This window comes from Lichenostomus cassidix, chromosome 7 (assembly GCF_008360975.1).
Source record: "Lichenostomus cassidix isolate B80296 chromosome 7, HeHo_3.0, whole genome shotgun sequence".
NCBI lineage: Eukaryota > Metazoa > Chordata > Aves > Passeriformes > Meliphagidae > Lichenostomus > Lichenostomus cassidix.
Window position 1 is genome coordinate 198,448 of NC_139488.1, and position 266,621 is coordinate 465,068.

At 42.8% G+C, this 266,621-nt stretch overlaps 1 protein-coding gene and 1 long non-coding RNA gene across 10 annotated transcripts; both read left to right on the plus strand.

Annotated features, from left to right (window-relative positions):
- The first annotated feature begins 1,675 nt into the window (after positions 1 to 1,675).
- Positions 1,676 to 242,905, plus strand: MAP2 (microtubule associated protein 2). Of its 9 annotated transcripts, none has more exons than XM_085065656.1 (18): positions 1,676 to 1,857; positions 51,625 to 51,683; positions 97,496 to 97,561; positions 161,486 to 161,524; positions 166,519 to 166,804; positions 186,700 to 186,813; positions 189,104 to 189,181; positions 201,008 to 204,808; positions 205,057 to 205,263; positions 205,656 to 205,790; positions 209,946 to 210,007; positions 213,905 to 214,078; positions 215,507 to 215,660; positions 217,796 to 218,139; positions 235,856 to 235,948; positions 237,472 to 237,553; positions 238,062 to 238,174; positions 238,816 to 242,905. In XM_085065656.1, exons 5-18 carry the CDS (start codon positions 166,543 to 166,545, stop codon positions 239,029 to 239,031), a joined length of 5,835 nt encoding a protein of 1,944 aa, XP_084921782.1. In that variant the 5' UTR covers positions 1,676 to 1,857; positions 51,625 to 51,683; positions 97,496 to 97,561; positions 161,486 to 161,524; positions 166,519 to 166,542; the 3' UTR covers positions 239,032 to 242,905. The 9 variants fall into 9 exon arrangements, with proteins under 9 accessions (XP_084921782.1, XP_084921784.1, XP_084921785.1 ...); XM_085065658.1 differs by having other exon boundaries at positions 201,020 to 204,808; XM_085065659.1 differs by having other exon boundaries at positions 201,020 to 204,808; positions 209,949 to 210,007.
- Positions 174,390 to 176,595, plus strand: LOC146434276 (uncharacterized). The gene is made up of 3 exons (XR_014853325.1): positions 174,390 to 174,525; positions 174,653 to 174,813; positions 176,396 to 176,595. It is a non-coding gene; the product is annotated as an uncharacterized LOC146434276 (long non-coding RNA).
- Positions 242,906 to 266,621: the final 23,716 nt, after the last annotated feature.

Here is a 266,621-nt window from a genome sequence, read left to right on the forward strand (position 1 = left end):
TGCTGATCCTCAGGGTGCTGTGGACACTGGGGCACATTCCTTGTGCCCTGAACCAGTGCATTTCCTCGTGGCAGCCTGGGATAAAGACTGACTCCAGCAAATCCATTTCCTCTGAAAACATCTCCTCTGGAAGGATATACACCACTGATGGTGTGTAACAAGCAGGGAACATGACACCTTTGTCATTTTGGCAAAATCCTGCTGCCTTTGCATGGCACTGATTTATGGATGAATTGCGAGAAAACAGCAACAGTGCGAAGTTCTCTCAAACAGCTTGAGGAGGGCTCAGCAAAGGTACTGGAAGAAATATTTGTAGTCTTCACTCTTTTTAAATGAAAATTTCCTGATTTACAAATACATAAAAGTACTTAACAAAGTAATTTGGACTTCCCAAGTCACTTCATTAACATTGACATTGACATACACTTAACAGGGAATATATATAGTAGGTGATGAGGGATGGCCATTTCTTTATGAAGAAACAGAAGCAAGGGGGGGACCAAGGCTTTCCTGAACTGCATTTTGACCTCTCAGTCTAAGACACATATGGCCCAAATTACAGATATGAAATCTTCTAGATCACCTGCTAAAGCCCACGAAGAAAAAAGTGCTTAGTACTCCTGAAAATCATGCTTGAAATCCAGCTGGGTACCTAAAAATAGTGACATTTTGGAAAAAAAAATATAGATAACATGCTCACAGTGATGCATCAAAATGCAACCAAACTGAAATTCCTGTTTAAAGTTTTTCCACTGCAGTTTGGGTAATAATGTGCAATCTAGGCCCCCAAATATAAAGAAAAATAAAGATATTTATCTTTACTGAATCAAAATATAGTACCTTCAGAATATTATTAGAAGCTAATACATACATTACATACTCAGAATTGCTGGTTACTGTTCTGACAGACTGACTTTTGCACATGAATCCTTATCAAACTACAAATTGCTTAGGAAATAGAAGAGCAGAGCTTAGGAAATAGAAGAGCAGAAAGCAACATTTTACTCTTTCATCTCCAGCACATGTTGGTTGAAATGGCATGGTTCTGGCTAGAGCAGGTGAGACTAGCTGATGCTGTAGTCCTACCACAGCAATGATATTGTGTGAGGAATGACTTTGGAGTATAGCAAGTATAATGGACATCCTGAGGTGGGGCAGTTGAGTTCGAGAATCTGGTGACAAATAGGGTATCTTTTATTGTCGGATTCCAGAAAATGGCTGCAAAGGCCGGCCCTAGGAAAGCAGTGTGGAAGTGAGCAGCAGCACAGTGTCTAAAGGTGTTGTAAAACGTGTTTTTTTCACCGATCTCACTATTATTTGCCCTCTTTCTCCAGAGGAAAAGGAGGAATTAGACTAAGCTGGACTTGCACCGTTGGAAGACCCAAATAAAACCAGGTGAGGGTCTTTCTGGAAGCTCTTCTACCAGGTGCAGGGCAGGGCAGGGCTGGACACGGCGACACAGGCTGGGCCGGTGGCTGGACGCGGGGCTGGGTGTGCGGGAGCCTCCGTGTCTCTGCAATGCAGGGGCCGGGGCGGGGCGGGGCGGGGCGGCAGCGAGAGGCCGCTCCTCCACCTCCACAGGCGCGGGGGCCCTGCGGGAGCGGCGGCGGGGCCGGGGCGGGGCCGGGGGCGGGTCCCGGGGGCTCGCGGCGCGCAGGCGGTCGCGTCCCGGCGGCAGCTCCGAGAGCGGCGGGGCGGGGCGGGTTGGGTTGAGCCGAGCCGAGCCGAGCCGAGCCGAGCCGAGCCGAGCCGAGCCGAGCCGAGCCGAGCCGAGCCGAGCCGAGCCGAGCCGAGCCGAGCCGGGGACTGCGCGTTATCTGTGTGCCCGTCGCTGCCGGCAGCCGCCGTGGCGCTCAGGTAAGGACCGTGCCCAGCTCCGTCGGAGAAGGTGGGACGGGCGGGGGCACGGGGCTGGCGCCGCTCGGGAGTGCAGGGAAGTTGGGGGCCAGCCGCGCGCCCTTCCCGCCTTGCGGCCGTCGCGAGCCTTTTTTGGGGGCTTGTGCTGCCCGGGTCCCGCGGGTGCTCTCTGCGTGCGTCCGTCCGTCCGTCCGTCCCTCCCTCCCTCCCTCCGTCTTTCGGTCTTCGATCCTTGTTTGGTCCCTTTAATCCCGGACCCGGACCAGAGTTCTCCGCGGATCGCGGATTTTACCTCCGACCTCCCGGAGGTAAAAATGGAGTGTGGCGGCCCCCCGGTAGCGCCCCTTTTACCTTCATGGGAGGCGGCTGCCTCCGAGGGCTCTGAGCATCTCCAGGCTGTAAACCCCTCTGGAGGATGTGAACCTCTGTCCTCTCCTGCCCCCACCCCTAAGCTTCTCTGAGGGGATCTACGCAGCTGAACAAAGAACGTTGTGTGAGGCGAAGGGGTGCGAGGGTTGTAAGCCCTGTTTATTTGCATCGGGAGGGGAAAAAAAAAAACACCTAAAAAAATTGATCAGGGAGGAAACAGTCGCACACGGGAACCCGGCGGCGAACAAAGCCTTTTTATGTAAGAGAAAATTATGTAAAATGTGCCTGGCTTGGATGGCTGCAGGTAGGAGCCGCAGGCGTGTGCCGCGCTGCGCTGCCGTGGTGCTGCACCGACCCACCAAATAAACCGTGCTTGCCTTGGTCTGTCCTGTACTCATTCGAGACAGTCCGACCTGCCCTTTGGATAAGATGTGCTTTATGGAACAACTTCGCGAAAGAAAGGGGTGTGCCGCATGCCGGGAGAGTTGCTCTTCATGTGGAAGATACCGACATGGTTAATTCCTGTGCTAAGCAGGAACTTTTCAGTTTTCCTCTGAATAAAGATATTCTCTTGGGGCTTTGGTGGACTTTCATGTAGGATGCTTCCTGAGACAGAGTTGTAGGTTTTCACATGTAAGTGAGCATTAACACAGAGTCATGCAGTAGAATGGGATGTATGCACACATATGTTGTGAGTCTTATTCTAGGTCTCTAGCATCCATTTTCATAATCTGTCATGTCTCTGTGGTCATGTCAACAAATAGTACTCCATCCTTTCTCAAAAAATCACTTGCTGTCTAGCATTTGTGCTGCTTGTTGTTCAGGAAACCTGTCCCTTTTTTTTCTGAAGGGTTCTTCCATGTGAGATTGAATCACATACCCTTTTGGTTCTGTTTCTTCCCATTTGCTCCACAAACCCTTGTTTTCTCTCCATGAAATAACCTGTTTCTTTTCACCTGTGCTGGTTTAGACTAGCAGGGATGTCTATAGATCTCATAGCTGACAGACCCAAGAAGAGGTTCAGCTGCAGAATGTATTTATTTTCTATAGCTTCTCTTGCTTCCCTCCTGACTGGATGGCGTAATTGCAGCATCTCAGCCCTTGCCTTGGAAGAGAATGTGCTGAGAGGGCATGACATAGTGAAGTTACCCCTGCCTTACTTTGTAGATCACGAAGAAGTGACTCACCAACAGTGAAAGAATGGGCACTTTCCCTGAGTGTGCTACAAGCTTTCTTCAGTTAGTGTAAAGGCAGTCCAGTTAAATTTGTGGATGGTTGTTCCTTTCTACAGCTAATGTTCTGAAAGTGTGATACATATAACGGAGCCCAAACTCACCCCTGTAGCACCTAGGTCTGGGAACCACCAAATTCCTCACTGCATATTTCATCTGCAAGACACTGATAGTGCACTCAGAAGTGGGCAAGATGCCGGTTCTAATATGGTACCAGTTTCCTGGAGCTCAGGCATTTACAGGTGAGCTACAGCAACACACTGAACATAGCCCCAATGGCTTAGTGAGGCCCTTCTGCATGGAAATGAAAAACGAAGGTGAGCCCTGGCACAGGGCTCTGGGAAGAGGGGTGATCTCAGCAGTTGAGCATGGTGCCATAAATTCTATCTTTTCTCATCTTTTATCTCATCAAGGGACAGGATTTGATTAATGGAACTTTTCAGTTTGTTGCACCCATATTGCACATTGCCTGTGGGTGTTTGAGAGAAGCTAAAGTGCTGTCATGCTGAGAATAAAAAGTTGCTGTTCTTCTGTGGAGAGTTTTAGCACACTGGAGGGCAGTTGATTGTGCTTATAGTGCAGTTTTTTATATAAAGCGGCATTTGCAGCCTTGATTTAGAGTGCTGATGTAATTGTTATGGTATGTTATGTCATACCCACTTAGCTGTGTTCTTTAATATGTTTGGATAATAAAGAAATAGTTGTAATTTAATGACCCCTGAGGTGCTGTGCCTAGGCAGGAGCGATCTGATCACAGCAGTCTGTAAATGAATGCCTGCAGTCTGTGGGTTAAGAATTCCCTTGTTGCTAGATGTTTTTTCCAGAAGCGTACCTTTCCTTTCAGTTTGCGTCATACGCCTTTCTGTACAAGTTACCCTTTGCTGAACCATATACCTGGATTCATATAGGAAACATTTGCTATGTGTGCCGACACCAGAGTGGGCTCTGGCCCCTCTAGCTTTGGCACTGTGGTCACTTAACAACTGTCTGTGGAAGCTGCTAGAAATACCTAAACACAGAAACAGGGGTGAGGCCCATTGCAGATTCTGCTGGGCTGTTTCAGCTTCATCCCACAATGTGGCATGTCATGCACATGTGCTGGAGACAGAGTTGCTTTCTTAATGGAGTTGGAAGAGGAAGAAGTCAAAAAGAATTTAGGTTGTGAGGACTTTACAATGGTGGCTTTCCAAAAGTCACCTCTTGATCACTAATGTCTCTACAAAGGCGCAAGGTAGTGACAGAGCTTGTAACACATCTGCAGCATATGAAAGATCTGAAATCTGATCTACCATGGTGGGACAAATGATAATCAGCTTAAGAAAGGAAAATAAGAGCTCTGCTGGTGCCTAAAGCCTGAGTTCCTTACAGATCTTTCGCCTATAGCGCAGGCAGTGGCTGTGCTGAGAACTGATCTGGTAAAACTTCTGGCTCACACTTGAAGAAGAAAAAAACCCAACCCCTTGGCTTTATTTGGGTTTAAGAAGCAGCAGTTCTGGCTGCAGAACACTTGTAGCTGAACCGAAGCCTTACCTAGGACGGGATTAGGGAGTGTTGCACTTGACATGCACACAAATAATGACCACAGATTTGGAAAGGTGTGATAGGGTTCCTAAGACTAGGTGACTTCCCAAGGTCCTTTCTAAACTGAATTATCTGACAATCTATGTATTTTGGGTTTTGAGCTATCTTAAAGTCCATGTGTGCACTTGATGAAGAAATAAAAGTATGCCTGTGCTGATACATAGAATTTCTCCTTAAGACCCAAGGGTGCCTCTTTTGGTCCATCTGTTCAGTTCAAACACATGCTTAATTGTGCTTGAAAGTCAGCTGTAAGCATGGTTAGAAGTTAAGCATGTTTTTACAGAAAAGAGAATTTTTCTGAAAACAGAAGGAGGTTAAATTCACAGTATGTGGGCTCAGTGTTGTAAACCCCTTGATGATATTTAGAGATGCCAAGTAACTTTACAAAAAGCATGGAAATGTGCAGTGTTCTCTGATATCGCTACATGGCTTATCTCTCCCCAAACACACATGCACACACTAAGGCAGAGTATGAGTGGGTCTTCACATATATAGGGCTGGTGCTTTTTCCTCCATCCTTCTGCTTCATGTACAGGTGTGCTTATTAGCAGCAGTTCTGTACTGTATCTCAGTTAATAAGAAAAAACCAGCATGAGACTGATTTCCATAGGGTGGAGCTGATTTAGAGGATTGGTGCTGGAAAACAGAGGTGGTTTAAGCTGCCTGTCTCAGTAAAGGAAGAAAAGCTTTTCTTTCATGGGAAGGTCTAATTACAGGTTATGCTACTAAACTATATGAGGGTGTTTTAGAAGGAGATTCAGTGAAACATTTGTAATTACCTCCTAGGTACTGGAGGAAAGAACTGATGTATCTATCCGTGGGGTTAATGTGGATTGCTGTGGCCACATGGGTTACTGTACTAGCTGTTAAGAGGATTTGAGGTCTTGATTGACCTACTTTATTTTAACACTAATTGTTTGCTCTTGTATTAAGGAGAAAAGATGAGTTAATCCTTATGGTTTTACACTCACTGCTGTTTTTCCCTACAGCAGTCTCGCAGATGAAACTGATCTTTGTTCTTTTGTCTTGACTGGGGAGGTGGCGGAAAGGGATAATAGACATCAGCTTCAGAATTTTACTGTTTGTGCTCAGTATCCTGTATCTTTATTAGGGTGCCAGTTTGAAAGGAATTACAGTGAAAAGGTGTGGCTTGGGCAACCTCAATAATATAAAAAATTATCAATCTTCTTTCTGTAATCTGTGAGACAGGTTAATGGTGGTTTATAGGCTTGACCAATGTTATGGAATGCTCTTTCAGCATTTTTAAAGTACATGTTTTTCTAACTTTCAGTGATGTAATAAGACTATTGGTTACACCACAGAAACTATTTATTTATTTTGGCACATGATATTTCCAGCTAAAATATATATGTGTGTCATAAAGTATAAGGGAAACAATGGCTTTATTACAACCAGCAGTGTTAAGTGTAGAAAATCAGAATACTGTGATGAATTCGTTGAATTTGCACCTGACTTGGACCATCTTGGACAGTGCCATTTGTAGCTCTGTTTCTGATGATTGAAAATCTGGGGTACTTTTTGCTGTCATGGAAATAATCAGTTTATACCTGAGAATTCTTAAGTTATGGATTTGTAGGCAGAATTAAGCTCCTCTAGCAAATTTTGGTCCTTCATTTAGAATTGGTACTCATGGGTACGAGGATCTGGGGAATATTTCTTGTCTTGTATTGGTCAAGCCCCCAGCTAGAAGTAGGAAGATTTCTTCCTTTTTAGTACTTCTGGTAGCTGTAAGGCAGTTAAATTGCAGTAGTTTCCAGTGAGTTGAGTCTATGAAAAGTAACTTTTCTCTTAGTGAAACTTGTAATTTTATTCCTTGAGAGAGTTTTAAACTAAATTTCAATAGCTGTTTGCAAAATTAGTTGTATAAAAGTATATGCAACCTCTGGATAAACAACACAAAACCCCCCAAACAAACCAAACCCAGTAGTCCAATCATGTCAGCTAACTTGGCAGCATTTGATTATAGGACCTATTGATTCAATTAACCCTATGTTTTCACTTTATTTTCTGGAGAGAATGATCGGTGCTGGTTTCTGGTTTAGAACTAGGAACTGTCAGTTCTATTTTTAGGAACACAGATTATCACTTAGAACAGCTGCTTGGCTATACAAAACGTGCCACTTTTCCTGAGGTTCTGATCTTAAATGAACAAAGCTAGGAAATGTCTCAAAAAGAAAACGTATTATGAGGGTTCTGAACAGAGTTTGGGATGTGCTTTTGAAAACTCCTGCCTTGGTCCAAGTTTGATCCAGAGGTGAACAGTAGAAAGTATTGCGGACATTCAAAAGTGGCCTGGGTGCTTCACTACTGGACCAGAATCCTGTATCTGCTGGCTGTGACCAAAGATGGATTGGCCTCCTTCCCTAAATAACTCAACCATGGTGTTGTCCAGGCTGTGCCTGGAGGAGCCTCAGCTGAGTTTGAGGTACAGCTAAGTTTCTCACTTTTTGTTCTCTTCACTTTGTGTAGAAGGTATCTGTATAGCTTGTGCAGCAAGTGCAAGGTGCCAGACATTAAGTGCAAGGACACCTGTATCTCTGGGAAGGCTGAGAGTCTGAGAGGGACTGTGAGGAAAGCATTTTATCTGTGTGTGTTGTAAAATGGGCTGAAAGTGTGTGTTCAAAACCCTCTGACTTTAAGGAGGGTTCAACTGTGGATTTGAATTCTGGTTAGGTGGAAATCTGGTCAGTTTGTTTTAGTTACCCAGGTCTTCTCGTGCCGAGTTACTCTGTTTTCCACAGCAGCCCCTCTGTAACTACTAGGTCTGAGCAGAAAGATCTGATCCCCTCATGGGGACTTTGGCTGGACCCGAGGCTATATGCTGTGCCAGTGCATAATGCCTAACAATTGCTAATGTTAACATGCTTTTACTGTCCCCTGGCTGATTGTTCGACAAAGAGACTCCACCGTCTTTTAATGCCCCTGCCTGATTCTTGTAGCTGCTTTTGTGTGATGTGGTAAGGTGTGCCTGGGCATCCCTTCCTCTTCTGGCCACATGGTATCGCTCAGACAGCAAGGCTGCTCCCTTTGAGGTACTGTGACTGGCTTGATGAGCAGCAGCTTTACGTTCATGTTCAGGGTGACTCCTGCTGACAAATCCCTGCCTCCTGGTGCCTGATGTGCTTTCAGATGTTGGGCTGCTCCTCTTGCAGGCTGTGTTGCAGGGTGTGCCGGGCAGGCAGGCTACCCTGCCTGTTTGCAGCCAGACTCTGGTCATGCATGTAGGCATTTGTCTGCTTCCCTTGAGTATGCTGAAACTAATACTAGCTTTTATTTTCCTCAGCAATTAGAAGATGTTCAAGGAGGTTGATTAAAAAGAAACAAAACCCAAGGGCTCAAAAAGGAGACATGCAGGGGTGGAGCTGAATGATTAGCAAAGGAGAACAGACCTTGCTCAAGGGGTGGTCTGGATGGTTGGTCATTCATATCCCATCCTTCCTGTCAACCTGTAGCTTGGGGTGGGAGGGCATCAGAGATGAAGGCAGATGTCATGGCCCGGAGCTACTTGGATACTCGATTCTCCTTCAGTGCTCCCCTGCTCCTGTATTATAAAGTACGTAGTGCAGGCAGGTAGCCACAAGAATAGGAGGGAGATTTCTGAAATAAGAGTGTCAGCTCCTCCAGATTTGTATCAGAGTTGTTGATTTGCACTGATTCAGTCAGGGCAGAATTTGGGCCAGAGGTTGCTCTTCACAGGCTGTGAGCATGCTCTGAACACACCTGGAATCAGTGTCTGTGTTACCAGGAGTCCAGAGCCAACCTAGGTAATTAGGGTTGAGGCTAAGAGTGTCTGGAAGGATGTGCCCATCCTCTCTCTTTTGCAACATGATTGATTTGATGTCTTATAAAGAAAATCTCTCCCAGGAAAATGATGAAGAAACAGATAAATCCGGGAGAAGGAAACTATTTTTCTTTTGTCTTAGGGAGATAAAATATGTGTATTTCTTGAAGCAGTAAAGGGAAAGTTGGCAAATTTGTGAGAAAGTAATTTAAAAAAAAAGCAAGCAGACCCCTGTGTATGTGTGGGGAATGCTTACTAATCTGATTCATTCTGAAGAGCAAAGGATAGAGTGTAGTGAATAAGAGTTTTCATTCCATGTTGTTCTGTAAAGATAAGGTTTTCAGGCTGAAGAGAGCTGGTTGTGCTTCTGATAAAAACTTAGCAGAATACTGAATCTAAGCATTTCTTATTATCCAGTGCTGTCTGTTGCAGCATGTAATAACTTTATGTCTAAACTTTGAATAAAAGGCATTTTGTATTATTACAAACTAATACGTCTAATTTTATATTCCACAGTTTGCAAAAATTAGCCCAAATGATTTATAGATAACACTTAGAGTCTTTTAGTTTAGATAATTTAAAATTGTGTGCTATTAGTGTTGCTTAAAACATTAGCTGTATTTTGAATGCAGTATTAAAAATTCTTCTAAATGTACCTTTCCATATGAATGGTTGAAAACTTTTTTGTGGAGTGCCTCTGGGAAAAAAAAAAGTCAAACTGCACGCACTTAGAATGACCTCTAATACTCTTTGAGCAGAAAAAGCTGAATTCACTTAAGCTTTTTTTCTTCATTCATTTGTTTTGGTCCACTGGACACTTGGAGCATCACTCTTAGCAATAAATGGAATTAATAATTTATTGAAAAGCTTTAATTGATAATTACAGGCTTGTGCTTTGTTTCTAACTTGGAAGTTAGAAAGACAGTTCTCATTTAACCATATTTATAATATTCATACTTCAGATGCTGGAATGTGTTTTTATTTAGATGGTAATGCTGGTTTCAGGATGCCAGCACTGACCTGCATCATTACATGTAATTACCAACAGGCACACTGAATTACCATAGGCACAGTCAATCAGGTGTTTCCCACTAGCCACCCCTGCGGACCATGTGTCTGTTTAGAGACTGACCTTTGGGTGGGTGCTGACTTATGAAAGTGCCACCAGATTGTTTGATGTGCACTGAGCAGCTATAATTATGGGGGCTTCTGTCCTTTGATGCATCTGGAGCAAGTTGTCTTTGAAGCTGGTATTGTAAGCTCATGCTTTGTGACACTTATAGTAAGTAAGTAGTATATACTGAAACAATGCCTTATGCCTTGCTTTGAAATCTTTTTCTGAACTTGATTCTACTTTTTGTCTTTTAGCACAAGTGGATTTGTACAGTTATTTATGAGAGAGTAGCCCTTGACTGTAATTAATTAATTTTTTAAAAGATGCTGACAATGACAAAATTTAATTGGTGGAAGGCATGCACCTCTCTGAGCCAGCAGGTAAAAATGCTACTGGCTGTTTTAAGGCAGGTACTCCTTTTTTTTGGCTGGGGTCATGAGTTTGCTGTTTTATTCCAGTGATGGGGGCAGAGCAACTTGGTGAGTGTGCAAGCTGTACTTTTGTTTACACTTTGAATTAAGTATTTTTGGACTTTTTTTACCACCTCTTACAAGAAGGAGGAAGGAATAAATACTTGGAAAAAAATATTGGGTAAAACTAATGAATTCGATATTTCAGGACATGAAACCATGTTTACTACTATGGTTAAAGAGAAGTATTTCCTTGCAGACATTGTATTGCAGATTTGGCATTATATGGGGCATTACTCTGAAATATCTCTGGTTGGCACCAGGTGGTTTGTCCTTACTGCTCTGCCAAACTCATGTGAATTTAAGTACTGAAGTTACAGTCACTTGGAAGATTTGAGTTATTTTTGTTTCTAATTTGCTTTTTATACTGATAGAAGCTGTAAATTTTTTTTCTGAAGAGGATAGAATTTTCTTCTGCATTTTAAGTTATTGCAATATCAGTCTCAATGACACTGCTTATTCCAATGTACAGTGGAATAAGTGATTTTTCTGGGTCCTGGGTTGGGCAAGAGAATGGATATTTTACCTGTACTGTATCTTTGTGTTTTCTCTAGCAATGTTTTGGTGTCTTTTTCTTGCTTTCTTAAGGGAGAGGGAAGGTAAGTGAAAATTTCCTCCAGTGAGGGAGTGATCTGTGCACACCTTAAAAAGGCAGGAAAAAAGAAGTCAGAGACATGTGCTGTGTTTTCTCTTGACAGACTAGCTTTGGAGACTTGTTTCAGCTGTAAAAAGTAGGTTTCAGAGCTGACAGGTCAGTAGGAATAAAATTTGCCTGTTACAGCAGCTGTTGAATAACAGATAAAAAAGAAGTGGCCATCTCCTTACATTCACCTCTTTTCCCCATCCAAGCACGACATAATTTTCTTTAGGATTCTGTTCCTCTCATGCCTCTGCAGTTGGAAAATCTGGTGTATTTATTTGTCCTGCTGCTCTTACCTGCAGGCAAAGCTTGATCTGGATTGAAGCGTAATCCTCTTAGATTAATAAATAAACCCTGCCCCATGTCTGTGTCACTAAGCAGATGAGTAGCTCTTTGAAGACTGTTTTGAGGCTTGTGAAAATAATTTCTAGCAGAAACTTGCATTTTAAAAGATATTAAAATATACAAATAGTAAAATGAACAAGCAAGTGTGTTTCAAGAATAAAGGTGCTATATCTCTAGTCACTTGTTAGTATTTTCGTTTCTGTGATGGATTTACTTTGTAGCTGAACTTGAACATCCTTTGCAACTGGCACTAGTGCTGGGCAATTTCCCCTTCCAATGTAGGTCTGGCTGCATTTATGTCTTTCAATTTGTTGCTTTTCAGTTTAATCAGACTATTTGTATTGAAACATAGCTCTGGGCAGAGCTCCATGTAACTAAGAAACCTGCTGTACAGATCAAACCGTGGAAATAGAACATGTAATAATTTTCTGCTCGATTTTATATTGAAATGAGATGTTGCTTATTTTCTGAGGAGGTTGGGATCATGAGCAAGACAGCTGTGGTATGAACAGTGCATATGAGTTTGGTGGGGCTCTGGGATATTTGTGAGAGCTGTCTGTCACAGGTGTGTTGCTGCTTTTGGTTTTAGCTTGTCATGTTTGCTTATATCTTGATTCACATTAGAACTGGAGAAGCTCTTCTTGGCTTGAAAATGATTCCTGTTGCATTTTTCTGGGCAAATTTTAGCATTTTCTTTGCAAAATTATCCTTTCTGTATCCACCAATAAATTGATCAGGGCCTATCATATCCCCATAGGCAGTATAGGCCTAGGGTGCCTGTAGACTGTGCCAAGGACTGCTGGGGCAGTGGCTCTTTGGGGTATTTGGGTGCCCAAGACCAGCAAAGCAAATTCCTGGCTGCTGGGCAGAGTAGGCATTTTTGCCCTGTGTGTCTTTGAGCAGCAGCTGTTTCCATTTTGTAACCTGCTAATTCCCTAGGACAGCAGGAGCATCCTGACTCTCTGGAGTTCCCCAGCACAGACCCCTTTTCCATGCATTGGAAGGAGTCACAAGGTCTTTTGTCTTTGCTGTAAAAATTAGTTTTCCCTATCATGTTTGAGAAATACTGACAGAATTTTTCTATGTGTGTCCACTGAGCCTGGTACTTGCACATAACCAGTCTGAAATATTCCCGAGAACTGGCTACTGCAAATACCCAAGTAAATGTTTTCTGGCTTTAGCCTGAAATGTGAGATGCTTTATGCAAACTAAATCATAGCACGATAGTGGGAACCAGGAGAAGCCTTCCTGTTCAGCAGTCTGGGATGTGGTCTCTTGGCAGTCAAGGCTTATCACAGCTGGTTCGGTGAGGGTCTTGTGCCTGTTTGCTCCCATGATGTCTGATCCTTCCCTGACCCCGTGGGAAGTTGGCTCAGTCAGTTGAGCTGGGGCAATGTTAATGCTGTACAAAAATTACCTCTGGAAGGGGAGGGGCAGGAATGTGTGTCTGGGAGCTGGAAGGCTTTTACTTGTTTGAAAGACAGGGATTGTAAATTTCCGTTTTGGAAATAAAGATCACAGGATCTAACCACACTGATAGGTTGCATTGCTCCCTGAAAGAAATCAAATTATGCTGGTTGTCAATCTTGTTTAGTACATTTAAAATCACCTGTTTCTTTATAAATGGTATTACTATAAAAATTGCTCTAACCTTGGAATTAATTTTTTTTTGTTTGTGAAGGATACGAAACATAGGATCACAGTGAAAATGTTGCACTTGGCTCCCTTCCTATTAACAGTCAGAAATAGTCTTGGCGCAGTCTTTTGGTGATAGTCACAGGGTGATAAGTATGGTAACAAACAGCCCTTCTAGGCCTTCTGCTGCAGGCTCTGAACTTTGCTGTGCTGCAGCTGACTAGTTTGCAGTAAAGCCCTGGTCTGTGTCTTTAATGAAGGACTGTCCTGAGGTAGAAATTGCCTTCCTTGGAATTAGGGAAGGAGGAGTGATGTGTATTGTGAAGAAAAGCTAAGCCAGGAAACACCTGGCAACCAGATGGCCCCTAGCATGCTGCATTGTAGCTACACCTTCATTAAGGATTACTTTTGCTGTCTCTGGGTAATAGATTTAGAGGTTTTGGGTCACAAAGAATTAGAAAATTGTAGCCAGTTGCAATTAAACATGAGTTGTTTTAGAGGACAAAGAACTGAGCTGAAAGCTGAATTAGAGCTACTTGAAATGTTAGGGCTCAAATACTAGGGTGGTATTTTCTAGGTAACCAACAAAGGAGCCCATGCACTCCAGTCAGAGGCACAAAGCTGCCCAGGGTGGTGACAGGTGGGCTAGAGATGGTGTGAGCAATGGCAGTAATGTGGAGCTGACATTATTCTACTTCCTGAGGGCAGTGAGCATTCTGGACTTCCCTCTGAATATTCATGTGTGCAACAGAAAAGGGTTACTTAGACTATTAGTAGGATAGAACAGGGTGGTTTCCACTGTGATTTGTATAAGCCTGGCTCAGTATTTAACACTTACGTTTTACCTACATTTAATTTTGTTTTGTGTTTTCCTGTGAAAGTGCTCACAGTCCAGAAAGGTCAGGCTCAAGGTTTTTACCTTTTCAAGTGATTTGTAAGAATATCTGTATGGAAATAGAGATCTGGGCATAACAGCACACAACAACACTTTGTGTTGTTGACCAGTTGGCAGCAGTTGGTGGCATGTGGTGAGTCAGGAATTCAGGCTGACCCTGTGTGGTTGCACAGAAGTGAGCAAGGGGAAACTGCTCTCCCTCCTACATTCCCAATACTTGTCTGCTTATTCCAGCAGGTAAAAAAGGCATGGTGGTACTGAGGTGTGTGGGTATGATTTGGCTGTCTCACAGCTGCATTGGGAGATGCCTTTTTATGGAGGGAACTGCTCTGTGCATCAGTGGCTCAGATCTCCCGGCTCTTGCTGAATCCAGGATTGATTGATACCATCTTGTAGTGCTCACATGCTTTGCTGCCCTGCCTTAAAAGGTCTTTAGCTACCCTGGGAGAATAACGCACGGCGAAGAAACTTTGCTAGTCCAGGGGCTGTGTAAATGCACGTTGCCTTCCTTACAAACACTATGGAGCATCTTCAGGATGCTAGAATAGGTTCATTACTTTTGTTCTCTTGACATTGATGGAATAATAAGAGCATTGCTAGCTTTTATCCTGTGTATTCTTTTGAGCAGCTTCTTTGCAGAGAGTGTATATCTAGTCAATTTCATATTAAAATGTTAATAAGCACAACTTGAAAACACAATTGGAACACCACTTTAATTACTTGTTAGCATTGATATTAAAGCTTATTGTGAATTCAGTGCAGTGAGTTCTGAGGAATCCATATAAAAACCCTTAAGTGTTGCTTTGTTTCAGTTTTTAAGTCTACATCCTGTGGGGTTGGTTCTACAGCTGAGATCCTTGTTAAAGACAATTTAACTTCTATTATGCAATTGAAGTGTTTGTATTTTATTATAAACAAGTCAGTGGTACTCTACCACATGATATTGGGCAGCCACATGGATATGGAACAACTGTCTTGAAAGGGTGGATCAAGTTGTTCAATAAGTCTTTTCATTTTCTAGTCTCTCTGTTCTGAAAGGCTATATGTTATTTATTTCACCCTCAGGAGAGGCAAAATAAATCTTCTCAGTTCTTGAAAGCTACTGCCCCAGGTTAAGCAGTCCTTACACTAATAATTTGTTACCCAGAGAGGCAAATAACATTCTTTTGCTATGTGGTGATGGTGTCTTCAACCAGTGAAAACCCCACAGCAGCAGCTTGGAAAGAAGAGCAGGGGGAATGTGGATTTACGGGATTTACTGTGCTACTCTTGGTTTTCCCTTGAGTGGAGCCCAGCTGTCTTGAAGTTGAGATTAAAATATAAATCCTAAAATAAGCATAAGTAGGGTACTTCTTTTAGACAATGTCTGGTGCAGGCAACTTTTGCTTTTGGGAGTGTGCAGGTTTTTTCAGTGTTTGAACAGTGAATGAGGGAGGAGATGATTGCTGAGGAACGGAGGCTTGACAATCCAATCTGAATTTACCACAAGCTTCAGTTTATTCATTTACAGCATACAATTTTATAGTGTAATTAACTAACTCATGCATATTCTGTAATCATACAATACTATTGGTTATATACTTCCACGCCCTAAGTTTGGCTACTTGCCTTAACATGTATCTATGTTCACCTATAGTGCCTGATTTCTGCATATCTGTTACCAATTAACGCATTCTTGACGGCCCCCACGACTCCTATGTTGCAGAAAGTCGTGGTGACCTTAGATCGCTGATTGGACGAAGGTATCTAATTAATAGTTGGCTGAATATGGCTATTGTTAAGAAGCAATCTACATCTGCGTGTCCCTTCTCTAGAAGCCAGCTTTCCACAATTCCCGTTTTCTTTACGCGTTTGTGCGAGCCAAAGCTGATTCACTGTCTGTGATAATGATTTTTTCAAACATTGCAAAGCAGAAGGTAGAATAACAGCTATGCCAACAAGGACAAGTAAAATCACTAATCCTACTTGCAAGATATAGCGAAGCCATCCTGTTATACCCCAGTCACCCCATGGAATTTCGAATAGGCCATCAAAAACCCGAGACGGTTTATTCCATAGGCCTACTTCATCATTGCAGTTTGCATCCAAAGTAAGACTGCGTCTCTTTCTGGACCGCATTAAATTGGCTGCAGTGGTTTTATTCATGGCAAGTAAAGTGAGTTTGCCCAAATAACATGGTCCCCCATAAGCACCTTTCGGAACTCCCTGCCATGCACGGTCTCCACAAATGAGAAATACACCTGATGGAAGGGCAAGGGCACTTTTATTGGCCCAAATTTGTATATAACCACTGCCCCGGCCATAACTTCCATGTGGACCACATTGGGCAGAGATGTTAGCATATTCTGCCGTATGGGGAGTCAACCAGGTGCTGTTAGGAATCACTATGGGGCTACCAAAAGTTATGCAGCCTGTTTCATTGCCACTTGCATTAAGAGCTTGGCTCCCCAAGAGATCCAACTCCTGAGGATCCCATGGCAATGAGGTATTAAGACCCGACAACAAGAGAGCAGTACAATGGCTAACATTGGCAGCTCGTGAGCAGTTGTTAGTTGAAAACCGTGCAAAGCTAGTATTATCAAAGCCTGGGATACCAAGTAAGCATGTGCGAAAAGGGTTAGTGGCTGATGCAAGCGCAAGGCAAAAAGCACTAGTACGTGTCTGATTTGCCCAGGTGACCCACAAATTTTTCCTGGGCTCAATTGAATGGAGAGGATTATTGGCGTTTGCATCGGTAGCATCTGCCAGAACAACCCCTAATATGCACAGTATGTACAGGAGCAAAACGCCTTTTGGTGCGTTCCCATTCATGTTCTCTGATAACCCAATACTTTGGGATCCTTTCTAAAGCCCAATCGGTGCACACTGCTCTCAAAATTTGAGACCCAGAGTTTGATGTTGCCCAATTTACTGCATCTTGGGCCTCCCAGCGTAACCAGGCTATAACTTTTTGCTCTTCAGATTCAAATAATTGCAAACCTTGCCAATCAGGCAGCCCTGTAAATGCGGCTAAAGCTTGTTGCAGCCTGTTATGTGCAAAGTCAATTCGAGTTATGCGTGTATTAATGCAAGCCAAACAACAAGTATTATACACTTCTTGATGGACCCACCACCGTTTCTTACGAATACCACACTTAATAAGTAACCATGCCTGACACCACAGCTTAGCACAATTTCTACAAGGGTATCTATTCAGGTAAGGGGGTACAGAGCCTAATCTATTTATAATATCTCTTAATTCTAATAAAGTCTGCCAACGCTCGACTGGAACCCCAGCTCGCCGCAAGATAGGATCAAGAGCACAATGTAGAAGCCGAATCAGTCGTGGTGTTTCATCGATCGGCGGTATCGGGGGCACCTGTAGCCGTGCCAGGTTGATCAAGTGCAGGCTTCACCCAGCGGCTAGGAACCCAAAGGGGGCTTGTGGAGGAAGATACACAAAAATAACCTCTGCCAGAATATATGACCTCTACTGGACCCTCCCAGATGCCTGTTTTGGGGTCCTTATATAGGACCTTCATGCGTGGTACCGGTGGCTGTGCCACTCCCTTGTGATGAATTAAGATAGGTGGTAAATCCTGATCTCCAAATATACACAGATGATTTAGTACAAACAGGGTTTTAGAAAGCCTTTCTCTACTATCTGAGACCTCCTTATGTTTTGCCAGGTAACCCTTTATTGTTGCATTTGCTTGTTCTACCATTGCCTGCCCCGTTGGGGAGTGAGGAATTCCTGTAGTATGTTTTATATCCCAAAGTTGCATGTATTTTTTCACCAAGGCACTACAATAAGCTGGTCCATTGTCTGTTTTGATAGCTTTGGGTTTGCCCAATATGGCAAAGCAACTAGTTAGGTGCCTTATAACATCCTGGGCTCTTTCGCCGGGCTGTAATGTTGCCCATATCATGTGGCTGTATGTGTCAATGCAAACATGGACATATTTTAATCTACCGAATTCAGGGAAATGTGTTACATCCATCTGCCATAACTCATTAGCTTGTAACCCCTTGGGGTTCACTCCCATACCCAAACCAACACCCTGGTTATGAAAACTACAAATAGGGCAGGCCCGCACTATGGCCCTGGCTTCTGCCAGTGGAATTCCAAAACCCTTATGGAGACCCCTTGCATTTTGATGAAAGTTCATATGTGCGTGGCGGGCCCTCTCAAAGGAAGATACTGGAGCTTCCGCCACTGCTACCAATCGGTCCGCTCTGGCATTGCCTTCTCCAAGGCCCTCTGACCACTGATGACTTCTTATATGCAACACGGCATATGGGTCAGTCCTTTGGCCAATGGTGCGTTTAAGCACCATCAATAGTTCCGCTAGTCAGCGTTTTTACACATCCTTAACCATTGCTTCCTCAATTCTGTTAGCAATGTCTGCGACATAGAGAGAATCTGTGACGATGTTAACAGGTTGGTCTATCCAGTTGGTAAAGACCCAGACCACTGCTGATAGTTCCAAGGTTTGTAAAGAGTCCTCCGATGTTGCAGGAATAATTTTGTGTCGCCATTGCTTCTCCTCCATCCACGTCGCAGCAGCTTTACGGGAGCGTTTGCCAGCATCTGTATAAACAGTCACTGCTCCTGAAAGCGGAGAGAATGACTGCAATGGCTTTATTAGCCATCGGTGATTAGACATCCATTAGCCAGCGTAGAAGGCTGGAGAGGTCGGATACTGATGAGGGTTCCCTCTTCCAGCAATGCTGCCTGAAGATCCATAGAATTTTGTAAGTACCAGTTCAGGTCATCCAGCTTCAGTGGTACTTGTATTTCCCCTGGATCTTGTTCCTTGGATCTCCCTTATCCTTTGGCGGCCACGTTTGATAAGATTTGCCATTGTAATTATGTTTTCCTGAATCGTTTTTCATGGTTGAAGGGGTGGTGCTAACCATTCCAGCACCAAAACATTGTAATCCTCATTTGTGGTGGGGGTATTTTCCCCTGTTTTCTTTTTATGCTGAGTGATGGCACCCAAAAGGTATTGAGGGCTAGTTAGCACAGTGATATTTAGTGGCACATCAAGTAGACGACGCGATGTATGATTTTGTACAACACGTTCTGAGATAGTCTGGATCGTCGCCTGCTGTGCTGCAGAGAGGGTGACTTTTGTAGCTGGCTCAGTGCCTTTCAGTACAGGCCGCAGAACATTCAACAGTTCATTAGGAATACCAATGACAGGACGAAGCCATTGTAAGTCACCCATCAGTTTCTGAGCATCATGTAGGGTTTGGATGTTTGTGTGAATTTGCAGTTTTTGAGGACGAACCTGATGGTCTGTTATTGTCCATCCCAAATATTGCCATGGTGATGTGTTCTGTACCTTTTCAGGGGCGATTGTAAGGCCCTGAGCACGCAAGTGATTAGTCAGGGTATGTAACTGATCTGCGGTAAAAGGTGCGCTCTGTGCCAGTAATATATCATCCATGTAGTGATAGATGATTACTTCTGGCCAGGCTGTCCGAAGAGGCCTGAGAGCAGCATCCACATAGAGTTGACAAAGTGTCGGTGAGTTCCGCATTCCCTGTGGTAATACAGTCCATTCAAAACGTTGTGCAGGTGCCTCACGGTTAATTGAGGGCAGCGTAAAAGCAAAACACTGCATGTCATCTGGATGTAGTCCAATGGTGAAAAAACAGTCCTTTAAGTCCACAACAAGTAGAAACCATTCATCTGGTAGCATGCTGGGATTGGGGAGCCCTGGTTGTAAGGCTCCCATTTGGGCCAAAACATCACGGCCTACTAAAGCATTTACTCCTGGGGGAAGTGGTAACAACTGTACCACACAGTCCACAACTTTGTCATCGATGGTAATTTTTAAACGTGGTGACCGACGAGCCATGGTGATACCTCCTACACCAGAAACAGTAGCTCCAGATGCATATGCTGGCCAGTGAGCAGGCCATTTGTTTTCATCCAGTACCGTGACATCAGCTCCAGTATCCAAAAGTGCTGATAATTGTATCCGATGGCCAGAATATTCCAAAGATATCCGTTTTTGTGGACGTTGCTTCAAATCCACTGTTAGCATAACCGCAGGGCCTGTGGAGCCAAAACCTCCTGTTCCTCGATGAGGCCGATCAGATGGACTTTGAGCAACTGTGGTATAGGGATCACTTGAGCAATTTTAGATCCAGCAGGAATATGAATAGGTGGATGAAATGTCCAAGCCATAATGTCAATTGTACCCTGAAAATCAGCATCGATTAATCCAGTTAAAATGTCCAGTCCTTTCATGGTTGCAGATGAACGCCCGATCAAAAGAGCACCCATATGCTGTCCTCTGATTACAATTGGTCCTGTTGGACAGGTGCTACTATTTGTGTCATAGTCCCTTTCGCGCTCCGATTCCTGTTTCCCTGGGATCTCCGACAAGCTGCAGAGTTGTGTGACGTAGACTGGCACTGAGAACACCACACTGCTCCAGCAGGGCAGTTTTGCCGTAAGTGCCCTGGCTGTCCACAGCGAAAACAATGGAGCTTTGTTTTTTGAGATGCTGGAAGTAGCCTTGGCTGCCGGAGGGGTGTGAGTGCGCCGAGGACTTGATTTTGAGAGCATTCTGCCTGCGCTTTTAATCCCTCCCCCAGCTCCTTAATAGCATTGATCAACATAGCCTGACTGTCTATAAGGAACTGTGAAGCTTTCTCTAAAAGGTCCTCTATGGACCAATTCTCTGGCATGATCATGATAAGATTTCTGACTGTCCCATTTCCATTTTGCAATACACACTGCTTTAACATAGTCCCTTGCATGCATTCTGCCATTCCTGCTGTTTTCACCGCTGCAGCTATCTTATCTATAAAAGACCCCAGCGGCTCATCCCACCCCTGCTTGATGGACATATATGACGGGACGCCTCCGGGGGCTTTTATTTTATCCAGAGCATTCCGAGCTAAATCCATAGACTCTCTAATCTTGTTTGGTCCCAAGAGTGCCTGATCCTCACTTCTTAGATAAGGACCTAACCCCATCAATTCATTTAGAGTGACTCCATGCAGCGGGTCACCTGGTGCGCGCTGCACAGCCACCGACTCCTGGCAGCATGCCTGCCAATGAGCATTAAATAGCAGAGACTGATGTTGAGTAAGTATTAATCGTGCAATGCCCTTGATATCGTTGGGGAGCAGAAGTCCTGATCCCCAGATATAATCTAGCATTTCTCTAGTAGGCTCTCCCTGTATTCCGAATTCACTCACGGTAGCTTGCAACTGAAATAAGATTTTCCAGTTTAGGGTTAAAATAGAAGCAGTGAGCCCTCCCCGCTCTTGGCTGTAAATTACTGGCAACGCCCCCAACATCTCAGTTGCAGCTTCCACGTCACCCTCCTGACCCGCCTGTGAGGTAAATAGCCTCCAATAAATTTCATGCTGACACGCAGCCCCCAAACCGGCACCACCGGGACTGGCCAGACCCCCGGTAGGCGGAAGTTTGGGGCTCCCCAAACTGGGTGACTGAAAAACTGCCCTGTGAGATACTGGGTCAGAAGACTCGATCGGAGCGGAAGGCTTCACCGCATCCTCAGAGGGCTCAGCAAATGGATTAGTAGGGGGAATATGTACTGTGTTTGTTAATGGGGGGAGCGGCCATGGTCGCTCGTTACCTTGCCCTGAAGTAGACGGGGAAGGTGGACTCAGCCGCTCAGAAGCAGCCCTAGCCGCCCTCTGTTCTGCCTGATACTGATACAGAGCCTTACTAACTATCTTCCACACTTTGCCTAGTTCTTTCCCAACCTTATCATCTTCAAGAATAGCATACCACAACTTATCTCCTACTTTCTGCCATTCATCACGGTCAAAAATGCTGTTAGGGTCAATAAAACAACCTTTAGCCAACCCCCATGCTGTGAACGCCATTAAATCACTCTTTATATCCTTAACCTTTATCCCCCGCTTTTCTAAAAAGCAATAAAACACATCAAAAGTGGCTTGTCTCTCCATGGCGCACTCACTATTTTCACCCTCCGAGATCTTCTGGCCACTTTTCCTCTCTGGTGCGAGATTTTCACCTCACAAGTCCGGCAGTGTCCAGATCCCATCCTGATAACGGTCGTCCTGTATGTGCGCTCACTGCTTTGACCCTCCGGGGTGTATCGGAGCCAGGTGTCTTGTCAGCCGTGGCTACATCGCTCTCAGATGGATCCAGCCAAAAGGGGAGCGAGAGCCTTGGACGTCGGGGTCACCATTATGCTGAGGAACGGAGGCTTGACAATCCAATATGAATTTACCACAAGCTTCAGTTTATTCATTTACAGCATACAATTTTATAGTGTAGTTAACTAACTCATGCATATTCTGTAATCATACAATACTATTGGTTATATACTTCCACGCCCTAAGTTTGGCTACTTGCCTTAACATGTATCTATGTTTACCTATAGTGCCTGATTTCTGCATATCTGTTACCATTCTTGACGGCCCCCACGACTCCTATGTTGCAGAAAGTCGTGGTGACCTTAGATCGCTGATTGGACGCAGGTCTCTAATTAATAGTTGGCTGAATATGGCTATTGTTAAGAAGCAATCTATCTACATCTGCGTGTCCCTTCTCTAGAAGCCAGCTTTCCACAGATGATTAGCAGTTAGCATATTGTGTTGGTGCTCTCCAGCTTGGGAAAGTTGGGACAAAAAAACAGAGCACAAGTTATTTTTCCCTAGCAGTTCTGCTGCTAACGGCATATAAATCTGATGAAGACTTGTACTTCTAAATGTACAGAATTACTAAAATGTACAGAATTACTGCTCTGGTAACACATTGGTACTAAAATGAACAGAAAGTTGTGGTATGGATCTTTCTGTATTTTGTGTGGCATTTTGCAGAGTTGGAATGGAGAAGTCTGGGATGTCTTGCCTTGAGGGGGTGCTGCCAGGGACCTGCCAAAGTGCTGAAGACCTCTGTGAATTAGCTTGCAAGCTGGCTTGCCTTATGTAGGCTTTACTTAGTCTCTGCTGGGCTTGGGTTAGTCTTTGAAAGAAGCATATTTTGCAGAAGCATTGAAAGTGGTAACCCAGGCATAATAACCTCATTTTTGTCAGGAGTTAGTTCTAACACTGTGTGGAGCTTGCTGAAGGCCTGAGCAGGTATGAAGCAGTAGGGAGAGTTTTGTTTGGAATGAGCCTGGGGAAGCAGGCTTGGACCTGTTCCCAGCTGGAAGCTGAGTGACTGTGGTGTTTGTTATGCATCAGTGTTGGGGTTCTGGCACCTGATTTCATACTAAATCAGCTGTTGAGAATGTTGTGAAGGCCTGTAAATGTCTCTGTAAAGGTGCTTAGGGCTCTCTGTGTGTGTCTGACAACTTCGGCTTTTTTTTTTTTTCTTTCTTATTTTTTTTCCCCAGAAGACTTGTGGTGTAGTACAGGGAATGTTAATGACAAAATAGCTTCAAGACTTCAAACTTATAACCAATTAATAGTAGCAATTATTCTTTACAATATTACTTTTGCTATGGAATGTAATGAAGTGCTTTACCTTATTGAGATGTGTTATGGCAAAGGCCAGCATACTTTTTCAGTCTTGAAAAACGCCACTTTGAGCTTAGCTTTTTAATAGTCTTGTGAAGTGGTGGTGTGTGTGATTTAATCATGGTCCTGTACATTGATGTTTAATTTTGATGGCTCAGAGACATAAATATTATTATAGCAGTGCTTTAAAACAGTGCTTTTTCACATTGTGTAGCTTAATATATTAGCTAGGGAGGCAGAAAGCAAAGCAGATGTTTGTTTTCCTTTTCCCATACTGAAAAAACTCAGTTCAATTTTGTTTTTGCTGTGTAGATTTTTTTATGGTAACAACTGGTGAGTCAGATGGAAAAGTGCGTCTTTATAAAATGTGGTTTGCGATACTGAAAAATGCTTGGCTGGGCTAATGCTGTCACTTCTTCTGAGGAATTAGCTTAGATACTTTCTGCAGTTTCCTGGAGTCATATAATAGTCTACTTTAAGTCCTGTATTTATGAATCTTGAGCTATGACTCAGGGATTTAATTTTTTTTTCATTTGGGGAAGAGAGAAAAATGAAGATGATTTTCTACAAGCACCCAGTCCTGAATCTGACAGTTTTGTAGAGAATTACTACATTTCTGTGAAAGTTTTAAACCAATTCAGTCCTTTACTAGAGAATTACCCCTGCTTCATAATGCTGTCTGTTATTTAGAAAAATTCTTCAGGAAGATTTTTTTTCTCCCCTAAAGTGCTGAGGGTATTAAAATTTTCTTACAGAACTGATCTGCATTGCTGTGAAGTTCCCCAAGAATATTCGATACTGATCAGGGCTGATCCTTTTATTGATTTTTAGTAAACTTTCCATAGTGCATCATTACTCATAAAACTGTTTATGCATGTGCATGTCTATGTGTGCACATATGTAACTCCACTGAGCCGAATGGAACTTAATATGCAAATACTACTGGAGTAGTAATACTTGAAGTGTGTTAAACAGAAACAGTGTCAACAGTAGGGACATCCCTGCCGATACATGAGAGCTGTCACCTGGGCATATTTCAAGTGAGGTATGTTTTACCTGCAGTCACTGCTACTTCATTCTGTTTCGCACTGGATGCACATGAATGGCTAAATCCTTCTGCATACTACATTCATGTGCCAGGGCAATAGTTCCTGCACATACAGAAAAGCTATAAATAGGAAGCTTTTCCTATGACAGCAATGATTTACACAATAAGAATAATGTAGTGGTGTACCAAGGAAACAAATTGTAAGGAACATTTGTGGATAGTCTGTCAAGTACGGTGTGTAAAAAAGGTATATATAATCTCTCTTAGTTCAGTGGAAAACTCAAATATGCAAAGAACGATAGAATAGCCTGTACATGTCTTTTGAAATATGAACATTCATATTACAGCAATCTTTATGATCAACTGACAAGAAAAGAGCTATTAAATAATCTTACTAGATTCCTGTTTTGCCCTACTTGCCATGCTGAGATGATTTCTACAATATGTATTGATAAGTATGCCCCTGAGTCCTCTTCGCTCAGTTGCCTGGTTGTGTAAATCATAACTGTGAGGACCTTAAATGGAATAAATAGATTTTGTTTCTTGTTCTTTAAAAGGGAAGGTTCTGTGTTCTGCTTCCTGTTGCAGGGGAGGCTGATGTCGGCTCTGGTTGTGAGGCTCAGGTTCTTGATTGCCAGCTTTACTCTCTTTAAGGAAGGGAGCTGTCATGCAGGACTTTACCAGGGGCCCTGGATAGCAGGTTGGGTCTGCAATTTCACTGTGAATTCAATAGGAAAGCAGGAATAAAGGATAGAAAAGTGGTGATGTGTAATCTAGAGCCTGTTTTATTCACTGAGAAGAAGCATGTATTATTAATTAGCATCTTCCATTGAAAGAGTTTCTGAAGGCAGATTAAATACTGTGGGGAGTTGTTGTCTCCTACTGAGACATTCTTTACCTAGAATCCTTAGAAAAATTAAAGGCTGCTCTATATTCAGTTGGTAAGGTTAGTGCAGCACTCATTTTATAACAAGCCTATAGCTTTCATTTATTCTCTGCAAAGCTTGTGGGAGGGACAGTTGTAACTTGGATGAGATTGTTAGTGATTTTTCCATAATTTTCTATGGAGCAGCATAGAGACCCTTGCTAAAAATTACGGCTTGATCGCTGAAGTATTGGGATTTATGAAGGGATTTCTTGCAGAGCAAGGACAATGTGTAACAAAACCAATGGCCTGCCAGCTCCACATCTTTTTTTGAACGGGGAAAGTGCAGATCCTTCAGTGTCACTTGTACATTATTGCACGTAATGTAACTTGCACAGTGACTTTTGGGAAGGATGAGGGGGATTTCCTACCTGTTTGTATGATGAACATAAGCTAACAATTTCATCTAAAAGCGTGGGTATGTGAATATACACGTAGGTGAGCATTCATGCGGATTTTGTTCTGTACTCATTGAAGGAGCAGGGAGAGAGAGATTGGTTTGTGCTGGTCTGGAACCTGCAGTGTTTCAAAGGTTAACTGACATTTCTATTCACCCTTTCTTTATACGGTATTCTATGGACTTGATAGTACAACAGTTAAACCTGGACTGTAATCTCTGGAAATCTCATTATGAGAGTTATTTTCCAGTAAAACAATTAGCATGCTTTATAAATCTTGTGTGCCAATGGACAGTCACCTGCTTAAACACCACCAATCAGGATTTACTCTTCATTTATAAGTGAAATCTGTGCCTGAATTGCTGCTTGTTGGACATTACATAATTTTTTGTTGCTGTATCAAAGTTTCATTTTAGCATTTTCCAGTCAAAGACAAAATCTAGTTTTGGATGTTTTTTCCAGTTGTGATTGAGGCCCTTGGCCTTTAGCAAAAACTAGGTATCTTGTGGCATCAATGAATTCATGTGATGTTCCAGCCTGTTTGCTAGGAGTAACAAGGATTCTGTGCTTGTAGATTGTTGCAGGATTAGCACCTAAAGTGTGTTTATTCCCTTTCCTGCTCTTTGAACAGTGCATACCCTGCTGTGGCACTGTCCTTAGAGTTTTCAAGCCTTTGAGGCAAAACTCATCCTTTGCTCAGAACAGCCTGTGTTAGGAGAGAATCTGTGGGTACAAATTTCAGAATTGTAGGTGTATTATAAAAAAGGCAGGTTGCAGTCTGCTCTGAAACTGGCTCCTAAATATGCAGGGAGAGCTATATTGGTGCCAAGGGATCTAGACAGGAAAGGCATGCTTGAACTGAGCGTTTTGTCTGTGTCCTGTGGTCCTGGACTCGTGTGTTATGTCTGAGGTAGGTGGTTGTGTGTGTGTTTCTCTTTGTCTCTTTGGTTGGATTGACAGTTGCCAGTGAACGTTTATAGAAATGGCAGCCACCTCCTCTGCCCAGCCCCCTAAATTAGTGTGGGCAGGCAGTGGAGTTCTGCCTTTTAGGAGAAACAGCACTTCATGGTCCCTCTGTCCTCCAAAGATGTTGGGGTGATTTTTTCATTTCCTTCATGGTTTTGATCTCTAGAGTATTATTTTGGTGCAGGTTCTTAACGCCCTAACACTCTTCCCAGCTGCACTGCTGATTATACCATGCACTGTCCAGGTACCTGTACAGACTTCCTGATTCATAAATGTTCATTAGTTCATATCATGAACATTAATCCTATAAGCCAGCTCCAATCAGCAGCTGAATTGGGGCCAGACTTAAAGGGGAAACCAAGTCTCTCTTTGAGCGCAGGGCACACAGAGAAGAAAAGGGCAGGTCTTAAATCAGTGTGTAATTTGTTTCTGTTTTCTTGAGGCCTTGAAGCAATGCAATGCAGGTTTTTCAAAGCTGACATCACAAAATACTGGGATATGCTGCCAAGTCCATATGGGTGGAGAAAAAAGGGAAGTGTTACTGATTTTTATAAACACTTGTGTTTCTGTTCTCAAGAAAGAAAGAAAAAAAGGATCGGCTTTCCCAGTGGTCCTCTGAGAATGTAAATGCCACATGAGTATTTTGGTTAACAGCAGAAATGGCATTTCCTGTGCTGTCTTTATTGCTTAATTATCTTGTCCTAGTTACATAAGTTGTATTTTGTCAGCTGGCGCATATGCATAGAAAACCAGTTGGAGAACTCTACGAGTCATTCATCACTTTCTCACAATTTCCAGCTGAATTATTCAGACTCAGAGTTGCTGTGAAAAGAGTGCTCAGGTATTCTGTGTCAAAGCATTGAAGTTGCATCTTTTCACCTGTAAATGAAATATTTTTTGCCTTATATTTGATGATATATAGGAGGAAAACCTGAAATTTAGCACAAACATCCATAATTTTCCACAGAGACAAATCTCAGAAAGTTTTTAGCAATTGTGCTTCTTTTTTTCATCCTTGATAAAACCTTATTTCTTGTAGTGGTTGGAGAGAAATTAATTTTCACACTTATACTTACACCTTACATGGTGAAGAATGCTTGTCACCAGTCTACATAAACCATTTGCTTTAGAACAGTATATTGATGCACCCAATATGATGTTTTACTTATGTAACCAAATCTAAAGAAGATACTTTTTTTGAAGAGACCCTGTGTGCAGAAAATAAATTATGACAGATGTGTAAATAGTGTTCAGGTAATTTTGAATTCTTTAAAAGAGGACAGTGACTTTTTTTAATATTTGGCAGTGGCACAGTGTGGCCTGGAAGTGCATACTCTGTAGTGGCTGTTCATTTGATTCTTTGCAGAAGAGGCAGGCTTAGCACTGTTTGGTTGCTCTCCATTCTGGTCCTCTAATACTCATTGAATTTATCTTCAGTGTATTTGCATTATGTTCAGGTTATCTAATGAGGTTGCAATTACTCCTCTTTTTTTGCCCCCTATTCTCATCTCTGCCATCACCATGAAAATAAGTGTTCTATAGCAATTGGTTCTGCTGCTCTAAATAAAGGGAGTTCTTTTTAATAAAAGTTGATTTAGTGTCTAAAACCAGAAAAGTAATGGTTTGTCTCCTGGATCAGATAGCTGTAGTGGTAAAGATCAGCTGACACAGGAGCTTTTTGTTTTGTTCTTGGAGACAAGTGTTTTTCTGACAAAGAGGGATATGCAACTTTAGGTGATCAGGAATTATAACTACTTTAATATCTGGTGTCAAAAAAACTGAGTGTACTCGAATATCAGAATATTACTTTTCTGTAGATAAGACTGTGTTTAATATCTTTAGGGATTACAGGACAATAATAACTTGTCAATTAAAAAAAAGAAAAATTTGCCAATTGAAAGTTGGCTTCAGATACACTCTCCTGAGTAGATTTCTTTAATCATGTCATAACAAAAATAGATTGTTATATTTAGATTATATCAGATAAAAAAACTTCCTAGCAGTGTGTCATCTGGGGTTGGATCTCTGTGGTGAGAACTGCCATCTTAAGGGGAGAAATTCAGTTTTGCTGTTGCCACTTGAAATTTTACTTTTTAAAATGCCTGTTTTGTTTTGTTGGTTTTTTTTTTTTTTTTCATAAAGCATGCTTAGTCTTCCTGTAGTTGCAAACAATCTGTGTGACTCCAAATTCTAGCTCTGCTGGAAGTGCTGAGATGTGAGGTGCCTGGGTGGTATTGGTAAGTCCTGGTGTGCATCTGTCTGACCGTCTGTAGACACAGGTATTTTTAAGGCTGTGTCCCTGTGTGCCATGGCTTTTCATGAGGGCTAGCTTCTTCATCATGCAGCATGCTGTGACAGTGCCATATGGATGCATATTTATGGATACAGATCCTGATCTTGCAGTGCACTCTGTAAAGAGCCATTCTGGTTCCACTGGAGTGCTTTGAAAAGGAGTGCCTTACTCTGGCAGGCCATGAGTCTACTGTAGCTCTGCACATGAGTGGGCTCTTCATTCCCCTTTCTTCCTTTGCCTTGAGGAGAACCAAAGCCTTGCACAAAACTCGAGTGATTTCCAAAAAGTCATTCCAGTCTGCTTTGCAATAATTCTCTCTTTGAGTGAATTTGTTTGGTAAATAGAAATAGTGTCTGGCATGCTGAGAGCAGAGTTTCCTGAAAGGAAAACAAATATGAATTTATTAGGAAGACTTAATTTACATGTTTCTGTTTTGAAATTGAATTTTTGCACTGTTCTGGAAGCTGGATGAATAGTCCTGGAAGCATAGAGAAACAGGAATAGTAAATATGCCGCTCGAGTGCAACATTTGAGGTACTGCCCTTTGCAGAGGCGGACCTGAAGAGTCGAGCCTAGCTCTTTGGGGTGGAGTTACTGAAACAATCCTCTCTAAATAACAGATCTTAGTGTTTGTTTTGCTGGTTTTATAATAAGTCAGTTGTGAATCCTTGTTTGCATTATTCATGAGACCTCAAAGATGGAGAAATAGCATTTAATGAACTTATGCACTAATATTTTTCCGTCAATAACTGAGTCAATTCCTGGAGGGTAAGCATCTGTTTCCATTTGAGGTGTGTGACTATTCAGACCTTGGCATCTTTGCTGATGCTGCTGCTGAAGAGGCCAGCTGCATGGGTAATGGATCTTGTGACCTGGATTTCTGTCTGTCAGTGGCTGGATTGCACCATCATGGAATTTCATGCAGGCCATTTGCATGAGGGTTGGGTGAAGCAGCACAGTGAGTGAGGCCTGGGGAAGGATAGTGCAGATAGGCAGTGCTGTGGTACCTCCCAAAATAATATTTTTTTGTTTGTTCTCTTCTTCGAGCACTTGAGCTTGTGCTTGTGGCAGAGGTGGCTTCAGCCACTGGTGCCCATTCCTGGCTGAGACAACTGTGATGCAGGCTCTCTCTCCCAGTTTGGTGGACTCTCTGCTAACTTAGCTTGGCTCAACAAATTCATGTGAGGAAGCCCCAGCAGGAGATAGTGTGTTTGCCCCAGCAGGAGATGGTGACTGGGGAGTAGTAACTGAAGAGCTACCAATGCATTTTCTTTTGTAGGCAGTATGAGAAGTCCAGCTTTGTGTTTATTTTCTAAAAATTTTTCTTGCAGTTTAAAACCAGCTCTCTGTTTAGAGCAGGTGTTGCTCTTCAGCCTTTGGAACTGCTTGTGGTCAGAGGCACTAGCAGCACCTGCAAGTGGACACCTCAGCTAATACTTGATCCCTTTTCAGTTTTGTGACAGCTTGGGAAGGGAGATAAAAAGACTTGGGAAAACTGGTGAGGATGAGTGGGTGAAAAGAAAACAAAATGGGTTGGTCCAACCTGTAATTGCAGGAAGATGTGTCCCTTTGTTTTGTAAACAGAGTACTGTCAGGGCATTGCCTGCTGGCTAGGGTAACATGTGCCATGTGGTAATCAAGGGCATTCTCTGCTGCCATAGACCAGTGGTGACTCATAACTGGATGGGTCATTTAATTTCTTGCTGGCAGGTTAGGAATTTTTCCTGTAGTTTGTACACTCTCTTGTTATGAGGCCTTCTCTGCAGATTTAGCTTTGACTTGCTCCTATGCAGGAGATGAGATGCTTGCTGGCAGCAACTGCATAGTGTGTGTGTGCAGGTTTGAGTGGTTGTCTTGAAAAGTCTCAAATGGAGTTCTTGGGTTTCACTGTCTGACCAGAAGATGACAGTAATTTGTTTAAAGCTATTCTGGCTACCTAATTACATACTTTATTGTTTAGAGGGTTCCAGTCACTTTGAGGGATCATAAATATCTAAAATGTGTTCCTTTTCCAGACTTCTATTTAGCTAAATGGATTGCATGATGCTTGACCAGTCTCTTCAGCCACTGAGATGCTCTTGCTGCACAGAGAATCGTTTGTTTTCAGAAGCTAGTGAGGGTTTTGCCTGAGACATTGTCCCCTAAAGGCAGCCGGAGCCCCAGCGCTCCAAAGGTTAACGGCTGCTTGGGACTTGCTGAGCGGGGCGGGCCGGCGCCGGTCCAGGTCCGGAGAGCACAGAGTGTGGCGTGAAGCTCAGGCGACAGAAACTTTGCAGGAGCCACGGTGAGACGAAAGAACATACTGGAGACTGTTTCTGTTCTCCCAGGGAGGTTTTTTCAGGTATTCGGGGGGGTTGCGGGGGAGGCGAAAGTGGGGAGGAGAGCGGGGGAATGGCAAAAGGGCTGGGAGCCCAAAAACAGTGACCCCGGACTGATGCTGGCATGGGTTTATAAGGAAAGGGAAAAGGGGAGGAATTTAGCTCTGAAGAGCCAGCCCAGGAGAGTCTGAGGGAACAAGGGCAGGGATACACACACATGGACTTCTGATAAGGCAGGGCGCATATTTCAAAAAGGGCCAATAACATACAGAGCAGGAGAACAAAGGAAAAGCCTCGTGGAGCTCTGCAGAGCCACACTGCAACATTTGCCTTTCACTCAGTCTCTGTTTTCTGAGTCACTTAGTGAAGTTTTATTATGTTTTCTTCTTGGTAGGGAGTCCCATCACTGAGTCTTCAAATGGTTCCTCCTTTCTGTGTGAGAAATATGATCTGTCACAGCAAGCACTGTGGTACTTCACATGTGCAGTGGCATTGTATTTCTGGGAAATTCCGTGACAGTGGTATCATGTGTAATTGGGAGTTACTGTGCCATTTCCTAGTAAGATTTAGCTCTTAAGCTGGAGCTTGTAGCCGTAAAATACTTTTGTTCAGATATAGTAGACTGCCTCAGGGTGTTTCTTGCTTTCAAGACCGAAGAAAAGCATTGAATCTTCAAAACACTTCACAATGGGAACAGAGGTCTCACTGCAAAGTTAGTTAAGAGTAAAGGTTTCACAAAGTAAATCAGAATTTCTGGTAAGCATCTTTTATCTGTCTTTGGTAGTGCCACTCTGCAGAACTGTAGTGCTTTTATGTTTCAGTTGCACGCAGGTGCATTGCTTTTAGCTGAAACGTGCTACAATCCACCCTTCAGACAGCTGAGCTGTGGAATCACAGCTAAGTATGAGTGGAGCATATTATGGCCAGTTTGAGGTTCTCCAGTGTAAAAACAGCATTGATATGTACTGGAGTGAGTCCAGTGGGTGATAAAGGGAACAATGAGGTTTGAGGAGAGACACAGAGGGAAATGGTTTTCTTCCATATGGAAATGTTTTTTCCATATGTTTCCATCTGCAAGAGGGGAGACTATGGAGGAGTTTCATGCTGCCTTTTGCTACCTTGTAGGTAGGGGGGGTATGGAACAGGTGCTGCCAAACTCGTCTTGAAGTGGATGATGAAGGAGCCAGGGCAAAGGATACAAATTGAAACTGGGTAAATTCCAGGTAGGTATAAGAAAAACTTTCATGTCATGAGGGTGATCAAACACTGGAACGAAGACTGTGAGGGGTTGTAGACTCTGCAGTCCTGGAGGTATTTTTAAGCTTGACTGGATGAGGTCTGGGTGAACTGCTTGGGATAGGTGCTTAGACAAGAGACCACAAGAGACCTCAAGAGACCCTTCCAGCCTGTGTCATTCTGTGACTCTAGATCCATGTGAAGACTGTGGCCTCTTAAATGGAAACTGATGAGGAGGATCAGATGTGCTTGAGAGTAGTCAGCTCTTGAATGACTTGTGCAGCCATGGGTTTGAATTCTAGCATTGACTTTGAGTGTTGCAGATACAGTAAAGCTGGTCTGCAACTCCTCCTCCCATACCAGCTTGCGCTCTGCTGCCGTTCTGGACTGGAGAGTTTGCTGTAAGCTGTTGAACAGTAATTTTGTGCAGATGTAGTGGAATTGTTAAAAACAGCAGAGGAACATCAGTGGATGTACAAAACTAGCAGAGTAGCTTTCTAAAGCAGACTAGGTTTTTTACTCTCCTGTATTTGTATATTATAGCTGCTTATTAAAAGGAGCTCCTCTGTGCAATGTTCCTGGCCTGGCAAAGAGTCTGTTTTAAGTGCCCAGGAAAGAGCTGTACTGCTTTTCCTGAAGAGAGAGGGCACAGATCCAAATGGATCATTGGGAGATCCTAGCAAAGATAGGAAGAGGCAGGTTTTGTTTAGAACACTTCACAATTCAGCTGCTGAAAAACTACGTGGCCCGTGGACAAGTCATGGCCAAAATAGCTGATTCTGCACAGCAGCTCTTTTCTTGAAGCATCAGAATGTGTCCACTGATTGCAGGTTACCTTTTTCATCCTGTGGCTAGTCTGTGGGTGACAAATATTTTTACCAAGATCAAGCTGTTGGCTGTTGTCATAACTTGTGCCAAAGTTAAATGTATTCTGCCTGGTTAAGACTGACTTCTGTGAGGTAGGATGTGAAAAGTGAATGAACCTGGGAGAAAAACAGGAGCAATACCAGCTTCTAGTTTGTGTCTCAGTACCATCTTGGGAATCTGCTGTGGAAGTGTTTAGACTAAAAGATGTCTTTCTTTAACGATTAAAAACATCTTTCAGATGCTCTTAAAAAGTGTTTGAGATAAACAGCACCTTTTATTTGTGGCTTATATCAGACTGTTATTAATATTTATTGCTTTCCTAATGATCTCTTCATTCCAGTGCATTACTTTTCTTGGGCTCTCTGCCAGATCTGAGCCCTGCAAGTGGTATTCCTTAGCAAATGAACGTGGCATGTGAACATGGTATTTGTGTGACCATCACTCTAACAGCAGAAACTCACTGACGCCTGAAGTTTTATCTGGTAGGTTCTGATCAGACAAAATGAGTCACTATAATTTCTTTGGTGCTGAAAGCTTCACATGCACTGCAAAATGGGGTGTGAGAAAATCTACCATGATGTATTTCCTGAACAAATCTCATTGCTTCTCTGTCTTGGGGAAATATCATAGTGATAATTTGCTAGGAACATTTGCTTTCCATCTGTTTTGGTGAATGAGGAAGGGAAATGGAACTTTGTTTTTGAGGTCTCACAGGCACTATTGCCTATAAGGCAGTATGTTTAACAACTCGAGGGCTGTTTGCTTAAACTACTGGAACTGAGCTAGGACCACTTTACTTTTCTCAGTAATAGTATGTTCTTTGGGAGTAAAATGTTTGTTTCTGCTGTCCAGGTGCTATTACTACACAGTAATGGTTGATATGTCTTTTGCATATGTATTTAGTAGATGGATCACACACAGACAAAGAAATATTGAAGAAGCAAACCAGAGCCAGCCAAACCAAAATAAGGAAATGAACAAAATATCAGTGTCTGGGTAGAGATGTTTAATTAGTTATCTCCTGTAGTCTCTTTCTTGTCCTGCTAACATTGCTTTGGTCAGTATTGATAATACATACCTTGCAGTTTCCTAAATATGTAGTATTTGGGTATTGCCCCAGACAGCAGCTGTGGTGTGTGATTTGCTAGTGTGGGAGGGGCAACTGGGAGGTTTGGGAGGTGCTTGTGTACTGAGATCTCAGCCTTCACCTCTCTGTCCTCCCTGCAGGAACAGCTGGGTACTGTGCTGCTCCCCTTGGGAGAGCGGGGATGTGTTTGGTGTCTTTAAATCAGAAACTCTTTGGAAGTTCTTACAGTATTTCTGATGCAGCATGACTCCGATGAGGTCCTGATTTAATCGGTGGCTTCATGACATGTCTGATATGAAAAAAATTGTCTGATAGGACTTTATTTTCATATTTAGTGAGTTGTTGCATAGCACTAACCTTTTCTTAACAGGATGATATATTAAAAAACATTATTTAGGGCAGACGGAATGACAGGTTTCTTCCCCCATACTGGATAACAGTCTGAAAATATTAGAGTGTTTCAAGAATATCCTATAGAACTACTGATTGCCTAGATTTACAGTCCTTTAGAATATTATTGATACCTTACCTGTGTGTCTGCACACGTAGTCTTCTGCTGATAAACATATTTTTAGATTTTGACGTTCTTGACTAGGACTGACAGAACTGTGCCAAATACACATCCCAATTTTGTGAGAAGATTTATTGTCCAAGTAGATAGGCAATTTTCTTTGCCTGTCCCTATACCCTCTGTTATTCTGATCTTCTTGGAGCTATAACCCATGAAGCCAGTTGGGTTTAAGGGTATAAATATTGTTGTAAATGAGACAATAATACAATTCTTGTGAGAAACCTGACAGATAGTTGATCAATAATCAGTACTTCTTTCCCCATTTCTAAACAGGGAGGAGAACAAAGCAGAGTGTCCATCAAGTAAGTATGGGAATTATTGTTAATCCTTCTGAAGTGCCTCCTGGTGGTAATGAAAACTGCATACGCAATTAAAAAGAACCAAAAATAAGTATTTGTCCAGGTGAGAAGTGATGAGGAAGAGATAAACAAGGCATTTAAAAATGGGGCTGTCAGAACTGTTTGTAAGCCAAAAGAACAGATAATAAAATCAGTTTAGATTTCAGCAGCTAATTCAGGACAGAAGGTCACAGAGGGCAGCAAATGCCAAACATTATCGGTATTTAGGGTATATTCTGATACATCCCAGGGTGTGTTTTTATTTGCTGTTTTTCTTACTGAACTTGAAGATGTTGTTTAGCTCCTAAAATGGCGCTTTCACTTTTTTAAATTCAGCCCTGTGGAAATCTTAGTGTGTGCATAGTTGTCAAGTGGAGTCGGTAGAGTTGCAGCACGGCTGAGAACTGTGTGTCTCTTGAAATTGGGACTTAAGTTTTCATGTGGCTTAAGTGGATGCTGGAGCTAAGTGTCCTTGCTGTAAAACTATTTATGCTGTAGCAGAAACTGTGTGTGTGCTGCAAGGGAGGCTGCCTAGGCTAGGCAACATAATTACTTGCGGCAAGATGTTGTTATTCTGGATATCAGAGCAGGACAAGGATGGAGGAGAGCTGAACACTGATTAATCCAGAGTTACAGCCATGCCCTGCTGTCCCCACGCATCAGTAAAGTGTCTGCTCTCTGATGTCCCCAACCTGCACATGTACTTCCCTTTAACGAGTTTATTGGCCTTTCAAGGGCTGCAGAAGGGGAATTTTCCCCTGAGCTGGTCTTTCTGTCAGAAGCACTGAAAAGGTAGGACTTTGGCTAAAGGTGTGGGAGATGGCTCTTAGGCCCGCCCAAATGCCTCCTGCGAGAAGCAGTGATTGGTCAGCAAGATGTGTGGACACTGTATGGTGGTTGGATGGGAAGGTGTGTGATTGACAGGCGCGCAGAGAATCCGTGCCTAGCCCGCCAATTGGAGGGTATAAAAAAGGCTTATTTTCTTGTGAATAAAGAGGTTTTCTGAACACGGCGTAAGGAGATCGGAATGCCTTTGCACCTCGACACTACATAATTGTACTTTTAAAGAAGTGGGTTGCAGCAGCTCCAGTGTTAATAGCAGAACTGTGAACTCTGTTCCAAATGACTGAAGACCAGGTGTGAGGTGTTTGTGTTAGCCTTGGTGGGTAATGATGTATGATGTACCAGCTGCTCCCTACACTGTACCATACCCCCTCTCTCAAATTAACCCTTGTGGTGCATCTTTCTACTGAAATAATTCCTTGTCACAGGACCTGCAGTAGCTGTTTCCCTTCAGCATTGAAATGTATCACCTTTTCCTTTATGGACTGTTCTGTTTATTGTGTTGGGTTTTCTTGCTATGTTGTCTCCCTATTCCAGTTCCTTCTTTCCCACAGTGTTGGTTCTTTGGCCCCATCCTGTTGAGTAGTCCTGGCATTCCTACAGGCTGAGAAACATAGCACATGGCTGGATGCTCTTGAAAAAAGAGGTCAAAGAGTATTAAATGATGCATAGTAGGCTAAATATGCCAGACATCCCTGGACACCCAAAGAGGATGGTTATGATGTTATGATGTTATAACGTATTGCAGCATCTAACTAAATTTTTGTTAGTCTAAAACAATTTCTATTTTGTCTGCATTTGAAAGGGAGAACACTTTTCCCCTTCAAACACTGCATCAAGTTCCCCATTATCTTTAAATCACAGACTTGCCTGAAAGTGTTGACATCACCAGACAAAATGTATGCTGGCAAAAAAGGATGCTTTTTTAAAAATATAAATCAGTCCAGCCTGAAAGTTACATTTTAAGGGTGGGGAGAGGGAAGGCAGAGAGATATTTGTGATTTAATCCCCTTATCATTGTTTTCATGGTAGTGGGAGCTAGATGAGAAGTCAGGTTTGCAGGGAGGGCTAGCAAAAAGTTGTGTGCATGACTGGGTTGTTGCTGGGCTTTGCTTTGCACTGCCACAGCTAGTTTTACTTGTGCACATGCCACATGGGTGGGTGTTGGCCAAGACCACCTTCCATTCTAAAACCAACCCAGTTCCCAAGACGGCATCAGCAGTGAACAGACTCTCTTCTTCTACAGTGGAAGCAGAGTTCAGCAATATGCAGCAGAAGTTGCCCACTGGATGACAGATGCATTTAAAATCAGTTGTAAAACTAGGTTTGGGATTTTGCAAGTTGAGTTGGGCAAGGACACATGCTATTTCACAGTCTGTGTGCTTTAAGAGAGAAATGTATTTTTGATACACTGACGTTCTGTGAAACAATAAAAAGCTGGCTTGGAGCTCTGCTCAAAGAAATAGGACACTGAATTACACCTGGATACTGGAAAGACAGGTTTAGCCTTGTTTTGTATATAAACTCCACGTGGGTGATCATATGTACCTACTTTGCTGTATGATGCAAAGATCCCTGATGTAGTCCAAGACCTAGAAGTGGGCATATAAATGGAGATGTGGAGACAATTAGGTTATGAACAAATGTTGCACAATTGCAGCTGTTGAGCTGCTGGGACATCAAATGTCTTTCTGGTCCTTGTGGTCAGAGCAGCCACCTTAGGATTCTGTCACACAGGACTCAGTGCTGGTTTGTTCTGCTGCCAGAGTGACTTAGTGGCAGTGAGGTAGCTGGGTACAGTTGTGGTAAGGGCTCTGAAAGCTGGGGTGAGTTACTTTGGTTGCGATTCAGACCCAGCCTTTGTGGTCATGTAGGTGCCAACATAGGTTATGTTGCAGTAGCACTGTTTTGCTTTATTTTCTATTTTTTTTTTTTCTTTTAATTTTGGAGGTGTATGCTGCATGTATGGGGAGAAGACCAGACAAACATCAATGCCACTTATTTTTGGGAACTGAGAGTTGAAACAGTTTGTACTGGTACATTTTGAGGCTTTCTCTGAAATAACACCTAAAGTGAAATCAAACTTTCATCAAGAGTAATGTGCTGGGAAGACCATTTTAAGTGTAAACAGTAGCTGAAGAACAGGACATGTGCAGTACACAATGCACTTCTTACCAAGGCGTTGAGGTGTGTGTATTCTGTAGTGCGTTCTGCCACTACTTCTTTATTTTATCTTTTCAAACATCTGTTGTTCCTTTCAAATACTTTAGTTGTGTCCTTTTGAAGTATCATTTTGGTAATTTTACAATAGGTGAAAGTAAGATGCTGTAATATATTGTGGCTGCCTGAATGGTTGAATGGCTGTGCCGATGAGAAAATGACGGAAGGATAAAGAAATGATTACTAAGTAGAAATTCCCAGCTGACCCAAGCACTGAGACTACAGCGTATGATGGACGTGAAACCCCTGTGTGTTGCAGAAAATGACAGAACATAAGAGAGGTAGCACTAAAATGCATAAAATATAAGATAAATACATTTCTAAGAGATGTCTTTCCTTATATTGCTTCTCATTTGAGAATGGAAAGGAAAACTGTGATCTGACTTCTTTTCTGGTTTCAAAACATTCATTTGAGGTAGAGGGCATGGCAGATGTCAAACATCTCTTTATGGTGAATTCAGTAGCCTCAAAACAAAGTGAGAAGAACAGGAGTGAATAAAATGCCTTTTCCCAGAAAGCTGCTATTTGCGAAGGAAACTCCTGTAATGATTTGAACATAGAATCTCCTTTTAAAACTGTGATATGTTTAAGAAAAGAAAGGGAGGGATTTCCTTTGGGGAAACTTGAGATCTAAGGAAAAATGGCCAGGAACAGAATATAAAATAGAAAACAAAGATCTGATCTGCACAAAATTGAAATGGTTGGGAATGTTTTCAGAGTTTGGCATGTTATTACAGGAGATAATTTAGAAAAGAATCTGGAGCATTTGTGTCTGATGGACAAGTTTCAAAAGTAGTATTTTATAATTTATCTAGTAATATAAATTCTTTTGCGGCAGCAGGTACAATAAATATCTTCATTAGATGTTACCATATAGCATTGTTGCAGAAATTAATTTTAATTTTATGTACCATAATGAGGATGGCCTGGGTAATATAAGCAAACATTGAAAAAGATGGCAAGCTTTCATTAGCGTAGTTCAGAGGAAATGATTACTTTTTTTCCCCTATGTTTCTCCTGAACTACTTGTACACCTCTTGCAAACAGTTTGAAATTCCAAAAGTTCAGTGTCTGGTCAAAGAAAATCAAGCAACCCTGAAGGATAATGAGACTTGACTCAAAATGGAAAGCTTTTTGCTATTTTTATCTAATACGTTTTTCCAAGAGTTTACCTGTTCTAATCTGCAGGCGAGACATAATTGGAAAAGAGTGTGTTCCCATGGTTGTTTTATTAATCATGATAAAATTAGATTTATGAAAAGATTCATCCTCTTGTATTTGCTTAAAAGTTTCAAATATGTAAATATGCAGTAAGTCTATTCTGAAGAATAAAAAAGAGGCAGTATTTTTATGACAGCTGCCAAGGCAGCTCCATTAATTAGCCTTCTTAGTTACAGCAAGAAAATACTAAGATATTTTATTTTCATTTTCCTGTGGCTTTTGCCGAAGGAGTATATTGTGCACTTTTTCACAAGGATAGTTGCAAGCACAGATGTTGTTTTTAAAATAATAATGAATATAATTATGCCTTTTTTGCTGGGAAACAACATTGAAGGTTATTGTCAAACAGAACATAATATGAAAATTCTTTATTTCCCCTTGTAACATGCAGTTTGAGTGAACAACTTCAGTTATTCGGTTAATTTTTCTTAGCTATTGTCTAAATGTTTAACGTTGAATATAATTTGTCTTTTGGAAATCGCATATAGAATTTATAGGCTCCTCTTCCTCTGACTATGAAGCATAATTTATGTGTATATGCTTTCCTGTAAAACTAGGTAATTTCAATGTCTGGTTTTTGGTATGGAACATCTACTTTAGTAGAAGTACAAGGCTCTGGAAACTCATGGTGAGGTATTTGCAATGAGAGAATGAAATCCAATGACATTTTTTGTTGTGTTAAATATGTTAATAACAGAAATATCATCAGTACAACATTTTTTTAATTAGAAGATTGCTGCTTTAAAATTAATAAAAGTATTAAAAAGGAAAACTGAAGTATTTTGCTTGCAAGGCAGAGGAAAGAATAGAATTATCCACAAAATGGCAAGAAAAAAGAAGGCTAAACTTATAATTTTTTCACAAAAGCTGCGTAATTCTACCAACATTATACACCACCAGAGAGCTGTTAAGAGTTTATTTGATTACAGGATTAGCCAGACTTTTCCTCGCCTTTTTTTTCCTCGCCTTTTTTTTCCTCGCCTTTTTTTTCCTCGCCTTTTTTTTCCTCGCCTTTTTTTTCCTCGCCTTTTTTTTCCTCGCCTTTTTTTTCCTCGCCTTTTTGTTCCTCGCCTTTTTGTTCCTCGCCTTTTTTTCCTCGCCCTTTTTTTTTCCTCGCCTTTTTTTTCCTCGCCTTTTTTTTTCTCGCCTTTTTTTCCTCGCCTTTTTTTTCCTCGCCTTTTTTTTCCTCGCCTTTTTTTTCCTTCAGAGGCTGTTGCTCCAAGAGGGAGCTGCCTTCCTGCATACTTTGTGCAGGATGGTCTTCTGTGCCAAGGGGGCACTCTCATGGCCACAGGCCAGACCTGCTCCTGCTGCTCGTGGTGTTGTGCCAGAGGGGCTCTGTGCTTATCCAGTGTGATGGAAGTGGAAAACTTGGGGTTCCACTGTGCTTCAGGTCAGTTTTTCCTGCCCCAATAATGGCTACTATTTGGTAGCCATCCAAAACCTGTTGCTGTGTGTTTAGCTGGACAGTTGTGGTCTCTGCTCTTGTCCACAAGTATTTTCCAGGCATTTGGGAAGGGAGGAGCAAGAACGATAGATATCTAGCTTGTGGCTCTTCAGAGAAGCAGCCAGTACTTTGTTTTGAGGTATGTCTATGTGTATATAAATATATATGTATATCCAGCTATATCTATATTTGTATTTATATCTTTCTATGTGCGTGTGCTACCTCCTCAGTGGATCATCCACAGTAGGTACATAAAAGGTAAAGATCCTTTGTACAATTTAGCAGCACATTTTAGCATTTTCCTTCTTGGCTGCAGAAATCGCTTATGTTTTGCTTGATGAAATCATATGGTTTATAAGACCTAGTTCTGGGTCATATTTTTGTGTGTAGCTAGTCCTGCTTCAAAAGGCACAGAATTTTAGAAGATGTACATTTTTTTCAGAGGTGATTAGGAATTTGTATTCTATGGTCTGTACATGCTACCATGTTTTGAGAAATTCCTCCCCTAAAACTAAGAAGTCTAAAGAATTGGTGTAACCACATCCATTATTTTGGAAAGCAGATATGATTTTATCAATTTATTTTCTAATCTGACAAGAAAATAAATCCTTTAATGGATGCCCTATATGCCACGTTAAGCAGATCATCTCTAAAGAAATCCTTATTGTAGCAGCTTACTGAATAATTCACACAATTCAGAGATAGAGATAGAGTATGTAGGTGAATATTTTAAGTGTTGGTTAATAACCAGAACTGGTGTCCTGGACAAGTGTGAATAGTGAAAGCAAAGCCATCAGTTCATATCATTAGAGTTAACAGTGTATAAAATGATGCGAATGGTTTCCTTGTAAAGATAAAACATATGGAAATGGATGAAACCCCAAGCAACCACTGGGGTTTTTTATTTACCCATCTCTTATTCTTCAAGACAAGTACAACTGAAAATGTTCACTGATGGGGATGGTGAGGCATGTTCTCTTTGCTTGTCTCATTTACCTTGGTTTGTGTTTTGTTTATCATCTCAGGTGGGATGCTGTGCTTTGGTTCTGTGCCTTAAGGCAAGTATTTTCTGAGTAAATGGGAATGACAGAAAACACACAGGCTGTGGCCGCACAACCAGCTGAACACCTTGTTGATTGTGTGCTTGCCTGCAGCTCCACTTTGTTCTGCTGCAGCAATGTTAGACCTGCCATGCTATTGTGGTGGCATCCTCTTCTGTGCCTTAGCAAGTAACACATCTCTGCTTAATGACATCTATCCTCAGTGCTCAAGAGACTTGCAGGTAACAGTGTGTGCTCAAGCTTTCTCTTATTGGTGGTGTTCTGGCTTTTGATTCGGCCTTTACCAAATGTTCTATCCTTAGGGCAGAATTATCCAGTTCTTTGGTTCAGTTACCATTATTGCTGGCATATTTACCTTTGAGCTAGGGGCAATTGCAAAGTAGGCCGTAGCCCTAAAGACATCATCAACTCAATGTACCCTTGTTTGTAACCGTGAGTGCATTTCACTTGAGTGATCTTTGCTGATTGCAGCATGGTCATTTGCTCCTTTGAATGTTTTTGCTTCCTTAGTAAAGTACAGGAGAGCCCTCTCCAAGGTATTTAGAGCTGTGCAGTGTTATGTGTAGGGCTTTAGCACAGACATTTTGCCTCTCTAGTGCGCACGTCCTGTGTCTGCCTGAGGGCCATGGATGGTAGGACTTCGTTGCAGTCAGCTGATGGGGTGAGCAATATTTGTATTGAACTATGAGTGCTTGTATCTTGAGTTTTGTTAGGTGGAAAGTTGAGATGAGATGTTAGAGCTAAGCAGAGGAGAGAAATCATGGAGTTCCCATGGTGATGGTAGTACCCCCTCACTTTGTGTAGATCTTCCTCAGGACTTCTGGAAGCAGTAGAAAAAATTGCTGACAAGGACAAAATCCGGCCTTCTACCAGCACACTACTAATATTTAAGTGGTATAGAGGAAAGGTACTTAAAACTGCAAGAAGATAGTTGGAAACTGGAGGAAAATGCACAGAGCAACCTGCTGAGAAAGGAAACCAGAGGAACTGACTATCCTAGCTAAAGATGGCTGATTTTAAGCGCTGACATAAAGTGGAGTAAACACCCTTATCAAAAAAAAAAAAAAATAGGCTGTCAAAGAGATTATTCCAGAACCAAAAAGTGTAAGTGGAAACGTTGCATGGGATCCCTTCAGCCCAGTGCTTGGTGTGTCTTGATTTTACAAGTGGTTATGTGATAAGACCCACTGAGGTAAGCTGGGCGGTTTAAGTGGTGAAGGGACTACTTTCAAGAATCACAGCTTGCTGTGCCAGAGCCCAGTTTCCTTATTTTGCTCATAGAATAGTTGCCACAGTGGTCAGCTTAGGGCTATTGAAGCAATTTTCTGAGTATCTGCTTTGAGTGGACCAGTCCCTATTAAATCAAAACCCCCTTTTTGTAAGCCCCCTGAACCTTTGAAAAATCTTTATCTTGAAGAAAAACCTTAAGATGAATTACATGTGTAGCATTTTGAAATGTACCAAGCTCTTTGCTGAGCACCTATAATTACTGTATTCCAGTCCTGAGTAGAGGGTTTCAAAAGAAGATAACATCCAAAGCTACTCATTAATTGTGTTACTGAGTGTCAGTCCTTTTGATAAGGGAAAACATGCATTCTTAGTTCACTGAAATATAAATATAATAGTGATAATGCCACTTGCCAAGGAAGGATTATTTAAAGCTAGATTGATGCTTGTGCCTACTAATTAAAAGTTAATAAATCTGTAGAAAATGGGGGTTCTAAGCCAGATTTGAATGAGTTTGCCATTGCTACTTGTAACTGAGGCGTCTCTGATAAGGCACACAGAAGTGTCCCTGCCTTCTCCTATTAACCTTTTGAGTGGGTAGTGTTGTTAACATGTGCTGTTTCTCTGATGCCACTCTGAGATGTGATGCCACCTCCTTGGTCTAGGAGGCCACCAAGGACTTTATATTTATATTTATATTTATATTTATATTTATATTTATATTTATATTTATACTTTATTCAGAATTTAAACATCCTATTTATTTAAAAAGTTTTAAAATTTTTTAATTTCTGTAGACTTCCACATGTGTTTCTAGTATGGCTGTAGAGATAGAATGGGTGCTAGTCAGCCCTTTCAGCTCGGACAGTGCCTCTTTTGTCATGTTGCAGCAGAAAATGTTACACAGATTCTTAATGCACTTGACCTCAGTTACATCTAGATGATGTATCACAGACCAAAAAAGCTGTTAAAGGATCCTTTTAACATTGCTGAGTCAAATGGCCCGTTTCAGAAAATATTGGAATAAAGGGTGTTTGTGCAGTCTTTGTGGCAGTCTTCTGCATACGTATTACAAAGCAGTCTTTAATTATGGGATCATATTGTTACTTATTTCCACAGAACTCCTGCCTCATTAAGTGTGTGTCCCTCCATTTGGGAGCAGCCACTCGGTGCTTTTGCTTTTCTCCTGTATTTTCAGAGCATGTCTTGATTTTTTTTGTTTTCTGCAAACTGTGTAAGACTGCCCTGAAAATACTGACTTTTCTGTGTCAGTCATTCTTAAATTATCTTGCTGTGTCTCATGTTTAGGAATTGATGTTTCAGAGCCCTGCAGTGAAACGGATGGGCACTTCCACTGTAGAGGAGGAAAAAAATAATTTAAAGTCTGAGTAACTTTACATGTAGGTGTCCAGTGGAAGCTGCTTGGAGTCACTGTGGAGTCATCAGTACTCTGCTCTGACCCTGTGTAAGTAATTTGGGCATGGAGAAGGGAGTAGGTTACCAGAACCTGGGTAGAGACTGGGAAAGCAACTGTCTAAAGTGTGCGTTAGGAAATGGGAGTATAAACTGCTTGGAAGAGTTCATTATTTTAACTTTTTCTTTTTTTTTACTTTGTTCAAGATTCATATATCACCCCATTTAATGGGGTGTTAATGCTTAGGTTACCACAAATTGAATTGATTTGTTATCTAGTTAAAATAAGATTCCCCAAAGTAATCCTTCATGAATGTGACACATTGAAACTCCAGAAGAACTCTCATTGACTTCTGATATTAATAAATTGAATTTGATTTTTAGAATTGAGTGTCACTCATCTCTGTGTTATTGAAGCTTTGCGTTATAGTTTTTGATTTGCTGTTTGTTGAAAGGAAAGCTGCCTGTGGTGGCATTGAGAGAGGGTTTTTTTAACTATTAACCCTTAACTAGTGCTGCTCCCAGACTTCAAAGTTGGGTAGCTGCCATGAGCCTGTTTGACAATAACTCTTAGCATCAGCTGAGACTGTGTGATGGTTGTCATCTGACTTGAGGTCTTTTAATATTTCTAAAGATTTTATAGGGAACTTGCAATAAATAACTGAATTTCTCTGTGCTTCAGTAACCGTTCTGTGCTGGAATAACTAATCCATTGCTGTATGGTACTAGAACTTGGAGGCTGAAGGTTATAGACTAGGCGGTGTTTGGACATTAAAACAGTAGCCTGTAAAGAAGAAAGGAGACTGTTCATTTAATACTTCCTCTTGAAAAGTTGTGATTGGCAGGGCTGAGTGTGGTGATGTGGTTGGAAAGTGGTGGTCAGTGGTGAAGCTCCAATTGGCTTTGTGGGCTCAGGACCTCATGTGAGAGTAACAGGAGAAACGCGTGAGGATTTGTTTAGGGAGTGAATGGGAACATTCAAGAATACAGATTCTTGGCAGAAGAAAGTAAATAAAGCATGTTTTTGTCACTACTCAGAAAAGAGTAACTCACTTTATGGTTTCCTGAGACAAGTGTCCAAGGTGGATCCTTAGTTCCTGTGAACTGGTGGCATTTCCTGGCATTTTGGTGTAGGTGTGCTGATCTGTCCTAGCTAGGACTCAGGCCTTAAAGGATTAAATCTGATGAAAGAAGAAAAAACTTTCAGGCAATTCTTTTCCTCACAGAAGGCATCCAACCACATTAACTCTTACAATGTTGATGCCAATAAATTGAAAAATTGTAATAGCAGGTAATAAAAGGATGTGGTTTAATGTTACTTGCAACTGGAAAAACTGAATATACTCCTGGAAATCAGAACTGCTATGAGGAAGACTTTGCCTGTAAATGAGAATAGGGAACAATTACAAATTTGCAGGCTTATATGATCAGAAGTGCCTTGGCATGAGGATAAGGGAATTACTTGAATAGGAGCAGTGATAATAGCGCTCATCTCTCTTGAAAGTCAGGATTTTTTGTTTGTTACGTATTTTCTAGCACTGTTGGTACCCTTGCTGTGTTTTGAGTTGCACCTTTGAAAATGTGTTCAAACATTAAAAAATGGATAACTGGATCAGTCATAAAACCAAACAGAAGTGTTGAGGCTCTGTTGCAGCACAAATATTGACAGTGCTCAATGTACTTTTCATGTCAATTCCTGTCCTGAAACTGGCAGATTAAAGTTGAAGGGGTGCATGCTTCTGGAAAACTAGGCTCTCAGCTTCCATTAAAAGTGTTGAATCTGCTCCTTTTTTGCACAGCAGGGAAGGTGCCCAACAGGTCTGTTGTTGTTACTACCTTGTCAGTTCTGAGCTGTAGATCATTTCTCGTGTGTTAACAATCTCAAATATACTGAGGGTTTTAGACCTAATTAAACTTTCCATTTCACTAGAAGTGGAGAGAGAGGCTATCAAAAGGTACTGTAGCAGGTGAGGAATGATCTTAGGTCAATTAGAGATAAAGTGAGCTTTAAAATTTCTGTCTTTTTAAAGAAATGGAAGATTATTCTGTTCTTCCTTCACACAGACTGCAGTGAGCAGGCTGCTGAACCAGTAGGCTTCAAATGTGACCCCCAGTCCTAGATGTGAGTTAGCTAAATGTACCTTCAAGGCCAAGGCCTTCAGAGTGCAGCCACAGTTCCTGCAGCTCAGCTTCATCACATGCAGGCAGGTGAACAACCAAAATCTTGGACTGTCCATTATCTTTAGTGAACAGATCAAAGAAATGCACGGGGCTGGAAGAAATTGCAGGAGATACAATGCAGACCTTGGTTGTGGAAGCAGGTTCCCTGATACATTTCAATCCTGTTTACCTGGTTCTTTTTAGCTGTCCAGTGAAGGCAGTTTACTTTTCAAAGGGTTCCTAATTTAGTTAGATTAGCCTAAATTGCCTTTGCAAGTCTTGCAGACATGTTGAACAACTGCTAGCTTTATACTTTGGAGGATTATCTCCTGTGTTAAGGCATGTCTGTGTGTCAGACAACAGTTAACAGTATGAAGTTAATGGCTTTGACAGAAGAGCTCTGGAAAACCTATTAGGAACCACCTATTCAGTGGAAGCTGAATATTCAATTGTTCATTTTGCTTTTACTGTGGGGTGTGACTTGCCTCCACCTAAGAGCCAGCACAGCAGAGAGGAATGTGGGCTTGCACTCCAGTTCCTGCTGAGCAATGCTGTGTACGTGGGCTCAGCCTGTTGGGACTCAACTAAGTTGTTGGTGGATGAAGCTGTATGTGCTGCCATTTTGCTGCAGCACTTTGAATCAATGAGTTTCATCGCATTGGTTTTTGATTGATTTTGAAATGTGATGAAATACTGGCAAACTCTCTCAGCTCCATGTTTTCTTCTGGCTACTCACACAAAACATTGCAAAGAAGTGAGCCTCAGGATTAGGGGTTAGGGTCAGGCTCACTAACCCTAACCCCCTGAGAACTTACTCAATGCCGTGAAGAGTATAGCGTGTATGTGCTACCCTTTTCCAGTAAATATGCTGTATTGTAACAGAAAACTAGGTCAGACCAGTTTGTTTTGGTTGGCTCTTTACAGAAGTAGATTTGTTGATGTAGGTCATCTGTCTTTCAGATATTTATAATTAATTCACAATTTGTTTTGGGAGCCTGAGTTAGGCTGACAGTTCTCTGGTTCCTTGTGTGGTTATCGTCCTCTTACCTTTTTATGGTGGTTGGTTGTTCTGTACCTGCCTTCAGGCAGTGCTTTAGGACTTCCCTCATTTCCTGTGAGTTCACAGTGTCCGTGGTTTCATCTACTAGTGTGTGGTTGGTTTTAGTTTGTTGGTTGGGTTTTTTTAAGTAATAAAAAATTTGTAGTAAGATTTCGTCTGCTTAAGTTGACTTACCTACGTGGGTCCCACCTTTAAACATACTTCTCTGGTCAGTACTGTAGTCAGTTGATGTTCCAGCTTTGTTTTGCCATAGAATAGTTTTTCTCTGTATCTTTATTCCACCTCTAGCACTTTTCTGGACTTTTTCTGGCCTTGTACGAAGCCTCTCTGACCTATCTGGAGTTGCTTAAAATCTGTCTGTCTTTTTTTTCTTTGAGATTCACTGCCCTTAATGTGCTCTAGTTGTTCCTTCCTTACATTTGAATAGTCGATTGTATAATTTCATGATCACCGTTACCTAATCCATCTTCCACCTTCAGATTTCCATACAGTTTCTCCCTTTTAGGCCAACCAGCTCCATCTTCTGAAGTGAACACCATCCCTAGGGCATTGAAAGATGTGTCCAGCTTTGCCAGTGAATTTTTGGATAAGCTCAGCTATCTTTATAGGATGTGCCTATCTCTTGGGACAGGTGTACACTGAAAGATGGAAAATACTTCCATCAACAACTTTATTTTCCTGTTGGATGTTACTGGAAAGCAGTTAGTGAAAGTGTTTGCTAACCAGAGCTGTCAGTGTGACTCCTTGCAGGAACATTGACTTCACATAAAAGCTGACAGCATTAGCAAATGCCACTCTAGTTACTGGAAAGGGGTAGATAATTTGGTTCAGTGTAGACTTTAAAGACAGCTCCTGATTTCATCTGCTAGCAAGTTTTCAGAAGTCCAAATGCCAGCATGTTGCAGTGCTAATCTTGTTTTTTCTGAGTCAAGAAGTTGGCATGGTATTTTATTTTAGTAGTCTTTTCCAAAATGTGTCCTGGGTGTTCACCACAGGCTGCATGAGTCAGGGCTGTGACTTGGAGAATCTTGATGTTCCTAAAGCAGTTAACTGAAAGTAACTGTAATAGGAATGCAAATAGGCATCTGATTGGTGTTTCATGGCCGTTTTAGCAACAAGTCTGTTTCCCTTTTATCATGACCGCAGATGATAGGATGAGTCTGGCGCCTCTAAGGAGTAAATAGTTGTGGACCAAGCTGTAAAAATGTTGGAAATTCTGCTTGCTGGAGGTGCCAGGGTTGTGTGCTTGTCCATCATTTGCTCATCAGAACCTTGAGAAAAGGGATCGTGCTGGTACTGTGATAGATAAGGATTGATTCTCTAAATCGCAACAGGAAAACAGGGCCCCCACGGGCCAAAGACCTCCTGCTGGCATAAGCAGAACTTAAGCATCCTGTTTACACAAGGCTTATACAAAACTTGCAAGGTTTAGGAAGAAGGGAAGGCTGCGAACGTGACTACGACCTTTCGGAAGGCAGCGGCGGACCCTCTAGCAACAGCAACAGACTACGCAGACACAGCCTTATCTCCAGCAAATGACACGTAACCCGGAAAAAGGGACTGCATAAAACCTCGGCACACACAAACCTCTGCGCGGTGTGTCTTAGGCAGAGCGAAGGAGCCTGCCTAGCCCGCCCAGCGCTGCTTTGACCTGTATCCGCTTGCTTGAATAAATTACAAATTACTGAATTGGAATTGTCTCTGATTGACTTATTGAGACCCAATTTATAACAGTACCATTCCTCCTTGTCTCTTGGTTTGGATATGAGCCAGGAGCTCCTCAGAGACTGGGGGGTGCTGACTGGGGTTTTGTTCAAGAGGGGAATATTATGTATGAGTTGTTACATGGTTGTGCTTTGCTGACCATTACTAATATTTTCTGGACAAGTAGTGTCTCCCTAAAGAATGCTGAATCTTTGGTGCGTGACTCTGCACCTGGGGGTGGGACCTTAGACAAATCTCATTTAGCAAGTCTAACCGGCTTAGAGCTGATTTTCTTCTCAGACATAGGGAATTTACCAAAGATAATAAGGACCACGCCTGGCCAGTGTATATTAAGAACTGACTTTTCATTTACTGGTGTTGAGAGGAGAGAAGAAATAGTGGAGCTTGACTTTCCTTCTGCAGTTCTCCTGGTTACACCTACATCTTCATCCTCAGTTATGACAGCAGTGTGCAGTAAAGACTTAAGAATTTTTCGGCTTTTGTAAAGTTGCCCCATGCTTAAAAGAAGGAGGTAGGGATAGGGTCCTTGCTTTCTGCTCATGATTCAGCCACTGCTTCCTGTTAACTTTGACAAGACACTGAATCTGTCCCTCTCTATCTGTCTGTGAAATTAAGTGTTTTCTTTTCTAGCTTTGGTAAAGTCAGAGATGAGACTCCCATTGCTTTCAGTGACAACTCCTATGCGTATGGATACAGGGAGTCATAGCAAAGTTCACTAAAAGTACAAGGTGGTTTTATTCCTGCTGACATTTATCTTCTCCCTGTCTTTCCCCTGTGAAGCAATGAGTATCTTTTAAATAGCTTTGTTCAGCTGTGAGCTTTGTTACCCACATTTTGGCATTAGTTAGTTCTGCAGGTAGGATGCATTCTGATTGAAGATGATAGGCTGGAAAATGGTCCATTTGTTGGCTGTTGACTTGCAATTCAGTGGAATTTGTAAATGCCAACAATTTGCACTTTATTGGTGCTTCTCCCTTACTTAGCCATTTCCAGGATATGCAAAGCAGTAATTAGTCCTCATTTATGCCATTGTGATGATACTGTACTCGTTGTCAGATATGGTTAAGCACAAAGCAGTTAAGGACATGCCCAAGGTCCTTCAGTTCCAACAGCTGTAGCACCAGAGAATTCTGTGTGGCTGCTCAACAGCATTTCTCTGTTGCAGGTTTTCTGTGGTATGTGATACCACATCACCTGATACTGAATTAATAGGTCTCATCAGTTGGTCTGCAGTTTGTAAGCACATCATTTGTTACTGTGCAGTGTAGCTGTGGGATTCCTGGCAACAAGGAAGCTTTTGGCAAATTAGATTGTATTATCTGCGTTGTTTGCTGACTCCTTGTACATACGGCTGTTGCTGTTAGCATATTTTCTTATTTTTGGCAAATCATCCCCAGTGATACATGAAAGGTCTTCTGCCTTCAGATCATCTTATTTCTGTAAAAAAGGAAGGGATTTAGTTGTTTCTTTGAAACTCTGATCTTAACAGACACCATAGTGTAGCCTGTGCTTCAGAGGAGTCAGCTTTTCCATGGGTATTCACTTTATACAAGAACAGGCATTCTGAAGGCCTAGGCTGTTCGGTAAGACGTGGTCTGATGCGCATAAAGGGATGTCAGCTATAGTGGCAAGAGAGGTTCTAGTCACTGGAAGAGAGAATTTGGTGTAACTTTGTGCATATTACTAAAAGCAGAGGAGGAAGTAATTTTGTTATTCATGAGTCTTTAATTCGTATAATAAAATTAAAGCTTTTCCCTTTAATAGCTGCTACTAACTGAGAGCTTCTGTTTTGTTTCAGATTGTGGAAACCTGAAATAAAATATCCTGTGAGTGACAACGTGACAACAGTACCACAAGGTGGGTCCTCTGTTTTTATTGGTCTCACATCAGTCATTCCAGGGCTCTGGAAATGCTGTGCGTCTTGACTTTACTGGGATGGACTGCCTAATGAATCTCTGGGGCTTGTTCAAACAAACCCAGATAGTTTGACTGGACTCCACCTATGTCTTCATGTACATGAATTGTACATGTATTGTAATGGTGTTTTAAACAAAGAAAATATGTATGTTTTCTGGGCTGTATGGTGAAGGTGTTCATGGGACAGAGGTGGAAAAAGTGAAAATGCAAACACATTGGGGTTTTGCTAACTCTTTTTGTGTAGATATCTGTTTTCTGTAGGAAATGTCCTATTGGCAATATGAGTTGAACTATGAAAAAGCTCCTGTTGCTGAGCACATGCACTGCGAGTTGAATCTGTTATGTGGCATTTTTTTCTTCTCACACTTCAAATTTAGGGTTCACGGTTGGCAAAAAAGCTCCCTGCAACATGTACTGATTACTTGTGTGTCAGTCACCACATGCTCAGCTTGTTTGAGGATTTGTTACTGTTTTGTTGATATGTTTTATTGAGATTGTTTATGGAATATGCAAATTTGTAACACAGCACAGATACAAAGAAATGTTGATCACACTTGCACCCCTGGTATTATCTGTTCAGAGGGGATTTTGTGTAATGGGTGCAGACACCTTTTAGTTATTTGAATGGCTCAAGTGAAAAACAACACAAAGAGAGCTGGTAAATAACATTTTCACTTTATCCAGTGGTTGTTGGAAGAAGAATTACTTGGTCATTCCTCTTCCAAGAAGAGTGAAGTTTTCAAGCACCAGGTTTGTCTGGTGATACTGCACACTCATGATGAAGTTACATTTTTTTCTGGGGTTTGTTTTTTTCTATAGTTGGCTCTTGTCTGTCTTCTTTTTAGGGTGGAGAATGGAGTAAAAACTGGGACATGTGTTGCCTGAAACTGAAACATGTGTGCTGGGGACAGTTTCTTATCACAACATCGCTGCTCTTACTGCAGCCTCTCATTTCTCTCTTGGAGGTCATAGTTTTTTCCTTTGTGTGAAGGCATGAGTCTTTCTGGAGTATGTGTCCAAAGCCACACGCAGAGAGCAGCAATCTCTCTGCTGGGTATTTCAGAGTGGGTATTTTTCAGAGCTTGTCACCAGGTCTGAAATACTGCATAATAGCTATGATGGCCTGCAGTGCAGATATATCACTTGTATTTCTGAAGATGTTTACAAAAATTGCCACAGTCATGTAAGCCTCCTCTCTTGCCATGAGTGGAACAGGTGAGGTGTGAGAATTTATCAGCAAGGCTCCTGTTGTCATTGTTCTTGAATGGAAACTGCCAGGTGCAGTGCTCAGGGTACTAATCCTTGTCCAGTGAGAAGAGGTCTAGCTTTGATTTCAGTGAGTACAAGATGCTTCTGTTAGCTGCTCCTTGTCAGCCTCTGCATGTCATTGAACGTGAATCATTAGGCAAAAAGTTAAATGGTCAGGAAGAAACAGGTCTTTCAGAGCTGTAATAAGGCCAAATCCAAAAACTTTAATAGGAAGGAACAATTGAGGATCTGAGCTAAAAGTGTAGACAAAGCTGTTTGGTGGTGCTCTTTGCAAAGAGCAACAGGGAAGTTGAGAAGAGTTCGTTCTGCATTTCACTTTGCTGGTGCTAGTCTGAGCTTCAGTAGTCTTTGTAGCAGGGTTTGAATGCACTGTATGTACTTACCAAAGTCTTATCACAGTTGATGCATGTAATCAGGAAGTTCAGAGAAAGCTGGTGAACTGTCATCTTAAAGGAGTAGGTAAAGTCCTGTCTGCTCTTAGAAGTGAGTCATAATCCAATTCTTCCAGTGCCTGGAATGTTGGTACTTCCAGCTGCATTTGAACTGCTCACAGTTTATCAATAGAAGTTGTGTTCTTGCATAAATGGAGAGCAAAAGACCACCTTGTAATTAAATAATCAGCTGTCTAAATCTCATTTTAGTAAGCTGAACACACAGTACAGGCTACAGGAGTTACAGCACCAAGGCTGTTTAAATACTTCAAACGTTTCGAATTTTACTAGTTTTTGTTTTCTGTCTTCTCTGTCAGTCTAAGGCACATGTGGATCATGCTCAGCTCTCTTTTTTTTTGTCTTGATAGTCTTCCTTATAACCTTCTCATAGGCTTGTACATAATCCATGTGATGGCACAGTGAAGTTCTTCACCCATTTATTGGTCTCACTCTGTTGCATCACTTTCTGAGCTGCCCCAAAGCACCTTCTTGCTCATCAGACAGCAGTGTATCTTGCACAAAGGAATGAAAGCAAGACTGTTTGTCTCAGGCTTGTCTCTGCAAGCTCAAGCATGTATTGAATGTAAATATTACCTAATTTTTCACACTTGAAGAGCAATAAAATCCAAATCCTCAAAAGAAAATATTAAATGTAAGCACAACTGTTGTGTTTTGCTGAGCGTCTGGGAAAAAAAGGCAACAAAAGATGGTTCTATTTCTTTGGAGAATATTTCACAGGAACAACATAAGTGTATGTAATGGTACCAGAGCCTGTACTAATTAATGGTGAATTTCCATGTGGTATGAACAAAAAAAAACAAAGAGAATTTCATCAAAAGCTCAAAGACCTACATTGCCTAGCCTAACATTAGGCACTTGTATGTCATTACTGCTTGCAAGCAGTGTGCTTACCCCATTCTCCTCCTGCAGAGAGCAGAGAATGTAGATGAGCATCTTAGGAGAGCTGGGAAGGATGTGTGACTGAGCCATTTTCTGAAGAACCTCTCTCTTCACACTGAATCTAGAAAAAAGCTTTTTGTTTTTGGACACCTCTGTCCTCTATAGAATGAACAAACTGAGTGAGCTGGTGTTCTTAGAAGCCCTATAAAGAGAAGGAGCTAGCTGAACATTTGCCTTTATGTTTTTAAAAGATACAAGGACTGGCATCACCACTTACACAATGGAGTCTTTTGTACCTCCATCTTTAAATTCTTGCTCTTTTGGGCTGTTTCTCTTGTACAAGTGATCAAATAGCCCAACAAATAAACAACTGTAATAAGGTGCCTGATCTCTTGGAGAAGTCTGAGTTTTATTCTACCAGGGCATACTAGTTCTGTAGTTCCCAGCATAAGATTATGCACCTCAAGTTGTTTTGCAGAGCTCCTCCTATGTACACACCATTACCATTCTCTCCTACTCTACTGTTAGGAACAGAAAGTGTAAAGGGATTCAGCCATTCAAATTGCTCCCACAGCAGAGGTTCCTGAGGAGAGCTATGTCATGTATGGTACAGAGGGGTGAGAACAGTCCACATGGCCAAACAGCGGGATGTTATCCTTGGGCCCTACTTCTTTCTCTGTGACAGGTTTTCTGTATGATATTCTGCATGTGCTACAATAAAATAAAAAGGAGAGAAAGCCAGACCTGCCTCTTGAAGGCATTGACATCACATCCAACATCTTTTGGTTTGATGGCTGTTATGTACCATGGAGAGAGAATCATGTGAGGCAGAAGCTATTTAGACTAAGCCTCCACTGTTTACATTGAAGTTGTAAGCAACTTGAGCTTGCTCCCAAAAGACCCACCAACATTCCAGTTGACTGGAAGTGCTCCTTGTCTTGTTGTTCCAAGCTGTGGGGCAGAGGGAGAGAGACTTTCTCCATGCAGAGTTCTCCTCTGGTGTTTGCCCCCAGCAATACTTTGCTGGGATGTGCAGCATGCTGCCTTGCACTCTCAGTGGGAAATCATGTTAGCCCTGGGCAGCAGGAGGGCTGTGCTCCAGCCACTATGTAGCTGAGTTAGAAAAACACATGACTTGGGCTGCATCCAGCAGTTCAGGATGGAGGCCATCCTGAGGCTATGACATTAACCAGCCCCAGCTTGTGGCCTTGCAGACCTCTGTGATGCTCCCTGTGTTTGTACATGGAAAAGCAGGAAAGATGTTGGTGTGATGTCTTCCCCAGAAGCCTGTGGGTAGGATGTGGCCCAGGGTAGCCCTAAGTCATGTATCTGGGAGGAAAAAAAGTGGGAGGTGCTGAATGAAGGTGGTGTCTAGAATTTTTGCAGACAAACCAGCTGACACCCATATGACTCTGAACCAGGTGTGCTAGTAGTATGAAGTCTAACAGACCAGATTTCTCATTGTTATTGCTCTACTGAAGTCAGCACAAGTATGTTGCTATTGCACAGCAGCAGAACTGGGTTGTTGCTTTAGTTCTCTTTCAGGTGCATCTGGGCATTTGGATTATGTGTCCAAACTCCACTTGCTCAAATAATTTGAAACCTGAGATTATGAATATACAGAAATATGTCTTTTTTAAAGGTCACTTTACTTTTCATTCTCGGAGATCATGTATGATGTATGAAGATGCAATTTTCTGAGAAATAAGAAATGCCTGGGTTAACATTCTACCAAACATCAGATGTGAAACTCAGAGGCTAGCAAAGTATTTGTTGGGGGAATATCTGAGGAAACTGTTCTTATTGATGACGGCAGCTCCTGAGTCCTACTAGTTAACCAAGTAAGTGTTTTTGGGTTGTTTTTAAATAACTGATTCCATTGCCAGCAACGTCTTCAGAAAAAAAAAAAAGGAAAAATGGAAGGAATAGGTGGCACACAACCCTTTTTTAAAAAAGGATACTGCGTATCGTAGAACTGCAAGCGTCTGCTTCTACTTAATGTTTAGTCTTCAAACACTCTGAAATGCGGTTCATTTATGTGGCGTAAATTACTATAGCAGCTAGTAGGCCCTTACAATACTTTTTAACCTTATTTTATTTAGTGGGGTAAAAACACATTCCTTATTACCTCCTGCATACCATACCAGGAGGCTGGAAGGCAGTAGGATAAACAGTTTTGATTAGATCCTTCTCCAGAGCAAAAAGTAGGAGTTTTACTTTTGACTTCAATGGTAGTAGGAGCCAGACTCTTTTTGTGATGTGCAGCAGTGACATCTTCTGAGACAATATTGAAGAAGAGATGTTATGCCCTTTAATTCTAACCTGAAAGGTTTAAATTAAGCAAGACAAGTCTCATTAGATATAGAAAACATGTTTTATGGTATTATTTGATACAGCAGGAAAAACAGATAAGTTTGCAGGTGAATGGTGAAGACATGGACAAAAGTTTCTATTCCTGAAAGCTTTTGTTGATGTGTGTTTTTTTCTCCCTGCCCCCCAGGTGTAGGAGATACTATCTTTATCTGCAAGATTTTCTTCACTTTAAACCTTTGAAAATAGTGTCTGTAATGCCTGTACATCTTCAGTATCTTTTATTGTTTGTATGGAGAGAGCATTTCAGTGTGTGTAGCACTCAGAAGCTTTTCTGTTACTTAGAGCCTCAACTCAAAGATTTCATAACATCTACAAATCTTTGAACAAATCATGTTAATAGATTTTTATCTCCATTTCTTATGTCTTCACAGATTTCTGGACACAGTCCCACTTAACAAGTGACATATCAAAAGTCTTTCTCCCATGAAGTCACTGGTAGTTTTTTTTCTACTGGTACCAGTAACAAAAGAACAGAAGTCAAAGCTATTCAATCTGATAAGGCCATATGCAGTCTCACTGAAGCTCTTCCTGAAAGCAATGTCAGGTTTTTCAGTGTGGCCAGGTCTGTAAGAGAAAAGGTTGACATCCTGAGGAAAAAGCAATTACAATCATAGGAAGAATCAGTTATTTTTCTTCCAGTTCTTAAATGCTGCAGGCATAAACACACCTCATCATAAAAAGGTAATACAGTATTTCCTTTAGTGTTGCTTCTCATCTTGGAAGCATGTGGTACTAATGGGGTGCCATTCACCAAATTCTTGATTTTCAGGTTTTGAAAAGTGGATTGTAGAATTCACTTCATTTGTCTGAGCAATGTATAAAGGCAGGAGTTACTGACTTTAAAATTTCCATGTGAAATCCAACTGGTTTTGCTTGGAACTAATTTTCCTTTTTACTATTATAATATCATGTGTATCTACATATGTAAAACATGAATAAATAATATAATATATAATATATTATCAGGTCATTTTGTAGTATGAATGAAACATGTAACACTTTTAAGAATACATAGATCATATTACATCTCTGGATATTTGTGTGTAGCTGAAATAACTTTATCAAGTTTATAATTTCTAGGCTATTAAGACTAGTATCTCAAATCCTGATAAAATCAAGTCAACTCTATTCTTATAGGGGACCTGATAATGTTTTGATCCTGATTAAAATAGAGGAAAATACTTATTTTGACATCCATGTCTCTGTTGGCTCTGTAGGAGCCAGGTGAGGCTCTGAGTGATTGAATGTTTACATTTGAGAAAGACTTTTGGAGCTGGTTTGGAAAAACACCAGTCAGGTAATAGTGCCTGCACAAAAATTGTTGCTATCGAGGTGGGATGGGAGGTGAAAGTAAAAGGTGCAGGAGTCACTAATGAGTTTGAACTCATCCAAGACTCTTGGGGTACTTCCCTGGGTAGAGGGAAGATCATGTTCTCCAGCAGTGTACAACATACAGCTCTGTGTCCTTGCCTACCTTGTGACGAGGGGGCCAAGTTTAGAAGACAGAAAAATGCTATGTTACTCTTTTGTGGAGGTATTTTGTTTCAGAGTTGGGGCAATGAAGAAGGAGCCTTCTCGGAGATACAGTCCTGAAGTATAACGTGTCTCCTCTCGGAGACTCCATTAGTGTTTCCAGTTTGCTTGTGAGAAAATGAGGAGCGTTGATATTAATGTTATTTGCAGGAAGTAAGTCGGCAAGTCTGTGACCCAGCTGGGATCAGATTCCAGTCTCCTGAGCCTCATACTACCCTTTGTTTTCTCTTCAGTCAAAGGGCCTTTTTCCACTGTACGTTTTAATTAGCTATTTATCCTGATGTTACAGCTGAGAAATAACTTCATAGTGCAAACAATAACAGTATGGGCAGATATGTGTATAAACTTGCACTTTGTTTCTAATTAGAGCAGGGGTGCATGCATCTGAGACATTTTACAATGTGCTCAGAAGGAGAAAATATGGACTCCAACCCATCAAGTAGGAAACTATTGCTTTGGATGAAAAACGGATGCTTTTTTTCAGGCAAGTACAAAGGCAAGTTTCGTATGTGGGCTGTGGGAGCTGAGCTAGAAAGCTTGGACTCTTAAATACAATTTTTTCGGACAGTGTTTTGTATAATCAATTATGCATTTTCATAATAAGTAAGAGCTGAAGCTAAGGATGGCTGTACTGAAGATCTTCTTGTCAGAATGCCATTGTGCACATTGTGGTTGTGCTAGAAGGCTTGAAGCATTAGGGCCAGATGCATTTTTTAATCTCTGAAATTGCTTAGGTCCATTGATTCCAGTGGACTTCAGCCACATGCAGTTACAGCCAGCAAAAACAGGCTCTTGAGTCTCAGAAACACACCATGGAGATATTGAACAACATCTGTAGCATAGCAACAGGAAGGCCTTTATGCCTTTCTCATTACTACTGGTCTCGGAGTCTGGCAGTAATAGTGAGCATATGGTGGAGGGTTTGCTTTCTTTTTGGTCAGGCCACTCAGATTGTCTGGGAGTGTAATGCCAACCAGGTTTAAAACAGCCAGATATGGTAGTGGTGCAAGGACTCAGCTTTGAGAAACCTCAGCTTTGGTTCAGTGCTACGGTTTGGGAAGACACCACTCAGCAGCATAACTCCATGATTTCTGCTTGCTTTCCATGGCATTAACCTATCCCCTGTGTCAAACTTGGCCTTCCTGATTCTGTTAGAAACTATACCAGTGGGGTCTGGCATGTTTCCTCCCAGGCAGCGCTGTTGCGTGCTGTGTGGGCAGCAGAAGGCCCAGGCTGCCATCCCATGGCAAGCTGTTTCTGGGAATGAATGAAAAAGTGCTTTTTGTGTACAGCATAGAAGGAGGTACTGGAGCTGGGAAAATAGCTGGGGGCCATGAGCGGGCAATTAAGTATTCCTCAGAATCAGCATTTCTGCTTATGATAATCGGCACTGAGGCCTGAGATCAGTGCAGTACCTGCTAATGTGGCTGCTTTTTGCCTGCTGTCAGGTGTAAGTCTTATGCTGTCTTATGCAAATAAACCACTTAAGAAAATTAATTACTTAAATAAAACAATTCTGGAAGGAATATCAGCCAGTCAGATGCCTGGAAGATGTCCTGTATTTACACATATGTAGCAGTTGTGTTTTCCCCGGTATCTTTTGTGTTTTGTCACATTATTTGCCTTTAATTTCTTCAAGGGCAGAGTGGGAAGTAGCAGGAGTGTCGTCACAATGTCCTGTAGTTATGCAACCAAAAGAAATAGAAAAAAGCCTTCTGGGTGTCTTCTATATCTTGGGATTAGGTGTCCATGTGCTGACAGAACAAGATGGGAAATTGCTTTTCATGTTCATCTGTCACCATGTGAGATAGAAGAGGCAAGTCTCACAACAGAGCTGTAGTGCAAGAACTTGGCTTTTTTGTTTCTGCTCATCATGGACAATTCCTTCCTTTTTTTTTTTCAATGGTTTTCTGGTGTCTCAGTGAATATACAAAAATGATTCTCTTTTCACAAGTGCAGTACAGATGAGAGCACCTTACATGTAAAGGATATTTCAGAACAAAATCTAGAGCTGAGTTTGGAGTGTTTGGTCTCCTCCTACGGCACTGCTAATCATTAGCTAAGAATAATTTGCAGTTCTGAGAAATGCTGTAGCCTATTTGTGCCTGTGGGAAAATACTGCTTTCACTCTGTTCTTCGGAGCAACTGCAATCATTTGAATGAAAAGAGGTTAGGAAAGTGTGTTCTGCATCTCAGCTGAAGCAGCTTTGCGTTGTCTTGGCTACAGAGGCAAAACCCTCCATTCAGGAAGATGATAAAAACAAATGTGCAAACAGAAACACTTTGCCAGTCATCCTACTCAGCTCTGTGCTAGGACCTGATGGATGAACTCACACTGCCCAAGTGCTTGTGTTACTCCTGGCTGGAGAGGGCAGATAACAGTTAAAAGAGAAATGGGAGACCCCCAGACCCAGCTCCTGCTGGTCAGAGAACACCACTGTGGGACTCCCAGAGTCAAACTGTTTTGTATCATGTGGTTGCAGTGAAGGCAGCAGATACACAGATGAGTGACCCTTGCAGCCTGTTTGCTGAGGCAAGAAGGTTCAAGTTTAGCTGAGCCATATGTAGAGAGGCTTTCTGGTTGGACACCTGTGGGTTGCATGGGCAGTGTGCAATTTAGACTGTGCACGTTACCTGGACAACCAATGTGGTAGATAATTTCTTTTGGGGTGGGGTCAAATTCTGATATTTTTTGAGCTAGAAAAGTCAAGGAGCAGGATATCAGTTTCCTTTATGCTGACTTCACCCACCCTTCCTTTGTGAGTCCTCATGGCTGTGGAAAGACCTGACTGGCACAACAGGGTTGCTCTTGTGTGTGGAAGCATTTCCTGTATTTCTCATTTAGAAGATGTGTTTTGAAGATGCAAGCGCTCCTCTTTGGGAGCAGTCTTCATAGGATGGATCATGGATGCTGGCCACCAGTATAGTTGATGCAGTCTTTTTTAAACTGTAATCTCTTTGGGCAGGTAAGGAATGAAGCTGAGGGTGAAGGTTACCCAGGTCTCTTCAAGTTTACAGAGTATGTTTGCGGGAGAAGCAATCTGCACCTCATTTTTAATCTTTAGAATTAGTGCCAATGCAGAAGAGAGTAGGCAAGCCTCAAACAACTTTATTGTGGTTATGAATTATGTGTCTGGGCACAGCAACTGTGATTTGTGGTTTCAGGGCATTTTTGAAGTGCATGACTTTTGGAACAAAACTTGTTCGCACAAGTGGGGGAAAAAAGAAAGAGAAGGACATTTAAATTAATTGGAATGACTAAGAGTTGGTCCAGAAGTTTTAAAAAAGCAGTGAGGTGTTTTTCTGTTTTAAATTTCAGTTCAGAGTTTTTGAGCAGAAAAGCGTAAGCTTAGCTTTACAGGTCTGGAAGTATTGCTGGCCTGTCTGCAAATCCTGTCTTTCCCTCTTGCATGGAGCCCTTTGTAGCTGTAGCAGGGGAGGGCATTTTACAGACCTTCTATCAGAGTGGGCAACATGACCCAGCCCTGCAGCCAGGTCAGTGCAGGCTGAACTCTTGCTGTAATGTTAAGGGGCTGGTCGATGCATTCTTCTCTGTAATGGTGCAGAGTAGACGCTGCTCTGCGTCTATTACACTGTGTCTGCCTTCATCAGGAAGCAGTATTTGTTCCCTAATTAGCTATATACAGCAGCTGGAAGTTGAAATTTGGGTATAAGTTCAGTAATGGCATGTGTGGAATCAGACATGGGAAAATGGGGTGAAAGTCTGAGTTTTGTGTTTGCAGGTGCAGACATAATGAAGGGATCCTCAGGGGATGTAAGCCCATGGAGTGTTTTTCATAACAGCTATCACAAGGGCAGCCGGTCTCAGAAGGCTGTTATCTACCCTATGAGTCTGAAAATAGACTTATTGGAGCAGGATAAGCAAAAATGATGGTGTGCTGATGTCCCAGGTTTGGGACCTGGTCTGTTTGCATTGCTCTGGGTCTGTTTTCCAGGCAGATTGAACAGAACATTTTAGTTGTGAAATCCTGAGAAACAGCCTATAAAACATCAATGCTTGCATTTCTGGAAAGGCTGCTTTCTTCATCTCCGATTGATTTCGTCTGCAAGTATGCTATTTAGTTTTGAAGGTTTATGTGAATTTGGTGTGTCTCAATACATATCCCAGTAGACTCTGCATGGTCATATTCACCACTGGTTTAAAGCTGTCTTTAATTCTCCTGTTTAAATCTTGCTCTCCTCTGGAGATGTTTTCTGATTGCCCCTTGATTAACAAGTATTGCCTGCAGACCCTCTTTTCCACCAGTGAGCAATGGTCCAGGGTGTGTTGGTGAGTTGTTGGGAGATGGGCGCTGCTCTTGTCCCCATGCATATTTTATGTTTCAGAGGCACACAGTCTGTGTATTTTATGGGGCATTGTGTCTCTCCACAAAGCCTCTGTGGTTGTGCGTCTCCTCTTGGTCTTGTGTAATGTGGTTATGCTGCATTGTGTTAGGTCATGCTTTTAAACCACAGGACTTCTGAGTACTGACTGCAAATTCAAAAGGAAAGATTGCTTGAATTAGCAGCAGGAAAACAGTAGAAGACATGACCCTTCTTCTGCCTCTCAGGGCAGAGCAGAGATCCTTGTAGTGTTCTGCTTTGAAACAAATGGGTAAATAGCAGGGATGTTCTTATCTATAACAAGTTAGCTGCTCAGGTCTCTATAGGGTTCCTAGGTGCTGAAGGAGATGGAGTGGAAAAGACATTTCATAGAGATGAGAACTTGGAAAGAAAAGTCATGCAGAGATGTAGAAATAGCTCATTCAGGCAGGGATAACAAAATCTAGGAAAGTTAGGCCAAATGAAGCAGTGCAGATGAAAATTTTGCCTGAGCGCAGAGACCAGGCTGTGACTATTTACCATGATGAGGTTAGATCAGCAATGGTGTAAGCCTCAGGGAGTGCAGCAGCTAGGAAATAAAAATGGCCAAAAGGTCAGTGCTTAGAGCCAGGTAAATGAGCCATGCTGTAGAACAGGGCAGGGGCAGTGCCAGAGCTCCCTGGAGATGCGATTCCAGAGGTGACGTATTCTGATGTCGTCCTTGACAAGGAGAACAAGGCTGACAGCAGACAGCTCCTTATGTGCTTGTTTAAATTCATAGGAATTTGCTGTAATAAAGTCAGTAGATTGTAGGTCTGCACAGAGTTGGTGAAAAACTTTAGGGTTCTGTTACGACCTTTGTTTTTTACAGTTTTCATACTTTGTAGTACTCTGTAGCTGTGTATGATACAGGAGACAGCTTGTCTCCCCAGGTGAGGGGGAGTCCAGCAGACGTGAGCCTTGTGAGGGTCTGGAGGAACCCCTAATGTGCCTCTTGATGAGTAGGATGCAAAATTTTTTTAAAGACTCTTCACTGGAGAGTGGCACCATGCTGTCCCCACATTTTGTAAGAGCATGTCTTCATGCAGTGAAAATAGCATTGGTTTCAGGTGTTAAATGCTAGAGGTAAATAAAGGGAGAGATAGTGTCTTAAACATCTTGAACTTAAATTTGTCTTTCAGAAAACATAACTTCCAGATCCCCTTTTCTGTTTGCTGGCTGTTGGAATATGAATTTCCATTATCAAACATGATTAGGAACTTAGCGTTTTTCCTGAGCTTTCAGTATCTTTTTCCTGACAAGTACTTGGGAAATACACAGTTCTGCATGTTATGGGATACTTCTTTGAAATGTTTTTAATTTAAAATAACAAATGGAGCAAGATACTTGATAGAGTTATACAGGAGCAGTTGTTGCATGATTGTATTATGAAGGGTCTAAACTAGGCATAACAGTGACTTTAAACCCTGACTTCTGAATTTCTGGGAGTGAGCACCAGGAGGTGACAGCACCACCAGATATACCTGTACATTCAGGTAGGGAGTCTGATCCACTTACCTACACTTCCTAGGTCAGATGTTTTATGTGTTACATGTTTAAATTTGCAGTTTCGTATCACTTCTTCCCCAGACCAGTCCTTTCTTATGGTCTAGATTTTGGCCTTCATGCCTGTGTCTGCAGCCCAGCAAACTTCTGTAATTTAGCCCTGCTGCAGATCCCTCACTGTTGTGCTGGCTGCATCAGAGCCAAAATCTACTGCGGCATCAGATTTGCAGGACAGCAGTGGGAGTGTTAGGGGAAGAAGGTGCTAGTTAGTATGTGTGTGGAGAGCAGAATATGGTCCTTAACAAGTACAGAAAAAAGGTGCTGGGGATGATGGAATTACTGAGTTCCTAGAAAAGCTGGTGAATGGCTCTTCTAGGAATTATAGTTTAGAGCCACATAATGGAAACAGTAGAATCAGCCTGAAAAATTGGCTCAGTGTGGTCATGGAAGCTCTGCAAGTGGTAGAAAAAAGTCCTAGATTTCCTTGTTCTTCATTAGTATGGTATCAGGATTGATCCAAAGTTTTTACTGTGCGTGTCTGTATATCTGTGACCAAGACTGGCCTTGAACACTGTGATGCAGAGCACTGTGTAGTATCCTGTGGATGTTGGTCCTGTGGCCAGCAGAAAGGGCAAGTGGGTTTCAGGCAGGATGTGCTCCAAGCCCAGTTCTGCTATTGATTTCCTGGGTGACCTCAAACAGTGTAACAGTAGTGGTAATGATACACTTAGCATGCTGCAGAACCATGCACCACGTCTGCTGTCCTTACACATGCGTTAGTAGTGTTGCTGTTGGGAAAACTGGTTTCGTAGACAAAAACAAATTTTCAGTGAGGAGTTGTCATTAGCAAACTATGGTTTACTGCCTGCAGAGCACTGGGGAGTAGGTAGTAAAAGCTGCTTGAAGTCCTAGCCAGATGGTACAGCCAAATTGTCATAATCACTGCACATCACAAAAGCTTTTTCGTAGGAGATTTAGCTGTTTGCTCATTCATGGCTTTGACCAACAACAGCACCCTGCAATAGCAGCCATATTTGTGGAAACATTTCCTCATTCTGTGACAAAAGCACTCATATTGTCAGGTTATGAAATTTTTGTATTAAAAGGCTTTGTCTGTAGCTGTGGGCCTGGTTAAGTAATATGCTATTAAGCTCAGTTAGAGTGGTATAGTGAAAATAGGTGTAATACTTCTGCAAGGAAAGGGCATGAAAAGACCTGAACTAATGAGATGTTACAAATAATGCTCCCTCATACGAGTTGAACCACTGAAGTCAGGGGCTCTGCACCCTGTTTCATGGTGTTTCTGTTACTGTTTTGTAGACTTTGTTTTGATGCCATATGTTGACTGAAACATTTTAATGTTTTTATTTTAAAACTCAGTAACTGAAACTAGCTAATGCAAATGAACAAAGTGAACAAAGCATCATCTGGAATCCTTACTGCTTTGCTGGTGTGGACTGGAAAGAGACAACCTCTCTGTTCCCTTTTTTCCCAGCCACAGAAGATTGCAAGCTAGGTTGTCCTGGGATAACATGCCTTTTGGACTGAGTATAAAACCATAAAGTCCCTGCGTGATACATGTAATACATGGGACAAAATTTCCTATCTTGTAACTGATGAGGACAATTTCCTGTAAGCTGGTTCTTGTGGTCTCTGGTTTCCAGCCAGTTCTATTTTTACTGCCATTTGCTTCTTTTTTTTTTCTTCCCCCTAGTTTCTTTTTTCTTAAATAAAAAAAAAAAGTGTCTTTTTGGAGTGTTACTATCATGATTCTTACATGCAGACAGGCTGCAGTTCCAAAAAGCACCAACAAAGCCTTGAAGGTAACACGTATTCTGATCACCTTGAATTAAAGCTTTTGAGCCACGTAATAAAGTCAGCATCAGTGTATGGGAGCAGAAGAGTGAACATTCATCTGTGCTGGTTATCATTGCTGAGCTAAAGCCAGGTCCAAGTAATTTGATATTACTGTAGTCAGAAGTGTTTTGTTCCTGACACTAACACTTAGGCTGATATCACATAAGGATCTAGGAGCACATACGTAGTTGCAAGTAGCAGGCCTGATACTTCACCTAACTAGTGAATAAAGCAGAGGAGACTTATACTGAGAGTGCAAGAGGAGTCCAGCACTATCCATCCTGGTGTTAGCAAAGGAGGTCTGAATGTATGAGCAGAGTGAGGAAATGAAATGGGATCCAAGTAAAAGCATAGAAGTGTGGAGATGTAGGAGGGGAGTAATTTAGAACAGTCATTTTCCACTAATGTAAATGGAAATCCTGTCTTCAGCTATAGAAGTGTCATGCTGCATGTCATGTGTGTATTTAAAACCAATCTCAGTCTGTTCTAACTTTTTTTCCAAGACTTAGGAATCTGGGAACCTTCCGAAAAACAGTTAATGTCATGCAGGAGAGTGAGTTGGAGATATGACTCTGTGGTGATAGAAATTTGGCTTAAAAGGCATTCTGATAGCCACATTTTTAGGAGTGCTAAAGGAGAAAGGCAGGGCAATGCTGTCAAAGTTACTGTTTCACAGATGGTAGTGTCAGCTCTGGAGTGCTTTTTCTCCTCAGCTTTGCAAAACTCATTCCTGGACTGGATCAAGAAAGCTGTGCATTCTGCAAGCAAAAAGCCAGAAGTGTGTAGTGTACACACAGGACAAAGGGTGGGTTTCCTAATAAAGGGACAGTGAATGTGTGTGTTGGTGCTTGCAAACAGATGCCCTGGTTAGTACCCTCAGTAAGGTAATTAGATATTTAATTGGGAAGGTGAGTATACCTGTTTTTCCATATGTAGTTGAGAAAAGACATGGAGAGCTTAGCCTCAGGAGTAATTTGGAATCTGAAACACAGTTTGTACAAGTCAGATCTAGCAACAGTTGGATTTTTCTTCCATTGCATTTGTGGGTTGAATGGTTGTTAATCAATTATGTTTTAAACGTTAACCTGGCTACTCTAGGGTTAGCATGTCTGGTCCTCTGATCGTGGAAATGGGAAGCATTTGAAAAATTTCCTTTAGGTTTTTCCTGTGGTTTCAGGGTACTGATCCTTGGAGCCACTGTAACATTTGTAGTTTTCGGTGAACAAATGCTTCAATGTATTTTGAAGAAATAGATTATATTCAGAAAAGCATGTGCTGAAATGGCCTTTTTGTAAAATGAGATGTTGACAAATTTTTTGTGCTGCAGTGAAAACAAATCATCAATGGCAGATTTTAGAGGAGGTGTGACTTCTGTCCTCTTGACAAGGTGCCACCGTTGCTTTGAAGCATTGCTGGGGAGCGGGGAGAGTGTTTCTGGTCTTCATTGGGCACAGCTGCAGTCTTCACAGCAGTAGCATGGACTGACATTTTGTTGCAGGAAATCATCTTATTATTACATGTTATTCTTGAGAGGTGCATCATTACTTCGACTAAATACTGCTGGGTAGACTGGCAGTGATGTTTGTTATGAATCATCCTCACTAACGAACCTATTTGGTAGAGAAACAATAGTTATTAGCAAGATGACATTTTTGTTCTGAATCCCTACTCCTTTTTAACTTTATTGTCTTCCATGAACTCTTTTGCAAATTGGGCTGAAGGGCCTCGTTCTCTTCATTCTAGCAACAAATATGTTGTTGTGAGTGGAAAATACCTTTAATACAGAAGGGGCTTTTTGTTATTTTTGCACTCCAAAAGTGTTTGCTTATGTTGCGTTTTTATTTTGTTTTCATTTTATATTTAAATAATCGTGAATGACTGGAAAACCTTGAATCAGTGGTTTTTGGAAGTTGGAAGTACTGGAGGTAGACTGTTTAATGGTATTTATTTTTGAAGTGCCAGACTGAGGAACTTGGACACTAAATGATAAAGTAGATACAGTTGTCTTGGAATCTGCTGGTATTTCCCATCACTTTAGGAAATGAGATATGCTTCTGCCCTCAAGAAAAATAATGAAATTATTTCTGAATAATGAAATTAATGAAATTATTTTCTAAATTTTCAAGCCTGTAAATAGATTCTAGGGGATTATGTGCATGATTAAAGTTATACTCCTACATATGAGCTTTTACCTAGGCTGTGGCCTGAAGCCTTAGTATGAATGTTGCTGTTTGCTGTCTGCTTAAACGTCCCTCTGCTTGTTCTGCAGAAGAGATGTTAGTGAACTCAGCTCCTGTCCTGTCCGAAGAAGATCAGCCTCATGGTCAGTGAAACTGCTGAGTGAATGGAACAAAATGTGCAAAAAAAATAATTAAAATGGAGATGATCTATTACATTGTCTGGAGTCCACTATGTCTGAGGGTGGGGTACAAGACTGGGGGAAACACTTGTCATTCCAGTATGGTAACGCTTACATCCTGAATATCATGCACATGGTACATTGAGAGCATAGGAAGTATGCCACTTAAAAAAAATCTGTCTTGTGTAACCCAGGTTACATCTCTCTGGAGAAAAAGCTTGTTTATGCTACAAGAAAAGAGAGTTTGAAGCTGTTTAGCAACACATCAGATAAGAGACAATTCCTTTCCAGTTGCAGGTGAAACACTTGAAGCTTGGGGTGTGCATATGTTTATCTATGCAAATTTGTTTTTCCTTGCAAAACTGAACTGCACACTATTATCCCCATTTCTGGAAACACACTGATTCGTTGTGTGACTTCAGACTGATTTGAACTGTAGAATTCTGCCCTGCTCCCCACTTTGATTTTAAATGTTCTTTATGAGGCAGAGTGCTCTAGGTGAAGCATACAGGATCAGTCCAGGCGATGTCTGTGGATGCAGATGTGGACCAGAATCTGTAAAAGCAGATTCTTCAGAAACTTGAGAATTAGCAGAGGAGGTAAAGAGGTTTTGTGCTTCTGTGGGTAGAAAGTAGTTTGTGCCAGTATTTTCAGGACTGTCCTAATGGTAGTTTAGCTAATGAGGAAACATCAAATGCCTTGAGTAACTGCATTCTCCAAAGCTTCTTTCAAAAGCAGAAAACCATTATGGAAGTGATGCCACAAGAGCTCACCCAAATGGGTGGTTTTATCTACACAGTTTTTGGCCTTTAGACATCTTTCCTTGCAGTTTAATAATACTGAGTCATACCTTTTATTCTGCCCTTCAAGTCACCAAGGTATCTTTCTTGTCTTCTACTCATGCAAAGCAAGAAAGGATTCAAGGCATTTTCCAGACAGGAGAGTAGGGAAAGTTACAGCAGCAAGGGGCTGCTCCAGCTGGTGCTCAGTCTCAGAGCAAGGAATGCAAGACCTGTGTGAGGAGCTGAGTTTCTCAGCAGCAGTGTGAGCCATATCCCGGCTTTCCCAGCATGTGTGGGGCACTTGGCAAAGGGGTGGGTTTGCTGGCCATTTCTTTGCTGGAATCTTTTCTGCTAAAGCAGGTGCTCTATTGAGAACTTATCCCTGGATTTCTAAAAATCACAATCCTGTGTCCTTTTTATTTCCTTACCTACTGTGCATCTTAGACTTTGTCTTGTATACTTTTTCGTTTTTTTCTATTTTCTTTCAGTTTCTTCTGATCCCTGTAATGGAAGGGGTGTGTGTGTTAGTGTAAGTTTTAGCAGTATTTCAGAAAACAGGTGGGTTTGCATTTGTATGAGAGACTTACATCCTCCTTTTATGTTGTTCTTGTAGTAGGACAGCAAGTATGGTTTAATAAATAGGATATGAAATGCCCATGTTTTGCTCAGCCTTCAATGACGCGCAGTGCTTTATACAAGCTATGAAACTTGATACTGCCCCTTTCATGTAGAAGGCTGTGTGCATTTTCTTTCTTTGATGTAATTCAATTGATGGTAGTGGGGTTGTTCCTGACTTACACTTAGAAAAATGAACAGGCAGTCAAGAGCAACACAAGTTCACACGCAGTGTGTGTTGACTCATTTGCTCCTTGTCTTCTGTGAAGCAGAAAATGCTTTTAGGGTACCCCTGAGGAATGTATCCAAATAGAGCCAAGTTTGAGATGAGGTATGAGTTTAGCTGAGGGCTGTGCAAAGCCAGGGATTATCATATCATTTGTAATGAAGGTGAAAATTGGTGTTTTCGTGTGGGAGAGGACTAACATCCACTGACCTGACCAATTAACATGCAGGAGTGTGAGTTTTTTAATTGCGTTTCTTAATGAACTGAACCAAAGGGTTGTCTTAGATGTCTTCTGAACAAAGTTGCTGCTATGAACACATGCAACCATGCTTGTGCACAGGTGTTGAACTACACAAATCTCCAGAGGCCCCTGCCAACCTCAGCTAGTTGGTGGTTCTGTTCTGGGAAGGCACAAGCACTTACACTTTTAATGAAGTAGCTTGCTTTGTGCTCTCCTTAGTTTTCTGACTATGCATTTCATTTGGGATGTTTCCAGTCTGTGAGTTTCCACATCTCAAATTCCTCCTTGCCTTCTCTTTCCCTCTGCTGGGCCCTGATCTCAGATGTGGATGTTTCATCACGGTGGTCTAGGAAACTGTTGCCTTTTTATGGTAGTTCTTACACCTCTTTTAGCTCTGATTTGTCTTGCAATGTGAAATAAGAAGCAAGTTCCAGCACATCAAGCCTCACTGTGGCAGGCGAGGGCTTGGCTTTGTATCTGGATCAAAGCATCTGAAGTGTGCTTAGGTGGAGCCATCTTCTCCAGTCTGCTGGTGGGCTGTCAGTAGCTTGCTTTACCTTTCCCATTCCAAAGCTGTCTGGATCCCATTAATAGTCTGGGTCTGTGCTAAGACGCGGAACATTACTGATCCCTTAGTCCAGAGAGCTTGGGTTGAAGCATCCTCTCAGCACCAGCCAGGGACTTACAATATGGATGGTGGGTGAATCTGATCTGACAGCAGGCTCCTAAATGATGGTGTAGCCAATGTGCTGAGTGTCTTCTGTTCTTTTGGGACTCTCTGAGGACAGGCTGGTCCTGCCTCCATGTCTTCCTGGCTCAGTTTTCTCTTCAGCCAATGCTGTGTTGTGTCATAGTTAGCTTTTTCTTCTGTGTACACAAAACCTGTGTGACTCTTAAAGAGAAACATTTTGCTCTCCTGTGTACAGCATTCCTAAGTTAATAAACAGAGGTGTTGCCATTGCTCATCTAGAGGAAGAAGCAGCACTAAAACTGGTGAAATAAGTTACCGTTTAGGACTGTATTAAACTTCCAGACTTAGGCAGTAAAAGGTCAATATACCAAAGGTTTATGCAATTCAGAGGTTGGTGGGTTTCTTTTTTTTTGGTTAGTTTTTTTTTAAATTAAGAATTATTTTGTTTGATGATCAGATGAATGGGACCAGAAGTAACTAAATCAGTAGCAAACTTGCCAATAACTCTGGTGGGTTTGTAATGAAAACAGTCAAATAATTGACACACAGCTCAAACTGTGTACAGTGCTCAATGCCGCACTAAATCATATAGACTATTAACCTTGGGACCTGTAGAGGGTAAAATACAGAGCCTTGCTGGTTGGATCACCTGTAGTAACTCAGCATATGGATGTGTATGTGTGGAGGAGGCTTCTAAATAAATGCCAAATGTCCTTCGAGTTGGCTCAAGGGAATGGAAGGGAGACAGATGAGTATCTTATAGCTTTAGATGTGTTGCCATGGTGACATGAGCCCATAAACTAGACCAGGCCCAGGACTAATCTATAATTGAGAAGTATGGGAGAAGCAAAGTGGCATTGCTATTTGCAGAGACTCAGCTACATGACGGAGAACCTAATGGTACATTCATTGCACTCAGTCCTGCCCTCATTCTGAAGAGTACTTACAGTTTACTTACTGCTGGTTTTCAAAGGCTTCCTGTCACGTGGAACACATACATTTGTTTAATTTAACAGCAAGTTGTTGACCCCTGCCAACATCTGATCCCAATTAGGGGCTTTTATGTACTGCACAAATAGGCTTAGGGTATACATGCTGCATCTGGTAACCACACTGTCTTGTAAAAGCAAAGCAAATTTTGGTCTGTAACTTCTGGAACTGTTGGTTCTGTATTTCAGTTGCGCTATGGAAGCTGGATAGTCCTGCAAAAATGTAACACTAAAGCCTTGAGTCATCAATGCCACCAAGCGTATGATTTGCTCTAAGTGCTTAAGCGCTCTAAGTGAGGATGGATAGCCCAAGTGCCTAAAGTTACACAGATGCTTAAATGCTTTGTAAATGCAGTGTTTAAGGACTTTATCCCAAAGAATGCCATAGGAACTTCCACTGAAATAAGTGAGGACACAGGAGTCCTCATGCAGTGTCAGCAGGTGCCAGAATTGTATCGAAGAAAGAAAGCACATTATTGCTATTGTGTTCTTGCATATTTTATTGTGGAAAAAATAGTCATCAAAATGACTTCTGTGTTTGGTTTTGGTTTTGGGGGATTTTGGGGGGCTGAGGGGGTGCAACGCAGGTCAGGGGTGTATAGTATGATAAGTGTTTGGATAATTTAATCAGCAATAAAACCTGTTCTAAGTATAAAACCAGTATAGATGAGAAGTGGAACAGAATTCCACAGACAGTCCATCCTTTTGAAGTTGTGAATAGCCCTTTTCATTTCCAGAGAGTTTTATAAAAAATGTTAAAATAGGAAGGAAGTCTTTATTTTCTTTCAAAATCCTGTTTATGATCCATCCCTTACAACAGTTTTCAAACTGATATTAACCACACTGGGGTACTTGTCTTTTAACATTACTTACAAATATTAGTGGAATTGTGCACTTCGTTTTACTTGTGTTGTAAACATGAGAGATGCTTTACATCAAATAAAACATGCCTGGTAAAAATGTTGACTGTCCACCACATTTAGGTTTCTGTCCTCTAGCCCAAGTTGTTTAATAACAAAAAATATGCTCCTTTCATCACAAGTTGCAGAATTTAAAGTGATAGTCTCTTTCTAGAGAAACTGTGTATTTACACCATGTAAATGAAGAGCTTTGTTTCCCCCCCATTGATATTTAATGATGACTGAGAGAGCAGACTCATTGAGACAGCGATCTTCCACTGTCTTTCAGTAATATGAGCCTTTTCAGAATCTGAAATTTTTTTGCTACCTAAGTTCCCCCCCAAATGAAAATAGATGCATACAGCTTCAGGCAAAGCAGCTATTTTACCTCACCACAAACGAAGTCCTGGAGTTGCTAGAAAATCTGTTTGTGATATGCTTTTACTGCTCATTTTCCACAAAAACATCAATCCTGTATAACACCTACATATCTATATAAATAATCCTGCTGTGTGTTTGTACAGTACCTGGTACAAGGCAGACCCATTCTCAGCTGTTTCCTAAACACTACTGCGATCAAAAGAAGCAGTAATGATGTTTCGCTTAATAGGTGTAACCTTTCACAAAGGGCTGTTGGGGAGAAGCCTGGTCCTGGTGAGAATGGGAGAAGCTGTAATTGTACAGGGATTATAAAGAACGTAAAATGCTAAGATGCAATCATTTCTGCAGAGCAATTGAGCACCAATATGAGTTTGTTTGTGGTTGTATGGCTGGGTTTTTAGTACTACTGGTGAGACGTGTAAGCTGTGCCAAGCCTTGATGTGTAGAAGGCAAATAGAGTCATTCCCCATTGAGTAAATCATAACTCCACACTCCCTACAAGAACATTTTTCTTGTTGGTCTGACTGATTCAATGTGAGACATTTCAGGAAAGAAATAGTTTGTGAATGAAAAAAAGTTTCTCTTTGATTTGGGGGGCAGGAGTGGCAAAACCCAAATAAACTCCCTAAACAGTCAAGCAAAAGAGCTGAAGGTTTGTGGATGTTTTTATTCTTGCACTTTCTTTTCATGTTTCTCCTGTTCAGATACTGTGTATCCCTTGAATTTATGTATTTAACCAAGTACTTCTAAGGCTCGAAGTTACATGCAAGTGGAGGAAAAAGGCCATGCATTCTCTTTCCCTCCTGACTACCCCTCTGTACTCTGCTCAATTATTTTCTGTGTTCATACAAATAAAGATAATTGTTTTCCTCCTAACCTTACTTGAAAACAGCCCTCATTAAAGTTTTTGGTGGGAAAGGCGTTGGATAGGACGCCAGTGTGTTAAAAGACTTCTCTGTCTGCCTTGGGAAGTGCCTTATGTAAGGAGCTGTTGCACCGCAGCAGAGCTGAGGAAATGGGGACAGACGGTGCCTTTGAACGTGACTGTAGCTGGGATCCATTATGGAGATCTAGTAGCGACTGTGGTGGCCCTGGGAAAACAAAGTGGTGGTTCTTCCCCACCATCCAAAGTGCATCTGTGCTCTACTAGTTTGGAGGTACGTGTTGGCATGGTCTTTCTGCTGCCTGCTGGGGTCAAACTGGCACAGAGCTGCCTACAACCCTTTCACTACAGACAGGCAATGTAAGGGAGACAAGACTTTGTTATCTAATAGCTTGGTCTTTTTATGGCAATATATTGTGTTTTTCTGACGTTCTCCTAGCTGCTTTTTCTCACCAAACAACCCAGCTAGTGCCTAGAAGATGTTCATGGGATTGCTTTTGAATTAAATCTTTGTGCAGTGTGCATAAAGTGGTGCATTGCACATCTCAGAAAGTGGAAGGTTACAATCCAGCAGACAGGCTCTGTGCTGCCCCTGGCAGCAGGATATTAGCTTGGAGGGAATGTAGCGGGACAAAATGATGATGTATTAAATTGAAAATCACAGCAATGGAGGGGAGAATCAACTGCATTGGGAGCTGCCAAAACTGCAAATAAATTTATTTTGATAGGTTAAGGAAGTTGGTTAGCCAGAAGTTAGAGCTTGTTCCCCAGTCCCTTCACTGTAGTTCAGAGATTCAGTGCATAGAGCGGTGCTAGTGCTGCTTAACTTTTGATTCATTGTCCTTACTGATAGAAAGTTCTTCCAATACTATCTAGATTTTTAATGCTTTAATGACCTGTTTTTCATGTCCACTGCATGTGTTCTTTGTTGTACACAGTAATCTTCTGAATGGTAGAAGATGATACTTTAATCTCTTTGCTATTGTCTGAACTTCTGTTAATTTAGTCTTTCTGCATATGTCTTGATTTATTTGAGTTATTTTTATTGCTGCAGCAAACTGGATAGCCAAAGTTATGGATAGCCAAATAATCCTCCCAGAGAAAAATGGCTGTTGGTCATGATCAAGGGTTGCACTGGCCTTGACAGCTGTGCTGAGCACAGCTGCAGCTGTGTGACACAGGTGAGGAGGGGGATGCTGCTGAAGTGCAAATGAAATAAAGATGTGTCTTGTAGTGTTCTGAAGTCCCATCCTCAGTTGTATTCGATTCAGTGGCTGCGCAATTGCTTGCTTAAATCTGAGGAGGTTTTCTGCCCTGTCAGCTTTATTCTTGGCCGCATCAAGTACTCTGAGGAAGTTGCCTTGGAGAATTCAGCCTTTGGGTGCTTCTAATTCTGAAAACAGATTTTCTGGATTGTGAACAACATGTTTGTGTCCTTGTATTTCCCTGTGGTTCTGTCAAACTGAAGTTTTTATTTTTCGGTTTAGAGAGACAATGAGAGGTGGAAGAGTTGAAAAAGGGAAGAACTGCATTCAGTTCAGGAAGAAATGTGGTACTTTGCACCATCCCAGAGTGCTGTCCTGCTGCTTGTGCTGCAACCTGCTGCAGGCTTTGGTGGGCATGGAAATGAATGAGCACTTGTTTACTGTTGTAAACTTTCTCTGCTATGAGCCTTTCTGCAGTATAGCAAACCAGTCTGGACTTGGGCATTAGGAGTTTTGCACCAGGCTACAATCCTTAAATATTTATGGTTTATTTATACAGATAGGCATACCTGACTCTACTAGAGAGGTACAGGAATAGTAATTTAACAGAAGTAGGCTATGTGACAATGTAGCAACTACAGAAGCAAACAAGCTACTTTGCACTCTGTAGTAGTTTACTCCTTGTGTGTGAATTTCATGCAGAACATCTCATGGTCTTATGCAGGGCTCTGGGGAGGCAGCAGAGGGATTCACAGGGTTACCTCAGTATGCTGCTTATGGTGGTGACTCTTGTGGGTTGAAGGCTGCTGGTGCATGTATATATGGCTCTGGCAGCATCACTGTTAGCTTGTGACAGTCTGGGCTTTGAGAGCAAACCTTACCTTCTGTAAGTGAAAGGAAGCATGTGTGTCCTGGGATGAGCAACCTGTGGGGGCTGTTGCATGCTGGTGCAGCTGCACAGCTGTCACACCTAAATGTAAAGTGAAAAAGGCTGCTGCAACAAGGTGATTCATATTTATTTAGCTAGTCGTCCTCAGTAATTTGGTGGGCTGACAGCAGATTGTGACAATATGCTTTGAAGGGTTACTGGTATCATTAATCAGCTTGTACTTGACTGTTGCTCTGTTGCGGCTTCTCTTGCGCTATTTCTTCTTGAAGAACTGTGTAGCTGTAGTGATTTTAATTTTTATCTTTACCCTAACCTCAGGAGATAAATATTATATGGTTGATACTACTACACATTGGGTTCCCTTTGTCCATTCACTGGCTTCTCATTTGGTTTAATAATGGCTATAAATCCAACAATTTCTGCTTCCACACAGAGCATACACCTGTGTTTGCTGTGATCCATGGCTATAAGAAAACTGGTAGGTGAGGCCAAGGTGTGAAAGAGCAATTTATAAAAAGCTGGTTACCAGGGCTGTGTTTCTGTCATGAATTTATGTTGGTGTAAGAATGAATGACAAACTTTGGTTCGTAAAACATTAGAATAGAGCCAGCTGGGACATGCAGCCTTGTAAAGCACATAATGCCATCTCTGAAATAATGGTGGTTTCTTAAACACGTATGTATAGCAGATGCTTGTGAAGCAGCTGTTTGTACAGGCTGTTTAAGAAACTGTTTCAGGTGTCTTCCTCAACAAGTTTTTAATTCATGTTCCTTACCCCCAAGTTGTAGAGCTCTCATCTGCTAAAGTCTTAGTTAAGTAAGGCAGTTTTCAGTAAGATTAGTTTTGCATTCAGAGTTACGGGTATGTTGATGCTCTTCTTGAAGAAGTAGGTTGTTTCTCTAGTAATCTCAGTGTGTTATGAAATATTCTTTTAGGCAGTGGTGTAAACAGCCATTAGCTTTCAGCAGTAGTTATAAAGAGAGGTAACACATGTCTTTGCAAAATAGGGCAGTTTAATTGGATGTTGGCTTATATAGAATGATGAATGCAGAGTACTGGTGTCCCATCCAGCCTGGGTTGAGGATATACCAGTACAAGCAGCTGTAGAGACACTCCATCATTTGAGATGACAGAAGTCCTGTGCTTTCAAGCAAAAGACTTGGAGTCTTGATTTTCCACCAGCATGAGAATGAAACATCCACAGTAATTTTATTTGTCTGAATATTTGTTATGTTGGTTCACTGCATTGGCATGAGGCTGCTGGATTAAAGGTTGCTTGACTCTAGACGCTCTTTTTACTCCTGAGAGTACAGAGGTGTAGCTTTGTGTGTGATTGTGCAAATGGGACCCTGATGTGTCTGGGTGAAACGTAAGTATAGAGCTTATTTCTACTGGTAATCAGGCTTCTGAAAAAAGCTTAACTTGCAGAAATGGAGGAATCTGGTTGTGGGGTGCACCTGGGAGAAGGATCCAACTGCTTTTCAATAGCATGATGAAGATAGAGCATTTGGCATAACAGCCTGGCGTGAGGAAGCACTACCTCAGGGAGTGTGGTAAGTTTCTCAGCAGTGGCACAGGACTCTCTGTTGCTACAAACTCTAGAGGGAAGGAATAAAGCCAGCCAGAGTCACATGTCAGTGTTTTGAGGGTCCCTTTAGGTAAAGTTCATTTAGCTTTCTAGGAAGCTGCAGTATTTAATCTGACCTGAAGCAGCAAACAGATGGAGGGATGTATTCTTTTAGAGAAGAGAGCTGTATTTTTGGCTCTCACTTCAAGCAAGAGATTTGTAGGTGGCTTGCTTAGTGTTCTGTGAATTTGATGCTCTATATATTGCTAAACTGAGCCATTTTTTTGTAAGCAGCCTCCTTATGATTAAACTGCTTCTTCGCCCAGGAGTTAAAAACAGGTTCCTTCCAAATTTGGTGCCCTGTTAGACCATACGTTCTGCTGCTGCAGGGAGCAAGTCGTTTATGTTGGCTTGACTGGAAGTTATATCCTCCAGTGGAACCATGTATTCCACTTTACACATGAACCAGTGTATTCTGGTTGTGTGTTTACATATCTGAAAGGTAGGATTCTTTCAGGATTCATTTATTTATAAGGCTTTTAACTGAACAGAGGCTCTTTGCTGTTAAATTGAGCTTAACTTTCACAAGTGCGTGTGTGTGGAAATTTTTCCCTCCCCCTGAGACCATGCCCGGTTCAGAGGAGGAGAAAAGTGAACATTCTTGGGAGGGTTTGTTCTTGTCATATAATAGTCTATTATAAAATAGAAACAAAACTAAAATTGTTGCAATGCTGCTCAAATAAATAACAGTCTAAGTTGGGACTTGGAAATAGTTGGTTCTTCCTTTTTTTGCAGGGCAAGCCATTCAGCATTCCAAACTAGCTTGTGCTGGGAGCAGACATCACTAGCAAGGTATTTCCTGGCTTCTTTTGCCAAATGCTAATAATAACAACACCAATAATAATAAAGATTTTAAAAAATACTTAAACCAGGTCTAAGCCACTGCCATTTGGCAGCACAAGGCTTGCTCTACATAACTTCTGTCTTTATTTTTTTACTTATATGCCTGCCAAGAGCTTGTGGATTAATTTGCCCCCTTCTCACTTCCTGTCCTTTCCCCCTGAAGGAAAGGCATAGCGTATCACACTCTGAGTCAGAAGAACATATGGGATGGGGGAACTCCTGCTGACCAGTCCAAGGGCTTGGCTGTCATGTAAGGGCAGTGCCTTGGCCACTGAGGCTGGTCTGTCTCTCCCCTTGGGCTCCATCTCAGGCATGGTGCCTGTCCCCCGCCCTCCTGCTTCTAGAAGGTTTAATTTCTTGCTGGCTTTTCCTGGTGGTTATGTCTCAGCTTGGGCTTCCTTCCCAATTGAGTTTGGCCACATTGACCATAAGAAATAGGAGCCCACTTCTTCCTGATCTCCTGGAACCCACTTCTTCCTTCTGGAGAAGGAAGAGTAGAAATCTGTTTGGTTTTTTTTTGTTTGTTTGTTTGGGGTTTGTTTGTTTGTTTGTTTTGTGGAGCACAGGGTCTCTATTCCTTTACAAGGAAATACATGACAGATTCTAATAATGCTCTAAAATGTTTCAGGTCCCTTGATCTATGGTTACATAATGAAAAATGAAATAAAATGTTTCTGCTACTGAGTGGTGAAGAGGAAAGGGAGTTTGCATGTAAAGAGTGAAAACCTGATCTGCAGTAGATACACAACAAGAAAGCACAGTCTTGCCAACAAATTTCTGTGTCACAGGTAAAACCATGAGAACATTTCTGAAGTTTCAGTGCTGCAGAGAATAGACAGGAAAGAATGAGGTGAAAATTTCTTTTTCATTGAGGGCAAAAGAAATATGTTAAAGTATTTTAAGTGTGAGACTCTGAGCTGCCTCTGCTTGTGAAATGGTGGTACCCTGAAGAGGCAGTCTTAGGTTTGTGGCACATTAAAATGAAGTAACAGTTTCATGGTAATTGATAGTGGTTTATGACACATCAGTTCCAGTTTCTGCTTTGTTAAAACATTTTTAAAGCTGCTTCAGTGCACCCAGCTTCCCTTTCTTAACTACTGGGAATTCTGTGAACCCCTGGCTCGTTTGTCTCCAGGCACAGGTGGAAATGCAGCATTGGTTCCAGCATCCCATTTTGCCTAGGCTGCACTTGTGTTTTCTGAGGTAAAATCCAATATACAAACATGAACATAATTTCTGGAATCAGTTTGAAACTGTGCATCCACATGAACCTCTGTGTATGTGTGAATAGTTTTTCTTTGGCTTGTTAAATTCCTTATAGAAGAAAAAGCTTCCAGTGGAGCCCGATTCTGATTAGCATGTATGTGTTAAGAGGAAAGAAGTAGTTACTGTCCAGAAATCACTTTCTTTTGGCTTGTGTTCCCTCTTATCTGATCTCAACTGAAGGTTTTTATCTGACATTGGTTTTGGATTGAGTCTACATTGCTGATGGTGCATTTGGCTGTAAAGATGAGGTTTAACTGATTTTCAAGGGTAGGAGAAAATGGTGTTCTTGATAACCATTGCAATTTCAGGTAATATATGTAACACTGATGCATGGGCTGCTCAGAGCTAATAATAACAACTGAGTGTTCTGACCTGCCTTGGCTTTAAAATGCCTGGTAGAGCTTGCTGTGGCCTTGTAAAGAGATTTTGTATTTTTGTGTCTCTCTATTGATGGATCTCTAGGGTGCATCTCCCTAGCTTTGTTGTTGAGGAATGGCTAATAGAAAAGGGACATGTAGACTTAGACAAGCTGTCTTTTAACAATAGTCGTACTCAGCTAGTGTAACTGATTCAGCAAGCAACCATTATTCGAATGGCAACCCTATGCCCAATCAGCGGCAAGGACACAATGCCCTTGGTGCAACATTAGGATAGCTGAAGTTAAAAGGAATGTAGAATAGCCAGCAAGAATGCAGAATATCAGCATAATAGTTAATATGTATCTATACATAGGGCAATCAGCCAGACTTAGGGCATTGAAACAAATAGCCAATAATGATACGCGGTTACAGAATATGCATTATCTAATTAACCACACTATAAGAATGTATGCTGAAACTCAATAAATGAAGCTTGTTGCAAACTCATACTGGGTTGTCAAGTCTTCCTTTATCTCGGCATAGCTTTGCATCAGGATTTATTTATCAGTGTATAAACAAATATGGTTGCTCCAGTTGTTTCTCCTGCTAAGATTTTGACCTTGTTTTTTGGCTCCTTAGGTTGGAGGGGCTTTCAAGAGCAGGTATGCCTTCCCAGATCATACCAGAGGACAAAAAAGCCCATATAGACCCTTTTCTGCCCATTTCCTGGGGCAGCACATGATTTCTGTGTCTCCATGACATTTTGTGAAAGCTCAGGGTAACGGCCCTACGTTGATTAATTGATTAATAAATACCTTGGTAGCTTTGACAGGGAAAACTGGGCATCTCATGGCTACTTGAGAAAGGCAACAGCAGACTGGAAAAACTGCAGTGTGCTAACTCTCACCTGACCTGCAAAGTTCCCACCAAGGAACTCCCAAGGAGACCAAGTTTCATTTCAGAGCGCCAAGCAAAAATATGAAAGAGTTTGGAGATATCAGTGCTGGAGGTGGGGCTTGCCAGAAATAGTGACAGACCAAGCTTGTAAGTCAAACAGTGCTGCACCACAGACTGACAATACCCCCCCAACCCCCCGCCCAGTCGGTATTAAAAATAGATTTTACAGGCTCCAATTTTAGCATGATCCATTCAGTAATTCATATGGCATTCCCATATGTTAGGGTGAGAGTAAGGTGGAAATAGTGGGAGTCAGGGAAGAAGACACTGACTGATCCTTACGTAATTTCAGTTCAGTTAATTGCATGTGTTTAAAATGTAATGTGAGCAGATGGGGTGTTTCACAGTTATATGCTCTCTGTGTGGACATATACACACATACATATATATGAAGTTCTCTAGCGCTTGATTCCACAGGGCTGTGCTTGAGGCTTTACCAGACACACATATTGGGTGTGTATGGGGGAGAGGGTGTCATCAGTGGTGGGATGGGATGAGTGGTTGATCTAATCCCCAAAACCACATGAGATGTGCATGTGTTCAGTGAGCAGTCCCATAGCTTGCGGCTGTGTTGCATTTGGTGACAACCTCAAGATACCCTTTCAAAAGTTTTTGTGTCTCGTTATTTGAAGCCACACAGCTCTGAAATCAGTAAACAATTTTTTTCAGGAATCTGGGCCTCAAACATACTTAGTACTTTGATATGAGGGTAGTTTGAGTCTGGGAATAACTTGTTAGAAGAAAGGGAATTGGCCCTGGAAGCAGTGGTTGTGTGTCCTGCAAAGTTGCAGGAATGTGAGTTCCCTCTTGCCAAGGTTGCTGGAGCAGTCAGGCTGCCGAGGGCTGCATGCCAGTAAGCACCATCCAGCTCTGGCAGCACTCTGGTTACAGCTGGGATAATGGGTGTTCTGAGCATGGTGAAATCCTACTTCAGTCCTAACTTTGCAGTCTCCTTGCTCCCCTTTGCTGGCAGCACCAGTGCCCAGCCTGTGATGGGTCAGCAAGTCACCTGGCTGATTTCCTCAGCTATCTTCTGGTCTTGTTCCCTCAGTTCCATCTGCCTTGCCTGCCCTGCACCCTGGCCCTTTCCACACAGATGCTTTCAGGGAAGGGGCAGCCTCCTTTCTGCACACAGCAGCCTGCCATTCCTGTGCTCCTCAGCAGGAGCCTGGCCAAAAAGCTGTTTTCCTCCTTGCTGCCATAGCCCTTGAAAGACAGAGTAAAACAGATGGCGCTGTGCTTAATGAACAGCCCGCAACTGAGTGAGCCTGTTGGTCAGCTTGGGCTTTGCTCTGCACATTTATCCCATGTTTGCCAAAGCTGGGCTTTTCAATTGGAGTCTCTGCTCCTGCTGGGATCTCTGGGAAGATGAGGGGCCCCTCCTCTCTCCCCCCAGACTCTGGTCCCAGTGGTCAGCCTTTGCTCAGATTGACTCTTCCCTGAGAGCAGCCAGGCTTTCAGTGGGACCTGGGTATATGGCTGGGCTTCACTTTGTGTAGTGTAATTTCTCTGAATCTTGAGGTAAAACAAATCTTTTATTTAAAATCCATTTTTTCTTTTCTATTTTTCTTATCAAAAGGAATTCTTTGGAGTAGTCTATAAAAGAGCTTAAAGACACCTAGCTGAATCTAGGTGTTTTGCTTTCTTTCACTTGTAGAGACTGGTAGAGATATGTTTGGCCAATCTAACATGAGCTGTGATTTGGATCCAGCTGCTCTTTGCTTATAGGGGTTTTGTTTCATTGAGATTTTTTGTGTGTGTTAGTCCATACAACACTTGCTCCCAATTTTTAAGCTACACCCTCTTTGCTTTCTTGCCTGCTTCCCTTCCACATGGACTGGGAGGTGTGAGGAAGGATCTTGTGGCAGCCAAACCACTGTGCTATCCTCAGAGGATTCCTGTGTTGTGCAATACCAGCTGAAAGTGCCTCAGCATGTCCCAGCTGAGACATTATCTCACCTGTAGCTGGCAGGCATTGTCCATCTGTATTTACATGTGCCAGCAGTAAGTTGGTACAAGCAGATTCAGGACCTCATACTCCATGGCTGATTTGGGACTGAGGTCTAAAGCTGCTGCTGTGTAGATAAAATGAAAACAATACAATAATCTTTTGCCCTGCTATTGGGTAAGAAAGGACAAATGTGTAGTAAAGCTGGGTTGTAGGAAATACTTTGTCATCCAGTTTCTGGAAATCAGCCAGAGATGCAGGAGCTGGGCTGAGCTGTTGCCTCTGGTTCCAGTGACCTCCTTGGTGCCTTACAGCCACTTTCCTCCTCCCACCCATTATTTTTTCTCATGCATTAATTTCTTAGCAGGTGCCCTTGCACTAGGAGAGCTTTCAGTCGTGAAGAGTCTTCATGGGCTTCAGAAGGAAAATAAGAGTAATTGACTGGATAGTATAGGCAAGGATCAGCTGTCACTACCTGTGGTATATCCAGGGGAAATAAGGAGATTCAGTCCAACACTTTTCAAGAATGAAAGATTAGTCCAGGATGAGAGAGTCCTTTGGTCTTCTAAAGAGGCAAATCCTTGAGACAAAAAAATTACACATCAACACGCAGAGTGGTAGTTGAATAAAAGTAAAATAAGGGCACCAAAAAAAAGAAGCCTTAAGCTTTTTAGTTTATCTTGTCCTCCAAGTTCCCTATCAGATGGCAAGCACCTGCTCAGTATCGGATATTAGGGGCATGCTGTCAGGAGGCTTTTTATCTTCAAGTGATACCTGCCTTTACACTCTCCCTTCTGCTTGTCTGCTGATTGCATATTGCAGGGTAAGAAAGCAATTTCTGGTCACAGTGACTTGTTTTTCAAGTTACTGAAATGTAAAATAATTTCTACCAAGGCATTACAAAATAAAACAGTTTTCAGTTATTTCGGTCTTGACTGTATGTTGGAGTCAATCTGAACCAATGAGTGTGTTTATGCTTACTAATAAAATATAGCTTTATATTGAGAATATTCCCACACTTGGTTTCTGCCTTGTTCAAACGAATGAAAGAGACAAGGAAAAAGGCTTTAAGGTAACATTAAGAGATTGATGAAAGCCAGAGTCAGAGAATTGTTATAAATTTCAGCAAACAGGTTGAAGAACAGGGGAAAAAATGGAGTGTTAGCAATGTGAGTGTTTATTTTCACATTTATCTTATTTTAAATTTACTTACATTTGCTGCTATATTTATAGCACAGAAACATTTCAGAATTATCCTAAATCTCTCAGAAGACAATGTTTTCTTACGTGAAAGTATCAGATGTGATCCCTGGGAAGGGCCTCTGGAAGCATGAATCAGAGTATAAGCTAAGCTCATGGGGTGATTTTTTTTGCTGTTTGTTTGTTTTTTGGTTTGTTTGTTTTTTGTTTGGTTTTTTTTGTTTGTTTGGTTTTTTTTTCTCCTTCCCCATCCATCCCTCAAAAAGGTTTTAATGCTTCTAAATATTCACAGTTTTTAACTGTGTTTAAGGATTGATTGTAATTTTTGTATCAACTCTAGAGTAACAGAGGATATTGGGAAAGGTGGGAAACAGGAATCAGCTGTTTTTTTGACAGTCAGTATATGGGATATGTGCAGAGATGTGTTTTTACTGATAAGATGCTCTTAGGTCTCTCCTACCCACAGGAGAGGCTGAAGAAGAGATCAGAGGAGAGATCTATGCTTGTAAGAACAGGTAACAGTGGCAGAAGAAAATCTGGGAGACCTGGATTCATCAGGGCCCCCTCATGCTGGACTAAGGAGGGCCAGCAGCTAAAAGCCAGCAAAGATCACCCAATACAATCTATTGAGGGGGAAAAAAAGGACTGGAAGAAAAGTGTTATCCAGCACTGCAGTGGTTAGAGGTTAGCAACCAGATGTAATCACTGGATGGTCTTTGAGTAACACTTAGCCTGAATTTTAATAGAGCTCTTATAGCTTAACAAGATGACATCTTGTAGCAACGAATTGAGATATGCTGGAGTAATATCACAAGTTAAAGGATCAGGCAGCTTTACCAGATGTGAATTTTCTGACTCTTGACCTGCAGCTCTCTGCAGCAGGTATGGGTTTTTGTGTTTGCATGCCAGTTTCTCCTGTGTGAAAGCTGGTTATTTTGGCATGGCCCGGTGTATTTTTATTAGTAAAGCTGTTCATAGTTTATTAGTGACTTTTCATAGTTCCTTTTATTAAGAAGCAGAATAAATATCTCTTTCTCTGTTCTTCAGAATTTAGTCTCTGAATATGAAAGAATAAGAGATTAAGTCAAAGAAAGAATTGGTATTTTCCAAATCTACATGTGGTCTCTTAAAAACCTCATATATGCAATGAATAGAGTATAAATTCTATAATGAAAGCCCATTCCTTTTTCACTAGTCTCTTGTCCTGTGAAAGCTCTGTCAAGCACATGATCTGTATCTGTGTGTAAGCAATGAAATGTTGAAGGATGTTGCCAGTTGCGGGTTCTGAGGCTTGTGGTTTGCATTGACCAGAAATTAAAATGAATTATTAATGAAGACAGTACAAAACATTAGGAGTTTGCACCTTCTGCTGTTAAGAGGGGTGCATCCCAAGTTTTCTGTATTTGAGTTGATTTGGGGTTTGCTTTATAATCTGAAATGAATTTGAGGAGATAAGTGCTTGTCTTTGGGAGGGACTTGCTGTACTGAGGTGAGTGGGGGGAATGGCCCTTGGAGCTTCCTTTCTGCTCACTGGAATGCTGCTTAACCACAGACAAAGTGCAAGTTCTGCAAAGGGAGAATCCCAGGGAGACTCAAGAAAGCAGCATAGTGCCCAAAATCCAGGGTTTACAAAGGTAAGACTAACATGTTAAAGATTCCCAGCGGCTAAGAAAGCGTAATACAAAAAATGCCTACTTTCCTCATAAACTAGATTCTGTCTATTGGAATTTTGTGGCTCTGTGCATATACCTGCAGACAGAGTAGAGCCAAGAATAGGATCTGCAGGGGCCATTCTACCGCACTCACCTGAGCTCCAGCCATCCTGCTAATGGCAGTGCGGGTATTCAGGGGATGGCAGAAGATGACTTGTGCAAAGCCAGCAGACCAGAAAATACAATCGTTGTGTGGAGCTGGAAAGAAGCCCCACTAAAGTGTGAAGAGCTGCAGGACACCCTCCTGTTCATGGCTTGTGTTCCGGTGGGGCTTCAGAGAGGTTGAGCCATGCTCTGTTGCATTTTCTATCATACCTTCTTGCAGAGCAGTGGATTAGTTGCTTCTCATTGACTCAGCTGTGATGAGTGATGAAGTTACAGTGTAATTCTGAAAACGCCTTTGTGGTTCACACTGCCACTAGCCCCACACTGGGACTTGGAAAGGTTTGCAGGGATAGCTTTTAGGGGATCAGTAGTTAATTTGGAGTTGGTTACCGTCATAATGTGAGCTTTTGGTTCATGATAGAATCCTAGTAGTCCTTTTTGCAAATGCTGCAGTTGTACATTGGTTTTATGGGTGTGGGGTTTTTTTGTTGTTTCTTGGGAGTTTTATTTGTTTGTTTTTCTTTTTGTTTCTTTGTTTTTGACTTTTCCTCCTCTTAAGAAATTTATCTAGTCTGATCTCTTCTTGTTTTTGAAATTGTAGCTTTTTCTTCTTTAGGAGGAAAACAATGCATTTCAGTCTTACCAAGTTTCATTAACATTTTTCCCCTCAAATACGGCATCAACCCAGTAAAATTAATGTGCCCTTTGTTTGTCTCTTAGCACAGTTCGTTTCCTCAGAAACTCCAGGCCTTGAACAAGAGGCTGACATGAGTGTATCTGACTCCACTGCTGATGGGCTTTTAAAAGGTATCAGTGGAAATTCCTCTGTCCAAGATTCAGCTCCTAAGGGATACCCAATGTGTTTTGCTATTAATGTTGGTCCTGACTTGGTCTTCAGGGTCAACTTCCAAAAGCAGTAAAAGCTCAAGCTCCATTCAACTATGTGCAGAGGATCATCAGTTAAGAAAGGTGCAGAAAACTGGATACTTGTTAGTATTCATCCTTTAATGATTTATGAGGCTAAAAAGAATAAACAAGTGACACTTTATATTTTTCTACAGCAGTCTCCTATCCTTATTTAGTATTGTTAGTGGAGGGCTTGTGTCCAGAAGGGTGTTCGGTGACACCATCAGCTGAATAAAGTCTTTCAGATGTGTCTGTCTGCATTAGTAATGAGAATGCTTGCTCTTGTTTTACAAAGGAACCATTTCTTTTAAACATAACCTCCTCCTTTCCCGTTCCTCTGCAAATGATACCATCATCGGAATTCTCATTACAGCTGTCTTTCATCCCTTTAATGTTGGATGAAAATCTCTTTGTCTTCAAGTTTCTTCAATTATTAATGATTCAGTTGTATTCTTTTTGCCAATTGGTGCAGAGAGAGCCTTGGAGCAAATGTGTATTAGTTATTCCATTTATTCTCTCCTCTTCATTCCTTCTGTGGTCTTTCCTAATAGTGCTGCTCTCCTGGTTTTTCACTTACAGGTTCTGCATAATTTCTTGGTTTTTTTGCTCAGACATAGGAGCCAATGTGCCCCAAAGACTAACTTTGTTTCTGAAACCTTCTAAAAAGAGGAAGGGAGCCTTCTTGCAAATGTTGGGAATATATATGTTCTTCAGTCTCTACTGTTGTGTTAATAAGTGGTCAGACACCTTTATCTGAACCAGTCGCACCCTGTGGAGCAGGTGGAAGTCTGGGGAATGGCAGGTCGCAGACCCAGTAAAAGTGCAGGCTCCAGACCCTAAAGTACAATCCCAGTTGCATTGTGGAGGGGCAGGGGCCAGCCTTGGTGCCCTTCCCACCCCGCTGAGGTCCTCTGGCAGCAGAGGGTTTAGTTCACATGGAAGAGCTACAGGCCTTGTCCTCTGAGAGACTGAGCTGATGTAGTGGGAACCCTACAGGAGCTCCCCATGGCATTCCTTTTCCAGCCCCAGTGTCCCAGAAGCTGTAGGTTTTGAGGCTTTCTGGATCTTAATGGCAGATTGAGGCTGTGGATCCCAGCACTGTGGCTGGCCCAGATTAGAAAGGTGTGGAGGGAGCAGTGCTATACTCTGCACCAGCAATTCTCATTAGGCTTGGGAAGGATGGAGAGAAGGCAATAGAAGTTAGTCCGGTGGCTAGGTGAATTTTGCTGGAGGTTGTACCAATTGCCCAGTCTGTGCACAGTTGCCCAGTTAGAGAAACTAGATATCTGTAGGGATAGGACAACAGGATCTTTATTTTCTTCAAGGAGGATGCCAGCATGTCTAGGCACTGCCCTTGGTGCTCTTTATATAAAAATAATTACAAAAATAAATAGTTTGACCTTCCTCAGTAGCAGGGGTTTTAAGTACCACACACACACATACACACACACAAATTTGCTTTTAATTAGCCCAGTGAATTACTCTTTTATTCCCCTCTCCTTGATCCCCCTCACCCATCCTTGCTTTATCTTATATTATCTGTAAGATTTTTATTACTGTTTGTGTTTTCTGTACTTTAGAGAAACATATCTGAAAACATGCACTTTACAAGGAAAGATTAGAAGAATGTTTTCCTAAACTCTCCCCAGTTTGCCAGTATCTGTCTTACTGTGCAAACCCCACATTTTGGCATTTCTCCAGCTGAGACACCAACACCACCAAAGAAAATGGAATAATTATCCCAGTGTTTTAGGAATAACATCCTCATTAGCATAAATAAAACTGTGATTTGTCATATTTTGCCTACAGTAAGCCTTTTCCTATCAAACTACTGCCAAGCTACTTACTCCTGATTTGTCTATTTATGTGTTTGATGCCTTGTCTCTGAATATGCTGTTCAGTCCTTTTTTTTTTTTTCTTTTTCCCCCTTGATTTCCTGCTTTTAGATCTGGGAGCAGCTGTGCAGTATGCAGCAATGATCTTGGTTTTGGAAGATGCTTTCCTGTGACAAACTCATCCTAACTTGGAGTGAAACCCAAATTTTGTAAATGCAGCGTCAGGAGGGATGAGATGAGTTTGTTGGCGTTTTTTACTGACAAACTCATATTGCCAGAAGTATTTTTTAAGTTGTGCTCTTGCTCTGTAGGTAGTTATAAACTACTTGGTTGTTTATTTTTTCCAAAATCTTTGCAAAGATGATATTTAACTGATTGGTTTGTAATTTTCCACAGCTTCCTTTCAAGAGACTTTTCAAGAGAGAGTGAAGATAAAGCAGACTCCTGTCTGTGATCTGTTCTGAAATCTTAAATACTCTTCTTGAGTCAGGGAGGATCCACACAACTTTCTACCTTGTTTTGAGTGTTTCTTAAGTTGCTCTTTTCTGTTCTAACCTGAAGTTCTGCTTCTTTTTAAAACAGTCATATGCAGTATATGCTCATGGTTGGTTTTGTGAAAATTGAGCAATGTTGAGTTGTAGCCTTCTGTGCATCATCTTTGTTATGCCTCTCTGCTGAACCTTAACTTGTCCTGTCTGCTTTTCAGATCATGTTGATTCTTCTTTTGTTGCCTTTTATGTTCCTGGCTAATGATAATTCTGTTTGTTCTGTAGCTTTTCTGATTATATTCCTGGGGTTTTGCTTTTCCTTATTTGTATGGGATTTGTCTCTGTTTTTTGTGTAATTTTTATTTGAATATTCAGGCTCTTAAAAAGCTTAGCAGATTATTCCCTTATACTTGTAAAGTTTGTTGGTAAAGCTGCTAAACTCTCCTAATTCTGCATTTTCTTTCTGGTTATGTGTATCTCTAGAGCCTTGCACAGAGCATAAGCATGGGCAGCTCAATAGATAAGGGTTTCTGTTGTCTGCCAAACTGAATGAAAGTTGTCTGAAGAAACTCAGGTAGGATGGTAGAGGAGCCAAGACTGGGAGCTCCTCTCTCAATCTTCCCCGCTGCCTTTCCCTCTTTTTAGTCCAGATCATAGTGTTCTTGGTGCCCTAGACTGCTGTGGGATCACTTCTCTGCTAAACAGTACTATCCTTTGAAACCAATGTAAACCAATGTCTGGGTGGCTTATGGTAGCAAGAATTCCTGTGGCAGTCATTGAAATAGCAGTTTCCTGCTCGACTGGCAGTGCTGCCATGTGGTCCTGTCATCTAAAATACCATTGATCAAAGTATTACTTCATCTAAAGGAAGGTCACATCCCTTGAGGTATATCAGATAAGTTCCAAGGTCCTTCATTTTATCCAGAAATTGCTTTTGTCTAATGACTTTCATGTTTTCCACCCCATTCTGATAAACCAGATTTGACTGTAATCACATTACACTTCCCAGAAGTGTACCTGGGGATGGTGATTGGATGTGGCACTTTTTGCTTCGTCCTCTGAGCTCATGGCCAGTGTAAGTGAGTGCCATGAAACAGCTGCTGCCTTTCACTCTTGGGATAACTACCTGGTTCAGATGAGGGAAGTAATTTACATGTACAAACAGCTTAAAAATAATTGTGGACAATACTGTGAGACCAAGGTGAATGAAGGCTATGTTTAAGTTACCTAATCCAAGTCTCCAGTCATTAAACTCATTTTAGTCTTGATGTGTTAAGTGCTGTGGGTTCAGTGGAGTAGTGACTGACTTAAATGTGTGTAAGCAAAGAGGGAATTGGGATCATTATATTAACCACAGGAAGTCTGCTTTTATGGTGATGAAAATAAGAATCAGTCATAAGTTGCAATGAATTAGCCTGCAGTATCTGCTATGTTCATTTCACGGTCAATGTGATAGTCAGATCCATTAAGAAACTCTTGCAAGGGGGTCCTCTGCAAAGACTCTGTAATGTGTAGTGCATATTGCCAGCCCTCTTTAGCTTTATCTGAAGTGCTACACAAGTGTGCATAAATACAAACTCTGATCCAGGTGCACTGAAGTCAAGGAAGGGCTTCTGGTGGTTTTAGTTGGGCTTTGTCTGACGGGTCAGAGTGGGTGTTAATTGTAGCTGGTTTTACTGGAAACCTGCAGTCTGTAAAGGGCAGATATTGGACAGGCTCAGCTCCATGCAGAGGACCTGGCTACCCATGTGAAGAGCGAATAACCTGTAGCATCGTTCTGACAGTGCCACATCTGAGCCCATGTGGGTCAGGCTGACAGCCAGCAGCATTCTCATAAGGCGGCTTTTGTTGTCTCTCCTCTGGCGTGAGGACAGAGCTGCTTCCCCTCCACATGGCTCAGCTGCAGGGAGATGTTCCATGGGTTTCTGCCTGACTGCCTTCCTTACATAAAGAGTAGCTAAGTGAGAAGCTGTTCAAACCAATTGTGATACATGTTACTACATGTTACTGCAATTTCTATCCCCTGTCTGGTTGGTTTTGCTGTCGAGGAACAGCAGTTAGCTGAGCTAGCCAAATTTAAAAAAAAATTCCTTGAAGGAAAGTGTGGACATAGGAGAAAATAATCAGCTGTCAGCTTTTAGAAAGGCAATACTTAGCTGCTAGAGAATGTATTTCTGAGAAAAGATTGATCTTTAAATTAAAGAGCTAATACCTATTCACTGGAAGGGGTAACAGATACTGTCCTGTTTCAGGAAAACCTCTCTTTGCAATACTGCGTGAACTATATACCAATGTCCCATTGACTGAAAAATCTTACATGTTTTCCTAAATATAAATGGTGTTTGAATTGAAATACTGTCCAAAACCTATGATTAGACAAAAGAGAGAAATCTGTGTATTTTGCATTGCAGTTGGCCATGCCAACTCTGTTTGTATTTTAATTGCATGTTTTGCAAAATCTGCTTCAACAAATAATTCAGTAGTTTAGAATATTTTATTTATAAATCTAATATGGAATAATAGCTAAGGCTTCTGTTACGAGTTATGACGACAGTTAATTTAAAAGCATTAGGTTATGTGATTAAGTGAAGTACAAACTGATACATGAATAAATTCTGTTACAGTAGCTGTGATATTTTACAGTAAGCAAGTTTTTGTCTTGATTCATCACCCCACTGGTAGGCCAGGAGAGACAAAAAGTGAGAACAAGTGGTACAGATTCTATCTGCAGTATTTTCGTAGTCATCAACCATGTGATAGGATGGAGAAACAGTTGGTGTTTCTCTTTGATGCACAACTTGTCATGTGGACATCCATCAGGACAAGGGCTGTTTGTTCACTCATATAATCTTTGAGCCTCCAAATAATGCAGTGTTGCCTGCACAGAACTGTCTCACAGCCTTCAAAGCCATTGTGTTCCTGGATGTGTGCAGTGAGTGATTTGGTTTTCTGGAAAGTCATGGCCCTCTCAAGTGGCATTGCTTTCTGCAGGAGGGTTAGTGCTATCAGTTGCTTCTGATATTGTAGAGTTAGGGAACCAACTGAAAATTCAGATGGTCTTCCAGGGGCAGTGGAGTGACAAGGCACTTTTAAGCTGTTGGGACACGTCACATGTCTCTATAATGTTTCAGTGATTCTCTGAGACAGAGGTTGGCTTCTGCCATGTCAAAATTTGGGGTGCGACTACTCAGTCCTCTCTTTGCTTTTCCTTTGTGGATAAATTTTGAGGTCGGGGTATTTTGCCCAGCTGTCGGCGACACTAGCACCTCAGAATCAGCAGGCTGAACAAGCAGTGAGACCAAGCTGTTCCCTTCCACATGCAGTACCTATGACAGAGGGGATGGTATATTTTGGGGTAACTATACAAAAGCTTCTATTGCAGCTGTTACTAGTATTGCTACCACATACAAGGTTTAGGGACTAACAAACACATTTTGTGAATTTTGCTTTCTTACTCTTTTGTTCTCACTGTTCTCTAAACTAGAAACTAAGATTTCCTCAGAAAGCCAAAGAATACTTTTGGTAGCTTCAAAGCTTTAAGTGCAGTATTGGTTGTTCTGAAAAGCAGACCTGCAAGTATTGGAATATCTTACATCCTCCAGCTTGATTTTAGTGACATACTGGTACAGGGACAAATAGAAAATCCCCTTCTAGATATTCCGCATATCAATTATTTAGTTAAGGAGAGCCAACTAGGTTTCAAAAGAGAGAGATCATGCCTGAAGGTATCTGTCTGACAAGTTTAAAATAAATAAGCTGAAGTAGGGAGAAAGAGACTCTATAATATGCCTGGGATTTGAAGACTCGTTTATATAACCATGCTGCACAGAAGCTCATGTTGTATCAGCTGGTGTGTGAGTGAGTGGAAGGGAGCTGGCCGCGATAGTCAGTGTGAGGGGATGCCTTTGTATGAATGTTGGAAAAGTGTAATGTCACCAGTACAGGCCTGTTTTGTTGGTAGCCTGGGAGAAAGGACAAATGAGTCTTGTAAAGGTGTTGAAATCTGCTATGGATACAAAGCTGGCAGCACTAGTGGTGTAAAGGAAGTAGTATGATTGAAAGGGCCCTGAACCAGGCTGCATGAGGTGGGTGGACCAGCTCCTGCATGCTTGTACTTTGACTGAAAACAAAACCAGGATCTCCCTGCATCCTGAAACTTTCTAACCTGACTTGAATTCCTTATTACCCAAAGAGGCTGCTAACTTGGCCTATGGCTTTTCCTAACTGCTCCCCATCCGTCCTCTCTGTTGTCAGTAACCATAGAGATGCAGACAGTGACTCCAGCCATAGCCCTCCTCACTACGTAGCCCTGGTGAAAGAGGTGGTGTGCTATACTGCATGTGTTTTTCCAGAAATAATTAATTCTCTTCTATTTTGTTTTTCCCCTGCCTCAAGAAGGGGAAAAAAATAAAAGCAAGTTTTTCCCTCAAATGAATGGTAAAATAGATAGTCTGATGTTTAGCACTCCTGCAGAAGATCCGACAATATTTAGAGTCTGGTGAAGCATTTGGCTCCTCTCAAGCTCTCCAGAAGGCAGTCATTCCCAGCATTGTTTCAAGTGTTAAGACAATAGCGAATAAAAAGAAAATTCCCTGTTCCATGGCTATTTTTACCAGAGTGGTGCAGTTCCTGTTCAGTAGACCTATGCCTCTTAATCTACATCACTGATTATTTTGGAAGCTATTTTAGGCATTGCATAAAATGTTCACCCAGTCTTTGCTAAAAAAGAAGCAACCAACCCACAACTCGTTTGTTAAACACCAGTTGCAAGGTTTCAGCAGCAATTTGGGTGGAAAGATCTTAGGCTGAGGTTGTGAGACCATCTTGCTTGGTTTGGGAACAGAAGTTGTGTGTGACCTTGGGAAAGCCAAACCCCGTGATTGTTCTTTCTTCCCCACTGCCCCGTTCATCATCCTGAAAATGAGGAGAACACTACCATTATCTCCTTAGAGTTTTGGCTCTTATCTTGCACAGAGGGACCCAGTATGCAGCTGGACAGTAATGAAATTGGGTTCATTATCTTGTGTGAATGTGATCATGAAAAAAACCAACAAAATCTTTCAGCACTTAGATCAGGCTTCACTCACAGTCTCACCACCTCCTTTACTAAGACTGTAAGTGTCTTTACTCCTCTTTGAGAGGTATAGTGCTGAAAATATAGTTTAATCATTTCCAGGACTTTGACTTGTCAACTTCCTTACATTTGTATTTTCACTGTGTTGGGAGGCATTGATTTTATGTTATGAGTTTCCTTCTTCTGTGACTAAGCCAGGTAAACATGAATTAAATCTCAGGGCTGAGTGTTCTCTATTTTCCAGCATCTATCTGAATTAGGCTGTTCATCCCTGTCTCCTCCTATGCCTTTTATCTTGTCAGAAGTGTTTTTATAGGTATGAAAACATATCATGGGGTAACCAGAACAAACTTGATAATTAAGATTGTTTTTATTTGCAGTGTCTTAAAATGAAGCCATTTGCCATGGGCTGTTTCAACAGATCGTATCTCAGGAAATGCTTGCCTGGGCAGACTGAAGGCAATTTGGGTGGCTGGTTGAAGATTCATCCCTAGGCTCCAGGGTGTAGGACACAGGCTGGCAATATGTATCTGTCTCTTGTGAGCCATGTGAATTCCCTTAGGAACCTCTGAGAGAAATTACAGGACAGTTTTCAGGACTTCTTATCTCTCCACCATCCCAGCTCCTTGACGTTGTTGCTGGGACCTCCTAGAACTCCTGGTTGTTTTGGAGGAAGCATGGCCGGTGAAAGGTAGCTGCAGAAATGAGGGAGGGATCGTAGCAATGCTGTGAACAAGCACCAACTGCTAAATGGTGGAGCTGAGGAAGACGAGGGGAGGATTAGGGTTTCCTTGGTTTCTGCAGAGGATGATCTCTGCAGTGGGAGGTTTGGCAGCAGCAGGCACCCCTTCTGATGAGTCACAGGAGGCTTTTTCAGAGGAAGGATCTAAGAACTGTGCTAGTGCTTTTCTTGCATTTTTTTTTTCCTGTTCCTTCCAAAGGGCCTTTTTTATGCCATGTGGTACCTGCTCCGTTGTCATCCTTGCCCCATACAGCCTACCTTCCTCCATTTCCTCATCCTCCTCACTGCTGTGGTGGTTGAGAGAGTGGGTAAAAACTGTCAGCTCAGGATGGATGGTCTTAAGTTACTAAGATCTATATATAGCAAGGTGGGTGGAATTTCTGTTTGATGCAAAGGTTGATGGAGGTGTGAATTCATCCTGTGTTTGTGGGGGAAGGCAGAAGGGAATTGATTCCTTTTGCAGCCTTCTACCCCCAAAGATTTGGGAGACAACCTCTGGAAATCAATGGGAAATTTGTTACTCTTTTCTGTAAGCCCCTTGGCCCTCTCAAGGATAAATGGGGTTTGTTGGACGTCTCCCAAACTTTGTGGTAGGGACGATGTTTTGTTTTCCTGTTGGTAGTCTTCCCTGTCAAGTGCTCTGCTGTCACTGGGACTGAAAAACACCAGCTGACTGATGGGAAGCGAACCTAGTTAACTTGTGTGTCCTGAGTGCAGGGAAATTTAGGCTTGTCTTCAATCCTTACGAGTGTGTGGGGCTCATTGGTTACTCCAGTCTGCTCCAATGCTGTGTAAGCTGTTTCCTTACAAACTTAAAATGCTTGAAAACAAACCAGTTCATATTTTAATTTTTCTCATACTCTTTTAAAAAATTCGTTTATGTTCCTCTACCCCTTCTTTGCTGTTGCTCCCCAGCTGAGCTGTTCAGCTCCCCAGCTCCTCACAGAACACTGAGTGATTTCCAAATTCACAGTTTCCTTTTACTCCTGAGATGAATATTGTCCTGGAGAAAGCCTTGGAATATGGAGACGAGATCAAAGCAGACACAACAACCGAACAGTGGCAGTAAAACTGAAGCTCTCACTTCACAAGGAGCTTGTTTGTGAGCTGAACTATGCAGTGAGACCTGTTATACTCTTGTATTAGTCCTGAAGGGTCTCTGCTTACCCTTACAGTACTGCACCACTTCTGCATTTTCACTAGTTTTATTTCCCCTTGGTGTGAATAAGCAAATGCAAGGCTCAAATGATAGCATAGTCAAGCTGGTTCCAACATGTAAACAAAAGCACTAGATAGAAAAATAAAAGGGGAGAGCAAATTGCCTTCTTGATCCATAAAGCATTAAATGCTGAATCCCCCCAGGCCTCCCTTTTTTCATGTACCATCCATAAACTCTGTGTGGGATTTGGATCTGCATCATGGCAGAACCTGGGTGTGCTGCTGCCTGTGTGTAGTGCATGCCTGTGTGTCTGGCAGCAGCACAAAAGAAACCAGTTGATGATATTCATAGGATTAAAGGCCCGGTTCCTGGGGACACACTTGGTTGGATGCAATTAAAATGCCTGTCAGGCATTTGATACCAGCAACCCCTTGACAAACTGCTTCAGCAGCCGCGAGGTGCAGCATCCGATTGTAAGTGGATGATGGCGGAGCTGGCTGGCTTGTCATTGTTCTCGAAATTTCTGTGGCCAGTGAACTCCCTCTTCCTCTCCCACTCACCCTTTTTTCCTTTTCACCACTGCGGGGACTTTTTCTAATTTGCAGTTTTCCTTTTCCTGACGTACACATGGTAGATACAAGCTGGTGGCTTGCAGACTGCGTCTGTCTGGAGATAGGCAGCGATCTGATGGATAACAACACTCCGGGAGAATGATTATGCAGCAGTTATTTAAGGATTGGCTTTTGTGGTATGGCGGCATGTGAGCTGGTAATGATTTTATTTAAAAATTTAATTTAAAAATTTGTTTGCTTGCTGAGAATTTGAAAGAGTTATACCTTTATGCCGAAGCTTTTTTGATTTCGTCTGCTGTAGATTAAAATCTGTAGCAGTGCTCACTGGATGAGTTAAAATGAATAGGTAATAAACTTCTGTGGATTTGTTTATATATATGGATGCATGCATAATGTGTATTATATCCAGACACACCTTCATGCACACATGCCGGTATGGATATGTTTATGCATTTTTGTCTTTGTATGATAGAAGAGGAACTTTTCTCATAGCTGAAAACTGTTTTTCAGCAAAAAATAAGTGTTTTCAGGGGTTTTTTTTGCCCCTCCCTTTGTTTTATATTAACAGATTCTTCAGTGTATAGTCTTGGACGCAGTGCGCTGATTGGAATCTACTTGTTTGCAGATCGGAAAGGTAGGACACCTCTCTTTGAATGTGGGAATGAATGTGAATATAGGGTGTGGGCTGTTCTTTGTTATTCTATTTTTCTTTTTGTTTTAAACAATAGTTGTTTTTCTTTGTTTTTGTTGGCTTTGCAGAGATTTTCAAATTGTTTTGCCAGGTACTGTAAAGCTATTTTTGATTTGTAAGCATATGCTCTAGGTAATTAACTAGTCCTTTTGGCTGCAGCTACCAAGGGGCAAGATAGAGACCTGAGTGCATCTCTATTGTCTTGTATTAGTATAATGAGACTGCAAGCTGCCTCCCATCATACCACATTTGGGGGTCTTCCTAATGCTGATTTTAGCATCAGCAAGGACAGAGTTAAACTCACAGGCTTGTTTTGAGCAGGTACAATCTCTCACAGGAAAGCAGCTCAAGTAGCTCAGGGTTCCAGCAGCCTGTCAGTGCTGGGTGAGCATCTGTCTGATGGCTTTTTGACATACCACCGGCACTTCAGAAATTGTATCTGCATATGAAAATGAGGAAAACAAGCTGAGTTTTTTGACAATGTCATTGCCAATTCTGGGAGCAGCAGTTTATTGTCCTCTTTCTCTAGTACATTTTGGCTGTGGTTACTTTAACCCCTTGCCTGTGTAAAGGAAAGAGTGAGGTAAAACGTTGCAGAATAAAATGTCTGAGTTACTTTGTACTTGTACCGGGTGTGTCTGGTAGCTAGGGGAAACAGATCTCATTGATTTACAGTGGACACTGTGCCTATTAAAAAAAACAAAACAAAACAAAAATCTAGTCAGGGTTGAAAATCTGCTCCCTCCACCTTTATGGAGAGAGGGAAAGGTATATCCATCTTGAATTATCTTCTCAGGTGCCAGTTCTCACCCAGCACCTACCAAACCAGACTTCATGGTGTTCTTCTCAGGTGTCCTACAGGTGGTCATACTAGTCAGGCCTGCATTTAGACCTGGAGGGAATGTATGCAATTAAAATATGCATGTGTCTTTAGCCTGAAGTTTTAGGGGGGCTTTTAAAAACCTGAAAAAAAAAACCTGAGAAATTTTTCTGGAAAGGCAGTGATAAAGCCTGGACTCCTGAAATAGCCAGTGTAGGTCCCCAGACAGGCAGGAGTCCAAGCCAGAGCCTGGGCATGGGCAAAGTTATGGGCCACTGCTAACAACAAAGCATGCCTCAGAAAGGTGATGAATAATCAATGTCATTGAAATGAATTTCCAGGGCTGGTTGATGGATGCTGTTTTCTGAGGGAAAGCATTGTGAATTTTCCCAGTTATTCTCTCTCCTGTTTTTCTTACATAAAATTCTATTCTTTGTTTTCCTGTTCTACACATCTTCCATTCTCTTGGCCTTTGTAGTTTTTCTGTCTTGGCAGAAGGCTTTTTACCTTATAGATTTTCTTGGCTGGATACAATTCTTGAAAGAAGTTCTTTACCTGCTAGTTTATTTTAGTTGTTTTTAATACTGTTTCCTTCTGGTATCAGTTATTGCTGGACTCACTGAAATAGAATAGCCTGTAGTAAATAGTGTATAAAATGCTTTAATTTGTGAAAAATGCATTTAACTATTTGATTTTAGCTTAGAGCAAGTACCTTCTCTTCCCTTTACTTTTAATTTGTCTTCCATTGTCCAAGGCAATGAGCCAAACTGCCCTCTCATTCTGATTTCATTAATGTTTTGCAATCTCTGTCTCAAGGACTATTATTGCTTGCTGGGCTTGATGTCAGAATCCATGGTTTTGCTGCGGCATTGGAGAAGGGGAAAGGAAGGATCTCTCACAAATAGAAATGATGGCATTGTTATCAGACAAGTAGAACAGCCCAGTTTTTATAATATCGGTGGATAATCTGTCCAATTTGTTGACTGCATGATCCCTTCAGATGAATGGTTTTCATCTGCTATGGGAATGTCTCTTATCTGCTGTGCACAGCATTTTATCAGTCCTCTATGGTATCCTAAAAACAAAGAAAGGGCATCACCTATTTGTTATTAAGTCAGAGTTGGTGGAGGCTGAATTTTCTTACTGCATGTACATATAAAATACATGTACATGTCTTACACTTCTGATTTAGCAGTCATTTTAACTTCCTCCTTTGATCTTGGTTTTTAAGATTCATGTTACAAATCGTTCCTTTGGGCTACAATGAGGAAAATGAGATGTTATGCTGGCAAAAATTGAAATTGTTTCAAACAATGTAATTTTCTTGATGAAGAGGTAAGGGGCACTTAGGCTGTAAGAAGAGGATTAATTCTAGATTGACAGGATTTAAAAATCCTGTGGCCACAGGGGTAGCATAAGTTGGCTTGGAATATTTAAAGAAAAATATTTTGTTAGCTGATGGAAAAAGGCAACAGAAGCCAGAGTGTGCAGTGGCATTGAGATGTGCTGGATTGCTGTTTATGGACTCCAAGGCATACACCCAAGATGACGTGATGTTTGGCACTCACCTTCAATTAAACATATGACATGTTGACCAAATGCACCAAAGGCATCCAGAAGGAACGTGTAGCATCAGTTCATCCCCAGGGCACTCCTGCAGAGAGTAGCTTCAGGAGTGAACTTAGGCCTCCATGTCTGCCCCTGCCTTGAGATCATAATATGTTTTTAAACCCTGCTCGTAATGACCCTCACAGAGGAGGTAAAGAGGCCATTTGCTTTATGGCTGTTCTAGACTAGGTCTCAACATTGTTGATTTGTTTGCTCGGGTGATTTGTTAGATCACCAGGATTAATGTTGTCTTGTCCTATGATTACATGAAACAAGTAGTGGTTTGAGCATTGGAATGAATGGTACTGACTTTGATTTATGTCTTGTGTTTGATGAACAATTCTCAGTGAAGATTTTCCTGCTGTTCTACTGATTGTCTCCTAGGCCAATCATTAGGTGCCAAATAAGAGTCCTATATTATGGTTTTTCTTTCAGCTGCAATGTGAGTGGGGTCACTTGCAGGGTCTATTTTTTCTACTTGACTGTTGGTTTTCATGGGACTTGTAGGAAGGCAGTTACCTCAGTAACAAAATGGGCTGAAATTGGTCAAGGGACTCAAAAGTTACTAGCTGCAGAGAACATAATCCACATGAAACTGGTTTTCAGTGGGTAATTCTGGAGCTAATATATCCTGATGGAAGTTCTTTTCATATGGGTTTGCATCTTGTGTCTTGCCCTGCCACAGCTTCCATTATCCCAGTTTCTGTGTGGTGGTGTGCTGCCAGCTGAGTAGAACATGACATGCTCTAGAGCTGCTCTGGCTGGCCATTGTGTGCATGTGTTGTCTGTCTGGAAGGTCAGAGGCAGTGAATGATGAAGATATGGCAGTGCTTTCTTCATTTAAAGGAAGGACACATTTTAGCTTTGTTTTTCATTTCTAGGAAGAAAAGCAGTTTCTGTCCTTAATTCCCTGTCAAGCTATATTTAAATATTAAGAGCTATGGATAGTTAGCAGAAGTTTGGTTTAGTAGCATTAGAAAGGACCCTTTGTAACCTCTCAAGAAAGTAATCATCAAAGCACAAGAATCCAGTAGAGGATGAACTGGATCAGGAGATGGGCTGACATGGCCTCAGCCGGAGGAAGAAGATGCACCTGATTAGGTGCAGGCCTGTGATTCCTGTGAATTGCTGTAAACTGCTGGGGTTAAATCCTAAGTTTGTGTCCTCTTTCTCTTCCTTATTTTCTTTGTCTCTAAAACAAAGAAATGCCAGTGTATTTCTCTGGAGGAGTATTCATCAGCTTCACAAAATGATTGAGATCCTTGGTTACAGGAAGCTGCATAATTTAATCATGAGACTTAGTATGGTGAGTTTTGTCTTGGCTGCAGTAGTAAAGGTGTTTATGGTATTACTGCCTTAGCAGTAACAAATACAAAGGTTAAAATACACTTACTAAGACTTGATTCAGCTTCACCAATCAACTTAACTCTTTCTTTCTCTTTGCTGTATTGAAGTACATTGTGATCATAGAGGTCAGCAATGACAAGATGTTAATGAATAAATAGTAATCAATCTGTCCCATTTCACACAAAGGAATGGCTGATTCCTGATGGATACTTAGCTGGCATACCAAAGCTGGGAAAGGCAGAGTCTGTGTTGCCCGTAGCATGCTAGGAAAAAACGTCTATAGCAGCAGTGCTGCTGACTCATGCTTTACAACCCTGGAACATGTCCCAAAAGAATGGAGGTGCAGATGAAATTCCTTTCCCCATCTTGGTCAGGGGACAATTAATCTTATTATTTGCCACCAAGTGAAGCCTCTAGATAGTTATGCACTGCTGCTGTTTTCACTGACCTTTTATGGAGTGCATTAGCATGGAGCTTGTGAGAAATCATGGGCAATTAATTTTAATACTTTGGGTATCAGTCAGTGCTAAATGACAGAAGCTATTTACATTTGTTATCTGAGTCATCCTGGTTCTTGTGATAAGGTGATTTTTCTATATATATGGTTAATAAATCGCATTTATCTCTTCTTTTTTTTACTTGGTGTGTATATCTTCCCTTAAAAATGTGTGCCTTAATTGACGAAAATAAAATGAGTCACGTGTAAGGAGGTGCCTTTCATTAGCCTTTTCATTGTCAAGGGGAAGGGGTTCATGCCTGCTGGAGACATGAATAGAGAGCAGTAGGGGAAAGATCAGAGGTATGTATTAAGTGACAGGATAAAACTCCCTGTATCATCCAGTTGTCTCTGTCTTTGTGGTACCCAAGCTGCTTCCTTCCACATGCTGAGCACTCTGCTGCTCCTCAGCATCGTAGCATTTGATAGTGAGAAGTTTGATCTTGTGGCAGAATTCATAGCTCTGAGTTTGCTGGGGAGAAGATTCATGGGACAGCTCTGGGGACTTGCACATCCGCAAACACCTATGTCAGGCATTACAAATGTGGAAACAAAGTCACAACACATCTCTGTGAAAAGTTCCTTGACAAATCACTGCCAACTGCAAGTAGGGATCAGCACAGTCCAAGCATAGGTAGTACAGCAGAAAGGAGATTCTACTGAACTGGTTTCTCATTTCTGCTTTTGGAGAAAGCTCCTAGTTCTTACTGCTCTGTAGTGCCAGGAGCACTGTTCACCTGCCTGTACATCACTGTGCCGCTGGGCTGTAGTGTGCTCTCAGGCCCCACATGTGCTTCTGGCAGCACTGCGCACGTGAGGGACTGCTGCTCTCCTGCAACTGTATTTAACATCCTCTCTGAGCATCTGGAGGGTTTTTACTGGCATTTCTGAGCTGATAATTTGCAATATAAGATGTTAATGGAGTTGATTTGGGGTTTCACAGGCTTAAAAGTGTGTCTTGCCAGTGTGGATTTTCTACCTCCCCCATCTGTTTTTTTAAAATACTTGAGGCTGAGATATCATGGAGAAAGGGTAGCAGGAGTGGAAAACACAGGCTGTAACAACATGGAAGCTGATCAGGCTTTGTCTTTGGGCACTCTAGTCCTGGAAACCAGCCTGCCCATTGGGATTCAGCACTGCTGCATCATTTTTTCCTTGTATTCAGCCCTGAGCACACCAGAAGACAAACTCACTGGTAGCTCCAGCTTGCCTTCATCTCTGTCTGCAATCAGAGGTGTAAAAACCCTGTCTGCTGTCATAGTCCACCCGAAGTTGTCTCTGACTAGGGTCAGAGAAGGGACAAACCCTAGCAGTTCATAATTTAGGACAGAACTACCTGCTTTAGGATTTCCATAGTTGCAGCAGTTTAACTGAAATCTGTTTAAGGCTGGATTTACTTACATTGGTCCAAACCCCTTCTCAGCACCTTTTTGTGTGATTGTGGTGGCGTGGTGGATGCATTGGCATTGGGCCTCCTCCATGTTGACAGTGGGGTATAAACCAAGTTTATGATGAATCAAGATGGCTGATACCTGTATTGATAAATGGATATTAAATCGGGGCTTACTTGTTGCTGCAGTTTAAGTGTGTGCCAGCAAGTCTGTGTTGCCAGGCCTCATCCTGGAGCTGCAACTGGATGTAATCCTGGGCACCCACAGAGGTGCTCAGCCATGGGTCAGCTATCCAGTGAGGACAGATCCTTCACCCAATGACATTCTGCTCCAGTGACCTCCCCAGGCTTCTGGCAAAGTCAAGTGTAGTCTGACTGTTGATCCTGGGTCTTTAAAAAAATTATAGGAAACTGGAAACACACATACTTCACTTGTAAGTGAAACAAGGTGCAGCTGAATGTGCAGTGAGCTCCTCATTCATAATACATGCTCTGCTAGAGGCAATGTGCAGCTCCTACATGTATCTCTGAATCTCTAAAGGACTAGACAATATTTGCATAATCTTTTCTTGGGTTTAGCAACATGATGATAAAACTGAAGGAACATTAGAAGCCAAAGAATGTGTCAAGATGGCACTGATATATTTTTTGTAGACATAATAAAATAGAAGTTAAAGCAGCAAATTGGGAACCTCAGTAATGTGCTGAATACCCTCAGAGACTATTGAAAGCTAAGATTTAAAACTCTGTAATCCCCCTTTGTCCCACAGTCCTATGCATATACAAAAAGGGCCTACATCTCTTTCCAGAACCCATTGGGGTCCACAGAGGTTTGTGCTCTCAGCACCTGGTGCTGTAGGCGCACTGTACTTAGAGCTGGTCTTGAAGTCCCCCTGAGCAGAAGCTTGGTTTCTCCCTGGGTGGATGTGCAGTGCCCAGGAGAATTGAGTCCTCTTCTTGGAAAGTTTCCATGAAGTATGGCTGTAGTACAGCTAAGCATATTAACAAGCATTAAAGTAAGAATTGGTGCCATTATTTGTAGTGGTGGTGTTATGTAGTGAGTAATAAGACCAGCAATACTTGTAAGGGCAGAGTGAAGCGTGGGCAGAACTGCTCACTGTGATAACCTTCCCTGCAACATAAACAGAATGCCCTTGAGGGTCTAAATGAATGTGCTTACTCTTAGGTTCATGGTATTTAGTGTCCATTAGTAAAAATGTGCTTCAGCAAACACTTCTGGAAGTAATTATGAAAAGGTAAATTCAAGACTATTGTATACAACTACTAAAAATAGTTTTACAATTGTATACTAGCCAGCGTGTGTAAAAACTTTAAATGCCAATGTGTGCGTTATTCACAAGTGGGAAACTTGAGCACTTTCATGATTAATTGTAGAACAAAAGAGATGGAAATCATGCTCCATGACACAAGTAACGCATCCATGCAACTTGTAGTTTGCAAAATATAAATAACTCCCCAAAAGAATGCACTAAAGAATAAAAATCCCCAAAGAAACAAAGTCAAAAGAAAACAAAACAAACAGACAAAACCACTGAGGGAGAGTTCTCTGGGACTGTCATTCTGAACTGTTGCACATATTCTGGTTGTCATTAATTCTTCTGTGTGCCCTTAGTGTTGTGTTTGGCAACTCTTGGAGTGGGTGGGTGGGTGTAAGAGCAGAGATTTTGATCTTCATAAACCTGTTAGTTCAATGTGGTGGGATGGCCCTTCAGACACGGAACTGGCTAGGTTGGATTCTTGGGAGTGTTTGAGTGGCGTATTGTTGTGAAGTCCTGTTATTTTCAGTGGTGTTGTCCTGCAACTTTTGCCTCAGAATAGTATTTACAGATACAGTGAAGCCTAGAGCCTACCTTTTTTAGTGTGCTGTTATTTCTCATTTTGTATGTCTGTAGGAAATTTAATCTTATTTAGCATATTGAATGGAGGGAGGAAGAGGAGAAGAGTGTGTTGAATCTAGCAGTTCCAGCTCCTGGGTATTTGTGCTTGGCAGCCCAGGTGCAAGTCAGGACTCTCCAGGCAGAAAGCTCTGCACAGCTATATTGCTGTGGTTTGCTTGCACAAGCTGAATGTGGATGTCTTTGGGCAGGAGGGTGTGCACATGGCCAAAGAGATGTCTCCTGATTCTGCTGTCTTTGTGCTAGTGATGTTCTTCACCATGTGTGAAGGCCACTTCTGCTGTCAGTCATGTCACGCTGGCACTGGGACTCCAGCCCTCCTGCACAAGCAGGAGTGACACATATGTGCCTTTTGCTGAAGATGTTTATTTTTTCCTCTCTCAGTTGTAAAGTGATCTGTGGAGGAAAAATTCCTCTAACTTCTGCTGCTGTGTTTGAAAGAGGGATCATGGAGCCTTAGTGCAATTGTGATATCCTTTATAGGCAACTTGGCAGATGATTGTGTTTCTGCTTCAGAGACGTCTTGAGCACCAAAGCCACTTCAGTTACCTTTGGATTGTGATTTCATGCGACTGTGACTGTACTACAAAATACTTCCTGGCTATGCAACCCACAAATTTTTTGTTATTGTTGTTCTTCATATGTTAAAGGTTAATCTGAGCCCTGCAGGCCAAATATCAGTATTCAGCCATGGTGAATGGCTTTAAAAAATATTTGTGATTTTCCCCCTGAAATATCAACCTGTCATTAACCGTGGAGAAAAGCAGTGAGATGTACAAAAGGGGATACAGTCAAATCATTGCATCTGTGTCCACATGTTCATCTGCATTTTGTTAGTGTTTATGTTTGCATTTTCTGGAGCTCTCTTTATTACAAGTAGCCCTTGTAATAACACTGTTGGGACCTATGAAATTCCTTTCTGCAGTATCCAAATGGGCACAAGAAGTACCAAAACTGACTCTTCTATCTAATACCAGTGAAAAAGTGCTGGAGTTAGAAATATTTTTATGAGGTCTGTTGCAATAGAGTACTGTGGACAAACTGATTCCTGGAACAAATCAGCTTCTTCCTCTGCCCAAATATAAATTTGCTTTGTGTATATATGTGCATAATCAAATCTAATACAGAAATGTAGGCTTTAAAACCATGGTGTTAGGAGGAGAAGAAAATGATATACCTTCTTTCACTCACCCAGAATTTCACTCACTTTATAAAACCCCATAGTTTGAGATGTTTTGGGGCTTTTTTTTTTGTTGGGGTGTTGGTTTTTTTGTTTGTTTGGTTTGGCTTTTTGTTTGTTTTTAGTTTGTTTTTGGGTTGGGTTTTTTTTTCACTTTCTGCATCTGCCAGAGGGGAGATAATTGTTTCTGTCTTGTCAGGCAGAAAGGTTTTTTAGGTGTTCTGAAACACTGTTACTAAGCTAAAATTGGTAAAACAATTTTAAAAACAGTCTTACTGGGCCTAGTGCAGCACCTATGGAATTGACTGTTGACTTGAAAAATCTTAGGCAAGGCTTGCAGTGAAGGATAATCCCAGATGTGAGCATCTCCTTTATACATGTATTTCTGTTCAAATAGTTTACTAAATGTGATGAAAGGCCCAAACTGTTCATGTGTATTCTGCCAAAAATGTTACCACCTTTGGATTCGTGTTATGGTGCTAATGTGCTTTCTTGCAGTTTTGCTCCTTTCTTCTTAAAACAAGGGAAAGACGTAGTTGTATAATAGACTGTGTGGGAAAGAAAGTCATTTTATGACAAAGCTTAAAAAGGCTTTTGAGGATTTACAGCCATGAGTGTTTATGAGAACTGAACTTATTTTCATTTCCTAGCAATCCTGCTTGCAGAGATCATCAGGAGTTGGGTATCTATAAAGAGGAAGTAGTGCATGATGTCAGTAAAGCAGGAAGCAGAGATCCTCAGCCCCTGCAGGCAGCTGTAGCTGCTGGCCATGCCTGAAATGCTGACTAGCTAAGCTGCGGCGGATAGGCTGCCTGGCAGCACAAAGACAGTGGCACTCTGTCTTGGAAGGTTTGCTGTAGGAAGGTTAAGCCTATGGATTGAAGTAATCCTTGCAATATTAAAAGCCCCAGTCTTGCAGTATCTGTGGGGGATGGGCCTGTCAGACATCACGGAAACTTGCTGAAATGTCTGTAATTGAGTCTCTCTCACCAGCCTCTCCAATGTGTCCCTTACATTTTTTCAGTTGTCTCTGGCTGTTGGTTTGTTAGTCTCACCAGCACTTTTTGCTTTCAGTAAAATGTTCCCCATAGCAGAAATTTGCCTTGGATTTGAGCCCCTTAGCTGCTTAGTTGAATTAAGTCTTTTACCAATCCATATCATTCAAAATTCACTGGAGACCTTCTGCTCTGGCTACCCCAGCTGACACTGGTTTTCTAGTCGTTTTGTCCTGTATCAGTTGCTGATTCTCCCTGTCTGTGCAGAAAGTCTGTATCTCTGAAGTAAAATGGGCATTGCTTTTTTGGCCTCCTGCTATCTCTGGCAGCTTGTCTCTGAACCCTGATGAAACGCTGGGCTTGCCAGGCTGCCTGTCACATTTCTGACACAATGTGCCCCTTCCTTTTCCAGAGCTGTGCTGTTTGTCCCAGGGTCTGAAGCACGTGTTTTCAAGGCACAGTGGCGTAGCTTATCACTGCTGGGCAGGAGCATCTGGCCCAGGCTGTGCTTATGTTCTACTTGATGGAGAGAATGCATGAATTGCTGAATGAAAGCATGGAAGGAAACCCCATGACCTCTGCACCTGTTTCAGGTTAGGGGGCTCCATGGGACAAGAGCCAGCCTTTGAATCAGCATGTCTGGAGCTGGGCTGGACATAGGAAGACTACTTATCTGTTTAAATAGACTTGATGACTATTGTGTGGTTGCCATCTGTCCTCTTTCACACTGACTTTGTGGATAACTTTGTTTTATTATCATCTTTAACCATATCCTACTAGGCCTCTAAACTGCTGGTCAGTCTGCATTCATTGTTGAATAAAGAGACTGCCACTTTTCTTAACAGAAAATAAGCTTACTACAATAGTGGAAAATGAGCCTTTTTCCCCTGTTTTGGGGTGAGTGCCTTTCTGCACAAGCAATGTGATTGATAGGAGGGGCCTCACTACAGCATTTATCATCCTGAGTAATCGCAGCACTTTAATAGGACGCTTTGCTTTAAACAGAAGACAGTAGCTATATAAACAGTAGCTGGAGCATTAAACATTGAAAGCCAAAATACATATTATGATTTTTTTATATTAGGAGGGGGATAAAAAGCAGGGTTTCAAGAACAAGTGTTGGGTGTGGAGGATGCTTCAGGGAGCTCTGTGAAAAATTTGCTAGCAAGAGTTAAAAGGTTTGAAGGAGTTTTCAAGTGAGGTAACACTAATAAAAAAGTAATGGCAACTGTGTAACACACTGTAGACGCTGTTTGTTGTGCCAGTTCATATCCCAGTCAGTCTGTTTACCTGCTGTCAGGAGGTGGTACTGATTCATACATTGATGGTTGGTTCCACTGTCTGTGTGGCAGTATGGAGAAGACCGAAGGTCTTGTTATTTCTGGACCAAATCCAGATCCAGTTACATGCAGCAGCTGCAGGAGATCTGCAGCACTGCATGTGTTTGGGAATAGCAGTCACTCTGCAGCTCATGTTTTATTCATCTGTTCTTTCCAAATGTTCTCAATGTCACCAATGAAGACTTTTTAAAAGGCTGCAAGTACTGAAGTACCCAAATGACATTCTTCCCTTTGACAACCTGTCATGAAAGTTTTAATACTTGCAAGAAAGCAGGAGTTTTCTGGAAGATTTCTGAAGGCGTTTGTTGTCCTCAGACAGAAGTTAAGCCCAGGCAAGTTCAGGGTTCCCTTGTTGCTGTTGGAGGTGTCCTCCTACTTTTGTGTTCCTGAGGGCTGCAGGTAGCTCTCTGACTGTGCACAATTGAATTGTCCTTGTGTGCTTATCACTGTCACTTTCCAGTGCACATCTGTGAATTAAAAATTGAATGCAGAGGAGGAGGTTGGAGATGAAGAAGGAATCCATAAACTTTAAGTAGCTTATGCAGTGGAGAAGCAGTACAGTGCTTGAGTTCTCTAGATGCTGGTAGAAAAAATTGCTTGCATGAAGGCAGTTTTCTCCTAGATCTTCCACTGATTGCTCTGTAATTTGGGATGAATAATTTATCCTGCTCTCACACCTGACTACATTCCTTTTTCTTACCTAGAAAACATGTAGAAAACACATATCTGGAGGCTATGAGGTAGATACCTAAACTATAGGAATTTGTATGTATCCTGTATTCACTTGAAATTGTGGTGACTAGGTCAATCAGTTGTCAGGAGTGGATCTAGTTAATGCAAAAGGATTTACAAGTTGAAGGCATTGCTGTTAGAATGTGCTGTGGACAGGGTAAGTGCAAAGAGTTAAATGACAGTGCTTTGGTTTTTGCAACAAACAAAGCCCTGTGGTCTATAGCATGGCAGGGCACTAGCCTAGTGTTTGCTTGTAGAAGTAGAAATGCCAAATGCTTTTGTTGTGATATTTCAAACACCAGAAATTAACATTTTAACTGCTTAAAAACCATCATATGCAAAACTTGCTGTTAGGGGCGAAAGTTCACTGTACAGCATATGTTACATGAAACTCCTGTGGGCACCTGAGTCCTGTTTGATTATGCCAAGACAGAGCTATCAGAAGACCTGGGTTTAGTTGTTTCCTGGCCTAATAAAGACCCAGTTACTGATTCTGAAGGCCAGAAAAAGAGAAACGCTCCTGGACTAAGAGCAATGAACTTCCTATTTCTTTTCTCTTGCACTGTGTCAGAAAGCTGAGATGTAACAACTGATCTTAGCACTTTAATACATTATTTCACCTTCCCCTTTCTTGAATCATCTTGTCTTGCCATGAACTCGTGTGTGTGTTTGTGTGCAGTCAGCTCTTGAAGTCTTGTCTGCATGCAAAATCTGTATCATTTGACCCATAGGTATATTTAAAGGGCTGTGAATAATTAAACAAGCATGTACTTTCTTTGTTATATGCCCAAGAAACACCGAAGTTTTCTTCTTTCTGGGACCATATCCCTCCTCAATCTGTAGAGATTTGGATAATATGTGACACCTGTGGTACCACCTATGTGGTATCATATCACTTGGATACAATGGTCTGTGTGGTTTCAGATTTGACATGGGAGTTCCCGTTTGGGAGAGAACTCACTCCCTGGCAGAGGGATAGGGATTAGGGGTGATGTTCACAGTGGCAAATACTCAGCTACAACTGCCTCTGCATGACAGCATCCAGGATGGAAGCAGATGCTTTCTTTGAGGACATATCCTATGTTTGCCACTTCATCTGGTAGCTGTCATTGTGCTGTGCACCACAGCTGTAAAATCAGCTTGGGATGGACTCCTGAAACCACCTCTCGGGTCTTAAACACTACTCATGTAACAGAACGATCCTTCTGACCACCCTTTCCTTAAGGGCAGGGGAACACAGGATTGTATAAAACAGAGTCTCCCCCTCTTCTGTCTGTGTTACTTATGAGAAGTGTATGATACTGTCAAGAGAACATGCTGAAATTCAGGTGAAAACTTTCATCAGCTTTGGTGGGTTTTTGAATCAGCTCCCTAAGGAGCTGATTTGATCAGTAAAGAGGGTGTACTGGGCAAATTGAGGTACTGACATGAGACGGGCTGCATTTGCTAGTGGGGGCCTTTTCTCTGAGGTTTCCAGGTGAAGACAATGGCTCTTAGGGTTCCCTCTCACTGCTAAGGGAAGGAGAGGCAGGCTGTCTGCAGGGTGCAAGGCAGCTCAGCCCGGCAGCTGGGGAGGAAGGAATGTCAGATGGCAGCTCAAACAACATGCAGAGTGACTTGAGCAAAGTGGAGCTTAGATGGCATGACCTACTTGACTTAGAACACTGCTTCACCTCAACTGTCAGTCTTGTTCCGGGAGAAGATGGAGTAAACATGCATTTTTTAACAGGTGACAGGTGAGATAAAGATGAGGAAAGTTAATTGGAATTGTCACCAGAGTCTTTTGCCAGAGGCTGGCATTATGTGAAAAATGACATTAATAATGTTGGCAGGATGGGACAATCTATTGTTTAATATTAAAGACTAAAATTCAGCTTCTAATTATTCACTTAAATTGAGGTGGGAGAGCTTTGGCTTGCTTTAGTTTCCAAACTGCCATTTCCTCTAAAGTGCTCATGACTGCCGCAGATAGTACTGTACTACAGCCCTTACATCTGCAAAGCTCTCAACATTTTGCTGAGGATCTGTGTTTCTTGGTTGATCAAGTTCAGTGGAGTAAATTAATATAATGATCCATACATTATTAACCAGTTAAGGTGTAGTTGGGTCTGAATGTAGAGGTGTTTGGGTGTATGCACTACATTAAAAAATTAAGGTATTTTAATTCACATATTTCCATAATTATAAGGAATACTTAGTAATTGTGATAGACCTAGCTGAATGTTAAAAGATAAGAATGGTGGGGGAAAATACAAAAAAGGCCCTTTAAAATAGTTACTTACAAGTGGCTTAATAGCAACACATGGCTGTATGGGCTCAACCTTAAATATTAAATCTACACTGAAATACTTTCATTTCTCTATTGAAAAAACTTGTATTTTTTTTTTTGACTGATTGCAAACAGTACATTAAAGCATATGCTGTCAAAATGGTGTAGAATTCGGGGATGGCTTTTAGCTTCCGTGTGTGTATTTCAGTATTTCAGAACACATTAGAAATTATTATTTGCCATTTGGGCATCTTTTCAGCTGTTGGGGGAAGGCTGAAAATTCAACACAATCTTTGAGCTCATGGCATTTGTAGGGCAGGCCACAGTGACTATCTCCTCTCTTACTCCCTTGTGAACTCCTTTAGCTGTTGCCAGTTGAGGATAGTTTCCTGTTAAATTGCTGGTGTCACTTTTGGAGATGATTTTGGAGATGATTAAAAGGTACTTTTAATGATCCATAGGAAAAAGTAATGTTATGGAAGCAACTTCTTGTAGGGAGGCATGTCTCATTCTCAGAGGTGAGGCCATAGTTTCCCTTTCAAGGCAGTTACCATTTGTGTGTGCATGTGCTTATTTTCCTACTGCAGTAGGAAATAAGCCTTTTGTGCCCTGGTGGCTCTTAGTTTATCACTTCTGGAAGCCAAGACACATGCTAGCCCTCATCATGCAAGATTTTGCCTCTTGTATAGTGTAGTTCAATTTTTAGTTCCAATGATAAAATATCTTTTGCAAGTATTTTTTTTTTTCTGTGACTGGAAAGATTAGGGTGAATTGCTTGTTTATTTTAACTAGTTACTTTATTTTTCTTAGGAATAACAAGATTGGAACAAGTAATTCACAACGTGTAGTTTATCCAAAAGAATAGGTCCCCTCTTGCAACCCTTCAAGGCATCTGAGCACCCATTAATCTCTTAGCATTAAAACAGCCTTGCGAAGTAGCATTAGTGAGACTGCTTCTTTGTAGGCTGTTAACAACTGAAAATAGCTGAAGCAAATTTATGAGTGCACATATAAATACAGTAAATTGTTTTGTAGTATTATCTTCTTGCTTTGAGCAGTTACTTTCTTACCAAGAATATGCTCAGTCTTTATTTTTGCATTTCTTTGTTTCACTTCCCTTGAGCTTTGGGTTAATTGGTTATATCCTCTTGATCTTTTCAAGCTGTTAATGGCTCACTCTGTAAAGTATATGATCTCCTATATCCATCTGAATTGACAGAGCGAGCCATTGAGATACTAGAATATGGCAAAATTTTATCCACTAATTAATGATATGTAAGGGGTTGTTTTCACCCAACTACACAGTTGCCAAGTAGAGGTTGTGTGACAGCAGGAGGATACAGCCTAATTGAGGCAAATTGATTATTTATTTTGTGACACTGAGAACATATACTGGGTTACAGGGGATTAATTCTGTCTTCTGTTTCCCAGACTTTATGACCCCACTGTCACACATATTCAGGGTGAACTGTGTCCCTGTTTTCTTCTGATGAAGCCTGTTACTGGGACACCACATGTCTCTATAGAATTCAGGCACACATTTTAGCTAATTTTATATTGGTGGCAGTGTCTCCTATCAAATGCCTTTTATTTTCCATGAGTGAAGTTGTAGTAGTTCTGCCTTTGTAAGTCAGACTACACTTAATTGTTGGTAGGAGGCCTTTGGACTTCTCTGTCTCAACCTTGATTCCTGCCTCCCACTATTCCCTCTATTCATTTAACTGGGATGTGGCACAGCTTGGAGCACATGCCTGTGGGCTCTTTGGCCAAAAGAGGGAAGACTGTAGGTTCCCTCAAGCAATTTTGGGTTAATGCCCTGATGCCTAGGGTCTTGCAAGGCCATAAAAGACCATGCCAGTCAATAAGACCATGCCAGTGTTAAAAAACGTGCTCAGCCAAGAGGCAATTAATTTTGAAAACCATTTAAATTGGTTTGTAGGGGTGAACTACTTCACATGGCATATGTTTCTGGGGAAATGTTCCAGCTCAGTATTAAGAGGATACAAGAAAATTGGCACTAAACATGTAGATGCCAGGGGCTTGAAGGAATGAAACCATAATAAAGGCTGATACTGTCTGATATACCTCAAGGAGGTTCAGTTCACATCTCCTTTAATTTCCAGGAGTACAGACAGTTCTGTAGCCATAAACAAGTATTTTACTGGTAATAAAATTTTGAGTTCTACCTAAACTAGTTTGTGCTTTGAGGCCACACTCTCATCTGGTAGAGTCTAGTGTTGTGCTGTTTAGATCACTGTGGTTGTTTTGAGCCAAGCCAGGTCTCATAACAACAAACCTGTTTAGCAAGAATACAGCACTGGCCAGGTGAGCATAGAGAAGAGCAAGTGATAGCTGTAGTTGTGTTAATAGGGTTCAGTTGTATTCTTTTGATATCCAATAATGTCATCACTTAGGATAGAGAATCATCCTTTCTTTGGAGGATCAAACCCAGGCTTGCTCCCATAGTTTTAGAGCATCTTCCCCAAAACACACTTAAAACTGAGGAGAGCATCTCCCAAAGGAGGTAGTATGCATACAGGGTGTATGTCACCAGATATTCTCCCTCCTTACCCAGCTGATAAGGAGAGAGAAAACATACCATGCCCCGGCTAGTCTGATGAGGCAGTTGGTATGCTTTCTTTTTGATGGAGAAGCTGCTGTTCAGCAAAACACCCTAGTGTGTGCCCAGAAGGAAAGGTAGAATAAAGAGTGGCTGTCCATTTGTAATAGGTAACTGAACAAGGTTTTAATTCCTTCCGTATCTCTAGTTTGGCTGTTGCCTCCTTTAGTCTTCAGTCAATGTTTTCTGATCAACACAGAGTTGGAGAGTGCCCTTCAGCATCTGAAAGAAGAGAAAGGACAGCCCAGATAAAGCTCCCTGCCTATTCCACTGCTCATTTCCTGTTTTCATGTATTTCCCCAATTCCTACAAAACCCAGAGAAATCTGGGTTTCTTAATGCCTTAGAATAAGAAGCAGCAAAGCACTGGGATTTCTTAGTTTGCATCCAAAATACCATGTCTTCTAATCATCTCAGAGCAGCAGACATGAAAGCTCCTTCCAGAGAGATGTCACAAAGGTCACACATTTTTCTTTCAATAATGAGCAGTGAGAGGACCTTAAAGGAGCTTAAGATAAACTTCAGGCCTATGGCTCATATGGTCTGTTTGCTGCACATAAAGACTCCTTAGCTAAGCAGTGTGGCTAGCACAGGTCTTTCCCATGAGATCTTCTTCTGTGTTTTATAAACAAAGATAAAGTTTGGATGTTATTAAAACAGTGTCTCGAGATCTGAACAGTTCAGGCCTGGCCAATCAGGCCTAGGAGGAAGTTTCTGACTGACCAATCTGAGTGACCTCTGAAAAGTCTATATAAGCTAAAATCAAAATAATAAAGTCCTCTTTTCTTGCCACACTGAGAACCCGGGTCCTTTTCTCTGCTAGCGGCTCAACAGCGACAAAGCAGGAGCAGTGATTGTCACTAGAGCTTGGTTGAAACTCCAGAAATCTTGCATGTGCTTTCCTGGTGTACCAGAGTCTGTGCATGTTTTCAGGAAAGGCATTTTATATTACTTGGCCTCAATTTATAATCTTTTTTAAAAATAGGCACAATAGCACAATTCAGAACAGTTCTTAACTATTTTTGAAAGCTATTGCACATCAAATCCTCAAAAATCAGAGGCAGGGGGCAGGCAATAGCAGAGCAGCTGGGGAATGGGAGTCAGGTTATGGAGGACCAAACATAGATAACTTTCCTGTTGTGTAACTTATACCTGAACATATTCTGCACTGAAGGACAAGTTTTTTATTACAGAGAAACTCTGCATCATAACTACAGGTATGTAGTAATAACTGGGGTTTCCTTTTCTCTCTTCTGTTTGTCTATATTGGGATATAAACTGTTAAAGGATCAATGCCTTTTCTCAGTATGGGCACTGCCCACTGGTAATGGGTCCCACTGTCAGCCACAGCCTGCATATATTAAGGATGTACTTGGCATTTGGATATAAACTAGGAATATGTAGAATTGGTTCCTATGAGGTTGTTGGTGCTTTTTATGCTGATTAGAACCATAGAATCATGTAACTATTTAGGTTGGAATGGACCCTAGAGACCATGTAGTTCCAGCCCCCCTGCCTTGGGAAGGAATACCTTCTGCTAGACCAGGTTGTTCTAAGTCCCATCCAACCTGGCCTTGAGCACTTCCAGGGATGGGCGTCAACAACTTTTTTGGACAACTTGTACAAGTGCCTCACCACTCTCCCAGTAAAGATTTTTTTCCTAATATCCAATCTAAACGTCCTCTCTGTCAGTATGAAGCCATTCCCCCTTTTCTCTCACTCCATGGTCTTATAAATAGTCTTTCTTGTTAGCTCCCTTCAGGTACTGGAGGGCTGCAACTAGGTTATTCCAAAGCCTTCTCTTTTCCAGGCTGAACATTCCCAGTTCTTTCAGCCATTCCTCACAGGAGAGGTGCTCCAGCCCTCTAATCAGTTTGGTGTCCCTCCTCTGGACTTGCTCCAACATTTTAGAGCTGATTGAGCTGTGGGAGACAGAAGTCAAAGGCAGGCTGCTGAAAAAACTGTCTTTCAGGCCATGTGGTTGAAAAGAAAATCTTTTTCTCAGACTTCAGGCCCCTTAGTCCCTGGTCCTGAGATATGAAAAGACAGCTAGAAACACGTTGAGCTGGTTTGGCTCCATAAGCTGCATAACAGGGCTGACGTGATGAGTGAGATGGGGCTCTGCCTGAGCTCAGTGTTCACAGTGCTATGTGAACTGACTCCAGCAGTGGTTCTCAAAAAATGTGTCTCTGTACTCTCAACAAAGGGAATCCATGGCTGTAGTATCTGACAGCCACTGTCTGGCTAATTTGTTGCTGGAATCTGACGGTATCTTTCATGTGTACAGGAAGAGCCACCTCATTCAGCTCTGGGAGTATATAGAGCTTTCTGCCTTTGCACAACAGGCATGGAAGTTTGCTGTTCCTCTTGGCTGAGGAGGTTTTGTTGAATCACACACCTTGCTTATGCTTCTCTAGCACAGAAATTTGCCCTCAGCAGAGCTCATTGCCTGACAAATGCTCACCAGGATCAATCCCTCAACTTTGGACCAAGAACTTCAAGTGTTGTCACTTCCTCCTGCATGTGATGTAAAGGGCGCAACACATTTCTAGAGTTGGAAGTAAAACCTTTACTTCTGGCATTATGTTAAGCAGTGTGATCATCCTCTTCTTTTAAGGAGATCTATTATGTCATTATGGAAATAGTTTTTGAGCTATAGGGTAGGTTTATAAATTTTAATAGCCTCAAAACAGAAACCATAAATTTTGTTAGCAAATGCACCAGTGCAGAAATTAAAGTTCTCCTTATTGTGTTTTTCATTGCTGTCCACAAGTGTTTTTAAACAGCATTTTATTGCTCTGTAATATTGTCTCCAGATCTTGGAAACCATTTTCAAATGTGTGAAATGAAAGTGGATTTGGAATGTTAAAAAAAGGTATCTTCCAGGTGGGCAGAAGTGCTAGTCTCTATATAACTAAGTTTTCTTTAAGTCTTCCCACTATGTGTGACTCATCATTGTGCTAAAGTACCCCAAATGCTTGGTTACAGAAGGCTGCAGCCCTTGTAGTCAAATAGGTCAGTAATCTTTGGTTTTCAGGCACTTTCATTAACTTTTATGAAAGTATTTCTCTAACGGAGCGTAGTCTTTTAAGAAAGCTCTTACGTGCTTCTGAGTTTGCTCCTTCTGCTCCCACGTTTGACATGCTAGCTCTAAAAAAGAGGAAAATTTGCTACATGGATTAGGGAATAGAATACTTGTCTTAAAAATTGTTACAACAGGTGTTAGGTGTTAATGGCTTAGCTGTGATGCATAAAATCCATAATCTTAAGGTCAAAACACTATTCTTGACTTGTTCTGTCTTTATAAAAGTGTTGCAATCAGCGTTGTCTTTTGTTGGAGAAAGCATGGCACTGTGAGTAACTGATGCAGCCTGGTCCGTACGTGGTCTCCATCAAGTGAAGTACAGCTTTCAGCCTGCAAATAATTTCCTGAGATTGATCAGCTTAGGGTAAAGCATTGTTATTTTAATGCATCTTGATACAATCAGAAGCATGCGGTACTGAGAGAGTATAGTAATTTTCTTTACAGAGATTTAGTTTCAAGAAGTTAGAAATCTGTATTTTCCCAGCTTTTCTTGTTGGCTTCCACTTGCTACCTGTTTTCAGTTGCACCATACAGTTCTTTTGGTGGAGCACATAAGGCATCTTAAAGCTTTCTTCTGTGTTATCCCATGGTTTCTCATCTCCTTAGAGATGCTTGCTTAATCAAAAGCAAATTAAAGTGTAGTATTGGAACACAGTTTTGAACTGCTAATAAATGAAGGGAATTATCAGAGAAAGGGTGATAGACAATTAGGGGGAGGAACTGTGATCATTTTGGCTGTCAATATAATCTGTGCCTCCTTCAGTGCTGGCTATTACTGTTCCTGGTGAGTTTGTCTGATTTTTTCCAGTCACTGACACCAGGATTTTCATAGGAAAGGGGATATTACAATGGCCATTTAAGAGTGCACCCAGACCCTTTCAACTTCCTCTGTTTATTATTTCACTGCTCCATCTCGCACTAGTCTTATGTCACAATGTGATCAGCTGTTAATTAGTCCTGTATTGAGAATTGTCAGTATCAAGCAGGATCTGAGGCTGGCCTTGCTGAATCCAGATGGCACAGACACCCACCTGCCCTGGGATGGCTGCAGGCTAAGTGGTGAAACCTCAACAGATTAGTGCTCATTGGCCCATCTCAAACTTCCTGGTGGAACTAAGGCCTTTCACATTAACTGAGTGTCACCTGATGCTCAAAGCCTTTGTATATTGCAAGAAGTTTTCTTTAGATTTGCAGATCTAAAAGCCGAGTGCCCTGTGAGGTTACTGGTGAGATGGGGGGCAGTAACAGGCAGTGGTGATTTCTGTTTTGTCTGATGTGTGTTACCTGCAGTGGCTGGGAAGCTCAAACTTCACCCAGAATTGTCCACTGGAGCCTTGTGAAGCAGTGAAGGGTGAGACTTCCTCTGCAGCTCCAGGCTCAGCTGTCACAGGCTCAGCTGAACTGAGCTCTTGGCTGTAAAAGAGGAGGTAGGATTGACTTCTATAGGATTTTTAGGCCCCTAAGCTGCTGCAGGAACCTCCACAGGGCTTCTGGCTTATAACAGAAGTAGTTATGAGTTTGCGTTAATTTTTAAGTACATGGGGAAAAAAAGCACCTCAGTTCCTCCTCAACCCACAATATAGTGGTTTCCTGCTTCTGGAAGCTTCTAGTTATTTTAAACTTTGTGAAAGATATAGGGTATTTTATTAAAATAAACAAAATTATCTGAAATGAGTGCTCTAAAAGATAAGCACTCCTGTTTGTACTAAAACCCTAAACTTCAGTCAGGACACACAAGTGCGTATTCTTTATGGGCACTCTGGCCTCAGCTTGTCCTCAGCTAGCCCTATTTCTTGATCACATACATTCTGCTGAATTGGGCTTTTATGAGTTATAGCTTAAGCTATTAAATGTAGAACATTTGGTTTCACAGGAACTACATAATTTTCAAATAAACAAATGTTTTGGATATATACATTACTGGGGAGAGTCCTCACAGCAAACTCTTCTCCCAGATGAAAGCTAGTCAGTTTATTCTGTCTTGTCTCTGGGGAAAGTAAGAAAGGTCTTGTTTCCCAGAATTAGGTTTGAAGTTGATACTGAAGTAGGAAGTTGAGCTTAATGGAGTTTATCTACTCTAACACTTTTTTTAAAACAGAAAAAAAATCTATTTGTAAAATGATAACTGGTAGGTTTTATTTTTTTGGGGTGGGGGGAAAGGATTAGTTTCAAAAAACTTCCTATTCCTAAAAAATTCCTTTCCCTTTTTCTGATTTTAAAATGCGTTTTTTAGACATTTTGAAAATGGAAGAAAAAATTCATTCTGTTTGGAATAGCTCAAGTTTCAGGAGGAAAAGTCAAAGGAAAAACCCAGTAAAACAAAGCTGAACTATTTCATTTGACCTAGTCTGAAACGTGTAAGGTTTTTTGCTGTCTTGAGCTTGCATTGAGAAGACATTTCAGAAACTATGCAGAACCTGGCAAGATGATCTCTGCCGGCTCTGGTCGTCGATGATCAGTGCAATACAGTGCTGATCTACCCGGGGGATTCCCACCTGGTTTAGTGCAGCCCAGTAAGGAAACACTAACTTGTGTTTCAAAAGCAGCATGACTGCTTTGCCTGGCCCTTCAGCCCAGCTGAAATCCTTCATGTTTCAGCAAAAAGCTCATTGGCTCACAGTATGGGGTACAGAATCAACTTGGGATTCTGCTGCTGCTGGAGCTGAGAGGGTGCCCACAGTGTGAGGGGACCATTCCAATAGCCACCTAGGTAGCCAGCATGTGGACAAGGCCAGTCCATGTTTTTTTTTAGAAGCAAAAGAATAATGAAATAAATTGATGGGGGAAAAAAACTTAATGGTCAAGTAACAGCAAGACTTGTGTCTTTAGCTGTATTTATGGGCACATTGTTTTATTCCAGCCCTGCTGTCTGCATCCTATGTGGAAAGAGCCCTGAAAATAAAGTAGGATTTCTTGTAAGAGTAGTCAGACAGAATAGATTCATGACAGGATGCACTTGCAAGTGCCCACAAACCCCAAACCCAGCTGGGAAGCGTGGTGTCTGCTCCAAGCTGTGAGACTGTCCCTGTGTGCCCGTATGTTCTAGACATTTTTCCCCCTGCCCTGTCAGTAACCTGAAAGGCACCTATGTTGTCCTTTGGAAGGCAGTTGTTTCAGCTGCCTTGTCTTTTCACCTCAACCCCATGCCTGGGCTTATACCTGTGTTACAGTCCTGGATGCTGTAGGGAAAGAAAACCCACCTTTAACTTTGGACAAGAGGGCCTGGAAGACAAAGCAATAATGAGCTTAGAATGGAGCAGCAAACTGATGCTTTTTCTTTGCTGTGTCCTATAGCTCCAGGAGGGCAGGGCTCAATGGCAGCAGCTGAGAAAATGCCCTCACTGCTGTTGAGTTGAAGCTTGTTCCTGGAGTGGGGCAGCATAGACATGAGGCCAGTCTGTGATGTGTGCTCATGCCAGGCTCGTCCAGATGTGCAGCATCCTTAAATCCATGATTAGCAAGCTGAAGTAGCTCTGGCTAGCTGTCAGTCTCATTGTAATGCTTTGTCCAGACACTTTGTCCCAGCTCCTCAGCCATTCTTCTTCCCTCCTCTCCTCCCTCCCTTTCTCCTCCCTCTGAATTACTGTGATGACTGAGGAAAAGACTCTTGTACTTGTTGGTTTGCAACAGCTTGGCTGTCAGGGCCTTTGTAAGAGGATGAAAGGCAATGGCTGATTTTCTCTGTTGATGGAGTCTGTCACTCATGACTAAAAGCCCTTTGCAATCTTGGCACATCATGGCTTTATTCACTGCAAGAGCTCTGCCTGGGCACAGTCTGATTTCAACACACACTCTTGAATTTGCATCCATAAGCTTACTCAAGGCTAGGGCTTGTTTTAGAAAGTGCTATTAGTCCAAAGAGAGATTAAATGTAGAGTTTAATAAAATGCATATAATACAATTACCTGTATTCTGAAGTAGGTTATTCTTTTTTTGCTGTTCACTAAAAAAAAAAGAAATAAATTGTAATAACTTAATAAAACTTCTTAGTAGTATTTTTCAATGTCTTGGCTCTGAGAGGTAAGGGAAACATACAGTAATGTCCCAAATGAAGAAGTCTCCAGTTTCCAATGGGGGCTCTTGTTTGTGGTGCTGGACCAAAGTATGGGAACATATCAAACGTATCTTCTATGTGTGTAATACTGAGGTGAGGATGGTGTGTCCCTAGCAGGTGGAAAATTTCTCAGACCAAGATCTTAAATAAATATTTTCTCTTGGGTACCAGATTGTAGGGTTGGTGGTTTCTGTTTCACTAAATTGGCACTAGACAGTCCTTGTCCAGAGACTCCAATGAGCTTTTTCACTCGAGCACATAAAGATATAGCTTGTGCCCATACAGCCATTTCATAGGTGTCTGAAATAGCTGGGGTCTCATAAAGCAATTGCAAAGACTGTAGTACATTTATATGCCAGCATCTTTATTAGCAGTGAAAACCTTTCTTCTGGAGGCAAGATCCTTCCGTGGAGGGAGGCAGCCTGGGCTGCAGCTGAAGTGGGTGACAAGAGGAGCTCAGTGACTCTTTCTGCTTTGCGGACAAACTGAGAAAAAAGAATAGGCCAGCAATTCATCTTGCAAGTCTCTTAAGCTATCATAAGAATTTATAAGAACTCATTATACAATGACTTATATATAAAGTAGCAGATTGTATATCTTTCAAGTAGTATGTATTAAGATGCATCTTGACAAGACCGGGAAAACAGCCCCATGACCTATCTTCAATGAGTAACTACAAGGGAAGTAAGTTGTGGTTAAGGAAGTGGGGTATTAATGACAGGTCTATGCCAGTAAACACAACAAAATGCCTCAAATGCCTCAGTGGTAATTGTCATCAGAATGATTTCCTTCCCTGTTAGTTACAAAATCAGATAAACTGTTAGAGACACCATTTATAAAACCCAGAAGCCATATATTTCCATCAAATGTAGCAATGGTCTCTGTCTCTGAGGTTCCTGAAACAAACCTCCTTGGAGTCTTAGCTGGGCTGCTGAATGCAAACTGTGAAAATATTGACATACTCATCCTTTGCTTTCCTTGTCCTTCTTGATTTCCATTCTTTAATCCTTACTTAGTGACAGCCACTAATGTAGCCAAGTTACTTCTGTGTCAAGAGCATCGGGAAACTGTTTCCTCTCAAGTCAAGTGTGATGACACTGCTAACCTTGATTTCCATAAATGACTGAGCAGTGTCTCCTGTCTGCTGTGTATTTCAGACCCCAGTTACCCAAGATTCTTGGATGGTGAGAGCTTTTCATCTTCCCCATCTCCTCCTCCTCACAGTTATAACCAAGACAGGCTTTGTCTTCTCTACCTTTGACTGTGAGCCACTCAGACTGGCAGTAGCAGCCCCAAGATGCTTTTCCCCATGAACAGACTTCTCTCAATTTGCAGGGTCTTAAAAGTTTCTTTAAACCTATTGAAAGATTTGATGTGGATGCTTTAGTGAAAAGGGGACAATCATTGGGAATTAAGAAGTACTGGGATTAATCCAGTAATTTTAACACAGACGTAGCGTAATAGCTTTTTGAATAAATAAATTTGTGATGGCACTATCCGCATTGCTTGTTTTTGCAGCATGAAAACCTTTTCTAAATCAGTTTCCTCAAACAGGGAACATGTTCTAACAGTGCTGCTAAGCCAGGCTTTTAGAGGCAGACATGTTCCAGGAGTGAGAGAAGCACTGAGCTATGTGCTGCCCAAAGCCAACTCAAACTGGTGATGAAAATCTCGGTATAGGTTTTTCCCCAGTCAGTGTAGCTCTGGAGTCTTGATTCTCAAGCTGGAGCAACATCTACTGCAGTCCTTTCTGAATTTCAGGGCCACATCTGCAGCCATGATAAGCTGCTGACATCTACCGATGGTCAGTAATTTACAGCACCCCAACCTGGCCTCTGGTTTGCCTCCTTTAGCTGCAGTAATTTAAAGACATTTGCTACCTGCATCATCCATAGCTGAAGTTCAGATATATTTGACCTTCATTCCCTAGCACTTTGGAAACTGAATAATAACAAATGTGTAGTGAATTCGGCTGTGCAGATAACCAGAATTTTTTTTTTTTATTTTGCATCTCTTTGAAAAATGTCTGTTATTTTAAGCCTCTGCTGTCAAGGGGAAAGCGTGGGGTACACAAAAAGTAAGAAGGAGGAGGAGAGTGTAGTGTAAAAGGAAGAAGCTTTGGGGAAAGTTTTGGTGCTAACAGATTGGATCCATTTGCAGCATTGTTGGGCAGAGCACCAAATGCTGAGAAGTAATTTGTGGCAATTTAGGCTTTTATCAGAGCCTGCACATTCCTCTTGGGGTGTAAATAGCAAAAGGCAAACTCCCAGACTGAAGAGTTTGTAACCTTAAATGTGCATTTCTGCAGGCAGTTTGGTGAAGCTAATAGATCTCTGCAAGGCAGAGTCAGGGCCTCACATGGATGAGCTGACTCCTCAGGTTAACAGCACAGCTCCTTTCTCGGGAGAACAACAGCAATGCACTTAGTCCTTAAAATTTTCAAGGCAGATGACTCTGCAGAACAGGTATGTTGTTGGGTAGGTCACAGGGAAGTCTTTGAACACACACAAACCCTCAGACGAGAGAGGAAAGCGGCTCCTGGAAAAGATAGATACATATTTTTAAAATTAATGTATAAATGTATCAATCCTGTTGGTTTTGAGAGTTTTATAAAGAAGAGAAGAAGGAGTAAATGTACATTACTGAAGAATAGTTACAAATACTTTGTGCATAAAAGAACCTCAGTCCTCTGTGCATGTATATATATGTATGTGCACTTTTTCTATCAGTTCTTGTAGGTAGAAGTCAAAGTGTTTACCAGAAATAAACGGCAATCCTGAATGTATACAGCTGAGGAAGTAGTATGCAGTTGGTACCTGCTCAATCCACAGGCAAATGGCAGAGTCAGAATGAACAGGTTTCCTTCACTGTTTGATGCTAGGTCACAGTGCATCCAGCCTAGAGCTGTCCAGTTCTTTGTTAGTCTGCATCAACAGAGAATCTGTCCAATGTACTTCCATGAAAGGAAATGTGTGCTGAATGCACTTACCAGGCTGTATCTGTGGAGAAGACTTCACGTTTTCTTCAGTGTGATAAGCTTGGGTGTTCTGACATATCCAAGAAGTTTCCATATCCAAGACTGAAGGTATTAATCATAGCTTCCCATTAAGAGTGAAAAAACCAGCTCGTCTGTTTTGTTCCCTGACCCTTGTGAAAGGTGTCGCTTAGAGCAGACAAGGGGCCATCCATCCCCTGCTGTCCTGGCTCTGGGGCATCAACAAGCCAGCACATCCCTTTATCAGAACACAAAGCTTTTCTAAAGACTCTGTCAGTTTCTATTAATTCCTTACTGGGACAGGTTCTTCTGGATTTCTGTCGCAAGCAAGAGGGTTTGGGAGAAAAACAAACGAAACCCTTCCTAATGCATTCTGCTCTGTGATTATTAGAAGATGTTTATAGGAAGTGGAAAATGTCCATTGATGTATGTGGTGCCGCATTCTGACCAGGCACTTAAATGTTAAAATCTTGCTTTTTGTTTAATTGCCCTGAACAGGGAGTTGTGGGCATCTCTGTGTGGGCATCTCTGTGTGGGCGGGTGTCTCTTCTGTTCTCTAGCGGAAGAACCTTTGAATCATCTCATTTTCTGCCCTGTCAACAAGAGGTGGAAATGCTGATTACAGTCTGTCTCCTGCAAATTCGTGGGGTAGCAAAATGCCACCCACTTCTGGCATCTGTATTTTGATTGTCTGGTATTTTTGGTATTCTGCTGGCAGCTAAAATCACATTTATTGCAGTGGACCTTTAGCAGAGAGGTGATTGAGGTTTCAGTTCAGACTACTGGGACTTGTGTTTAATGGTGGTAAAATAGATAACAAAAGTGCAAAACAAAGTTTGTTTTTGGTAAAAATGCCATCTGACCATCTAGCACACATATAGGATGTGTCTCCTACATTCTGTTCCATGTCCCTACTGAATACCTCTGTTTCCTGCACTTGTCCCTCCCAAGAGGAGTGTTCCACCTCCTCTGGTTCTGACTATGAGCCTTATGTTGCAGTGGTGACACATCAGATGTCTGTTGGGATGCTGCATGATGAACCCTCGGCTGTCAAGGACATTGATCTTTCTGTTGAGCCAGAGAAAATTTAATTAGCTTATTTTAACATTTGTCATTGTCCTGTGGTTGGTAGAGTTGATGCTGACTGGAGCCTCATTTCTACACAGCTCATTTACTGAAACTAATTATTGGTTGTAAGTGAGTGGTGCACTCTGCTGACAGCCTCTGCAGTAAGGTGGAACAGTCACTTTTCATTTATTTGCTGTCAGAACCATCTGAGACTTTCCCCCTTCAGGGCAGCAAAATCTTTCAGTTCTTGGTGGATGTTAACCGGACAAACTAGTGGAAAGCTTTAGTTAGCACAACCCCATGCCAGTGACATGGTACAGACAAGGTAACTAATTCAGTGTCAGAGGATGAGAGTCCAAGAAATAGGAAAACCTGAACTGTTCTCTAGCTTAAGGTTAGTCACCTTTGTGAGTATGCATTATGGTTCTCTCTAATTGCATACTTGCACCTTACTTTTTGTCATTGCCTGAATACTATCCTTTTTAATTTGGTTTAGTTATGTGTTTCTTACTACTCTAGTTCCTGGGAATTGGCTGCCCTGCTCTTGCTGAAGCTTTAAAACAATGAACTCACAAACAAAAGCATTAACTTGAGTCAGATATCCTATACGGGGAGTTAATTTCTGAACAACTAAAGTTAGAAAAGTTACAAGTGTCTCAGCCATGAGAAGTTGCAGCCTTATATACAGGTGATAGTACTAGCTGGTCCCGTAATACTTGTGGGACACTCAAGGACATGTGGCAAGGAGCCTTTTGCCCTGATTGGAGCCACTTAGGTATCTGTCTGCTTGCTTGCACCTGTAATGTTTTCCCCAGTGTGCTCTGGTCAAAGACTTAGAGAAAGGAGAAAGAATGTATGATAGGTTATGCAGAGGCTTTTTCAGCAAGTTAACTACATTTAGTGCTCAGGCATTTCTCTCTGATTACAATGGGTCACAAAAAGGGTAGTGACATCTATGGTAACCTTTGCTACTTATCCCTCTGCTACAACTTAGGCAAGAAAAATAGTAAATTGCGGTAGTTCTCTGCCTTGGTATCTTCAGCTGTTTTGAAGTGTCATACTGGGAGGTCAGTGAGGGACTCTTGCTCTTCTTCCATTACTTTCTGTGCATCTTAGCAACCACTTTCCTCATTCCTGCTTGGGATTGCCCTGCAGTAGAGGCTCTGCATATAGTAGCTCTGATGGGTCTCCCAGTGGAGAGAGTCTGGCTGGAATTGTGCTGTGCTCCATTTGCCTTCCCTGATGGACAGGTTTTTGGAGCCAGTGCCAGCTTTTTTTAGGGGCGGCCTAGGGATTAAACAGCTCCTTCGTGGTCCCAAAGCAGGCTGGATATAACGGGGATCTGAATTTATGAGTCAAGTAAGCCTTGGGAAATAAAGCTGAGAGAAAAAGGCTCAGGCAGAAGTGTACACATAAGACCTAAGGACATTTTATAGTCCTTACAGTGTTGAGTTCCTGCTAAGTTCTCTGCATAGAGACTGAATAGTGTGCATATTTTTCTATTTCTTTATAGGAACAGAGAGGTTTTTCCTTGTTTAACAACCAGACTCAGCATCCTATATCATCTGCCTACCCAGGTATGGCCTTTTAACTTGTTAGCATAGTTTAACAAGGAGGCTGCTTCAACAGATTAAGAAGGCTCGAGAAGACTTCTCTAGCTCCTAGAACAGTTCATTTTTCTGGGGCAACTTCCTGTTTTTATAATACTCCTATTTTTAAAAAATAGGACTATTTTAAGTAGGTTTTTTTAAAAAAGCCTCCTGCCTCTGGTGGGAGCTACCGTATCCATTGTCAAAGCAGCTGTCTTGCTTTTGGCTTACTAAGAACCTGCTTACAGTCCTGGGTGGAAAGGGCCAAAGATGGTGATGATACTAAGGCAGAGCATCTGAGAAAGGTGACAGTGCTCCTGCACGCTACTCTGGTTTGTCGTGTCCTGCCACTGCACTGAGTTGTACCACAGAAAACATGAGAATGATTTTGCAGAGTAATGACAAGCACAATGCTTCCAGATCTTCAGAATCGAAAATGGTTGGGTTGAATCAAAGAAATGTACTTTTTCTCCTCTTTGGGAAAGAGAAAGCATTCAGGACACTCCTGTCCCAGAAGAATAAAAATGTTAGAACCTGTGCTGCCTCTGTCATGTAGATGAGCAGATACTTGTTTTGTCAGTATTTCTGCATACATGTATTCATTACAGTTTGATTTTCAAGTGAACATAGTTGCTGTTCTCACAGCCATGAGTTTAAAATGCTAAAGATGGAATACTGAACTGCAGCAAATGGCAACAGAGTTTAATTGAAAAACTACATGTGAAGTGTAAGGAAGAAATGCAGTGTGAGCAGGGTGGCAAAGTGCTAAGCTTCTGCTGGTGAAACAACTTGGGCAGGGCAGGGTGAAATACACCATTATTTTGGGGAGAAGTGGTGTGTTTGCTCTGGACTTGCACAAGAAAAACAGGAGGGTTTCTGTGTGCACAGATGCCTGTGCAGAAGATGCCTATAGAAGCTCATGTAAGGCATAACAGGATTGTGATCCTGTTCCCTGGGTCTCCTCTCAACCCAGCAAGCTAGAGGAGGTTCAGACTCTGCATCCTTTGAAGAGTAAGCATGAACACATACACAAGCATGAAAGTTTTATTCAGCTGGTAAAAGTACCTACTGTGCTGTGTCTCTAATAAAAAGGAAGCTAATGGATTATGGCAGTTTAGGACACATTCCTTCTATGAGATCATACTTGAACAGTGAGGAAAATCAATTCTCCTTGAACAGACTGTGCCATGCTTCCAAGGCTACCAGGATACTTAATGACGAAACAATGGAAGGTTTAAAGGAAGGCAACCTGACGAAACAGGTTTAAAGGAAGGCAAGCTGATAATACAGGATGAAAAAAGGTAATGGTGTATGGTCTGGTGCAGCAGTGCAGAACCTGAAGGCAGCTCTCCCCTGCTGCGGGGGAGGGCTGCCCTAGAACCAGAACACGCAGTTCCATGGCCACGAGCTGTGGGGCTGGTCAGACGCGGTTCTTGTAGAAGCGTTGCAGGTTTAGAAAGGCAGCTGTTTGGTTCCTGGTCTCCATGGTGTTTTTATTGAGGAAAACAGGGGAGGAGTGGGGAGACTGGGGAGGGGGAAGGGAAGGCGAGGGAGGGTACAGGTTCCATATGAGTCCAGAACCAAAGAGACCCGTTCCGGATGTGGCTGGGGATTTTATCTCTAGGGATGGGGGGCGGTCCTGACTCACATCCAGTCAGAAGGGGTCAGGGGGGCGGGGTCAGGGACAGGAAGGACACACGTTACAACAAATCCACTTTTTCTCTTATACAAAAGGAAAAAAAAAATTTTTCTAGTTCAGAGTCTTTTGGAGCTGGTAGAAATTTCTTCAGTAGGGCTGGAGTTGAAGCTGCTTGGCTGAGATCAGGTATATCTTGCTGCTCTGCTGCGCGACGGGGCTGTGCTGTCTGCAGTGCCCCCCCCCAGCTTTGACGTGCAGGGAGAGGGGCAGAGCTTACACACAGCCAGAAAGACACAGGGATTTTGGGAAAAGCAAATTTTTAGAGAGCATGGTAGAGGGGCTATTTGGGGAAGAAGAGGGTAGGAAAAAAGGGGGTGAGGAGTGATTTTTTAAGGGTGATGGTACAAGGGGGGAACTGGCAAGGCGCCTGAGAGAATCAGTAGCAACTCAGCGTCTTTTTTGACGGGATGCAGCCTTGTTAGTTACCTCCTTATCAGAATGGGAGGGAAGAAGGGACATGGGAAGGAGGAAAGGTATTAATAGGGGTAAACAAAACATACTGTAACTCGAAAAAGGGTTTTAACTAAAGAAAATACCTTTCTTTTTTGAGGATTGGGCAGAGAGGGCCTTTTTCCGGAAGCCCTCTCTAGCCCAATTCTCAAAATGCAACACTTGTTAATCTGTCTAAGGTTAAAATAAAAAAGAATGAGCTGGGTTTTAAAACAGAGCCCTACACCCTGCCGTGTTCTATGACTCAACCATTCACACCTCTGCACCCCCTCCCCTGGGGGGTGCCTTTAGCCATTCACACGTTTCCCACCCCCTCCCCTGGGGGGTGCCTCCAAATCACATTCATACAAACATTCACTCCTCCTCTGCTGCAAACTACACCTTTAGCAGAGTTCCAGGGTCGGAAAATTTCCCTGAATAGGCACTGTAGGCGCTATCGGCTCACCCCCAGAGCCTCTCTTACTCTTGGGTAGACTTTTGCCGACTAACAAGACTGGTCACCGCTTTCCGGTCCCTTGCAGCCCTCTTCGTCACTGTTTTATCCTCAGCAACTCAATACAGACTTCACAAGCTTTCTACAAGTCCCTTCAGGGTCCTCTTCTTGGGACTCGCCTGTGTCTTTACAGAGTCTCACAGCTCGCGGCCACCGCGTGTGCTGCACAGCAGAGATGGTGTTTGGCTGTGCAGAGTTGGTCTCGCCGGGGAGGGGCGCCCGCGACACAAAATGGCGGCTCACAAGATGGCGGCGCCCATGTGCGGGCCACGCGGCCAGGGTGGTCTCTGTCCGCAGCGCAGGCAGCGTCCCGCCGCGTCGGCGGCTCCCTGCCGTGCGTTCGCCGCTCCGCCGCAGCCCCGCGCGGGCTGGCGGGGAGGCGTGGGCCCCGCGGGCCGGCGGCCAGCTCGGCCCGGCGCGGCCGCACCGCTGGCCCCGCCGTTCCCTGAGCACCGCAGGCTCCCGCCGCCCCCCAGCTCCCGCGGGCTCCGCTGCTCCCCGGCGTGTCTAGGCAAGTCCTTACCGCTGCCCGCATTCTCCACCAATTGCAGCAGTGCAGAACCTGAAGGCAGCTCTCCCCTGCTGCGGGGGAGGGCTGCTCTAGAACCGGAACACGCAGGATGGTCATTCCATGGCCACGAGCTGTGGGGCTGGTCAGACGCGGTTCTTGTAGAAGCGTTGCAGGTTTAGAAAGGCAGCTGTTTGGTTCCTGGTCTCCATGGTGTTTTTATTGAGGAAAACAGGGGAGGAGTGGGGAGACTGGGGAGGGGGAAGGGAAGGCGAGGGAGGGTACAGGTTCCATATGAGTCCAGAACCAAAGAGACCCGTTCCGGATGTGGCTGGGGATTTTATCTCTAGGGATGGGGGGCGGTCCTGACTCACATCCAGTCAGAAGGGGTCAGGGGGGCGGGGTCAGGGACAGGAAGGACACACGTTACAACAGTCTGGGTTTTGTGTGGACATGCACATATGCACTTCTGTGTTTATGTATTGGATACAAGGCTGGTTTTGGACTTGAGCTGTTATAAACTCATAAATCTATCTTTCCCAACCAGCCCTAGTTTACTTCTGCATGCAGTCTCTCCTGGATTTATGAATTTGAAGGAAATTGAGACTGAGAATAAAATTTGGCTCTCTGCATTTGTAGGCTGTAAAAAGCAGACACACAAGTACAAGGAAGTTGAATTTCCATAAGAGAACTTTTCTTTCTCACAAGCCATAGCAGCATAGGCCTGACATAATGTGCCAGCCTCTCATGTCTCTGAGACATACGGTGTGCCTGAGGGTTAAGGTGGCTCTTGTTGTTTTGCAGAAATTCAGTGTTACTCCTCCTGGAAAGCATCGCACAGGCAGCCCAGCAGTATGGGAAGGAGTCATTTGCCTTCTGAGCCGCAAACTGTGGAAGGGCAGGAACCACCACAGCCCTGGCATTTGCTCCCATCAGGCTCCTGTTTGCTCCTGCAGGCTCATGCCAGCCTCTGCTGCATGGAGGGGCACCATAAGCAGTGATCCTGCATGCTTCAGGGATTTTGCCATGGCCTCAGAATGCCCTTGCAGCAGTGCGAGTACTAAATGAAGGATTAAATTAGCCTGTAAGATTTAAAGTAACAGACAGTTTTATTGCAGTTGCCATTTCACCCTTAATATTTCACGAGTGATAAAGTAAATTCTCAATTGTCTGCTGTGCAAAGCTTAAATTGTCTCTGCAGATCCCACCCTTAACTGACAGACCTAAATTATTGCTCTTGAAATAAAGAATATATCCATGGAGTGCCTCATAGCCTCTTGATGCAGCTGAGATGCCACAGACAGTTTAAGAAGTTGGCAAGTTGAAATTAAAAGAGAGAGAAACAAGCATACATCAGAACAAACATTTTCTACACAGGGTTGCTCCGTCGCTGATTAGGAGATAAAACACAGGTGTAAGATCTTGTGAGCTTTGCAGTCTCTCCTGTGTCCTTTGTCTCTGGTTGACTGAAAGTAACAGTAGAATTAGCAGTGGAAATAATGTGCCACAGGTGTGTGACAAGAAAAGTTGTGATAAAGGATATGGGGGCTCAGGAAAAGGACATGGGTAGCCCCCTGTATAAGAGCAACTCTCAAGGCTGGACTGCTGAGTGAGGAGGAGGAGTAACAGAACCAGCAACGTGGCACAGAAGGCTTCAGGAATGGGTGATAGAGCTCATGTTCTCTGAGCTGAGATGTCAGTTCAGCCTGTTTGCAGCATTTGGAGATGAGGACTCAGCTATGGAAGTGTTGCCGTGTTCTCTGATACTGTGGTTTTGCTTCTGATGTTTCTGGGGCTGCTGCAATGACTCTCCATGCTGGTCACTGGGTCTTGTGATTCCCTGTGCATTTTGAACAAACTCAGCATCTCCTTCTGATATGAGCTTTTCTGTGTGTGAGCTGTCTCTCTGAAGGGACCCCAAAACAGGAAGGTACCAAGACCATTTGCTCATCTGGGGCTGTCTCTAAGCAGGAGAGGGAACTCTTAACACCCACCAAAGACACATTGAGGGCATACCCTCCAATCTCACATTGAGATTACAGTTAATTTTGAGTATCCTTTGGAGTGTATGGAGTATTGTTTGAACTTCTTTTTCTTAAGTGAACCTACTGATGCTCAGAAGGAGAGGCACGTAGATGGAAATGGAGCTTGGCAGCAGCCATCCTGAACAGAGCCTCGAGGGCAGCAGAAGGTTAAGGTGAGCATGCAGTGTACTCAGGGAGAACATTTGTGTATTGATACTTTGTTCAATTAGGCTGGAAACTCTTTGGATACAGGCTCATCTTGGATGGATTTTGTACAGAGCATAAGTGCATCATAGCTTGTATTTTAGGATTAAAAATTTCCCTCATCAATGACTGAAAGTTAACAGAAAGTTATACAGAAAGATGTCAGTGAGGAATGATCAGTACAGTTTTTAGAAAAGTGATATGAATTGAGACTAATTACAAGGATTTCTTGTAGTAGCTGCAGAAAAAAACATTGGCTTGATTTCTGAATAGTCAAAAATTCTAGAGATGTCCTCCTTTTTCATTTTGCTTACTTTGGCTTTTGTTTTTGGGGTTTTTTTTGCAGTAATTGTTGTAACACTCAGGAAAGATTGTAAGTGGGTAGAGTGCAAGGTAGAGCTTAGTGGTGTTATTGGCATTGTCTTCTCTTTTCCCATGCAGTTGGCTTGAGTGTCTCCTGCTAGGCATTGGGAGGGCTGGAATGAGGCATCCCCACCTGAGTGGTTTTGATATGGGGCTGAAAGAGGCCCTTAGCACACTGACTGTCACAGTCATTGTGGCATCCATTCCTCCTTCATCAACCTTCCTCTTAAAAATAGTCTCCTACCAACCAATAGGCTGTTCTACAATCTCATTTGCAAGAAACTTTTCACTTCCAGGGAAAACTTACAAAAGGCCCTTGTCCCAAACTAGCCTTTGGGATTTCCTCCTTTGTGTTTATCACTTTGCAGCAATCTACCTTTTTCCTCCTTTGAAAGGAGGTCTGTCATCAATTTTATAATCAACTTCTCTCCTTTCTTCTGATTGTCTTAATAACTCTTATCTGTCTTAATAACTATTATCTTTGCTCACTTGCAAACACCTGTTTTGAGCACAGACTGTTTTGAACATTCTGTTACTTGTATTTGTGAACTATCAAAGGTAGAATTTGGTACACTTTGAAAGCATTCAGATGTGATTGTTAAGCAATGGGAAGGAAGGAGAATGTCCTCTGTCACTATCAAATCATGATGCTGACGGCAGTGGTGTTAGTAATACTCCTGTGTAGCAAACTGAGTCATTGGTATATGCTTAAAACTTGTTTACTGCCAAGAAGCAAATCAATTCAGGCAGAAATAGGCAGGTGGAGGTTACCTGATTTGCTGCAGCTTTTTAGTAAGCCTCGTCCTTACCAGCTCTTTGGATGCTAGAGGTGGGCCAGAGAGACCAGGAGGGGAGAGGAAGAAGGAAATGTTATCCTTCCTTTCCCCTGTGTCATGATGAGCAACGGAGTTTAATTTCAAGGAACAGATTGGTCAGGAAGGGAAACAGGGGAGTCTTGTGTATTGCAGCTTATGCTTGATGCCTTTGTCAGGATCAGCAGCCAAACCAAACATTTGGGTTTTCCATCTCTGTGGAGTACTTAAGTGACTTTATAGAGGGGAAAAATTAAGCAAGTGATGGTGAGTTGTTGAGCAGCATTTTGGTTTTGTGAACACTTATTGCAGTTGCTTCTGCATCTCCAGCAGTGAAGTCAACACAATCCCTCCTGTAGCTCAGGAACCAGTTCAGTGTGCTGATGCTGAATTCTCACAACTGTGAGTTTTGTGCCCTGGTTGACATGGAGGGAAAGAAAACTCAGCAGCATGGAAGAGAAGCTCATCTCTCCTAAAGGCAGTTGAATTTTTGCTGTGAACGTCCTTTTGAAAACTAGTTGTCTTGCTAAGGATTGTAGCTTTACAATTATATGAAAAAGGAATGGCTCACACTTGTAAAAATTAGAGTTTCAGTTTTGAAAGGTCCTTGCTAAGTAGTGCACATCAGCTCTTCTTTCACAAGAACTGCAGGGCAGCTCTGTGTTGTTCTGATGTCTGCACCATCTGTCAGGTGTGAGTGGGCTGGGGGCCTGCTCAGAAAGGCTTTGTGTTGCCTGTCTCTTCCAGTGGTCTGATGGACCACATGTTCATCTTCACAGCATCTGCTGCTGTCTAGAAACACCTTAGTCCTCCTGCCATGTTCTCCTGAACTTTCCTGTAGAGCATCTTGTTCTGGCTGGTGTCAGGACAAGGATACAGTGCACAGGGATGTGCTTGTGTCTTTCACTGAGGAGGGAGCTGGAAGTCAGTGCTGCCTGCAAAGCGGTGGGGGGAAAAAGATCCCATTCCCAGGAATAACTGTAAATGGCTTTGTACTGAAAGTCATGAGTACCTAAGCAATACAGCTTGTAAGTTCAGTGCTGGGGAACCTGACAACTCAGAGTTAAACCTGAGTTAAGTGTGGTTAAGCAGCTATGTTAGTAAACATGCTTTTGAAAGAGGTAGTGAGAATAATGGGAGTGCTTCGAGCATTCTCCATGAGAGAAGTTTGAGAGGCACAGATTGGTTTGTGTTGAGGAATGACACTTATGAGAATAACAAATGTTTGAATCCAAATGTTTTTTCCAGCATAGTTGATGAAAGAAAACTTTTCATAATCGTGACCAAAAAATACTGTAGTTGTCATCCTTAAGATGAGTAATTTTTTTTCTCCTATTTTTAATTCCTCTGAGACTTTGGTCCCTTCTCAAGCAGGAAGTTGTAATTCAGTCCAGTCTCTAGCCATGACATTTTTGGGCAGCTGGAATAATTACACAGGGAGGGGGATATAATACATTGTGTGATTAATATTCAAGCGGTGTCTTAATGTGAAAGATGAGATCCTGACATTACAGACATGGCTTGTCTCTTTGTTGTTTTCCACATCATCCTTGAATTTTACATCAGAAGCCTTCAGGATGTTATTGTAAGATTGCCGGTTGTTCTGCCTTTTGCCATGTTTGTGTGGGATATCTGGGGTAAATTGCAAGGCACTTTGATTAGGAGTCTTGTCTCAATGACTAATTCATAATGTTGCCTGTACTTGCATCTCTATGGGTTTCCTTACTCTTAATAACAGCTTCCTGGTATTCTTATTTCAGTTGTAACTTCTTTGGGGCTAGAAAAAATGGTTTGCTTTTTTATACAGTTACTCTTGCATCAGTTTGGCTGCTAAAAATCATAAGAACATTCCTTCTGTGCTGAAAATAGAATTAGGCACAACAGGATTTTGAGTCTAAGGTTAATGGTGGCATGTCTGGGAACTAGATACGCTGTGCAACAGCTTTTGCTGTTATTCTTCTTCATGCTACGTGATTCACTGCTGTGGCTATCATAATATTAATAACTAGGTGTCCACATCTAGATTAGATCACTGTTGTGTTAGATGCTGTGTGCTCAAACAGCAGAGTTGTTCCAGACCCCAGGGAGCTTACAGACGAAACTCTGTGGAGGCATGGAGCTGTAAGCAGTCAGACAGCACACACTGGTGAGACCGTATTTGCCAGTGTAATTAGTACCTTAGAGACTCTGTAGTTCATGCTGGGAGATTGTAGATGGTTTTGTGGAAAACCATCCTTACAGGATATGCAGCCTACAAGGAATCAAATCCTGTTTTATTTGGGGGGTGGGCGCAGAGGGGCTGATTTAAAATCCATTGTATAGTGATTGTAAAATACAGGAGGTCAGCTTCACCTCGTTTGTCTCTGCTGTTTTAGTATATTTTCCATTGGGACTGTTGTTTTCCCTAATACAGCAAAAGTCCAGTTAGTAATGCAGCTTTATAGTTCTGCATATTGTTCACTGTAGCAAGTAACACAAATGGACAAAATAGTTCAGCTTCATTTAAAACTAATGTACAAGTTTGCCTTAGAATGGAATTGGACCACCCTACTATGCCTTTTTTCCCCTAGGTTCTCGGTGTTTAGATAACTGGCTTCAGCTATCAATAAAACCACCAAGTAAAGATGAGAAAACATATTTCTTTCTGGCCTGAGTGTGTGCGATCTGGTAAAGTCACGAAAGTGCCTTATCTTGCAATCTGAAATGTATCTACACTTTCCAGCGTAAATCTATGTTTGGAAATGCCTGAATTCAGGACTTTCTTCAGTGCTAGAAATGCTGTTGCCAATTGAACTGTTTTTAAAATTAAAATAATGGGTATTATTTGTCAATGTGGGGTAGCATCCAGTGTTGGCTTTCTACTTAGCGCTTGTGATGTTTATCACTACTCTACATACAGCCTCTACCTCAGCTCTCTATGCCCTGTATTCCCTTCCTGTGGTACCATATACCACTAGTTTTCTCCTCTTCTTGGTTCTCTGTGGAAGATTCACACACTCTCCTGTGATCCTTCAGACTCCCAGCATTTGATTCTTCCTAAGGCATGCCGACTTTGCCTTACCTTTGTTGTTTTTTTTCCTAATTCTTCACTGAATTATCTCCATTTACTCCTTGGACCTTTGGGATCTCCTGACTTACTTTGCATTTTTTCTGCAACTTTCTGTGTCCTCTCTGCAGCGAATTCCCTCTCTCTGTAGGGTAACAAGCGCCTATTTCATCCTTTACCTCTCTGTGCTTAGACAATTAATGCATCCAGAAGGAGGATATACTGTGCCTGTATGTGAGCTCCACATCTACTGAGTATACTGCCGGACAAGAGAAATACAGTCTGAGTTCTTCTCCTTGTTTTTTGCCTTTGTGGAGGCATTGATCATCTCTCTCTTTTATCCACCTGTGCATTTCCTAAGGTGTTAGGTAGGAGCTTAGAATCTTCTGTCAAACATGATAGACATTGGCCAGTGTGATTGACAGTTACGAGTCTGGACAGACACAACAGACAGGCAGAGACAGGAAACAGGAGCACAAATAATGTAAGAGAATTAGGCAATTTTTGTGTTGCTTGTATGTTCACACATCTTCGGCTGAGGTGACTGGCAGAATCAAGCAGGTAGTTTACAATACTGGTTTAACGTCAGGGAGAAATCTGAAGGATCTGTTATGTATGTATGGAGGCAGGTTGGTATCAGGGACTTGATGCATACCTTGTGATTTATGTTTCCTTAAATGAACTCTGGGACTATATTGTGTCATATTTTTAATTCCTGTCAATGACAGTTCTTTGTACAAGTATTTTTTAGAAATGAGCATCCATCAGAAGAAGAAATGCAGCAAGCTTTATATAGATTCCTGGAGGAAAGATGTGGGAAGTGCTATGGAGTATCTGTGAAAGAAGTAATTTAGAGACAACCCAGTTGGTCAGGCCAGCAGCCCTATGGAATTGAAATAAGAATCTTCATTTTTGTTTGTTTTCATGAAAAATCAACAGCAGGGACTCCTTAACGTAGTTGGCAGGCTGCAACCTTTGCATCAGAGACTTCACATCCAAATTTTAAACTGTGGCTATTTTTCATAGTCCTGGCTGATGATTCAGACTTTTAAGGGATCAAGGTCCCTTTCAACAGCACTGGAGGCCTGAGCTGAGCTTTGGGGCACCCAGGGACTGGAGCTGTTTGACAGCCAGAGCTCAGGGCAGCCTTTGTCACCAGAGCTGTTGAACTGGCACACGGTGCCCCAGATCCCTCTGTACTCTGGAAGACACTCAGGTTCTGGTGTCAGTGGCCAGTGTTGCAGTCATTCCTTTTGAGTCTCCTTTTTGTGGCTTCAAGTTTGTCATGCTGCCTTCAGGGAGATGCTGTGTCTGATAAGTTCCTTCCTTGAGCAAAACTTTCTAAAATCTGGATCCAAAGGTTTTGGTCAGGAGCCCGAGCATCCTTGCACATGTGGAAGAGACATCCCTTGCCCTGAAGGGTTTACAGCATAAATAGGCAACTTACACACAATGTGAATATTGTAATACATGTTTTCCAGCTGGGACAACTGAGGCACGGGCTTGTTTATGCATAAATTCAAGATCGTGGTGCCAGGTGAGCAGCAGAGGCCTAAATTAAGTGTAATTTTGAATCTCAGTGCCTTAACTATAAAACTGCTCTGCCTTTTTAGAGATCCTTGTTGATTGTAGGTATATCTGAATTACACCACAGCTGTAGGAGGAAGAAAATTTCTTTTTGAGTGAAATAATCTTGAGGACACTTTCATTGGTGCATTAAATTCTTCATCTCTTGGTCAACTTTACATATTCTATGCAGGTAATGCCCAATGGAAGAAGATGTATTACCAAAAGATAATAAATTAACAATAATCCATACAAAAGGTGAGACAATTGTAGTCTCATCATTCTATTGATAAGAAGAGGGAAATTGCTTTATTTAAAGTTTCTAATGTTACTAATCTCCTGGAAAATTCATGCTTGTGAAGGATAGGTCAAGCTTTTTCTTAAACACAGTGTTTAAAAAAACTGGGAGGTTTTTTTCTTTTTCTATTTGCAACTCTATAGGAACATGATCCCAGAGTCACTGCAATTAGCAGAAAGAAAGAGAGAAAGAAAGGAGGTAAAAGAAAATTATGCCGTTGAGCCAAGGGGCTGTCTGAGCTGGTCCTGCTGGCCTAAACTGGCACAGAAACTGTGTTGTGGGTGCTTGGCATGAAATTGGGTTGCACAGAGTTCAGCTATGGCTACTGTAATTCTGATTGCTCTGTGTGTACCACCTCAGCCCTATTCTCACATCTCTACACCACATCTCACCCTCTGGTATGATAGGCCCATGGTCTTCTGAGTATATGGGGTTTAACTCTGCTCATGTTTTGCCTGTGTGTTGTACAACCCATGGAAGTTGGTGGGAGTCAGTTCTGTGCATGTGCAGGAGCAGGAAGGGGTTGACGTGGAAGCTCCAGGCAGTCAGTGGGTACAGATCTGGAGGTGGGGTAAGTGTAGGTATCTCTCGTGACCTCAATGAAATCACCTGTGAGAGGTGCTCTTTAGAATTCATCCCCAAAATGTGACTGACAGGGATGTAAAAAAATCTTCTTGAGGATCTTGCCTAGTAGGGATTATGACACTCTCCACATCTGATGTCCTAAGTTCAAGCAAATACATGTGTATTTTTTTGTATGGCTGAGAGCCTTTGGTGTCACTGGAAGATGTTTGTGCCTCCCCTAGCTTAGGTGGTACAATCTCCCCATGCAGCCTGAGCGATTCAGATGGGACATCTCTGTCTTTTAGGGTATCCTCTGCTGCTGGTGTATGGGTTCATTCCCTCCTCTGGTGGAGCACTTTGTCATCTGCAATGATTAACTCCATGACAGGTGAAGTACTGCTGCAAATGCACACGTTACACATAACATTTAAAATTGAGAGACCAACTATTAGTGGTGTGTAAAGATGCAAGTTAAGGACAGGGAGACCTGCCTACTCCACTGAAGTTATATCAAAAGGACTGTTTTTTCTCCTTTCCCCTTCCCCCCCTCTTTCAACTCCGTTTATATTTTCCTTTTGAGAAGATGGTAGCCAGGCATAGTTCATGTTCATGCCGTCTCTCTCTGGCTGATAGATGTTTTGTCATGGAGCTGTTGTGTTTGAAGCCTAAAGGATGCCTAATGCTCCAGTAGGGACAGTGTTGGGGAGAAGGTGATTGATCTTTTACAGGGAAATTCATTCTGCTCTCACCTTCAAGGAGATAGTCTGGCTGGTTTCTTAATTACAATGGCAATCGTTTCCCTCCTGTGGAGGAGTAGATACCTCTTTTAAGAGAGAGCTCTGTGACATGACAACTATTGAGTAAGTGGCTGGTAAGTTGTTTTGATCAGAGGTGTCAAAGTCATCCGCTTTTCTTGCCCACCACTGCCTGCAGGTTGTTCCTACCGTCTGCATCAATTGTGGCATTTAACACACACACAGATGACCAAGCTCCTTGTTGTGGTTTATTACTGGTTTTGATTTGGCCCTCAGTCTAATTATCTGATTTGACATGGCTGAAGGCTTGGGGTGCAAACTCTGGCTCCTAGTCAGGCTGCAGGAATGAACTGTCCATGGCCATTAATGCAAACACAAGACTGTAAATTACAAAGAAAAAAAAAAGAAAAGAAAAAAAAAGCCTAGAAGATACAGTGCTATCACTTCAGTTTCAAAAGTATATATACATAAAAATCAGCATAAATTTATAAAGCTAACAAATTGATAAGATGAAGGGGAAAGCAGAGTGTGTCATAGCTTTGATTTATCTCAGATATAAACAAAAAACCTGTAAGTGTGCTTTATCTTCCTTGAATGGAATATTGTATAAAAGTACCGGACAACAACCAAACTGTCAGCTAAATTTTTTCTAGAGTATAATATTCAGGAAAATATATCTCTCTGGGAATCTCTGCTGCCTCTTACTGCGGAAGGCTGGGGAGCTTGTGAGAATGCTGCAATGCAGCAAGTATAGTACCACTGATTAAAAGTAGATTTTTTTTTTGTTTTGTTTTTTGATGATTTTCCCCCTTTTCTGCAAGCTTGTGGGTTGCATTTTAATGGAGTTCTCATGGTAACAAACACAATTTAATAGCACCAAAGCCTACAAAATTAGGCTTTTTCTGTATGTGCTTGAGGTGGGTGTTAAAGTCATTACAACTGCAGTGATGCTGGTTATTTCAGGGTTTCTGGTGCAGAGATGACAAGGGAAGTAACATGGAAGCAGGTGTTGCCAAATGCAGAAAACATTCATCATCTTTTTACCAGGTTCTATTGTTGTCCTTTCTGTAAAGAGGGTGTAATTAATGTGTAATGTACTCCTTACGTTGCTATTTCGTTCTTTTAGATGTAATTTGGCATCACAGTTGTGCCATGTTTGTAATTCCTGAGGAAGGCAGTTTTATTGACTGATGTTTTGATTCACTATTGCAAACATGAGTCCCTGTCAAAGCACACATGAAAATGCTTGAGAAACTGTGGATTTCTGTGTGGAGTTATCATGTACTTTTGCGTGTAGGAAAAGATGCAGAGAAAAGCAGCAAGGAGGGGTTAAAATGAAATTGTAAATGATCTGATTTGAATGCTTCACCTCCTGTTAATCAATTGATCTTGAAAGCACTACATGGCTCAAACATGCTAACTCATGGAGGTTAGTTGGTTGTGTCTAGTGCTTTGCCACATGTGATGTAAATGTGTTCAGTTGTGTGCGATGCTGTGTTGCAGCCAATGATTTTATAGTGCTGTGTATTTACAGTCCTGCAGATAGGCAGTGACCAAGGTAATGCAGGTCAGTAATCCTGTGGGGGTGCTAGAAAATTTAAGATACAGCTCAGTCGTAGCTGCTGAGGAAAAACTTGATTTACAATGAGAAAATGTACTGGGTATTTCCAGCTCTTGGAAATTCCATTTTTTGTGGTGTGGTCCGGTGGGGGTTTTTTTTGGTGGTTGTTGTAGTTTTGTTTGGGGTTTTTTGCTTCGTTTCTACAGCTTGCTTACAGGACATGAACAGTGAAGAATTTAACAGTGTAACACCCCAAATATCCTTGCCTAGCTTACTTGCTGAAGAATTACAGCCTTGTCTCAGGAGCTATATGTCAGGGATTGTTGATGCATGTTGGTGATTTCCCAATATTACAGACATGCCTGGCTCTGTTGGTAGGACCAAGCCCACACCTTCCAATAAGTGTTGAAAGTAGGATTTTCAGAAACACCAGGATTGCCAGTAAGACAGAATGCTGCACTTAGGAGTTGGGAAAGATAGAGACGTCTTGGCTATGGAGAGGAAAGCTATTCTTGTCTCCCTGGCTTTCCACACAGGCATTGATCTGGTTTTCATCGAGGCTGGACAGGTCCACTCTTCCTTCCCCTCAAGAATATGTTGAGTGCTTAGACTTTCTCTTGCCGAGGGACTGGCTATACATTTTATTGTATAAAAGTCCAGTTCTACCCTTTCATATCTAATTTGGCTTCACATTAACACTTCACAATGATTTGCAGAGATGGGAATGGTCCAGGAGCCTTAATGTATATTCTATACCATGGCTATAGCACTGGGCTTTGCTGCTGCCCCTGTTCATATGATTGTGTGTCTTGTTTGGCAGTTGCTGAAATGGAAAAATGAATGTTGTGAGTTAGGTTGCAATGAATATTTTTAACTAGATTTTGAGGAAGAGGTGGAATGAGAAGTTGTGCCATGTCTTCAGAGTATTTTCCCTGGGTTTTATACCGTTGACTGAGAACTAGTCTGGGAATTTGAACAGATGACTCTGAATGCTACACTGATTGTCCCTAACATGAGCTCTTTCTGCACCTTTCTGACTGCAGAAGATTGTTCTGATGTGATAAGGAGAGCTTTGGACAGTGCTCATAAATCTTTCTGTTGACTTTGGAAATCTTTCACATTAAAGCCTCCTGAGATTTTGAACAGGTAAAACAGTAGAGAAAGCAGTGAAAGGTCAAGAGCCAAAGAAAATAATGCCATGTTGGGTTTCACACTAGGGAACAAAGAGAGCAGTAAAATATTAACTATATGGAGAGAACTGATTATACAGTAACTTCCCATCATGTTTGTCCTGATTTGGTATTGATAGAAGCCTTCTATTTAAAAGACGCCGTAGTAATTCCTTGTGCTGGCTAAAGGAAGAATACCACCTGCATTTCAGAAGCTGCAGGTGGTTATGAGCAATGCTCCTTGGAAGCTGTACAACAAAGTGAAGTGCACTGCTTTCTTCAAAGTAGCATATAATTTGAATGGTTGATGTTTGAAACATCAACTGTATTTTTTTTTAATCGTTGGGGTTTTTTGCACTGATCAGGGGCTTTATCTCAAATATAATGAAGTGGATATTGTAGTCTTTATTAGCCTTATGTTAACAATATGCACTTCACAAGTAAAGCCCTCTAAACTGATCAGAAATTTGAAGAAAATTGAAATGCATTGAGGACTGCAAAAATTTGCTTCAAGAAAAGTCTCCTGACTTTTTTTAATATTCACAGAGAATATTCAGAGCAACACTGTCAAATCACCAGAGTAAATCCTCTCTGAAAATTTTTGCCAATTGGTGTGCCAATTGGGTCTGATCCTAGCAGTGCTTCAGGAAAAAGAGCTTTTAGGATTTCATTCTTCTAGTTTGTGCTGCAGCCTCACACATGTAAAGTGTTCCAAACTGGAAACAGCTAAAAGGACAGCAGCAAAGGCCTTTTTAAAATAATATGCAAGTATTCTGTAAAAAAAAGTGATTTTCATAATTTTTTTTTTTTTTTGACAGTGTGCATGTAAGATACCCAGCAATGCTGGAAAATACTTTAATACTGTACCCTGGAAAAATGCCTCCAAATGCCAGATCAGACTAATAAAGTGCAGAAATCAGGTGTGAGGTGGGAGGGAACTATGACAATCTGTGAACTGATCAGGAAGTCTGGATGCCTGAGCCTGTTTTTTCATGGCTGTAGGGGCGTTTCAGAGAAAGGTGTAAGGCTGGACATGGGCTGTATGCTGAGGCGCATCTCATGTGCCCAGAGGGGGAATAAGAGGAGTGAGTCTGATGTGGAACACATTGGCATAGGTGCACTTAGTTTGTATCTTACTGAAGTTACTGCCTGTGTCTTCATGGATGCATTCTCACAGTTTTGAAGGGGTACCCAGCATTTCATGTGGGGGATCATTTGTTTCACATGGTGCAAGTCTAGATGCAGAAAAGGCAATGGTGGTTTATTGCTTCTGGTAATTTTTTGAGGTGAGGAGGTATCTGGACCTCAGAACAAGCTGTCCTGCGGTTCTGCATGGGGTCTGTTGCATGGACTTCCAGGAGCCTGAACATGACTTTTTGTGCCACAGCCTGGGCACTGTCCAGAACAAGCCTTGGGTCAGGGCTCAGGCTGACTAAATTCAGGTAATTTTACACCTTTGAGACTGGATCTGGGACAAGTATCTTGCTGCCTGTTACTCAACACTGGCTTGCTGAGAGAAGAAATTAGGGGGAGGCCTTGACATGTTGCACCTCCTTGGAAGGCCAGGACCTGCCTGGGGAGGGTATCTGTGGCTCAGACACTTTGTGGTAGCAGCACCAGAGAAAAAGACCAGAGATTATGGAATCCACAATAGGAGACATGAACACTGTGTTACTCTCAGCAAGAGGGGCCTGGAGAGTCCAAAACCATTCCCTCTGCACTTCCAGAATTCATGTTGTCTCTTCCTCAGAGCCATTCCAGCAGCAGCAGGAGCTTAGACAGGAATAGAGCCCAGATGTCAGTGGCAGGTAGCACTCTGCTGATGAAGAGTATATAGCAAAGCCTTTGAGATGCCTTTGTTGGGAGTTCTTTGCTTTCCCCTGACTGAACCTTTACTTTCTTTCAGGGGATACAAAGAAGGGTTGTCTGTCTCTTCAGAAAAGTCTTTGCAGGTCTCTTTACACCTTGTGCTTTAAATCAGACAGTCAAACTCTGGCTTGCGGTATGGCAAGTGCATTGCTTGCAATCACTATGGATGTGGCAATCCTATCTGCTCTCTGAGCATAACAGGTGCATTCCCTCACACATTTTCTGATCAGGGTGTTGCAGGTGAGGCTGCCAGCTGAGCTGATTTGCTACTTTCCATTATTAGACCCTGTTTCTATTACCACTTTGCCGAACTTTTTGTAAGTTAGGTTGCAATTGTCCTCTCTGGCAGTCAGGCTCATATTGTTCTCTTATGCACGTGTTTTGGCCCAAGCTGCCCTTTCCTGGAGTAAAGCTGCCTCTCTGGGCTGGGTTAAGGAAGCCAAGTTTGCTGTTTTAACTCCAGTTAAAACTTGTCTATGAAGTTCTTAAATGACCTTGATGTTAAGGAGGAGATAACTTACCTTTTCAACATTTGCTGTCGGGAGAGACTTGCTAGAGCCTCTGCTGCTTCTAACCTCTCTGAACCTGACCAGCCTGATATATGTTATATCATATCACTGTGGGTGGGGGGAAAAAAAAAAAAAGCTTCCTCTCCTTTCCTTATAGTCCCTGGAAGAGGAGAAGAAAGTACATGCTTTAAAAATCAGAGGAAACCAAAGTTAGAAAACATGGCCAAGAACTTGTGGAAGCAGGGAGTGAAGTGCAGAAGAGACAGCTCTGATAAGAGATATGTGGGGACAGGTAAAGATGGGAAAGCGGTAAAACTGAGTCAGGTTTTAGAGAGGGACTGAAAGGGAGAGAAGTCCAGGAAGGAAAACTGAAGTTAATTAAGGAATGGGAATGACGAAACAGCTGCTTGGGATGAAACCTGCAGGAGAGGACCTGGAAGTGGACGTTGGTATGAGAAGGACAACACTTGCAAGGTCTGCAGTGGTGAAAGCTGGGGACTGGACAGCAAACATGTACAAGCCCTGGGTGAGGAACTGAAGTCCATAGGGGCAATGTCTGGGCAGCTGGTGCATAGAGACTGGGATAATCTAGACAGAGGGAATGCAAAGAATAAAATATGTTTCTTGAACTAGGCAGTAGCCTACATATGCAGAAGGAGACCCAGTTAGGATTATGCAGTCGTCCCTCTTTTCTTTCACAGCTCAGCTCATGAGGTGTAACCATCCAATCTTAATGGCATCTCAGATAGCTTTGTATGTGTGATAGATGTTAATGCATCTCTAGACAAAGTACAATTTGTGACAGTTACTTGTTTTGCTCCTTTTGCATTTTTGGCAGTTTTTAGTATGCTCTATCAACAAAAGCAGAACAAAACTTTCCATTCCTAAACACATAAAGTTAAGCACTCTCCAGATGTGCATATTCAAGTGGCTGCCATGGCTGGATTTTGTTGCTGCCTGATAGACAGTGATTTATTCTCTAAGTTTTGTGCCCTGAGCTTTCAGAAATACACTATTTCTCATCATGAAGCCCCGCAGAAGTCTAGCAGTAATAATTAGCAAGCCATAAAAATCGACCTGATTTGTGGGAACCACTGAAGAATGCAAGGAGACATTTCTGTTTAAGGAGCTAGGAACAAAAGCACATGGTTACTGACCCAGTCATGTCAGACCTAGATTGTGAGGGAATCCCAAGTGATAAGTGTTCTGCAGTCTGAATACTGCCTATTCATTCAACCCTTCTAGTAGAGTGAATGAATCATCTTTTCAACCAGATACAGCCCCTCTGGGTCAGAGTCGAGGTCAGTGGTGGGGCATGTGTTTCAGTGTGCTTGCCCTAAATTGAAAAGAAAACATAGAAGACTTTGCTTTTGCTGTTGTGACTTTGAGCCTCTCAGCTATAAAACATTTACACACACTATCTCATCAGACCTCTTACAAGTGGTTGCTCTAGACACATAACCAGCTCCTTCTAGAAGGGCCATTTGTCTTCCTTGTTGCTTATGTGCTCTTCTTTTTCAGCAGCAGCCCTACCCCAGAACACTTTTCTCAGCTGATCTTTTTGATGATGTCCTCCACCTGATGATTACCTCGGTGCCACTGTAGTCACCTCAGTGCTGTCTGTAGATTTTTAACATGAGGTCATCAAGTTGATTCCACAGAATGAGTTTAAAATGGGACCCCACTTTCTTCATGTAGTATACCAGCTCCGTGCAAGTAGCAAGACGGGATCCACAGAGCCTGTTTTTGCTGCATCAGCAGAGGGATATGGAAGAGCACATGTCTGGAATTAATGTTGTATTTCAGTTAGAAATTTATCAGACCAACAAAGCTGGTCATTTACCAGAGCCTGGCTGAGCAATAGGTGCTTTTCATTTGCAGTGCAGTAGTCTATGTCATGCAGTGTATTTTTTCATTAGAAGTTGTTAAACATTGTGATGCTCAGAGAGGGAGTGTGACATTTCATCATACTTAATGGCCTTTAAAAATGAATGACAAGAAACCACACAATTATTTAAAGTCAATATTAAAATAGCAAATAAAGCCTCTAATCCACATTAGAGCTACATATTTATGTGGTAAAAACATTGCTTTCCCCAAAAAGGCTCTCAGACTGAGAAACCATGGGAAAAACAACAAAAGAAAAATTCAGCAGTTTGCTTTTAAACCTATGTAAAATTCCATCATGCACCATCTCCTGCACAGTGTAATTCCATACAGTGGGAAGAATCACCATTTATTTGCAGGGAGCCTGTCACCAGCGAGTTCTGTTTGATGCACTGGAGCTCTTTGTGGATTGTTTGTTTCCTCTTTTCTGTTTATCTTATCCCTGCACACTTGTGCACATTTTTATAAACATTTATCCCATTCCCTTCTTTCCCAGGATGAAGAGTTAGCATGTTGAGTCATTCCTTTCACAGAAGTTTCTCCATATCTTCTATCATCCTTGCTGAGCTCTCTGTACTTTTTCCAGGTCTACTTTATTTCATTTGTGATTAACAAATAATGTTTTCAGGCATCCTAAACTGTGGTGGTTTTGCTTAGCCCAGAACACCAGCAAGGTATTTTTTAGCATTTGTGAGAAATTTGGGCCCTTCAAGGGCTGTTATGGTAGCCCTAGGGAGGTGTCCAGGGGGTGGGGAGTGGCACAGGGATGGCTCTTGTGTGGCCTGTGTGGAGGTTCTGGAAGTTTTTCACCAAGTCCAGCAGAGCCAATCTGTGATGGCTCTGAAAGTGATGGGCATGCTGCTGGCCAAGTGTGGGCCAATTAGAGATGTTAGTTACGCCTCTGTGAAAACATATTTAAGAAGAAATCAAAACAAAGTAGTCACGCACTTCTTTTTAGCTAGAGGAGGAGGAAGAAGTGAAAATATGTGAGGGAAGACAACATGGAGATGCTGTGTTGGTTTGAAAACAAACCAGTGGGAGATCACAAGTCAAGATTGAAATTAAAAATAAGTGAAATAATACAAGGAAAAAGTACTGACAAAGTCAGATACAACCTAGCACCCTGTTAGGGTGGTAGTAGCAGTCCAACTGAAGTAGTCCAGTTGAAGCGGTGATCCTGTGAAGGTCTAGTCTCCAGCTGAAGGTCCAGTGGTAGCTCTGGTCCTCTGGGAACCCAGTAGACAGGGCTAGCTCAGGCAGTTCCAAGGCCAGGTTATATCCAGGTGGGAACACCTGGCTCCTCCCTCCTGGGCAGAGCATCCCACAATGGGATGAGATAAGTCCATGAGTCCCACGGTGGGTCCCTGATGGCCCATTGCCTGTCATGCAGGGTGGGTCATTAGCAGCTGGTAACAGCTAACGGATGGCCCATTGCCTGTCATCTTGGGTGGGTCATTAGCAGGTGATAGCAGCTAACGGCCCACAGCTGGTGGTAATAGAATACTTGAATACATCTATATTGCAACCTAGGACAGATGCCAAGGTCAGTGGAGAAGGTGGAGGCGGAGGTGCTCCCAGCGCAGGAGCTGCTAGCCGTGGTGAGCAGAAAAACAGTGTCTTAAGAGGTAGAAGGGCGAGCAGAGAAACAGTGTTTGTAGCAGAAGAATTGTGGTGATGAATGGACTAAGACAAAACCCCATACCCTGCCCCCTACCTGAGCTGTTGGTTGGAAGGAGGGAGGGGGGTGGGCAGAGAAAAGGTGTCTTAAGGGGGAGGGGGTGAGTGAAGGCACAGTGTCTTAAGAGCTTATTTTTACTTCTCATTTATCCTCTGACTCTGTTAGGTTAATAAATCACTTTGCAACTTTACATTTTCAGCCTGTTTTGGCTCTTCAGTGCATCTCTTCCACCAGTGTTTTATCTCAACTCATGAGTGTGGTGTTTAACAGGTTTTTTCCCCTCTTCTGCACAGCTGCTGTAGCAGGGGAGAGCCGTTGTAGGTGCCTGGCATTTGGCCAGGATCAAACCATGACATAAACAAACATCAGTGTTAGTGCTGCTGACAGACTTTGCAAAAGGAAATGTAGAGAGAAATTCAAGATGAATCCAGGATCCCTACTGGATCTTGGGTACCTTTCAAATAAGACATCAGAAGCCCCTGAGTGCATGTTTGAGTATTCTGTGTGCATCAGTGCTCTGCATGACCTATTGTACCTGTTTTGCTTTTTGTATCTTCTTGTCCTTTTAGTGGAAATCTCTGGCTGCAGTTTGTGGAAGGACAAGGCTACTTTCCTTTTCCAGAAAGTCATGTTGGGGGTACCTTATGTGTGTAGTGCTAAGTATTGGAAAGAGCATGATGATATGGATCCTCATAGACATGTAGGCACCTAGCTTCAATGGAAATCACCGGAACTGTGTCACTTGGTAGAGACTGCATTGAGAAGACGCAGATGTGCGACTTAAGCCTGTGAAACTCCTTGCTTTTTCATGTGAAGTATGCCATGCTGGCCACTGCTTATGTCAGGAGTGTAGACTGGATGGTTTGGTCAGAGATCAACCTAACTTTCCTCCTTCCCCCATCTGTCTCTCTGCCCCATGGCCTGGGTTTTTCCCAGGCGTTTTCCTCAGTGAATTTGTTCATCAGTCACATTTTAATGTTCTTGACATGCTGTTTCTTCATCCAATGCAACTTTCTTATCTTTCCCTACTCCCTGATCCTGGGCTTGTTCGGTAACTCCCACAAACTCATTCACTCTTCATCTTATCCCAGGAGCATGCCACTGACTTCACATTCATGTGTCAGCCCCTTGTCACTGGGTGGCAAGAAAAGTGTTGGCAGCAGAACAAGGTTAAGCTCAACCTGTAGCAAGAATCAGGTAGTTGCGCATACCCACAGGAGCTTAGGGAGGAAGTGAGTCTCTGGAATAGGTCTTTGCTGTGACAGCAAATCTTACAATTAAGATTTCAGAAAGGCTGAGTGACTTAGTGACTTGGTTCCTTCTCATGCAGATACTTTAATTTTCTAAGTTCAAAACCCCAAGGAATTAAAAATTAAACTTTTAAAATAGCACTGTAGTTAAAGTACAAGCTGGAACATATATACTCCTCTTTCACTTTCAGTGCACATTCCAAGAATTTAATTGAAACACTTTTGAAGGAAAAACTTCCTCTGAAAGCAAGAGCTGCAAAATCGGCTCCTGTGGCTCCAAGTTTCTTCAATACTGTCTCTGTCCTCCTTGCCCTCCTGTCCCTTCGTCTAAACAGGCTAGAGGAGTGACTGCCTGCTTTCTTTTCTTTTGTAGGTTGGTTGAGTAAAAATTTGGCGGGGTAAATCTACCGCGTGATAAAACTGTATCCCAAATATTGTGTCATTTAGAGCACAAAAGATTTCTGGGTATTCTCATTTCAAGATAGGGAGAGATTATTTTATTTGCCAGGTTATACAGTCATGGGTCATACAAGTGGGTGGCTGAGTGTGGGTGGACAGCGTATTTTTAAGTCATACAAGTATAAGATATGTTTAATTTAAAATAAGTCCTTTATTTGTAACATCATCAGTTAGAAAATATTATGAAGAGATTAAATAATCCTACCACTTCTGACCGGAGTTTTGCAGTACAACAGTCACTACTCAGGCATTCCCTAGCAAAGAAAATTCTAGCTCTAGCTAATCCATGCAAAGTTTTCTGTAAATATAGAAGCAAGCTGAATTTGTGAATAACCTCTTTCCCAATCAGTTTTCTAATCCTTTGTCTCTTATTTTTATTTATTTATTTATTTACAGTTAGAAGTGTTTGTGTGTCCTAGGTTGTAATATAGATGTAGTTAAGTATTCTATTACCACCAGCTGTGGGCCGTTAGCTGCTATCACCTGCCAATGACCCACTCCGGATGACAGGCAATGGGCCATCCGTTAGCTGTTACCAGCTGCTAATGACCCACCCCGCATGACAGGCAATGGGCCATCAGGGACCCACCGTGGGACTCATGGACTTATCTCATCCCATTGTGGGATGCTCTGCCCAGGAGGGAGGAACCAGGTGTTCCCACCTGGATATAACCTGGCCCTGGAACTGCCTGAGCTAGCCCTGTCTACTGGGTTCCCAGAGGACCAGAGCTACTACTGGATCTTCAGCTGGAGACTAGACCTTCACAGGATCACCGCTTCAACTGGACTACTTCAGTTGGACTGCTACTACCACCCTAACAGGGTGTTAGGTTGTATCTGACTTTGTCAGTGCTTTTCCTTGTATTATTTCACTTATTTTTAATTTCAATCTTGACTTGTGATCTCCCACTGGTTTGTTTTCAAACCAAGACATATTTTGGCGCCCAACGTGGGGCTCGACCTGGGGAAACTCAGAAAATCTTATCACCATGATGCTCAGCCTATCTATGTGGGTAATGTATCTTACCCTCTATATCTTCCGTCAAATGGGAAACTATCTACCCGTCATATTGCTCCTGTTGCGACCAGGGAATGGCATGAGAATTGCTCTATTGGTTTATTATGCCTATTGCATGGTAACCTGTGAGGCGATGAATACCATTTGAAATATATACTGGACTTTGTCTGCCTGGCCTAACCTGAGCTGCTACGTCTGGGACCTCCTTGGCAATTGCACCCACCCTCTGGGGCTAGGAGGAGAGAGCGGTTTCTTCCAGCCTTTCAGGTCAGGCACAGCTGTTTTTGAGGATATTGAGTTCTCTCTGGATGCTAGGGATGGCATAATCTTTTTGTTAGTTCTGTTTTCTTTGACCAGCACTGCGTACCTCATGCTGAAGATCAGAACAATATCTTGTCTTCTTGAGGAGGAGAAACAAAGCAAATCAGCAGGAAAGAGGAAGAGAGCCAAAAGGGCAGTGGACATCTCAACACAGACCATTACCAAATCAGAACAGCCGAAGCCTGTAGCAGTTGCCCCCATCCAGAAAAAGAAATCAAAGAGCAAATCAGTCCGCATAGCGACTGACGAGGATGCGGCAGGACCATCTCACCCAGCAGAAGAGACAGAGCCAGAGATCATCACTCGCTCTCTATCCCTGGGGGAGCTGCGTGACCTACGGAGGGAATTCACCCGGCAGGCAAACGAGTCCATCTTAACCTGGCTGCTCCGCATCTGGGATGCTGCCGCTAATGACACCATTCTGGACGGAAGTGAGGCCAGGCAACTGGGATCCCTGTCCCAGGATGTGGTTATTGACCAGGGGATTGGGAGAACCCAGGAAACTCTCAGCCTCTGGCGGCGATTGCTGGCGAGTGTACGGGACAGATACCTCTGCAAAGAAGACCTCCAAATGCACCAGAGAAAATGGAACACAATAGAACAAGGTATCCGATGCCTGAGGGAATTGGCCGTACTAGAGATCATTTTCTTGGACAACGAGAGATTCCCCAAGAGCCCAGATAATGTCCGGTGCACTTCACAAATGTGGCTAAGATTCGCACGGCTTGGACCAGAGATATACTCTCGTTACCTGGCAACACTGCAGTGGAGGGAAGGCGAAGACCAGGTGGGCGTGTTAACAAACAAACTGAGAATTTACGAGGACACTGTCACCGCTCCACTACGCACTCAGGTCTCATCAGTGGAAACAAACCTGGCCGAGCAAGTCCGGAGCTTGATTGAAGAGAGCCTCCAGAAACTAAGGAAAGAGTTCAAAGAAGGATTTTTCCATGTCACACCGAAACCAACCAGAGTCTCTGCCATCAGGAGCAGACGTTCCCCAGCCAGGGAAAGAAGACAAACCCCGCGACGTGACCTCTGGTTTTTCCTGCAGGAGCATGGGGAAGACATGAGAAAGTGGGATAGGAAACCCACCTCCTCCTTAGCAGCCCGGGTACGTGAATTGAAAAAAGAAACATCCACTTCAGGAGGCTCATCTAGGTACAACACTGCCCCAGTCTCTTGTGGACAGAACTCCAGACAGAATGGAAGTGATAATATGACTGATCCACTTGAAGGGACCTCAGGAACACATTTACAGGAGAAGAACATCGTGCACCAAAAACAGGATTAGAGGAGCCCTGCCTCTAGCCAGGTAGAGGAAAGGGATAATCGGATCTATTGGACTGTGTGGATCCGATGGCCTGGCACGTCTGACCCACAAAGATATACGGCTTTGGTTGATACCGGCGCTCAGTGCACCCTGATGCCATCCAGGTATGTGGGGACCGAATCCATTTCCATTTCTGGGGTGACAGGAGGATCCCAGCAGCTGACTGTACTGGAAGCTGAAGTGAGTTTAACTGGGAACGAGTGGCAGAAACACCCCATTGTGACTGGTCAAGACGCCCCATGCATCCTCGGCATAGATTATCTCAGGAGTGGATATTTCAAAGACCCAAAGGGACATCGCTGGGCTTTTGGGATAGCAGCCGTAGAGACGGAAGACATAAGACAACTGAATACCCTGCCCGGTCTCTCAGATAACCCATCTGCTGTAGGACTACTGAGAATTGAAGAACAGCGGGTACCAATTGCTACAGCAACAGTGCACTGCCGGCAATACCGCACTGACAGAGACTCTGTGGCCCCCATCCATAAGATGATTCGGGAACTGGAGAGCAAGGTGGTCAGCAAGGCTCACTCACCCTTTAACAGCCCCATATGGCCAGTGCGTAAGTCCAGTGAAGAATGGAGACTGACAGTGGATTACCGTGGCCTGAATGAAGTCACACCACCACTGAGTGCTGCTGTACCGGACATGTTGGAACTTCAGTACGAGCTGGAATCCAAGGCAGCAAAGTGGTATGCGACCATCGATATTGCCAATGCCTTTTTCTCCATTCCTCTGGCAGCAGAGTGCAGGCCTCAGTTTGCTTTCACCTGGAGGGGCGTGCAGTACACGTGGAACCGACTGCCCCAGGGGTGGAAGCACAGTCCCACCATCTGCCATGGACTGATCCAGGCTGCACTGGAAAAGGGTGAGGCTCCAGAACATCTGCAGTATATTGATGACATCATTGTGTGTGGGGACACAGCAACGGAAGTATTTGGGAAAGGAGAGAAAATCATCAGAATTCTCCTGGAAGCCGGTTTCGCCATCAAGAAGAGTAAAGTCAAGGGACCTGCCCGAGAGATCCAGTTCCTGGGAGTAAAGTGGCAAGACGGACGGCATCAGATTCCTTCTGAGGTCATCAATAAGATCACCGTGATGTCTCCACCAACCAACAAGAAGGAGACGCAAGCTTTCCTAGGCGCCATAGGCTTTTGGAGAATGCACATCCCTGAGTACAGCCAGATCGTGAGTCCTCTCTACCTCATAACCCGCAAGAAGAATGATTTCCACTGGGGCCCTGAACAGCAGCAAGCCTTCATCCAGATCAAACAGGAGATCGCTCATGCGGTAGCCCTGGGCCCAGTCAGGACAGGACCAGAGGTAAAGAATGTGCTTTACTCTGCAGCCGGGAGCCATGGTCTGTCCTGGAGCCTTTGGCAGAAGGTGCCTGGCGAGACCCGAGGTCGACCACTGGGATTCTGGAGTCGAAGTTACAGAGGGTCTGAAGTCAACTACACTCCCACTGAGAAAGAAATCTTGGCAGCTTATGAAGGAGTCCAAGCCGCCTCAGAGGTGATCGGCACAGAAACACAACTTCTCCTTGCACCCCGACTGCCAGTGCTGGGGTGGATGTTCAAGGGAAGGGTTCCCTCTACCCACCATGCCACTGATGCCACGTGGAGCAAATTGATTGCCCTCATCACACAGCGCGCCCGTATTGGAAACCCGAATCGCCCTGGGATTCTGGAAATCATAACAAACTGGCCTGAAGGTGAGACTTTTAAATTATCTTCAGAAGAAGCAGAGGAGCAAGTAACACGTGCCAAGGAAGCACCCCCGTATAACGAGCTGCCGGAGAGTGAAAGATGCTATGCCCTCTTCACCGATGGGTCCTGCTGAATTGTAGGCGCAGATCGGAAATGGAAAGCTGCAGTATGGAGCCCCACACGACAAGCTGTACAGGCTACCGAGGGACAAGGTGGGTCGAGTCAGGTCGCAGAGCTTAAAGCCATCCAACTGGCTTTGGATATTGCTGAACGAGAGAAATGGCCAAGGCTCTATCTCTACACTGACTCCTGGATGGTAGCCAATGCGCTATGGGGATGGTTAGATCGCTGGAGAAAGGCTAACTGGCAGCGCAGAGGAAAACCCATCTGGGCTGCTGAGATTTGGCAGGACATCGCCGCCCGGGCAGAAAAGCTGACCGTGAAAGTTCGACACGTGGATGCACATGTACCTAAGAGTCGGGCTAATGAAGAGCATCATAACAACGAGCAGGTGGACCGATTTGCCAAGGTGGAAGTGTCACAGGTGGATCTGGACTGGCAGCACAAAGGAGAATTATTTCTAGCTCGTTGGGCCCATGATACCTCTGGTCATCAAGGGAGAGATGCGACATACAGGTGGGCTCGTGACCGAGGGGTGGACTTGACCATGGACAACATCTCACAGGTCATCCACAGCTGTGAGACTTGCGCTGCAATCAAACAGGCCAAGCGGGTGAAGCCTCTGTGGTATGGTGGACGATGGTCAAAGTACAGGTATGGGGAAGTATGGCAAGTTGACTACATCACACTTCCCCAAACCCGCCAAGGAAAGCGCTACGTGCTGACCATGGTGGAAGCAACCACGGGATGGTTAGAGACCTACCCTGTGCCTCATGCTACTGCCCGGAACACCATCTTGGGTCTGGAAAAGCAAGTCCTGTGGAGACATGGTACCCCTGAGAGAATCGAGTCTGACAATGGAACCCATTTCAAGAATGGCCTCACAAGCACCTGGGCTAGAAAACACGGAATTGAATGGATATACCATATCCCCTACAATGCACCAGCTGCCGGGAAAGTTGAACGGTGCAACGGACTACTGAAGACAACTTTGAAGGCACTTGGCCGGGGAACCTTCAAAAATTGGGAACTGAACTTAGCAAAGGCCACCTGGATGGTTAACACAAGGGGTTCTATCAATCGAGCCGGTCCTGCCGAGTCCGAACCTTTGCACACAGTGGATGGAGATAAAGTCCCTGTGGTACACGTAAGAGGTTTTTTAGGAAAGACTGTTTGGATTAGTCCCACCTCAGGCAAAGGCAAACCCATCCGTGGAGTGGTTTTTGCCCAAGGACCTGGTTATACTTGGTGGGTGATGCAGGCAGATGGGGAAACCCGTTGTGTCCCACAAGGAGACCTTATCTTAAGTGAGAACTGTGTAGATGGTAATAGAATAAGGGGTGGATAATGTCCTAGGTTGCAATATAGATGTATTCAAGTATTCTATTACCACCAGCTGTGGGCCGTTAGCTGCTATCACCTGCTAATGACCCACTCCGGATGACAGGCAATGGGCCATCCGTTAGCTGTTACCAGCTGCTAATGACCCACCCCGCATGACAGGCAATGGGCCATCAGGGACCCACCGTGTGACTCATGGACTTATCTCATCCCATTGTGGGATGCTCTGCCCAGGAGGGAGGAACCAGGTGTTCCCACCTGGATATAACCTGGCCCTGGAACTGCCTGAGCTAGCCCTGTCTACTGGGTTCCCAGAGGACCAGAGCTACCACTGGATCTTCAGCTGGAGACTAGACCTTCACAGGATCACCGCTTCAACTGGACTACTTCAGTTGGACTGCTACTACCACCCTAACAGGGTGTTAGGTTGTATCTGACTTTGTCAGTGCTTTTCCTTGTATTATTTCACTTATTTTTAATTTCAATCTTGACTTGTGATCTCCCACTGGTTTGTTTTCAAACCAACACATTGTGCTACAGCTAAAAGTTTTGGCTCTTGTTTGCTATAATGGGTTCCTGGGCCCTCTAAGGTTTCCTGACCGTGAAACAGAGAATCAAAGATGCTTAAGTGAATCTGGGTGGAGGGACCTGGGCACCAGCTTTGTTGTGCCTAATGCTCTTTTTAAACATGAATAAGCAATGTCTCTGGTAGACAATGTGATGCTTTTGCTTCCTCTGTGTGACTGTTATGATCATCTGGTGTGTCTGAATGTTAGGAAGTGAAGCTCAAAGCACTGTCAGCAACAGAATAATCTGTTGCCCTTGACCTGGAGAGGAAACTTCTTTCACGTGAGCAAGAATTTTTACCCAAACAGGGTGGAGCAGCACATAGCCTTGAAGATCCTTTCCTGTTATCCTGTCCATACTTCATTTTAGCATCTGCATCTTTGTGATTGTTATAGTTCAGTTACAGAACAATTGTTCAGTTATAGAAAAATTGACCATATTCCTTTAATTCATCATATGGAAGGACAGAATTAAGTTAGGATGGCAGCTGGATCAGGAAGTCCATCCCTGGTTCCACTTTTTCTCTGGTTCATGGCCTTGGAGAGACCAGAAGAATTTTGCTGTAGGCTGGTTCTCCTGCATGTATTTAGAGGGAAGCATCTGCCAGAAATTAGCCCAGGATATACTTTTTACCATTTGTAGTAGATAACGTGATGATGTTCCCAAATATAGCATCTATGTTTTTTCAAAGACTGTGTTGTAACAGGGGTGGAATTAGTTTTCAAAGGTAGGTAGAGCCTTTGAAAAATCAAAATATGCAGAGACATTTATAGAAGTAGCATTTTAAAAAAATAATTAAAAGCTCAAAGAATAAAGTTAAGATCATATATAAATGTGTTGTGCTTGATGAAAGCTTGGTGAAACTCGAAGAAATAAGGGTTGTGACAATAAATTATGTATGCAGAGAGGGCAAAGACATACTAGTGTAGTTTACAAGTGTTTATTCTGGATAAATGAGATCTTGTTGTATGTGTTTTTGATTAGCACACACAAGTTTGTAGCACCTCTCTGCTGAATGATCCAGTTTGCCTCATCTTCATGAAGAGCGGCTCCCCTGCAGTTGGCAAGTGCATAGACCTGTCCTATGTGGAGAATATGCATGGAATATATTAGCACAATTAATTAATTCCTCACTGCCTAATGTGAGCTGTCATCCATCATGCAATCTCTTGAGAGAATCAATGTGTCTTAGCAAGGTCACTGTGGGGAAAAAGAACCCTTAAGATTTTCACTCTGGCCTTTTTGTGGGTTACCTTTACCAGCCCCTGTCCAAATACAAGCGCTGATCAATGTAACTTGAGAGCAAAGGAAACACAGAGCTATGCAGCCTGTTTGCAGGATCTGTGGCAAATACCCAGTTTGGCTGACACTTCGTCATAAACCAGGTTTGAAAACGTGAGGCTGAGAATTAAAAGATTATATTGTGAAGTATATGCTGTAGTTGCTTTCTGAACCTGTGCAATAAATAAGATGATGACTTTGTCTCAGGTGTTTATAAGCACTGAAAATTATAGTGGAAATGGCAGTGGGAAGGGGAATCAAGCATTCGATGTTGATTTTTATTAGCCAGCCAAGGTTTCAGCTGGCCAAACTTGTGAAATGTTGGCAGCATGGATAGTGCTTCTAGTAGGATGTCTTTGTGAATATTTCCAGTAGTTCTGCCTTGTTTTCCCTAGCCTACAATGGCTATATCACTTTGTATACTTTTTCCCTGACTGATGAAGAATTCTCCTCCTTAGGTAGTATTTTGAGTACCCTTGTCTTATTTAGCCCATCCTCCAGCTCAGCTGTGGTGTTGTCATGGATCTTCAGCTGCCTTCATACTGAGGTTTGAAGTGACTGTGACAAGAGAGAAATATGAAAAAAAAAATTTCTTCTTTTGGAGTCAAATGTCCCATGTGCAACCTGAATAACCTTTTGCATTCAAAATCACCTCCACAAACTAAAGGTTTCCTCTGTTCTCCTTAGCTTTTTGAAAAATTGTTTGTAACAAAGGGGGCAAATATTTTATAATTATTTCAGTAGGAAAAACCAGACTGTAAAAGTACAAATAAGGACTGAGTTGCTGAGTGTTTATTTTGTTAAGCCGTCGGTATAGAGCTGAAAATCTCTGAAGTATACCATGAAGAAAGGTTTCATTTCCAGTTAGATTATTGCAGTGTTTTAAAGAGCAAGGGGGTTAGGAGAAGAAAGCTCTGCAGACAGTGACAAAGTATTTGAATTGGGAAAGGACCCACTGTTTGGTGTGCCTGAGCTTGGTGTACCCTGAGCAATCCTGTGTAGCAAACCAGTGAGCTGAATTCCCTCTGAAAAGCCCCGAGAGGGCCACATCTTTGAATGTTTCCCTCTCTGATCACACCCTAAATGACTTCATCTGCCACAGCCCTTGGAGCTAGTGCTGTTTGTTTATGGTGGGTTTTAATGTGCCTTCTGCACGGCGAGTTAAAAAGCTGACATAGCCACAAATGTTGGTGAATCTTTTCTCTGCCAGAATTGAAGTCAGAGCCTTGGCACAGGTTGTATAGATGTCTGCTGGCTAAGGGCTGTGGAGCCTCCTGTTTCAGACAAGCCTGCCAACTGCAATGCCTTCCCTAAAGTGCACAGTGCCCATTTGAAATTGTGCTCAGTGGAAAAATCAATGCAGTGTGTCTGACTCTGAGGTGCTCCCCTGAGAGGAGCCCTGTCCTTGTTCAGGCCTTGTGTCAATGAGTCTTGTGGGAACAAAAAGCTCCACTGAGAAATTTGGGAGCTGCTAGGAAACTTCGTGGCTTCCCAGAAGCACTCCTTCCATCCTTTAGTCCCTCCAGCTCCCTTAAGGCAGAAGATATCTCAGGTAGGGTTGAGCAGGGACTGCCTTCGCTGCTTACTGATCAGAAGAAGATAAGGCTGTTGTGGTGCCTTATCTTAAAATGTGCAGGAATGTATGCAATTTAATCCAGTGACACTTGTGTTTCTTTGTCTTGGCACCTGCACTGCTATGGCTTCTTTGGTGCTTTTGCCATCCTTGTCATGGACCAAATTTATTGGTAATAAGTTTTTGCCGTATTTCATGTTTCAGATATTACTTGTAGTTGTCATGGTGCTGTTCACCTCCTTCACCAGCTAAAATGCCTTTCCTGTATCCTGCAGGAAGCAATTATGATAGATGCGGGTGTGAGAGTTTGTTGAAGAGGGGTGGTGTTAAAACCAGGAGTGTACAGGGATTCTTTTTATCTGGAAGTGAGCTCTATGGTAGATGTTTTATTGGGGTTTTTTTTCAGTCATAATCTGCAAGTACCATAATGTCACCATTTCAAGAGAGAAGGGCTCCCAATTTTACATTTCTGGAGTTTGAGCAAGTTGGTATATGGTCCATGGACATGAGAGTGAGGGCAGCCCTCCAAGCTGGGCAAGAATGTCTCTCAGATGGGAGCATCCAAGAGGGGTCAGCTCAGGTGCTTTTCGGCAGCCCAGAGAAATGAACTCCTTCCCAAGGGACAAAAGAGTAACAACTGAACGGCTCATTCTCATACTTGTGTGTGTGTTCTGCAGTGGTATGGACCTGCTTCCTACCAGTAGAAATGCAACATGCTGCATCTCATCCCTCCTGTACAGCAACTGGGTGCACCACCTGGCCAAGCAGGGTTTGCAACTCTGCACAGAGCAGGACTTTGTCGGATAAACATTCCTCCAAGTGAAAGCGTTCCCCTTTCTTTAGGAGCTGGTTGGCTTCTGCAGTGGGATGACCCACCCTTCCCACCTGCCTGGCTCTGCTGGTGTCCAGGGAACTCTGAGAGGGATTTAAATCTCTGCTGTCATATCCAGGCCTGGATACTGTGCAGGAAGGGTCAGAGAACTTGTCTCTGCTGTGCCAGTGCTGCAGGTCTGATCCGCTGCTTCCCAGGCTGTAGCCATCCCTCATTCTCAGCTCTGGCAGGAATTCAGATTGTGGTTAATTTTCTTCATCTTCGCACAGTAAGCCTCCTTTGTTCAGCCTCTGGTCCAGACACCATTGGTTATTTTTCATCCGTTTTGTAATCCAAGGTACAATCAAAAGGATTGTCTACAAAGAATATGTGGGTATTGACTAATTTTGCAGTATGGACATGGAAAAGCCTTTAAAATCCACCAAATGCTAGTACAAGTGTGAGGAGATGAACACTACCTGCATTTTTAAGGGATGTAAGGGGATTCTAGCTGAAAGCTAATAACTCAAGCAGTGGACAAGGAAGAAATAAATCATGCATGTTATAAAGTACCAGAGAAATTTGTTCATCATTCATTCGGCTTGCGAGGTAAAGTGGCTCCCCTGAAAAGAATGTGTAATTCTCTGTAATAATATACTGTATTACTACAATTACAGCACTTAGACATTTAGCATCAAGGATAATTTTGGTTAATTGTTTTTTGGCTTCTGGGCCGTGACTACATATTCCTCTTAGGAAGCTGACATGGTCCCTTCAGTGACAGCAGACACTATGAGACTTTCTCCCTATTCCTGCTGTGTTCTGTCATTCTGTTTGAGCAGTGCAAAGCACGCCACTCACATCTGAAAATAATCACATTAATTTGAGAGATGTATGTTAGCTGAAATAAAGGAGTGAAATGAGGTTGGAAATGCAGCTGTCCATGTGTTCATGGCATCCAAAATTGGCTTTCTTGTTTTGTAAATAGATGGAGAGTCTATGAAGACAACAGCACTGGTAGGGTTTGTGTACTATGTACTAAAGACTGAGCTTTTGATGGTGGCAGGAGGTTATTGGAATTTGTCCATCTAGATTTCCCACTTTCTGCCTCTTGTTTCTATTCCAGCCTCCTGATACCTACCTGCTTTCCTTGGCTCTTCCAGACGTAAGTTGTTTTTAAGTTAAATTTATTGGCAAATTCCACTGGGTCCTTTTAATTCACTATGCCTACTATTTAATATTCAGATGCATCATCCCAATTGGACTGTTAGTGCGTGGTCATGAGGATTTTTTGATTGTGTTATTTACCAGTGTAAGTTTGCAGCCTATTTGTGTATAGTGTAACTAATTTTGAAAATACCTTAATTTCTTATTTAATTCTTGATGCCCTCCTTTCTGCAAAAAAATATGAACTTGTCACCTCAATAATTTCTTTTCTCTGAAAGAAATTCTCTGAATTTCTTCAGTTTCTTTAAAAAATCTCTTTTTGGCAGTCTCATTGAGGAGTTTTGGAAGCTCTGGATACCTGAGGCCATTAGCCATATCTCTGCACCCTAGCCTGCATTCGTGGAGAAGTCCCCTCCCTCTCCTGGCTCTGGACTTGGAAGAGCAGCTGAGTCAGTGTTCTGGTGCATCTGAGCTTAATAGCCCTCTGGGAAGCAGGATTTGGTCCTGGAGCCATACAGGGGGCACATCCCCTCTGCTTCCCACTGTGCTCAGGATCTGGCCATATCTCCCGCTAGGGTTTGTTTTTCTTTTTTGAAGAGTGTGTTGCCTCTCCCGTCAGGAACCTCCAATGATAATTTTTGCCTGAACTAGAATTGCAGCTCTTCCTCCATGTGTCCAGGTGGCTGTTTCTCTTAGTTGATGAATTAATTTCCCTGAAATTAAATACCCCCATTTTACTCTGAATGGGCTCATAGATACACAAGCAGGTTAAAACATGGCTTGAAGCAGGAAGGCAGGCTATTTGCAAAAGTCTTCAGTATTGACATAAATCTGTAGTCTTAAAAAGCAAGGAATTTGTAGAAAATTGATCTGTTTATATGCAAAGGCAGTGTTAGTATAACACTAAGATGATTCTGGACAGCTAGCATGCCAAGAAATTTAAATCAGCAGTATCTTGCGTTTTGCATATCATGGCCTCATGCTGTATTACTGTGGGTGATTTGCTATGCATGGAGTTCAAAGCGTTCAGGCTTGGTTCAACCCAGCCATGGCAGTGCGAGCTGGTGTCACATGAAAGAACATATGGATTAATAACTATATGTAGGGTGCCTGCAAAAGGAGGAGGTAACTGCAAAGTTAGACCACATATACTCCAGGAGATTTGTCTCTCCATGTTAATTCTAAGTTAAGTGTTTTCTGTCTCTGTATAGTTCCTTAATGGCTGAAAAGCTGGGAGGGTTCATTTTTATCATCATTTCTGCTCCAGGTTATTAGTTCAGAAGAAAAGATGTCCAGTTCAGATCTGCAATGCTGTCCCCTTAGTGTACTGCCTGAGTTACAAGGACATGAACTGAAGGTCTGTTAAGTATCTCTTCACTGCTGCAGCCAGTGGAGCATGATCTCTCCAGACAAGGAATGGCTTCAGTAGCAGGGTCCATGTATCCATGTACTGAGACCCATGGGTCTCAGGAGTGTTCTCCCATGTCACTCGGGACAAGGAAAGCCTTTTTGGGAGGGTCATGCATGGCCCACAGGTGTGGGTCAGTATCACTGGTGTGGTCTGTGGTGCTCAGTAGCACCTACTTGATCCCTCTGGAAGGAGGGGACATTTCCTATCCCAGTCCTGTGTCATGATTTGCATGGGTGACTTTGATCAGACTTCAAGGTGAGGAGCATCCTGAGGGAGGAGTGTTACCACAGCCCTGTGCTGAGCTAACACAGCCTGCCTTGTGGCTTGTGGGCATGGCATAGCGAGAATGGCTTTGGAGTAAGGGACTGTGCTGGTGTGTTGGTGCAGCCAAGGCTGGTACTGTCTGTGAGCTCCACTGTCCTTTCTGGTATAGTCAGCCACCTGCCTTTGTCACCCCCTCACTACCACTAACCTTAGACAAAGAGTGAGAACATGCTGTAAGATTGCTGCTGTGTATTCCCTGATAAAGTGCTTCTGCTGTAATGGTTAGGGAAGAAAGGCTCATAAAGGTCCAAATCAATTTTGACTAAAGCAACATGACATTTTAGAGGACTGCCTGTGCCTTCTTATTTATTTTTTTTCAAAAGCCTTCATTGCAGCTTATGCAAAGAATAAGAAACTCATGGTAAAAAAAGGAACTTTTTGCTTCCCTGAAGTACAGTGTTTCCCTAGGTTGTCCAAACTATTCTAGCTTTTTTCTTGTTACATAGCTATCACTATTAAAATTTTGCTATATTGTCTGGGCACTCTTGGTATTTCTGTGTCAATATTTACATTACTTGATTAATTTAATTCCATGGTATGCTAATAAAATGACAGGAAAAACAACTCATTTGATGGTGCAAAGCACACCTGTGTATTCTGGATTTTAACCCAAGCTGGGAATGAATCACAGGACACAGCAGAGTCATTGCTAAATTGCTGAGCACAGAGATGCGTTGTGTGACTCACTCGCTGTGTCTCTACTACCATTATAAACTCTGAGAGCACTTGATGAATAACAGAGTAAAGAAAAAATTCATCCATGCTTTGCTCTGTAACCATCTATTATAAATACTGAACCAAATTCTGCCTCCAGATACACACAGCTCGCATTGAAGTCTGCCCACTGTTTTTATTGTTAAAGATAAAAGCACTTCTGTTATTTTCACAGGGGACTTCTGTGACAAAGTCCATTGTGAGGATGTGAATATCCTTCCTCAACAGCTTCAAGTGAAGCAGGGAGTGTCTGCTTGGAACCCGGAAGGACACTTCAGGGATAATAGCTACCAAAGCGCGATGGTGGAATATAACCATTACGTTTGTCCCAGTGATTTTCACATTCCACACACTTGGCTCTCTTGCATAACCCTCCCTGTCCCTGCTGCAGCTCTGGGCTCCTCTCATGGGTGGCCCAGGGGTTGAACTGCTGAAGCTGATGGACAGGTTCATCCTGCTCCTGGGGCTCGCTTTCAGCTTCAAAGCACACTGTGTTGATGAGGGAAGCCTTGAGTTAGGGCTTGGGCTTCTTCTTTCATTTTTTTTTGGTGGGTTTTTTTGTGTTTTTTTCCTGAGCTTCCCCAAGAGACATAAATGAGAAATGTCTTGTTTTTTTCCCCCAGAACAGCATTTGTTCTGTCCTCAGATCCCAAATGTTCGTGGCTTTGGATGTGAGCTGCTCTTTCCTGTAAAAAGGAACGCATTTGTCCCATGGCGTCATGTTTTGGAAAGGCTCTAATCAGAAAATGTTCTCTAGTATCATGCGCCAAACAGATCTAGAGGCAGAGGTATATTTTTTTAGTATGTAAGAGAGGGTTTTTGCCCATTACAATGAACGGTTCTTTGTAATGATGCCATCAGCTCTTCTGGTATGATGTGAGATGACTACTTTAATGTCTCTCTGATGAGTCTCCCAGCAGGGTAAAGGAGGTGGGGAAGGCAAAGGGATGCGGAATGTGTTTACTCTTTTCTTACTTGTGGTTGACTGAGGCATATCTCCTTGCTTTGTGATACTGCTCAGCCCACCATTTTCATTACAGCTCAACAGAAGACCTGGGCTGCAAGTTTCACCTGCACCTTCAGTCTTTATGCAGTTATCTCCAGGGTCAGGGTGAGAGCAGACAGAGCAGTTTCTAAAACGTGATTTCACTGTGAGGCAAAAGAGTTATTAGTCCTTTTTGGTATGGAACTCCAGTTTGAATCACATATTGTGAATGAAATCTAATTTTGAGATTCACCATGATTTTTTAAAAATCTGAAGTAGCTCTGAAGCCATTATTATTAAATTATAATATCTGATGACAAAGAAGTCAAATTATCAATTATGAATTATTATCTGGCAAATAACAATAGCCTTTTCTCATGTTTAGAGGTTTTCTGCAAACTGACTTGAGATTATGGCAGCTAGTTTCTTTTTCTGGTTTGTTTTTTGTTAAATGTCTGCAGAATATATGCACTCTCCAGTTTGTGCTGGCTTTTCTAGACTGCTCAGCCTCTGTAATATGTGGCTGGTTGACTGCATTCAGCTCACTTCTTTTATGTTTTTTTCTCTCAGGGAAAAAAAAAGAAGTGGCAAGTGCTTTTGGAAAAGGCCTGCTGGTTTTCACTTTGAAGTAGCTAACTCAGGGCAAGTTGCCTTCTCCTCTCCAGAGGTTACCTTATCATCAAAACATGATTATGATTTCTTGCCTTCCTAGGTTTACATATTGAGGAGCTACTGCTGCTTTCATCCGTGAGGAGTAGCCAAGCCCTATGGCTTATGCAGTGGCTTCTTTCCTTCTCTTGGACAAATGAGAGCCAACTAACAGGAAATATGTGTGAAGTAGCAAATAATGACTAGTTTTGTTTCTGTAAAAATACTGATAGTCAAAAGAAAATGCAAATGCTTGTGTGAGAAATAAACTGTTCCACATGGACTGTTTTGGACAAAAGGGAAAGTGTGTGAATGTTCGCATAACAGTAAGTAAGAGGGGATTTAACTAGGGTCAAACAGCATGGGTGTTCGGGAATTCAGTGCACATTCCCAGACCTGGCTTCTGTCGTGGTAAGCAGCAGATTGCATGTGCTGGAGAGGCCATGACACCTTGTGCTTCTGTGCCTGACAAGCACCCGCTCACTGCAACTGCAGCAGCAGCTTCACTTGTAGCAGTTGTGGCATTCTTCCTTTTTTGCCCTGGGAAGGTGTCATGGCACTGTGATGACAGATGCACTTCTTGTTAATTGGGTTGATATGTAATGATAATTAATGAGCTAAAATCAGATTAATGAATGGGCAGCCATCAAGAAAGTGGTGCTAGTAATTGCAAGGCATGTGAGAGTCAAGGAGGACTTGACGCATAATTTTTACTGCTGGTGGTTTCTTCTGGGTTTAAATTGGTTCACTCATGGCTGAGACAAACACACAGAGACACTTCTGCCTTTAAATATTTTTTCATTTGCTGGACATGAATTTACCAGCAGCACTGCTGGTGACATGCTTGTGCTGATGGTCAGGGACATGGTCACCCATTTGGAGCTGATCTTTCCTGCTCGTTTTGTTACAGGCCAAGCGGTGAAGGTGAGGAGCCATGGCCGAAGATAGGAAAGATGAAGCCAAGGCACCGCACTGGACTTCAGGTCAGCTAACAGAGGCTTCTTCACACCCACATTCACCTGAAATTAAGGATCAGGGTGACGCAAGTGCCGGACTGGTCAGAAGTGCCAATGGATTTCCCTACCGAGAGGATGAGGAGCTGAGGCTGGATAGCCATGAGCAGCCAGGGATGTATGCTCAGACCAAAGAGAATGGGATCAACGGAGAGTTGTCATCTGGGAACAGGGAGACCGCAGGTAATGCACCTCAATGCCCTTCTGCAGAACACGGGGCTCCACAGATCCCTGGGTATTTCTCCAAGAGGAAATGTTAGGTGGAGTCAAGCATGCCCTGGGGCATGAGGAAGCTGACATGAGGTTGCACATGCTTTGGAAGGACACTAGCTCTTCACAGCAAGGGCTGCATCTTTACCCAGGCTTACACAGGTGATACTTGCCCAGGATTCCAGGCAGTGCTCTGAGAAGGCTCCAGGAAAGGCATAACCATGCCTTAGTGCATCTTCATAAATGGGATAAGGTTACCTGTCAAGGGATGTGACAACAGCCTGATGCAGAGCAGCTGCTTAGGTCCTCTGGGTTATGAGGCAGTAGGAAACTACCCAACTGTTGTGCATGGATGGTTCGTGCATTTGTGTGTGCATGAAGGATGGGTTCTCCTGTTGTTGCTCACAAGTGACAACACCTTGAAACCATGGACTATTTGCAGAATAATACATTGCTCATTCTAACTGCGAACACCACAATTCAGTGTCAGCATGTATTCTTCCTTGTCCAGCCATATGTCACTGGATGCTCACTGGGACTTTGCCTATTTGTAAACTATGTAAGGTTTTTCAAATTCAGCTTGTTATTTGCAAAAAAAAAAAAAGACTGTGTCTGTGTCAAAATGAAATATGCAAAGCAAGTTTCCTGTTTTAGAAGTAAATGCTAATCATCTTTGTGCAGAGTTCCCACTTTAAACCCCAGAAGTACAGTGCAAGAATTTCTCTTGTATAGACACAGCTGCCCTTGATGCATTCATTCATGCATGCTAAAGAGATCTTTCTAGCTATGTTATTTGAAGATGCTATCCATAATTTCTCAGCAGCTGGAGAATTTTAAGGCTCCTGGACCCTACAGTCATTTCATAAGCAATTGTGCTGGAAATGGAGATCTCTGCGAAAAGTAAATGTGTTTGTATTTTAAGTCTCTTCTTGCAGATTGGCTTTTAAATTTCGGCTAAGGTAAAAGAAATCCTGTGTGAGCATTTAAGTGAACATAGTGTTGATGGCTGGGGAGATCATGACAAGGTCTTGTCTCTTTGCCGTAACTCAACTTTATGCTATGTTTAGCCAGCAGATAAGCAGGAGCAGGAGAGGTGGGATGCTGTAGTTCTCAGCAGTGCAGAGACTGAGTGCATTTCTCATCTTTGCCGCAGATTTGTCACCCTGTGTTAGGAAAAGTGGGGATAACTTTACAGGATGAAGAGGAATTTCCTATCCTTAGAAAGGGAGAAGAGAAATGCATTTATCAGGCTGTCTCAGGCTCAGGTTCTGAGTGCTGGTCAGAGAGAGATCTGAACATTCAATTGAGTTTGCAGCTAATGGGTGATAGGGGGAGGGAAACCATTGCTGGCCATCAGCAGGCATTATAGTAGTGCATTTTCATGTTGCTTTTTGAGGCAAGTGTTTAAAAGCAGAACAAGACAAAATGATGAAGTATGTTCTAGGGCATGCAATAGTGTGGGGGACAGACATTTGCTGAGGGAACAAGATTGCTCTTGATCCAGGTGAAGTTTGCTTCAGTCACCATTTTGTGGCCTCCTTTCCTCCTTCCTTGCTGTTTTCTTACTTTCTGCTCAGACTCCAAGATCTCTGGCATGGAGACTTACTGTCAATATGTACAGCTTTTGTTTGGGAATAGTAATATAGCTTATCTCATGACATCTTTGTCCTTGAGCACTGGAAAAGTCACTAGAACTGCTTGCCTTCATGCCCGAATTCCTAGCTCTCTGGAAACTTGTGCACTGCACACTCACACACTGGCTAAACCCATGTTTAATTAATGCAACGTAAGCCATCTTAGGATACTTCAGATACATTTTTTCCAATAATTTTTCTCTTTCTGAAGGAGAAACCAGTTGGCAAATTACTATAGTGATAGAAAGGGACCAGAGTATGTATTGCCACATTACACTAGTATTACAAGCTGGATATGCTTAACGCAGTGTAAGGCAGGACATCTAGATTTTTGATGTTTGATTCAGAGTTTGATCTTGAAATCAGGATTGTCATTTGCAACAAAATTTAATCATCTTTGCGTTCTTTGCTTGCAAATTGTAACTTCAGTGGAGTGTTGCATCAGGTAGGGTTTTTAAATGCCACTCTGATACACATAATTATCAATAATGTGAATAATTTAATCATATGTAGTAGCTTAATCACTCCAAATATCTGAGGAGAAAATGCACAGGAAGCCAAAGCTGATAGAGATACTTAAACCAAGCTGTGGGTTTGAGTGGATTTACAGGGATGTTATTTTCCCTGGTGCAAGTCCAGCACTGTGACCTAGGAAAATCTTTGGCTTCTCACCCTTCATGTTGGAGTCTGTGAATCCCCAGCAACTGCAGCAACCAACTCATGCACAGCAGAGCACTAGTTTAAACAGGGATTTCCCAGGCAGCTGTCCATTGCCCAATGTGCATTTTGAGGTGTTTCGCCTGAGGAAGGGCTCCTGCATCTGCCTAAACCTGGAGCTGGGATTTAGCCGCAAAGTAGCACTCTCCTAGGGAGAGGTGTTCTGTAGCAGGGCAATAGACCTTTCAGGGCACAGCAAAGCAAAAGGACACCCATTTGCAGGGCTTGTGCTGTAAGTTCAGAAAGCTGTGTCTTGGGGGAAAAGTTAGGATAAAGCCACCAGGACAGAGACACCTTATGCCAACACTGATGCAGAGGCGAGAGGTAGTAATGGGGGAAGAAGTAACAGTTCTTGCCAAAATGCATCAAATTCATTTCTGCAAGTGACATTTTTAGGTTTGCATAGTTAAAATTTGCCTCTGTGTATGTATGTCTCTCAGTGTCTGTCTAAGAGTTACTGAGTCTGACCTCAATTTTTGGAATCCTCTGAATCTGGCTGTTGTGTTGCCTTTGATTGATCTGTCTTGGTATTGTGCTGGTAATGGCTGCATTATGGAGACACGTCAATGCCATCCTTTCAAATGGAATTATAGGAACGTGGAAGAGTGCACAGAGCTGTGGGCAGGGCAGCCTCAGGGCCTGATCCAGCAGCCACTGAAGTCAAAGGCAGATATGTGCAAGAGAATAGGCCGAGTTTTTTGGCATAACACACAGGAAGCTGTTAGGGGTGTGATACAAGGATGGGTGGTAAAGCACCTATTCCTTTTTGTATTCATTTTGTGGATATAAATTTGTATATGTACTGGAGCTACCCCTAGCAGACAAGCTCAGCCCTGTGTTTCTGCCAGACACAAATCCCATGCTGTTCGAGACATGCTCCTGAAGACACCTTGCTTTTGGTGGAATCTGCAGCATACCACAGCCCGAGACTAGCGAGTTTTGATGCATTCTTTCTGCTCCATGCCTGTCCACATCCCTTCTCACTTGCACATGCAGAGCATCTTTGGTGAGGACTGCGAAATTATTAAGAGTGGAGAATGAGATCTGTAGGTTTTGTCAAGCCAAACATTTTCATGTCATGTGAAGTATGTGCTGCAAAGGGATGTGATAGTCCTCAGAAACTCACCCTGTAGTGGGCTGACAAAGAAAGTTTTGGGTTGGATCCCATGTTAGAGCACAGGATGTGGCTGGCTTGCAGTGAAACCATGAGAGTAGCAGCCTTTTCTTTGCTCACTAGAAAGCTCTGGCCAGCTGGCAGGAAGCTGTGAGGAGCAGTACAGATGCACTGCAGCATTCTGTAGGAACCCGCAATTCAACAGAATACATTTTATTTTAATTGCAAGAATATCAAGCTACAAAGATTTGGTTTTTTGCACTTAGAGTGAACCTATATTTTCAGTCATGTAGTGACTAACCAGTAAAAGTGGTGAACATTGTGAAGGATCTTCTACAATATGTCTTCATATACAGTGACTCAACTGATTAAGTGCTTTCTTCGTTATATGCCAAATTTGGGTTTGTAATTGGAGGGGGTTTGGATTACCCGCACTGTTATTTGATGAATTCTTTTTTTGACAGATGAAGGGAAGGCATTTCCTGAAATCCTATTACCAGAGCCTCAGGACAGTGTCTGTGTCTTAGTGTCAGAGAATATTAAGGACAGTAACATGTTGTACCAGAGTGACAAAATGTGGCCCTTCATTAATTGTCAGGGAACCCAAACCATGTGGGATGCAGAGACTGTGGAAAACTGTAGCAGGTTCCCTGCCATGGCACAGCAGTGTGATTGCAGGCTGGGCGTTCCTGGCTCTGCAGTCATGAGGAAGGTGGGTGAGAGGCAGCCCATGACAGATCCATGAGAGAGACTGGAATTTATGGTGGCTGAGGGAACCTAGACACTGGTGTGTGTTAGTCTGTAAGTGAACCAGAAAGAGGGAGCCCTAGACCTGTGAAGAGGAATGAAGAAGTGGCAGTACTGAGCTGAGAGAAGAGTAAGTGGCTGAGGAATGTGGGGGAACAGACTCAGCAGCAGGAGAGCTGGTGTGATGGAGGCTGTGAGGGAGCAAAGGAGGGGTGGGAAGAGGCAGAGAAAAAAGGAAAATTGTAAAATAAGCTAAGGACAGTAGAAAGAGATCCAGTTTCATCTGCTTATCCAGAGACAGACCAGCTTTTGTGTAATGGCAGATACTACTCCAGAAAGAAGGGCGTTCAGACAGTGGGGAAACAACTGAAGAGAAAACTGGGAAGGAAGAAACCATATTACAACTTGTAATGTAATTTATCTTTATTCAGCCCTTTTTTCCAGGCTGGACTAAATGGGTATCCGGAACAGATTTATTCCTCTGACCATCTACTCTTTTAAATTAGTATATTTCAATAAGGTACAGGGAATGCCAGTCTGAAAGACTGCCTTGTCATAGCAAGTAGTTCTTGAGCAGAATCCCTTTAGGTTGTCTATGGAGAAAAAAAAAAAAAAGTTTGAAGGTGGGGATTGTGCTTGTTTCAGCCTCCTGCTGTTTGTCAAGGAAACAATCTGTATCGCATTGTTTTTCATAGCCTTGCCTTGTAGTAGCCAGTCTCCAGGTTAAGAGGATCTTATTCACAGCCCCCATCATCACAGCACTGTTAGAAAATTACCATGGTGCTTAGTTGTGCAAGCTGAGGGCCTTCAGCCCCTCTGGACTAGGCCTGGAGCTGCAATGGAGCAAAATAGCAACACCGTGTATGGGGTGCAACAGCCTCTCCAGACTGAAATGCATTGAGAGTCATAGCCTGGTCCTATGGTGTGCTAATGGTTTGTTTCCCCCCTCTAGTGACATCTCATTTAATGTCCTTTTCCTTTCTCTCTCTCTCGCCATACAAGTGGTAATACTCTGATGACACTGGCAGTAGACTTACAAGCAGGCCTCCTTTGCATGGGGGCCTTTTTGGTCTTTCCAACAGGACTGCTTTGTCAGAGCTTTCCTTTTTGTCTGGCTCTTTGCACTGGCTGTCCTGCGGCTGCCCAAGCCCTTCTGGCATTAGTAAGCCTATCCTGATAAGCTCCCTGAATGCCTGTTTCTCAAAGGAGCCTCCCAGCCTTGTTGTCAGATGTGCATTTTCAGCAAGCCACATGTCTTGAGCAATGCAGACAAAAGGCACAGAAGGATGTAAAATCAATGACATTCAGAGCTGAATGTGACTGCTGGGTTTGTCCCATTTCTGTTATTTATTTTGCAAAACTGGAAGAAGGCAGCTTACCATGTCATTGATGGCTCCCATGGGAAAGAAGCTGTTAATTAGGCATTTTGATCTCCCTCCCTTTGCCCAGGAAATGTGACAGTAATTACTGTACACCATCATCTCTGCCAATTTAGATACAGGCAAACATACCAGGCTTCTGAAACTTTTCTTCTCTGTGTCAAGGGAAGCGTCATTTTCTGGGACACATTGGAATATTATAGACATAGTCAAATTATGTTGCCGAAGACAGTGTAGGTGAGGGCAACAGAACCCCTCTGAGGCACTTGTAGAAAATGCTAGGGTTTTTACCATTCTCTGTTAACCTTGCTGTAGAGGTCCTTCTCAATTATCCTACAGAGGACCAGGAATAAAGGCACAGAAATCCCATCTTGTCACATTCCCTACCCACAGCTATCTTCTCCCTGACTCTACAGTATTCCATAACTACTATATAGGCCAGTCTCTGTGGGTTTTTCTGTGGCTGGCCCTATCAGTCAATCCAGTAAGATAATTTTTTGTCCAGTCATAACCTCTCTGAGGGGCTGGCTCTGCCCTCCCACCTCCTCTTGGGACTTCAGAAATCAGTCAGTGATTGACATGTCTTGGTAGGAGCTGCAGAGTCTAGCACAGTTTTGGACAGAATGCAAAAAATATTGCCTGAAAGGGTGTGGGGTGAGATAACCTGGTGTGCAGGTGCTGTTGGCTCCTGTGGCTGGGAGTCAGACGCACAGAGAACATCAGCTGTCAGTCTCTTTTTTCCCAAAGCTTCTCTCCAGGCGTGTGTGGTCCAGATTTGCTTTTGAAAACCATGTCTTAAACCAGCTGCAATAACACCATTAGAGCCAACTGCTGCATCGTACTACGTCAGTGTTGCATCTGGCCAAGAGAAGGCATCAACCAGCCATTTCCTTTGGGCTTCCTGTTCGTTTTTCAGTTCACTTCAGTGTTGTCTTGTTACAATATGAGCATCGTAAAAGGGAATTGCAGGAGCAGCTGTGCTTCCTTAAGAAGTGAGAGCGGAATGCCTTATGAGCATGTTGGCTTGGCAACCAGCACTCACTTGGTGCTGTCAGTGCTCCCAGAAAACATAATCGATTAATAACCTTGGAGATGTAACAGGGAACAACAATGCTGTGATATGGACGAAGCATCTTTCATAACATGTTGTTCCAGCCACACCATAGTTCAGACTGTACACCATGAGTTCTGTTTGTCTAAGCCTTTTGAAAACATCTGCAGCCCTTTTTGGGGGACTGCTGTAGCCAAGAGAGTTACTGCTGCTGAACCTGTCAAATACTGAATGCGTTCTAGGAGTCACATTTTTGCGTTGTCTCCCCTTTTTATGTTTGCCTCTGCCTTCCTTCCCCACCATTCATGTTTAAGTACCTGTTCTGATGAGGGCTGTAAATGCAGACTTTGCTGTTTCTGTGGGTCAGATCTCAGCCACCCAGCACTGGCATTTGCTGAGTTACTGGTGGGGCAGTTGTGCCCAGAAGATACATTGTAATTCATGGCCTGTTCTGCTGGAATCCTTTTCAGTTTGTAAATTATGGGGTAGGAGACATCTTGTGCATTTATGAATTACATGAAGCAGACAAAACTTGTAAAAGCCAGGAGAAAAGGCACAAGGGGTGGAGAGAGCTACCCCAGGAGAGCCAGGAGGGCTGTGCAGAGCCATGGACAGGTGGCCCAGCACTGTGCAGGGCTGTGTGCTGCCTCCCCGCTGGCTTCCGCCCTCTGGGCTGGGCTCAGCTCTGCCCCTTGCAGAGAGGCGGAGATAGAGCACTTCAAAGGCTCATTCCTGTTGTGATTAAAGGGTCTGTCATGGTCTCCACCCCCATGATGGCATCATAAAGGACATTTGGAAACAATGGGCAATATTTGGCACTGAGCAGAGGTCTCCTCTGTGATTGCAGCTGGAAGGTGGTATTGCTGGGGACTGTGCCAGCATATAATCTTTCATTCCAGTTTTGATCTGAGGGTAGGAAGATTTGGAAGAAGGTTCATTACTAAACAACAGAGCCTGGTTTTGCAGACGCATGGCTGCTCTTGTTTCAGGCAGAGCTGAAATGGCAAATTCTTCTCCGAAGTCACCTTGAAAGGGGAGCAGCAGATTCTTAGGTGACAGCATGGGATGTGCTGGTGGCCATTGCTGGCCCCATTTCCAGGCCCTGTGTCTGGAAGTGTGGTCATTAACCTGTTTAGCCCTGTGCTTCACAAATCCTTTCCTCCCATTTTTCCATTGTAGAAGCTCAGGTGTTTGACTGATGCAATTTCCAGCCTTGGCTAAGGAAAGCCCAGAACAAGGTTTCCCCAGGTCCATCTGATGGGGGCACGTCCTGCTGGCACACAGGGTGGACATCAACCCTTCCACACCCATGGAAGGGTTTAACTGTTGGTGGAGAGGAGGTAGGTACCATCACACCACTCACAAAAATGAGCGTCATACGAAGTCTGCTGCTCCTGCAAGGCGTGCCAAGCATCGCTGATTCCTTTTTTCCCCTGTTGCCATGCCAACACGGCCTTGCTCAGAGTGAGTTCTCTTTCTAAGCTCGGCTGAGAGAAAGCATGCAGCCTGGGAGCCTGTTTAGTATTCAGGAGTGCACAGGCTCCCTGTGAACCACAGCTAGGCTGGCTGACAAAGGAAAGGAGGATTTAGTTTTTTTCCTCTTTTCCTCTAGCATTTGCTTCTCAAGGTTAAGGGATACAGGGGAGAGACTGCGAGCACTTTGTGATTGGAACATCACTCTTTAGTCCTCAATGAGGGACAACTTTCATGGAAATGAAAATATTACCTTGGGGTATATTTTCTGTACAACGTATGAGAGAGAGATATATGCAAATTTCTTGGTTTGACTAACCATGATGAGCTACTCAGTATTAAAATTGGAAAGCAAAGGCAATCTGGGTTTTGAGTGAAACTCAAAGGAAATAGTAGAAGGAAGCAAGGGACGACCCCCTGTCTTTGTCTTTCACGCTGTTTTATTCTGTGAGGTTACAATATTGAGAAGAAAGCATCTCTTCTCTTGATGTATTTGTATCCTGGATAAAGACAACAAAACTTAGCATGTACTGGTGGTTTGGTTAGGGTTTTTTGTTCTGTGGAGTTGCTGCTGGTAGATTAACTGCTCACTTTAAATTCATTCATTCTGGGGATAATACAAATTTGCTTGCCTTTGCCAGCTGAAGGGATGGAAATCAGCACAAAACAGCTGGCATTAGCTGGCAGATGAGCGCTGATGATCCAGTGCATGCCCCTACCAACGGCTGATCTGGAAATTCAAAGACAAGACTCAAAGTGAGATGTCTGTGTGATGGTGTTTGCGCTGTCATTTGTTCTTTGGGAGATTTTGAGCAAAACATTTACATTTTCTGTGCTGTTTCACAGACTGACTACAGAGCAGAGTCATTGGTACTTGGAAAACTTCTTCTGTAGTGATGATTTAGAAATGCAGTTTTGGTTGTTTCTTGGGGTTTTGTTGGTATTGAGGCATTCCTTATGATGTGCAAAAAGTGCAGGAAACTCAAGGCACCTATGTGTGGAAAATAACTGTTCAAAACTTTAGTGTTAGTTGTATGCATTATATGGAAAAATAACTGAGATATATCGTTCACTCCAGGGCAGGAAAACCTCTTAGTTGCTTCCCTGAGAGTAATTTTGCTTAGGACTGACTAAATAGAATAGTTCATGGAAATCAGTTTCACTTGGAGGCACTGTGTATGTTGGGAGAGGAAAATAAATCCCAGGTACTTCACTTTTTGTTTCTGTTTCTTTCCTTGAGACTAATTCATAGTGATATGTTACCAGTTTGGTACAGCTTCCAGCAACCCATATAGCCTATGGCAGTTAGGATAAAACTGATTTACAGTCTGGTCCTCTGCCTGTGCAGCCCATGAATCTGGCCAAGACAGATAGTTGTTATCAACGTATCAGCTGCCAGTGCTGTGTGGATGTGGCAGTCTTGTTGACATACTCTGTTCTTGTCCACAGCCTTGCACCACATATCAGAAGGGATAATAGGATTCAGTGGCGACTGATGCGTTTTTACCCCAAATTCAGCGTATGTGCCACCTCTAGGGTAATGCAGCCTGCGCAGATTGTTGGTGAGCTGAAACCAATCCCTAGCTGTTTCTGTGTATGAGTTGCTTTCTCTTTCCCTGTCATCCTTTCTCTCTATTTAAGACTATGTCGTCCTTCTCAATGATTGCTCTGTCAGCTCTTCCTTCTCTTCCTCCTTTCTCACTTATGTTGTCTCCAGGTTTTTTCTCTTATTCTCCATACGTGCTTCCAGCTTTATCCCAGCCATCCAGTGTAGGTCGTCTGCAACCTTGAATTTCCACAATGGCTCCTCATTTTCTGTATACTTAGAAGCTCTGCCTCTGGATGCAGCTCTCTTGGAGGCTGCAGTGACCCCAGCCCTGGTCTCAGCTCTCCCCACAGCAGCTGGACATCTCCAGCAACATGGCTGCAAAAGCTTGCAGGTGTTTAAGTGCCCAGAGATGATAGCTTTGGCAGAAGTGGAAGAGGTAGTTCAGAAGATCACTGAACAATAGAATGGTTTGGGTTGGAAGGTACCTTAAAGGTCATCTTATTCCAATCCCCTGCCATGGGCAGGGACACCTTCCACTATCCCAGGTTGCTCCAAGCCCTGTCCAGCCTGGCCTTGGACACTTCCAGGGATGGGGCAGTCAGAGTTTCTCTGAGCAACCTGTGCCAGTGCACTGATGGTCACTGAAGATGCACTGAGGGCTTTTATGTGCGTCTCTCACATTTTCCTTCTTCAAGAGTAGGTGCACATTTCTCTTTCCTGATTACATTGCATACATAGAGGTGTGAACTCCGAGAGTGGGCTGGCAGTGGAAGGGAGCAGGCTGTATGAGCATTCAGGGATGAGTCATGGTCAGAGGCAAGGTTCCCTTCAGCTGGGGTAGTGCCAAAAAGAGGGAAAGAGATGGGAGAACTGCTGAGCTTGGCTGAGAACTTCTCTGAAAGTCCATCCACCGCACAGCCTCTGTGGGACTGGGTTAATCTGTACGTGACATGGGTCACCTTTGGCTCTGCCTATCTGTAGGGGTGCTTGCACACAGTCCTTTGGAAGGATGCAGCACCATTCCTCCACTGGCAGGAGAAAAACACCTTCCTTGGTACAGGCAAAGGCTGGGCTCGCACACAGGGCTGGGAAGAGATCAGCTGTGCAGCTGCTGCTGCAGTGCAGAGCTGGGCTGGACCAACAGCGTGAGCACTAAGGTGAGCAGGGCACAGCACTGCTGCATTTTATGTGTTAAATATCCCCTGATGAGTTAAACCAGGATTCTGTTAGCATTGACAGATTGATCTTCAGTTGTCCTGATCAGGCATGACTAAATCCCACACAATATGTGCACACATTAATGTTAATTTTAGACTGAAATCCAGCAAAGTTTATATAGCATGCTGTGAATTCTTTTTAAAAAATATCAGAGAAAGCACTGTAAAAAGTGTTTTAAAATCAACTCAAAAGGATCTAAAAATGAACCTTAAGGGACACATCACCTCCTGCTGTAGGTGGCTTATGCTTCATTGACTTCTATAGAGTTTCTTAAAAGTCTGTTTGTTTAAAATGTTAACTTGTACCAAAGTCCAAAACAAATACTGATTTTCAAGTGAGTTACCTATTACGTGTATTTACTCACATTCAAAATATTAAATATCTGGTTCTTTGTTTTGAAGCCAAAGTGGTTTCTTCTGTGTGAGTCCTAGGGTATTAATATTTTGGGGAAACATAGATATAGCTCCTTTGTATGTACAGGTGTTGTTTTGAGCCGATACCAAGTCCCAGGAAAGGCAGTGGGACATCACTGAATTGCCCTGGCTGAGGGTCTGGCATTGTCAGTTTTGATATACCGTGTTAGCTCTAAATTGTGTTGCCCATGCATCAGACAAAACAGAACTGATAGCTTTTCCCACGTCTGATTTGGCTGGGAAATGCTGACAGTAAATATTTTGTCCCAGGCAGTAGACTTAAGAAGACCAGGGGATGCACAGGGAAGAAATATTGCAGTAACGAGGGCTCATTTTTAAAGCTTTGCATTATTGTTCTGACATTTGTATGACTCCTTTTTAACAGACGTGTACTTCAGGTGGGGCTGGGAGGGGACTGGTGTGTTGTTCTACAGGTGCTAGACAGTAGACAGTGTGGTAGAGGCCTCTGCCTAATGAGCGTGCTAGGGAGCCAGAGGAGGGGTCTCACTGGAGCTTTCGGAGTGGCTCCTGGCTTCTAGCATGAGTCACTGGATTTTGCCACTGTGTGCCTTGGAGATTTGTACTATGTGTCCAACTCTCTCACTGAAGGTGATCAGGAAAATTCAGTCAGAGCAGGGGAACTGAAACACATGCAGAACATGTGGGGGCAATCCAGTGACAGGCAGCCTGAGCTTCCCTGCTGCTTCCTTGAGCTCTATAGAGCAGCTGTGGGTGCCTGGGAAAGCCACCCTCCAGCCTTGTGTTTGTACCAGGGCACAGCCAGGCCAACACTGCTCAGCTGCAGCCACGACTGTAGCTGTGCACCAGATTTACTCTGATATAAAGCTGATAGCACAAGAATCATAGAATCATTAAGACTGGAAAAGACCATTAAGTTCACAGATTTACTCTGATATAAAGCTGATAGCACAAGAATCATAGAATCATTAAGACTGGAAAAGACCATTAAGTTCAAAAGTGTTAAGGAGCTGGATAGTGGTAGTTCAGATTTACAATCTAGAGTTTAAGGAGAACATAGGAGGGGCTGTTGAATACCCCAAAACACAGGTGTAATTCATTTGCAGTGGGGCTCACCAGGGTGTAAAGCTTCTATGCCAGGTACTCAGCTGTAGCTCACCTGTTCCTGCTCTTCTCACACAGTGACTGCAATACCCCTTTCCCCAAAGATAATCTGAACGTTCATACCTTGGGGATTCAATACACTAAACAGTCAGGGCTCTTTCTTTCCCAAAACACAGGCCTTTTCTGGCCTGTTCTATTGGTTAGCTGGTGAATCCTGGTGATTACATTGATCTGTCATGGATGCTGCAGTAGCTTAAAGTCAGTGAGTTTATTAGGGAAATTATACTTGTCAGTTGTGTTGTGGTTCCATTTAATTTAAAAGCTGATGTTCCTATTACTGGTATTCGTACCTCCTGCCAATTATTGTTAATATTACCAACATTCAGATCAAAGACCTACTTACAGCAAAATACTTACACTCACAAAAGCCATTTGAAATCCAATATTTGAATTCTCTAAATCTATGTTATGGCTTTATTCTTCAATCTCAAGCGCTAATCTGTTTGCATTATTTGAGGTTTATATAACTTATTTATACTATTTCGATTGCTGCTGTTAATCTGAGTACAAAAAGGCAGTATTTAGAGCTGTCGTGATCCCAGTGATTAAGTCCAAGATGTATCTGTTTTTTCCATCCCAAATGCCACTGGGTGATGCCTGGGTCTTTTTTACCCCCAACATTTAAGTAGTCTTGACTGAAACAAGTCATTGACTGAAACAAGTCATCCACCAGCTTCCAGGAGAGCTGTGCATGATTTCAGGACCTGTCCTTAGGGGACTGGCTAATGCCTCTAAACAAATCGAATAGCTATTTGGTTTATGACCTGGCTGCACTTGGAATTGCAGTACCCGGGGGCAAAAAAATCCATAGGTCCTGTTTGCTTTTCAAATCATCAAAGAGAGCAAATAACTGCTTTGTATCATTCTTTTCTGCAGGAACATGTGGGGTGTTTTGCCTCCCGAAGCAGTGCAGGTTGCTCTGTGCTTTTGTTGTTGACTCGATTCCACTGTGCCAACAATTAGTGCTGGTTACCTTGGAAACTGCTCTGCACCCCACTGAGGATTTTGACAGGCACATTTTGACTGAAATTGCTTTGTTTTCACAATTCTGCAAGTACACATGTGGCTAATCCTTCTGCTGTTCTCTGCCTGTATTCTTTCTCTAAAATGTAGCAAAATTAATGAAACATATTATTTAATCTTTCCATCTGATTGCAACTTTCTTTAATCCCTTCTTTAGCCTCAGTGCTCCAGGAGTATTACCCTTTACTTTAACTGAGCTAACTGTTTTTTCTTGGTAGGTGTCTGAGGGGTGACACTATGAAAGCTCATGAAGTTTTGACACAATTGGCAGTCTCCTTCTTTCCGTCCCTTCTTCCTATCATCTCTTTTCTCTGGTTTTCTCCTGGAGCATTTGTTGTGCCACGTGGTTCAAACATGTTAAACTTCGTCTATGCCTTAAACAAGTTCTGTTTTGCAGAGACTGGGTGTCATCTCCATGGCCATAGCAAATTCAACGTCTTGCTGCCACCCTAGTGGCATTGGGTAGAGGTGTTGGCAGAAAGGGGGGAGGGTGATGCTGCTCCAGTCTGGGAAGACTGTCCTGGTGAAATCGTGGGGATGTGAAATGCATTTTCCTATTAAGAGGAGCTGTCCCTGTTGCTTTGAAATGAGTTCTCAAGGTGGGAAGAAGCAATAGATGGGCTGAGTGGTCTGGCTGAATGGAGTAATAAAACACAGGTGACTGCAGGCAAGAAAGGACAAGAGCTGAGGAGACAAACTCTGGTTTGACTGAAGCAACTCTGGCTTGAGAAATCACTGACATTGTTACATGAGGTGATGAGCGGGCTGTTTGCAGGGCGAGCTGTACCAGCCCCCAGTTCCTCTGCCGGGAGGATCCTTGTGTCAGTGCCAGTCATGTACCTGTGAGGCAAGGAGATGCTGAGAGCCCTGCCCATAGGCAGTGTCTCCTGTCAAAACCAGTCCTCAGAATAATCATACAGCATTGCACAGAGGGATGGGAAGGAGAGAGAAGGTAAAAGGCACTGCTGGATGAGGGCTGTCAGAAACAAACAGCTGAGCAGTTTTACCTAAGAAGCGCTGTTCATAGCAAATTCAGCTTCTCCATAGATTGAGCCTCAGATTGTGGTAGATTGGAAGAGAAAGAGGAAAATGTGCTAGAGGCTGAAGAAAAACCATTAAAAGGGCATGTAAGGAGCAGACATCACACATCACTGTGGAGATGTCTCAGAGATCTGATTTTTGCTCTTGCCTTAATAGTTGCAGATTTTTTAAAAAACTGTTTTTTTTAACTATTTTGTGGAAATATTTATGTCAGGACCTGAAAGCTCAGACAGCTTTTTTAAAAGACTCCTGCCACCATCTATATATCTGTCTCTAGGGTTGGTAAACATGTCTGTTATAAAAGTTAGTGGAATGGAAAGGTGTCATGGGAAATGAAAGTACTGTGCATAATGTGCCAGTGGATACACCTGCAGTCCATTGACAAATGCAGCAGGATCAATAAAAGATGAAGGAGAGCTTTGAAATAACATCTTGGCCTTGTACAGGATCTGATCCCAGATACTGGACTGTGCTGTAGGCAGTCTTTGGCATGTAACCTTATTTAACAGCCCGTGGCTGAGTTTCTGTCAGGGAAGGGAGCCTCAGGTATCTGGAGGGAGTGTCTGAATGATGCCTACTTCAGTGCAAGTCTTGGTGCTAGAGTGGCTGGGGTGTGGATTGGGCAGCTCTTATGCCCTTGGGTGTACTTGTGAAGAGGGCAGCAGCCTTTGGAGGCAGCAGGCCTTATAAACCCAGCCAAGAGCGAAGGCCGTGGCTCCCCATACCATCAGCAGCTGGTTCGGCATCCCCTGTGCATCTCAGTACTCTGGAAAAGGTTTATGTCCCAGAGTGATCCAAGGAGATTCTGGATCTCCTGATTTGGTATGCTGGGGTTTATAGAAAAATTGGTCTGACTTCCAAAACCAGGAGCACAGAGTGCTTAATTTGTTTGAGTTTTAACTTCAGTTTAAATTAGCATAGTGCCCCAGACAGGACTCTGCCCTCTCAGCAGTGTCCTCTGTTCCTGCTGCAGAGCAGCTGTGGCTCTGGCAGCAGCTGGGCAGAGCTGACTTGGCAGCCCTGTTGGAGTGTGGTGTGAAGTGACAACCTTTGAGGGAGCAGCAGAACCACCGTCTCAGTTTGTCAGCTCCTGACCTCTCACCTCAGCCTGCTACCTGTCTGGGCTTTGGAGAGTTCATGCTGAGGGTTTTCACAAAGTTTTCTCTCTGTTATGGACACCCCATTCAAGGGCTGCCTATGCCTTAGGGTACTGCATTCCCTGGAATCAAACTGTGAAGCTCTGTCTGTGTCCTGTATCGTAAGCAGCTGACATCTTGATAAAAAGGAGGAGTGTTTTACTCCCTACAAAATGCAAAGGAAAGGCATGTTGCTGTTCTTTGTTCTGCTGGAGTCTAACGTAAAGCCATGCTCCTTATTGCCCATAAGAAATAAATTATTTGTTGTCACTTGTTAGTGCCGTTTCTGTGGCATGACATAGGGTCAGAGAGAGTCTACCTGTTTAAAGAGAGGGAAAATAAATGTCTACAAGCAAAACTATGCCTAATGAATACATAGCCTGTCATCCAAGCTGCCTAACTCCTTTTTCTTTTTTTTGGTTGTTTGTTCTTTATCATTAAGCTGCCTTGAACTTTAACTGAACCATAAGAAAACTACGAAAAGTCTCAATAGCAGCCCTGTGAGGATTTGACTTAGCCATTGGATCTTCTATTTATAGCATCCATTAGTACAGAAATATTTGTCCTTTCACGGCAGTCATGTAGGGCAAAAGCACTGCTCTTCTGATGAACTGCCCATGCAGTTATGTGTCAACCAAAATATCCATCAGCAGAGTGTTTGGAAATAAGCCTTTCTTGATTAAAAAACTTAGACAAACAAAACAAACTGAACAAAAATAAAACACAAGCCCAGAGGCCATTTCTATTTTTATTTACTTATTTTGTATAGCCTGAAATAGAAATTTCTATTTATCAGGAGAGAGCCTTTCACCCTCAGACATATCTCCCTGTGGAACATTATCTTTGTCCCAAGCAAATAAAATCAGGAAGAGAGCTCAGAGGGTGAGAACCGTCTTCCAGGCTTGTAAAGCCCATTTGTACCAGAGAACCAGCCTGGATGGGAACAAGTATAAATTCTGTTACAAAGGAGGCAGTTTTGAATAAGGATCTGTATTAAACCCTGCTGGGAGGAGGGTTGCAGTGGCTTGGCTGATGGAAAGCAGTTGACTAAGTGGATTTCCTTTGGATATGCTCAGGGTACTAAATCTGGTATATGTTTGCATATTCTATATCAGAAATCAATTGGAGCCTTTCATTAAATTTTTCATGTGAAAATAAGCTTCAAAAACTGATTCTCTTAACAGTCTTCCTCATTGAGTCTTGATTTGTTCATCTGAGCTAATAGTATAGACTTGATGGTGTTGCTTTTTCAGTAGTGTTGTGATTAGTAGCTTGGTGGAAATTTTGACAGGAGGTTCATGTGTCACATCATCCAGATGTCAAGTGGTGGCAGGAATTGGCATGGGGTCTTCCTTAGCCATGGCACTGAGCAAAACTCTGTGCTGTCCTCCATGCTCACCAGAGCTTTCAGGGCAATGCTCTTTCCTGCTCTGAAAGAGCAGAATCTGAACAGGGATATACCAGGTATCAAAGGATGCTTTCTGGAGGAGCAGTTTCCCACCCATGGAAGGTGCTGCAGCATGCCGTGGTGTGGGGAGGGCCCCTTGTGTCTGCAGGAGGAGGATAGGCCAAGCTGCTGGTTCATTCTCCTGGGTTTTCCCAGAATCGCTTGAGGTTTGCAGGCTGTGTGTGCCTCACAACACAGGGAGCTGTCAGGTCCTGTAAGGATTCCAGATTTGTGTCCAGTCTGCTGGTCTGCAACAGCAGCACCATGTGAGAGTCTGGGAAGTGTCTGTTCTGTGTTTCTCATAAGAGGAAAGAACCAAGGGATGCCGAGAAGCACCCCCAGCATCTAGCAATTGTGGAAGCAGCCCAAAATGAGGTGCAAAACCCCAAAATGACATGCAGATCCCTGAAAGGAAGCTGAGAAGATTGCTGGGCTTTAAATCAATATCTGTGTTCTTTGATCCATAGGACTGGGCACATGCATGACTTGATTTATGGGGCTATGGTGCTCAATTTGATCTACTTAACCACAAAGGGGAGTTTCATCCCATACTAGGGTGTGTTGTTGAATAGAAGAAGAGAGAGCTAGATCTGCTATTCACAGTTTTCTCCTACAGGCACCACTGTCGTATGTAGTCCATTTTGTAAATGTATTGAGCCTCATCTCAAAAAACAGTTCATTTGTTTCCTCCAATGTGGAAGGCTGCCAGAACTTCTCACCCCTACGGTAGGAAAGCAGCTTCTTTAGATTTCTAGTCTGAATTTATCCTTGGCAAGTTTATATTTGTGTATTTCAAATGCCTTTTCCAATTAATGTTTTTCAAATCAGCTTGTTATCTTCATTGTTTGGTAGTTGTTTTGGCATATTCATCTGTCTACTTTGCTGTTGGCAGCAGCCAATGGAACTGGTTCAGTCACTGCCCTCCAGGTGAGCAGCCAAGAGTACAGTGAATTGTAAGGTATAAACACCAACAATTTGGAATGTTCTTTGCCAGTGGGTGGAGATTTTTAATATCTCATTAAATAGTTTGTATAAGAAAAAAAGATTAACCTAGCACTTTGGTTTTGCACACACATGGCTGGGAAAGTCAAGTAACTCACATCTATGTTTTTTGGGGAAAACATTTGGCTTTTCTAAAGGACAAATGAAGAGGAATAGCTTCACATTAAAAGTACAAGAGAAGTTTGTAAGAGTAACTGTGAAAAGAAATCATTATTAATCTAATGGACAGCCCCTTGTCAGCATGGTTTCTGTAGAGTTACATGTAGGGCATTGATTTAAATATACTTGCCCTTCCCAGTCAGTTTTTGCCTGAAGGACGCAGTAATGGGTGAGCAGAGCTTTTATTCCTGCCCTCAGGATGATGATTAATGGGCGCTCTGGCAGGAGCAGGGTTATTGACATCTGCCATCACAAACCTCTGTTACCACATGAGGGGTGGAGCAGTAGTGAAGTTTTGCTCTGTTCCCAGGTGTGCCCAGCTGTGCAGCTGGTGGGTTGTGACTGGGCAGCACTGCCTTCCCTAGGGGTCAGCTCCATCTGTATTGGGAACAGCTTTTAGACAGCACTAGGATATAGCTGGAGAGAGAAGGGGTATATTTCCACTGAGTTTGCCTGAGAGAGAGAAATATATTGATTAATGACTAAGGGAGAGCAGAGTCATATACAGATAAGAGCCACAAACCCTGTTTTCTCTGAATTCTGCTGGACCAACCCTTAACTTGATTTGTTACATCAAAGGTACCTGAACTGCCAGAGGGCAGGAAACCTCTCTGGTTGCTTCCACATGCAGCTGTGTGCCTGATGACATTTCACTGCACCTTTGAGTGGGTCTGGAGTCGAGCTGAGACACAGTTTCTCAGTTTGGAAGAATTCATTCCTTGAGCAGTCCTACTAATCTGCTCACCAGAGCAGCTGGTTCTTCAGCCAGTCTCAGGTGTGCTACACCTTGAGGGCAGTGGGGAAGAGCAAAAGAGTGGGTTCCATGGTATCCAGCTCTGTCAAGCATGCAGTGCCTGAGCTGGCTCCATGCATGGAGCATGTTGGGGGCCAGCAGTGAGGAGCCCTTTCCACAAAAAAAATTGTATCCTCTGCAATCCCTTTGCATGATACTCAGACCTACTGTTTAAATAAAACTTTGTGTGGCAGTCTTAAAAGGGGTGAGGAAGACGAAGTATGGATTTTAATCATACAGAAATGTTATTTGGCCCCGCAAGTCCCTCGTCAGTGTAGGTGACTGTCTAGGAAGTGCCTCTAATGCATACTGTGTGCTGCTGAGGAGGAATTAGCATCTAAAGTGCATGTTAGAATGAAACTAACTTAGTATATTAAATGTCAAGAAATCCCATTACTCAGCTGCCCATTCTACCCTTGTTTGCAAAACAGTACCTACAGAATTTTTTCAGGACATTTAATAGATGATCATCTTAAAATTTTGCAGTTGCTGCACACTGTCCCTAATAGAAAGAATATTAAATAATGATGCTTTGTGCATCTTGCTTAGAGCAAGCTCCTGATTTTTATAAATACTTGGCATTTTCCACCAAAATCTTTGGAATATCTGGTCCTTCTTTTTAATTTTTGATGATTTCCTTATATTTCAGGACAAAATATTACCTTTTAAAAATGGATTATGTCAGCCTCTGTTTTTTTTTTGTTTAAGCTAATCTTTGTGATTTTAAAACACCATTCTGATTTTCTGATTAGCATGCTTTTCTTTCTTTCTTTCTTTCTTTCTTTCGTTCGTTCGTTTTTTTTTTTTTTTTACTTTGCTATTGCCACAGAAGAAGTGTCTGCGAGGATAATACAAGTAGTAACAGCTGAAGCTGTAGCAGTACTGAAAGGTGAACAGGAAAAAGAAGCCCAACACAAAGATCAGCCTGGATCACTACCTTTAGGTAAAATGAGACAAAGAATGTTCCGGGTATCCTTGTGTCTGCAAATGTCTGTGTGTATCCTAAAAAGTGCAGTTCCAGCTGTGTATTCAGGTCAATTACAGTTGTAGATAAACCATTGCCACCACGGGATAAATGCTGGAGCCACAGGATAATTACAGGATCCTTGTATTCCCAGTTCTTTGAGGCCCTGTGACTGTCTCATTCCTTATTTGCTCTAAAAACAGTTCTCCACCTAATTTCTGACTCCCAAGTAGTGCAGCCATGAATGTGTTTGGTGGTAGGGTTTTGTTATCATGTTTGTTGGGACTGCTTGTATTCTGCCATGTACAACATGAAGAATTAATGTCTGAAGAGGCAAAGACAGAGTGACATGTGAAAAAAAAAGTGAGGCTTTGCTGGTCGGGCAGTAGCTGCTCAAATAGATGGTGGGAGAGCACCTCCACAGGTAGCAGAAAGGAATGGGGCACCAAAGGTTGAGAGCAGCCAGGCAGAGTGAGGGCAGATTGTGGAAGAAGGAGTCACATGTGGCAAAAGGGAGAGCCAGTGGTCAGTACTGGGAATGGTAACACTGCCACTGGGCCATGTTGTGTCTCCATCCTCCTGCTGCCTCCTCTGGGCAATGTCTCTCTGAAATACATGTGCATGTGTGTGTATCTGTCTGTCTGTCTATCTGTCTGTCTATAAAAGAAGGTAGGTATACAGCCATTTGTACCTAAAGTGCTTCCTCCTTGCCAGAAAACTTCTGCAGTAGCTCAAAACATGTACATCAAAGGCCAGAGAAAGGACATACTTCATCCTGAGGTAAGGAAGTCTTGCAAGCCTGCCCTAGGATAGATTCAGCTGGGTGCATGTACGTTGGTATTAAATCAAAGTAATGCCCTGTGGTGTTTTCCCCACAGGCAATCTGCCTGCTTTGGTGCAGTGCCTGGACCCTGCTTAGGAATGAATTAAAGTCAAAGAGAAATTTAGAATATTTATTGGAAATTTGGTTCCCAAGGTTTTTTTCTTCGTTGAACTACAGCAGGGAGACGTGTTGCTTGGTAATTCCCTTCTTTGCAGAGACTCAGTTTTATATGGAAGACCCCAATTCTCCAAATTGCTTCACCTGGGCCTGGGAGAGGCAAAATGGATATTCGGTTCCATCTAGTCAGATAAGTAATTCAAAAGACATTGTGAGAAGTATGTCTTCAGTTAACAACTGTTGGTGATACAGTTCCTGTGGTCAGATGCCTTGTGATGAATTTATATTCTGTCACTGGACAGCACATCTTAAGGACAAGTCACATACGGTCTTTTCCAAATCACACTGAAATCAATAGGAGGAAGCATAGAAAATTCTGCTGGGGCTTTGAAAGCGGCCTGTCTGTGCTTAGGAAGAAGCCCTGAACTGGAAACTGAGATCTGCTTGTTGAGAAGATGCCATTGATAAGACAAATCTTTTACAACAGATTTGTTTGGGTTTTTGCTGTTTTTGTTTTTTTTTTTTTTTTTAAACATTGGTTAAGTCCCAGGAGTGGATCTGTTTTTAAAGAAAAAAAATTCTCAAAGTGATTGGTATGAGATCAAATGCAGAGGTTATGCTGAGTTCATTTAAGAAGCTTGTTTAAGATTTCATCATACTTGAATTGAAATAATTGAAAAAAAATCATTTGTTTTCAGCATCTGGTCTCATGACTGGGAATGAATGAAATCCCCAATCTAAGTGCATCTATGTTTTCACTGTGCCTTGCTCAGCTGAATCACTGTTATGTCACAACTGATATTAGTTTCCTGTGCTGATGTCTTTTGCATTTAGACCAACAATATTTGCATGTGTTCTGTGATTAACCTTGAACTCAGCAGAAGGAAAAAAGTGTGCAGAATGGGGTTTTTTTCATGTACTCAAGGTAGATTGAAGAGATTGGATGTCAGTTTCTGATAGCTGGCATGAATTTGTACTATCTCCTGTGTTGAGACGCTTTTTTGTTGTTGCCCTTGGTGACTGAAGGCTTTCTAAGAGGCAATACTAATTTAAAAGAGTATCTTATATTTTATTTTTATATTGTGCTCTATGACCAGAATTTTGTAAATAATTCATACCACTAGAAAACAAAACAACAGAAAAATAAATCCTTTTATCATAATTTCAAAAGTCCGTGTATTCTGTAAGGGTCTGTCTGAAAATCCAGCAGGCATGAGTCTCCACCAGAAAATTGCTCAGGTGGGCAGAACAGGCTGACTGCAGCTTGTATCCTATATTGGTCTTCCTGGAATTAATGGCTGTATCTCATTTTCATGGTTTAATTTCTAGGAGTTGAAGAGTCAGCCAACCTGCCTCCTTCTCCACCTCCGTCACCAGCTTCTGAGCAGACTGGAGTTCTGGAGGAAGGTAAGGGTCTCCTGGATGTTGCAGTGCAGAGCTGTCAGCAGAGGGATGAGACATGAATCTTAAGGACGGGGGAATCGGAAAACGGAGATACTTCCTATGTGAAAAGATAAGGCATTCCCAGCAATAACTCCCCATCTGCAAACCAACTGCAGTGCATAGATGAGGTAGACACATGCACAGAGGTAACTGAGGGATATGCTAAGTACATCCATGCTAAAGAAAAAGATAGTGTTGCTCCCTTTTATGTCTGTTGTATGCAATATGAGCCAAGGTATTGCTGTCCCAGTGTGGTCACCAAAACTACGATTATGTTTGTTATCTTTTGTTTCTTGAGATTTGTTTGTCTGCATTTTTATAATTACCATTGCCTTTTGGTTTGGAATCCTAAATTCATGAAAGCAAGGTTATTCAGAGCTGGATAATTTCTTTGGCCCTCAACCTGTAATTCATGCTTCAGTGCCTGCATGTATTGGGAGTTCTATACAAAAAGTGCAGCAGTCACTTTCTACTCTTACAAAGCAAATTTCTGTTGTGTTCTGCACAAGTGTTCAGTTTCAGTAGCCCATCATCACTGCATTTTTCCCCTGCTGAAATCTCCTCCAGCAAAGAACTGAAGTGTACACTTAATGTTAAGCAGAGGCCTAAATCCCATTGAAGCTACCGCAGTGTAGGCGTGTGCGTCAGTGCTTTGTTCAAAAGAAGACAACTGCTGCATCAAGACCATCGGTACAGGGAGACAGTAGTGTGTTAAAACTGAGCTGTATCATGGGGATAAGAGGGAAGGATTTGGGTTCAGAATCTCCAGGGGACTGTCAGTTAAACTCTGCCACGTCAGTATCATTTTTATGTGTCCACTTATTTCTTTCTTGGATTTTCTTCTAGCATTTTCTTTTTGTTACATAAGTGCATGAAAATAATTCCTTATCATCTGCTTTGTTATTATTTTAACACAGAGCCTCTATGAATTTTACAAGTGCATGGTTGCTATTTCACGTGCTGGCATAGTCTGACTCAATTTATGAGGACACTGCAATTAGGCATGTGCCATCATGCAGTCATTTTTCAGACAATGCAATTACAGGCGGTGTTAACAACATTTGTCAGTCCACTCTGCTGGAAGGGCCTACTGGGTGTGGTTAGTAACAATTATAAAGAACGTGAATAATTGATTGTTGTTGTTTCTAAAAAAACATCTGCCTGTTGGTGTTTAAAAAATAATACAACAGTTCCTAGACTCATCACCCAGAGGTAAGGGCAATCAAAACTACTAACTGAAAATAGAACTGGTAAGGCATTAGCAAGGTTTTTAGAATTGTTACCAGGGGTTTATCACTATTTTTTTAATTTATAGTTCACTTGGCTAGTCCTGTGTATGCTGTTTGATTTTTTCATATCACAGTAAAAGGGTTGTTCTTCTGCTTCAGGCCAATGCCGAAGTTCTTTCATTAGCCTCAGGTTTAGGATTAGTTTTGTGTGCTACTTACATCAGCTGTGTATTTGCATGTATTTTAGGATTTTATAAAGTACTTACATTGATTAATTGACAGGAGATTGTAGGTTGCCCCCTAAGCAAATAGAAAGCGTTTTGCTAGTTGCGCTAACACAAGGTGGGAAAACAGTCTGCAATTTGAGGTTATTATCTACTGCCAGACTTCACTTCCCAGCTGTGCCGATGGCTCAGCAAGTCACTTAACATTGTTAGTTTTCTCTTTCCTTGCATGTAGAATTGAATTAATATAATAGCACTTACCCCAAAGAGGTGGTTACAAGGACTGAAAAGTCAATGTTTGGGAGATATTTCGATGATTTACACAATGTCACGGTTTTTAATAACTTTCAAATAATTTTCTTTAACATTAGTCAAAAGAGAGTTTTGTATTACATGGAAGATTTTGATTCAGGTCTTCATGTTTTTAAAGCAGATGGCCGGTTTGTAAGGGAAATAAGGACAGAAGTGATGTCCTGAGTCTTTAATGCACAGTGCTGGAAGCTTCTTGTTTATGCCTGGCTTTCAAACAGGAACTCATAGTACAGTTGTTTGAAGCAACAGAAAGAACTTGGAAATAATTTCACTAGAAATACATTATGTTGTTTTTTACCAAAATATTGATGTTGTCAGATCAGTGTAGTAAAAATGGCAGTAAAAATCTTCTGCTCTGCTCTGTATTAGAAAATGTGGTCCTTATTTTCTGTGGGCAAGTTCAGCTTTTGCTGTCCTGAGTGAGCCAGACCTGTCAATTTTATCAAGCAAAGTTCCCATTGAGAAGAGTTTGCCTCAGTAGGGTTTGACCCAGTTTTACTGTACTTGTTTAAAGCTCCCATTCCCTATACCATCTGGCTATCCATCCTCATTCATTTTTACATTGTCTGTCTGTCTTTCTGCTTAGTAAAATACAGTTTATTAATTTGTTGAACAAAAAAGGTGAGCACTTGGTATATCTGCTTCAGACCATTTTTTTCCTTCCCCTAGAACCTTTTCCTAATGCACTTGTCAGTGTGTGTCGCATTGCTTTGAATCCAAGAGACTTCCTTCAGTCAATGTAGGAAGGAAATCACTGTTGTAGACTGACAAAGGTGGATGTGGCCAGCCATGCAGCAAACACAAATTAAAAGAAAAAAAAAAGGTAGGAAAGACAGAGAGGTTTGTGGGTCAAGTTTATTTCATGAGAGAAAGGAGTCGGTGGATGTAGGTTTCTTTGGTTTGGCTGCAGGAGAACGTTCAAATGAACCTGTCCCTTTTTCCTGCTGCAGAAGGTAAGAGAACTGATTTGCCTTATTGAAATTACTATGTTTATTTCAACTATAATAGCATAATTTTATTCAGGAAATTTAATTCTCCTTAACACCCTCTATTCTTTTTATCTGTTGTGTCTGGTCATGCAGGATTGATGTAATATTCTAATTTCTTGGCATTTCTTTTGTGCTCTATGCCTTTCGACAATGGTCGATGTCTTAATGTAAAAAAATTCCTAAATACTAAAGGATAGAAGGGTGCCTCTGATGGACTGTCTTCCACTTTGAAATACACATTTCAAATTAGCCTTTGTATACCAAATAAGAATGTTTTGTGAACTGAAAAGAATCAAGTGTCCTATGAAAATGGATCTATTGACAGTGCAAATTACTTCTTGAAAGGCATTCTCAAAATATACAAGGAAGGTAAAGCAGAATTAGCCTTTGTGAGAAGTGATTTTAATCTTGGATTTCAAAAATGCATTAGGGATTTTTCCCATGCTTTGAGATGGAAAAGATTAGAAGGGACTATAAGCATAGCCTTCTTAGAAGACATCATTATCCTGTTAATGAAATTATCTGCATTAATTCTGAAAATATCTTCATTCAAACTGATAAACAATGCAAATCTGTAAGATAGCCACAGATGTAACAGCCTCAAACAGTACCAGACTTTGCACTCCCAGTGATTTTGGACCATCACAATAGTATGTATTAAGCATTTTTACTGCTGTAAATTCCTGCAGTTTTAAGGGGCAGATGCAAGGCCTCTGTTTTCTTGCCTACAATCCATTCAGAGCCGGTAAAGAAGGGATTTTCAGCCTTGTTTGCATCAGTATAGAGAAGTCCTGGGATTTCACCTTCAGTCTTGTTGATGCATTTTGCTTTTGAAGTGCCCCTGGATAAATAAACCCACAGCTGAAAGGAGAACCTCCCCTTCCGCACATCTTCCTTCTCTGTGTTCAGCTTCTGACCATATCAACCTTCCCTTCTTTTCTCCATGTAGTCGCAGTTCCAGCTGAAGAGGTGGCAAGTGCTTCTCATTCCACTCTTCACTAATACATGGGCTGGTGTGAGGGCACCCTGCAGAGAAGGGGGAGTTGAAGTTTTGAACATTCTTGGGTTCAGGATGGAGTTGATTCCCGGTGTCTTGCGCCCTGAACTGTGGGGTTGCCTCCTGTAACCTGCCTTTTGCGAACTATGAGCCCCCTCAAATCTGTTACAGAATTTTATAGTTGCTTCTTTGGAGAAGAAATCCACATTCTGCATTGCACGTGAATCAAGACAATTCCCTGCAACCTTGCATCTGACTCTTAAGTATGAGGGAAAAATGGGAAGATTGGGCACAGCCCTGTGCTTAGTATTTTCTATTGCAGTGCTCTGCAGATCTTCCTGCTTGGCCGAAGGGGGTTCCCAGGTTATCTTCCCACGCCTGCCTCTTTTAATATGGCATAAACCCATGAATCTGGGTGTTGGATTCCACTACAAAAGAGAAGCAGCTGAACTTTCAGTTGTTTGGGCACTCCTTGTTCCCTGAAAGAAACTGTGAATGCAGTTCTCTTAAACTGAGTTCTGTATGTGGTCTTTGTGCACACAGCATACCTCCGGTCCCAGCCAGCCTCAGTGCTGGCACCAGTCTTAAACATGGACAGTTTTTTTTTTTTTTTTTAGGACTGTGATACGTATAGGAGCTGCTAACATTGGCATTTGTTGCCACTTTTTCTTCCTCTTGGCAGGTGATTGGGCCTGATTGGGTTGCTCCTACAGTATTCCTTTCCTGGGCTGGAAAAATCCATGCCATGACATTACAGGACACTTACTGCCAGTTGCTGCAGAAAGCAGAGGGTGCTTTTTGTAAAGACACAGATGTTGTTTTGTTTTGCTGTACTATAGAAAGAAACTTAAAGCTTACTGCTGTTTGCCAGGAAGAATCTTAGAGCTCTTATAAATGGAATTGTTTTGGATCTTGTGTTTCCAAAACTTCAGTAATGGCAGTTATGGTAGCGTTCCTGAGCCATCTTGTTTTGGCATCCCAGAAAGAGACATATTACGTTGCCTGTGTTAAAGCCTTGCTTTCTGACATAGTGTTTTGGACCTAAGAGTGAAGGTTTTGGGGGCTCTGGGAGAAATTCTGTAAGTTATAATTGCCTGGAGAAAGACCAGGGACACAAACTATGGACTTGTACTTGAAGCTGGTAGGGAAATCCAGTGGAACAGCTGCAGCTCCTTAAGGCACCGTGTGAATCAGTGTTCATCAAAATGCAAGTTGACATACACTGAGAATGGAATTAAAAATATTTTCTCTGGCACTAGATGTTTAGTTTTTCATAGATCTATTCATGAGAGGACTCCTCAGCCTACATGAGGTCCCAGATCTCCCCTCTAGGTTTGTATGGCTGAGATGGTGGGCCAGTCATTCATTGGGTAGTGTTATTTTTCTTTGTCTTGCAAAAACAGCTCAAACGGCCCCTCCCTGTAGCTGTCAGTAGCTGGTGTAGTCCTGATGATGTGATTTTCTGCAATGCTACAGTGATAGGTGAATAAAGCTGTCATTCCAAAGCATTAGCAAGCACCAAGGTGGGAGCTAGTTCGCCCATGGTAACATGACACAACAACATAAAACATAGGACAAACAGAGACTGCTGTGAGCAGCACTTTGTAGCCTTTATCAGGAAAAAAAGGTAGCTAGCTATTTGGTGAAGATTTTTTCCAGTTGTTTAAATGTTACTTATTTATAGGGAAAAGAAGAAAATGGGGAATTTTGAAAAGGATACAGTGAAAAATAAAGCCACCACTGGCCAAAATGTAAGGTGGTTTTCTTTTTAATTAAAGAACTTTTAAAATTTTACATCAGTACTAAATCTGATGACTGTGAGGGATACAACTGTGTGAGGACACTTCAGAGGTTTTTAGTACAGTCAGTCAGTTGTATAATACATATGGGTATAGTGTGAGTTGTGAGATGTGGTTTGTGCACAGCATGTGTTCTAAGTAATGAGTGTGTAGTTTTGAAATTCACTTACTCCGGGGGGTGGTTTCTGATGTTTGTAAACCCATTAGGAAGGGCCAGGTACATGGCCCATGTGTTAAAATGCACAGCTGCCTCATTCCTCCGTCCTGCATTAACCCATTACCTGGCTGGTGTCATCCACTCTCCAGCATGACATGGTGTCTGGTGCTGCTAGAGCACGTGTCCATCCTGTCTTGTCTTTTCTGTGTGTGCCTGTCTGTCCTGCAGCCTTTGTCTGTGTGTCTGTTTGTAGATGCAAGGGCGGAGGATAAGGTGAGGCTGCTACAGCATTGCACCAGCTGTGGGCCTGCTGCCGGTAGGGAGTGGCATAGACACTTGGCCCCCTCCATTTCAGTGTCTGTGCCCGAGGAGGAGCCCTGCAATTCGGGTGAGGAGTACTATGAACACCCTTTGTTCAGCTCAGAGTGGACTGGCTCTAGTACACACACCAGTGCCACAGTGAAGAGCACAGAGGTCTTGTTCAGCCATTATGAAGGTGAACTGAGCATGGTCCCATTTGGTTCCTCTTCCCTTTACTCACCTGCCATTCATTCCATTCTTTATGTGCCTGGGATTGCTGCCTTCTAGGGAGGGAAACCTAGTTGTATTTTCTCCCCAGATGGAAGTGATGCCCCTCCAAGAGTGTTGCCGTGTCTAGGTAATGCTGCAGCATGGTCAACAAATGCATCTTTGGGGTCAGTGTAACCATGGTCCCCACTTAAATCAGGGCTCTTGTTCTTCAGGCCTGGCTTATAACAGAAGCAAAAGGAGCAGCTAGTTAAAAGAACTGGAAGCTAATTTGGTCTTTGTGCCAGAGAAACACTGCCAAGAACAGTATGCAGAGTAGGCTAAAATATTGTTACTGGAAGTAAGTCAGTTGCTAACACAATGGGGGAAAATACGTCTATACCAAAGATGGCCTTGGAAGGACTTTAATTCTCCAGCAGGTGAAGTAAATGTTTTACACCAATGTACATGGGTAATTTCAGGCAGTATTGGGTCATGTTTGATTTCCAGTTGATTTTGTGGACACACTCCATTAGCACTGTGCCAGCTGACTGCAAACACGGAGGGAAAAACATCTCTCTGTACCTCCTTTTTCTGTGGCTTGAGCACATCAGTAAGTACTATTTTATCAGTGGGGGTTATGTAAAAGTAAAATTGCTTTTGAGGAGTCAGGGGAGAATCTGAGTGACTAACAGAAAAACTGACTTCTCAAAGGTGAAATAGAAGATGTTTCAGTTCACAGCACTCAGTCATGGGAGCTGAAGTTAAAAATCGTACTGAATCCTCTAAAGGTTTGTATCTCTGGAGGATGGAGCTGTGTCCCTGAAATTGGTCACTAGGTCATTTCAAGAAAACCAGAGTTGTTCAGAATTAACAGCCTTATGCTGCATCAGCATAAGTAAGAGATCAGCACTAATAACTGAAGATTGTTAATGTCAACATGTCTTCCTGAAGGTAAGGCAGATGGAAAAATCACAGGGGTAGCCTTGCTTTAGCTATATGCTTATAGCTGTACATACAGCCTGGTTAGTGCTGGTCAGTCATATCATCTGCCTCTGGTGAAAATGTAAGATCTCAGAACATCTATGTGGGGGAGAAAAAAGGCGAATAAGCTGGACCATGAGTGGAAAGATAGGCGTTGTGAGACAGTGAGATCTGGTCAGCTGGTGAGAGTACCATGCCTGTAATGCCAAGGTTCCATCCCTATACAGGCCGTTCACTTTAGAGTTGGAGTCGATGATCCTTTTGTATTCCTTCCAACTGTGAGTATTGTGTGAAACAGCCATCCTTGCTGGCCAGCAGTGTGTTTGGCATAAGAGTCTGCTGCATAAAGGGAGGCTATACAGGGATAACTTCCTAGTGTAAGTAATTATTTTTATTCATGGGGCTTTGTGTAAAGTGTTTCAGGAAGTGAAGGTGTATGGCTCAAAGCAAAATAAGAGGCTTTCCATAACATTTTTTAATTGAAAGGGATGCACAAACAAAAGTACATAAAATCAGAAGAAGAAAAGTAAAGCAAGTTATTCAAGTCAGGGTCTTTTGTAGCTGGAGACCTGTTGTCCTGCAAGGCTGCTTTTATAATCTGCCCCTGTGCAAATATTCCTGTGCTTGGGCATTGGCCCAGGTCTGATTCTGAATCTTCTGGCTTCTGTTTATTCAAGATACAGTATCTAACTTTAATTATTTTATATGTTATTAATAATGTGTTGTTCTTCACACAGTGATATATTCTCAGCCTCAAATAGTGTTTATGTTCCTTAAATCAGTCTTTTAAGGCCACAGCTGGAATGGATGATTGATTGATTGGTTTTCACTGGGCCAATCTCAGGAGAAGAATGAAGTCCCATACCAAGAGGCTGGATATAGCCACTTCCAGATTCGAAACCACTTTGTTCTAGGTCTGATTCAGCAAAGTACTTAATCATGAGACATATTTTAAACTCAGGGATGTCATCAGGTTGTCTGCTGGTCAGCTTCTTAAGTATGTTGCTGAATCAAAGGTTTCATACTTAATCCTGACTTCTTATCAGATAGTGCACAAAAATTTTTGTCTGAATAGCAGCGGCAGGAGTACAAGCCTGGAATGGAGACTTTTCTAATAATTCTTCTGCCATGGCACAAACTAAGACTGTTCTTGATACCACTGTACTGATCCTAACAGCCTGTAGGCTGGGTGGTATGCATTAGAAACTCAGATTAATAAATAATTATATTGCATTCATCGGTTTCTTTGACTTAATTGATGATGAGGAGCCTGGGGATTACTGGGGAAACAGCAAAGAAAATGAAGAGTCCTTGTGTTAAAATAGTGGTTTTCTCATACAGATTTCAGATGTCAGACAGCTTAAGGGGAGAAAATGTTTATAAACCAGTTCAGTCTAAGAATCTTGGCAGAAATCTTGCAAAAATGTTAGTTATTATCTATGCATAAGGCCTGTTAAAACTATGTTTAGTGCTCAGTATTTTGCCAAATCCAGGATTCATGCAAGAGATTGACTTGCTGGCATTCAGCAGTCTGTATTACCAAGGTCAGCAGAAAAAAATCAATGCCTCATATCTTCCTCCACCTCAGCAGAACATTTTGTACTGGACTAAACAGCACATTTATCAGAAAAATATCAGTGTATTTTGTCCTCATTGATGCATTAGTGTTGTCAGAGCCATCCATCATTCAATTCCATCTCCATTTCCAATGACTGTTTGACCACTGTCATCTTTGGGAGAGGTACACCAGTAAAACACTTTCAGCTCTCATCTTACAGCATAAACATGCTAGTCTAGGGGGAGGCAAGTTTTTGGTTTGGTTTTTTCCCTAAGGAAAATTCAGTTCCATGGTGACTAAAATGGACTGGATCCTGGCAGTCCTTCACAGACTTAAATCAAAAATATTGAGCTGAAAGGGTTATGTAAAAGCAGTCATCTACAGCTGTGTGCTTGGTGTTTACTGTTGGTGTTGATGTCACCTCCTTTTTTCCATCCCCAAGAAGAATAACCAGTAAAGAGTCTGATATCTGTGGAAATGAAACCTGCTGCTCTTCCTGGGAAGCCACTGGGGAAAGAGCACGGGGCCCTTGAGCCTTTGGACCAGGCAAAGGGCCTCTGTGAGGCTCAGTCAGATTCTGGTTCAGTGTGTCATGAAGACAAAGTGCCCAGTGTGGCATCCAGTAGGGAGACTGTGACCTTTATGGTGGGAGCACCCCTGAAAGACACATTCTCTTCCTGGGTCGAGGAAGGTGTGTCCTCCTTAGGTTTGCATGTGTTTGCTGCCAGCAAATCCTTCTCCAGCTTTCTCCAGTGCTTTCCAAGGCTGCTTCATTTTCTGTTTTTCCCATTTATTAGTATGACTGCTCTTGTTATTATGCTTGAAGAGTGTGTAGTGGATAATACAGTTGTATAGGTGCTGTATGACAACATGGTTTCCCACCCCTGCGGCTGATTCCTGATTTTTTACTTTGCCATTATAAAGTATGCTTTGCAGCTAAGCTGATTCCTTTGTGTAAGTCTTTTTTCCCCATCTCAGATGTGTTTGCCAGTCACATTGCTAATCTATGTACTTTTTTTTCTTTTTGATGCAGAGCTTCATCTGCATTTCTTTCAAACAGCAGATTTACTGCCTTGGCGATGACATAAAGATGCTTAAATTGTAGAAATGTTTTCATTTGCAGTGCGCAGGTTTTTTGTTTGGTTGGTTTGGTTTTTCTGTGTGTGCTTCAGTGCATTCTGGTTTAGCTTCCTTAAAGCTATTGCTTCTTATATCATACCCTTGCCATCCATTGCAATCCACCCCTCCTCTCCTCAGACATTGCCAGCACTCTTATTTTTTGTGTGTGTCACCTTATTGCAAATGTTTAACCCTGCTGGAGTGCCCTTCTTAGGCAAAATCTCTATCACTTCCCCTGGGACATTTGCCTTTAAAGTGAAGGTTAGGATTGGCTGCACTGGGTGAAGTTCTGATTTAGTCTCTGAACAAAATATTTACTGCAGTCATCTTTCAGTACATAAGAACTAGGCTGCAGGATTTTTCTTTTAATGGTATTTCTCTTCAGCTGGTGCAACAAGATGCAAAGACACCTTGTGTGCAGTAGTGATGTACCCACCACCCTGCCTGGCTAAGAAATGCTACATTTGGAAGGCTAGTGTTCTTGATGGCCCAGCTGAAGAACATTGAATTCCTTTGGCAGTCAGAACATATTTTGGTGCCATTGGTATTGCTCATTTGCACTACAGTAAGAAGCACAATAAGATACACAGAGAAAAGCAGTATCTAGCTATTTAATTTCTGTGAAACAAGGATGACATCAGCCCAATGGCCAAGTCTTTATACTTATTAAGATTTGAAGTCAGTCACCAAATGTGAAAACATAAAGGAGCAAAATTACTATAGCTGTAGATTTCTAGCTTGGTTACCTGTAGAGTTTAGAATGGCAGTTGCTTTTTTGACTCAATATTAACATATGCAAGTATTTAAAGAATGAACAATACTTTTATACTAATTGTTCTAAAAGCAATCAGTTTCATCAGAGCAAAAAGATGGTTCCATGGACTTCAAATCAGATCTGAGGAAGCTCAGAGTTGGCCCAGTGCTAGTTGAAACAAACTTTAGAAAAAACTCATAAAACCTTTTTTACAGATTAATGCATAAAGATATGCCACATTCTGCAGTCTTTCTCTTTATATTTTCCATTACAGGAAGATTTCAATGATGTAGGAATCATTATCTTCCATGAGACATTAAAAAAAATCAAGCTATTAATGATTAACAAAGTGGGTATTAAAAAAAAACTTAACTCAGTATTACTCTCTGAAAATATAAGGGCAGAGCAAAAGAGTAGCCTTTTTAGTTTCAAATTAACTTAATTAGGGCCTGATGGAGAGTCACGGAAACATGCCAAGTATTCTTTGACTTCAGCTACAGCTGTAGGTGACTGGCATTTTGAAGACCAGACCTTCAAGATCTGGGTCTATCAATAGGTCTGTTGCTGGTGTCCACATGCCAGTCTCGTGATAGCAGTGAGATTTTGGTCATTTGCCAAAGAGCAAATGTTAAAAGTTGGTACAATTTAAAAAACAGTCTCTTCTGAAACTTGCAAAACCCTTTGCATGCATTATCTCTTTAGTTTAGGCTGCATATAGAACAAAAATGTTAAAAAATACATAGAAATGTGTAATTATGTATGTTTTAATATCAGCAACACACAAAGGTACTATTGATTTGGTTGAAGTTGCAGACTTTACTGACACAAAATTAACATAAGCTACAGTCTAGCAAAGCTTCTAATGAAGTGAGGTTATTTGTGGGTTTTCTGTTGTATACAAATCATGAAGAATTTACATGAAATCATCGCATTTCAGTGCTCACATTTATATGTGCACAACTCACATTTTCCCTATAAAACCTTATGTATTGAAACTAGGATTTAACACTTTAAAGCAGATTTCTAGGTGGATAGCCTTACTGCATGCTCTCATCTTTCTCCCTTTTCATTCCATCATTCATAGCAAAATGTTGTAAGACACATGACTGCCTGCCTGTAAGTGCTTTAAATAATTTTGCTATAAAACCCAAACTACTTCAGATTTACTTGCAGCCACGAAGATGGAATTCGGTCTCCAGGAGGGCACATGCCCTTTTGCAGCAGAATCCCTAGACCCAAAGCAACATGAATCTGGGAAAGATAGTAAGACTGTTGAGCAACCTAAATATGATGCCTTAGTTCCACAGTCAGCAAAAACAGAGGCTGCAGAGAAAAAATATTCAGAGAGCAAAGACAAAGAAAAAATGCTTTCACCTCCATCAGAATGGATCTCAAAAACTGATTCACAGAAGAAAGGGGAGGCCAGTTTTGCAGAACCTGCTGCTAAGCCTCCTGCTCCTCAAGAACAAAAACACATGTCATCTCAACTGCCTAAAGAGAGCAGGACAGAAGAAAGGACTGCAGGTGTTCCCTCATCAACCAACCAAGTAATGGCTGTCCAATTTCAAGACGACTGCAAAGATGTCCAAGGTGGTACAATCTGTCATGGTGAAAGTTCTCTATTGCTAACAGAACCCAAGGCAGAAGCAGCCAAAAGTGAACTTCCTTCAGGCCCATCTCCTGCTGTCCCCCAGGAGCTTTCACTCAAAGACAGTTTCAAAACACACCAGGAACCCACTGACCAACTGTTTGCCAAAGATCTCAGTAGAGATGAACAGATCCACAGAGACAGGACTTTATCTCTGCAAGAAGTCTCAGCAGTAACCGTAGATGGCTTAAAAACTCCAAGCACCCCAAATATCCCTCCATGGGGGGAGGAAAAGGACATGACTAAGGATGAGAGTGATGAGGAAGAAAGGTATGACTTCTATGATAAAGGGGAGGCTCGAATATTAGATGATGGTAAATTTACCACAAAACCTGAGGTTAAGACACCTTCCCTAGACAAAATAGTCTTTCAAAAGGATGGTGAAGCTAAAAAGTCACCTGACGCTCTCAACGCAGAAAAAGAAATGGACCAAAGTGGGCTCTCAGCAGCAGCAGCAGATGTGAAAAAGGAGGTGCAGCCGAGCACACAGCTACCCCCAGCTAAGCTAAGCCATGAACTGACCCTTGAGAAAACAGTAGAGCACCCTGATACCACTCAGTTACCTAGAGTAACAGAGAAAACCCCTGAGGTACCAGGTTTAACCACTGAAAAGACTCCTACTCCTGAAGCTTCTCAAGAGAAAGATGTTAAAGATATCAAGGAGGATAAGATAAGCATTTCAGTTCCTCATCAAATGACAGAAGAGGAGGATCAATCAGGAATGTCAAAGTATTTTGAAACCTCTGCTCTGAAAGAGGAAGCCTTCACAGCAGATGGTCTGAAACAAAGCAGTGATTACTATGAGCTAAGTGACACTAAAGAGAGTATATATGAGCCTCATCAGAGAGGTCGTCTAATACCTGAGTGTGAAGAGGAGGAGGAAGAGGAGGAATTACTGACAGAATTAAATCAGCAGCAGAATGTGCATACTCATGAAATGGGGTACAGTACCTTGGCACAGAGTTATACACCAGACACATCTGAAGAACCCAGTTCCCCAACAGAAAGAATGTTCACTATTGACCCCAAAGTCTATGGGGATAAGAGAGAACTTCACAGTAAAAATAAAGATGACCTAACTCTGAGCAGGAGCTTGGGACTCGGAGGGAGATCTGCAATTGAACAGAGAAGTATGTCTATTAACTTGCCCATGTCCTGCCTGGATTCAATAGCCCTAGGATTTAGTTTTGGTCGTGCACATGATCTTTCTCCCCTCGCTTCAGATATTCTAACTAACACTAGTGGAAGTATGGATGAAGGTGATGACTACTTGCCAGCAACCACACCAGCATTGGAGAAGGCCCCCTGCTTCCCCATTGAGAGTAGAGAGGAAGATGAGCACACAGAAGAAGAAAAAGCCATGGCAGAAGAAAAAGTCCAGCCTGAGACCTTGGCTGAACCATCTTTCCAGGCCAAAGATTACTACAAAAATGGGGCTGTCCTAGCTCCTGACCTGCCTGAAATGTTAGACTTGGCAGGGACAAGATCTAGATTAGCCTCTGTGAGTGCCGATGCTGAGGTGGCACAAAAGAAGTCAGTTCCTTCTGACACCATTGTGGAAGACAGCAGCACAGCCCTGCCACCTGTGACAAATGAAAACCACGTAATTCTGAAAGCTGAAAGTCAGCTGGAAGACTTGGGCTACTGTGTTTTCAATAAGTACACAGTACCACTCCCTTCTCCGGTTCAGGACAGTGAGAATTTAACGAGTGAAACCTGTCCCTTCTATGAAGGCACAGATGAAAAACTGAGACGTGGCCTAGCCCCTGACCTGTCTTTAATAGAAGTGAAGCTGGCAGCTGCTGAAAAATCAAAAGAAGACTTCCTCAGTGAGAAGGACTTAGGTCAGCATGGTGAGTCTATTTGGGTGAAGGACTTCGAGCAGGAGAAAAAAGAGAAACTGCATACTGTGCTAGAAAAAAATGAAGATCCAGTTCACTCTAAAGAGGCCTGTCCCAAGAAAGAGTCAGAGCTGGAGAAGACAAGAGTTGAGACCATGTTAGAAAGGAAAGAAGAAAGTGTGGCTTGTAGAGTTCATTTACCTCCTGATATCATGTACGACAGAATGTCTGCTTCGGACATGGCAATAGAAAAGGATTCTGTTTGTTTGTTGATGGAGAAGGAGAAGACTCTTAGTGTTGTTCCTGAAATAGCTGAGATAGAAGCTCCAGTTAAACCAGATTACAATGCTATAAAGCATGATATGGAGGTGGCTGCAAGGAGAGCTGACCAAGAATATCAGAGTAAGTTAGATACTAAGATTAGTGAGGTTGTTTCTCTTCCTTTAGGGAAGGACAAAGCCTCTCTTAAAAGAGCAGAGCCTGAACCCAAAGACGCTCAGCAGAAAGATGAGACCATCTTCTCTAGAGAAGCAAAGGATGCAGATGTGCTTTCCAAGACCGAGCTTAGTTATGTGAAGGACAGCACCAAAATGTCGGAAACAGAAATTAAGGAAAAAGTAACCAAGCCAGATCTGGTACATCAAGAGGCAGTTGATAAAGAAGAATCTTATGAATCTAGTGGAGAGCATGATCAAGCCCAAGAAAGTTTGAATGGAGAATCTGTGAAACCAGAGGATATCAAAGCAGAACATCCAAAACCTCCCATGTCTGGGGAAGAGATGTCTGAACAATTACCAGCAAAAGAGACTTCTGTGGAACTTCTCTTTCCAAAAGTTGAGCCTCTCCAGGAGGAGCCTGCTGAGATTCAGATGGAGAGCATACCACAGCCTGCAGGAGGAGCTGAAGAGATTCTTGAAAGAGCTGTGAAACCTATGGAAACCTTAAACCTGCTGCCATGTGAAGTGGCAGCTGGCGCCCCAAAAGGGGAAGAATATGAGGAAGAAGAGGTGGAAGCAGGGCAAGAAGCAAAAGAAGAGGATAAACAGAATCTTGTATCAGAAATGCCCCCAGACTTTGGCAAGCCTGCTGCTGAAGAAATGGGAGCCAAAGGTAGCCCAGAAGCACTGCCCGAACTGAAAGGCATTATTGAATCAGTGGTGACAGTGGAGGATGACTTTATCACAGTGGTGCAGACAACAGTTGATGAGGGTGAATCTGCTTCTCACAGTGTGCGCTTTGCTGCTGCTCAACAAGAAGACATCGAAACAGGAGACTCCCAGGCTGAAGAGGAGCTAGATGTTGAAGAAGTGGAAGTTGAGCCCAAGGAAGGCTTCACAGAGGCTCCTGCATCACCCCAGAGAGGAGAAATCCTGCTCACTGATTACAAAACGGAGACATGTGATGAGTACAAAGATGAAACAACAATCGATGACTCCGTCATGGACACAGACAGTCTCTGGGCAGACACTCAAGGTGTGCATTATCCTTTCTGTTTTGTCTGTTGAATACTTTTGCTTCCAAATCATAATGATTGAAAAGCAAAATTATTACAGTTATAGTAGTAATCTCAGCATGTTTCAGAAAAATGGTAAAAATAGTTTGCCTTTTGTTAATTAATCGTCTGCTCTGTCTTCAACTATTTTTTCCCTGCTCCTCCGAAGTATTGTTAACATTTGTTACTAATCTTTTGTCTGTTGTTGTAATTTGTTCTGATCCTACAGATGATGATAGGAGCATCATGACTGAACAGTTAGAGACTGTTCCTAAAGAGGAGAAAGCAGAGAGAGAATTGCGAAGATCATCTCTTGATAAGCATAAAAAAGAGAAACCTTTTAAAACTGGGAGAGGCAGGATTTCTACTCCTGAAAGGAAAATAGCTAAAAAGGAACCTAGCACACTCTCCAGAGATGAAGTGAGAAGGAAAAAAGGTTCATTTACCACTCCTATTACAATTTTTTTCCTTACTATTTTACAGTACTATCTGGTTACTCTGTTGTAGATGATGTGCAGCATAACATTATTAATGGTAGTGTTTTTTAATGGGACATTGTCCAATTATGTGAGAAGGTATGTGCAAGGCTCACTGCTCCACTGGTCCTGTTTCATTGTAGACATCCCCACTGATCACTGGGTAATGCATCTTAGCCAATGCACCAGTGCTCCCCCTCTTCCAATGTAAGATTTGTTCCCCTCAGTAGAAGTGATGCCTGGGGTTGGAGTTGTGGAGCAGTGGGCCTGCCACTTGATATATTAATCATATGAAACTCTTTGTTGGGTTTTTTTTCCTGATTCTATGTTTTTGTGTTCTTTTTATCCATAGCAGTGTATAAGAAAGCTGAACTTGCTAAAAAAACTGAAGTTCAGGCCCACTCTCCCTCCAGGAAAATAATTTTAAAACCTGCTATCAAATATACTAGACCAACTCATCTCTCCTGTGTTAAACGGAAGCAGACAGGTGACTGCATTCTGTTCAGTTATGCAATGTGGCTGGCAAACATAGACATTTTCTTTTGTAAAACTCATAGCTATAGTAGCTTCTGTATTTTTTTTCCTCCAAAAGTATCAGTCTTCACAGTGTTGCATTTTTAGTGTTTTGTGCCATTTTTCTTTTATTCTTTCTTTCCTGGTATTTATTTGTTTATTTGGTGGAGGCCATGATCACGTGTGCTTGTCATTGCTTGGGCCTCCAAATGCTGTGGTTGTAACTTGGCGTTGTTCTTAGAATGTGGTGTTCCAGGAATCTTTACTCATCCCTTTTTTAAAAATTTATTTTTAATTTTTTTAAATGATGCTTTATTTTTTTTTCTGGTGGGAAAATGTTGACAGCTTAAACCATGGTATGCCTTTCCATTATTCTGCTTTTTTTACTCTCATGCATAATAAGAAGTGTTTCAGACTTATATTTTGTTTATTGATGTTATCTGCATTGACAATTCCCAATCTGTCACTGATGTTTATGCTGTACAGTCAAAATCCACAGGGAGAATCCAGCGACATGCAGCATGGAGCTGAGAGAGAAGAAATCTGGGCTCACACTGCGGAATGCATTCCAAGCAAAAGTCTTAATATTTGGTAGAGGAAGGTGAAGAAAGAAATTCCTGTTACGACTTGATAGGTGTATCATTATTTAGAGGACCAAAATAACTCTTCCAGCATTTTCACATATTAGTAATTGTTCCTGTGAGTTCAGAATGGAAGGATGAACATCTTGAATTTCATGGTGATCTTAAAAAAACTGCTAAAAGAGGCCAGGTTTTCTGTCCTGTAACATAGCCACATGCTGCAGTGTGGTTTTTTGGAACTGAGGCTATTAAGTGAAGAACCATGCACAGCATAGTAGAGCTGCATAGGCATCTTCTCACAGCTTAGAAATCAACAGGAGGATTCATTACCCATCATATGGTTAAGCAGAGCAATACCAGACACACAAAGTAGAGAGCAATACTAGAAGTGTCCCTAGGAAGCCATTCCCCTGCAGTTTTGCACCAATCATCCTGCTGTAAATGTAGACCAGCTTCAGCAGGGAGGGCTGACCGGTGAAAATGCAGTAAGAGAATGGTTGCATGAGAGCACGTTTAGTATTGTGCCTCTGCTGTGTGTGGATGTCTCCTGGCTGTGTTCCATTAAGACACCAAAACTAAAGGTCTCATCACCTTGCTCCTGTGATGGAATCTTGTCCTTTTACTTCCCCCTCTCAGGAGAAATGGAGTCAGGGAAGGAAAGGCTGGTTCAGTCCCCTCTGTTGGCTCACTGATGGCTCCTCCTCAGTTTGCAGTTTCTGGGCTGTCCTAACACTCTGGACCAGAGCTATCCAAGAGGGAGGAATTCCAAGAAAGAATTAAAACAATTCTCCTTGCTGTCTCTTGCTGCTTGCTGAAGCACAGCTTGATAGCTCAGAGGTCATGACTCATAATTCACATAATCTTTCAAAAGCCCCAGGGGGTTCAATAAGTTGTGGACATGGGTGGGGGTAAGCTATTGGCTTTGCAGTGTTCTTAGCTTCATCTAAACATCCATCTAAAATGGCCAGCACTGTTGTGCCCTCAGGTACTCTACCACTACCTCCTCTGAACTGTTCTGACCTGTAGCATCGCAAAGACGCCTGAGTCATACCAATGAGCTTGGATAAGGAAGCTTGCCTTGTGCCTGAAACGTGCTGCCTTGGCAACTCTGAGAGGTTTTTCTCTCTCACTGCAATACGTAATGAAGCAGATGTATTTATCAAAGTGAGACATATAATACAAAAACTACCTCCCTGTACATTTAAGCCATGAGGTGGAGAGCAACCAAAATGATGGACCCAGACTGACCATAAAACTTAAAGAAATGTGGCTTAAACTTTGAGCTCTAAAGCAGAGGAGCTTGAACCATGCCAGAAAGTGAACAAAAATATATCTTAGACTGTTTCAGCATACTCATTGTTGCTGGAAAAATTACAGTATATCTTATTTTTTTCTACCTCACATTTTTGTACTTCCTGATGGGACTTGGGGGGAGACCTTGAGAAAGAGTGCAATGCTCTGTGATACTCTAAGAGTGCAGGTAGCCATATATTGTCCCTGAGCTTGAATGTGTCATCCAGGTCTCTCCAGGCTCTGGAATCTAGAGGGACATTGTCTCTCTCTCATGTTCTGTAAAATATAGCACCATTTCTTGAAGCCAGTTTTTGACTGTCAGTTACTCCTGTTTGGAGTGGCCTTATCAGCTTTAGTGATGCCTGGGTAATGAAGGCCCCCAAACGTCCTTGGCAGTGTAGTCTGTAGAGCTTTGAGTGTGTTGCAGTCAGTTAACATCTCCGTGCTGCATTTACTGTGACTTTAAAATGAAACATGTCCAGTCATAAAATACAGATGTCTCCCAAAAGAAGTTAATATTTGCTTTTATTTTTTTGTGCAGTGGCCGACAAAGTACATCTGTCCCCTAATGCCCCTCAATACCTGAGAAAAAATTAATGTCACTTGTATGCACTGGCACATACCAGCAATTTACAGCACCATACCCATGAGGCAGGGACTGCTTTTTGAAAAACTTGTCCTTGCTATTTGACAAAGAAATTGCATGGCCAACCCCGACAAGAGAGTTTTTGACAAGTCTTTGCCTTGACTAGTGTAGCCCCATGAGTGAAACTCCCAACATGGCCCATGTTTTGTTGGTGGCTGTGAGATACCACTACGGTTGTGTTATCAGAGGAGAGTTTTTGGAGGCAAGGCCAGAACAGTGGCCTGGCCATGATATGCTTATATTACTTATTTTCAATTCTATGGTCGCCACCTGAGGTGAAACACGTTTGTTGTGTGTTTAAGCCAACAGCAGGACCTGTAGAAATCTTGTGTTCAGATGGAGACTTTACGGTTGTTACCAGGTACATAGGCAGAAGTGGCACAGGTTTTCTTTCCAATCATCATAGTGGTGATTGGTTAGGGTTCAGTGCCAAGGGAAGGAGGAAAGAAGCTGCTTGTGGTTATTTAGAAGAGATGGAAACTGGACCCAAACCAGCAGTAACAGCTGTGGTAAAGTGTGACACAGGAAGGCTCTGCTGTACTTACCCCTCTTAAAAAGTCAGAAGAACTGAAGTATGCAGTAACATATCCTCTTCCTCCTCACAACTTCTCCTACACCTTGATTTTTTAAAATTTTATATATATTAAGAAGGCAGGACTAGAGTGGAAAATGTGACAGAAAACCAGGGATAATCTCATCACGCCTGGCAGCCGCACTGGAAATGGGAAAAATTAACCAGACCTTTCCTGTATGAGGAATTAGGGTTGGTTTTAGAATTAGAAAACAATTGGTTTTATAGCAGAAGGTTGTCATTTGTGATTGCTGTCCTTCTTCTGCTTTTACCAATCGCATCCTGGCACAGGTAGCAGAAGATTTCATGTCTAGTTGTTAAGTGGCACATTGCTTCCTAAACAGCAGCATTGGGGTGAAGCTAATAATGTGGTTTTCAAAAAGCTGCCCCATTTAAAAACCAGTGTTTTAAAGATTGAATCAAAGAGAAAGGTCTTACCTCAAACCATATTGTATCAGATAAATGAAATACTGATTAACTTGATATCCCAGATAAAGCTTGAATTTCTAAATTCTTGAGGGCATAGTTGATTGTGACACACTGACCTTGTTGATATAACTAGGATGATAATTCAACAGTGAATCTCTCCCTTTCCATTATGAATGTTGGCTAATATTTTGAAAATTGTGACTATAGAAGCCTCTCTTAAAATTTTAATTTGTAGATGATTTAAAGGAGCCTGATTTTTAGACAGACCTGAAAATTAGGATGCTAAGTTGTCTGAAGATTGACCAGAGACCCTTACAGTTGTCAGCTATTTCTGCAAATTTTTTAAATTAGTTTATAGACTTCTAGGAACATGAATACAACATTTCATTTTGTTAGAAACACATAGAATACCATTTTACATCATGTAAGATGGCTACAGGAAATTTTTAAGGCAAGTACGTTTCTGTGTACAGTTCACTGAGGGTAAGTCACATAGCACTTGCTTTGCACAGTAGTTCCAAGGCATTGAATTGTTTTAACAAGTGTACTAAATGGAAATGCTTATTGTTACTGTCTTTTTAACTATCAAGTCTTTCTTTGGTTTCTCAGCAGCAGTTGGTGAAACAAACCAGGCTCCTGCTGTATGTAAACAAGCAAAGGAAAAACTCTCAGTGAGTAAATCATCTTATTGTTCATCTTTATAATTTCCTTTTGTCCTTATTTCACATTTTTTGGTTTTAATTCAGTAAGTAATTGTGTGTTCCATTTAAAATTTGTTTGCCATATTCATTATTCATTTAAAAGAGTAATTGAAATCACCTTTCCTGAGTAACCTTTGAAGTCTAGTCTCAGGTGGTAGATGGTGACAGTTTGCAGATCCATGGAGGGCACACAGATTCCAAACTGCAGGAGTTGGAGTCTGGTCAGCATTTTTAGCCAAGAAATCCTGTGGGATAGACTGCATATCTTGGCCCTTCCTGCAGCACCCAACTTGCATTGCCACCTTGCTCAACTGCTGTGTAGGCAGAAGCCCTCCCCCAGAACTGCTGGATGTCTTCTAGCGCACCATTCCTTAGCTCGGTGTTCTGCAGGGGCCGTGCCTGTGTAAAAGTTAATGGCCAGTAGAATTTATATGTGATTCAGTGCTTTCAGAACAACCACTTCCTGGGCCACTGTCTGTGTTATAACCTGTCAGGTTACAACCTTGCCTTGCCTTGCCTTCAGCTGCTCTACATCCTGTTCTGCTTCCTGTGTCTGGCTCACTTAAGCAAAGATTGCCTTGCTCCTTGCTGACCCTGCACTGTTCCCATCCAATCACTTCAAAATCCCCAGGAAAACAACATCCATTCACTCTGCTATTCAACGATTTTTTCCATGACAGTGACCATGCTAATTCACATCTGCAGCATGACAACACTTTGTCATTGTTATCACAAAATCATAGAATATATTGAGTTGGAAGGGACCCATCAGGATCATTGAGTCCAGTTCCTGGCCCTGAGCAGGACCATTCCCTGTGATTAACAATGAAGAATTTCCTTAGATTTCCTCTAAATTTCCTAATATGTTTCCCAAAATGTTCCGTGGCTGGTTTCTTTCATTTGTTAAATCAGAATGTCAATTCTTTGAGCAACAAAAGGCTATGTCACACACAGTGCTACACATTGTTTATGAATTGTAAGAAATCGTTAGTGCTGAGAGCAGCATAACCTATTGGTGGCTTTGGAGGAACCGTGGTTTTTCAGGTCTGACCCATTCCAGCTCATAACTGGGAAACTACTAGAGCTTCCTCACAAGGATAGCAAGATACAGGCAGGTTTCTGGGCTGAGTCAACGACATGTCTTATGACTGTCTTTTCTTGACACACCATTAACACTTGCACAAGAGAAGCCAGTACTTGCCCATATTCAGTGTTTATGGAGTGCTCTAGTAAAAGCACTGCAAAATCCTTCGGTGAAAATATCTTTCTGTACACCTTTCCTATTCATGCCCCTTATAACACAGGTCAGAGGGCTATCCCCTGCTTACTTCCTGTCCCTCTTGCCTCTCCTCTCTGGTTGCCACAGTCACACAGCTCTTGGACATTTTCTCTTCTGTGCCTTGCCTTCACCTCTGCTATTATAAAGATCTCTCCCTTTTTTTGTTGTTTTATTTCTTTGCAGTTTTCAGCTTTTATGTCCTTCAAGTGGAGCCTTTTCCTCTCTACTGGTAATGTTGGATCATGCAGCCCCAGTTAGTTTTGTTATCCATGTTCAGACTGCAGTTTACACAGGACAAGTTCAGGACAGGCTAAGCAGTTCCATCTGCTGGAAGCAGCTGTATACCTGCAGTTCACAGTGAGATGAAAACATGCCATGTGTTAGGAGAACCTTGAAATAAAGTGAGGGTTCTGCACCCCCACTTCAGCAATCCCTGAGTTTCAGTGGGGGTTACATGGATCTTTGTCCTCTGGACAACTGACCCTTGCAGCAACATAAATTGCAACAGAGGTCAGAGGTAATGTATTGCGAACAGAGAATAAGAGTTTTCTGGCAGGGATTGAAATGAGATTGTCTCTTTGCTCGCTCAACCAACTTTGGGCAGATTCTGCTGCTATTACTGATGCTAAAAAGGTGCTTTGTTCCCTAAATAACATGGAGGGAATCTAGACTGTGATAACCAGAGCAGTGCAGTAGCTCAAGGTCATGCCTTTTCCCCATCTGTTCCATTGACAGATCTCAGTGTTGTCCATCTTTAGCATCCACGTTAGATTCATGTATTCCCAGGGGATACTGAACAATTTGAGTGAAAAGTCTTTGTACTGTGACTAGAACCTTAATCTGTAAGAGTTTTTCAGTCTCATTATAGTGGTAACTTATTGCATGATCCACAAAGTGGAAATGGTGAAAACTGCAGAATGAATATTTGGGCCTCAAACAACGTATGCTTAGTTCTATCTCCAGTTCAGAAAGACAGGTGAAAAGTGCTTTCAGAGTGTCTGCTTCATGGGGATATCTTGCTTCCATAGAGTTTAATCAACAATAAATACTTTCATGAATTTGTAAATAGCATCCAAAGTTTCACAAGTGGATGAGACCCATAAATTGAACTATGACAAACCAGCCAAAGTCTGGAAGAGCCTTTGATTTGACAGAAACACATATTCTGTGTTTTCTGTGTAAAATAATTATTCACTGGTTTTATTCTATTTATTCTCAGACAGTAAAAGAAGTAGAAAGAAAGAGGCATAAATATGTTACAAAACTCATTACGGCAACATATTCTTGCTAGTAAAGCACTTCCAATCTTAATTTCTTGTCTTGCTGCTTAGTCTGGAGGATGGCATCCAATAGAACTCCTCTCAGCTGTATTGTAGGACTGGAATTTCTTGTTACATAGTTCTGTGATTCTTAATCATATGGATGTTGTTGTGGATGACATTCAGCACACCAGCACACCCAGTTTTCCATTGGCTGGATTTATAGCCTAAGCCAGAGGCCTGTCAGAGCTGGACAGCCAATTAGTTTCTCATTTTCTAACAAAGACAACTTAAAAGCAGCTAATGTACCTTTTCTGAACATTAAGAAGGTCTAGGGGATTGATTTAGATCAAATGCCAAGTTTTCTATGGCTAAAGTTCAGTACAAATCCCACAATGACAGGCCCATTAGGATTGTTCCTGTGTGTAATTTCATGCTAGTATGACTACAGAGAGAATCAGGACTACCAAAGTAACACCCTTGCAATTGTTCTTTGTAGTATCAGTTACACCTGTGGAAGAAAAAAAGTGTTTCTTAAGCAAGTAACCCTATTCTATTTCAATGAGATTTCTTTTTGTAAGGCACTAAGGTGCTCCTAACCATTAAAAAAGGCTTCCTGCCTGACCTGTTGGTGTTTAATTGTTCTTTCAATGGGATATTGTCATAATTCAGTATCAGGCAAGTATTTGTTCACAATAACGTATCATGTCAGCCTTTTAACCATATATGGCTTTCCTTATCCCAGGACTCCACATTGCCAATATAAATTTATGCATTTTTATGGAGTGACACCAAATACGCAGAGTGCAGTATCTGGGGTGTGTTAGGGATTTTGTCTGTTCACAGTGGCTAAAGAAGTGATACTGTCTTGTTCTCCTGCTATTGTGGAAACACTGGTGTAACTTTGCTTCTAAGATTCCCACTGTTTTATTCTTGATTTTAGCCTGGAGGGATATATTTCAGCTTTCAAGGACTGGGACCTCTTGATGCTCCTGTAGCTTTGCACTTGTTTCTAATGCAGCCAGGTAGCAGTTGTACCAGTTAAATACCACACCTGGCACCTGTTTTTTCCTATTACTACAAGACCAAGATAGAATCTGCAGAAAAAGGCACTTCCTAGAATCAGTAACTTTGTCCAGACCTACATAGTTTCACTCAAACAACACAAAACTGAAACTTCCACACTTGTCATATCTGCATTGACACCATTACCAGGCACAGGAAAAGTATTAATTCATAGCTTGGCTTTTTTTTTTTTTTGGTCCATGTTGCATGTATTTTCCTTTTGTCCAGCTTCATGTTGTGTTTTGTTTGTTTTCTCATGACTAGACTGCCTCTTTGTCAAAGATTCCTGCCTCAAAGTATAGAGCAAAGTCATTGATTCCTCCAAGACCCAGCTCAGCTTGCTCATTAACCGCTAAAAGGGCCACTTTTCTCGATACAGACAGTTACTTTGTTTGGCCCTCCTCAGCAGGCCCAAGAGACTCAAAATCAGATGCTAAGGTAAGGTAGCAGAGTTGACAAAGGGAGTTACAGATGCACAGGTGAACTCCATTAAACACATTATCTACCCACTGAATTTGAGTAATTCTCTGCAAAGCTCATATGGGATTACTTACATACAGTGGCAGGAAAACTGATTAACAGGCTACAAGATCTGTGCTACAAAATGGATAAAAATGAAGGAGATACTCCAGAGGAAACATAAGTGAAATAAGTTATAACTAGAAAGACATATCTTCTTTCTGCTGATCATGTGGATGCTACTTCATTGACTGCCAAGAAGTTACAGCCATTTTCAAGTGGGTAAGTGGTAAAGGATGGCAAGACTAATCTGCCTTCCAAGTTTAAAAAAATATAAATTTTGACCTTTTAATATTCTTTGAAATCAAATTCAGTCTCCAGCATGGGAGGGTCCAATTCTAACCACTGGCAATAGGTGATCGAATAGTGCAGAAACAAATGTTCAAGGAATCAGAGTTAGTCAATGCATAGGTCCCTTGTGAAGAAGTTGCAGTATAAATTTAAAGAGATGTTTGGCAGTCCATTCCAGCTTCTCTGTGTTTACATTTCACTTGTGTTTCAAATCTACGTTATGCTGAGTTGACTATCCCCATTTAAAAATTGGTTTTGCTATTGACTTACATTTTTTGTTTGACGCCATACTTGGTGTGTCTTTTACGGGTTGGGACCATCATCATTTGTCTTTAGGAAGAATGTCTTCTATGCTGATCTGTCTTTGTCTGCACATGCCATAAGCTCAAAAATATTCTAACATACATGTCCATTGTCTTAATGGTAAAGAGAGGTTTACCATTCTGGTAAACCTTCTGGTAAAAAGAAGGTATGCACTGATTTCAAAAAGTAAACATTTTATTAAAGAAGGAATTAAAACAACAGGATTTATAATCCCACCCCCCAAAAAAAAAAAAAACCCAATCAAAACCTGTAGCTAAAAATTTATCTCCAGAAGAATTTTACAGGTTAGTGTTTGAATATGCAAAAATCGCACAACACCTACCAATCTAAAGTGTGGTGTTTTCTGGAAACCTGTAGTGCAGTTATTTTGCAGGTAAAGTCACATAGGAATTTTACACTTGAGCTTAAAAGAGTTCTTTTACTTTCAAATTGCACTTAAAAACCCCACATTTTTCCTTATTAAGAGCCGACTGTGAGATCCATCCATATTTAGATCCAAGAATGGGATTTTGTCTCTTGGGACAGTACTCAGAAGATGCTTTGATGGAATAAAGAGGTGCCAGGGAGCTTAAGTAGAGCATGGAAGGTGACTGATCCACTCACGTTCCTGTGTGAGGAGCAAACTGGGCCCATAGGATGAGGTTTCCCCCTCTGTGTATAGATAGAGGAAATCGTAGCCCAAAGAGCGAATTTTGAAAACCAAACCTTCCTTCTTTATTGTGCTGCTATTAGGATGGAGTAAGCAAGAGTCCTGAGAAGCGTTCATCTCTACCAAGACCTTCCTCTATCCTTCCTCCTCGACGAGGTGTATCAGGAGACCGAGACAGAGAGGAGAACTCCCTCTCCCTCACAACTTCTCTTTCCTCTTCAGTACGACGGACTACCCGTACGTTGTCTTTTTTTTGCTTATTAGCCTTCTCCTACTGCTGTGGGTGCCTCCATTCTTGTTACATTTGTCACATTGCATAGCATCACGTGTTCCTACCTTTGATTCAGAGAAGTCGGACTGGGGTGTGCTGTTGGAAATTAGAGCCCACAGACTGGTTTTGTTCATATGTTAGTGCCTGAAACCAGGGACAGGATATCCATCCAGTGCCCAGAGCCAGGACTGCTGCCCAGACTAATCACTGACATTAGAAAATGCCTTTGCAGGGAGCTCACAGCTGGGTGAGGTATTTAACACAGAGCATTGACAAACAGCAGCAAAAAATAATGAGTCAGAACTTAAGTAGGCAACCTGAAATATTCTGATGGATCTTGCAAACGTGAAACTGAAGGTTACAGTCATTAATTTGCTGTTTCCCAGTAATTATCTCCCTGTGCTCTAATCCTAGGGTAAAATCTCTGCTGAGAATTTAGATGTTAGCTAGTAGAGTGACTCACTGGGGGCAGTTAAGATAGTGAACAAGCTAGATTCCTTTGATGAGGACCACTGTTGTCAAACCACAAGCCAAAATAAATTACGGGACAAAGAGAATTTTACCAAATACCCCCAGAACTTTTAGCCAGGCCTTAGAACCCCCATGTGACTTCCTGCTTTCCAATAGGAGTTCCTCTGTCTTCTCTCTTTAGAAACTAATCTCAGCCCTTTTTAAGTCAGCTTAAGGGAAGTAGATGATTAATTCTGAATAAAAAGTCAATTGAAATTCATGAGTGATGCTCTAAAGGTAAAACAGAAACCCCAGAGTGACCTCCAGCTGCCACAGCAGCCAGTTCGTCCTCCTGACCAGGAATAGGAGGCCATGGAGCATTTGACAGTGTGGTGAAGCGCTGAGGAATGAAAAAAAAATGCACCAGACCTGCAAGGAGCTGGGGAAAAAAAAATTCCCTTTTCTGTCTCCGATGGTATAGTGAGAAGCTTTAGGATTGGTTTGGAAAGAAAGAAACCTGTTCAGGGAGATGAGTGGAGTATGTTCAATCTATCTCATGTATCATGTAGAGTAAAGAGTGTCTCCTGAGCTGCAGGGGCAGCAGTGCATTGGGTTTGGGCCACTATCATTGCACCAACAGAATGATTAGCAAATACTTTAAATAAGAATTTGTCTAGTCCCACTGGATGCTTTAGAGAGGCCCATTGGATATAATTTCTGAACATTTGAATGGTGAAAACATACATGCACCTTTTCAGCATTGGGGTTCCCAGGCTTTGAGAGTTGCTTTGGTCTTTCTCTCCATAAGTATTCTCAGCAAAATTTACTTTGGGATATCTCAGCTTCTATTTATTTATGTTTGAGAGTTAAGAGCAAAGCTGGCTGCAAAAAGCACAGCTAAACTGATCCTTGTGCCCAGTGAAAAGGACTGGCAATGCCATAAATGCTGAATGGAGCTGCTGCAGAATGATATAGTTGGGATTTTTTAACTTGCATGCAGATATGAGTAGAATGTGACTTTTTATCAAGGTTGCTTCTGATAATGGCTTTCACTGCACTAATGCAAAATAGCAATTGAATGTGAGGACATCTACCCATCCACACAACAGAGCTATGGCTTGTGTGCCAGCTGAAAGCCCATGTGGGGTTCATCTGCAGTTTACCAGCAGTGGTATGAGAACCAGCACCAGTCAGGCACTCAGAGCCTTTCGTTTCAGAAATGTCATCAGAGTTTTTCCTGCTCTCTAGTTTAATGCCCTGATGCACTGAAATTGGTTGGATCAAGTCCCAAAGGTTGGATTCCAAGGGTGCTTCTCATCCTTTCCCCAAAATAGAAATAAGTGTGATGATGTGCCTTGTTTAGCTGGCTTTGCAGGAACCATAGGTGTTGTGGGAATCACTCCTGTGTGAAAGAATGGAGAGCTCAGTCACTCTATGGGCAATAGCTTGACCTCTCATGGTAAGGTAACTCTTGGCAGGTTGATGAGCAAAGACACAGACACAGAGATGCATTCAGGCTGCTCTTCCAGCAGTATCACTTCTATTTTAAGAGCTGTGTCTCACCTGGCACACAGGGTGCAGTTTTGGGAGAGGAAAGGGAAGAAGAGCTGTACTTCTGTGACTTTAAAGCTGTTTTTTTTCTTGAATGTAGGATCAGAGCCAATTCGTAGCAGAACAGGAAAAAGTGGAACTTCTACACCCACTACTCCTGGCTCCACTGCCATCACTCCAGGGACACCACCAAGCTACGCCTCCCGTACCCCAGGCACTCCAGGGACACCCAGCTACTCCAGAACCCCCCACACTCCTGGGACCCCCAAATCTGCAATACTGGTACCTACTGAAAAAAAAGTTGCCATAATTCGCACTCCTCCTAAATCTCCAGCCACTCCAAAGCAGCTACGAGTTATTAATCAGCCTCTACCTGACCTCAAGAATGTCAGGTCCAAAATTGGGTCAACAGATAATATCAAATACCAGCCTAAAGGAGGACAGGTAAGGATTCCTCTGTTTTTGTTCATCCATTTATTCTTATGTGTGCACCTTTGTGATAGTCAAAGGATACAAGCCATTTTGAGTTGCCTTGTAAAGCTAGTTCTGTTCTCCAAATCCTTTGTTTGTTTAAGAGATGGTAAATTGGAAGGACGTGGACAATCTTCAGAAACTTTTTTGTAACGTGAAAACTAACAGTGCCTCACTGAGATCCATTAAAAAATTTCAAACAGGAGTTTGCACTCCATGCCATAGATAGATTTCAGCCTGAGTCTCAGTCAGTACAAGCAAATAAGGGGATTGTTTAGTTCAAACAAGTTGAAAATCAACCCAGGTATATGTTAGCAGGATTACACAGCACATTGCCTTTTCCTGTTCCATTTTATATTATGCGCATTGTGTTGGGTGAAGTTAATGAGGGTTGCAGCCTCCAACCTGGTAAGTGCACCTCACAGTCAAAATGGGGGAAGGGGGCAGATATTAGACATAACTGTTTTTCTAGCTGCTAGGTTCAAATAAGCAGAAACAGGGCTTAAATGATATAAAATGGAGGACATATATAAGAAAAGTGTACACATAAGAATGTGTTGTGAGGCAGATCATGATTTTCTATTCTCACTGAAAGAACAGGAATTCAGTGCCATCTTGATGTGATTAAAAGCTGAAAAATGAGGTAATTTCATACCTTGCAGTTACGCAGTGAAGCACATTTTCACAAGAATTGCTTTTAGCTAAAAACTGACCCTGTGTGCAGGGTGGCAAAATCAAAGGGTCTCAGAGTGGTTTGAGTTGGGGGTGACCCTAAAGATCATCTAATTTTAGCCCACTTCTATGTGGCCTTGAGCAATTCCAGGGATAGGGCATCCACCACTTCTCTGGACAATCTGTGCCAGTGCCTCACCACCCTCACAATCAAGAATTTCTTCCCGATGTCCCATCTAACCCTGCCCTCTGGCACTGGGAAGCCATTCCCCCTTGTTCTGTGACTCTAGGCCCTTGAAGTCCCTCTCCAGCTCTCTTGGAGCCCCTTTAGACACTGGAAGGTGCTCTAAGGTCTCCCCAGAGCCTTCTCTACTCCAGGCAGAACAAGCCAAATTCTCTCAGTTTGTCTTTGTAGCAAAGGTGCTCCAGCCCTCTTAGCATCTTCATGGCGTCATGGCATCTGGACTTGTTCTGGCAGGTCCATGTCCTTCCTGTATTGGGGATGCAGTACTCCAGGTGGGGTCTCATGAGAGCAGAGGGGCAGAATCCCCTTCTCAACCTGCAGATCACTCTTCTTTGGATGCAGCCCAGGACATGGTTGGTTTCTGGTGCATGTGGCTTTCCTGAAATCCCCTGTTATTACAGACAGAACTTGGCAAATTTTGGAAGGGGCAGTAAAAATGGAGGCTTTCACGCTAAGCAGAAGCTTTTGGAGATTGAGAGAAATTCAGATAGGAAGTACCCCAAATTTTGCTAAGGTATGGTGCTTATACCTTCATCTTCTGAGTCTCTGCTTGATACTCTACCAAGCACAGCCAAAGCCAGAGTAATGCAGAAATGCAAACACCAATGGCATTAAAAGCCAAAATTATGTCCAAGCAATTTGCTTTTCTTTCCATTTGGAAGAACTGTTCTATCTTACAGGAAGAAGCCATCTATTCTGTTAATGTTTATGGAGTTATAAAAACAATAATAACCTGATAGATATTCTATGTGATTTGGCAACAAAGAGGCTGACTGAGGAAAAAGAATAAAGCTTACCGACATCTGTGCTAAAAATATGGACACCTCAGTGGTTGTGGGTGTAAACAATTATGTTGATGTATTTTTTGTAAAGAGTACCTGTTTATTTCATATTGATTCTGGACAGAACCATACGGTGCAAACACCCAGAGCCTTTAGCTCCGTTTTACTTCCCAAGTTACAGCAGTGGCAATGTGAGTGCTTTATGAAAGGTTCATTTCTCAGCTGCCTCCAGGGACAGGACATCAGGGTGAATAACATGCTCCCCATTCAGTTGTCCTGAAAACAAGACATTCCAGAAAGCTGGGTTGCACAGTGTTTCCATATCAGATACTTACATATGTGTATGAGTGTTGGAATTCATAATGGAACTTACAGAACAGTGAGGTTTGCCTAGTGCTGTCCCAGAAAAAAAGTAATTAATTGGATCAAAACATAACACTGCAGCCCTGTGCCTGCCTCAGATCTTCCAGAGAAAAAAACAGGCTCATATTTTAAACAGTAAGATACCACTAAGGTGTTGATCCTGTTTTTATGGTAAATTAACATATTCAATACTTTCCAGGATTTGGACAGTAGCCAGTTACTCAAAGTCAAGAAGATAATGCCTCAGCAAAGGTACTTATGCCTTTGTTTTGACAGGTGTGATTATTTTGCATGGGAGCTCCACTCAGTTTGTGATAGCAGATGGTCATGGTGTGCAGGGGCTCCAGCAACACAAGTTCAGACTGTGCTTCTGTATGAGCATTCCTCATACACCCCAGCTGTCGGACGTAGAGCCCAAAACCAGCACCATCATAGCCTATCCTCCTCCTCCCTGTTACTCTTTCTGGAGTGTAGCAATTATACGAAACCAGGGGGGCACAGCAAATTGTATTTCTTTGTAGACAACATGCCTAGACAGCTAAATTTCCTTAGCAGCTCTAAAGAGCTGCTCAGTCTTTGCTGAGCAGTGAAGAATGGCACAGTAGCTGGCATTTCACTGCTGCAGGCATCATAGGGGAAATCTGATGGATGAACAAAATGTCACTGAAGCTAAAGCATTTTTTAGTTCCAGTGGTATGTGGCCAATGAGACGTGTGTGGGTTGGGCAAAAAGAGGCTCACTGAATTTTTCCTTTATATCCCCTTTATGCCATAGTTGCTCAGTCTAGACAAGGGGTATTAGAATAATTCTTTTCCAGTTGAATTTGATAGGGTCTGCAAGAGCAACACATGAAAGCTAATTTCATTTCCTTGTGTCTGCTCAGTTCTCAGTTCAGTCTGGTAGCAATATTACCCTGGCTGAAATGAGCTGTTATCTGCTACTTGCTTTTACTGATGATACATGAAACAAACAGAAGGCTGCTTTATAACCTGAAATGAAGCGCTGATAGCAATAGCCACAGGAAAACAAGCAGAGAAAAACCCAGCATATATCTGGGCAAGCTAAGTACGTAAACATAACATACAAATCACTAAAGGAATACAGATATGCAGCCCAAAAGTGTCATTTGGAGACAGACTATCCTTTCACCAGAGGTATGTTTAAATATGGCACAAGGACTTCTCTTGACTTTGAGCTGTCCTAGAGAAAGCTGCACTCTGCCAGAGGCTGGGATGCAAAACTGAAGCAGCTCATGGGGATGTTTGAATGCTAAAGAAATCAAGTGCAGTGCTTCAGCCTGGAATTTCGTCAAAAGCTTATTAGGCAGCAGACTGATTTTAGTCCAGCTCTCACTTGCCAGCCACAGAAACAAAGAAAAGGGGAAAAATCATCCCACCTGATGGGGGATTCTGTGAGTGTGGTGTGTGAAGAGAATGCTTCCAGGGGAAGAAACAAGCTAATTTTGCACTGCATTAAGCTCCTGCTTGGATTAGATGGCTTGAGATATGTTTAACTGGTATTCTGTAGAGGGGAGAAATGAGGGCTTCTCTGCTCTGTGATGCAGCCAGTGTGTGGTTGTCTGGTTTTCTCTTTATAGTACAGTATGGTGAAATGTATCATAACTAGCAAAGCTCAGAGGTGACTTGCTCATGGGTATGTCTGCTGGGCTTCAGATGGATTTTCACACTGCATCAGCTGTATGGAGGAAATGCTGTGCTTTCAAAAGTAATCCATTTGCATCTGTTATTTCTCAGCCTAAGGGAAGCATGGGGAGCTGGGAGAAGGGGTTGGAAATCCTTTTCAGATGCCAAGACTTTTTTGTTGTGGTGTGTTTTGTTCAGATTTTTGGTTTTCTTCTTGAAATTGTCTGTGAATGTGGTTGGTACCATATCAGAGTGCTAAAGTACACTAACTGAGTTTTTCATTCCTGGCAAGGCAGAGTATTTAGAATGCATCATAGGCCAGCAGCCAAGGATAAAATTAATCTGTATGTCTTTTAGTTTTCTCTGGAAATGTATACCTAAAATCTTAGCCATGGGCAAGAACTTCAGTGGATGTGAAACAGCAGAGCAGCTGCTCATTTAAAGTGAATGGAGCTGCACAGACTAGAATTACATGCATAAGTTTTAAAATACCACTAACTATAGTGACAGCCAGGCACCTTGTAAGAAGTAGGATGACACACAGAAAAAGGAAATACTTAAGCCTTTGATAAAGAATGAAATGTTCCTTGAAGGTTTTTAGGAAGATTAAGGAAGAACTTCACCATCTTTCCTACCCTGTAGAAAACTAAGTGCAATTAGTAATGGGTCAGAAAGTTTGAACAAATTGATGACACCACTATTCAGTAGATGTTTTCCAAAAACCACAAAGATGCTTACAAGGAGAATAGGCATATGCCTATTAGATGATAAAATAGACTGGTACAGGGAAGACATCTAGAGGTGGGGCAGAGGAGGAGGCTTGAATGGGTATCTTTTGTTAGCTTCAAAATCAGTTTGGATGGCTAGAGAGATTCCCCTCCAACACAACCCCCAGACCCCCATCATCACAGTTTACAACCCTGTCTGCAGAGACCAGTGGGCTTCTGGCATGTTCCCTGCCTCAGCAACAGTGTGCCAGGGTGCTGTCAGTGCAGGCACAGACATGTCTGGTTTGTGTACCAGAGCTGAGCACCTTCTGGAAAGAGGCAGGTCAAAAGTTCTCAGTTATGTTCCCCTTGAGGTGGCATCTTATAATTCCTCCTCCTCCTGCTGTTTCACGTGTCTTTGCACCACTTTATGACTACAATGACTGTTTAAAATTGGAAAGTCTGTGAGTTATATACTGTTGGTGCAATGGCTGGTGAAGAGCATCCAGAAAGGTGGTGGAGAGCAAGGCCTCACAAAAAGCGTAGTCTGAGCTGTTGCTGGATCCCACTCTCCTTCCAGCACATCATGTACTTTTTCTCCAGTTCATTGTGATCTGTGACATAGTTGAGTCAAAACTACTTTGGCCCAATTTAAGAGGATGTTCCTGCATAGGACAGTGATGAACATAAATGAGCTTTTAAGGGCCAAACTTGGTGCCTTCCCCAGCCAGAAGTATGTGAGGCAGCTGTACAGGGAGGTGTGGATTGACATGGAGCATGGCTGTTGTTACAAGATGTAGCTGAGAGACTGGAGGCAATCGTTTCCACACTGTTGGCTGCACTTATTGGAGTAAGTTCATGCATTTGTCAAGTCAACAATACAAAACTGTAAAATAAAGAAATCTCTGTCAGTCTGCTTTTGCTTTCTTTGTACATACCCAGGTTTGGGGATTTGCAAGACATTTGAAGGGATATGTTCTGCACTGAAAATTAGAAATGGGTTTATCACTTGTTAATTGCAGATCTGCAAATATGAAGAGAAATTAGGAGTTTCGTGTGCATCTTCAAAACTTTGTCAGAGCTCAAACTTATAATTTTTAAGTTATGAAATTTAGAATTTTGGCTGATATTTGCAGTTTGCACTGAAATAACATCTTGCAGCTCCTGTGACTGCACTTGTTTCAAAGATGGCTCACCTAAGTACGGTCTGTACAGTTAAGCCTTGAATTATTCTGGATAAAAAGCAAGGCGTTCTTCCTGACTCATATTTTACAAAAAAAATAACCTATCACTGCCAAGCTCTAGCAAATTTCAGAAGGGCTTTTTTGAAGAAAGGTGTTTGGTTCTAGATATGAGCAGGGAATTGGGACTTTCTCTATGGCTGTGACAGAGTAACATCACTGCTATACTTAACCCATCTGTAAAATGTGCACCCTGCCTGTGAGACAAACTGTGAACCACAGTCAGGAGGCTCCCAAGCAGTCTCATGGGCTCTAGCCACTAACAAAACTTCTACCCACTCCGGTAGCTGTAAGCTGATGTCTCGCCATTTTTTGGAGGCAGTGAGCAGCCCTGATTTCTGCCAGTCAGATGTTCAATTTAGGGCTGAAGGTACCACTTTCTGGACAATTCAGTATCTTTCCACCAACTACAGTTGCTTAAGCAAGCAGTTGACTCTTAGAACATGATGTACCATGCGGTGTTGTTCTCTCATTAATAAGTAAGGGGAGAAGCTGTTTGGGTTTTTTCTTTTTCCTGAAGTAGATTGAAATTACCAGGACGTAAACTCCCATGAAAGTCTGAGTCATCCCAGCAGCAAGCTCAGCAAAGGAGGTGTTTCCAGCTGAGCTCTAACAAGTCTAGATTTTGAGAAATGAGAAAGGTTGTTTTGGGAAAGATGTTGAGGCAATATGTAATTTGAATCAGGACTGTTTCATCATGTAATAGTGTTCCATTTTGCATGGAAAGGTTAGAAAAAGCTTGTTTTGTTAGATGGGAAAGGGCAGAAGAGAAAATAATATAAACCTTTTAGTTTTTATATTGGAACTTTGGATTTGAACAATACAGAGATGCTAAGGGACATATGTGCTGAGTGTTGGGAAAGCCAGCTTGCATGAAGAGATGACTGCAAGATATTTTTAAACTTGAAGCGAACAACCTAATTGTCTCCATTATGCTGGAGTAAAGAAATTCCAGATGTAGTGACTCAAAACTCATCCCTTCTCAAAGATAAGGAAACTGATTTGGAAACAGATATTTGATGCTCCACACTTGGTATTTGAAGCTATTAATAATCTTTCCATGAGTAGGAACTGTTGTGTCTAAAATTTAAGTACTGGACTCTGAATTTTAGCAAAATCTGTTGTTTGTTATTGGGGTATTGTTGTTGTTGTTGTTGGGAGTACTAAACCAAGAACTTTGTGGTTTAGGTGAATTAATTGCACTCCTAGGATTTTTTTATTTGATGCATGTGAATCTTCCTCAATAGTTTTTTACAATTCTTTTGATCAGGTCTCCAGCTTTAGTGAGGAGTGGGATTGCAGAACATGTGCTACAGTTCATCTGACAGGGATCTTGCATTTCCTTGAGCTCTCTGTTAAATTCAGCTGTTGTCTATTGACTGTAAATTCTTTGGCATGTAAAACAGTCATTTCACTTTGTTCTTCTAGCATAATTATGCAAAACCTCTCAGTATTTCTCTATAGGCCTTTCCTCCCCTTCTTGGTAGGGACATGCTTAGTTCAGTATGGCCATCTTATTAATTACTTTAGTACAGCGGTGTGCAGGAAAGTAGAAAGAAGCTTGTAAATCAGCCACTCTTGTCCTATGCAAGGGTTCAAGACTTGGCTGATTACAAGTTGTTTCTGTTTTACCGATACTTCCCATTTAAGGTATCTATTTTCAGTTGTTAGTTTCACTGTTCAGGCTGAAATATATGTTCAGTGTCTGCCTCTGGGTATGACTCCTCTTTTAAAAGTCAGAAATTACTGTACCTTGCTCACCCTTTACTAAGAGCAGGGTGAGAACGGTGCATTATTTTGCCTGTTCTGTGTCGAGCACAGCCTTTTATTTTGAATTTCACTAGTTTCTGGACTGGCAGCCTTGCTGGTGTGTGTATCCACTAAATCCAGGAGTGCAAAGGCTGAACAGGATCACAAGCTCTGTCTGTAGGTGTGGAAAAGCTAAGGCACAATCTTTCTCCTCAAGGACTTTGCTAGGCCAGATAAATACCCTTCCTCTCCCTTCCTCTCCCTGTAGCCTCTGTCAGGAGCATGAAGACTAGTATCATCTGTCCTTGCCAGCAGATAAATTTGGAAGCACTTTGAACTCTCTCTTGATTCTAATCAGTTTTTAAGCTCAGCTTTACTTGCTGTGCATGACCAATTCTTGTCTAATTTAAATACCTGTGTTAACCTGGAGATCAAACGCTAAAATAATGTCTAATTCCTGGGATATTGCCCAGTTAAATTGCTGTGGTAAATAGAAGGAACCATCCCTTTTTGATAAGCGTTAGAGGAGTCTGGAGGCTTTTCTCAGTGTCACAGCTCCACAGCATGTTCAAATAACAAGTGAAGCCAAGAAGGAGTATTTTTAAATGCTTTAGGAATTAAAGCATTTAAAGCTCTACTTGTGACAGAGCTTCTCAGAGGCACTAATTGCAAGGCAGCTGTTGCCTTTTTCAGCCTAGAAATGGAACTCAAGATTATTTTAGTATATGAGGTAATTATAAAAGTGGGCAATTATGGAAGAATATCCACAAAAGCTCACCCCCACAGGGGTGAATACAATTTTACAGGTATTAGGAAATTAGCAGAATTGATCAAAATTCGGAGGAATTGGGTCTTTTGTGATGCGATTCCCCCCAGGTCAAGCCCCTTCTCTGGACCACCCCCCCGCCCTTTACCTTGGTATTAGCATATTGTTTATGAAAATGTGTCTCGAAGACCCTGTTCTCAACCTTGGTTCCCCGGAAGAACCAAGATAGGATAGGGGCCTTGTGCCCCCCCCCAGGACTTGGAGCTCTGGAATCTGTTTTGTCTTTCTGGCTGGGGAAAAGGGTAGAGAAAAGTACTGGGAAGGTTACAAATATATAATAGAAAAAGGCAAAAATCACTCTGGCATCACAGGGAGAATATAAGTTATCCTCTTCTTGGAAAATATATTCAGAGCCTGTAATTTCATCAGCATCACAATTTATGTTCTTCAAGTACCTATTTCAATGTGTACCAGTGTAGTATGCCACAGAAGGAGAGCTGTTTATGGATTCTCTGCCTGGATGTTGATAAATTAGGGACTTCTCCTCTTCTTGTGAAAAACAGCTGGATTGAATTATTCTAGGCAGCAATGGAACATAATTCTTGCTCTTGCATAAGCAGCTTTTGGTCATTGATGTTGTCTTTAGCAGGGAGCTAAACTGCTAAACACAACTGAACTAAATTTTCTTAGGCATTTCACTGCCTTACTCTCAGTGTTTGTACAAATTTCTGCTCATCCTGAGCCCAGTGGTGTAGTCCTGGCAGAAGAGGACCTGCAAACTGTTGTACATAGACTCTTTGAAATCCAAACTCATTTTCTGCTAACAGGAGGCACATATCTGACTGGGAGATATACAAGTATTTGTGTCTCATAGCCTGTCTTCTTGTGCCAGCCAGCTTAACCCAAAACTATTCCCTCTGCTCTAGTGTAAATGTTGCCCTTGGACCACAACCCCCAGCTGTTCTGACTGCCAGTCAAGGCACTGAAGTAGTAGGAAGGGAATTAGCTAGCTCTGCTGAGTGCAGAGCAACATATGCCTCATGTAAATCAACTCTGAGAAAAATACCTTCAACACTAGTTTTCCTTGCAGGCTATGCATAAATGCTACACATTGCCCAGAGCTCTCAAAGGCAGCTTTCAAATAGCATGGGTGGTGTTGGAGTGCACTGTCGCAGTCCTGCTGGGGACTCTCTGGAAGCAGTGGGAGTCACTGAGGTCATAATGTGTGCATGTTGGCACACAATCTGCCTTGGGCTTCAGTTCTGGACCATTGCTGAGGAGTTATCAGAGGACAGAGTAAGGGAAAGGTCTGTCAAACTTCCAGGGCTTCAGACAGAAGACAGTTTTCTCTTGGGCAATATGGTTTTGTAGAATAAACATGGCATTGTCTTTAAGGCTTTAATTTTCCACTGTGGTTTAATTTCACATAATTATGACAAATGCTGAGGAACGTCAGCTTGTCTTAATCAAAATACTGACTTCCAGGCCCTTTCCAGCATACCTGTGCAAACCAGTGTCACATCAGAAGAGAACGTACCCACTTCATACTGGCAGACCAGAGCAAGGGTTACAAGGGCTTCTGTCAGGACATTATCTTGTTGGGATGTCTAGAGAGTACAAATAGAAAGCAATCCTGTTTCTGCCACAAACTAAAATGTTCCCTTTCCTGAATGAGAGCATGAAGCAGGCTTGATCTTTCATTTAACTTGGAGCACAATTGAAGTGCATATATGTACATCCCTACCACACCTCCACCCACCCACAAGATCTACATACACATTCAGAACACAGAGAACCTTCCTGATGAGTCATAGTGTTTGTGCTGTCTCTGTTGCAGGCAGCTGCATCGTATAATTCCTTTCATGAAGTGCCATCATAAAAGTTTACCATTTTCTTCTAGCTATGCTCCTTTGGGAGGCAGTTCCAGAGCTTCCCTGCTCTGATGGTTAAAAATTTCCCTCCACATACCAGCTTCAAATGATTCACAGACAGTTCACATTCTTTGTTTGCAAGCCAAATTTTCTCTTTAGCCTAAATGGTTCCTGTCCCTTTCTGGTAAGTTCCCTCTCCTGTTTACAGTCTGATTTCTCAAAAGAAACATCTCCTGCACTCACACTGGCTGGCTGGAAATCTCAGCCTTTCAACTGGTTTGGAACTTGTTGGCTAATTTCAACCAGTGCTGGCAAGGGAGCAGTGGTGAGAAACACAGGCAGTCCCTCCAAACTGAGTGATTGCTGTTGACAGGCAAAGGCAGTGAACTCAGCCTTTCTCCACAGAGACACCACTTGGCTGGTTGTGTATTAGCTTGTTTGCCCAGTCTAGCAGACCTGGGAGAAAGCTTGGGACAAAATGCTGGCAAGAGGGGATAGGGATTGCTGACATATATAGGATGGATGAATGAAGCAGTTTAAAGCCCTAATCTACAGGAGAAAAATCTCCATTCATTGTGGAACACTTAGTTATAGAGGGCAGTGTTGTATCGCGGTCCAGGAGGGTGGCACAGGCCGGCTGCCCCCCTGGACCAGGTCTCTGGTTCGTGTAAATCCCACCGGATCCGGGGCGAGCGGCCCCCGAGGTTCCGTGGCATGGCGGCAGTCTTCAAACCACGTCAATTCAAGAAGGAATATAGTGAGACTAGGAAAGAACTGGACTCCATCTCTGTTCTGCTAGAGAGGTTTATTTTGGGGTAAAAGGGTGTCTTGGTTTGAAAGACAGGTGTCTGCCAAGAGAGGTTGAACCTTCCCCTAGAGCAGAGGATGTGATTTTCTTCCCCTCCTCCCTCCGAATTATTTAATTTTGTAAATCAAGGGCTTTCAGGCAAAGGTATGGGAAAAAGGAGTATCAGTTCTTTACTCGTATCTATAAACAAACAATAACAATAATAGCAAACCACAACTAGAACCAGAAAACCAAACAGCAGATAATGTGAGCTGCTGAACCTTCTCCCGTGTGGTGTAATCACGGTTGCAAGCAGCAGGGGCGCTGTTGAGCTCCCGGCCGGGCAGGGCAGGTGCGATGACTCCTGAGCGGCGGCAGGTGGCGCTGTGGCGCAGGGTCAGGTCACCGTTCGGCAACTGCAATGGCGGATGGGCTGAGAAACACGCAGCGCAGCAGGAACAGCTCAGGGCAGCAAGGGAACAGGGCAGCAGGAGCGGGCGCTCTCTCTCTCTCTCTCTCCGGCCAGCGAGAATTTCTGCAGTTACAGCAGACGCCGCGGTCTCGTGCGGCAGAGGGCAGGCGGCAGGCAGCAGAGGCAGCCGGACTCTCCCGGCAGCAGCCACGAGGGAACGCAGCCCGGGGGGGGGGTGGGGGGGAACGTGCCCTTCCCCGTGAGGAGAAAAGTTGAATCAAAGCTCACCCAGCCAGGAGGGAAGAGAAGCAGGGCACCGTTGGATTTCCTCTGGTAGCAGCTGGAAAGCCAAGAGCCAGCAGCCTCTACCCTCAGCGTCCGAACCACAAGAGTCAGTTCCCAGGACCGGCTCTCCCCCACCTTGCCCTGCCCAAACCTAGCCTTTGTCTTTTTACAAAAGGCTTGATCGCTCTGAACATCGGGCCATTTGTTGCGTAGCAACAGGAATGGGAAGAAATTCTCAACCCCCGACAAAGGGGAAACGGGGTAAAGGGGTGCAGGGAAGGAGAAGGGAGAAGGCAGACAAGGCAGGTAGGAGATGCTAGCAGCCCAGAGATGGAAGACCTCAAGCAGATCTGGACATCTCCTTATAAAGGGTAAGGAAGGGGAGGGACTGTCTCCCCTAGAGCCAGTCCTGGGGAGTCTGAAGGGAAGACAGGCATAGGGAACCCACCAATAGATTTCAGGGTACAGCAGAGCATATTTCAAAATGAACCAATGGTATACAAAGCAGAGGGACAAAGGAGCACATGGAATCCTAAAATCCCACGTTGCTACAATTCCCCATTTCTATATATATAAAAGAAAAATGAAGCAGTTGTTGAGATACTATCTAAATTATACACAGTTTTATCTATTGGTTTGAACCCAGAGGATTGTTTAAGGGGATTTCAAAATCAAAAACTGAAGTCATTAGAGTCCATATATGTTGGTATGCATTTCCCTTGGCTGCTGGTAGGTTTCTTCTAGTTGGAATGTCTTTGCAGCAAATTGGCAAAGCTGGACAGCAGTTCTTGGATGGCAATTGCTTCTGTTGCTGATTGGAACACAGACTGCTGCTTGAGCCAATAGGGAAAGATTCTTTTGCTTGGGAAATAAAACTCAGAATACAATTATTACTTTTTGAACAGCTGCTAGTGTCTGATGGAAAACACTGGCTACTCACAATTTACAAAAGCATTTCTCATTCACCCATCATTCTTCTTGCCAGCCTACAAGGCCAGGCCGGCTGTGCCCCCCTCACCCCAGCACTTCCGGTTTTGGCGTGGGAATTTAGGGGTGGGATTTTCCCACGCTTCTCCGCCCTGTGATGTAAGGGGGCGGAGTGTGCTGACGTGTGAGGAGGGGTGGAGCCTACACAGCCAGGAAGGACTGAGCATTCTGGGAAGAAGGTCTCGGAAGCATGGCCTCCGCCATCTTGAAAGTGAGCCTTGATGTTATGAGGCTGTTTAGGGAAAGAGAGGGTAGGAAAGGAGGGTAAGGTATGAGGGCTTAGGGTAAGGGCCAGGATGAGTTGATCAGTCTCACTCTAGCAAGGGAAAAGGGGGAGCTGGCGAGGCGCCCGGGAGAATGGTAGCAACCTGGCGTCATTTGGATGGGATGCGGCTGGCAAGCTACCTCTTATCAGGGTTAGAGGGAGAAGGAAAGTAGGGAAAGGAAAGTTAGAAACGGGGGTCAGGAAGGGGACTGATAAGGGATCACCTTGCAGCCCCCCAAAGGTTGAAATAAAATATTTTAACTCAAAAAGAGGGGATAGAAGTTCGTTCCTTTTTGAGGGAGAGATACCTAGGGGGCTCCCACCTCCCCACGGTACCTGCCCTTCAAAGCTCACTTCTGCCTAACTGCTAATGGAAAACACAAAAAATAATTGGCTGGGAAATAAGGGAGATTTGCTGACTGCTTAAAAACCTGGGAAAATAAAAACGCGACCTGCACTCTCATTAAAATAAAATCCTTAACTAAAATTTGACACGAAAAGAATAAGGGGGTCCCTTACAGCCTTAGCTGGTCACCCAACTCAAAATTACAAGCAAAATCAGCAAATCTGCCCGTCCCCTGTGGCCTGCTCCACAGGCATAACGGGTCAACCTGGTCCCCGCGGTTCACAGTCCGGCCCGCACTCTTCACCTAGCACCTACGGTTCCCTGTAACCCGGTTCCCCAGTTCCAAGTTGAGCCTTATTCCTCTCAGCAACTAAATCCAGCTTCAGAGAGATTCCTGGGAATTGCAGGGACTTTCTTATAAAAGTCTCTCCTGGGTGGTTAAAAGACTCCCACCACTGAAATCGCAGTTCCTCGGAGGCAGTAGATGTGAAAAAGCCCCGTGTGGAACAGTGGAGCAGCTCCAAACACAGCATCGGTCCAGGCGCGGCCCCGCCCACCGTCCTGCCGCGCGGTGACCCAAGATGTCCACCGCCACGTGGCTCCCGCCACCAAAATGGCGGGCGCCGTGTGGTCTCGCCGCAGCGTGGTCTTGCTGCTGCATGGGTCCAGGGCGGTGCGTGCCGCACCGGGCGGCATTTCACCGGCGGGGCTGGTGGTGGTCTTCCCCGGGCAAAGGCAGCGGCTCGGCGCCGGCTCCCACCCCGTCCCAGGCCCCCCGGGGCCGTGGCATGGGGTGAGCAGCGGCGGCAGGCGCCTAGCGCCCATGGCTCAGCGGCGGCGGCAGCAGCTCTGGCACGGTGGTTTCGGCGGCGGCAGCGGGCGAGCAGCCCAGGCCCGCTGCAGCCGCCGTGGCCGCCCCACCCCGCATGTGGCGCCAGGCCACCCCGGGGGCTCCACTGCCCGGCGCGGCCTGTCGCCGCTGCAGGCGAACTCGCGTCAGTGGCTTGAGGCTTCAGCGCGGCAGGAATCCAGCAGCATGCAGAAGTGGCGAGGAGTGGCAGGAAAGCGGCGAAACGGTGAAAAGAGCGGCGAGATGGTTCTTTCACGGTAAAGACAGCTATTCCAATGGAATTTTCCCAGGTTTCGGCACCATTTGTTGTAACGCGGTCCGGGAGGGTGGCACAGGCCGGCTGCCCCCCTGGACCGGGTCTCTGGTTCGTGTAAATCCCACCGGATCCGGGGCGAGTGGCCCCCGAGGTTCCGTGGCATGGCGGCAGTCTTCAAACCACGTCAATTCAAGCAGGAATATAGTGAGACTAGGAAAGAACTGGACTCCATCTCTGTTCTGCTAGAGAGGTTTATTTTGGGGTAAAAGGGGAAACGGGGTAAAGGGGTGCAGGGAAGGAGAAGGGGGAAGGCAGACAAGGCAGGTAGGAGATGCTAGCAGCCCAGAGATGGAAGACCTCAAGCAGATCTGGACATCTCCTTATAAAGGGTAAGGAAGGGGAGGGACTGTCTATCCTAGAGCCAGTCCCGGGGAGTCTGAAGGGAAGACAGGCATAGGGAACCCACCAATAGATTTCGGGGTACAGCAGAGCATATTTCAAAATGAACCAATGGTATACAAAGCAGAGGGACAAAGGAGCACATGGAATCCTAAAATCTCACGTTGCTACAGGGCAGTCATTATTTAAATATGTGCAGGGATACTGATATATCCCAGGAAAGGGAGAAACCGATAATTAGGGAAAACCTGGATACGTGTGGTTTCTTCCCTGTGCCAGATGATCAGCACAATGCATCCATGTCACTCAGCTGTCTTCAGCCCTCAGCACAGGACACAAAAGATGCTTAGGTCTCCTGCTGGCCCCAGTGCACAGGGGCACATTTCACCCAGTGAGACGGAGAGGATAATTGAGATGATTGGTTCTTTACAGATCTGCTAGACAGGTCCATGTGCCACAAGACTCATAAACTGTCAGACTTCTGGGTGCAAATCAACCTTCAGGCACTTTGTCAAAGGCACCATCTCAACGTTTCACCTTCCTTTGGCTCCATTTTAAGCTACAGGCCCCCAGAGGTCTTGCCATGACGCCTAAGTCAGCGTTTTCAGAGCAAATGAATCCCTGTGGCCATAGCTAAGAGGTGCTGCTGATCTATCACTGAGAGAGATGTGCTCAGAAAGTGCCAGGAAGGCTATCTGTTTTGCCCAGTTGTGTCTGGCCTGAAGCTCTCTGGGAACCAGATCTGACTGCACATTTGATGTGTGTTTGTGTAACTGATGTGACATATGTCTTGTATGGTACTGGGGTAAATTTTTAAACAAACAGTATATTGAGAGAAAGCACAACCATAAAACCCCAAAGGCATTTGCTTTCATGTTTCAGCATACAGTGGTTTACTTGGACGGATAAGCAGATGGGAGGGGGAAAGACAGAAATAAGTTTGACCACTGAAGATGCTCTTCTGAAGGTGACCTACCAGTTGTGGGGTTTGCTGGTGCTGTCGTTACTGTTGTTGCTGAACATGCCATCACCCCAGATCTTTACCAGTTAGAGCAAGTGTTTTGCTTTAAACTAAAAGGTTTAAGTTAAAAAAACCCCAACTTTACATTCTAATGGTTTGATTTAGTCATTACATGAAATAAGAAGGATCCATGAAACAGCTTGCTGTGAAGAACTTCTTCATATTAGCTGCAAAGTGTGACCCTCTGAACATTTCTTCTGAGAGTTTGCTGGGTTTAATTCAAGGGTGCACTCCAGGTGCTCAGTACCAGAGATTCAAGTCACTATGTAAATGTGCTGTTATCGCTGCTGCAGGAACCAAAAGCTGCAAAACCTGATGCCCCTGTAAGAGGGCAAATAGTCTTTTCCTAGTCTTTTCCTCTAGAGAGGTGAGGCACAGAGAGAGTGATTTGTCTGAGATTTATCAGAGAATCTGGGGAAGTCTGGGGACCTGAAGCCAGGAAGCAGAAACTTCACAGGGTTCTGCTTCCTCCTGCTGACTGCTTCAGCTATTTTGCTACTGTTTTGTCCTCCCAAAGTGGCGAGAAGCTGCAGCAAGGAATCCCAATGTACATTTCCCTCTGTCTTATCTCAATATTGGTTAGTCACTGTAGGTTTACCTACTACAGTAGCCAACAGGGCTGTGCTAAATAGTATGTCAGTGAAAGCTCTGCAAGTGCCATTTAGCAAAATGCATAGATAGTGACCCAGATTCTGTGGCTTTCTATACAGGGGAGAGTGTAAATTCCTATTGTATATTGATACATAAAAATAAAATCCGATGTAACATTTGATTAAAGACTTCATATTTAACCCAGAGAAAGAATATGCTACATGGGTGGCATGCTAGTGCAAAGACTAGCATGCTAGTGCAAAGACTGGCGTGCTAGTGCAAAGACTGGCGTGCTAGTGCAAAGGTGCAGCCTTGGATAGAAACACCTCACACCCCTGAAAACTCTATTATTGACGAGCACATCCCCCTGGTCTTGCTCAGAAATAAATCTGAAAATGGTGTTAGACAGGGGTGCACCTAATTGTCCCTGCTCACTAGTAGTTGCCATCCAGCTGCTCATCATTCCCTGGGAGTACAATCATTGGTGGCACCTGAGTTCTTCTAAGTAGAGGAACTGCTTTGCTTTTGGGGTCAAGCACAGGACAGCATGGCCTGCCCTTGACAGAGTTTGCCTCCAGGCACTGTCCTATGCCTGCAGTGCTTTTGTGACTAAAGGAGCATATTAAAAATGTGGGCTCCTGGCATGTGTAAGGGAGGCTGGAATCATCAAGGGAAAAGCAAAAACCTGATCTTGTGTGAAGAGACAAAGAGCACAGGGGAGAAGCACAGTGCTGCTAGCACTGGAAAGTAGTTTTGCCAAAATCTTTGGCCAGCACCAGAAATCAAAAAGCAGTGATTGGAGCTGTAGGTTTCCAGATGCTGTTGTTTTTGGCCTTGCCCTTTAGTAGATGACAGTAAAGAGAGAGAGCACTAGAGAGCTCTGACTACAGTTTAAGTAATTTTGTTGCTCCCCTTTCACTGAGGTCTGTTGTATGTATGTAGCTGCTGTTATGGCTATGCGGCAGAAGGAGGGTTCAAATGCCTCAGGATTTTAACCTGTGCCTATATGGGCTGGATTTGGGATTTCTGAATCAAAGGCTAGAGTGCTGAGCTGTGGGAAGGAGAGTTGCCGTCTTCTTGTGGCCAGTTCAGCAGAAATACTGAACATCACTCAACAGAGCCTAGGACAGGCTGTACAAGGACTACGCCCAGTCCAGGCAAGCACAGAGTTCTTTAAACTTTTCAGGGAAAAGCCCCCTCTCATATCTCCCAGTATAAATCTTTCCCCTTTGTATTTCACCACCACTTTGTGAGGTAGAAAAAGAGCAGCGTAATGTATTTACAGATGCTGTGTGAACGTACTAAGCACAGAGATTGACAGGGTTTACTTTCTCACATTTCAATACAAGCGTCAGAAGAATGAGTAGGAGGCAAATTACCCTGGTTCCCTCGTCCTGCACCCCGACTCAGTGTGTGTATAGTATATAGTAAGTTACCTCCGATTCCTTTTAGGTTAGGATTTTAAACAAGAAGATTGATTTTAGCGATATTCAGTCCCGGTGTGGTTCCAGAGATAACATCAAACATTCTGCAGGGGGAGGAAATGTAAGTAGTATGGACACTCTGTGAATAGGCACCTCCACTGTGGTGACCCACCTTGCACAGCCAGACCCCTCTGTCTCCCTTCCTCTGAGCACCACCTTCCTTCTCACTGCTGTTTCACATGTGAGTTTGGTCTGGTAGTTGTGTGAGTCTTGTGTATGCAGCAGTGGCTTCGTGATCTTTCCCCACAGGGCACAACACATTTTCAGAACTTGGACAGGGAAAGGAAATGGTAAAAGAAGGGTTATCTCTAAATGCCCAAGGGTGCTGACTGTAGAAGTGCAGTGTGAGCCAAAATGGTTCAGTGCCTTTCTTTCATGGTAGCAGCCCAAGAAAGCAATTTCTAGAGAGTACAGCTCACAGGGAGACTCCAGCCTCCCATTGGGTATTTTTCAGTGTACCAGTCCTTTCTCAGCTAACCTTTCAATTATATGCATTCAGCAGAGTGGAAGCAGATAAAACAAAAGGATAAAGAAAGCTCAGAGAAGAGAGTGTGAGTGCTGATGCCACAGCATTATTGCAGTATAAGAAACTGAGGTGGCCCAAGATTTGACCAGACACCTGCTGGTTTTATTGGGCACACTGGAATAGCTTAAGGTGGCTACAACTGTCTTGATGGAAATGATCACCCCTCAGATGGGAAGAGCTGATGGTGTGGGCATGTCTGTTCCAGACAGGTTCAATACAGCCACCAGTGCTGGCTTAAGTCATTGATGGTGGTCTGAGCAAGCCAGTGACATTGCAGTTACCATGGAGCTCCTGTCTGGCCTGAAGGGCTGTGACTTCTTGAGGCCTGCTACCTCAGTGCCTGTGGCTGCGGGCTGCATCTGGGAGCTGTTTGGGAGTGCAAGCAAGGCAGAAATGTTGCTCTGTGGCTGTTCCTTAGCTGGGCTAAGCATGGCCATGGCAAGGTGTCTGGCAGCAGGGCGTGGAGCAGCAGGAGGAGGGAGGGTGCTGGTGCTGCTGCTCTCCAGTGAGCACTGAGCCAGCTGGCTGAACCCCAGCCTGCCCAGGTACAGCTGCAGGAGGCACATGTGTAGATTACTCAGACTCTCCATAGTGGATTGTCAGGAAATGCATAGCATAGTTAGATGCAGAAAAATATAAAACAGATGGTAGAGAAAAAAGCCGGTCACCAAAATATCCTAGTTGCCAGGATGCATAATCAACACAGAAGCAAATGGGATGGGTCCTGCTGTTTGCAGGGCTTTGGAGCACCCACTCTGAAAGGAGGAGGCTCAGAAACATTTTAGAAAGAACCCACAAGCTGATTTCCTTTTTCCTCCTTTTTGTTTTGCTAATAGTAAAGCTTAACCCAGCTCTGTCCTCTCCCTAGGTGGGAAGAAAGCTTGCTGTATTAATCCAGGTGTTCCCTCCTTTGTGGCATGGTCTGTTTTCTGCTAACCATTTCTCGTTTTCCAGGGGTTTGTAGAAGCTTCTTGCTCCTTCTCTGCAGGGCTTGGCTATTTATTTTATTTTATTTTATTTTCATTCCTGTAATTTGTGCATGTGTGCACTTTTGATAGGTACAAATTGTAACCAAGAAGATCGACTTGAGTCATGTAACTTCCAAGTGTGGCTCGCTCAAGAATATCCACCACAAGCCAGGTATTGTAGGAATTTCTGGGTTGTGGGACGAAGCAAAGACCTAATACTATTATGTGAACTTGAAACCATGGATCATACCAGTCTCTTTTGCAGTCAAAGACAAAATACTCTTTGGTAATAAAAATACATTAAACTACTTAACTAAATATATAAAGACATAAAGGTATGAGACCACCTAGTTTAGAGAGGTGATAAAAAATTAACGCCAAAGGATGATGCTCTGGCATAATATTGAAATACAGACTGAAGTCAGTGAAATATTTCCATGTGTGCTTAAATCCCATGAAAACCAGCAGAGCTGCAGTACCATGAAAACCAGTAGTACTGCTTGCAGTTTAAGTATACGTTGAAGGTTTTATACTTTACTGAACATGCAGAGCATTATTCTGTGCTTCTGCAAAACCATTAGATCTCACCTAAAAGGGAAGTAATGTATTCACGTGCTTCAGGTCACACTTTCTCCTGCACCATTTCAGTTTCTTAATCTGTGTTTCCTTTTCCTCTGTAGGAGGTGGGCGTGTGAAAATTGAGAGTGTGAAACTGGATTTCAAAGAAAAAGCTCAGGCTAAAGTTGGTTCACTGGAAAATGCCCACCACGTACCTGGTGGTGGTAACGTCAAGGTAAAGGAATGGCTGTCAAAGACTGCCATTGTGCCCCTGTCCCAGTGAAATTATTAGAGCTGTGAATTCAGCAATGGCTCTAAGTTGAGTAGGAAACATCTGTATGTCCTCTTTCAAGCACACTCACATACCAGTTTGTTTCCTTTGAAATTTGGAATGACCAATCTCACATCCGCATCTAAGCTGAGAGTGAAATGTCCTGTAGTTTGTGTACTTTCCTTTAAAGATAACCTTTGTTTGGGGCTGTTGGACAGCATAGGTATAATCTGAGATGAAGACTCCATTGTGAAACAGGAGGAAAACATCTTGAAAGTAAGATCACTCCCACAAACATTTGAAAATACAGATTTTGAAAAAAATCACAGTGCCCATATAATGCTTATGAAATTGGTACAGGTAGGAGCAATGCTACTCCTCATTAAAGCATCTATCAGAGACAGAAATGGCAACAGAATGTAACATAGTAAGCCAGTAGTTACTAAACAAGATGAAAAAATGTTCGGTTTCAATTTTCTAAGAAGTGGAGAAGATTCAGTCCTTCTAATAATTTTTAAAAGTAAGCAAAATGATGCACAAATTATGTATAATGAGATAATTTGATGAATATATAATGTGTGAAATTCTTTACTTTCCTGGAGCAGATTGACAGCCAGAAGCTAAACTTCAGAGAGCACGCTAAGGCCCGTGTCGATCATGGGGCTGAGATCATCACGCAGTCACCAGGCAGGTCCAGCATGGCCTCGCCACGCCGACTCAGCAACGTCTCATCCTCTGGAAGCATCAACCTGCTTGAATCACCCCAGCTTGCTACCCTTGCTGAAGATGTCACGGCAGCCCTTGCCAAGCAGGGCTTATGAATTTGTTCATTTTACGTTGTATGAAGTAATAATATTTAGGCATGAGCTCTTGGTAGGAATGGGCTCAGAGCAGGTGTTACATTCATTCTTTACCATGTCTAAAACTAAATCACATCCCAAGACGTGTAGTTACCATACAGTTTAAAAAAAAAAAAAAACAGAAAAAACCCATAATTCCATAGATGCAGAAATTGGCCTGACCTCCATTTACAACAGGGAGACACTGGCTTTATGTGGGTATACAGCAGTATGTTACATTGGACAATTATTGTTGCTCTGCTCTGTCTTGCATGGGGTACTGTACTATGATAAAATGCATTTTTACCTTTCATGTGCCTGAAGGCCATCCACCTCTTTCTGAAGAGCCTTGTTAATATCCCAAGTTGCTCATTTCACTTTTTTTTGATAGATAGAGAAATAGAAAAGTTGCTCATTGTAAGTTATTACAGGTTAATTTAACAGTCTGCTTACCAGATGGAAGGGCATATAGGGAAATTCAACTTTAATTTTAAAAATAAGTGTTACTTTGTATAAATGGGTAGAACAAAAGTTGAATTAAGTTATTAACATTTTTTTGAACCTGGTTAATTATGTCAGTGTATAGCTGAAAAGCCAATAAATTATTTAACTAATAACTTAAAATAGTAGCTGAAAACATTTGAATCTTGCTTTGGGAAGTGACATAAAAAAACTGCTGAAAGCAAGCACTCATACCCCAACAGATTTGTGTCTGATTAGAAAAGTTGGTTAAGCAGCTTGATTTGTGTGCATACCACTGGTTTCACATCCTTTCCATCTGTTTGATACAGTATTATAGATATATATATTTCTCTGTGGCCATTTGTGATACACTCTCCTCATCTATTTGAATATTCTACTTCTTTATTCACAGTATCTGTGTCTCTTGCACCCTTTGGTGTTGCAATTTTAGGTATGTAAAAGTAGATGTTAGCAGGGATTTTTTCCCTATTCATAAGAATACATTTTAAAAAGATGAAAATTGTAGCATGAAGTTGCTTTCTGTAACAACTAAAAGCTGTGACCCTGTTTTAGTGACAGATGCAAGTATATTCTGTGATGCTAGAAAAAGGATTCCTTCCCTCTTCCCTTCCCTCCCTTTCTTCACAAAGGAATGATTTTTGTGGGGTCCAGACATTTGTAAAAGGGTCTCCACAGATGGCTGCATTTGGACTATGGATTTTTTAAAAATCCTCTATAGTTTGGTTCTAGTTTTTCTTTTTTTTGTCTTCTTCTCTTTCTCTCTGTCTTTTTTTTTAACTCCCACAGTATCAGTGAATGTTTGACTTTTTTTTTTCTTTTGCTAAAGTTGAAACACTGTAAAAATATTAAGATGTTGTTTCCACTCCTTTAGTGATGTCTCATGTGTACAGTCAGGCACTCAGATAACAGTCATAAACATAGCAGAGATGCCTTTAAAATATAATTTGTGAATAAATAAAAATTAGCTCCCCAGTCTGGTTGCCATAGCGATTAATCAACTAAATGGGGCATCTTAAAATCTGAGAAAAGTGGGATTTTATTGACTACAAAATGTATAAGAAAAAGTGTGCATGAAAGATAAAAGGCAGAGATACACAACCAACCCATCTAGTGAAGGTACCTGAGAGAACACTGGCACTGAGAGAATGCTGGTGATGGGGGTGATCCTCAGCAGCAGATAATCACCTGCTGATGCTCTATGTACATGAGATGTTATGAAATGACCAGTTTACATTCTTGCAGATTGTTTGATCTTTTCCTTTTGAAAACTCTTAACTAAACTTTGCACTGTCAATTGAGCTATACTTGATACATAGGGTTAACAATGTGTTTTGGAAACTTTTGATCTGTTCTTTTTCCTTCTTAATTTTTATGTGTGTGTGTGTGTTGGGATTTGGACTGAAAAGACTCAGATATTTTTATTTCTGGGGAGATTCTAATAAGTAATGGTCCAGGATTACCCATAATTACATTCAGGTAGTAAATATTCAGTGGACCAGATTGGGGTTTTGGCTAAGCTGCCACAGCAGTACAAACACAAAACAGAGTGGTTAAATCTCTCAAACTTTTACTGAATATGAACTTCTGACAGCCCCACGCATGCAAAAAGCTCTGCAAAAAGCTTTTTCACAATATAAAGTACCTAGCACTGTTTATAAGTCAGTTATTTCATACAAAGGACAATGAGTTTAGAACCATCCGAAGTGCAATTGGAGGATTCTGATTTCTGCCTTGTATTTGTTACACTTTTGCTTAAAGTAATCCTAAGAATTCACATGGTAACAGTGTCAAGTGAGGTGTATTAAAAGCTTCTTCCCATTTTTTCAGAAAAACAACAGACAGAAAGGAAAACAAACAGTATTTGTATCACATTGCACTGATCATGCTATCAATTAACACAAACTAGCCTTGCAGTGGTGTTTTTTTTCTGTGCTTTTTGCCATTGTGGGAGAGAAACTGAACCTCTCCTCTCTGAAGCTGAGCAGCAGCTCATGGGAACAGTGTTAACCTGAGACTCAAGCATTTTTATTCTGCTTTTAAGATTGACATACTCTAGAAAATTAAGCTTAGTTAATCCACCTATGAGTCCAAAGTTAGAGCGGTGTAACACACCAAGTCATTTATTTCATGCATTAAAATGAGCTTTCTTGTCTTGACTGAAGCAAAGACCTTTGTAATCATAATCATCCTTCCATAGAAAGAATCCTAGAACGCTGTGGAGTTAGATGAAAAGAAATTAAGAATTTTGTGCTTTTAAATAATAATAAAAAAACCAAGTTATGTTACATGACTCTAGATGTTCACTGAAAAGCTCATATTAATCTTAACTTTCTCAAGAAGAGTGTGTGTTTTAAAAACAACAGTTTGTAAATATGTAATGCCCACTAAAGCAGATAGAGCCAGCTTCCTGAAAAGTGCATCTGTTGTGTTTCTTTTCCACAGGCATGTTGAGCCAGCAGGTTTGTTGGGTGCCTGAGACCCAACTCTGTAACAAAGCAGAGATAATCTAGACAAAAGGAATGGTGAGACCTTGTTTGGGTACCTAGGGGAGCACCCCAAACTGAATAATCCATTGAGTTGTAGAGATAAAAGTGTGCTTCTGACTCATCTGCAGGGTTTTGTTTCTATGTAACCACAACCTGAATGAAATCAAAGTTGTGCAAACCTCCGTCCAGCATCAGCAATGGAAAAACTAATCCTGATGAGGGAAATTACGAGCCCACAAGGGCAATATATATTTTCACTGTACAGCAGTAAATGGAATTATTCATTCAGCCCTCTACTGTGGTACATTAGTAACCTCATTGGGACTGCTCATACATCTAAGTTTGCCTAAATACATGACTCAAAGGGAGTCAAAAGGTAGCCTGTGTTGACTACCACATGAGCAGGAGTTTTTTCCATGCTGGACTAAATACTGTTTGAAACCCAAGTACATGTCCCTTCAAATGTAAATGCCTTGAAGTGTAGATCACATTTGCTGTGAAAATCAGCAGAGGTAGATTTCTAGCCTAGGTGTGTATGAGTTCAGCCACTAGTCAGATTGCTAAAGCAGCTCCCTCTGTGACTCCAGCAATTCGCACTGCAGGAAGGTAAATTAGTTTCATGCTTGGAAAAGTGAAGCATATAAAAGCCACTTCAACTTTAGCAAAGAGAAAAAGCCAACAGATAAACATGCTGTATGCTGGGATGTCAAGAATACAGTCTGCTGTTACAAACCTGTGTTTTTTCCAATAATTCTAGAGCCTGTTACCTAAAAGAGGCATTTCTTGAATGGCTGGTGGTAGGTAGTTCATGTTTTTCAATCCAATTTGCAATTGTATTTGTTGCTGTATAGTGATTGTTTTGCAAAATAAACTCGCTTGTCATCTAATTGCCTGTGTTAGCTTCCTGTGTTTGTGATCTGACTCCTCCTGAATCCAAGCCCTGCACAACCAGCACCTGCTAGTATTGCCCTCAGTCTGCCCAGGAACAGTCACAGTGGATCCAGTTGTATTGTCCAGCTAATCCCTTCTAAACAAAATGATTGGGTTTTATGGCTTGCATCCTCTTCTGGGGGTCAGTATCTCCCTGCTGTGTGCAAATTTCTTCTCAAGGTGATTAGACAGTGGAACTGGCTGCCCAAGAGAGGTGGTGGAGTCACCATCCCTCGAGGTGTTTAAGAAAGGCCTTGGATGTGGCACTTGGTGCCATAGTCTGGTTGACAGGGTGGCATGGCACCATAGGTTGGACTCGATCTTAGAAGTCTTGAGATGATCTGCCAACCAAACTGATGCTGAGATTCTGTGGATGCCAGGTCCTTGACTGAGGGTGCCATGCAGCAGTGCAGTGGGGCCCGGGCATGGCAAGCCCTCAGCATGGCAGGGCACAGCCACACATTGGTCCTCAGAGGCCCTCGCACACCAGGGAAATGGCGGCCCTGGGCTGCCAGCATGGCGTGGCTGCCTCTGCCCATCCGCCCCGTGAATTCCCACAACCCCCAGCCAGCTGGGCACAGCAGAATCACGTGGACTGGGCTGGGGTGGTGAAGGCGATGGGAATTGGGGGGTGGGGATGATCTTTTGGGGCCATCTTAGAAACTAACGGGGAAACAGCACAGACTTTGAAGGATGCTTGGAGTGTATCGTTATGGATCTGTGGTGGATGCTCAGTCTCAGCCTGAACTCAGGCTAGCGGGAGTGCATCTGTGTGCTGCAGGTGGTGGAGAAATCATAGATCAGTTTGGAAATTATCTTAAAGCTCGTCTTGTTCCATGGGCAGGGACACCTTCCACCAGATCAGGCTGCACCAAGCCCAGTCCAACCTGGCCTTGAACACTTCCAGGGATAGGGCAGCCACAGCTGCTCTGGACAGCATTCTACTGGAAGTACTGCTATTTATGACATCCTGTTGAGACAACTACTGCTGTTCTGGGCAACGAATACTACAGAGAATGTTTGTGTGGTACTGCAGACTACCTGTGTGTGCTGGGTGCCTGCTCAGCACAGGGTGTTGGTGTAGGAGGGAGGTACAACTGAGTAGAGTGCCTTAAGTATTCCAGCCTTTGAGCAAGCTGGACTTCACACACAATGCTGCAATATTCCTAAGTAAATGCTGTCAAATGACCTGGAGGAATAATTAAGTGCCATTAATTATCCAATAGCAGCACCCTCCTAAGCATGCTTAGGTACAAGGCAGAGCTAATGTATCTATTGGCTGAAAGGGAAAGTATTAAGACGTTGAGAAAATGGTAAATCATGATTCAATCATTCATGGCTGGAGCAATGGTTGAGGACAGCTGGCTTCTCCCTTTCAAAGTGAACAAAGAAGAGATGAAATTTCTGTGATTGTTGAGTCTTATTAGCAGCAAGTGATAAGTGATTTATTTTATAATTTGCTAGCAGACTGTGGTGTTGGAGCATTGAGGTGAGTACAACTTGTAAACAAAATCTTGATTAATGTGATAAATACATGTCATAATGTTGGCTTTTCACAAATATCACAATGGATACTATGTGTATTGTTTTAATTCTTTTCTTATAGAGGTAGCCTGATTGTGAAAAATTGCTGTGTAATGATGTTGTGGTTTTGATTGGCCAAAACATCAGTAAAGTATTTTTTAACATCTAGGAGAAATTTAGACCCCTCAGAAGCTTTGTGGTAGGCCTAGGGAAGTGCCTGAGGGGTGGGGAGTGGTACAAAGATGGCTCCTGTGTGTCCTGAGTGAAAGTTCTAGGAGTTTTTACATCAAATCCAGCAGAGCCAATCTCTGATATCTCTGAAGGTGATGGACGTTCTGCTGGCCAAGTGTGGGCCAATTGGATGTGCTGGTTATGCCTCTGTGAAAATATATTTAAGAAGAAATCAAAACAAGGCAGACGCACTTCTCTGTAGTTGGAGGAGGAGGAGGTGAAAATATGTGAAGGGAGAACAGCATGGAGACACCAAGGTCAGTGGAGAAGGTGGGGGAGGAGGTGCTCGAAGTGCCAGAGCTAAAAACCCTCTGCTAGCTGTGGTGAAGGCCATGGGGGGCCAGGAGGTCCCCCTGCAGCCCATGGAGTCCACAGGAGTGCAGAAATCCACCCACAGCCCAGTCCAGAGGAGCAGGTGGATGCCTGGCAGAGACTGTGAACCAGTGGGAGTCTCATCTAAAGGGTTAAAACTGCAAAGGCCTTGCAAAGGAGAGAAAGGCCTTGCTCCTGGGATGGAAGCAGCCTGGCTTCAGCTTGGGAGAGTCTGCACAGCACCTTATGGACAAAAGAACTCATGTTGCAGCAGAATTTGGGCAGGATGTTGCTCGTGAGATTGGACCCATGCCAAAGAAGTTCCCAGAGGACTGTCTCTCATGGGAAAGACACCGTGGCTAAGTAGAGAACCCGTCTCCCTGATTGGGCTGACCAGAGAACCCCTCTCACCCTGCCCCCTGTCTGTGTTGCTAGTTTGGAAAGAGGGAAGGGGGGTGAGAGGAGAGGCTGCTTCTTAAGAGGGTGGGGGTGAGAGAAGAAAAACTGTCTGGGGAGAGAGAGAGAGAGAGAGAAATAAGTAGAGATAAAGAGTATTTGTAGTAGAAGAATTGTAGTGATGAATAGATTTATGGATCTGTTCTGTGGACTGAAAAAATACCCCATACCCTGCCTCTCTACTCGGGCTTGTTAGTTAAAAAGAGGAAAGGGGGTGAATAAAAATGAGTTTGTAAGGGGGGGGGGAGTGAACAAAATAACGTATGAAAAGGTTTTTTTTGCCTTGCATTTTATCCTCCAACTCTGTTAAGTAATTAAATCACTTTTTTGCAACTTTAAGTTGGAGCCTGTTTGCCCTGTTTTTTTCTTGTGTGTGTCCTCCTACCAGTGTCCTATCTCATTTGACTCACAAGATTGGTGTGTATTTTTACAGTTTTTTTTCTGTAACAAGAGAGAGTCGAGCTGTCTGGCATTTAGTCAGGGTCAAACCCCGAAAAATGATGACTAAGGTCTTTCTTTCTAGTACTAGCTGAGTTTAATAGTAGTAAAATAGCTGTTATAGTTTTATTAGAATGCTTGAACTGTCTGGATAACATCCCATGAGCAGACCCTGCCTCTGACACCCCAACCAGCAGCACCTGTCACCTGCAGGAACCACAATCTGGGAGCAATAACAGAATCAATGAAAGATGACTATGCATGCTCCGAGGAGGCAGATCAGTTCCCAGAACATGCAAAATCGTTTGGAGAAAAATATGAATATGTATAACTGTTTATGAATATGCATTAGGCTGAAGAGTATGTAAAGGGTGTCTCTGTCCATGCCAGGTGTGCTTTTTTGGCTGAATGCCAAAGCACCCAGCGCTGACCATTTGCTTTTATCTGTCCCCTATTGTCTTTTATTAAACCTTTTTAAGCCTAACAGGAGAATGAACCTCATTTTTCACAACTGGGAGCTCGTCCAGGATCAACACCTTGCCTCTGAGACCCTGGGAGATGCTGAGCGGGGGAGGGTACCCCCGCCCAGTTCGGCGGCCTGCTCTGTTTCTTCCAGCAGGAACCAGCAGGTAGCAGGTTGGAATCCCAGGATAGGGATGGGAGATGTCTTATTAGTTCCTGGGGCAGGTTACAATTTACTGGGAAATTGTACTCATTGGGGTACTCAGTTACAAATACACTTAGGAATAGGGGTTATACCAGAGGAAGGGAAGATGACAGCTAAAGTGCTGAAACTTGGTCAGGAGGATGAAGGAAATGTGATGAAGGAAAAATAAAAATGTGTGGGCTAGAGAAGGAAATAGGGGAGGGTGGAATATTGACTCTAAAAGGGTCGTGACTGAGAGAGAAGAATGTCCCATACGTGTCTGCCAGTACCCTATATTCCTGGAGGGGAGAGAAGGATTAAAACCAATAATAGAAGGTTTGATAAAGGATGGAACACTGGAGCCTTGTATGTCCCCTCATAACACCCCTATGTCCCAGTAAAGAAGTCTGATGGGACTTACAGACTGGTACACGATTTGAGGGAGGTTAACAAGAGGACTTGGACATGTCATCCAGTAGTACCAAACCCCTGTACTCTTTTAAGTAAAGTCCCAGCTCAACACCAGTGATTTAGTGGAGTGGATCTTAAAGACACTTTCTGGGCCTGCCCTTTGGCAGAGGATAGTTGGAATATTTTTGCCTTTGAGTGGGAAGATCCGAATAGTGGGAGAAATCAGCAGCTAAGACGGACAACATTACCACAAGGATTTACTGAATCCCCGAGTTTATTTGGACAGGCTTTAGAAGAAATACTACAGGCTTTCCCCACTCCACCTGGAATACAGATTATCCAATATGTGGATGATCTTTTATTATCAGGAGAAGTGGAAATTGAAGTTAGGGAAGCTACCATAGAGCTTTTGAATTTTCTTGGAGGAAGGGGATTAAGAGTGTCAAAAGGGAAATTGCAGTTTGTAGAATCAGAAGTCAAATATCTTGGACACCTGATAAGTAAAGGCAGCCAAAAGCTAAATCCTGAGAGGATTGCAGGAATTTTATCTCTCCGTGCTCCTTCTTCAAAGAAGGAAGTAAGAAGACTACTTGGATTATTGGGATACTGTAGATTATGGATTGGAGGATATACTCAAGCAGTAAAATTTTTATATGAGAAATTGGCAGGAGGAGATCATAGAGAGTGGACTAAGGAAGATGACAATAAATTAGAAAAATTGAAGTCTAAGCTGGTTTCAGTACCAGCCTTGAGTTTACCTTCACTAGAAAAACCCTTTTACCTGTATGTGAATATGGAAGGTGGAGTGGCCCATGGAGTTTTAGTCCAAGAATGGGGAGGAGTAAAAAGGCCGGTGGCCTTTACTAGACCCACTAAGTCATGGCTGGCCAGTGTGTATTCAAGCTATAGCGGCATCTGCTATTTTAGTAGAAGAGAGCCATTGTCCTAGGTTGCAATATAGATGTATTTAAGTATTCTATTACCACCAGCCGTGGGCCATCCGTTAGCTGTTATCACCTGCTAATGACCCACCCCGCATGACAGACAATGGGCCATCAGGGACCCACTGCATGACTCATGGACTTATCCCATTGTGGGATGCTCTGCCCAGGAGGGAGGAGCCAGGTGTTCCCACCTGGATATAACCTGGCCTTGGAACTGCCTGAGCTAGCCCTGTCTACTGGGTTCCCAGAGGACAAGAACTACCACTGGACCTTCAGCTGGAGACCAGATCTTCACAGGATCACCGCTTGAACTGAACTACTTCAGTTGGACTGCTACCACCACCCTAACAGGATGTCAGGTTGTATCTGACTTTGTCAGTGCTTTTCCTGGTATTATTTCACTTATTTTTACTTTCAATCTTGACTTGTGATCTCCCACTGGTTTGTTTCAAAACCAATACATATTTTGGCGCCCAATGTGGGGCATGACCTGGGGAAACTCAGAAATCCTACCACCATGATGCTCAGCTTATCTATATGGGTACTGTATCTCACTCTCTATATTTTTCCTCAAATGGGAAACTATCTGCCCATCGTATTGCTCCTGTTGCGACCAGGGAATGGCATGAGAATTGCTCTTTTGGTTTATTATGCCTATTGGTTGGTAACCTGTGAGTCGGTGAATGCCATTCATTATATATACTCGACTTTGTCTGCCTGGCCTAACCTGAGCTGCTACGTCTGGGACCTCCTCAGCAATCACACCCACCCTCTGGGGCTAGGAGGAGAGAGCGGTTTCTTCCAGCATTTCAGGCCAGGCACAGCCATCTTTGACAATATTGAGTTCTCTCTGAATGCTAAGGATGGCATAATCTTGTCAGTTCTGTTTTCGTTTTTCTCTGTGACCAGCACTGTGTACATCATCCTGAGAAACAGAACAATACTTGGTGTTGTACAGCATCTTCTTGAAGAGGAGGAGAAAAGAAACAAGTCAGCAGGCACCACATCCATGCAAACTGCCACCAAGAGGAAAGGAACCAAACGAGCAGTCAATGTCTCAACACAGACCATTGCCGAATCAGAACAGCCAAAGCCAGTAGCGGTTGCCCCTGTCCAGAAAAAGAAATCAAAGAGCAAATCAGTCCGCATTGCGACTGATGAGGATGCGGCAGGACCATCTCACCAAGCAGAAGAGACAGAGCCAGAGATCATCACTCGCTCTCTATCCCTGGGGGAGCTGCGTGACCTACGGAGGGAATTCACCCGGCAGGTGAATGAGTCCATCCTGACCTGGCTGCTCCACATCTGGGACGCTGCAGCTAATGACACCATTCTGGACGGAAGTGAGGCCAGGCAACTGGGATCCCTGTCCCAGGATGTGGTTATTGACCAGGGGATTGGGAGAACCCAGGAAACTCTCAGCCTCTGGCGGCAATTGCTGCTGAGTGTATGGGACAGATACCTCTGCAAAGAAGACCTCCAGATGCACCAGAGAAAATGGAACACGATAGAACAAGGTATCCGATGCCTGAGGGAATTGGCCATGCTAGAGATCATTTTCTCGGAAAACGAGAGATTCCCCAAGAGCCCAGATAATGTCCGGTGCACTTCACAAATGTGGCTAAGATTCGCGTGGCTCGGACCAGAGATATACTCTCGTTACCTGGCAACACTGCAGTGCAGGGAAGGCGAAGACCAGGTGGGTATGTTAACAAACAAACTGAGAATTTATGAGGACACTGTCACCGCTCCACTACACACCCAGGTCTCATCGGTGGAAACAAACCTGGCCGAACAAGTCTGGAGCTTGATTGAAGAGAGCCACCAGAAACTAAGGAAAGAACTCAAAGAAAGAATTTTCCATGCCTCACCGAAACCAACCAGAGTCTCTGCCATCAGGAGCAAACGTCCCCCAGCCAGGGAAAGAAGACAAACTCTGAGACGTGACCTCTGGTTTTTCCTACAGGAGCATGGGGAAGACATGAGAAAGTGGGACAGGAAACCCACCTCCTCCTTAGCAGCCCGGGTACGTGAGTTGAAAAGAGAAACATCCACTTCAGGAGGCTCATCTAGGTTCAACACTGCCCCAGTATCTTGTGGACAGAACCCCAGACAGAATGGAAATGATAATATGACTGATCCTCTTGAAGGGACCTCAGGAACACATTTACCGGAGGAGAGCATCATGCACCAAAACCAGGATTAGAGGAGCCCTGCCTCTAGCCAGGTAGAGGAAAGGGATAACTGGATCTATTGGACTGTGTGGATCCGATGGCCTGGCACGTCTGACCCACAAAGATATACGGCTTTGGTTGATACCGGCGCTCAGTGCACCCTGATGCCATCCAGGTATGTGGGGACCGAATCCATTTCTATTTCTGGGGTGACAGGAGGATCCCAGCAGCTGACTGTACTGGAAGCTGAAGTGAGTTTAACTGGGAACGAGTGGCAGAAACACCCCATTGTGACTGGTCCAGACACCCCATGCATCCTTGGCATAGACTATCTCAGGAGTGGATATTTCAAAGACCCAAAGGGACATCGCTGGGCTTTTGGGATAGCAGCCATAGAGACGGAAGACATAAGACAACTAAATACCCTGCCTGGTCTCTCAGACAACCCATCTGCTGTAGGACTACTGAGAATTGAAGAACAGCGGGTACCAATCGCTACAGCAACAGTGCACCACCGGCAATACCGCACTGACAGAGACTCTGTGGCCTCCATCCATAAGATGATTCGGGAACTGGAGAGCCAAGGGGTGGTCAGCAAGGCTCACTCACCCTTTTACAGCCCTATATGGCCGGTGCGTAAGTCCAGCGAAGAATGGAGACTGACGGTGGATTACCGTGGCCTGAATGAAGTCACACCACCACTGAGTGCTGCTGTACCGGACATGCTGGAACTCCAGTACGAGCTGGAATCCAAGGCAGCGAAGTGGTATGCGACCATTGACATTGCCAATGCCTTTTTCTCCATTCCTCTGGCAGCAGAGTGCAGGCCTCAGTTTGCTTTCACCTGGAGGGGCGTGCAGTACACGTGGAACCGACTGCCCCAGGGGTGGAAGCACAGTCCCACCATCTGCCATGGACTGATCCAGGCTGCACTGGAAAAGAGTGAGGCTCCAGAATATTTGCAGTGTATTGATGACATCATTGTGTGGGGGGACACAGCAACGGAAGTATTTGGGAAAGGAGAGAAAATCATCAGAATTCTCCTGGAAGCCGGTTTCGCCATCAAGAAGAGTAAAGTCAAGGGACCTGCCCGAGAGATCCAGTTCCTGGGAGTAAAGTGGCAAGACGGATGGCGTCAGATTCCTTCTGGGGTCATCAATAAGATCACCGTGATGTCTCCACCAACCAACAAGAAGGAGATGCCAGCCTTCCTAGGCTCCATAGGCTTTTGGAGAATGCACATCCCTGAGTACAGCCAGATCGTGAGTCCTCTCTACCTCATAACCCGCAAGAAGAATGATTTCCACTGGGGCCCTGAACAGCAGCAAGCCTTCATCCAGATCAAACAGGAGATCGCTCATGCGGTAGCACTTGGCCCAGTCAGGACAGGACCAGAGGTAAAGAATGTGCTTTACTCTGCAGCCGGGAGCCGTGGTCTGTCCTGGAGCCTTTGGCAGAAGGTGCCTGGCGAGACCTGAGGTCGACCACTGGGATTCTGGAGTCGAAGTTACAGAGGGTCTGAAATAAACTACACTCCCACCGAGAAAGAAATCTTGGCAGCTTACGAAGGAGTCCAAGCTGCCTCAGAGGTGATCGGCACAGAAGCACAACTTCTCCTTGCACCCCAATTACCAGTGCTGGGGTGGATGTTCAAGGGAAAGGTTCCCTCTACCCACCATGCCACCGACACCACGTGGAGCAAATGGATTGCCCTCATCACACAGCGCGCCCGTATTGGAAACCCGAATCGCCCTGGGATTCTGGAAATTATAACAAACTGGCCTGAAGGTGAGACTTTTGAATTATCTTCAGAAGAAGCAGAGGAGCAAGTAACACGTGCCGAGGAAGCACCCCCATATAACGAGCTGCCGGAGAGTGAAAGGCATTACGCCCTCTTCACCGATGGTTCCTGCCGAATTGTAGGCGCAGATCGGAAATGGAAAGCTGCAGTATGGAGCCCCACACAACAAGTTGCACAGGCTACCGAGGGACAAGGTGGATCGAGTCAGGTCGCAGAGCTTAAAGCCGTCCAGCTGGCTTTGGATATTGCTGAACGAGAGAAATGGCCAAGGCTCTATCTCTACACCGACTCCTGGATGGTAGCCAATGTGCTGTGGGGATGGTTAGATCGCTGGAGAAAGGCTAACTGGCAGCGCAGAGGAAAACCCATCTGGGCCGCTGAGATTTGGCAGGACATCGCCGCCCGGGCAGAAAAGCTGACCGTGAAAGTTCGACACGTGAATGCACATGTACCTAAGAGTCGGGCTAATGAAGAGCATCGTAACAATGAGCAAGTGGACCAAGCTGCCAAGATGAAAGTGTCACAGGTGGATCTGGACTGGCAGCATAAAGGAGAGTTATTTCTAGCTCGTTGGGCCCATGATGCCTCTGGTCATCAAGGGAGTGATGCAACGTACACATGGGCTCGTGACCGAGGGGTGGACTTGACCATGGACAACATCTCACAGGTGATCCACAGCTGTGAGACTTGCGCTGCAATCAAACAGGCCAAGCGGGTGAAGCCTCTGTGGTATGGTGGACGATGGTCAAAGTACAGGTATGGGGAAGTATGGCAAGTTGACTACATCACACTTCCCCAAACCCGCCAAGGAAAGTGCTACGTGCTGACCATGGTGGAAGCAACCACAGGATGGTTAGAGACCTACCCTGTGCCTCATGCTACTGCCCGGAACACCATCTTGGGTCTGGAAAAGCAAGTCCTGTGGAGACATGGTACCCCTGAGAGAATCGAGTCTGACAATGGAACCCATTTCAAGAATGGCCTCATAAGCACCTGGGCTAGAGAACACGGAATTGAATGGATATACCACATCCCCTATCATGCACCAGCTGCCAGGAAAGTTGAACGGTGCAACGGACTACTGAAGACAACTTTGAAGGCACTTGGCGGGGGAACCTTCAAAAATTGGGAACTGCACATAGCAAAGGCCACCTGGATCGTTAACACAAGGGGTTCTATCAATCGAGCCGGTCCTGCCCAGTCCAAACCTTTGCATACAGTGGACGGAGATAAAGTCCCTGTGGTACACATAAGAGGTTTTTTAGGAAAGACTGTTTGGATTAGTCCCACCTCAGGCAAAGGCAAATCCATCCGTGGGGTTGTTTTTGCCCAAGGACCTGGTTATACTTGGTGGGTGATGCAGGCAGATGGGGAAACCCGTTGTGTCCCACAAGGAGACCTTATCTTAAGTGAGAACTGTGTAGATGGTAATAGAATAAGGGGTGGATTGCAATATAGATGTTGCAATATAGATGTATTTAAGTATTCTATTACCACCAGCTGTGGGCCATCCGTTAGCTGTTATCACCTGCTAATGACCCACCCCGCATGACAGACAATGGGCCATCAGGGACCCACTGCATGACTCATGGACTTATCCCATTGTGGGATGCTCTGCCCAGGAGGGAGGAGCCAGGTGTTCCCACCTGGATATAACCTGGCCTTGGAACTGCCTGAGCTAGCCCTGTCTACTGGGTTCCCAGAGGACAAGAGCTACCACTGGACCTTCAGCTGGAGACCAGATCTTCACAGGATCACCGCTTGAACTGAACTACTTCAGTTGGACTGCTACCACCACCCTAACAGGATGTCAGGTTGTATCTGACTTTGTCAGTGCTTTTCCTGGTATTATTTCACTTATTTTTACTTTCAATCTTGACTTGTGATCTCCCACTGGTTTGTTTCCAAACCAATACAGCCGTAAACTGACTTTTGGAAGTAAGCTCATTGTGGGTACCCCTCATGCAGTTCAAAATATATTAAATCAAAAAGCTGAAAAGTGGTTAACAGATTCCAGAATATTAAAATATGAAGCAATTCTAATGAATGGTAATGACCTGACACTAGAAATAAACAAAAGTTTGAATCCAGCTCAATTTTTATATGGAGAACCAAAAGATAATTTAACACAATTGTTTAGAAATTATACAATATCAAACTAAGATTTGGGAAGACTTAGTAGAACAGGCCCTCCTGGAAGGAGAAAAGATATTTGTGGATGGGTCATCTAGATGCATTCAAGGAAAAAGAGTGTCAGGATATGCCCTAGTTGATGGGAGGAATATGCACACTATCGAAAAAGGGAAATTACCTTCAAATTGGTCAGCCCAGTCTTGTGAGTTATTATCTGAAATATTATCTGCCCGTATCTGAAAAGGGCATTAGAATATTTGGCAAAACAAAACGGGATCATATACATTGATTCAAAGTATGCCTTTGGAGTAGTACACACTTTCAGAAAAATTTGGGAAGAAGGGTGATTATTTAATTCAAAAGGAAAGGGACTGATACATGAAGGACTCATTTTAGAGGTTTTAGAGGCATTAAAATTACCTGAAGAAATAGCTATAGTGCATGCCAAGGAACACCAAAGGGGAATGACCGCAGAAATAAGAGGGAATAATTTAGTAGATCAAGAAGTTAAAGATGCAGCAGAACATGGGACGGAAAGGGTTATGTTAATTTTGACACCAGACAAGGAAGAATTGGAAAACCCAAAGTTTAATGAAGCAGAAGAGAAAGAGTTAAGTAAAATAGGGGGGAAACAAGATCAGTCTGGGAAGTGGATGCCTTCTGATGGGAGGCAGTTGCTTAATAAGCAACTAATTAGAAAAATAATTAGAAAATATGCATCAAAAGACTCATTGGGGTACTCAGGCATTATGTGACCATTTTTTAAGGCATTATGGATGTATTGGGGTCTTTGGAGTGGCAAAAAAATAACTGAAAAATGCATAACTTGCCAGAAAGTAAATAAAAAAGTAATGAGAAAAATGACCCCAGGGGGTCGTGAATTAGCTCTGAGACCATTCCAGAGTATCCAGGTGGACTTTACTGAACTTCCCCAAGTACAGAAGTGGAAGTTTCTATTAGTAATAGTAGACCATTTGACTCATTGGGTAGAAGCAGTCCCTACTGTAAGAGCTACAGCTAATGTAGTATGTAAAACCCTTTTGGAACAAATTATTCCCAGGTATGGAATGGTCAATAGAATAGACTCAGGGGGACACATTTTACATCAAGAGTATTACAGCAGATAACTCAAGCCTTGGGAATAAAATGGGAATTACATACCCCGTGGCACCCACAAAGTTCAGGTAGAGTAGAGAGAATGAACCAGACTTTGAAAAACACTTTAACAAAACTGGTGATTGAAACTCAAATGTCCTGGGTAAAATGTTTGCCATTGGCTCTGTTGAGAATCCAAACACAACCCAGGTCAGACCTGGGAGTGTCACCTTATGAGATGATGTTTGGGCTACCCTTTCTGACCACCCAACATGAAACTGCTGCTTATGAAATGGGAGAAGTAAGTGTTAGAAAATATGTCATCACAATTGCAAAAACACTTGAAAATTTGAGGTTGAAAGGGATAATCCCTCAAACCACACCCTTAGAATTTAAAATCCATAATATCCATCCAGGGGAATGGGTGCTGGTGAAAACGTGGAAAGATCAATCTTTAACTCCACAATGGGAGGGTCCTTTTCAGGTACTACTGACAACCACAGCAATGGTCCGGACCAGAGAAAGTGGGTGGATCCACGTCAGAAGGATCAAGGGACCTGTGGAGGAACCTAAGGAGCGGACTATAACCTGTAAGCCGGGTGATACCAAGTTGACTCTTAAGCAAAGACTGGGTGGTAATGAACTGGAAAGACCCAAATGATCCAGAAAATGTACTGAGGATCACTCCTAACTGGGAAGTAAGGCCAAGTTTATATCAGTGGTTCCAAGTGCCACCTGCACAAGTTTTGAGGAGCCTCCGATACACCCTTGGGGAGGAATACTTCCACCCCAAACCGGAGGTTCAGGACTGTTTCGGGCAGAGGGTCCTCATGTTTTTGCTTTAGCCTGTGGCTAGAAGAGATATTACAACCTCCATCAATACCATACCATATACCCTGTTTGAAACATCCCCATACTGGACATGCTAGCTAGGTTAAATGTAAATGCATAAGATGTGGGAAAAATTGGTATTGTAGTTCACAAAAATGTCAACCTTGTTGTAGAAAGTGCCAGGTATCGGATTTATTTCCAGCCCAAGCAGAACTAGAAAGGACTGAAATAATAACTTTTCTCTGTGGATGGGAATTACTAGTACCTGTTGAGTGTGAGGTGCCTAAGGAACAGTGGGACACTACAATTAAAAGGTGTCAAAAGCAATTTGCTTGGAAAATAGCAAAAAGGAAGTGACAAGGAGATAGAGGGCAAGACCAGGATTGGCCACTGTACTTGCCATCGAGACGATAACATACACCTGCTATGGGTAGCAACCCCATAGGCATGGGAGGTGGGGGTATAAGCCATACCGGACCTCTATTTTTCCTTCTACTGTCACTCATTTTTTGTCTCTTCCCTTCTGGGATGCCAGCACAATCATGTCATAAGTGCTACTGAATGCTTTACATGGAAAGAACCCGAGGTTCCTTTCTTATTGCTCACACCCACATCAACAGCCACTGTTATAACCCATCCAAACTAGGTACTTGTATGAAAAATGGGAAAAAATATTGGATTGCAGAGAATTTAGGAATGAGTGGTAATAGGTTGGGAAGTGAATGTCCAAAGGGAGAAAGGTGGGTTTGTTTTACATTTGCCTTTAAGGGTAGAGTTCAGGATTTGGTAAAAGAACAAATAGTAAGCAAGAAGGCAAAGCCAGCAGAGCAGTCCAACTCTGTATGAGCTCCATGTCAGGATCTGTATATGAAACTCAGGCAGCAACTAGAAAAAGAGGTAGATATTTCAAGAATTGGGAAAAATATGTTTGTGGAATTGAGGGAGAGGATAAGTAAGAAACTAAACATAACCAACTGTTGGGTTTGTGGAGGGGCCTTAATGACAGAGGAATGGCCATGGAAAGGCAGCAGTTTAGGCCCCATCGAACTCCTTAAGTGGAATCGGACAAATATCAAGGGGGAAAACCGACCAGAAGGGTGGATTTTGAGTTTAATAGTGATAGGAGAAGAATATCTCTGGCACTCAGGGAAAAATTTTCTTCACAAAGTAGGAAATACTCCCTGTAAGAGGTATGAAGTTAGTTATGGAACTTTTACATGGTGGATCCCAGAGGAACCAACTCTGTATTTGGCCCAGAAAAAAACAAAAAGGAAAAAGTGTAAGTATAATAATGAAATCAGACTGTTTCAATGTAATGATACAGGCAAGAATCCTTATTTTGGGATCCCAGAAATATCCAAATTCTGGGAGAATATAAATCAATAGAGAAATGATTATTGGAAAGCACCAGATGGCTTATTTTGGATATGTGGGAAAAGAGCATACCCAAAACTCCCCCCTTGGTGGGAAGGGACTTGTACTCTGGGGATCATACAGCCAGGATTTTTCCTCTTACCAGGACCAGATGGAGATCAACTAGGAGTACCAGTTTATGAGGATTTAAAAAGAAATAAAAGAAATAAAAGAACAGTGATTGGTGGATTTAAAAAATGGGGAGGGGAGGAATGGCCCCCTGAATGCATAATGGAAACATATGGGCCAGCCACCTGGGTACAAGATGGGAGTTGGGGATATCACACCCCTATCTATATGCGGAATCATATCAAAAGACTCCAAGCAGTTGTAGAAATAATAATGAACAAAACTGCTCGGACATTGGAGTTAATACTAGATCAACAAAGGCAAACAAGAGCTGCAGGTTATCAGAATAGGTTGGCTTTAGACTATTTATTAGCTGAAGAAGGGGATGTCTGTGGAAAATGTAATACATCAGATTGTTGTTTAAAAATAGATGATTATGGAGATGCCGTCCTAGACATAGCCAAGGATATCAGAAAAATAGCCCATGTACTGGTCCAAAAATGGGAATCAATGCTAAAGAATAATTGGTGGGATAATGCACTTGGAGTAGAATGGTGGGAAAAGCTAGGCTTCTTCTTTTTATGTGCAACAGCTGGTTTGACATTTCTTCCTTGCCTGATCCCCTGTTTTATCCGGCTAATCACCAGTGTAGTCCAAGGTATGCAAGTAGTTACTATGCCTGTGGACCCAAAATTGGCTACATCCAGAGCAGCACAAAAGATCATGGTGTTAAAGAATCAAAATAATAAAAAGGACCCCTTTGAGGAAGCAAGGTTGATTTGTGAAAGAAATGAGCAAATGGTGGAGATAAAAAACCAAGAATTACTGCTCAAGCCAAATGATTTGTAAAAAGAGAAAGAGGAGGAGTTGTGATAAATACATGTCATAATGTTGGCTTTTTGCAAATATCACAATGGATACTATGTGTATTGTTTTAATTCTTTTCTTATAGAGGTAGCCTGGTTGTGAAAAATTGCTGTGTAATGATGACTAAGGTCTTTCTTTCTAGTACTAGCTGAGTTTAACAGTAGTAAAATAGCTGTTAAAGTTTTATTAGAATGCTTGAACTGTCTGCTTGAACTGGATAACATCCCACAAATGGACCCTGCCTCTGACACCCCAACCAGCAGCACCTGTCGCCTGCAGGAACCACAATCTGGGAGGAATAACAGAATCTATGAAAGATGACTTGGCATGCTCTGAGGAGGCAGATCAGTTCCCAGATGTCATGGGTTTGAGACAGGACTTTGCCAGGAGGATGCACGAAAAAGGGCAAACAGGCTTCAAGTTTAAAGTTGCAAAAACTGTTTAATTATTTAACAGAGTTGGAGGATAAATGCAGGCAGAAATAAACTTTTTATACAGCTTTTGTTCATTTTTCCTTCTTTCTTAAGAACTTATAGTATTTACTTTTTTTTTTTACAATCTACAAGCCAGGTGGGGGGGGCGGGGGGGGGGGCCTCTTTTCAGTCTACAGAGCCGATTTTCAAATTTATTTATCACTACAATTCTTTTACTACAAATATTCTTTATTTCTACTTGTTTTTGTCTCTCTCTCTCCAGACAGTTTTTTGCTCTCACCCCCACCCTCTTAAGAAGCAGTCTCTGCACTCAACCTCCCCCCCTTCCCTCTTTCTAAACTAGCAACATAGACAGGGGTAGGTTGAGGGGTCCTCTGGTTAGTTCAATCAGCAAAAGAGGTTCTTTACTTAGCCAGGGGTCTTTCCCATGAGATACAGTTTTCTGGGAACTTATTTGGCGTGGGTCTAATTTCATGAGCAACATTCCCGCCCGAATTTTGCTGCAACATGAGTTTTTTTGTCTATAAGGTGCTGTGCAGACTCTTCTGAGCTGAGGCTAGGCTGCTTCCATGCCAGGAGTAAGGAAAAGGCTTTTCTCTCCTTTGCAAGGCCTTTTGCAGTTTTAACTTTTAAATGAGACTCCCACTGGTTCACAGTCTTTTCTAGGCATCCACCTGCCCTTCTGGCGTGGGCTGTGGGCAGAATTTCTGCACTTCTGTGGACTCCATGGGCTGCAGGGGGACCTCCTGCCCCCCCATGGCTTTCACTGTGGCTAGCAGAGGGTTTTCAGCTCTAGCACTGGAGCACCTCCTCCCCCACCTTTTTTACTGACCTTGGCACTTTCTATGCTGTTCTCTCTCTACATATTTTTACCTCTACCACTTCCTCCTCCAACTACAAAGAAGTGAAAGAAATGCGCGCCTGCTTTGTTTTGAATTTTTCTTAAATATGTTTTCACAGAGGCGTAACCAGCACATCCAATTGGCCTAAACTTGGCCGGCAGCATGTTCATCACCTTCAGAGCCATCAGAGATTGGCTCTGCTGGACTTGATGTAAAAACTTCCAGAACTTGCACTCAGGACACACAGGAGCCATCTTTGTGCCACTCCCCACCCCTCAGACATTTCCTTAGGCTTACTAGAACAGCTTCTGAGGGGTCTAAATTTCTCTTAGATGTTAAAAACACTTCACTGATGTTTTGGGCCAATTAAAACCACCACACCAGAACATGCAAAATCGTTTGGACAAAAATATGAATATGTATAACTGTTTACAAATATGCATTAGGCTGAAGAGTATGTAAAGTGTCCATTTTTGGCTGAATGCCAAAGCACCCAGCGCTGACTTTTGCTTTTATCTGTCCCCTATTGTCTTTTATTAAATCTTTTTAATCCTAACAGGAGAGTGAACCTCGTTTTTCACAATTAGCTACTTGTTACTGACAGGGAGGGAGGGAGGGACAGGAATCCTGATACAATGTTTGTTAGATGTACAGGGCATCTGTTTATCCTGTGCCTGTCTCTGCTTATGGGGTGTTCCTTGAATTGTACAGGAAGATGGTAGAAGGTTAGAGATATCAATAAGAGGCAGAAGGCCTTCCACCTAGAGGTGTTTGGCCATGCAGAAGTCCCAGTTTCTGGGACTAAAAGACAGTGTGGCCCTGATGGAGGGGCTCCCAAACTTGGTTTTATGTGAGCACCCTTTTTCGGGAAGAAACATGGGGAGGCAGTGCTCAACTCTCTCTGAGCAACAGAGAGGAAGGCATGTTTGGTAACTCAGTGGAACAAGAGATCCACACTTTCTTCTCTAGGAGAAAGGTTGAAAAGGGGGTTGGGTGGGGTGGGTTTGAAGGGAGGAGGTTTGTTGTCTTTTTTCTCCAAAAGAAACAAAAGTTTTTGAGCTACTACCAGAGCAGTCAAATCCCAGAGCATGAAGAGTCCTAAACCAAGGGATGATACCCCGACAGTGAAATCTGGGCTTTTTTTCCTTTTCCCCCAGTCTTGTCCAGATAATCCCCCATGTCATGTCTACAATTTTGTTCCCTCCCATCCTGTCTTACGAAGCTGTGCCTGTTATGTATTTAATTGCAGTTAAACGTCTATGTGCTATAATCCAATTATTAAGGTTCTTTGGAAATACCTCTTTCCCAATTAAGGCGCAAATGAGACCATATGACAGTCAATGGTATGGGTTTTATTTGATAGTAGATATGAGAGAAAGAGGGAGGAAAAGAGAGGAAAAGAGAAGTAGGAAAAGAGGTGGGGGGACAGAAAGAGGGAGAAAGAAAATATCACCATCCGTGGATTCCAATGATGTCGCATTGATCCTCTCCAGCTAGTCTTCTTGGTGGTGATGGTCCCCCCAAAAGCACAGAATCCCATGGGTTCATACACACTCAGGCCAGGTGGCAATGTCCAGGCATGTCCGCCCAGAGGAGGGGACAGTCTCTAGCAACAGACTCTGCTTGCATCACGTGCAGTCCTGTGGTGCAAGGTCTAGCACTCTGGGAGGTTTTTGGTGGATTGTGACTCCCCCTCAGCTGCCTCTCACGTGAAAGTCCTGTGGATGTGGCCTGTGGGGTTGGGGGTTCCACAGCTGGGCCAGTTTGTGTAACAGAGGATCGGTGTTTATTGCTTCTGACCAGAGGTTACACCATGCACGCCAAACCTCCTCCCCCCTCCCTCAGCTGGGGGAGAAGTCTGTGTAAGCCTGGCTTCTGTGAGCTGTGCTCTGCCCCCACCCCAAACTCAGCCAGGGATGATTCTCAGTGCAGCTGGTGGCTTTGGCCTTTGTGTATGCATACCTTTCCCTCAGCCTGAGATGATTGAACAATAGGTTTCCCTTTATCTAATCTCAGCAGTTTGACTCTGTCCAAAGTCCCAGTCAGGTATCTTCAGGGAGGCTTCTTTGATTGTAGCTTCTTTATACACTTTTTGTTATAATGAGCAAAACTTTATATCAATGTTTGAGGCATGAACTATTTCAGTCTCTGACACTATGTGAATGTGATTTGCTGCTTGAACATTATGGAAAGGAAGTAACTTATTTTCTGTGGTGGGTGTGGAGGGCCTGTGTTTCTGCTCTGTTTTGAAATAGAATTCCTAGATGCATGAGTGCTGTGCCGCTCTACTGGCTCCAGCTAAATGGGGCCCAGAGATTAAATAGTGGTCAGTGTAGAATCTGATCCAGCTGAACTGTGGTCCACTCCTGACCAAATTCATGCAGCAACAGCAGCAAAACAGACAATTTTAGGGGATCCTTGCAGTTTTAGGGATTATTTATCCTTGTTTCTGAACACAGCTGTGTTGTGTTTGAGTAGGGCTGGCTAGAAGAGCTGTAAAGGAGACTTCTGAAGAACCTTAGTTGAAATGTTTTCATGCTGTTTAGAAGCCTTTGAAGAAAAGGCAGAGCTTTTCTTGGCTTCTCGAAATTTTTACATTGCTTTACAGATTGGTATGGGAAAGGGTAGAATGAGTGATATCCATCAGTGCTAATCTTCTGTGACTGGTTGTCCCAAGAGAGAAAAGGTTTTTCTACAAGATGGGTCTGTTCAGCCAGGACAGAAGCCTAGTGGCAGGCAGTGGAAGAGTAAGTTCTCGAGGGTGTGCCAAATGGTTTTATTCCCTGCTCTGGGATCCACATTTAGGAGCTATTTGCTGCTTTGCTCTTGGAAAGGTTCCTGCACAACGGAATGGCTTGACATACTTCTGAGAGCCTGGATTCTTCACAGAGAGTACAGGTAAATAAGATGTGAATTCTTAGAAGTGTGTGTGGCAGGGATTGATTGAGGTTGGGAACTTGGAGAGCATAAGCATGGAAACAAGTGCAAGGCAGTGAAGTTTGAGCAGTTCCCTGCTCTGAGCACTCCTGTGTGAAGTGGGGGCTTATGCTCTGGTTCTGCTCCATGTTCCCACTGCGTAGTATGCTGCCAGCCTTGACTGTTTCTGGATCAAGACTAAATGTTACTGTGATGAATTGAAAACACAGCTAATGAATAAAGCAGGGATCAAGCAGAATCGTGTGATCTGGAGGCATGTCAGACTCCTCCTGTCTGCATTAAGAGAGGAAATGCGAAGATGGTGTTATGGGCATCTTCTGTTACTGAGTAGTTGCATGGGCTAGGAATTGTTGGAGTAGTGCAGAGCTTTCTCCACTCTTCTCTCAGCTGGTTTCTGAAAGCATTGACTCTTTGCAGCAGTGTTATCTTTTTGCAGGCAGACTGACCTGCGTTTCTGTGCCAGCCCAATGTTATAAAAGACAATGGGTCAATCAGAATTTAGCAGCAAAATTTTAATAGAAATTAAGAATTTAGAATGTAAAACTGGAAGGCAATAAGCAAGCAACACTGGGTGTGCCGCGGAGTCTCGCTCCACCAATGACACACACACCTTGGTCTAAGGCTTCCCCTTTTTATACATTATCAGGTTTTGTTTCTCCAGTATCTCCACCCTCTTAAGAAGTTCCTCTTTTTCATGCCATGCTCTTGCGTCCACTGTTACTAGGGGGTCGTTTCGCTCCTTCTGGTGGTTGCTTTGGGGGGGAGAGACTGTAGATCTTCTTTGCTCATCTTCTTCTTTTTCATTATGTTGCATAACAATACCCAATGTAATTTTAGCACATAGCCAATGCAATATTAGCACATGGTTGTGTTACAAAATAGCCAATACAATATCAGCACATGGTTGTGTTACACAATAGCCAATACAATCTAACAATAGCTAAAATACTAGTGCATGATCATGTTACACAATAGCCAATGCAATCTTTGTGGTCTATATCTTAATTTAGTTTTTCATGCCTTGTAAGGATGACTCAACTCAGTCTCTCATACCTCCTGGCAGTCCTCTGTGCCAATGGGCTCCAAGGCTAATCCACACTCAGTGCACCAACATGTGAAACATTGTATCTCTTTTGACATGAATCATACCTGCATTTATAACACTAAGATGCCAGTGTAGCCTAGAGAAAAGAGCAGAAGTGAATTTTCAGGACACTTTGCTCTTGTCCCACTGTAATGGCCTCCCTGAAGAGTCCGTTTGATTCTTCTCTATCCCCACTGTAAGGGAAGACAGGGGACTGATTTAGAGGACTTTCTCTTTGCAGCATCCACTCTAGTGTTAGTATTTAGGTGCAGCCAAATGCTGACTGCAAATCTGAAAGCCTCTGGTGCCAGCAGAAGTTCAGTATAGAGATAAATCTTCTATACTGAGGATAATTCTAAAATGCAAATAAAATCTTCCAGGTGGTAAAATTCTTTCTTCTCTTACACATGCAATTCGTTTCACTTACAGAGAAAGATAGTATTTTGGCCTTGTGTGGCCTTTATGGTGGTGGTGCTGGGTGTTGTCTCCAAAATAAGGCAAGAATATAACTTTTCTCTAGCCAATGTCAAACTTAATGTAAATCACCTTTGCCACATCCTGGGTTTAGTGCTGCTTGTGGCCTGGCTGGACTGGAGATCTGCATCTTCATGCCTGCAGTTCTTGTGACAGTGCCAGCTATTGATAATATTTTCTTTGCTCTCTGATTTGTTTTACATCAGATGCTTTGTAACTTAAAACCTCTGTACAAAAGGATTTATGTGTCTTTTGTGTCTGGGTGTAGTTGGAGAGAAATGTGGTGCATTCAAGTGGCAAGCTTGACTAGAATTGCAATTTGCAGTTACATTTTCATTTACTACAAAATAATTGTAAACAAAATTCCAAGTAGTGATTCAGTTTCCTCTCAGTACTGGGTTAAGTGAGCTCCACTTGCTAGTGGCTTGTGACAGGGCAAGACACTGGCTATGCACAAAGAAAGAGTAAGGAAAATACTCCTAAACTTTAAAGGTATTTGTCTCCCCTAAAGAGTCCTTCAAGGATGTGATGTTAAGCCAGGTAGAGGTACTGGAATGTTGTCCTCTTGCTGAGTGATAGTTAACACTGACAGATGTGGAGCTAATGCGCAGTTGCCTTGTGTGTGCTCCACTCCTGCTCCTCTTCAGACTGTTGTTGCATTCGACTGAGGGAAACTGCAAAGAGTTCTTTTTAGGATGGTCAGGAACGAAGTGAAGTCAAGCGAGAGAGACTTGGTATCTGAGAACTGCTTATTGATAATGAAAAACAAAAGAAAGAAGTAACTGCCCCACTGAAGAGGGCTGGAAAAAACAGAAAAGAAGGAGAGGAAGTGGAAAAGAATAGTGGTAGAGAGAGAGAAAGGCAACAGAGAGGAAAAGTGGGCGTTACCACCAGGAGAACCGGGGAGTGCTGTCGATGTCCCAGCGGCAAAGGGTGTGGTGCACACGATAACTTTATGGGGAGCCTGTGCAGCGGCTCCACGGGCACGGCTCCATGGGCACGGCGCTACAGGCACAGCTCTACAGGCGCGGCTCCCACCGCGACGGACACGCCATGAGAGGCGATCGGGCGGGAACAACAGGTCGCTGGACAGCGTTGCAACGGGGAGAGGTGCCGGAGGCAGGTCAGAGGTGGGCAGGTTTGTATGCAGATCGTCGGCCAGGGACACAGGCAGGCAGGACACGCTGCGGCCAGGGCAGGTGAAGGAGTAGGGTAAGACAGGGAGTGTTGGAAAATAAGGTTTGTATGAGCAAGAGCATTGTTAAGCTAAAGTGATGGGCCATATATACAGGCCGCAGCACTTTGCTTCCCTGAGAATGCTTAGTGAGAAGGTGCCGAGGGGGTGCAGCTGTGCCTGTACGCTTTGAGAATACCGTGAGAAGTGTGCTGAGAGTGAACTTGTGATTAGCAAAGAATGAAGAGGAAAAAACCCTGACAGTGTGAGAGTGGAATGCAATATGGATTATAATCTGTGTAGTTATAATTAGTAACATTTTAAGAGTATATAAACCCTGTACAAAGTAAAATAAACGGAACCTTACTTTATGACCCATAGTGGGATGTGTCATGAGTTTCCTTCTCGTCTTGTATTAAGGGAGCAAGCAAGTGAGCGAGCTCCCCACTCAAAAAGCCCCAAAAGCAAACAGCACAGTCTCCAAAAAGCCCCCCAAGCGAGGCCCCTTCCGCAAGCCAGCCCAAAGCCAACCTGAAGTTTATGGCGGAGTTTGTTTTTATACCCCCTGGCCCCTCCCAAGGTCTGCCTGCTGGCAGGAGACAATTGTCTCAGTCCAACTTTCCACTGCAGTCCATTGGTGGAGACCTTTCACCATCCGGCTGGAGACTGTCTCTGGAGGGTATGGTGTCTTCTGCTGACTGCCTGTCCCATGTGAGGTGTTGCCAGGCAAAGTCCCCCCTGAGACAAAGCTTTCTTCTGGTTGCCTCCGCAAGTGGCACGAGTGCAACCCTTCCCCCCACACGCCTCTGACAACAGTATTGAGACAAAACAAAACTGAAATGGCTCCTCACAACTGTAGAGAGGCCATTTGGATTCCCCTTTGGAGACTCAGTGAAATGCTACTGGTGAGCTTCTCCACTCTTAAGGACGGTGTCCATTCAGGGAGCAATGATGCTTACCTGCATAGGTTTGAAACCAATTAATGCCATTGTTTTTCAACAAAATTTGATTTTGTTTGGGTTTTTTGGTGGCTTTGTGTTCATGCTTTCATCCCTTTCCTTTTACAATGAGCTGTCCTGGACTGACCACACCAACGGTCTCCAGTGTCCCTGTCAACCAGGAGAATTCCTAGGAGATTTTGGCTGTAGTCTGTGGAGCAAGCTGCAGTGTTCTTTTTTGCTCTTGGGTTTCCTGTTGCATAGCAAACATGGGAAGAATAAGTTTAGGCTTAGAGAGACAAACTGGAAACTCTTGTGACTGCTTCTTGGGAATGCATGAATAAAGAGAGACAGCCACTTAAAATCAAACAAACCCCAAACCAAACACATCTGAACTGTGCTTACCAGTTACTAAGATAATGCAGTTGTCTTAAACTCAAGGTAG

What these genes read in the sequence shown, in the direction of transcription:
- MAP2 (XM_085065656.1), top strand. Translation starts at nt 166,543, where the DNA reads ATGGCCGAAGATAGGAAAGATGAAGCCAAGGCACCGCACTGGACTTCA. An exon ending in ACCAGCCTAAAGGAGGACAG is followed by an intron (nt 218,140 to 235,855) that starts GTAAGGATTCCT and finishes GATTCCTTTTAG; the next exon opens with GTTAGGATTTTAAACAAGAA. An exon ending in CTGGTGGTGGTAACGTCAAG is followed by an intron (nt 238,175 to 238,815) that starts GTAAAGGAATGG and finishes TTCCTGGAGCAG; the next exon opens with ATTGACAGCCAGAAGCTAAA.